The following is a 279,431-nucleotide window of genomic DNA, read 5'->3' as shown; positions in this document are numbered from 1 at the left end:
ATTAAAACGGGACAGAACCAAGAGAAAATAACCGGTAGGCTATTTATTTATCTATATATCTGTTTGAAATCTGTTTCTACCTACATCTATCTGCTAAAGAAGAAGTAGCGTATTCTTCTTTGCATTTATTTTGTCTTAGTTTTGATTCTAATTCCAGTTAGAGCGCCCCGAGCGGTGGAAGAAAAATCCACAGAATAGCCGCACCTTTGTATAAGCTGCATGGTTGAAAACCTATGAAAAAAGTAACGGCTTATAGTCCAGAAAATACGGTAATTAATAATAATAATCCTCCAGAGATTAGGATTTCCTGGCAACCCACCCAGCAGTTAAAAACATATTTCAGTGTGAGCCAGGCCACTAAATGACGTTCCTGTCCCTTGAATGTTTTTCGTTTTTCCCTTTTTGCACAGAAGAGCTGCTTTAATCCAAAACCAAATACGTATAGATTGATTTTTACAGGCTGAACTGTTTCGTTCAGTTCAGCTAAAGGCTCTGACGGGAAACACAGACTTATGTTGGACGCAGAAGCAGCAACGTAACGATCTGTTTCTCATCAAAACGGAGCGTCTGAATTTCCAGAACTCCCCTGCTGTAACTACTCTTTTCTTTAAAGGTCATGCTGGGCTCTTCTTCAGCTGGCCACGAAAGAACGTTGACTCTTGACTCTGATGGTGAAAGATATCAGTGAAAGTCACGTTGTCTCATATTACATTTTATGACCTTACAACTTTGTTCTATTGTGCAAAAACACTTAAAAAAAGATCTGATGACAGTGAGTCTTAGTACAAGGCAAATACCCCCTCAGACAAACAAAAGCACAACTTTTTCACTTTGCCATTATTTATTTAACAAAAATGAATTAAAAAAAAGAACAAAATGCTGTGGCCAATAAAATGCCCCCATGCATCACAAGCCTGTAGATCCACGTCTTACAGCAGTTCCTTGGAGTTGTAGTTTCCTGTTTGACTGGATTCCTCTCTCACATCATCGTGGAGGAATTTCTGTCCATTCTTCTTTTTTTCATTGCTGCAAATGATACTACTGCAAATGATACTACTGCCACCACCGTGCTTGACCTCAAGTACAAGCCGTCTGTGCTCAGATGCCCTAAACTCCATTTTGGTCTCATCTGTCCTTTTCAGACACTTTCCCAGAATTCTCGTATTTGTTCAGGTGCAGTTTTGCGAGCCTTTGGCATTCTTCTGTGCTTATTTCTCTCCCGCATCTGCTCCTTCTTCTAGTAAATGTGTTCTCATGGATATGATTTAACATGTTCAGTGAGGCCTGTAGCATTTGAGATTAGGTTTTCTTTTCTTTTTTGTTTTTGTTTTGGAGTGGGGGTGGAGTCATAGACATCTATTTTGAACAGATCCAGATTCATGTGCAACAACAAATGCCTCTTCCATACATATGTCTTATGTCTTTCCCTGTAGGCACTTACACAGCTGACTACTCCAGACTAGCAAACTTCACAGTTCACAGAGTCCAGTCCTCCAGAAACAGTAACGGGGTACTTTTTTTTTTCTCTTTGGCAAAATTTTAGTAAAATAAACACTGGGACACTTAAATAAGTCACACTGTTTGTCTGAGGTTGTATTCACTATTTTTATTTGTGTCAGTTTTAAAACTTCATTCCTAAGTCATTCTTTCTCATGTATTGTGCCTGCTGAAACACCACTGGGATGAAACTGATGTACAGGACTGTCTCAGAAAATTAGGATATTGTGATAAAGCTCTTTATTTTCTGTAATGCAATTAAAAAAACAAAAATGTCATACATTCTGGATTCATTACAAATCAACTAAAATATTGCAAGCCTCTAATTAATTTAATATTGCTGATTATGGCTTACATTTTAAGATTAAGATTCCCAGAATATTCAAATTTTTTTGAGATAGGATATTTGAGTTTTCTTAAGCTGTAAGCCATGATCAGCAATATTAAAATAATAAAAGGCTTGCAATATTTCAGTTGATTTGTAATGAATCCAGAATGTATGACATTTTTGTTTTTGTAATTGCATTACAGAAAATCACAATATTCTAATTTTCTGAGACAGTCCTGTACAACTTTTTGCATTGCAGTGATTTCACACCACAAGGTGTCAGGGTTTACTCACATTTGGCAAAGTCTTCAACTCTGGAGGTGATTGTTTTATACACAAGCGTCATGCTGCAGGTTTGATGCAGAAGAACTTTTAATTGCTTGAAGCAAACAGATGAATACCAAGAGATATAATCTTCAACTATTATACAACTTGATGGTTTAGAGGCGCTCACATTGGCTGGGATGTCAGGCTGCCCTCGCCTGTAAATTGGTCATCAGCCAGTTTGACCCAGACTAATAGTGATTCATTACTGCCCACACCCAGTTGGTTGGCTTCATTTGGGCCGAGAGGGGAGGAGAAGGGGCAGGGACGGGCGGGCGAGGGGGTGGCCGTGTCAATCTCTCAGCATCTAATGAGGATGGACAGACAAACAAACACACGAGACAGACAGCGTCAGCCTGGCTCTCCTCAGCGCCTGACAGAGAGCAGCAGCAACTAATTCCACTTTCCGAGGCCCAGAAAAGTATTGGCGACTCAAGAGGTTCATTAAAAACATCATCAGCCAGGCGGAGCAGTTTCGTATTTATTTATTTTTTCACCCATCATCAAGCTTATTTGCAAGTGCGGGACAAAAAAGTCAATAGTCTATTACACCGCTGTGCTATGCAGTTAAGTTTGACAGTAAAAAGTGAAGAGAAGTCAGTGAATTATGGCAGACCATAAGAGGAGAGGATGAAGGGAGGAAAGATGGAGGGGGAGCTGAGAAAGAGATGGGGGGGCGGGTTATTGTACAGGCCGACGGAGCTGGCAGGCAGTTCCTTCAACTTTGTTGTGTTGTATTTAAACTCTGCATTTGTTTGCTGTTTCTCAACTTTCTCAAACTACACGGACGCCTCAAAAATCTGAACCATGTCATTATTTTTCGCCCTCATGGGGGCAGCAGATTCACAATCATCTGTTAAACCATTGGAACAACTTAACCAAAGTTTAACCATCTATTAAAAAACATATTCACTCAAATCATTTCATCCAAATGTCTTTTTCTGCATCCGCAGCTTTATATGAGCTGACATCAGACCCGGATTAACTCAGTGCGGTGCCCCCTTCCTCCAACATTTTACGATTAAAAGTTGAAGTACATGCTCAACACTCATACTACAAATAAATGTAAGACAAGCAACCAACTAAGAGTAACACCACAGATAGACATGAGTCTAAAAACGCCATACTACACTGATGCTCCAATCAGAATGCAACTCACATGCCAATGTAACACCACATGTTAACTATCATCATTTTCATCATTTATGGCCTGTCTGAGGACTACATGCAAAACTATTACAGCATATGACTAAACAATCAAACAGGTCTACTGAATGAGGTGATGTGAAGCAATTCTTTTTTTTTTTATCATTATGGATAATCTGGCCTAGGCTCACATGATGAAGTTTAAATGTGTTGAAATGACTCAAATATGGGATTAATTCTACATTTGTTGTGTATGAACTTGTGGGGGAGCGGCTAAGTATTCCCCTCACTAGAGACCAAAAGGTCAGATCATCAATTGTTTTAAATGCACATTGTGAGGAAGAGAAATGGGTTCACCAGTCTTGGGCGAAGTTTGTGCACCCATTTAATTTTGTAGTTTTAAAATTAAATGGCTGATGAACAGCCTACCAAAGTGCTCGTTTTGTTTTTTTTCTTAATCCAAGTGCTTCTGAAAAACCTTTTCTTGAAGATTGTTGGATTTCATCTTCAAAGGTCACTGTCAAGTCACATGTGCGTTTTGTCGTTTGTTTTTCGACCATTATGAGGGAATTTGATTCATCTTAAAAATGCAGAATAAGCTGGATGTCTGAGCTTTATTTTTGTTGACCTGTTACACTTTCTATCAGGCATGCTGTTTTGTTTTGATACGAGGAAATCTGTTTTATTCTTTCAAAGTTGTTGACTAAAGTCGGATTACAGTGTTTTGTGGGAAAAGCTGTTTTATGCATGATTTCTAGGTACGTTAAAGTTTTAAAGAACTAAATAAATGTTAAAACACGTAAACAGAGTGTGAACAGGTTCATAATGTCACGTGTCCTGTTTTTCCGCTCACAAATAAGCTAATTCCACAAAAAAATAAAAAAAATAAAAATTAAATAAATAAATAAATAGATAGATAAATAAATAAATAAATAAATAAATGCACATTGTTTATTTTGTTTACGTGGGCATGATTTAACCCCTTTCTGTTTGAGATCTGCATCCCAGGGAGTGGCTCATGGGTGCACACGTGACTGCAGCCCAGCTGGGGGAGATTCCCTGATGACCATCAGCTGGACTGTACCAAGTGAACTCAAGGGGAGGGAAGGTAGGAGCTGTTTTGGTTTGTTTTCTGGAGTTTAGTTTTGATTTGCATGTTAATTTGAGATGTGTTATACTTTTGATGTGTAGATGGGTTTTTGACTTATTGTTCCTAGTTTGTAAATATTGATGCGTAAGCCCTTGTACGTGTGATTTGTGGGGTGGTTTGTCCTGCAGGTTTATAAAGGGAGTAATTGGGGTGGACAGGTGTGTGTTAGTGTGGGGTCAGGTTGGAGCTACCGCTAGGCCTGGGAACCTGCAGTTGGTGTTATGTTTTTTGATTAAAAACAATCAGATCTCTGGAAAATTCTTTGTCCATGTCTGGCTTGATTTGCTCTTCACCTTTGCTCATCCTGACCTCAGGGTTTATGTATTGCAACCCTACACAACTATTAATCAGTAACATGGGACCTAATCTGGGACATTGTTGTTGACTAAGCTTGACCCTCATTGGGAGTTTAGACTGCAGTCCTTTCCAAAAGGGGAAAAAAAAGATCTACATTTTAAAATTTGGCATCATTAACACGTTTCAGAACAGGTGGGAGAGAGAGAGCATTGTTTACTACCAGGCTGAATCAAAACGGCTTTTAACATGGTCGTCTTTGATTAGCGAGGAGACCAACTGCTCCGGTCCCGAGAGCAAAATGCTTTTCATGCTGGACCACCTTTTTTTTCTTCAATTCAACTCAATTTTATTTATGTAGCGTCTATTACAATACGAGCTGTCTCTAGAGCACAACCCCTGAGCAAATGTCCAAGAAAAAATTGCAAGTACAAAAAAAAAACTCCTAGAGGAAGAAAACCTTTAAGCTGAATGGCGGCAGCGAAAAACGCCGCACAAATGTATTGTCAATAGTACACAAGACAAAATCTATTCATAGTTACTGTATTATCTGATAACTGGAGAACTCTGAGTTTTATGTACCGGTACTTGACTGATACTTGGTCGGCTGGTGTACTACGGAGACGACTGTATGAACAGGTGTCGACGGCGGACTCTGACGGGGTCAGAGATGGGACTGCGGGTCAGCATGTCCGTTTTCAAGACACCTCTTTTGGGAAAAGATCAGAAGCATCAAATCTTGCAGTCATTTTCTTGTTTAATTCTATACATTTGTTTATTCTCTAGATTGCAGGTACTGTATGATGCTTTTTTCTGTTATTTAATGAAACAAAAGTGAAAAGGCAGCAACTTCTCTCCAAGTCACTGACAAGTCCTACGCCACGACTGTGCAGCGTTTATTGCCGTAATCGTAATATTAACATCGATACGTCCTCTCTTGTGTTTTATTAGACTTCTGAGTGGCTTTGCTTGGGCCGCTCACCATCATCTGCTTCTTTCAAACACTTGCGATCGGCCTGCGCTTTTCAGATATTGTCTGTGGAAAAAATAAATAAAGCAACAAAACGGACATATTTGCATTAATACAGTAGAAAGTGGTTGGACATTGTCTAGCTAAAAAGTCGCTTCCCGATAACGATGTCGTCTGGGTAACAGCACAACTTGCTCATGCCATTGATGGTCGCCATCGATGGCGCGGTTACAGGTGTATAAGTTACACATGCCAAGTGCAATAATGCAGCCTTTTACCATTTTAAATACTGTCACTGATGATCAGCAAGATCATCTCTTTCCGCTTTAGTCCGTAGCAAATAAATGAAAAAACCACAGGACCGTTTTCCCAACTCACCTCATTCCGTCTGCAGTGATCCTGTGTCCCAAGCATTGGTTTTGGTTCTCAAATTTCATTCATTATGACCTGAATTCATCACAAGACGCGTTTTCGGCCTTCTGCATCATTTTCCACAACACACTTGCCTCTACTTTAATCAGGAGTGAAAGGAGTTTTAATTCCTCGCTAGTACGAACACAACCGTCCAGAGTCTTTCCAAACGGTGCAAAACAAACGTCGATACTGACACGTGGCACTTGCAGCTTACTCAAGCATGTTTTATCAAACACAATGTCAGAAGATCATGAAACAAACAATGCAGATGTATCTGAGAAGCAAATAATGAAGAGATGAGATAAAGGAAGGGAAAGCACCGTGAAGTTGGTTTCACGTTGGGTATTTAACACTCATCTTTGGTGTATTTCTTTCTCTAAAATCTTCCAAACTACTCGCCCCAGTAACTCCAAACTTAACATGAATCATACGTAGAATAATAAAAATGTATCATGGACTCAAGTGCTGATAAAATAAATAAAACACAGCTGCCCTCAGAGACGATAAGAATATTTAAAATGAAATAAATAAAAAGTGACAACATCATAAAAGTTAACCATCAGGACATATTTCACTGCACAGCATCCATACTGCAGAAATCCAAATAAAGATAAGATGGGATGATATAAGCCTTTAATCATCCCAGCGTGAGGAAATTCACATCCCTATAGCAGCATGACAGAATAAGAATACGGCAAGCAAAACATATAAACAACTAGAATATCACCTCAATGGGCATTAAGGAGTTTTACTGAGTTAGGGAAAAAAATATTTTTTAAACTGTTAAGTTTGCAGTGTGAATCTCTGCATCTTCTGCCATCAGGTCAGAGGTCGTACTCAGAGTACAGGATGTGTGACGGGTTTGACAGAAGTCCAGTCCAGGAGAGCTTTTAGAGTTTGATAGTGCTGAACCGCGACAACATCCCTTACTTCGAAACAGAGCTGTCTGGGAGATTTGCGAGGCCCTGTGCGAAATGGCCGCACAGGGCCAAAATTTTGGGGTTTTTCGGGTCGGATCGGGTGTCTATATGCGCAATTTTAACTCTCCAATTAGCAAAATACTGGATACCTTCCCCTGCCTCATCATCATTTGGCTTTCCCCGACCCGGGACCCCGCGGCTGCTTGGGACCCGGTCGGATCTGTGATTTTTGTAACAAATTTATCAAACAAGCCTTTCAGAGAGGCATTAAACTCTTCCATTTTCTTTCGTTTTTTTCTTTTTTCATCCCCTGATGGAAATTTCCTGAATCTGTCTCGTTCTCTCGACATTGTGTGACATTTTGTTCCACACTCCACCCGTCTGGATCAGACTAGCTTGTGTCTGCGCTTGGTCTGATCAGTTGTATTGAACAACAGACACGCGCATCATTGCACATATATTTATTGATATGCACAGACTAGTACACATTTAGGTCTGTAATGGAACGTGACTGTTGATATTTACAAGGGGAAAAAACGGGCCATAGCGCGAGGCCCCGTGCGGTTGCACGGTTCGCACACCCCTTGCGGTGGCCCTGCTTTGATAACACCCTGCGACACCGCCTGATTAAATACAAAACACCATGTTTTGACTGACACCCAGCATCCTCAGTCTCCAGGCTGTAAACGTGGGCGCATAATCCACAGGACCGTTCCAGGTAAACAGGTTATCCAGGTGGCTCCCGAGACACGTGTTGGATGTTTTCACTAGCAGACAGGTGTCATCAGAAAATACTTGGGTGATGTGTGTAAAGGGTAAAAAAGGACTCAGTCCTTAGCTGCACCTCTGCTGATGGACTTGGATTCTAAGTGCCCTTTCTTCTATTTCATATTGTTATTTTTTTTTTTTTGTCACTTGGATCTTGAAGAAATTCATCAAATGTAATGTGACATCACCAGATGTGTTTTATGTTGTTTTCCTGAGCGACTTAGTACATATTTGCGCATATTTTCAGCTGCCGTGGTGAACGTCTTGCCACCCTTTGTCGTAGTGGAACTTTTCCAGACTTTTCTGAAACATTTCTGGCGCTCCAAATCAACACGTCCTCTACTTCTTTCCAAAAACCTATAACATTATCCGCTTTCAGCATTTGCTCATGCAGCCTTTCACCATTTTCAATCAAACGAGGCTTATTCGGTTTTAATTCTTTGCTAAATCTTTGCGTTCTGTTTCAATTTCATTTCATAGCATCCCAACTTATTCGAAGACTTGCGTAACCGCATCCAAATCAGCAATATTTTTGACAGATAAACATTTCACCGCATGCTGGAATATGCAGCTGCACAAAAGATTATAGCCGGTAGGCAGCAGCTGAGCCGGAGCAGAGTGTGGAGACGACGTTAAGAGATTAATCTCAGAGTTTAATCATAATTGTAATTGTCACCCGGGAGACAAGAAGGGGAGGGGGGTTAAAAAAAAGTGGGGCAAAAGAACCGGAACGGATTTATAGTTGCGTCTATATCCATTTTTGATCTTTTCAGATTAAAATGTGATGTATAGACGGATTATTTTCATGCTCCTCACACCGTGACTCACAAGCAGCGAGTTTCGGCGCCAAACAGATTCCACAGGATGCCTTCATTATCGAATGGCCCATGTATAGGGGATAAAATGCACTCTTTTTTTTTTTTTAAAGATTAGATTGATTTCGATTCAACTTTGAAAAGCAATAAATGCACAGTGGTGCAGAATGGGACACAGTATTTACAATACTGCAGTGGGGGATGACTTACTATACATACAAGATGTGTACGTTAGCGTAATGGAAACCCAGCTCTGATATTCACTACATGCAGTGCCGGTGGAATGTGATGAAAAGGACAGGTTTCCAGATCTCCTGAAGCCCTCCTGAAGAGCCGGCACCCTCTGCGTTTCTGGTCACATATTGATTTTTCCTCTCAGTCATGGCTGAAATATTAGCAGCCGTCTCACACGGACGCTGCCAGGCATGTGCGATGATAAAAGAAAAAAAAAGGAGAAGAGAGATGAGTAACAGAGTTTGGATCTCTTTCCTGCTAGCTGCGTTTGGAGGCATGTGGGAGGAGTTGTGCGAAGAGACACACTTGCATGTTGCTCACGCACGCCCACAAAGACCTGACATTTTAACAAACAGGTAGTGGGAATAAAAACGGATCTTCTTGGAGAGGTTTGCTGCAAAGCCGCGGGCAGAGAGGCCTCCTCTCGTCTCTGGGAGCCTGCCAGGCCTTCCCTCGATTATATCCCGTCCACACCTCTTCACTCCCAAACACACACACCTGCGCACGGCCCACTGAAATGTACACGAGTGATACAAATTCAATAAGCTCAACATGTCAGCGACTGAGAAATGCATCACAACACAGCTGCTCTCTTTGCGAACCCATTTCCCCTACCGACTTCCTCCCTTCTCTTTAAACTCAGTAAAGCAGAGTGATGACAATTTTGTTTTAGCCGGATGAATCTGCTGTCTGTGATGACCCAAATCTTTATTAGTTTTCCTTTTTTTGCAGCTCCGCTTTCAAGAAATGAGAGTCAGGAAATAGTATCCGTGTCAGGGAATGGCTCACAATCCTTTTCTGCTGGAATTGACTTATTTGTAACCTTGTTTTTTGGGGGGATTTTTTTTTTTTCTTCCCCCCAACGTTCTCTGCGCTTCATGTCATCCTGAGTCGGCGGAGCAGGGTGGTGGGACGGTAATGAAATTCCTCCGGCGTCTTCAATAATCATACAAATGAATCTCAATTAGAAGAACCGGATGAATTTGTACACTTGGATGGAGGCTGAATGTTTTGGATGGTTTGGCTCAGTTCAGGCCAGATTCAGCCGTGGCTCACCGTATCCCGGCATCCACAGATCACCTCTGAGGACTTGAGGTAAAACATGTGCTCTGTGTGGTTTTGTTCTCTGAACACTTCGATCCAGGCCGAGTCTCAGATGGATGTTTTTCATCCCCATGTATGATCAAGGCCCTCTGTCATGTGACGATGAGCTCATTTGTGGGATCGATGCCCACTTCCTCCTGATGATGCTCCACCGGGGAAAATATCAGATGTGCAGCACTTGCTGGAAGCCACACATTCCCCCTTTGGCCCGACAAGCCTTTTATATGTGCACACATGTGTGTTCACGTGTCAGTATATGCTCCTGCTGGGAGCGATAAAAACACCTAGAAACACTTCGAAGAGAGTGTGGTACACATAATCCATTTGATATATGACATGGTCATGAACTGGACTAAAAACAAATACCGGAGGACAGAGAGAGCCCTCTTTCAGGAAACATGCAAGAGGCTTGGGTTGTATTTTTATACATGTTTGTGAAGAGAAATAGACAAAAAAACACCTGTTCTGGGTCCAACATTGGATTTGTTTTGCCTTAAAAGGATGTTTTGAGAGTCAAGCATTACATCCCCAGGCACAATATTGAATCACCAGACTTGGAGGATGTGCCTTCGGCGGTTTTACTTTGCAGAACAAAAAGAAAATCCTAGAAATGGCACAAAACTATTTTATTGACTAGTTAATTATTTTTTCTGCATAAAATATACTTTAAATCATTACATTTTATGTAGAATAATATTAAGATCATGCAAGGCCATATTTGTTTTCTTTGAATTGATGTAAAAAAAAAAAAAAAAAAAAAGGATAAAGGGCAACTGCTTTTAGTTCCATCCATCCGTTCCTGTTTCGGGCCCCGGGGTCAGCAGCCTGAGGAAAGAGGCCCAGCTTCTCTGGGGGAATGCTGTGCTTTTCCCAGGCCATGCACAAGATATAATCTCCTCACTGAGTCCTGTTTCTGCCTCAGGGCCTCCTTCTGGTAAGACATGCCCACAACACCTCAGAAGGGAGGCATCTACAACACACCTCATCTGGCTCCTATGGATGTAGAGCAGCCATGACTCTCCTCCAAATCCAGCACAGATGACTGAGCCGCCCACCCTCCCTAAGTGAGTCTCCATCCGCCCTGCAGAGGAAACTCATTTCAGCTGTTTGTGCAATCTCATTCTTTCTTGGTCACTTCCCACAAATAGCTGCCGTAACAGGAGGCCTCAAAACATAGATTGACTGGAAAAAGAGAGAGTAGACTCCCCCTCTTCAACACAACGAGCTCTTAGAGTCTGCATTCATGCAGAAGTAGCTGTGATCCAGCCCAGTCTTCAATCACTTGAACACGACCCCGAGATACTTTATCTCCTACACTTAAGGAAACTTCACCCCAACCCGGAGAGGGCGTTCCGGCCTTTCCGGACTGAGAAGAATCATGGCTTCAGAGCTGCAGGTGCTGATTCTCATCGCTGCCGACAGGACCACACACATCAGTCACAAATAGCAGAGGCTGATGCCACCGAACTGGACCCCCTCGGCCCCTGAGTTGCATATGTTTTTTCTTCTTCATTGATATAAATCCCCATCACCAGAACTAGGCTTGGTGTTTTCGCCTGATTTATAGGTGGCAAACAGTCCATGACAGCACTAATCCGCTAATCTGGGCAGTCAGCATCACTGTAAAGAAGCTGCAGCACAAGCCAGGCTCTCAGCGTGACACAGACTCAGTGCCCTGCCATTAAAGCTGCAGCTGTCACCAGCTACATCACCACCCACACCTCATCACATCCCACCAACACACATTACTCAACTTCATCCCAGCAGACCTTTGTTTGCAGCAGAAATCATCAATTTGCTTTGAGAGATGAACAGCTAAATGTTTTGTTTTATTACTTGTATCATTTGCATCTCCATCCATTTTCTTTTTCCAGTTTCATGCCTTTGTATTGAAAGAAATGGACTTCATTTCACACTGCTTGCCTGGACTTGGGCTGTCCAGTTTCCTTAAAGTTCCCTTGTTTAAATCATGAGCTAAAACGCCCAGTTTTCTAGCTGAGACCATGTGATATGGCTGAAAGGTCCGGAATGGCTCATACTTATTTACACACAATGAAGGTCAATAGAAGTCCCAATTTATTTGAAATAAATCAGAATCCAACTCCAACGGACATTTATAAAGTTTGATTTGATCACCTTCCCCGTCTATCCATATGTACTTGACATGATCATTCAAATGCTGATTTGTTTCTTATTCACCAAATCGTGTAAAATAGTATAAAATGCTTAAATTATGCCAAAATCAGTGGTGCAATCCTTTTTTTTCGAGTGACAAGTGCATATGCCGGCTACTTAGTGGTTTATCTGAGTTGTTAAAGCTGAGCATAATCACTCTTATTTTAAAGATAAGAAGGATCCAGGGATGAAACTTGGCTAAGCAGCGGGCAGCAGCTAGCTTCCTCTGGAGGGCGGCCTCTACATCGCCCCCTGCCGGCTCCGCCTGTAGCCTTAACCGTCAGCTCCTCCAGTTTAGCAATCCTCCAGGTTTGCATGAATAGATGGACAGATAGCTCAAGGTCATCCAGCTACCTTTGCCTGAACTTGTGCCAGGAACAAAGTTTGCTGATGTTCCAGGGACTTCCATGCTGGACAGATTCTATCAGAATGAATGTAAAGCAATGCTAATTGCCATCATAGCTTCTGAGGTTTGGTTGACATGTTTCAACAAGTCACATGGCTTGATTGAGTGTTTGTCCAGTTCTTTTTTATGCCTTTTTACAAACAGTTTTCATGTTGAACTTCCCAGTTGCTTCGGTTGAGGAGAACAAGAGATTCATCAGGTTGACTACTCTGTTGCAGGTCTCCATGACTGTTGCAATGCCTAAAACCTACACGTCGGTGCCGGTTCAGTGTTAAATGGGCCCAATGCATACCTTGAAAGATACAGAGACATATTTTGTCATGGTGTTTAAACCAAACAAGACACCAGCAGCACAACGTAACAAAAATCGTACCCAGCAGACACCAAATCTCTTACTATCTCTAAGTTCGATCATTGAGGTTCCCTCTTTAGATTAGCATTAAGCTGCATCATCTGGTCATGCATGAACCACCTTACCTGCAACAAACCCATCCTGCTCCTTATAGTTTTTAGATAACTTTTGGAGACATTGGAAGAAAAAGCAAGATGTAAGCGGGTTGAATGCTGAACGCTGGTCTGGATTGCAGTGGCTGCTTGTGTCTCGTTAGCCTTGCATATCTTCACTGTCCTTGTCTGACTTGGAGAACTGCCTGTATTAAAAATGTCAGACTTCAGGGTTAATGATTTTCAGGTTTTGACTTAATATGCTTTAGAACAGAAAAAAAAGCTGGTTTGGTAAAACTATGTATTGTAAGACAGGTGAAGAAGCTGATAAGACTTTTTTTTTTTTTCTTAATCACTCTTGTTTCTTTCAAGAAGAGGAGACACAGCAAATTCTCCAAATGAAGCCCTGACTGAGAGCATTTGATGACAGAAATGTGAATACCCTGAAGTTCGGCTGAATTCTCGACTTGAAAAGTCAGAGGCTTACCAGACAGAAAGATGTCATGTTTGAAGTCTTTGCTGTGGTCTAAATGACCTAAATCTAATGAAAGGCTCATTTCGTTGAAGGAGGCTCCTCTATTCTGTGCTGATATTGCTCAAAAATATCAGCATTCACAGCAGAAAAATATGATTTTCTCTTTTTATAGGCTCATATGAAAGAGAGACAATAACTCAAACATAAACCTCTGCTGCATTATTGTTGTAATGTGGCAACAATCTATACAGGCTCATACAGCTCGGAGTTGACTTGAGAGGTGCTTAAACCACAGCAGGAGTCATCATAAACCATCGATCCATGGACGCAGGAGTTCTTTGTGGCTGCATTCAGTCAGACCGTTTTCAATTTCAATAAAATGATAACACACAATTTGTTAGTGAGATGAAAGATGTGTTGGTGCTCCATCCTCGTCCACCCCACACCTTAGGTCATGACTTATTGAGTGTTTGCTGGCACTTGTGACCACCACCAACAGTGTAATTGATCAAAGCTGTATGTAACTTTTCAACAGCATATAATAGCTTTAAAATTTACTGTGGACCATAAAAATAGACTGAAAAGACTCTTAAAATCTTAATGTAGCAAAGAAACCTATCTGCTGCGATAACTGAATTTTAGGTTTTATCCCAGGGAGGTTTGTGAGTGTGTTGTAAAAGTGAGTATATAAAAAGAACCATTTTATCTCTCATTAAATAAAAAATACACCTTTTCTTGAGATCTTAATGAAATATTTGTAACAAAAGTAAAAAATAATACAGCACAAAAACTCTGTTTTCAATCACGTATTCTGACCTCTGGTCTTCATCCTAGGGCTAAGTCAACCAAATGCCACCCTCAATATCTGCAGGATGCATCTTTTTTTTTTCAAATCAGTGCTAAAGCTTTGTGCACCCCACCGTAGGTACAGAGAATGCAACTTGATGTCACAAGGGAATCTGGATGAAATGACCCTGGTCCCGCTCCATGATGTCACAGTTCAGAGCGACTCGTTACGGAGTGCTGATGAGAAATTGTAGACACAATTCACAATTCAGTTAATATTTTTTAGTACTTTTGATAAATTTGCCGTTGAAAGTGTTTTGAATTTAAGACCCCGTCCACACGTAGCCGGATATCTGCGGGTATCTGCTAAACCGGAGATATTTTCCTCCGTTTTGACCTGTCATCCACACGAAAACGCAAATAAACGAAGCTTTAAAAAAACTCCGGGCAAAGTGAAGATTTTTGAAAACTCCGTTTATGTAGATGCGTGTAGACACACACAACCGGAGTTTTGCGTTTTCGAACGTCACATTATGCGCCAAAACAACAACAAATCTGCTCTGACGTGCGCCTTTTGTTTACTACAGATGATCCAGCATCTGTTCTCCAAGCTATTAAATAAATGGTCTCTGGTCTTGACCACCGCTTACTGCGTTACACCGACACAGAGCCTACAACCGTAGGGTACGCGGCGACGCGCACCCTACGGTGCCCGCGGAGCTGCGGAGCCGCCGCGGAGCCCGCGGAGGTGCAGCTTCCCGGGAGCCGCAGATGATCTACAGGTTATGATTGTGGTCGAAAACGCAGATCTTCGGTTATGTGTGGATGCAAATTTTTTTATAAACGGAGGGGGGAAATATTCGTTTTTAAAAATACCCGGCTACGTGTGGACGGGGTCTAAATATGAGCTAACTTTGTTGACTTTACATTAAGGCCAAGTCCAATAACCTGACATTTTGAGTGCTTTTTGATTAATTGTTCATCTTTTTCTTTAAGATTTCTGTTTATAATTAGTGAGATTCTGCGATAGATTGGCGACCTGTCCAGGGTGAACCCCTGCCTCTCACATTAAATGAGCTGGGATAGGCTCCAGCAGACCCCTGTGACCCTGTAAAGAATAAAGCAGGTATAGAAAATGGATGGATGGATCTTCTCAGTCTAAATTTTCTATACCTGTGTCTCATTAGCTTGCCCTGAGTGCACATTGGTATATCCGTGTTTTCCTCCTTACTTTTCTACTACTACTACTACTACTACTACTACTGCTGCTACTACTGACATATATCTGATCTAGCTGTAATTCTTGCATGACATTGGCCTGACATGTCAGCATCTGCATTAACATTTGCAGATAAGAGTGCAGACTTTTTTTCTTGTGTTAAAGGTAAAGGTTGTTTGTCAAATGGTGAAATCACATAGTTTGTCCAGCCAATGATTATATGTTAATTTAAAATTTCTGAAAATCACAAATGCTTATAATTATGATATCTGAGTTGAATGGGGGAAGACTGTTTGCCACCATGTGACACATTCAGATGGTATACTATACAGTAAACATTCAGGTTATTTAAATGTTGTATTTAATAGCAAATTGTCTTTGCTATATTACATTTTCCATTTGTTTGATGCCCCATTTAAGCATGCAAGTCCATCAGCAGGTACAATACATGTTATGCGTTAGGTGAAAGGATTGCTTTGGAGAGTGAAAATGCACCTGCGATTGTGCTTTATGAATATAGGTACAAAGGCAAAATAGTTTTTAGTTCATGAGATGATGACGACTCACAAAAAAGTATAAATAATCTACTTTTTTAAACATTAATTCCACTGCATCTGATGTCAGGAATTATTGCATCATATTGTGAAATGCGGGGCAGAATCGTGACAGAATTGTGTATTTCAAGAATAAAACATGAAGCACCCCTTTTTAAAAATGCTCCCCAGAGCATGCCCCTCTGCAGCTGAAGAAGACACATGCAACAGAAAAGCAGAAAATGAGACAACCTCTTCACTTTTGTGAACAGATGTTTAGCATTCGGGGGAAATGATTAAAACACAGCAAACAGAAACAATGTGATTGATTTCCACATTACTGCGAGACATTCATATCAGCATCAGAAACTGCATACCTTTTGCACACTATTTGCCCCCCAACTCCCCACCTTCTCCTGCCTTGCTATTCCCAACGTCTGCAAAGTGTTTCTGAATTTGGATGTAATGATCACTTTGGAGCACTTAGTTTAAGATGGTGAAGAATAATTAACTTGTCTCTTTGCCAATTTGAAGAGTATCAGACATGTCATGTTTAAAAAGGAATTGTGGTCCAGTGGTAGAATTGCCTCAGAGAGGCACCGCTTCATGAAAAGACACATCGCAGCCTGCTGAAAATTGTGAATATGCACTTGAATGACTCTCAAGCACCATCTTTCAACCTGATGGAACAGGCACTGCATGCAGAGGAAAACAAGCACCATTTATTGCGTTATATCAGTGCCATTTTCGCAACAAAATATGGTGATGGCAGGATCATTCTGATGGGGACCGGGACACCTGCTTAGATAAAAGTGATGGATGCCAAAAAATAATGAATACATTTCCCAGAGTGCTTAGGATCTCAAGAGAAGTTAGAGGTTTACATTTCCTTCAGGAAAGCTAAACGTTATGAAGTGGATGATGGAGACTCTAAAAAGTAAACCCAGCAATGTTCATCTCTGGAGAAAACAGAAAATAACTGCGCCCAAACAAATTGCAACTATGTCAGTAAAAATAGATGAAAACTGTAAAAAAAAAAAAGGCTTGGCAAGCTTGTAAGATCAGTCCCATTACTACAAGTCTTTTAAGTTCTTTACAAGTTAAAAGTATCAATAGGTTTGTGAATGGGACATTTCCATTCATGCCTTTTTAATTTAATGTTTTTAATACATTTAACAAAACATTATGGAATAGACACAGAAATGATTGCATATCTGACACAAACAACAGGGCAGCTGAGATCGAATACCAACATGACCAATCCATCTTCCCCTCCAGCACCATGGACAGCACAAAACACTCATCAATACTCAGTGATGTAATCTGATGTTTCCCCAACCTGGCCGGGTCGTAGTGTCTAACATGCACTGAAATCCCTCACAGAGTTATCTATGACTGAGGTAACACATCCAACTAAACAGCCCCTTGGCTTAAGTTGTGCTTTTGATTAGAAATGTATGAACATTTACAAATAAAAACAACATTTCAGTTAAAATCTAAGGAAGACATTTCCTCCTCAGGAGTTAAATCTAAATTGTTAGTACTGGGGGCTTGTAAGCATTTAATTCACAGCAAGATTTAGCATCATAATTGTATAAATTCATTCTCATTCTCATTCATTTTTTTTTTTAATAAAAAGAGAGAGACATGTCCAAAACCCAGTGTGTTAAAAATAAAACATGCTGAAAATCAATAAATATATTGAAAAAAAAAGAAGACAAAAAAAAATCCATTGTGAACCTGGCTTCATTAAACTTTTCAATTTATGTCCTGGAAATGTTGTAAATATTTCATGAGATAGAGTCCAAACTGCATATTTAAACAACTTCCACAGTAAAGTTAAATAGTTACAATTTTCCCACTTATCTGCACTGTTTGAGTACATTTTAAATCTTATATTGGTGTTCTGCATTGGACTTGTGTTTGTCTGAATAAAACAGTAAAACATGCTGAAGAAAAAACCTGATTGAATGTGTTTTTGAGTCACGGTTAAAGCTTTGAAAGAGATTCCCTTGTTTGTTTATTTTCCCTCCATGAAAGGGTAAGGGGAGCATTCCTTGGTGTAAGTTATTTGCTGTGCTGTGAGCTCTCAGAGTTGTCACATGGTGAGATCAGCTCCGTACGATGTTGTTCAATCATACTATCTCATCCATGAAGAGAAAAACAAGTCCCGCAATGACTGAGGTCTCATCATGAGCCTGAACTGGTGTCATTAACACTATTCTGGTCAACTTCTTCACAACCTCCATCTCATATTGATTGAAAACATCCTAAATTCATCCAATTCTAGTCTGAAACTACAGGACTGTCTCAGAAAATTAGAATACTGTGATAAAGTTCTTTATTTTCTGTAATGCAATTCAAAAAACAAAAATGTCATACATTCTGGATTCATTACAAATCAACTGAAATATTGCAAGCCTTTTATTATTTTAATATTGGTGATTGTAGTTTACAGTTTAAGATTAAGATTCCCAGACTATTCTAATTTTTTGAGATAGGATATTTTAGTTTTCTTAAGCTGTAAACCATGATCAGCAATATTAAAATAATAAAAGGCTTGCAATATGTCAGTTGATTTGTAATGAATCCAGAATGTATGACATTTTTGCATTACAGAAAATAAAAGACTTTATCACAATATTCTAATTTTCTGAGACAGTCCTGTATATAGCAGCAAGCAGCAAGCAAAAGGAAACCTGTCTCCACATAGGGAACTGACTGTACAGCTTAGTTTATGTTATTTCAAAGTGATGTAGACTGATGATTGCTGGATAGCTAAACATTAACCAGTCCACTCCTGACCAGCACATCCACTTCTCCTCAGTGAGTAGTAAGCATGAAAGGTTTGTGGTCTGCTTATTGCAGTCTGCCAGGCTCCTGTGACTGATACTTACGTGGTATTAAAGGTCAGCACAGTCCAGCCCGACCTGCTTGGGTTTCCGCTTTCCTCGACCTCATTAAGTGGAAATCTCAGAGCTCTTTCTCACACCAGACGCGTTCTCATCTGTATGCGTGGAGACGTCGACGTGGCCGGTGCACTGCTCCGTCTGCTTGGCAAAAACTGACCAAGTAAGACATGAATGAATCACAGATCACTGCAACAGCTTTACTTGTTTCATTTTTCACGAAGCGGCGATCGCAAAATGCGCATGCTAACGGGTCGAAATGGTTTATTTTTCATCTTGTGATCAATATTTATATACCTGATGCACTTCAGAGTCAGACCTTACCTTATCACAAACAAGAAAAGGAGACAATCTTACAGATTGGTTCTAGGGGAAACTGAAAATGTATGTTTCTTTTGTTATGAGATGTAAAAACCAGCTCAGTGAAACAGAATAATAGACGGCGCTGAGTAGGCTGCATTGTTAGGATGCATATGTAGTTGAATTGTACAGTAATGCCATCACTTACAACTTGGTCGGCAGATAGGGTTGCCACCCGTCCGGTAAAATACGGAATTTTCCTTTATTTGAGAAAAAAATGTTGCGTCCCGTGTTGAACTAATACGGGACGCGATTTGTCCTGTATTTTCATTAACGCCCCATACACACGTCTGTCACACACACACATCAACACTAAATTTAACAATACTGAACAAAATAAAACACAGGAAACATTAAGGCCAGCAAAATCTTTGTGGCAGGACAACAGGACCTGCTGCGCTCTGTATATTATAGTTGAATTATTGAAATAAATGAACTTTTACACAGTATTATAGTTGAATTATTGAAATAAATTAACTTTTACACCATATTCTTCACCTGTAGGCTATATTATACATCTTGGCTGATGTGGACGTACATAGAATAGGAGGATATTTCAGTTGCTAGTATGGTTGGCTGTCTTTACAGTCATGCAAGTTCAATGCTATTAAAGCACTTTAAACTTTAAATCAAAGCATTTTGTTTTTTCATATAAAATAAACACTTTTTTATGCAATTTAGAAGTTTTGGGGCTTTTTTTTGGCTCCTGCACTGCTGAAATCGGGTGCCCTTATTTCTATTTCTGAAAGGTGGCAACCCTATCGGCAGAATGAAGAAGATCTGTATGCAGTAGACACCATCAAAGGGTCGAGTTTAAGGCAGGCCATTTTTTTCACATTGTCCTGAAAAATATGACTTCATAAACTCGCAGGTTTGTAAAAAGATCTGAAAAATGGTCCTCAAGAAAGTGATGGCAGGAGTTGGAGACTAAACAAGAGACTAGTCTCCTAAAACCATGGTGACCTCCAGGCCTGTAGGGGGACATTCTGAGCTACGCGAGACAATGTGCTCCTTTAAACACCGTAACATTGAACAAAGCACGCATATGAGCCCTGACTTCTTGGGTTGCATGTTTGTATCAGTGCCAAAATCAAAATGCAGGGCCACTTACGTGACTCTTAAAACCTCAAGCTGATAACTGGCCCTGCGACTAATTCAAAAGTATGCCTTATCAACCTCATCAAATCTAAAATTTACACTCTATGAACTCTTTCTGATGTTATTAACTTACAAGTTTATGAGACAATACCAGAAGAATGGTGTGTTTTGTATTTTGATATAAAAGAGGTCAGTCTAATGACTTCTGCGACTGGTTAAGCGTCTGTAGCCGCCAAACTAAATATAAACAGTTTGAAACATGGCTGCATTGTTCTACAAGTTTTTCTTCAAAGTCTGGATAATGTGAATATTTAGTACCATACATGTAAAAATTCTGACTTATTAAAATTGGAATTTTGAACTTTTTTTTGTCTGAATTTTGTAGTTCTTATACAAATCAGAAGAAAGCGCTACGCTAATGTGCCTGGAATGATTGGGATTCACAGCAGTTGGCACCATGTAGCCTTTTTACGGCTTTTCTGTGCCTGGTGGGACTTCCCTCTTTAACCCGACACAGTTTTGGTGTGGTGTTCCAAGTACCGGTAAGTGGTCATGCTGCAAGTGTTTGTGCCTTGGGAAAACCGACCTGAGGAGGCTTTTGAAAAGTATAAAGAGAACTGTGGAGGTGTAGCCAGTGAGTATAGTAGAGAAGGTGGGAAGACTAAGTGCTTGCCTGCGGCGGTAGGGTCCCGAGGTCTCTGTGGGGTGTGAGCTTGGCATCACTTGGGAAATGATGTGGAAGGCCATGTACAACACCACAGCGGCAGCTGAGAAAGCCTCGCGGTGGTTCTAGATCAAGAGAGCAGATCCATGGAGAGTGCATCATCAGTCTCCTGAGTGGCTGATGTCCGAAAGAACCCAAACTCCCAATGACCTTGAACACATCAGTAGATGTGTCATTACATTACATCCGTCTGCAGCTCGAGTGGCATCGTGATTGAAACCGCGTGAGCTGATAAACACACCTCTTGTTAACAAAATTAGCAAAAAAAACATTCAATCAAGACTGATGAGATTTGGTTGTGTAAAAAGAAATAAACAGATTTTGTTGTTTTTTCTTCTTCCCCCAACCTCTGCAAATCAAACACCGCAGGTAGACATGAGGGACTTTTAATGAGAAAACTAATAGCTTGCGACAAATCCCCGCTGCTTTTGTTTTCTAATCATGTACTTCATTTGACGCTGGTGTTCTCTGCTGCGGGTACCTAAGGACAGATATTAAACCTCCGGTCTGCAGAGTTGCTGACTGCAGATGCTCCGAGCTGTGCCGTCATGTGGACTTTTATTTACTTTACCACCTCCTGGACTGACAGTGAGCACCTGCAAAAGGGCAGAACCCGCGCCTGCTAAGCTGATGTGTGTTTACACGCTTGGCTGATTCGGAGAGAAGCCTGCAACTGGAGAAATGAGGCAGAAGGGCCCCGTGCCAATCGAACACCTTAGCAGCCAGGCTAAATCCACCACATAAGAGACAGTCAAAGATTGAGTCGAATCTTTTCCTTTTGCATATGGTCCCTATCATCTAGATGCTGTCCTATTACTGAAAGTGTTTCCTCAACCTATTATTTAATTTTTTTTGAGGGGGAAGATAGTTACAGTTTAGTAAAACCGCAGCTGTGGCTCTACATCTCTCCTATCCCTCTGCCAAGGCTGCCAGTGGTAATTTATTTTCTCATCGATTAGGTTTGCAAGCCCTTCCAAACACCGACAACACTGGAGATCAACTGGAGTGAGACAGAGGTGTTTTATTATGAGGATATTGACTTCTAAATAAATTCACTTAAGTACCACAGGTATCTTCATAAAGCGATCGGAGGAACAGCAAAAAAAAAAAATTTGGGCGCTCTGTAAAATGTAAAGAAAAACAGGAACAATCTCATAAACCTATGTTTTGTTCCATATTCCATTTTACCATTTTATGACGCGTATTATATCATTTTGATTTGGATGAAAGCAACACATCTCAAAAAGGTTTAATCATAACCAGCAAAAGGCAGCAAAAGTACAGCTGAACATCTCAAAGCTAATAAGGCAACTGGTCCGTTACATAACTGGTTTAATATACAGCAATTTAGAGAGGTGGATTATCAGAAGTAAGGATGGGCAGATGTTCAAACTCGTCCTGGAGAACGTTCCTCAACCTAAAATAGGAGGACTTTGAAGAAATCATAATCTAAATTGTTCTGAGAATCTGGAGAAAATCTCTGTGCGCATGGGACAACTCCAAAAATCAATATTAGATTACCGCAGTGGTTCCCAAACTTTTTTTTGCCAGGCCCCCCTTTTGTACGTAACAGAATTTTCGAGCCCCCCCCGACCCCAACACAGACACACACATCTTTTGCATTCAAATGCGACTGCAATTTATTTCATATATTGAACATATGTGCGAAAAAACTGTCCATCTCTGTAAAAATAGATTTTCAACCTGACCAGCTCACAGAGATTGAAACAACAACAATACAAACAGGAGCCAAAATCTGAACATTTGCTCTACAAAAATTACACCTTTAATCCCCACATCTTTTCAGTAATGTGAGTGGGCTTGCTTCATGTGTGCAACACATGTCTTGTTTTTCCTTTTTACTGTACAATACAGTATGCATTACTTTCAACATATTTTTTTCCAAAAATAACCAGCTCCCTGAGGAAAAAAGACAGCAGCAACTGCTAAACAAATAACAAAATTTCAACAATTGCTCTGCAAAAATGTTTTTAAATGTGTGGGCTTTAATCCCCACACCTTTTCAGTGAGTGGGGTGAGCTTGCTTCATGTTACAGATTCTCTCAAACCGGGTTGCAGGTGAGAGATTGACACATGCATCCACCTTCCAGTAGCACCAGGTAGTTGTGGGGCCTGAAGCAGCAGGTCCCCGGTTAGATTCCCGCCGGCCAGACCATTACTTCATGTCATTCCCCTTTTCTCTTTCCCCTATTTCCTGTCTCTCTCTCACTGCACATATGTATTGAAGGCAAAATCTTAAAGAAATAAAAAATCTTTAAAAAAAAAAAATCTTTTTTTTTTTTAAATTAATCTACCTTCCAACCTCGCCCTGCAATGGCGCTGCGACCCCCCTAGGGGGCGCACCCCCCAGTTTGGGAACCAATGGATTACCGAGATCTTTAGGTTGTTAGGAAAATTTGGTAAAAAAACAGAAGGGATTTTGCAATGGGAGAATCACTGCATGGTCTTGGGAACACCTCTGGACATTAGAACCTTGGCCTCCTTGTCATTCAGAAATGGAAGTTAAATTCTGCAAAGAAAAAGATATATATGAACAAAGTTTATTCAAAATTAACTGTGTCACGGTTCGATCAGTTCCTGATTTATTTTGAAATGTGTGTCTGTGTTTCAGTTTTGTCTTGACTTCCTTGGTTCCCATCTGCCCTGATTGTCTGCACCTGTGTCTCGTTAACCCGTCTGTGTATATCTGGTCTTGTCTTTCCCCTGCTCCCTGCTGCTCTGTACTGTTTCATCCCTCCATGTTTCCTGTTAGGTTTTTCTCTCTGCTTTCATGTTTTTTGGTCAACCCTGCTCAGCAGCGCTTTTGTTCTTTTTTTTTTTTCTATATTAAATCACAGTTTTTTTCAAACCAACTCCTGACATGAAGCTTACTTCAGGCTGGACTATCCAACCTGTTAACAGTGCTCACTTCTGAAGTATTTGTCTTTTATGCTATGGTGGTGCATTATAAAATACGCAGCCTGTTCATCTGCAAAGGGAGAGGAAAAATAACTTCATTCTGAAATGTATTATAAAGTTTTTTTTAGAGACGTATTCCCCCATCCATTTTAAGGGAAGGCTTTGCATCTTTCAGCAATCTTTCCTATACATAAGAATGGTTTTGTAGCAGAAGAGTATGTCCTGAACTGGTTTTCCTGCGGTCCAGACCTTTCCCCCCCTGAAAACCTGTGGTGCATCATGAAACAAAAATACAACAAAGTACACACAGGATTCCTGAGCAGTTGAAACATCATATCAGACAAGAACTCCAGCAACCGGTTCTCTCAGGTCTCGGACATACTGTAGACTTGGACTGAAGGAAGAGAGTGCTCCACATTGGTAAACATCACCTTGCCCCAGGTGGTGTCTTTCCTATGATGTATTGTGATTAAAACGCCGGATTATGAAATTTTCTGCACAAAGCAAGGATTTCCCATCATTACACGGGGTTCGGAACATCAGGTCAGTGAGATGTAAGCCCTTTTGTGCTCAAACTAACGCCACTTTCCTTTTTCCCCCGCTCAGGAGATGGACGAGAACGCCTCCGTACTGTTATTCCCCCAAACTGTCTCTCTCTCTCTCTCTCAATCGGCAGATAAAAGAGCCATGCCAGTGCCAAGCAAACACACCACAGCCCGCTGGCTACAGACGAGATGACAGAAAAACAAATCAAACAGAAAGACAAGTGCTCCCTCAGGGTCTACATTAGTGATAGCAGTGATCCCAGACAGTTTTTATCCTCCCTTCCCCTGCCTTCTTGGCCACCGAGCTTGGCACTAATCTCATTGTTAAAGGTGACTGCAGGGAACACCAAGATGCTTTGAGGTCTGTGTCGTTTTTTTTTTTTTTTTGTTAAATGGTGCAAAGTTACTCTTAGAGAACCAGGAAAAATGACATATCACTTAGGTTTTTCTTTAACTCCATCTCAGCCTCACCTCTCATCATTGTGCCGATGTAGCTTTTTCGCAGCAATTATCCCACTAATTGGCCTCAAAGCTATCGCGCACCTGGCGTCAGAAATCCATTCAAGTGCAGACGCCGTTTCGATTTGAGGCTCTGGGTTGTTTTGACAACCGAAAGTTTGAAAGTGGAGGGAGCGAAATGAAATATGGAAGGGTGGTGTTTATTCCACCAGAGCAAATACCCGACAGGGAGAGTGAGAATCGATAGTCGCAACAACACTTGAGAGACTGCAGAACTGTGGTTTTTGCTTACAAACTTCTTCAGGCAGACCAGCTTCTGGACCATTGTTTTTGTAAGTCTGTCCTTCACTGTCTTTCACAAGTTTTTGATTCTTGTTTCATGAATTATTAAACCTTTTTTAAAGTTCTTATTTTCCATCTCCCCACCTCGCAGCATGTGTGGTTGATTATCTGCAGCACTCGGCATCAAATAGTTACTAGAAGGATCACGTACAGCACATTTTCTACTTGTAAGCCCTCTCTTTAAGAAAAATACGTTTTATCATCTTGCCTCTGCTCTATAGCATTAGATTGAAAAGTCATTAATGACAACATATGCAGGCCATAGTGGGAACACAGAGTTAAACCATTAGAGATTAATGAGTTTTTGGGGGGGAAGCGTCTGGAGACAGATAAATGCTGGGCAACGGGGCCAGACTGTTGGCTGGGAGACGAATCTGTTTTCACCAACGCTGTCACGCTCCACCGGCCATGCTGGAGAGTTTTTGCGCTTTTAGATTAATTGTCAGTCACAAATTAAATTCTACAGTGTTGTAACGCGGCTTGCAGGACAGGGGCTTTCACACGAGTACACGAGGATGTTTCATTTATCTGGATTGCGTTAAAATTCAACAGAGACAGATCTGAGGCAGAGAAATGATCTGATTCTGTCCTCTTTTTTCTCCCTCTCAACCAATTTCATCGAAACACAAAATGATCAGGTCAATAAATCAGTACTCAGTTGTTTTCAGTCTGATTTTCCAGCTTATAAATGAAGTCTTTCACCATTACATTTCGAGTGCCAGAAGTGTTTGATGACTGACTACCATAAAATGTTTATGAATGGAGGCTTAATACTGCCTTACACACAGCCCTGAAGAATAATCAGTGGTGGGTAGAGTAGCCAAAAATTGTACTCAAGTAAAAGTACTGTTACTTCAGAATAATAGGACTCAAGTAGAAGTAAAAAGTAGTCATCCAAATAATTACTTGAGTAAAAGTAAAAAAAGTACTTGGTGAAAAAACTACTCAAGTACTGAGTAACTGTTGAGTAACGTCTGATTTATTTTTTTAACACAACCATTCAAACAGACAAAAGTACAAAATAATCATCTTCAGGCAAATTAAATCAATAAAATAAATTAAAATTAATAAAAAAAATATAGCTTAAATTAAAATAATCTTAAAGTAAATTCAAGTACTTTAATAAATAATAAAATAAATAAAATAACAGAATAAAAAAAATAAATTATTAATAATAATAATAATAATAATAATAATAATAATAATAATAATAATAATACATTTTATTTATATAGCGCTTTTCTGGGCACTCAAAGACGCTTTAAATTAAGCACAAGTAGCACAAAATGTCAAGCCTTTGTACTTTTCTTTTTTTAACCAGGCAGAACTAGAACAAGCCCATGAACTCATAGAAACTCTGTTTGTTTGAGTCTGTGTAAATGTGACAAAACATGCAAAAACAAACATTTTTCCCAAAGAATCACTCAGTGATGTCATGAGATTGACGCATACGTGGATAAAAGGGATAAAAGAAAAGTAACAAGCTCAACGTAGCCTAATGTAGCGGAGTAAGAGTAACAGTTTCTTCTTCACAAATCTACTCAAGTAAAAGTAAAAAGTATAGTGATTCAAAACTACTCCTAAAAGTACAACATTTCCCAAAACTTACTCAAGTAAATGTAACAGAGTAAATGTAACTCGTTACTACCCACCTCTGAGAATAATGCACCTGCAGTCCTGTAATAAGAGTCCATCCATCCATCCATCCATCCATCCATCCATCCATCCATCCATCCATCCATCCATCCATCCATCCATCCATCCATCCATCCATCCATCCATCCATCCATCCAAGCCCGCTCATCCAAGTTGGCAGCAGCCAACGCAGGAAGGCCCCAGACTTCCCTCTCCCTGACCACCTGCTCCAGCTCTTCCAGAGGGATACCAAGGCATTCCCAAGGCTAGTTGAGAGATCCAATCCCCCCAGTGTGCCCTGTGTCTGCCAAACACCTCCTACCAGTTGCCCAAAACACCTCCCCAAGGAGGTGTTCAGAGGGCATCCTAGCTAGATGTCCAATTTGCTACTATTGAAGTGAAGGGGCACAAAACACAAAAAAACACAGCCAGCCACCCTGCGAAGGAAACTAATTTCAGAGCCTTGTATTAGCGATCACGCCGTTCAGGTCACTACCTCATGTTCATGAACACAGCGTTGGGGAACAAGGATCACCTGGTGAACGGAGAGCCTTGCTGTTTGCTAAGACCTTTCTCCACCACAGCATGGATTCACTGGTTCAATGGGTTTTCCTACAGTGAAAAATATGCAATGTTCTTATTTGAAGTTTCTCTGGCAACAAAGAAAGAAATATAGTAGATCATATTCCACAGAATGTGCTTAGGAGGGTTTTTGGAATTTAATCTCCTTACTTTTATTAGCTGAGTCAGAGGCATATATGTAGATATTAATATTCAACCAAGAGGGCATGTTTTATTAATGGAACTGAGCTTCTTGTGATATGAAATAGGGATAATGGAAAACTTTGTTGACAGCTGAATAACTGAGAGTCCTCAACTTTGTCAAGAGAGTTCAGTGTCATAGGAAAAAGTAAAATTGCCTTTGCTGAGGTGTTTGAGGTGTGTCGCTATATATCATTGGCAGTAATCAAGCTCAATTAAAAACCAGTGTTATGGATCGTTAGTTCTTTAAAGGCCATCATTTTATGTTAACGATGGGTTTCATGACCACAAGGGGAAAGGATTTGCAGTTGTAAAGGATTGGTGAGTTTTAATGTGTAATTCCACACTTCCTCTCGGCCCACATGGTGCCATTGGATCTTCTCTCAGCCGACAACTTTGCCGTTACTCCCCCTCGACCCCGTTTCTTTGTTGGCAGACAATGTTAGCAACGAGCCGGTTGGTCAACATGGCTAGTCATCAGACAAACGCCAAAGTATTTATCCTGAAGCTTGATGAAGACCAAGCAGAGCTCAAAAGGCAGTTAATTCAACTGTAATTAGCTGGACGGCAACTAATTTACATTGTATGAGCACTTTTTCAATGTCTTCTATCAAAGTTATGTCATGGCCACGACATTGTCACACCTTCACCCATCCTTGGAGAATCAGACTCTCTCTCCTTCTATATATTACATTTTACAGCAAAAATGATGATATACTTGTGAAAAGAGAAAAAACAAAAATTGGTGGATCCAATTCTAAACGAGCTTTTACAGATTACAGATTTACGATTTTGATGCATTATAATCACAACAAAACAAACAAAAAAACAACAATTTTTTTTTGGTTTATTAATTAGATCTTTCCATCCATACATAAATCCACTGTTACAGTATTCCTTCCCACACCTACATTACACCGCAACTTGAGATAAGCAGATAAATTGTGGTATCCTTTAAATATTAAATTGCGATGTGAGCATGTGTGTTTTGTCCCGTCTCTGACATTACTTTAATCTTAGGGAAAATTTGGCGTTATTCTTCTCCGCTCAAGCTGAACCTCCCCATGTTGAATGACATCTGACCCTGCAGAATATGCTGTTATGAGGGATTCCTACACGCCAGCTGTGATGTGTGTGTTTCTTACGAGCAAATATTTGAGATGAGCTGAACTACAGCTATTCCATCTCCTTCTCTTGCACTCATAAATTCATTCTCCATTTCCTTCAAGACTTGTTACACAAACTGAACACTTGCTTTCTATTTATTTATTTTTTCTGAAAGAGTGTAGAAAAATGACTTTTCTAGCCTTCCTTGGCACTCCTTGTCTCGATCCGCGTTTATGTCTGCGAGTGGTGGTGTAAAGAAGCGGAGCCCTTTCAGCTATGTCTAAAATGCCGTTGCTGAGTTCGACGGGCCGATTTCTCAGGGTTTCATCAGACTCTCAGCGCAGACGGGGGCCCAGTCTCACCCGTCATCTTCTTGAGCTGCCTGTGGACATCTGCTCAGCGAAAGAGGTTATTGGAGCTCAACAGTGGTTTTGTTCAGACTCAGCCGGTCAAGGATGAGTAAAAATGCTACAGAAAACTGTTGGATTTAATATAACCAACAACCATGTTTCACCGCATATCTCCACAAAATGACAGCATTGTTTGTCCTAATTCATTTGATCCAATACAATCATTGAAAAGCTCCATGTGGATGGCTCTAAAGTACAAGCGGAGGGCGGAATAGGGAGGAAATGGATGACATGCATTATGAATGAGAGGAATGTGAGATGGGAGAGGTGGAGAGGGATGTCTTTATCAGCAGGAGATGAGTCACACTAATTACTGACCATCACTGGAGCTGATGCTGGAACCCCCAGCAGAGCAACTCCACGCTCCACTTCCGAAGCTACGCGGTTTGCTCCGGCACAAAGGTGGCCGTAACGCAACGTTGTCAATTATGGCTGCGCGAATGTAAAAAGTGCAAAATGAGTCACATAAAAGCAGAAAAACACCTGAAAACATTTGGTTAGAAAAGTTAATACCGCCTCAACGTTCTGCTTTTTCATGTGTGCACGCAAGCGATCGTTGGTTTCTGGGCTCTGTTCAACTGCGTGTCCTCATCTGTAAAAATCAATACCTTTTCTCACCAATTCCTGCTTTCGTTTCAACTTTAGATGAGGGTACAAGCACCTTCTCGCCAGCTAATCCTTTACTTTATCATCTTTTTGTTCAGCTTAGCACCTCTTCATGCACTTTCAAAACAAACAAACTGTCAGCTTCACGGCAAAAAGAGGTGCTCTGAGATCAGGTCTTGTAGTATTCATTCTCATCCCATTTACGCTTTTCTTTTTTTTAAATAAATAGAAATGAATTTGCTCACATGGTTGACCAGCTTTCAAAATTAACCCCAGTAATCAGAGGCTCTGATTCGGAAGTGAAAATCTTAACCCAGAAACCGGTCTAATCGATCCGTGCATTGATTGAAGTGTCACTTAAAAAGTTCTTTCATCTTTGTGGGACAAATATTCACCTTGTGTAGCTCGTGTGATGTGATTTGAACCCCAGATTCTAAAGAAACATGGTTGGGACTTCCAGTAACATGCTCCAAAAAAGAAGTTGAACATGAATATAGCCTGACAAGCCATCTTAAACCGTTTCCTCTTAGATACAAGGACTCAGTCCAGTATGTACCACTACAGTACAAACAGTTCAGTACAGTAGATGAAGAAGAAATTGCGTCAGGATGGAAATGGACAGGCCCACAACCAATCAGAGAAACAAAAAATGTGATGTAGGCCAGGAAAAAAATACTGCTCCAAGGTGTTAAGGCTGAATTAAGGTTCTGCGTCACACCAACGCAGAGCACACGCCGCAGCCGTGACGCCGTCGTGAACCCTTCGGACTTCTCCGTCACTCCATTTCATCGCGGTGCAGTACCCCCCGCAGCCGCTAGTTAGCGATATTTTTCTGAATGGTTTATCCGACTTTTTCCGGTCACAGTAAATCAAAGAGATAAGGACAACTATTGTGCAAAAAACCAAAACAAAAAAAACAACAAATAAATGAAGAAAAGAGCGCTGAAAGTTCACTACTGCTTCAAACCGGAAACCGGAAATGCATTGCTCTGTTTTGATTGGTTTGGTACATTCTGTGCTGTTGGAGATGGCTTTGAATGGGAATGAAACAAAGTCCTCTAGGTTGGGAAGGGTCAGGCTAACTTGAACATCTAACATCACTTCACTTCACTTTTCCCTCAAGGACTCGAGATGAATTAAAAAGGAGCCATACTTTAGCTTTTTAAGATTTTGGCCCAATTTGAGAAATATCTGGTGTTCATGTGCTATCAGATTGTTGTCCAGTGTGCTCATGCATAGTATAAAATAAGTAATTCTAGCAGCCTCTGTCACAATGGGTCATGTGAAACCTGAAGAGGGTTTTTTTTTTCCTTCTTTCTTTGGAGCACTGGGAGACATTCTCATGGAGCGCAGAATGAACCCATCCCAGGCACTCAATCAATAAGACAGCGTTGTGATGTGATATACAAGGCCATTCCTCTTTCTGTGGGCTTCAGAGAGTTTATAGAGCCAGTCTGACATCAGTATACATGGATTTGTGGCCAGAACTAATGGCACACTTTATCGATTGCGTGCGCTGTAATCTGTCAATCACGGCTTTCACAGCTGTGGCAGAGTGTCGGTCTCATTGTATAGGGTCATCTCCAGCCATCTGCCATCCCAAACACGATGATAGTATTCTCTGCCTGCAACACTCCATCAAAAATGATCTACGGGCAAAACTATGGGATCGGGAGAGACGGACGAGAATAGAAAGTAGTGACTTCACATTCGCTGGCAGATAGTATGAGACTCTCTATTAGCTTTAAGTCAATAACACCAACACAAATCTTCTTTGAGGGTGAATTAACTCATCAACTGATTGATGTTGGTTTTCAGTAAAACTTCTCAGCTGCTGTACGTTGGATTGTTCTGCAACTCTGTATTCTGATAAATTTGTGAATCTCTGACTTCGTACATGAGCCACCATTAGGTTGACATTTTAATTTGTCACCTACTAAATCACATCTGCATATCACCACGATGGTGTTAGCATTTAGATCAAAGCCCCATTTCTCCTAAATGCAGCCTCCAAGAGATGCTACTGCCGCCAGATGTCTGAAGTTACAGCCCGAGGGCAGAGTTTCCAGAGCAGCAGATATCAGGATTAGGTGAACCCTTGACCCGAGTCAAATATATCAAGGGCAAGACTTCCTGCTCTTTGTATTTTATTCCAGAAAGGAAACAATACTAAACTGATGTCAGATATTTGTCCCAACTTGTCTGCTCTGAACAAAAGGTTGCATCCACATTGGTACATTTTTGTTTTAAAACAGTTTTGAATGAAACTGAAGCTGAAGGATGTCCTCATTAACATTTCCGGCCAGATTTGCACCACCATATAACGTCTGGCTGTCCATGCAAAGGTGACATCTGAACGTGACTGAAGTGTTATTGCAGATTACTCTTGTGTTAGGCCCCGTTTACACATAGCCGGGTATTTACAAAAACGGAGATTTCCCCCTCTACGTTTTGAAAAATTCCATCATCTACACGAGATCGTTTTCAAAATCTCTTCGTTTACACGGATCCGCATAAATACGCTATTAACGTCATGCCAGCCAATCAGAATCCAGGAAAAAACAACAAATGACACGTGTAACTTCCAGTTAAGGCTGATTTATGGTTCCGCGTTACACCAACGCAGAGCCTACGGCGTAGGGTACGCGGCGACGGCACCGTACGGCGCGCATCGCCGCGTACCCTACGCCGTAGGCTCTGCGTCGATTTAACGCGGGACCATAATTCAGGCTTTACTTCCAAGACGGAACGAGAGTCTTTCGTTTGGAGTGACAGAGAAGTGGAGTTACTTTTAAGTGTGACTTTAGAATATTAAACAGGTAAAATACAAGAAAATATTGACGGTGGCCAAACAAATTGTAAACACAGGTGGCACACATGACGCTGGTGACGCTTCTGTTGCATAATGTGACGTTCTGAAGCCTAAATCTCCGTTTTCCTGTGTTTAGACGCAAACGTGAAAACTGAGTTTTTGAAAATCTCCACTTGGGCCGGAGTTTTCAGAAATGATCGTTTTTGGTGACTTTGAGCTCCGTTTTCGTGTAAACGAACAGCCAAAACGCATGAAAACGCCTCCGTTTTTGCTCCGTGTAAACGGGGCCTTAGTTGCAGTGTTTTTAAATCAACTTTGGCTCTCTAACATCTGATACCAAATGCACCAATCTCAGCAGGGGTTACTCTACTTGAGTGGGGTCTTTTCCAGTAATACTTAAGCGGTGCTACAAATTCTTTGTAGGGATTGGAGTAATATGACACATCCAGATACAGCCATCCACCCATCCATCCATTTTCATTTGCTTGATCAGGGACCAGGTCGCGGGGGCAGCAGTCAGGGCATAGATGACCAGACTTCCCTTACCCCTGACACTTCCTCCAGCTACATGCACGTATAACAAACACAAATTCAATTCCAGCCCTACACTAAAAACTGCCCCCTAGCACAGCACTGATTAAAAATAACATAAGGCCGAGCATGGAGGGACCAGAGAGGAAACACTATCATGTGGAGCCCTCTGCATCAGGAGGGGGATGCCACCCACCACAAAGCAAGATTAAAAAGATGGGTCTGAAGCCTTTAAAAAAAAATCTCAACACCCTCTGCAGCCCACAGGTTCTCTGTCAGGGGCATAAAAATGAAGAGCTGCCGCACCGTGGGTTTTTGAATTAACTTTTTGAATAGCTAAAAGGCCAGTACCGGAGGAATTCAGGCGTCCTCGACGGTTGGTATGGTAAAAGTAACTCAGGAAGATAAGAGAGCCCCAGACCATTAAGAAACTTAAAAACAACCAAAAGGACCTTACATTCTATCCTGAAACACACGGGCAGCCAATGCAGCGATCTTAAAACTAATGTAACGTGGAGCTGTTTTACTTTGTCAGCGCACCAGCAGCTGCATTCTGAAGTAAATGAAGGTGGGTTATACTTTTTCTGGGAAGACCAGAAAGCAAGGTGTTATAATAGTCCATGCAACTAGAAATAAAAAGCATGCATTAGGATCTCCATGTTGGCCGGAGAGAGAAACAGGTGGACTCTGGCTATATTCTTAAGATGGTAAAATCCTGTTTTTGCAACCTGTTTAGTGTGAGGAATAAACCTCAGCTCAGATTAAAAAATGATACCCAGATTTTTTTACTTGGTTTGATAAATTTAAAGACAGTGGTTGTATTTTTGACAGATTTTTCTCTCTCTTAACCTCAGGACCAATAACTTTAGTTTGTTCCGATTGACTTGTAAGAGGTTCTCCACCATCAAGGATTTGATACCTTGGATACAATTAAAAAGGGCATCAATTGGCTTTGTGTCATCAGGAGACATGGCAATATACAGCTGCGTGTCGTCAGCATAGCTCTGGAAGTGGATGCCATGTTTCCTGATGACATCACTTAGTGGTAACAGGTTAAAAAGCATGGGGCCTAGAATTGAACCTTGGGGCACACCACCATTTATTTTATCGATCTTTGAGGAGCATGTATCCATACTTACCATACATCTTTGATCTGCAAAGTAGGATTCAAACCATTTGAGAACCGTGCCAGACACCGACCAGGTGTTTAAGTCTGTTTAAAAAAAATAGGGTGGTCTACTGAATCAAAGGCTGTACTTAGGCCAAATAGCACCAGGACTGAGATATATTGTTAATGATCTCAGGTGCAGTCCAAACTATTCCTGAGATCATTAACAATCTCTATTACAAGTGTTACCAGGCGTGGACCTGAATACAGGAGACGGTGAGGCAGAAGCAATCAATAAAGTACTTTTTCTTTTTCAATTGTCAAAAAACATTAAAAAAAACAAAACAGACACGCACACAAACTAAAGCAGGCTACAAAACAAAAGACAGGATTCATGCATGCACTCCTTCTCATACACACACATGGGAATAATGAGGACACAACAGGAAGTCATAGCTGATCACAAACAAGGGAAGAAAATTTCAAAATAAAAGCAGGAAATGGGTTAAAATAGAACTGAATGAAGGTTGGTTTCATTTGAAAAATCAAGGCTAAACCATGAAATACCCAGAAGATCAACAACTTAAACAATGACAGAAAAATAGCAAAAACACGAAAACAGAAGAAGTTACAAAGAGCAACAGAAGAACAGCAAAAACTAAAATCTAGCAGAAATCCAAGATCACAACAGTCTGTTTAATCAACTTAAACACTGGATCACTCTGTTAAGGCCTCCTTATTAATATTATATTATGTACTATAATACATTCATATCATATACTACAATATATTATATACCATATTAGCAATATTGAAGTGCAGAAGTGGTATGTCAGAATTTTCTACAATTTATTTAGCTAATTGATAAACACGTGTGCATTCAGTATCGGGATGTCATTTGCATCTATGTGGGACTCCTTCTCAAGATAGTCTGATAATGAATAAAATAGTCGGAAATTTCAATTTCAAAAGTTTTTCTCATGAAAAACACATCTCTGCGATGTCAAACACTGCAGCAAAATAAAAAGCTGAAAAACAAAACCGACCCTGGCTATTGTTTTTTTTGTGTGTTTGTCAATATTTTATTGATCGTCTTGCACTCACTTTTCCATGGATCAACGCTTTATCTTATATAACTACTTGGACTGCTGCTCGAAGCTTAGTTATGCTGTGGACTCGGGCAGATGCATCATGTTATTCTTGTTTTTGCTCGCTCCCCGTGAATACCTCGCTCTATTTCAGCATTTGGATTATTGTCGCTCATTGTCTCACTTCTCTCCCCGTTTATCCGTCTCTCTCTCTCTCTTTTCTGTGCCATCTCTTCCTCCAGCTTTTAAGTCCCCTTTCCCCCTCCGTGTCTCCCGCTCTCCATCTCGTGTCCTCCCTGCGGTGTCTCGGTGAGTGCCGGGCAGGGCGTCCCTGGAGTGACCTTGGGGGTAATGAGCTCCTGACCATGAGCCAGGAAACCCAGCATTCAACACCACACCTCATCTCCCTCCCCCCTTAACCCGAGCAACTCACAGAAAAAAAAAAAAAAAAAAAGGAAAAAGTCTACACAGCTATCCTATGCTCAGCCCACAAAGAGAAATAGTATTGGAGAGGCAGGGCAGAGGTGCAGATGAAAAGCGCCTAGAGAAACTCTTGCTTTTAGCCTTGACTTACAACTACCAGACCTCCTGAGTAAAGTAAGTAGATTCCTTTTTTTTATAGGGGCACATGAACTGTTACTGGAGATGGTTTTTTGTTGGGTAGGTGAGATGTGATAGTGACGGGTGGGGCGGGGGTACTTGAGCAAACTTAGGCAAGCCAAAAAAAAAAGAAGAGTTCTGACTACAACTTTGTATCTGCGAAAACGGCTTATGAAAATAATTTCAAGACTGTTTGCTGCGTGTATATATATATATGTATGCATGTTAGTTGCGCAGTTTGCTGGAGATTTGTATGCGTTGTGGGGATTTAGTTTACACTGCTCCTATAAATATATAAATAAAATAACTCACCAAAAAAAAAAAAAGTTTGGGGAAAAGTTGCAAAGTTTCTTTTCTGATAACAGTGTTTTGCATTTGTGCATCTTTTTCTGATATTTTTGCCCTTTGGTAAAATACAGTACTTTTGCAGGCATGGTCCTAATCGCTTCTTTGTTGTTCTTCCCATTTAAAACGCTTCCCCCCTAAAGGCTGTTGATAGAAGATAATAAACAGATGAAAATACAAGAAGATTATTCAGCTTAAATGCTAAGAATTATAACCGCAGAAGGAGAAGTGGCTTGTAGACATACGGGGTAAACAACTGGAAAGACCCAATAATCCAGCAGCCATGAGCTGTGGAGTGCAGTGTTAAAATCATTACCAGGGTTGTTTCCTCAGTGATTAGACTTCAAACATCCATATATTTTGTTTATTATTGCTATCAGCCAAAAAAAAAAAAAAAAAAATTCAAGCCCAATTAAATCAGTTTGTGTGTAAGCTGGTTGAAGTGGACCACTTTTTTTCTTCTCCCAGGATGTCGTAATTTAGGTCAGGCCTGACTGGAATGACAAACCCCGGACTGCTGTATTGTGATCGAGCAGACCTTCTGCTTGCGTTGCCATGGCTTTCTTCAACCCCAGCTCAGCGGCCCGAGTCAGACTAAACAGAGTTCCTCTATGTCCGATGAGCATTCCTCCTACAGACAAAAGCTTCCTCCGGCTCATTCTTGCTCGAAATGAGGTGTTCACTTCATTTCTTCCGAATCAACACATGGTGTGGTCCCTAATGAAAGGGCAGGGGGGAGATTAAACATGGAGTGGAGATGAGCTTGAGAAACCTGCTTTGATTCGGAGGAAGTCAGAGCACAATGTGGATTAAGCTGGGTGATAGCCAGCAGGGGGAAACTCATAAAAACGGCTTCATTTCTAAATAGGTCCTGACATTTTTCCTTCCAAGATGGCCTCTTGGAGGCCTTTAAAAGACATTTTACACATTCTGCCCTTTTCTCTTGTTAAACGCTTGCCTCACATACTTAACCACGTGATCTCGACCTATATGTCAGTGTGTTTAAGCACAAAGCCAGTTCATTTCCTTCTGTGTCCTCTCAAATGCTTTGTTGAGATTGCTCTCCATGGAGGAGCTGAAGCAATAAGAATGGTGCTGTTAGGGCCCTGAGAAGTCTGCTCCAGGGGGGAGGGAGGCGCTCTCAATGGAGCCGGTTCTCATCTATAGGGCACAAGTAAGTGAAAGTAAGAGACGATCGAGGGTAGGGGGGCTGCAGATGCACACAAACACACACACACAAAAGAAAGGTCCTCGCACTGAGAGGTTGGTTTATTTTTGTGGGTACATGCTGACCCCTCACATGTGGGACAAACAGAATGGGCCCCGATGGGGTCCAGAGGGCCTCCACAGAAAAGGAGAAAGTATAAAAAGAGACAAATAGAAGAAAAGAAGAGAGGAAGGAACTAAGAGAGAGGCATATATCAGTGAGAAACCCTCCAAGCATCCAGATCTAAAACACCACAGAGCAGAAGTGACAGTAAAGCAGAGCTGAGAGTTTATAATGGAAATATGTGAATGATGCTGACTGAGACAAGTCCAACAGAGCACACATGAAAAAGATTTGGGGTAGATATTTAAAATTTAAGTCTAAGAAAAATGTTGAGGTAGTTTCATATTCAACATTTTAAAAAGAAGAAAAGAAAGGGATCAACTCCATCCTATAATGCAACTCAGATGTCAGGTTTGGTAAGCCATTCCTCCCAAATCTGAGGTGTCAACACCATCCGGGATGCTTTTCTGTTTTACGTTTTTCTCTGCCTTTAAAGTCAAACCGACCATGTATGCGTGCCGCTGTGACCTCAGCTGCAGCTTGACATAAAACTCCCTTGAAATGCAACTACACATTGATTGGTCCACTTAGTAGCATTGTATTTCCTCCTACACATTTTCTACAACAATACCTTCTTTTTTTGCTGTTTTCAAGCCTGATAGAAAGATAGAATGCTGTAATGTCAGTAAAAGTTACTTTTGCTCAACATAGATCAGCGTCAACTCCAACTTCATTCTGCTGTGAATGACGTAAAAGTAGACAAAAAGGGAGCTCAGCACTTCCATCTAGTGTTTGGAGGTGTAATTACTGAGAGAGAGAGACACGCTACAACAAGTAGATGGTGACTACAAAAAAACTGCTTGACATAATCTACCACAAACACAACCATGAAGGTCTAATGTGAATGAACAAAACAAAAAGCATTGTCAAATGAAGACTGACACCACTTTAAAGATTCGGTCTTCAGGGTTGCCATATATTCCTCCCTGAATCACCAAGCCTATATCACATGAAAATCACTGGAAAATAAAGACTAAAATGTGCCTTAAAAACAATGCAAAGAGCGTTATCCTTGGGATTGTGCAGCCAAAGTCTGCATTCAATAATGTTGCAGCTGTTTACATGTGCCAAAGACAAAAAGGTTATTTCCGGTAGAAATGGGCCCCATGAGCATGGATGGCCACATGATATGCTTTTATCCTGGTTTTATGTTAATTGAGATCTTTTCCAACACAGCTGAAATGCTATAATGTAGATGTGGATTGGAAAAAAAACTAATTTGGAAAAATCAATAGGAAGTTTGGGCACTTCTTCAATTTCTAGTATGATCAATAGGCCATTATCACCAACAAATACCAAAAGAAAGTCCACATACACACTTATATTATATATATATAATATAATATATATAATTTTGGACTTCCGTGCAGGAAAATTTAGCCCCACAGCCACTATTTCTAATTGTCAGTCTATACTTCAGTGAGAAAGTCTACTTCATTTGGGATTAAAAGTGAAGCTTTTGACATGGAAGACCAGCAGAGAATGTACATGTACTGCAAGACTTGCTTGTATCATTTTGATTTGCCAATCTGACGCAAATTTCAAGGACGTTAGCGACTCATAATGGCCATTTAATAAGACTGTACACTTCAGAGGAGGTGGTTGTGCTTCCGTCAGAAAAGGTGTGCCTATTAAAAACACGGTGAAAAGTACAAAGGTAGTCAGAGCTGGATTTATCCTTTAACCGTAGCCGTTCGGAGCTTGGAAGTGCTCTCATTATCGCATTTCCTCAGCTTGTCATAACATCTTTACCTCGCTGCTTTATTGTGCAGTACCAATGATCTGTGACTGTAGGTGGGCCATCTCCAGAAGCTGTTAGCTTTATTTTAATGTGTAGAAAAACAGACATTCTCACAGATGTAAGAGAAGCAGCTATCTCATTACAGTCAAGGGCGAGGCATAGCCAACACCCCTGAAGTTGTCTCACCACTCTTTGAAGCTCATTGAACGGGCTACTTATGCCTTTCGTGGTGGTATATACAGTTGTACACAAGTGTCTGTGCTTGGTTTGAACCTCTCGATTATTTCTTCCTCAGGAGAGATTTGTTCTTGTCTTCTACTTTTCCTACCTTTCAACCTAGCTTCATCTGGTGTTCGATTCCTCGAGAGCTAGTGTCACCTTGAGGCTTCCGACCGTCTACTGGCTGTTGGGTGATTCAGAACAAATCTGATTTGTCCAACAGTCAGACAAATCCATGCGGTTTTTCCCTTGTCTCTGTCTGAGTCTTTACTAGTTCTACTCAGAATAAACACAAACTACTGTTCAGATGTAATCACCCTGCAGCAACCCGACCCAAACAACGTCCCCCCCCAACTCCAGAGTGGTCCCATTGGATAAGCTCACTTTCTTTCCCGGTACATGTCTTCTTTCCACTGTAATGAGTTGGCTCATTAGTGTCTCATTCAGCAGCCACATACACACAACCATACACACACACCCTCAAAAGCCGGCAAATTCCCTCCAGGCTTTCCAATATGTGACTGAATGAAGCCAGCAAGATCTCAGATCTCAGGGCTGGATGTGTGGTTCCTACTATGACGTTATCCCAAAGTGGACAGATTTAGTTGCATTTTGAAGAATAAGACCACACAGTGAAGTAAAGGATGTACTTGTAGTTTGATATTCAGGGATTTTCTTTGAGGATGTGCCATGTTCCAGTGATGCACCACACGAAATCGGGATATGCGTGACGGATGTATGTGTGTGCTGTAAAAGGCAAGACTATTGGAAGCCTTTTCTGCATGAATTTAAACCGTTGGCTGTATAAAAAGAACTTGGCAACCCCCCCGTGATATCCCCAACAGGTTTTTCTGAATACTGCTTTTGAAGCTTGTATTTTGTTTAACTCTGTGGCCTTATGTTGGTAGGAACTGAAGCCACTTAACCTGGATTAATCCAAAAATGTGCAAACATATCCTCATTTAAACTGAATAACTGACTAGCAGAGCTCTGGTGGGACTAATGTTTTCTCTGTTGACTGTAATGATGTCAGAGGGTCAACTCGGTGACTGAGCAACTGATAAGCATGATTAATTACCCGGTGGAAGCGTTCTGAAATGATCAAGGTGCTACGAGAGGTAGACTGATGAAGTAGCGATAGTCCAGCTAGCGTTCCCGGGTTAGCCCTGCCTAGGATAGCTGATTTACCAAGCTTAACTGCTAAGCTTCATCCCAGAACCCTTCCGGACCAACCCAAAGTTGGTTCTCGACGTCTCTTGGTACAGCATGATAAGCCATACTGTCTTTAAAATGAAAAAGACTATGCTCTATAAGGCCTTTTATTCACAGCTCAGATGCCAAGTTAAGACAGTGGTGAGCACTAAGTAGCTAAGGTAGTGGCATCGAATGTTGCTATGTATACATTTTACTTGATGGGGTACAAACTGTTTTCTTTTGAAACCAGGCTGCAATTTATGTTGCAAAGTTAAGACAGTTTAACCTCAGGGTGAGTGGGGCTCAACTTCGCCTTTGTCACCTCCTAGTGGTCAGTCGTTGAGCTGTCACCATTTTTTTTGTTTTAACATCCAGGTTTGATTCAGAGTAGCACCTCGAATTAAACCAATTTAAATCCAACAGTGGTTCAAATTTTTTATTCCCACTGTGTCAAATCCAATGTTTTTGTCAAAGTTGATGTTTTTCTTTCTTTTTTTCATTTTATTTTATAAAAAAAAAAAAAAAAAAGTTTTTCGTCTGGCTTCGGAGCTGCTATCCTGCTAATGTAGCAATATTAGGAGTCTGGAAGTACTGTAGGTGTTTCTGCACCAAAGCAAGATAACTTGTTTAAAAAAAGGAGTGAGGTTGTAGGCAGTTGTAGAATTGATCATATTTCAACTATAGAGGCTGCAGTTTTGCTCCCTTGGTATCTTAACTGAGAATTTATTTTGTTGCGGTAGAGAGATCTGACTCTCAGTTTCTTATTGAGTCTTGTATTGGTGTGAACATACACATCAACTAAACAGCAACAATTGTAATCCATTAAAGTAAGACAAAAAATTATGCAATAACTCCAGCAGGACATTATGGAATGAATGTGTACAAAACACAAATGAAAAAATATGGAGCCAAATCAGGGCCAAAAGTTTTGCTAATTTGAAAATAAAATTTGAACCTGAAATTTTTTTTTTACAGTTTCAGTTTTATTTTTTTCAGTATCAGATCTTTTTTTCAGTTTCAAATCTTTTTATTTCAGTTTCAAATCTTTTTTTCAGTTACAAATCTTTTTTTTTCAGTTTCACGTCTTTTTTTTTCAGTTTCACATCTTTTTTTTTCAGTTTCACTTCTTTTTTTTTCAGTTACAAATTTTTTTTTCAGGTTCAGACTTTTGGCCCGGATCTGGCGTGGGGGGCGTGGCATCAACTGAGAGGGGCGTGGCATCATGAGTGACAGCAGAACAGAGAAGGCGGGGGACGTTCTTCAGTCACGTTGCCTTCAGGAAACGTAGGTTGCAGAAGTTATCAGTAGAAGTATGATTCAACACTGTATATACACCATATTCACGTGATTGGCAGTGGAAAAAACTGATATTAGTGACACATTTCTGTTTGAAAGGCTGTTTTAGACCGTACTTGGCACCAATCGCAGTATAAAAGCAATAAACTATACAGGTGTACAGTTCAACAGCCACACTTTAAAGTTTGACATTTCCCACTTCCACATACTACCAAGTACGGTCTAAAACAGCTTTTTAAACAGAAATGTGTCACTAATATCAGTTTTTTCCACTGCCAATCACGTGAATATGGTGTATATACAGTGTTGAATCATACTTCTACTGATAACTTCTGCAACCTACGTTTCCTGAAGGCAACGTGACTGAAGAACGTCCCCCGCCTTCTCTGTTCTGCTGTCACTCATGATGCCACGCCCCTCTCAGTTGATGCCACGCCCCCCACGCCAGATCCGGGCCAAAAGTCTGAACCTGAAAAAAAAATTTGTAACTGAAAAAAAAGAAGTGAAACTGAAAAAAAAAGATGTGAAACTGAAAAAAAAAGACGTGAAACTGAAAAAAAAAGATTTGTAACTGAAAAAAAGATTTGAAACTGAAATAAAAAGATTTGAAACTGAAAAAAAGATCTGATACTGAAAAAAATAAAACTGAAACTGTAAAAAAAAAATTTCAGGTTCAAATTTTATTTTCAAATTAGCAAAACTTTTGGCCCTGATTTGGCTCCATAAAAAAACAGAAATCCTTTATTTTTTAGTTTTTTTAGTTTTTTTTTTTAATTTTTATCCCCGATTTTCTTCCCCATTTTTCATCACCCAGTGCTCCTACCTAAAAAACAGAAATAATAAAGAACATGGGTAAAGGACTAGATTAGCACACACGTGCAGCATAAAATGTATCACGATAACCTGAATTCTTTCTCGCTCACTGGCTGTCGCTCAAATTGGGAGTCATGTGACGGCTCCAGGTATTTAATATGCATGATCCATCAGCGGTAGGCCGTGGTTCTGTCATGATGTGTCGGCAAGAGTTTTTCACAGGTGACCATTTGCCTCTGACCCGATGGTGACCTTGGTTACCAGCATTTGAGCCAAAAGAAATGTGTGTTTAATTTCTGCAGTCAACTTTTTCCAACAAGTTAATGAGCTCATGAATTGGTTTCAAATGCTTTCTGCAGAATTTCATCCCTCTTTATTCATCATCTGTGCTGTGAGTCCTTTATTGGTGTTAAAAATGAAAAAGCTGAGGAGCTCTAGTTGTGAACTGCTCTTTCATGCTCTCCAGCTCAATTTTTCTCCCTGCTGTTCGGATCCAGCCAGAGAGAGTGCAGTTTTTATTTAAGGCTTTTTTTCTTGAAAACCATCTTGTGTTGTAGCTGAAAATGAAACCGGTGAGTCTGAGCGACGGGGCAGCAGAGTCGAAACACAGAACTTGCGGCGGGAAAGCTCTGGAGTTGTACTGAACTGCGAGGAGACAGTGACTACGTTGGTAAATCAAATTGTCAAACTGTCGACACGAGACTTATGACAAACTTTAACTTCACATAAAAATGTAGAGAAGAACCTAAAACTTTACGACATAGGCAGCAGGTTAATGCAGGGAAAAAATGAAGAAATCGGAGGAGACAGGTTAGTAGCATAAACCTTGATGCGAGGAGTGTTCGTACATCGCTGATGAACTGAGGGATCATCTCACCTCTCAAAGAAGCTTGAATCTCAGACACGCAAAGAAAACTGGATATGAACTTGTATTTACCACGAACCCAAATAGAATCAGAAAAGCTTTAATTGTCATTATACACAGTACAATGAAACATTGGGCGACCTCTCCCTTTTAAAGTGCAATAAAACAAAAAAAAGAATAAGTAAAATAGAATAAAAATAAAGGACTTCAAATGGAAATCTTTCAAAATCGATATATGTTGCTGTAGTGCAAATATCTGCTTGGACAGGATGAAATAGCTTAAAGTTTATAGTGTCTTGGGTGTGCCGGGACTGCTAAGGTCCTGTATTGTGATGGAGGCCACAGCTCCAGGGTAGACGCCGTTCCTCTGTCCGTTTGTTTTAGTCCTTATTGTCCCCATTGTCTCTTCCCAGATGGTACCGGTGCAAATACAGTGTTGCCCGGGTGCGTCGTGTCCAGTGTGATGGACCCGGCCTTTTTCTTCAGTGGGCTGGCACAGACTGTGACGAGGTGGGGGAGCTTCAGCCCAATGACGCGCTGAGCTGCCGTCACCACTCTATGCAGCTGTGCAGCTCGTGAACCACGCAGTCAGGGTTTTTTTGTTGCGCTACTTTGACTGGGCACGAAGTGTTGGCAGTAGACACCGGTCTTGAGACTCCGAGGAACCGGCGCCTCTCCACAGTTTCCACAGCTTCTCCATAGATGTGGGGAGAGATGGACCTTTACTTTTACATCCTTCTAAAGTCAGTCAGTGCGGTTACATGCACATGCACAGGGTAAATAAATCTATTGGCAACAATCTAGCAAAAACTCCAAATTTAACTGGAGTTTCAGAGAAATCTGAGTATACATACATGGGAAGGGGAGGTGCGTTCGATTCTGCAACGCTAGGTGGCGCTACACACCCTCTCGCGTTAGCATTCTTCCAGTTAGTTAGACCAATTAGTAAACAAACACGGTAGATTTAAATCAGACGTAGGAGGACAACAACACGTTAAGATGCAGCAACGATGCAGCAGCTCTGTACATTTCGTACATGCTAAGCCTGATCGTGTTGCTGTTCCTCTTTGTTTTTCCTCGTCATCTTCTTCTTCTGCTACTGTGTTGTTTTCATACTGTGACTGTTGTTATTCCGGCTTCTCAGTCTCATCACTTCCGGAAAGGGGAATCCCAGGGCAGCCAATAGCTCGACAAAGCGTGGTTTGCGTATGAATGCTGGAACAGCTTGAATTAGGACCGCCTTATCCGGCTCTAATAGCTCAATTTCAAGAACTCCAGTTCGGTTCGACTACAGCCCAACTAAGGTGTATACATGGCTTTAAAACTTCAATATCAGTTCACGGCAATAATGCGACTTCAATATTGGTCCGACCACGGCAATAATGCGACTTTCTATTGGCGCATGTTAACGTACTGAGGGCCTGATTTACTAAAGGTTTGCGTGTGTAAAAACGTGTGCAAACTTGACATCACTCGCAAACCAATGTGCCAGCTGATCTACTAACAGCGTGCAAAGACGACTGCGCCTCTCAAATGAGCAAAATAGCACACGCTGTTCATTTAGTACTTTTGCCCTGATGAATAATCAATATGGGGCGTACCCACCAGAAAGCGCTAAATACTGGGAGGGGAAGATGCAAATAGGTTCATTTACCACGTGCAATGAGATTTACCAAGCCTGAAAGTTATTGCGGGGATTGTGATTGCGTCTGTATTTAATACGTTCGAAAGGAAGGTGCTAATCTGCCCAGCATTACGCAGGATTGCTTGTTGGTGCCTGATTTGAGGACTGGGGTGGGGATGGCTCAACTTGTGGTGAGGATTCTCCACATGCAAAAGGAGAAATATTTTATTTGACTGTTAAATCGAGTATTATTCAGCAAAAGGTTGCCACAGGAGGCACATTCATTTTTTTATTTGTGATAATAAATAAATCACGTGTTTTCATGGAGAAAAAAGTGTTTCTTATTGTGCGCCTACCTTGTTCTCCAGTTGGCTCTAGCGTGTCATACCCCGGTATCCCAGTTATCTGCTCCTCGCAGAAGGTGAGCTGCACCTGCTGCTCAATGCTGGTTAGAGGCATCTCTTCCGCAGGCCCTCCACCTGTCTTGTTTGCCGAAGTTTTATTAAAGGCCACTTTTTCTTTAGTTCTTCGCCTTATATCTTGCCACCTTCTTTTAACCTCATCTGCCGTTCTTTTTGTCTTACCAACTGCATTTATTCTATCGCAGATTTTCTCCCATATTGCGTTTCTTTTGGTAATGTTTAAATTTCTTTGCTGTACTTCATGAATGTGTTTATTTGCCTCTTCCACTAATATCTCTAACTCCAACTCGTCAAATTTCATTTTGCGCTTGCGACTATCCTGCTTTCCATCCAGACTCTCCATGGCGCAAACCGTAAGACGCGCAACACCTCATTTAAATACTGCGGTTTGCGCCTGTTATCAATTGCCCAAGCATTCTTATTAGATCACCCGCAAAACACACAACAACAGCACGTGCAAACTTTTTCAGTGCACATGCAATTTAGTACTCTTTATTTAGGATCTTAGTAAATCGGGCCCTGAGTGTCTTGGTGGTGTTGGGTGCCAGGTTGTTGCCTTTACACCACTCAGCCAAGTGTTCCACCTCCTGTACTCTGACTCATTGTTGTCGATGCTGAGTCCCACCACTGTGGTGTCATCAGCAAATTTAATTATGGAGTTGGAGGTGCAGCGTGGGTTGACCGCTCTCAGGGCGGCTCTCACCTGGTGTTGCTGCAGCGCCAGCGGGGTTTCCTCAGCAGGCTGGTAGATGTGTGTCAAAGCGGGTAAAGAAGCAGTTGAGGACGTCAGGCAGCTCCTCATTGGGCTGCAGGCTGCTGGATTTATAATCAGCCAGTGCCTTAAGACGGTATTAAAGTCATTTTAACCATGAATACCTGACTTTTCCTTATTCTTTCATAGACGGTGCAGAAGAAATAAAAGTATGCCACAATAGTAACTTGGAAGGCAGAGTCTTGCTAGATGGCTCAGAATTAAAGGCTTAAGGGACTATTAAACAACATGCAGGCTATACGCAGGCAAGGCTGCATCGTAATGATGTAATCACATCAATCAATGCAATCTCATTTTATTTAGAGCCCCTCTTTGGCTGCTTCAGAGTGAATTCGATCTCACTGGCAGAGTTTTTAGTGATATCATCATTTCTACAGAGAGGATTTAATTCTCACCACGTGTAAATAATACGTGGGTTATAAAAAGGAAGAAAAATGCTTTCAGAGAAGCTGCAGGTCTCTCAATCTCATGGGGGTGTGTCGTGATGTGGCCACTGATGTTTAATGGAAAGTTAAATTGATTGTGAGCGTCACTGTGGAACGCTGTCTGCAATTTGGTCTCTCTGCGCCTCTCTCACTGCTAATACTGCAAGCGGGGTGAGAAACATGTCCAATTAGAAGGGTTTGCATTGTTTATTATAAAACCTAATCGTGTTTTAGGTGCGGCAAGCCCATAAAAGAGATCCAAACAATAATTCAATAAGAGAATATGAATAGAATTAATAACATTTCTGCCTTTTTTCTTATGCAGTTTTTGGAAAAATTAGTCAAGAGAACGGTTACGGCTTGCTTGCTTCAAGGGTCGAGTCTGCAATACTTAATAGCAAACTAATTTTCAGGAGTTTTTTTTACAGCCTCCTTGTGGCAATGGGGGTGTCTAATCCTTAGTTAAATCTCAGCAGGCTTTAATCAGAGCCATTGGAGGGTTTCTGCATCTCTGGGACGTCTTCCTACTACTGCGGGGCAGCACAATCTGGAAGAAATATGATTTGCAGAGTTAAATACCTTTTGATGGATGAAGAGAGGATTAAATAAGCCCACTGAATGGTTAGAAACGGCAAGGATGGCTTTCTGTCCACCCACCGGTGAGTGATTGAGTGATTAGAAACCAGGATCAGGAAGGGTGGGGGTGTTTTTGCCGGGGCTTACACGTGTGTTTGTGTGCGTGCGTGTCACAGCTGTCCCCATGAGTTGCAGCTGGATTATGAATTCTTGAATCCTTTGCTCGAGTGTGACGTTTCATCCTCACTGAGGCTAAAGGAGAAGAGAGGAAAGGTGAGTGGGAAGGAGCCAAGAGAGAATTATTAGTCATATCTATTAGTATTCTGTCCACAGCTAGTGCTGTGAGACAGCCGGTCTGTCCAAACAAACAACCGACGGCGGGGGGGGACGCCTCATTATAACATCGCCCCTTTTGTCTCACTCGGAGTTCACATTCCATCTGACCGTAAACACCAGGCCACGGCTGCAACCTTGCCCTCCGTCTATGCTGGAGTTCAGATACGTTAGTGCCCCATTTCACATGCTGGTCGGTACACGGCGTCAATGCGATAACGCATCCTGGAAGAGCAAAGCAGAGACACAATGTGAATATTTTAGAATTACAACAGAGCAGCAACCTGAAGGACTGAAAAACACGCTGCAGCTCCTTCAATGGCCACTCGAGTTTGGCACCAACAGAGTCTTTTACACAGAGACCGCCATATTCATGACAAACTCCCCACATGTTAGTTTCTGAAAGCAGTTTCTGAAAGCAGTTTCTTAATTTAACAACTTTGCTGAAGCTGTTTTTACATAGCACTCTTAAAAGAGCGTGAAGCAAAGCCTGTTATGATTATATCTGCCATAAAGTGCTCTTGGAGTTTTGCACTGGCTTCAAAAAAGGAAAACCAGAGAGTGTCCCTTGACTTATATGAATCAAAAGTTTTGTTGGGTTTTTCTTACCCAAAGGTTAACACAATTTTCTCACAGATTAACAATGTGTGACGCGCTTTGGTCACATTAGTCGTTTTTAGGATGTGGAATTAGCCTCTCCACCCTTTTAGTTGCATGTGAGTGCAAGTGAGGGCTGATTGATTGATCGTACCCACTTTTGGTTTACATTCTGAAATAATGTACACTTCGTTCGCAGAATTGCTACTTCTAATCTTTGATGGTATTCAAAATGTCTCTTCTTCAGTTATGGTTTCAAATAGGGCGACATACTGTACAACTAAGGTTCCCCTTAAGAGATCAGACTCCAGATTGTCACGATGCAGGGCTTCTGTTGGGGATTTAGGTTCAGTTCTTCTGGTTTTATGTTGAAAGTCTGTTACCTTGTGTGTTTGACGGCCCTTCCCCAATCTTCCCTGATGGATCACACCTGCGTCTCATCAGCTCAAGTGTATATATTGTCTTGTCTTAGCGTTGCCCCTTGCTGGTCCATATTGTGTCTTCCTTCTCCATGTGGGCCTGTTAGTCTTGTGGGTTTTGGCACTTGTTCTGAGGGTTTCATCACAGATGAGATGAAAACATTGAATGAAAACAACCTTCATCCCATGACAAAGCAGACTATAGATCACACATTATGCACCATTTTTATAACAAAGCTCCTTTGGGTTTTTTTTCCCCCTGACAAACTAAGTTACAATCTTTCTGCATTTTGGTCAATAAAAACCTGTCCCCATGGTTGTTTAAAGTGTTGAAGCTGTGCTCCAAATGGAGTATTTTTCATGCCTAGACACCACTGTGAGAAGTTCACTTATGTAATGAAATGACCTTATCAGGAAATGGAGGAAATTCAAGCTCAGTTCCCCCGAACGCCGCGGTCCTCCCGTCTTTCATGTTTGGCTTGGGGAAGTAACAAACCGGCCGACCCGGAGAACATGTCAGTGCTGTGACAAGGGCGTGCATGCTCACGTGCAAAATAACAGCGTCGCTGCAGACGACTGAGCCCAGCATGTTCACAGTCACTATATATTATCTTGCAAATGCATTAGATCTCTCTCTCTTCGTTTCTTCACCTGTTTACTGAGAGTCTAATATCAGCTTTCTATACCCAAGATTACAGTTACCAAATGATTGAACGTGTATTCCCTTTGCAGAAAGAGTGTCATCCAACATGACGGAGAGTTTTCTGCAAGTGGACACCCCTTTCTCACACTTTGACTGCACAAGCTTATCTGGCACACATTAAAAGTTAAAGAAGGTGTCGGCGAACGTGTATGAGAGCCTGGAGTCTCCTCTGACTCCTTTTAATTCCCAGTGGCAAGTTGAAAGGTTATGTTAAAAGCCCCAAGGGCCTCGACTGCTGGCCAGAGCCTCTCCTCCTCTCCTTCCGACCCCTTCACCCCACAGCTCTCAGAAGTCGCGTCTCAGAAGAGCTGCTGGTGTGTTTTTTTTGTCTTTCCTTCATTTTGAAAAGTAACGATTGGATTTCTCCATGCAGCAACATACGCGGCCGTTTTCATTTGTCCATTGTGTCACACGTAATAGTGCCACATTTTGTGGCTCGGTAAAAGGAAAAAAGCTGGAGCGAATAATGTTGCGCGCAGATGAATGTGTAGAATGACGGCTGTGGACACGCAGAGAGTCTGGCGGGTTGTTTTCCTGATGGATGGAAATGGTTTTCCTGCAGACATGTGGGCATGGTGTAAAGATGGATGCATGAGGGAAACTTTCACAATCACAGCATGATATTGCACAAGGAAAAAGTAATAAAAACAATAATAAAAATGCAGTTATAAAGAAAACAAAATAGATCTTCCTATCTCCTTATCCAACCCTAGTTTTAAGAGGCCTGTTCACTGGGATGTTGTAGGATGGCGCTGCTCTAGTGGCAACCTGCTGCAGTAACTCTGCTGATATTGTGCTTTTGTAACATGAGATGTTTTACTTTTCCTTTTTTTTTATTAAGAAATGTATCAACATTTTTTTCCCATTTTTATCACCCAGCGCTCCTACCTAAGTCAGTCCTGGGCATTGCCATCCTCTACCAACCCCGGGAGGCCTTACACTGAGCTCAGGTCTCCTCCTTAACCCGAGGAGTGAGCAGGCTGCTTCTCTTCACCAGAAAGGGTGGGGTTTCTCTGGCCGGACGTAGCGTGTGGAAGGATCACGTTATTCCGGCCAGATCCTCCCACCCCATCTGACGCCCCGGTTGGCCAGAGGGGGCAGTAGAGCCCAGGACTGCTGCATGTTTTTGTGAGGGTAGCTCATTTTGCTACCCAAGGGAACATGGGGAGAACATGCAAAATCCACACAGAAAGGCCCTTTTGCCAACCCCACCCAGGGTGTGGGCGGCGAAGTCATGGGGGAACTAACACGCACTTCAGCGCCCACAGCGTCCCCAGTGGGAATTGAACCCAGGACCTTCTTGCTGTGAGAGATGTTTTACTAAGTATGTTTCTATTTCAGCACCGACTTTTGAAACATTTTTCTACATTGGGTTATATCCTGCGCTGCTTAATTGTTTTTTCTGATTTATTATTTAACATCGTAACCATGACGATGGAAAAAATAAAAGTTGGTTATATGTGGCAGCAGCTAATTGAGCTCTGATGCCCAGACCGGTTAAAGAGATAGGCAGGCGGTTTCATTTATTCCTTCCCCTTGATTGTCATTTGGAATACGTGAAGACCGGCAAATTAAAGGGATGCGTTAAACCAGCGGTTCCCAACCTTTTTTCCATGGAGCCCCCCCTACTTGTGTCTAAGACCAGCTGGGCCCCCCGACCCGTACGTACTAGCACTAAAAGAGTAAAGTGATTTGTTACAAATCTTTAATTGAAAAAAATGAACATTAATTATGTTTTTTTTGATACATTTCTCTTTGGTTTACCCTGTACTTTGTTTTTTCACCTTCCTTTTGTGTCACCAATGTATAAAATACGCACAAAAAATAATTGCAAGGACATAAAAATATTTCTGAAAAGTGTCTCTTTTAATATGAGAGCAAATTTTTTTTAAACATTTTTCCTTTAACAACCTGTCGGAGTAATAGTCTTATTAAATGTTGAATAATGATATAATAATACGTTTTTAAGTTTCTATCCTGATAAATAAAATAAATAAAATGACCAAAATATATTTCTAAGTGAGTTTATACAGACTTGGATTACAGTATTCCATTAGGTGTGTTATTATGATTTTTTTAATTTATTGAACATGTGCAAATATAATTTTTACAACTGCATATCCTCAAAGCAGACAAAGTTTTGCGCCCCCCCAGAGATCTCTGGCGCCCCCCCAGGGGGGGCCCGGACCCCAGGTTAAACTATGAAGGTAGAAACAGACTGCAGGCAGAACGGTAAACATACAGGAGGAGGGACTGCAGTGCTTGATGGGAAAAAGAAGGTGTAATCCTGGACATGTTGCTGTGAATGATCCTGACATTGACTGGTTCACGTCTTCGAATGAGACGGTTCAATGCTACATGTGATGTCATCAGGTTTAAAGCATTCAGTTGGATTCGACATTAATTTTATTCATTAACTAATCTTTTCTTGATGCAAAAACGTCATTTCCCTTTAGACATGGACACATTATTATTGAAATTTCTACTTTCAGTCAGTGAACTGGTCTTTTTTTTTAAGGAGGATATTCTGTCGTGCAGCTGAGGGGCCGAAAGCTTTTTATCTTCAGGATTTGTGGTGACATTCATCAGCCCCAGAAATCAGAGTAAGGGCCGACAAACAAGCAACAGTCAATTTCATAGTAGAATAAATTAAGTGGTGTGGCTGCTGTGTATTGAATTCCCATCAGCCTCTCCTGCTGACATCAGAGGACCGCAGGCGCTGGATCTCTGTGGCGCTGCGCGTGGCCTTCTCAGTCACTGCCCTCCACTTAAAACTGCTCCACAAACGGCAACACAAAAGGCACTGCCTGCTTTTTAAAGCATGCTGTTCAAGTTATTGATGTGTCCCCCCCCCCCGTATTTTTGTGCGATTAAAAACCCACGCAGAGTACATAATCTGTTTGGTCGAGCTGATGCCCGTTACTTCCTATAAACTGTTCTTGCAGGTTTACAGGCCGCATTAGAAATTCAGGGATGACAAGAACCTGCAAATGATCCTCCTGATCAAATCACTTCGTTCCAAACGGACCCAAAGACAACGCAATATGAGTGAAGGATTCACTTCGGCCAAAAGTCAAGTTCTCGACAGATCGGAGTCCAATCTTCGTCTGTTCACCACCCTCAGCGAATGACATTCCTGCTTCTGCGATGGCTGGAAATAAGACTGTCACCGGCTCCTGACTATAATGTGTTGCTCGCCGAGCTCGAGTCACGGAGAAGCCCGGCAGAGTGGGAAGTGAGTGACGGTATCATTGCAAACTGGAGTAAACAAGTTAAAAATAGAAGTCTCTCTCTGTGTAGTTGAAGGTTTCTGTGAGACATCGCTGTTTCCCTTCACATTTTCTGTTGTGAAACTAATGGGACGGGTCACGGCGAGCACGCCACTGAAGATCTAGATCACTTGATCCACGGCTCAGAAGAACACCTTCTTCTATTTTGAGCCGCGGCCTTTTGCCGCTTCTGCCTCTCACTTTGTCTCGGTTATCGTGAAAGAAGCCAGAAGAGAACTCAGAAGCACTGGCGTCATTTGCCCAAGTCTATTTTTTACGCCTTTTTAAAAAAAAAAAAAAAAAAAAAAAAAAGGATGTCCAAGAAAATGTAATGATTTATGTTCCTCATCAAGTTTCATGTCTGGAAAAAAACGGAGGCAGGATGTCAAAGAGAGAGAGAGAAAGAGAGAGAGGTTTGTGACAGATTGAATGAAAGCAGTACATGTAAGATGAACAACGGTCTGGCACCCGGTCGAGACTGGAAACTCCTTCGGTCCGGCTTATGACGGATCATGGTTCTGGCGCAGGGCGGCTGGCCACCATGTGAAACGTGACCGAGGCAATATCTCCTAAAGTTCCTAAATGTTCAAGTGGACGTTCAAGCAAAGTTCTTTGGCAAGTTCCAGAGAAAAATGCTGTAAAAGTGGTTTTTATTGAGCTCGTTCTCGGTTACATGCCATTTTCCAGGACTGTGGCATCACAAATCAATGTCGCCGGTTGTTCTTCAGTTCATGACTCCAAAAATGACATCAGAGCAGCTTCGCCAGAGGATTACTTCTCTGAGAATGGTGGAGGGTTTGTGATGAACGGCGAGAGACGATCTGGGATGTAAGACCTTGGAGCGAGATGAGACTAGCAAGAGTGGTTCACTAAAGAAGACTTTTTATTGGAACCTCAGTTCAGCCACAGAGTCACATGATCATTATTGGTGCATTGATTTGTCACATACTCTTTACTTTTTAGTGTCTGGTCTCCGTAAAATAAAGAAAAGTAGACGTCTTTAACTAGTGGTAGACCCCCAAAAAAGAAGAAAAAAAAAAAAAATCACTGGGTTTGTATGTGTATATTTATGTATGTGTATGCATATGTATGCATATATATATATGTATTAAATATAGTAATAATGCACATATATATACCTTTGGTTTCTACCTTCATGGTATCAATCATTAATATGTGTGCAGACAAGGTAAAAAATAAATAAAAAAAAAATAAATAAATAAAAAACAGTGGTAGATTAATGCTGTGGAAGGATCAGTTTCAGCAGGAGCCGACATGTTTTCCTCATCCTAAACAAGTGGTGTGGCTGTCAGGAAGGCGTCCACTGGCTTTAGAGGCCAGTTATTCTTCACACCTGGATGTAAATGTGTTTTCTTTAAGATATTTGGATAGCTGGTTGTTGTAATGGGAAATTACCTGTTTTTCACTGTAGGGGACAGTTTGTTTGCTCCCTAAATTAAACTAAACAACGAGTGAAAATCAGTGTTAACAAAGACACTCTTAGATAAGGGTCTCAAATCAATAGGATTAGCTTATTATGAACGGTTTTATAAGAGAAAATATGATGATTGAAGACATTTTTGGGACTTTGCCAGGCTGTTCATGTCTGGAAATATTGATTTTTCACCTTGCTAGTCCCACTAGAGCTGAAAATGGGAACGTAAATAAGAATCCTACACTTGCTCAAGTTTGTTTTTGCCTTTTTACACACAAATAAGCAAACAGCAAAAGATGACTCGCAGCTGAATACTTGTGAGGAATTTGTTGGGAAAAAGAGACAGGACTGAGAGACAGTTTATATATATAGCACACACACACACACACACACACAAGTACACACAGTATATGATATAAAATGGTGTAAAAGTCTGATATATGAGAACCCCCCCCTGTTTTGAAACCATTTACCAGCAGACAGCGCTGGATTGTGACGTGTTCGGGGGGCTCTTGGCAGTCGGCGGGTATTTTCATGCCTGTTTCTCTGAATGAATTTTGATGGGCGGCTGTAGTCCAGGCATCTTTAACAGTCCCGACAGGCCTTTGTTCTTTCCCTGTTTTTATGTCTGATCCCCCCCAACAGCCCACAGGGGAAGCTCTGTCGGCCCTGCGCTCTGAAAAGCATTTCTGTTTGATCAACCTCTAACATACTTGAACCGTTTCGACAGGGATGAGTGCAGGTAATTCACCGCCTGAGTGTTTTTTTTTATTTGGGTGGAGGACGAGAAAGAGAAGAGTTCACAGGGAGTGGCAGACAAATACTTTTTGTTTTTTCTTTGCTTATTTTCATCACAACAAAAACTAATCTTTGTTGATTTCCTTTCTTAAATGACTGTATCCTACGACGGAGTATTAGGGCCAAACTAAGACAAAAAAATTTGGAAATTACGAGAATAAAGTCATAATATAATGAGAATAAAGTCGTAAAATTACGAGAATAAAGTCGTAATGTTGTGAGAATAAAGTCGTAATAGAATAAAGCCATAATATTATGAGAATAAAGTCGTAATATTACGAGAATAAAGTCGTAAAATTACGAGAATAAAGTCGTAACATTACGAGAATAAAGTCGTAATGTTGCGAGAATAAAGTCGTAATAGAATAAAGTCGTAAAATTCCGAGAATAAAGTCGTAAAATTCCGAGAATAAAGTTGTGACATTACGAGAATAAAGTCGTAATGAATAAAGTGTTAATTTATGAGAATAAAGTCATAATATTATGAAAATAAAGTGGTAATTTATGAGAACTCTAACAGGAAGAGCAGTCTTCTCCCTGTGTTAAAATGAAGAATATTGAGCATTTTGTGAAGTTATATTTATATATTAATTTATAATATATTACAACTTTATTCTCGTAATATTACGACTTTATTCTCGTAATATTATGACTTTATTCTCATAATTTTACGACTTTATTCTCATTACATTATGACTTTATTCTCGTAATTTCCTTTTTTTGTTTTTTTGTTTGGCCCTAATACTCCGTCGTAGTATCCGACACCTTTCATCCAAGAAAAACAAAAATCTGAGACGATGCCATCTCTGAAAAGCTTCTTTTTCCTCAAGCAGTAGCCGATATCGTCCAGTAGAGGGCAGTGTGTCGTTGACGAGGCTCACCTCTTAAATATGACAGTTATACAGCCAAAAACAGACTTTAAAGACATTCGCATGGAGGTCATCGTGAAGAGAGAGAAGAGCACGGATATAATGTAGCTCTGAATCACTGCGAGGAAAATCAATGGGGCATCGAGCAGCAGGAAACAAAGACACACATATCCAGCGTCTGACAGTGAGTAAAGGTAAATGATAGGGCCAGCTCCGCATTGTTAGAGGGAAAAACAACAAGTGAACAGGAGTGAAAAGATCTGTTCAATACTGCCATGAAAGGACACTGACGGTAGGTGTCATTAAACACCGTTACTGCAGCAGAGGTCAGGGCCATTACAGATGGATCATGAGAGCCCTCTGCTGACAGTTAAATCACAAGAACCCAATATCCTCCTCATCAAAACAAACCCCCCTGTTTGCCATTTTTGTAGCCCATTAAGAAGAAAAATAGACTCTTCTCAATATGTGTGTGATTATCTTCTGAGGCCGAGGCAGCGGAAATGACTTCCCTTTTCACCTTTTCTCTTTTTTATGTAAGAAAATTGGAGGTGGGACTGGGAAATTATAATCCTCATTCAGCCCGAAAAATCCTTTTCTTCAGACTCCCACCTAACGCTTTAAAAAGAAATGAAAGTCATAATTTAGTGATCGAAAGGGGAATTTGGGAGGCGATTAATATAAAAGTGAGAATGATAAAGTTTCCATAAAGCACGGGGGATTTTATTTATATATAAAAATAATGTCTAATATCTATATTTTACTTTATTAACTTGAAGTTGGAGCTGTGCAACTTTTTGAGCTTCCATTTAAGATTGAACGTGAGGAGAATAAATAACTATTTTTAAAATGAAGGAGATAAAGTGCAATGAAGGTTCTCTTTAAATGTGTTTAATACGTGACTTTTTTTTTGATAACCTTTTTAAAAAGTACACTTAGGGTTCATTTTAGAGTTTATTTTATGGAACTCTAGCGACCAAAGCTCCATCTCTGCATTTCAAGTCAGTGCGATGTTTGGACCTGATGCTGGATCTGGATCCAGGTTTACTTGATGTGCTGGTGTGATTGGGATCAAAGTTCTCGTCGTTTCATGACTCATGGCTGCACGTTTGACTCGAGAACACTTTGGCACGAAGCTCTTGTGGCTGCAAAAACGAGTCCAAATCACAACCCCTCCACCTAGGGTTGCCACCCGTCCCGTAAAATACGGAATTGTCCTTTATTTGAGAAAAAAATGTTGCGTCCTGTATTGAACTAATACGGGACGCGATTTGTCCCGTATTTTCATTAATTTTTACACCATATTCTAGTTGAATTATTGAAATAAATTAACTTTTACACCATATTCTAGTTGAATTATTGAAATAAATTAACTTTTACACCATATTCTAGTTGAATTATTGAAATAAATTAACTTTTACACCATATTCTAGTTGAATTATTGAAATAAATTAACTTTTACACCATATTCTTCACCTGTAGGTTATATTATACATCTGGGCTGATGTGGACATACGTAGCATAGGAGGCTATTTCAGTTGCTATATGGTTTTCTGTCTCTACAGTCATGAAAGTTCAATGCTATTAAAGCACTTTAAACTTTAAATCAAAGCATTTTGTTTTTCATATAAAATAAACACATTTTTATTCAGTTTAGAAGTTTTAGGGCTTTTTTTTTGGCTCCTGCGCTGCTGAAATCAGGACGTCCCTTATTTCTATTTCTGAAAGGTGGCAACCCTACCTCCACCACCATGCTCAACATCACACCTGGCAGTAGAGAAACCAGCTGTGCTCAGTCACCTCCAGCTTTTCAGCATCAGATGTTCCTTCAGAGATTCAGCTTCTTAACTAGCCGGGCGGTACTTCACCTCTTCGGCCCATGATTTTGAAACAGAATTTCAGATTCTCATTCATAGACACTGTGGCAATTTTCACTTCTCAGCGATTCGGGGCAGCAGACTGACACGAGTGTTTGAGCAGAAAACAGAAATAAAGCTTTATTAAAGAACAGATCCCTTCACCAAGGCAGCAGAGAGAGAAGCGCTGTTATTCAGTGCCGCACCTACAAACGCCCACCGCTCCTCGGGTCGTCCTCTTGTGAGCGACGTGTTGGAGAATATAAATCAAGTAAACATTGCAAACTGGAAAGGGAAATTGAGCAGAGAGTTTGGACACACGTGCACTAATTAATAGTGAATCCACACCTGCTTCCAGCCTGTTGGGCACATGTGGTGAAAATTGAAGGGTCACCGACAGGTGTGTTCAGGAGAGAAAGGGGAGAAAGAGGAAAAAAAAAAAGCAGCTGAAAATAACCACAGGTGATTTGTCTATTTTTTAAATCCCGCAGGTAATTAAAGGGCCTAAACCTGCTCGATTCCAGTCATCCCTGAAACCAGATAGATGAAGTAAATACTGCAAGTCGGATTGCTGTGCTGCTTTAAAAATCAATAGGGTTTTTTTCCTGGTATTACTCGTGGGGGCTCGACTGGTCGGAGGCGTGTAACGTGGGTCTCGCGGAGGCCGAACTGTGACTATTTTTCCGCACCGTTGCTGTGTGATCCGAGGTTTTCTGCCTGGAGGGAAATTTACTCCGGTTTACCTCCTGTGACGGTTTCGTAATGTGCAGTCAGGCTTTGTTCCTCGGGTGCCACCAGGGCTGCCGTGCATCAGAGGAAAATAGAACCGTACTATACTTTTGTTATTCACCACCAGAGACCGCGTAGATCTGCCTGCACCTTCTTTTGAAGGCATGAAAGAACACACATGAAGGCACCGCGGATCACTCGGCAAAAGCACGGATAGGTAAATATACACAAAGTACATATTCTTTAGAGCCTTTGACAGGAGTCTGACATTAATACTGCAAATATAACGTTCCATCTCTTCCGAGTGGCTGGAAGAGCTGTCAAAACTGTCCACGCCAATTTGTTTTGCTAAAGTGAACAGACATGAGCGCTTTGGCTGTCGTTCGACGTGGACCCCGAGACTCGGCCATCAATGCCCAGGTTGACAGAAATATCAAACGAGAATCACAAGGACATGACAAAAAGTTACAAAATCATTCTGGTGATTTCTCTTCCAGATTTGGAAAAAACAACAAATAAACTTGAGAATAAAAGAAATAAATATCTAAAACCAATTTTTTTTTTTTTACAAAATAATCTATAATTTTATTAAGTTGTTTTTGAGTTTAATTTTTAAGGTCTTTATACTTACGATAATTTCACGGTAATGAAGAAAAAAAAAAAAGAAAAAAAAAGTTGTACTTTATAAAAAATAAAGTACAACAGATGTGTTAGCATTTTTTGTCAGGGTTTGACACTTCCCCCCGAGTTTTTGAGTTTCAGTTCTGTCCCTCCTGTGTCCAATCTGCCCTGATTGTCTGCACCTGTGTCTCATTATCCCCTGTGTATATCTGCTCTTGTCATTCCCCTTCTCCCTGTCGGTCCGTACTGTTTCTACCTCCAAGTTTTCCTTGTCATGTTTTTGTAGCCACGTTCATGTTCGTTCTTGTTCTTGTTTTGTATCCTGCTCTGCAGCGCTTTTAGTTTGGTTTTTGCTAAATAAATCCTGCTTTTTTGCAACTCCTGCCTCCTGCTCTCCTGCGTTTGGGTCCTCATCTAACCAACCGTGACATTTTTAGCCGCTTGGGTCCCCTGATTGGTGTAGAGCAGGGGCCAATCCTGCTCCCCGAGAGCCCCCATCCAGCATGTTTTAGATGTTTCTCTGCTTCTAAGCAGTAATTCCGATTAACGGCCCTCATCAGCTTGTCACCAAGGTCTGGAGTACTCGACCCCAGTACTTGAGTAAGAGTACAAATACTACTGGTCAAAATTTACTCCGTTACAAGTAAAAGTAGCTCAGTCAAAATATTACTCGAGTAAGAGTAGAAAAGTACTTGCTTTTAAAGGTACTTAAGTATCCAAAAGTAAATGCTTTTAAATTTACTTTAAGTAAAAGTAAGAGTAAGAGTAAATTTCTTATTTTCCACATCAGTAAATTACTATATTTTTTATAAATTATTTAAGGATCTTTTAACTCTTGTTTCTTAGAATTCGATGTTGAGTTGTTGAAAGCAGAGAGGTAGTTCTGCTTCGGCAGACACAATAAACATTTGAAAATAAATGTCTGTGGTTTGTCTGTGCCCTCGTTTTTTACTCGGTCAAACTCAAACATTGAGTTAAGATACGGCCAAGGATTTTGTGAAAGTCCCTGCTCCGAGTCCGGCTCATTATCAGACTCAGACGACTCAGCGGATTGTCTTTCTTCTCCTGACGCAGGCGTAGCCATTGTTGCGGCTCTGTCTTGACTTGTTGCGGCTCTGTCTTGACAAACGCAGGCTACTTTGGCGGTATCGTTTTGAGGAGGCTTGACGTATTTCCGCTTTACGTACATCCCAGTGGAGAGCGTGCACTGTGATAGGTCTCCTCCTTTGACAAAAACAGCTTGTGTCCAATAGGATTTTAGGGAAGAAGAAAAAAGAGCAGACCTGAAAGTAACGAGTACTTTTCAGCCTTCCTAGAAATTTACTCGAGTAAAAGTAAAAATATTTGTCTTGGAAATGTATTCAAGTAAGAGTAATAAGTACCAAAGAAATCTAATACTCAAGTAAAGTACAAATCCTCTGGATATGTACTTAAGTACAGTACTCAAGTAAGTTTACTCCGTTACTGTCCACTGGTGACAACTATTTGTATCACTGTGTTTCTGAAGCAGAAAAACTTCTGAAACCTGCCTGATGGGGGCTCTCGAGGACCAGGATTGGCCACCTCTGGTTAAGAGGTTAAGGTCCTTTTATGACGATGTCCAGGATTTACTTTAGCTTGGGCTCTACTTTCATGTCTCCGCCATGATGTCCACTGTACTGTACCTCCTCTGAGATAGTTTAATCATTAATGTGCGACATAGTGCCACAAAGCGATACACGATTGTTGCAAGAGATGACTGGGATGGGAATCCAAATACTTTGGCGGGATTTTGCAGATGGCAGGGATGGGAGGAGATGTCAAGAACTAGACTGTGTGAAATTGAAACGAATATTTTAAAATGAAGGAAAGTCTTTTGTGCTGTTTTAAGGGGTAGGCATCCATTAGTTGGGTTTGGGGAAGTTTTATTGGACGTTTTGACGGTTGGTACATATAACTCTTATCAAGAAGATTGGACAAGTTCGGCCCTCTCAATGTCACCTTCAATTTCAAGTCGGCTCTTATTCATCACAACCATCACTGTGTTTAGTCTTCTGCTTCATCTATTTATTGGTGGTTGGTAAACATTTACGGTAACAGTACCGACTGGTTGTTTGATGAGTAAATGGATCCTACCAGGTCCATCACTCATTCAGATACCCTGTTCAACTGGATGGTTTAAATTAGTTTTATATTTCTTTTTTATACCTGCATGTGAATAGAACTAATTTAGCAAAGTACACAACTTTCAGCTTATTAAGATAAATCTTTGATTAAGCTGGGGGCAGCAAATTAGGAGATATATATTGCTTTGTGTTATGACTCATCTATAATTGCTATAATTTTATTCTCATAAATGTGACTGTTCTCATCACCAAATTTGCCTGTAAAGTTATGCTTTCTTGAACTCTTATCCTTTTTTAGAATATTAAAAACTATAACTCAATTATGATCATAATGATTTCATTTTACGTGCCATCTCCCTGTGCTTGCGGGGTCGAGTCAGGAAGGGCATCCGGGGTAAATTCGGGCCGAATCGATGTGCGGACTGTGATCTGCCGTGGCGACCCCTCTGCTCAGAGGGATTAAGCCCAAATGCTTCATTAATTTAACTTCCCATCTCGTAAAATGACCTCATTCTCAAATTAAAAGACAAACTCTAAACATGTGAAGAAAAATGCATTAATTTACTAAACGTTACCCACACGGATTGTGCTTTTTCTTTGCTGTGCATATTCATGCCTGTCCCCATTTAGAGCAGCCCTTCTAAACCAAAGAGACACTCTCATATGGACTTAGAGCTCATACAGACATGGCTGTCATTTGTTATAGTACTCAAACATGTTTTATACAACTCTGCCTCACTCTTGAGTTATGCAAATGTGTACTAATGTGTTCCGAACCCACTGGGTGAAATAAACAGAACTCCTCGCCGTGTGCCTATCTAGTGTGTAGAAAGTAACAATCTGTGACATTTTCATGCAAATAAATTGGATTTTGCTCCTCAACCAGTATTCAGCCCAAAGAAGATATGATGCTTTTAACGGCAGATTCTTGTTGCAGGAGACGTGAATGACATGCATCCAACAAGACAAACGCTAGTAGGAAAAAAAAAAAGACTGTCCGATTTACTCTAAAAGTTGCAAAATAAAATTTTCTACAGACATTTGGCAGGAATCCCACACAGACAGACAGACATACAGACACTGGCGAGGATAATCTGACAGGTGCACAGCTGAACACAAACAGAAAAAAGACAAGAATGTTAAATAATTCAGGTATTTTCTAAGTATCAGTGTTTCTCAGTCGCCACGTCTTGTTGAAACACTGAAATAACACCAGAACAGACTTTGAGTGTGTGTGTTTGTGTGTAAGCAGACACTGCAACAGAAAAAGGGTTTTATGTGCAGCTTCTTTTAAAAGAAAAGTATTGATTTAGTTCAGTTTCTTACAATCTGACATGACCTGAGCTCAATATGAGCTCCTTGCTGAAAAATTACAAAAATCAGCCTTTGAAGATTTTCTCTCTTTTTTCATTTTTTTAAAACTTTAATATATCTTGAGAAGATTTGAGTAGAGGTCTCACATCTCGGCGTTCATCCTGATGCGAAGACACGGACTGACTTATGAGTTATAATTCAAGTCAATGGAAATTTTGTTCTGAAAAATCAAGTACAAATCTTTCCTCCTGGAAAAGGACAGCAGATAGTGAGTGACAAACTTGTTACCTTAAAAAAAACATCTAAAAGGAAAAAAATGCATACTAGTCAAATAGGAATAAAGTAACATACATCAAATCCCTTTAGATCTGAGATGATAGCAGAGTAGAGCTTTGAGTCGCTCTTTGAGACAACTTGAAACACAGCTTATATTTGCTATGACGTGCTCCTCCTTCTTGAATGAATTAAATGTTGAATAAATTTGTAGTTTGAGGACCTGCATGGTTTATACTGTATTATAAAAAGGGAAAAAAAAGTTTTCTTAAGAAATGTGAAGAAAAGTCCCCCCTTTTCCAGTTTTATGGTCTTATGCATCATCAGATACTGAAAATTAGGCCAGCACAGCGTTAGATAAACAGCAAATGACATCAAAAGCTGAGCCAAACGCAGCAGCGGCATCTGAGGAACTTGACACACGCCCTGTTAAACTGATGCACTGATGCCCTTCGGACAGGTTTGCATCGCTCTGTTGTAGATTTTTTTTGTTGTTGGTGTGTGTTACGCATCATTTTTCCTTTTAGTTGTCAGACAGATCTCACATGTGACTCAAGACTGATCAGAGGAAGTTTGGCAGACTTCACATGTTGCTTCTGTGACATTGTTGGGGTCAAAAGGCCGTCTTGGCAACTTCTAATTGTGCCATCATAGAACTTAAAGTTTAACGAGTTCAGTGAGGCCTGTCGAGGTCTGGGACGTGGCTGTTAGGGATGGTTTTTATCTTGATGTAAATGTTGCTGGGAGATGCACTCTGGGGGAGTTTGGCAGCTGTCATGAATGCTTCCCATTTTTTTGAATAATCTCACTAGTTGGCTGGGCACCAAAAATTGTTTTATAACCGCTTTTCAGACTGAAGTTTTCATAAAGGCTCAGAAATCAGGAGACTCAAAAGCACGATGGGTTTGAGACGGGGCTCCGAGGCCCGATTCCCCAGAAAAAAGTAGCAAAGCAAAACCATAACTTGCTTTCTCCAAAAACTTTATTAAAAATGCCAGTGAGTCTCCCAATGAAGAAGGTGCACGGCAGCCGCTGGCGGAGCAGCAGCTGGAAAAACAAACAAACAAATAGAGCCAGTTTTAGAAAAGTTCAAGGCAAAATAAAACTTTTCCAGAAGGCCTGAGTTGATTCCTCTGAGCCAACAGCTTCACCCAAAGCCCCACCTACCCACAGAAAAAGAAATGAAATGGAATATTTGCTTCTCCAAGACCATGGCTGATGTCTTTCCCTGTTTGCATTATGTTAAAAGGAACCCTGGTTATTAAGACTTGTAGTCCCTAATTAGCCACAATTGTTCTCTTATACTAAAATATGTTGTTAGAAACACATAAAATAATCTAATTGCTTTAAAAATCTACAATGTTTATCACATATATTGACCTGCGGGAGGCGCCATGTTCTACCTGCGCAATGCATTCTGGGGGCGATGACGTAGAGCGGTGGCTCTGGGAAGATAAGCCGCGTTAGTTTAACTGCGACAGGTATCTAAAACATAGATGAGCAGCATCTCCCGGCCGTGGAGGCTGACGAGGGAGCCCATAAGACGTCTCGGTTCAGGCAAACTGGATCAAAGTTCTGTGATGCACGGGAGATCTGCAAAAATGATCAATGTGCGCATCTTACCAGTGCATTAGGCTACGCCGTAGACGTGGCTCTAGAGCCTGCAGCCCACCGCCATCCGCTCTCCACTCTCGCCGGGCATAGCCCACCCCTGCCGCCCACCTAGAACCGGCCTCGGTGCTGGGTCCACCGTTTGATGACAGACCAGAGGCTGAGGGGACTGGCCCGGGACTTTGACGAAACGGGAGGCGCAGACTTCGCGTCAAATAGGCAAGAACGTCTTTATTTAATTTAATGACGCCAGATCTGGCTGGGGTTTTTATTGTAGCATCGGCTATCTGCTAGTTGAAACTAGTGGTCGGTTAGTCTATCTGAGTTTTATGGTGTTTTTATAGTTAATGCTTTATGGTGCTGTACTTGTACGGCTGTAGGTGCGCCGTCACCGTAATGTTTTTAGCTGCATTTTCATCTGTGTTTCTGGTGCGCCGTCACCTGTTTAGCTGTGTTTTCATCTGTTTCTGGTTGTCAAAACAGTGGACGGGGGCTAGCAGGTGCCACCGTCTGACGTCACTACCCAGAATGCATTGCGGTGTAAACAACAATGGCGACCTACGAGTTAAATTATATTTTCGAAATTTTATAAAAACGAAGACATCAAAAAGGTTGTTAAAAGGGTTCCTTTTAACAGACACGCGAATGCTCCAGACTGGCAATCTATCAACATATTTTATAGGAGGTGTGTTTACCTGCTTAAGATGAGTTCATCAAGTCCTGACTGGCATCGCCAGGCTGCTGGTTCCCCTCCTAAATCCCAGTACAGCACGATGCAGCATCACCTGTGTTTGTCTTCTTTATGGTACATGTCCCCTAAATATTGGGATGGTGGGAAAAAAATAGTCGTTCATCTGAGGTTTAATGTGCACGACAAGCACTATGAACAGATTATTTTTTTTATTTATGTTTTTAAACATGAAAAATATGATTTTTTTAAAAAAAATTTTAAAGGGAGGAGGTCTAAATTTTGTAAAACTCACCGTATACTTGTTGGGGTGTGCAGATGTCATGCAGATGTGGTGCTTTTTGTGCCCCTGCTGAACCGCTTGACCCAGCTGAAACACAAACGTGCAGATTTTGGTTAATTTTATTTTTTTGTGCAAACACTTTTCAGATCTCATTTGACAACTTTGAGAGAGTCATGACTGACAGTCATATCTGCTGCAGAGTGATGTACCTTTAATCCAAAACAGATTAAGTACATTCTCACAAAGACCGTGATTTCAGGGATTTTTGAGGGTTTGCCTTTCTACTCAAAGTATGAGTAGTAAAGTAAAGTATGATGTCTGTTTATGAGCAAAAAAAAAAAAAAAGTGCTGTGCTGCTCAAGTGGACATAAACAGATTCTCTGTAATAAGTCTCAGCTAGGATCTGAGGAAGGTGAGCGATAGAAGTAGGAGAGGGGGAGGAAGACATGAAAAAAGGAAAGGAGAATGACTTAATCAAAAGGCGGACAAAAACAGCCCACGCTTTGTGCAAACACTTTCTCATCCAGCATTTTTTAATGAACAAGCGACTCAAGGTGCTTCCAGTCAGTTTCTGAGGGGAACACACTCTCTCACACTCACACACAAAGATAAATGTAGCCCACTCAATTAAACAGACACCTCTAAATTGGCGCCTTTGGAGAATAGGCAGCGGAAAGCGCCTGGGAGAGAAGAGATGGGGGTTGGTGACTGTTGATGCTAACAGCGTTGGGCTTGAGGGATAGAGCAGGATGGAGTTCTGTTTCTCGGCTGTCAGCAGCTGCCAGGGGGATCACGTCCACCAAGCAGACAGCCAGCATCTGAAGGGAACAAGCCCGGTTATTTCCAGCAATCAAAAAGCACCCAAATGGAGAGAAAAAAAGGGAAAAGAAGGACATGGTGGGGGTCCCCTGAAGCCTGGGCAGTACGCATGTGTCTCTGCTGCAGCTGTGTTCACTGAGAGGAACGAGGAATAATGGTTGAGAGAGGCAGGGAGATGGGTGGCTGACTACTGCACATCCATATGAGATAAAAATCTGATGACAAAAAATCTATTAAAAAATCTCCTCCTCGGTCCTTTTGACTGCTGCGTCATTGTAGTGACGGCTACGGCAGGTTCCACTGACTCACCCAACATGCAGAACAGATAACTACTTTCGCTGTTTGTCTACAGCTGATGGAGGAGAAGGTGAAAGGAGGGAGAGAAAAAAAGGCTCAACAGTGAACGAGCTGAGATGCTTGCTGTACTTCTGTTTTGCGTGCACGGTGACGGTGGAGGTAAATGAGGAGAGACGACTCGCATTCGAGAGGAACATCGAAAGAGCTGACTGTCATTTCCTGCACGCCGCAGTCCAATCAGCTCCCTCCTCTCAGAAAAGCTTTGGAGCAGAACTGAAGTCTGTGAAGCAGAGGCTTGTTTCCAGCCCTGTAGAAGTTCCCAGAAGTCCCTGTGTAGCCGTTCCTGCTAGTAGAGACATGCATTGATGGCTTACGCCCCATAAAACTACCTCACACCACCACTAGTAAAATTTGACTTTTGTCTCAGATCTTAATATCATTTATGGATGATGTAGTGAGGGAAATTAAGTCAGGTTTTTAGGAGAATCGTTCACTTTGTGAGACAAGCACCAAATTTTGCATGAACATTGTCGAGTACCTACTTATGCAGAAAAGCCCGTTAGCCACCTGAAAATCCAAGATGGCGGCCGTTTTTCAAGATGGCTGTCTTATGAAAGCTAAAACCTGCAATTGTGATGATTAGAAAAAATGTGATACAGAAATGGGAGGAGGGAGGGACCATAATTTGATGCCAAAACAATCAAAATCTAATTATATAATCACAATCCAGGTCAAAAACCATAGGCTATAAACTGTCTTTTGCCTGCAGCGATTTTGGAAAATGGCAGCCATATTGTTGTTTTATTTGCATGGCTAATAGGGCAGGGGGTGGGGGGTCCCAAGATTATAGTCTGATGTCAGAATAATCAAAATTGGATTTTCCAATCACATTACAGGTCAAAAAACATATAAAAACGGCTTTTGTGGCAGCCATTTTGGAAAACGGCAGCCATATTGGTTTTTTTTGCATGGCTAACAGGCTTTTTTGAAAAAGTAGACCTAGAACATACTTTGTGCAAAATTTGGCGCTTGTCTCACAAAGTGAACGATCGTTTCGCTAATGTGCCTGGCTAATGGATTTATGTTCATCTTCAACTGATGTGCTCATGATATTGTACAGATCATTATTGCTGAAACTGTAAACCTGCAGACCAAGTCAAAGATGGCTGCTTTCCGCTCTTGTTATGATTTCCTGACAGTTTTAAGTGCTTGGTAAGTATTAATGAAAGGTATATTACCTCCAAGACAGATGTAAAAAGCTGCAAGTGAAGTGTTCCGTCTATCTTGTCATTTTAGAGTGGACATGCACTTAACGCTGCTGTAAACTGGCAAAGGGGGGAAAAAAAGGGTTTGTGCCTGAAGCAATATTTGATGAAATGCTTTGCTGACTTTTCCAAGATAGCCAAGGCCGCATGTGTCAAACGAACGCTTTCCAGGCCAAAAAGACTGCAGGGGGGACCTCAGCATTGAATTTTGATGCAAACCTGCTCTTGACCAAGCATCACTGTATGAGTGAGGAGTTTTATTGCATTCACAATGATGCTGTAGCCATAGGATGGATGGAAACCTGTGCACCCCTCTTCTCGCTTGATAGCAGCTGGTTCAGGCCCCAGAAGAGGTACAGAATATCAATTTGATCAACTCTCGTGACATCCTGTTTAAAGTGTGAGTTTCGAAGTCCTTCTCGGTTAAAAGTCAAAACTTTTGGCAGGCTCTAGATGACCCTGGTCTTGCTTCAGCGAGAGGAAACAGGATTCAGTGATGCCAAAACATAGAAAAACCCAAACTTGCTTGCCATTGGCTAACTCGAGCAGGGTGGTCAACAATCTGGCTGCACTGGGAGACGGATCCAGGTATTTATGGAGGTGGATAATGAGCTGCAGCTGCCACCAGATGTACACACACCGGAGACCAATGAAAGCAAGAGACAGGGAGAAGAATGTTTTACACTTTACTGGGAATGTCGGTGACTGTTAAGGCATAAAAACACACGTATGAGATTGTGTTATTAATATTATTAATAATTTGCTGGAGAAAGATTTGTGATATTAATCAGCCTTATTTGAATTCATTGTCACCTGCACTTGATATGTGATTAGCTGGTTCCTGGGTACACTGCTTCACATGAATGAGCTGCTGCGTCTGATAATTATGCGTAAAAAAATAGCTTCACTTTACTGAGAATTGTTGCTAAAGGCCTGTTAGGCTGTTGAAGCCGATCCTGATGACAATGCTATAATGTCGACCTTTTATATAATGATAGTCTGAGTAAGAAATGAGAGAAAGAAGTTAGAACAATCTCATGCCTGTTCTGTTTTTATAGTCTCCAGAGGTACTGATCCATTAAGGAGAACTGGATGGGCAATAGGATGTCGGTATGGGCCCTAATTCATTTGAACGCACGCAAGCATTTATACTGCTATTTTTTTGTACATTCTGTGAATATGCATTTTGAAAGGAAATAGGAGCTCTGTGAACTGTGAAATATGCAAGATACTAGACATCAAGTATGGACACAATGTCACTTTTTTTTCCCTTGTCTGCATATATATTAATGGTTTATACCAAGTTTGGTAAAACTTAAAGCATACAGTATATATGCATTCTAATCTTTTCTTTTGTGTTTTTTTTTAATAAAATAAATGTAAAGGGGCTGGGGGGGTGTTGAGGGGTGGCATCCACTACAAGTCTGAACTGAGAGAAACACAGGAAAACACACAACAGGCACACAGGCCTTTGGAATCTGCACAATGTCACTTTTAACTAAAGCTATGTTCACAATGCCAGCCCAAATCTGATTTCTAGAACAAAAGTACCACACGGGCCTATGAAGAACGCAGTTTTTCTAGATTCGATTCAAACAGGTGGTCTCAAACATGATCCAAATCAGAGACGCACTGACCTGTCTTAATCTGTCTCTAACAGAACCGCTCACCAATGATATCTGTACAATGCATGTAGGTTACCGTGGCAACCACGAAGATTAGAGAAAGTCAGCAAGGCCCAACAGGTCAGATGTGATGTAAAGGGTTCTTTATTGATACAGATCAAGCTCTGGTTGGATGGACTTGGGCTGGCGGTGTGAACATGGCGTAACATACAACAGTGACGTCCTGAAAAGAGTCAAGTTGCTCACAAGAGTGATCGTTACTTATGCTCATGCTACCGTTCACCGCATCTTAAATATTACCTTACCTTAATATTATAAAAAATATCTATTTCTTTTCATTTTGACCCTCTAACTCAGTATTAATAGGGTGTTTTGTTAGCTTACTAACGCCCAGTGAGGAGAGACTTTAGTTTACTTCTGCCTCATGGCTCCCTTTGTGCATTCTCTAAAAATATTACATTGTTGCAATATTAGTTAAAGCTAAAATTACAAAGAAAATTGGATGCACTCATCCGTTATGTACTAGAATCATTCTTCCTAATACCAGTTATATTATCAGGCTTGTGATGTTCTCATTGTGCTAATGATATTAGAAAAAAAAGCAAAGAGATCAGTGGGAGGATAAGCAAATGAGAGTGTTTGTTTGGAGCCGTTTTATAATGTTAGTGAAATGGAGGTGTCCAAGCATGAAGTCAAGTCTTCAATTTCAGCGGTTTCAGCTCCAATGCTCTCACAGACCGTGTTTCATTCTTATTATTATGTTTGTAGCATTAAAAAAGCCTGTCGTCCTCCCCCAATTTGTAACCTTAGCTGTTTTCCCAACATTTCTCTCTCTGTCTGTCTCTCTCTCTCTCACAAACATATGTGTACAGTATACTCAAAAAGGTCTGCACAAATATCCTTATTTGGAAACAAGGACAATTAAAGCTTGTGACCGACTTCCTGTTCGGTTTCGGCCGTGGCGCCAAGAGACTTTTCTTTAAGTTGCGACATGATACAGGTGTGTACTGATTTTCGTGCATGTACGTCAAACCGTATTGTGGGGCTTGAGGCAAAGTTTTCTAGGGGGCGCTGTTGAGCCATTAGGCCATGCCCATTGTTGCAAACCATGAAATATCAAATTTATCGCCAGGCCTGGCTTGCGTGAAAAATTTGGTGACTTTTGGGGAACTAGCAAATATGGACCAATCAGATGAAGGGTCGGCGCGCTTTTTGGCCTCTATCGTCGCAAGGTAACGCTTTTGAAAGAGAAAAGTAATGCGCGTCGTTGCAGGATGGAGACGCACATTTTGATGTATAACACATCTGGGTGCACGTTGCGGCTCTGGCCGCATTAACTGCAGAATGAATGGTATAAATTGCGCCAAAGTTACACGATTAAGTCAAAATGGCTTTTCTTTAAGTTGCGACATGATACAGGTGTGTACCGATTTTCGTGCATGTACGTCAAATCGTATTGTGGGGCTTGAGGCACAAAGTATTGTAGGGGGCGCTGTTGAGCCATTTTGCCACACCCATTAATGTAAACCATTAAATATAAAATTTTTCACCAAGCCTGGCTTACGTGCAAAATTTGGTGACATTTGGGGCACATTTAGGGGGGCAAAAAGGCCCTCCTTTCGTCGGAAAATAAAAAAGAAAGAAGAAAGAAAGAAAAAAATCCTACATATACAATAGGGCCTTCGCACTGTAAGTGCTCGAGCCCTAATAAATATATCCTGAAGATCGACCAAACACATGTATACACTCACTTTTGTCCAATATTGCATTGACTTCCATTTATTAACGGCTACTTAACCAAAACGCTAGTGAAAAACCTTAGCCATTCCCTCTTTATTCTTAGCCCTAACTGTCATTAAATCTCAGTTCACATCTTATCTTGAATCCTTAAGCAGGACTCATGAAAAGAGACTTTTTCATGGTTCCCACGGATGCAAACTGTCTCAATAAGGTTAACGAATATATAAAATGAGGTCAGAATAAACGTGTAAAAACGAGAACACGCACACACAGAGTTGCACGTGTGTTTCCAGTCCAGAGCCGGTGCTCCCAAGGGTGCTCCTTGAGGGCTGTACTGAGAGATAGCAGGGCACCTCTCCACACACTCGCTCCCCTACTGTCTGACCTTTACAAAACACAAGTCAGAAATGTGTGGCATTTCCCTCTAATCATCTGCACCTAAACACATGAGAAATGGGGTTGTGCATCAATAGAGAAGAACCGCAAACCCCATGAGAAAAAGATTTTTTCCAGTGCTGGCCATTATGAAAAGTGGAGGTGTTGCAGCACATTATTCTTAGCTTTCACCCATCTGATTATCCATAATCGTGTCCATATCCTGCCAGCAGCACCGTGCATCATTGTGCTTTTTTATTTATTTTTTAAGGTATGTCCCTGACTTCACATGCTTCCCTGTTTTGTTTGTCAAAAGCCTTCCTTTCTCCTCCTGTCAACACACTTCTCATTTCATCTGAGCTAGCATATCTCACAGACCCAGCTCAGAGAACACACAAGCAGAGAAACTCCTGAATAAATCCTTTCAGTATGCCCCGTGTCTCTGTGAGGCATTCGCTTCCTTCCCTCTGAATCACGACTGCTGAGATGGGAAAGCCAGTCAGAAGGGGATTTTTCTCTCTGACTTTTCTCAAGGACTTAGCGTTGTCTGCACTGTGACTGGAGATAAACAAAGAATGAACCGCACAAAGACGTCAGCCAGTATTGTGGCCTTTTCGGTTATTTGTTTTTCAGTGCATCAGAAGTGACTTAGCAGGAATGCTAATCGTTATTCCAGGAAAGACATCTTTATTCAAAATGATGAACGCTACAGCTAATGAAATTTCTTGGTATTAACTCTACAACTTGCAACACTATGGACGACTGTTATGTAACAGCTTTTTTACTTCATTATCTGAAATCAACTCATTCTCACTTTAAGCTTTTTTTCTCACAGACAGGCGCTCTTTGCAACAGTTTTCAAGTAGGGCTCTATCACCTTAATTCTTTACTGAAGTATGACTGAGGACCTGACTCTCATAAGATATCACCATGGCAACAACACATTAAAAATGCTAGACAAGCTTTCTACCTGTACTTTCAATGGCTATGAGTGCAAATTAATGAAAAGAAGTGAAAAACAGTTGTTCCAAGGTTGGTCTTGAACACATCTCTAATGTCTCTGGGGTCTACATCTATCCCCCATCTCACCTCTGACACACTTAACAGGACCTGCAGTCATTAGTTAAGGATCCCTCTGAAATTACATTTGGACCATTGGCAATGCAACTCAAAATGTTGCAGAGTAATACCTGAATTTTTTAAGGCAGTTCTTAAAGGAAAAACAATATTTCAAAAGAAGCATGTGAACACTTGGAAATTGAAAACATGCATTAATGAAACTAGCCAACGTCTTTCTGAGGGGGTTGAACCAGCTGGGATACTGTTTCCCTGGCCAACCATCCCAAGTCTTCTCCTCTTCAATACAAAGAAAGAATCTGGTTGGATTCAACATTGATTCCTATGGGACAGTCGACTGTTGTTGGCTTAGCAGTAAGAACGCGTTGATCCGAGGTGTTTACATTTTGATTGTTTTGAAAAGTACCTTTTGCGTGAGTCATTCGTAGGCTCGTCCCAACCTGGAAATGGCTGTGAGCAGGATGGGAATCCGACCCAATTTATCTGAGAATATTTTTGCAGAGTGAATGGATATGGGCAGCCAAGTTGAGATACTGCAAAGTTAAATCATAACATGTGGAGAGATTATCTATTTTTCATTAAAAAAATGTGCTGGAAATGTTATAAGGATGAAAAAAAAGGCTTTTGAGTGAGATGGATGTAGTTCAAGAACTTATGCTCCAAGAGGTGTCTCTTGAAGATGCTCCCCTCACTTCTTTCAGACAATCTCTTCTTTCCATCAGCCTAACCCTAACCCTAACATCAACAACATCAACAACAACGTCTCATGTCTGAATGACCCTTCACTGTTTTAATGCTACACTGCACAAGTCTGAACTGTTGCAGTCATGTTAAGACATTCCTGATATACATACATTAATAAAAAACACTATCCAACCCCCCCCCCCCAATGTCTTACAAAAATGAAAATGGGAAAAACAGTTTTAAAGCATTTGATCTGCACCTACAGCCCCTGCTATCGGTTTGATTATTAGTTGACAGTCTCAGCTTCTCACATCTACTGTGCATACTGTACCAACTTGATATGAAATCTTATGGAAAAATATTGTGCTCTAAGACAAAACTGAAACTCCACAAGGAGTTTTGTGTGCCGGTAAAGCCTGTCGTACAGGGATGGTGGTGGGGGAAAAAGGCATCTAAAGGAGAAGTAAAAATCCCTTTTTCTTCAGCTGATATTTATTCTGTATCTGTTTTGTATTTAAAGATTTACCAAAAAGACAAAAATCTGTATTTTGAACATGTAGAAATGCCACAAATTCAGCTGCTTCTACCCACCGCCTGCCTGCTATGTTAACATGAAAAGTCAGAATTATTGGATATGCTGAGAGAAAATTGGGATTTATGAGCTCTTTGTTTATATGAGCTCTTCATTTTTGTTGATTTACTATCTAATCTCATATGATATTCCTCCCATTTCAAAGGTACATATGAGAACATTGATATGAAGGTGAAGGACTCCCCTCACTTGAACAGCTTGATGAAACCATTACTGCTATGCATCTCATGTCTAAAAACCGCTCTTGACCTTTGAAATCTTTGAAATAAACCTTTTGAAATATAAAGTTTTGCCTCACAGCCCTTCAACCAGTGGCTATGGCCAGCTGAATGTGATCTTGCATCATAAAGCAGTCAAGTCAGTGTACCACAGTTCAATTACCTGTCAAAGTGCAGCCTTGTTGCGGTTACAGATTATTCTTTTGATTAGCAAATGGAGTCATCTTTTAGTTGTATGCAAGGCTTGTTCGAAGCTGTCTGGAAGAACATGTCATTCTTGGGGTCTAGACACTGTAAGTGGTTATTTGGATTTCAATATGGGAGGAAACAACCCTTATTTGAGGGCCATAGAGCAGCTTGCCAGCAGCACTGTTCTTCACTATACACTATACATAACAAGGCTGAACTATGCACACCACAGGTTCCATTTAACAAGTTTATTTCAACATTCATGCCAAAATGCTAATGCATAACCTTTTATCTAGAAAAAAGAAAATAGATCAGGGAATAGTCATCTTTATGCTCTGCGTACCAACATTTACCCAAGCTGCCTACTGATAAGCCGGCAATCTCAATGGGCACCTTGCTCCAGATTTCTCCAAATCCCACAGCTCTGCGAGACAAATGAATAGTTGGCTCCCTACGGCCAATGTGCAACAACATTAATCAGGTCCTATTTACAACCTGAGTTTATTTGGACATTGACAGAGTGATTCTGCTTGCAAACAAAGAAGTGAAATTGGCTCACTGAAGGCATTTTAATGCATACATATGTATGGCGTATCACTGCTACTATGTCAGCCGGTCTTTCCTCATTTGGAGAAATTTGTCTACGGAGTTGAAGCTTTAACAGGTTGCAGATATCCATAAACCATGATCCGATCACTCAATGGAATTAGGGAAGCCTTGAAGCTGACCATAATTCTGCCCATTGTAACATTTTTGTTAATCAATTTTCACTTTGTTCTGAAAGAGCTGTGACATCACAGACCCAGATCACAGGTGAATTATGCAGCAACCTCATCATCTCCACCGAGGGTCACAATTTGCTGAATTTTCTTTCCTCAGAAGTGGAAAGTGCCAAACTTTTACACCACGAGGTGAGAACAACACATTATGGTACTTTTGCCTTCGTATAATGCCCCCGTTTTTGGGTGAAAATAAACCATCGAATTTGTTCAATGCAACTTTGAGGTTTTAGCTAATGTAATGTTGCTGAACCACAATCACCAGGATTATATAGAGAAATGTTCATTTATTGGGAAAGAGGGATGTCGGGATGTGGTTAAATGTGTCATATCCTGACATCCATTATCACTCTATGGAATGTCTGAGTGATGTATTTCACACGCTCGCCTTTTAAAGAAAGCACTTTCCTGTTTACGTCCTCCCTGTGGGCGTCCTGAAGCCACAGATCTCATATTTAACTGTCCAAGGAAGTCGACAAAGGCACAAAGAAGGATTTAATTTTCTCTCATTTTGATGAGCCAACTATGATGCGACAGCTTCTAAGGAAAGAAATCTGCTAGTGTTTGCAGTGGTTTTACAGTATTTGTTTTCACGCAAAAAGGAGAGGTGGGCAGTTAAAAAAGAGGCTTGTGACGTAAAACTGTTAAAGGAGCCGTCTGTAAGAAATGGCCAAAACTGGTACTGCAGTCACTTTCCAAATATTGTTGAGCGGCGTGTACCCTCCCCCTCCTCCCCCCGACCAGAGGTTGCCAGGTAGGCTGCAGAATGCAGCAGGAACGTAGGCTGCCATGGCTGCAATAATTAGAGCTGAGCTGGCAACCCGGATGCCGAAACAATACTGACTTGGTGATTGGGAGATAGGTGGAGGGTGGAGCTTCAGAAACAATACTGACTTGGTGATTGGGAGATAGGTGGAGGGTGGAGCTTCAGAAACAATACTGACTTGGTGATTGGGAGATAGGTGGAGGGTGGAGCTTCAGAAACAATACTGACTTGGTGATTGGGAGATAGGTGGAGGGTGGAGCTTCAGAAACAATACTGACTTGGTTATTGGGAGATAGGTGGAGGGTGGAGCTTCAGAAACAATACTGACTTGGTGATTGGGAGATAGGTGGAGGGTGGAGCTTCAGAAACAATACTGACTTGGTGATTGGGAGATAGGTGGAGGGTGGAGCTTCAGGCCAAAACAAAAAATGACAACATAAACATCAGTTGAGGGCTGCAACTCCTCTTTTTAAACTGGAATATCCTGGCTTGAGTGCTGTTGTCAGTGACATAAGTATTTGAAATGAACATGATTTTTAAATGTCTGTTGACATATCGGGGTCATTTTATGATTCGTTTTATTATTGCTCTTACATACAGCTCCTTTAATAATCACCTTTGAAAGTGGATGAAGGTGGAGTTGAGAGACTGACTCCACCCACTAAAAACTAACTTCTAAGACCATAGTTGCAAAGAGATAGGAAGGACACGGCATGTCTCCTATAACTCCTACTTAATTCCTAGGCCATGCAGCACTAAGACAGGTGAAAGATATGACACGAGAGGGTGTTCAGGGCCAGAACATTAACTGTGAACAAGATTAGGTCCAATTCTGGTTCATTTAGTCAATTCGTATTTGACATTGAACGTTGCTTTTGCGATCTTGTGACCCCAATCTTTGAAATGGAGCCAGAGGACTATCATTTGATGTACAAGGCAGGCTTGCAGTTTTATCCTCTTCAAAGAATCTGTCGATTAACTACAGAAAAGAGCAGAAGTTGCATTTGTGCTCCTGGTCTATCGGATTGGACTAAACAAGTGAATAATTTAAGCTTTAAAAACTGTACATTTCGCAAGGACTGGTTGCAGACTTTGTACATTTGTTTCCCTTCAGATATGTGATAAATATGGGTTAAGAAGAAGTTAGTTTCTTATTTAAAATCTTTGATTTACTCGATTTTACCTTTGTGACATGAAACTATTATTCCTCACTTTGAAGTGGAATGTGTCTCTAAAAGTCGATTGTGTGGATTTACAAAGATTAGACGGTGGAAGGAGTGGAGAAAAGCTCAGAGTGCAATAAAAGATTTATTGGAAAATGCCATCCGTAACCTTCCGCAGCCCAGGACTGTTGTTTTTTTGTTTTTGTGCCAATATCTCTTGGACAGAGACTTTGATTACGAGAGGATCACTGGGTGTTTTCATGTGTTGTACGTGCAGATTTAGCCGAAGATCAGTGATTCTGGACGAGCAGCTGAAGCACAGCTGGTGATAACGTGTTCAACCTGCTGGAAAACCAGTGATTTGACCAACATGTTCTCCTGTGTTTACACTAAAAACCAGTGTCTCAAAATGGGTCGAAGAGAGATTTATTTAAATCAAAGTGTGGATGTTCGATGCGGCGGCGCAGTGGAGAAGGGGGCCAAAGTTTCAGGGAACAGTGCCAGGTGGGTGTGATTGATGCAGCTGTGGGGACTCATTAATCAGTCTCACTCTTTTTTTTTCATTTTTTCTTGCGCTAATGTTCTGACATCCTGACAGCCATTCTGCAGAAAGTCACAAGCAGCCAGATGCCAGGCGACAGCCGGCTCGTCTTTCTTCTTTTGGGAGTATTAGGGACTGTTAGTGCATGTGTGGTTTACTGACTGACCGTAAATGGACCACATGGAGAGAGTGTGTTTACTTGTGGAGTGGAATTTGACTGCAAGATGAGCAGGCCTGAGTGGCTCAGCCGGTAGAGCGTTGGGCTTTCGCTTCGAGGGTCCGGGTTACGAGTCACCTCTCTCCATGCTTGTGAGGATGCATCAGGAAATAATATAATAAACTTTCTTTACATAGCACCTTTCCTAACAAAGTTACAGGTGCTTCCCAAGAACAATAAAATACATCAAGATACAAATACAGTGCATAGTGGATAAGAACACAAGACGGCAATAACAAAGTCTAAAATTAATAGCAATAGTCGCACCACAATAAAATCTTTTCTAAAAAGGAATTTTTTTAGTAAAGATTTAAAGGAGCTTGAGGCTCCTTTTAAGAAATGAGACTCTCTAGCGCCACCCTTCACCACGACGGCCATTGGGGGTACTGCAGCCAACAGTGAAGCCGGCACGGGAGAACGGGGAGAACGCACATGCAGCGTCATGTGACGTCACATCCACAGCCCAGCGCGGGAAATTCGGGACCGAATTGCAGCACATTTTGCAGCACACAGCCTGTTCAAGGCAAAGGAGAGATACACTAGAGGGCTCATTCTTTTGGGTTTGGAACGCTTCATCTGACATTATTACTAGAAAACTTAAAATGTATACGGATTTTTTTCATAAATCCTGCCACAATCCGGCCTCAAGCTCCTTTAACCTGACTGATCTAAGCAGGTAAATAGTTCCAAAGTTTGGGGGCTTTTGGTCACAAGCCGGGCCATGGGAATGATCAGAAGGCCACTACTTGCTGATCTGAGGGAGGCCCTGGTAGGTAGGGGGTTAAAAGTTCTTTAAAATAACTAGGGGCTTGGTTATTTAGGGCCTTAAAAGTCAGCAATATCATTTTAAAATCAATACGATATTGAACAGGAAGCCAGTGAAGGGATGACAGGATTGGAGTGATATGTTCAAATTTTCTTGAGGCAGTGATCAGACGAGCAGCAGCGTTTTGTACCAGGAAAGGCATCCGGAGTCCAACCTGTGCCAGATCTTTGTGCAGACCGTCCTGATCTGCTGTGGCAACCCCTCGGCTTTGAGGGACTAAGCCGTCGACTGATTTCACTGTAAGATGAATGTCAAGAAGATTGAAAGATGCTGATGCATCTAGGTTGCATGTGTGTGTTCACCCCAGAAATTATCTTGCACCACTGCTGTCCTTAAGCTCCTTCCTGATTTTCGCTCATAAATCCTCCTCAAGAGAGGAAAAAAAAATGCAACATGGCTTGTTCATAAGCATCTCAGAGATTTTAAATGGATACATGAATCTTATGAAAATATTAGTGTTCATCGTTAACACGTTACAAGTAGTTCATTCTTAATTGTTTCCCCACATGTAGATTTATTGAAGGTTCTCCTGTTAAGGGGGACTCATGTGAGGTTGGTGGATTGGATTAAATAACCCCACATCCATCCCTCTCAGCGGGATGTCACCTGGTATCTTTACCGCTCAGTCCATTCAGTCAACAGCCCAAGCAGTTCTCCCTGCTTGCGGCCATATAATTGATTCATCAAAAGGGACATTATTTCCCATTTCTAGAGCTATATTTTTACCCTGAGACTCCTTAGAGTAGCTTCACATTATTCACACTACAATAAACTCCCAGTTAAGTGGCCCTTTTTATGCAGTCCCTTTTTAGTGAGCTGTTTTTTTAAGCTCATCCTCCCTGACAGGTCACTTTCCTCTGAGTGGTCAACGTCTCATGTTCTATGAATTTTGAAGCTGTGGCCTTTTCTAATACTCAACCGTTTTATATGACAGGAAATGAAGAAAAGCATAATGTACTCTGTTCGAAATGTTCACTTTGTTTGCTGTTGCAAAGCAAAACATCTGATTACATGCTACATTAGCGTGCTCGTCAGGGCTCCCCAGGCTGGGGCGATTGGTTTTATCATGCAGTTTCGCTTGAACCCACAAAGTCAGTGCAGATCTATTGATTGATCAGAACCGGCTCTCGTCCCTTCACTCCCCACGACCGCAGGAACCCACAGCCGTGTTTGAATCAATTGGGAAAACGGGTAGGCTTGATGGGGATAAATCCCCCACACAGACCAGTAAATGCTTACTGCTTTAACCCTTTTTCCCTGTGAGCTTTGCTTCTTATGGTGTTGAGATTAGCTGTAGGGTTGAGATGGGACACCTGCAAGCAGAAACGCACATTCTGAGAGAGAGACCCACTGCTACTTTGGTTTTGTTACTTCTAAAATCTCACTCATCATTTCCAATCACAACCTCTTTAGACTTCTTATTCGAATGTGTGCAGATGTTCGTGTCATGGCGGGTTTTTGGATTTGCTGATCAGAAAGATGCATACCTGTTTATTTTGGTCAACTGAAAATATAATCTGTAAAATAATCATGTAATAAATGGCCAAGATGCCCAAAAAAGGAAGGAAAGCTGAAACAAATGCTTATTTTTGTGTACTCACACAAATGCACAAATACACAAATAAATGCACTTCTCTACATATTTACATACAATTTACACGATAGTCATTTATAATTTTACACTTTTATTCTTATTCAAACCAAAAAAGCGTGTACTTCTTTAAGAGGTAAAGCGATCATATACAGTACAGGACTGTCTCAGAAAATTAGAATATTGTGATAAAGTTATTTATTTTCTGTAATGCAATTTAAAAAAAAAAAAAAAAATGTCATACATTCTGGATTCATTACAAATCAACTGAAATATTGCAAGCCTTTTATTATTTTAATATTGCTGATTATGGCTTACATTTTAAGATTAAGATTCCCAGAATATTCTATTTTTTTTAGATAGGATATTTGAATTTTCTTAAGATGGAAGCCATGATCCGCAATATTAAAATAATAAAAGGCTTGCAATTTTTCAGTTGATTTGTAATAAATCCAGAATGTATGACATTTTTGCATTACAGAAAATAAAGGACTTTATCACAATATTCTAATTTTCTGAGACAGTCCTTTAGATCAGTCCGTAATTTAACACTCAGATCTGAAATAAACCTTGCTTTCACTTCAGTTCTTGTTTTAATATTCATTCACAAATAAATTAACCTCTCAAATTAGAAATGGCTGGACTTAGTTCACAGAAATCCTGGTTACAAACTGGAAGGCTCTTATTCATTTACCCTGAACATCATCAACATCCCATCCATCCATTTTCCATTCTCTCCAGGCCCACGAGGCTCTGCTGGAGCCTATCCCGGCCCGCTACAGGCGACAGGCAGGCGTACACCCTGGACGGGCCCCCAGTCCATCGCAGGGCCATATTTAGATTAACAACGACACACACGCTCACTCCTGCGGGCGATTCAGAATCACCACTCAACCGAACATGCATGTTTCTGGAGTGCGGGAGGAGCCTGGAGTCGATTCACCATATCAGACCTTATTATTTATTCTACTGGGTCTTTTTAGTAATTCAATGAACACCTTATGTTTAATACAGTCACAATCTGATTTCCAACTCAGTTTATTATCTATAAACACACCAAAAAGTTTGTGCTTGATACTCTTTCAGTTCCTTTCCCATAAAAATGTAATTTTTGTATTCGTTGTACGCAGAAAACATTATATATTTAGTTTATTTCTTATCTTCTTGTGTCATTAGAATTGTGTTTGTTTTTCTTAAAAAAGGTTTTTTGTTTTTAAACTTATCTACCTGTCCTCCGTCTTTTGTGCCCGTGTCCTCCAACAGCTTCACCGTAACCATGTTTACGTATTTAAGGTGCAGAATAACTCCACTTTGGATGTCAGAGCATCGATTGCCGGCCGAAGCGGCTCCAGGTAATTTCACTTAACCACAGTAAATGGAGAGTTAACAAAAACGGTGAGGGTCAGCGCATCCAATGACACGAACTCTCTGCCATTCAGCCGTCTCCTAAAAGTTACTTTACTCAAAGTTTTAAAAAGTCAGAACCCAAGTTAAAAGCAGGACTCTAAAAGGACGTGCACATAACCTCAATGTGCTAGTCTACTTTATCTTTCCCCCAAGCTCTATTTTCTTGTCTTACACATTAACAGCAGAAATTCTCTATATATTTTCTTTTCTGACTCTTTGGTTGAAATAACGTGCCCTGCAGTCGATTGATCGGTCCGCAACGATAAAGGGAGCTCTGTTATCTGTGTTCTGAGCTTTGTTTTCTAATAAACCAGACACACCTTCTTATCTCTGACCACGACGAGCGCCTCTCTCAAACTGTTAGAAAAGCTCTGCAGGATTTTTTTTAGCTTTCAGTTTTACAACAACCTTCAGGCTGAAGGACTTTACTTCAATAAACTTTGAGGTGCAGCATTTTTCTCGGTTGCTTAGAGTCCGAGGGCAAGATGAATAATGATTATCGGCTCTGGTTTTGTTACTTTTCGGCCCATGCAGATCAATAAAACATACATGCGTTACTTGATTATGCATCAGTATCCCGCTAACGTGTTTCGTTGGCTACGGAACGAAATTGTCTTCCTATGCAGAGCTCGAGATGTTTCTGAGTGCGACGAAGTTTATGGAAAGTCACGTGGCTGCCCTTTAGGTTGGCACTCGTCAGCACTCCTAATCCAAGTGTTACACAAGCTGCACACATGCCTGCTGAACGGGTGTCAAGTGCTCATCCAGTCATCCTTTAAAGGTGATGTCAAGCTCCAAAAATGGAGAGCGACGTGCCGACTTTCACTTAATTTATTGACCTCAAGGGGTGCAGAAACACGTCGTCTCACAGGATTTTCCATCTACAGAGGAAATAGTTAAAGCAACTTAATTCCAAGACTTATTTTTTTTTAATCTACTGTGAAAAGTACTTATTCAAAGTCAAAGTCATCACTCTTTTACCCTGTTTTGCATGCATAGCAGCAAGAGCCCATCATTATTCACGTGACGAACTGAGGGAAAGACTTTATCTTTTTGAAAGAAAAAAATGTATTTTTTCGTGGAAAATTATCCTTATCAAGATATTTTTATGCCGTTTTCTCGATAGAAATTGCTGAACTCATTGTATACGCTTCTCACAGTTGCAATCCAATGATTTCTGTCACAAAGGGTTTGTTTTTTCTTTTTTTTGTGGTATGAATATGAACAAGGTGGAGTCCCTGAGAGTCGGCGCTCAAATGAAATTGGGAGATGAAGTCAAGTATTTAATCAAAAGTGGATTTGACTGTGAGCTGCCACATATAGAAAAATAGAAAATCAATCATGTAAAGGATTCAAATGACTTCTCCTGGCAGGCAGCAAAAAGGAGCACTGATGGGCTCATTATGAGTCTTTAATGAGTCCTGGAAGACATTAACGATTAACAATCTAATATAAGGTTTGAATATATGTTTGAGGCTTTCAGAACTGACTCGCAATTTTAGGTAACATTAGAGACTGAATGCTGGTTGATGGCACAAAACACGATCTAATCGAGACGGACTTCTGTATTGATGAAGAAAAGAGTGAGTCTGTTGGAGGGTCAAGTGCAGCTCTGCCAAAGTCAGCAATAATTTCAGTGGCCGTTTCAGCTTTCTGCAGGGGATTTGATGCATGACATCTTAGTTCTTTTTCTTAAACTGTAAATCGCGTGCCGTAAATGTGGGGTGCCAGCTGTGCTGGGAAGGCCATTGGCAACAAAGAGACCCGAATGTATCCTGCATTTTCCGTGACAGCTCCGGTCCTTGTGCAGTGGCAATAAAGCAGAGGTTGTGCAGCTGCTTCTTTTCACACTATAGGTATAGTCTCTCCTCTGGCTAATATGGGGCAGGTCGGAGAGCCTGTTTGGACTCTGGAGCATCCGAAACCTCCCAAAACATTAGCCTCTGGGGCATTTTCCTGTGCATGACTGCTCACAGCAAGAAGAAATGGTCATCAAGTGTCACGTGAATCACGGCTGTACATTCTGTACTCTCACTAAACAGGAACATGTGGGGTTTCATTTTTTTCACAGATTCGTCTTTTGGATGAATAATTGGCAGCGTTTGTTTTGTCTGACGTAGTCCTAAAATATCTGACATGTTTTTCGTAGAATACCAATGACATGTTGTGTAAAAGCACACTTTTCAAGCAAGTCTTTACAGCTCTGTTCATAGCACCAAGTTGTCAAGGGGTTGAGTCTGGAACTCTGCTCCACCCATCTCTTCTTTCTGACTTTGTAGTAAGACACTGAAACTAATCTTCGCACAAACATGTCCCCTCGTTTAAAGGAGCATGAGGCTCCTTTTAAGAAATGAGACTCTCTAGCGCCACCCTTCGCCACGACGGCCGTTGGGGGTACTGCAGCCAACAGCGAAGATGTGTTAATGTTAAAGCAGCACAACGTAACTTTCAGCTTTTGTTGAGTTTGGTGGCATCTTTTGGACAAAAGCGGTAGTGCTTTACCAGAAAGAACACTACATTTCCCATGAGCACCAGCGCGTACTGCCGGAAAACTCCTGTCCCGTCGCGTGCATTTGTTTTGATAGCGAATGAAGACGGGACGGACTTTTCTGTTTCACCAAGTTAACAGACGGTACGCAAAAAAAAGATGTTAAACTGCTGGAAAGGAACTGGAATACCTTGAACAAGGAAGCCAGGGAGCAGTATATGGAGAAAATAATGATTATTAACGGTTTGGATCCATATGAAATCCCTACTAAAGAATGGAGCTCCTCATCGGAGCTCCATTCTTTATAAGAGATTTACTGCCGCAGTTCTGCAGAACCCACATCTTACTACCTTGTTTAGGAGTGTTTGGCAGCTGCTTTGGTAAATGTTTGACTCGCCATGTGTTTCAATAAATTAGTATAATAGTACAGCATACAGTACATGTTTTGTATTACTCACTTCTCTTTTCTTTTTTTGACTGCTATATTATGCTGAAGAGACTCTGAGGCGTGAGCAATATTTTTGTTTTCCTCGTGAGATTATTTTTTTCCTCTGCAGCTACAAATAAGAGTTAATATTTTTTCCTCAACAAACTAGTTTTATCTGAAGATTGGGGTTAATCGCAGCGCAGAGAGCTGGCCAGCAACTGCGTTTAGCTGGAGAAGTGGGGAATAAAACCCGTGTTTTGATCCGACCCGGTCTGCGTGAGTGTTTGTTTGTGGTTTAATAAACACATGTTTTGATCCGACCCCCGTCTGTGTGCGCGTTAGTTTGTTTACTGAGGAACGTTATGTTTGGTCGTTACAGCCGCGATCCAACTGAGCCGACAACTCTTTCACTCTTTTACTTTGTTATATCAGATACTTGGCCTCCGTGGTTCTGCCTCCGAGCAGGAAAGCGGTGAAAAGTTAAACCATTAATGATCTTTTCCCCACGTCTGTTATGTGGAGCTGCTGCAGCCACAACACAGCAACAGGTTACCAGCTTCTCCTGAGCTCTGCGTTCCACACCCCGCCCATTTTCGTCTCGACTGCGAATCGGGAAGGAGGGGGAAGTGACGTATGCCGTAAAGCAGTCAAAGCTGTAAAAATGTGTAGTTTTTTAGTGTGGCAGGGTTCCTACCATGCTCCTCAAAGTTACATAGTGCCAGTGAAGGTGATACAGACCCCTCAGATCATGACAGAGGTTCATTAAACCTGTTGGAAGTTGATGTACCATCACAATGACTCTGGAAATAAGATATTAAGGTGGAAAAGTTACATAGTGCTGCTTTAAAATGTGCAAATATTGTATTCTGCCTAAAAATGCACAAATACATTTGAGTTCATAATTAATTCATAAAACAGCTGAATTTCCACAGGAGTGAAGTAACTTCATTAAAAACATTTTATACTGTTTAATCTTTTAAAAATTCATGAATGTAAAGGTTTAAAAGTGCATTATTTTCCTTTGAACAGGACGAGGGGCAAAACCGCAACGTCTTCATGTAACTGTGTCAGTCTACAAAAGACTCTGACAGCAAATACATATTTTTGTTGATATTGTGATGCAGCAGTGGGAAACAGACCAGAAAAAGATGGGAATTCCCCAAGCTGTTCACTGGCCTCAAGAGGCTTTGGATAACTGTTGCTTTTCTGTCATCCCTGTTCTGCCAGACTGGTGTGTGTGTGTGTTTTACATTGAAAATAAAAGTGAGATAACACCTGCTATGTTTTTGGTTTTAGAATGAACGGACAGAAGCTGTGGGCGCGGGCGGCTGTCATGGTGCTCCTGATGCTAACGGTGATGGCAGCTGAAGGTGGGAAAGCAGAGAAACAAGGTACATTCTTGTAACTTTGAGTTTACTTCCTATACCCTGTATACGCTGAAGCTGCAGTTTGTGCCGCACCTCCTCATATCAACTCAATTACATACAGTTAAACAAAGCCTTTGAGGCTGAAAGTAATTGGTCTCTGGTGAGAGTTTACTGAAAACAAAAGGCAATGTTTGGCACAAAGGGGAAATAAGATTAATCCTGGGGAAAGTAAACATTTAACTTAGTTTAAATTGAAGGAAAAAGGTCTATTTGCATTTGATATTAATGCAACCTCTAAATTCATTATAAAAGTCCACCAGGGGGTAAATGAAGTCACACACTCAGCAAACTGCAGTTTTTCTTGTTTTAATAAGGGTACACATGTTCAAACCTAATCTTGACTGCATTTAGGTTTGGAGACTTGATATGAACCACACATTTAAAGCCACTATATGTAAAAAAAAACAAAACAACCTATTTTAAACAACATGGGAGCATATAGATATGACGTGTTGAGAAAACTGACAATAATGTGCTTGCAATACTACTTTCTCTCACTAAAGGAGCTCTTATCCTGGGAGAACTTTGTGGTCAAAAGTAGTCCAGCTACAAAAATGGATTTAAAGTCAGAACAATTTTATTTTAGTAGTTAATATTCATGACAAACAGGAAAGCATCAGAGTTCATATTTCTCCCCGTATTTAGTGGTTGCGGTGTAGGAATAAAAGATACTGCATTATCATGATGGACAATATTTTTGATGTTTGTTTAATCTAAATTGAAGCTCAGTGGCACTCAGAGTAACAATGACGTGAATGGATGTCATTAATAAGTTATAATCCAGCTATTTATATACTGTAAATGTGATTAGCAAAAGTTTTTAACAAATCTCAAAATGACTAAAATCATCTTGCCTTGTTCTGCATCTCGGGCACATCATAATACAGATGTGACATGAATTCAAAGAGGTGCCGTCACATGAACATACAACTTGTTGACGGACCTTTGGTGAAACGGGTCACCGTCTCGTAACTGTTGATCTCACAGGAAAGAAGGAGCGCAAATCAGACTGTGGGGAGTGGCAGTGGAGCGTGTGCGTAGCCAACGAGGGCGACTGTGGACTCGGCACCAGAGAGGGAACGCGCTCCGGCATAGACTGCAAGCAGACCATCAAGACCCAGCGCTGCAAGATCCCCTGCAACTGGAAGAAAAAGTTTGGAGGTGAGACAGCTTGTCCAAAGTCAGACTCTGTTTATGACGAAAGAAATCCCAACTGTGCTAAAATATAACAAACTTCTGAGTACAAAATGTTATTACACCCCGATGATTCAGCTATGTCTGAGGATGCATATCACTGGATTTGACCTGTTGAAGCGTGTCATACACAAACAACAGCATCATTTTTAGATTAGGAATCCATAAAACTGTCCAATGAGTGGTACAAGAGAAACGTCTGCTGAGAATGATATATTGTCATGGAAAACACAGAAATTATCCAGCGTTACCATTGTAACCTGCAACAATGTGGCAGGGATTGTTTCCACATAGTCTATGTGTATGTGTGTGTGTATGTGTATGTGTATGTGTATGTGTATGTGTATGTGTGTGTGTGTGTGTGTGTGTATGTGTATGTGTATGTGTATGTGTATGTGTATGTGTATGTGTATGTGTGTGTGTGTGTGTGTGTGTGTGTGTGTGTGTGTGTGTGTGTGTGTGTGTGTGTGTGTGTGTGTGTGTCTGTCATGTAAAACATTGCATATATTTTTTTTGTCTCAATGCAATAGCATCACACTGTCCAAAGTCGCACAGTTGAATTCATAACGGCAGTAAAGCTGATGTGAAGGTCAGCTCAAAAATAGATTTGCTCCAAGAATTCAATGGATTTTCAGCAGCTGTGAACTAATTGTAAGCCGGTCTCTTGTTTGCTTTCTGGCTTGAGTTTCTGCTGGAAGGTCTTGCTGTGACACGCCGGAGGGCTTTTGTTCCCACAGTAAGGCCTGTCAGGCAGGAACCTGGTGTTCTGCAATGAGCTCGTCAGGAATGATGAACACACATCAGGAAGTAATGGTCCCGATAGCTGGCTATATAGATCGGTGCTGTTACCTGCTTCTGGATTTGAAATCATGGAGTGCTACTCTAGAAAAGAAAAAGCATGACAAGCAGGTCTTTATCTTTAATGGATGGATATCTTTTTAATTATGTGGGGTTTTTTGCAGGTAAAACAATCTTGAGATCAAAGCGGCTGCAGTGCCCTTTGACATATTATCAATACGATCAATCAGCGATCTCTGCTACACAGAGGCAAAGTTAAAGCCACTCTATGTAGTGAAACCACTTCTGACCACAAGGGGCATATAGATCTGCTGTGTTAACAAAGACCCACTGAAAATACATTGCTAAAGAGTGGAGATGGTGCAGCGGGTCTTGCAGTACTACTTTTCAGTTCAGTTCATCTTAATTTCTATAGTATCAAACCATGGCAAATGTCATCTCAAGTCAATTTAACAATTATAATTCAACTCGTTCCAAATTATTAATACAAAACCAATAAAATAACAATAGTGATGGTATGAAAACCAACAGATTGTATCAAAACAAACCTCCCCTTCAACAGGAAGAAACCTCTGGCAGAACCAGATTCAGGAAGGCCGGCCATTGGCCTCAACTGGTTGGGGGTTGAGAGAACATTTAAAGAAGACAGAACAGCAACAACAACAGATCTTGTCCTTTTATGCACAAAACAATTCTCCAAATTCCTTGAAACATTTCTTGGTGATATACATTGTCAAAGATAAATATGCAAATCGTTTCCTATCTTTCATTTTCATTTGGTTTGAAACATTTCTATGATTTTCTGACACAAACAATTAAGCGTGATTATATGACATGATAACTCCTGCTAACACCTGTCAAAGTGCCCTAAACAATCTTTGTGTACACCTTCAGACGTCATCTAGGGGGCCGTTTACCATCACCAACACACAAACACACGTGCATGGTTTAAATCTGTATCAGTTATGCTGCTGTTGCCAGCAATGAAAATGCTGCAACATTTGATGTCGGCACACAGAGCACACGTGAAAAAAAAAATCAACGTTGAACACTGCATTCAGATGTGGTGTTGCAGAATTGAAGTTGATGCTGTTGTTTCCTCCGTGTTTGCCACTGAGAGATCCCGAGCACATAAGGTTTGGCACAGAACTCTATCTGATTAAACCACTAAGCTTTAAAAGGTCCTTTGAATAAACCAGTGAGAACTATATTACTACTAGTTTTATGTTTCCAGCACGAAACCCTCTGAGTGCTGAAGCACAATGCAACAGAGCATGGAGTGTAAAGGCAGGATCAGATGAGTGCAGGGCTGCAGAGTCATTGTTGCCAAGAGCAGAACCAAAGAGAGAAGAGGGCCTTTGGGGCTGGTGATGTAGTCTACGCAAATATTGCCTCTGATAATACAAAAATAATCATAATCCTCACAGATACTCCAACACTTATGTGCATATCAAATGCAGATTTTGTAGCCAACAACCTGATTTTGGTATCAGAAGATTTCTGTTTGGTGTTTGTAGTTTGTCAGCTGCCTTCAGAGTACTGAAGTCAAATAGCACTACACTGTTTTAGTTGACAAAAAAAAGAACAAGGGGAGTGCTGGAATAATTTAAGCTTAAAAAGATATTAATGCGCAGTAATAGAAGAGTGTGTAACTTCCCTCCCGTAACATGCATCACAGTCGGTTTCCAATTTCTGCGCCTCAGATTCCTCTTTTCTTGGAGTCTTGGTCCGTCACGCCAGGGATGAAAATTTTAAGGCATTTAACAAACTTAATCATCTTTTTTTTTTAAGACGACTGCATCATCCAACTCGTGTGTCCCTTCTTGAAGGTTTTCTGGCTGGACTCCTTTCTCCTCTGAGCGCACTTAAGGATTTGAAAACATCCTAAAAATGATGTCTGAGATCAGTTTACAGGTCGTAGACAGGACGGTGGAGATGAGAAGGGACGAGGAGGCACAAATGCATGATGCATGAAACACCTCTTGACCACAACAAATCTCAGATTAGCCGTTACTCTTACTGTATTATTATTATGATGACAGCACTTGTACAGGGAATACTTGTCCTTAACAAGCACACCGTTTTACCCTAGAGGCATGAACCTGCAGAAATATATTTTTGGTAGAATGCATAGCAAATCTTTTGTCAAGGTGGGGAGAAAAGTGGTCTTAATTGAGACGGCGGCTGTAATGTTTATATGTTACCTTTTCATTCTTATCTTGAGTGTGTTTCTACACTGCAGCAGATTTGTTGCACCGCAAACCTTTTTAATCATACTGAGAAAACTCTCATGGTTAGGTCCAGATATTAGCAGGCTGTGTTCCACATGGCGCACCTGCGCATTCAAATATGCACGTGTGTTTGCATGAAGTACAGTGCAAGTACCTGCACAGTGGACTCTAAACAGTCAGAAAAAAGTGTAAAATGATGAACATTCTGTGCACTCAGTGGTACCGGAAGCAGTTGGGCACCGGTTTGCACGTTTTCATTTCAAAAGTTTCAAATTTCATTTCATGGCAGCTTTAAACTCACAAAAGTGGGGAGAAAGCTGACACGTAGCGAGGAAAATTGGGTTCATTTTGTTTGGAACACGAGCAATGAGCACGACACACAAGGCAAGTCCACTTTCAATACGTAAATCAATAAAAATGCCAAAGTTAGGTCAAACATTGAACTCCACACTGTAGTTGCTTAGATTTCTCAGCATGTTGACTTGCAGTCTTAAATTAAGCTTTGGTTGCAGCTCGACTGGACTCCTTTCTTCATCCCAGCATGCGTGCAGGGGAGGGAATCTGATTTAGCGGCCAAAGTAAGTCAGATAGTTGGCGATGGAGCCCACTGTCCGTGGTGAATTGGCGGTGAATTGAACAGACATCAGCTCTGTGCAGTTTGTATGTCCCGAATTCTCTAGTTTTTATTTTCCTGTTTGTGTTTCTCTTCATCAGCTTCTGCAAGTCCTTCCAGGTTAAAGCTGGGGCAGGAACGGAGGAGCATGAGCCTGTTTAGGTCCAGCTGAACATTTACATGCAGTGATTAGCTCGACTTCAGCTGCGTCCCCGGAGCGTGTTAGCCCAGCTACGACTTCAGTTTCAGTCAGACTGAGTCGCTTTCATGCATTCTGATTCAACTTTGATTTCCAGAGGACAGCACCAACAAATGCAGAAGGAACTTCCTCTGGACCCCACCGGATAGGCGTCCGACCAATCAGACAATAGAAGCATGTGACATCGGCAGTGCGACAACCAAGCCAGTATAATCAGGCCGCTGGCTGCGACTCCCAAACCCCCTAATCAGGGTCTTGCATACATACTTTAACCCTCACAGGAACACTGGATCAACCAATAACCCGCGTAAAATGCAAAATGTTTTAACTAAAATGTGTCATTTTAGATCTGTCTCTTTTTTGTATGGTTCTCTTTTTTTCTTCCATCCTGAGGAAGAGAAACACTGGGATGGATTTTGCACTTCCACGAAAAACAGAAACACTAACACTAATTTTATGATTTTTTTTTGTATAAATGTAAATAAACGTAAAACATATACTATGACAGGACGTAAAAGTACACTCATTCTTCCATTATATTCAGTAATACTTACTCATTTTTCTCCTACGTGTATTGAATTTGACACATCAGTGAGGACATAGACTTCCTAACAAATTCCCAGGAGCCAGCACGGGAGCGCTGTCTTTCAGGTACAAATTATGGGGATGAAAGCACAGCGTAATATTTATAGTTTGAATTTTTAGTTGCTCAGAAAGTCCCTGCTGGATTCCCCAAACAATGGGCCCGTCTCCCCTCCTCTCCACTCTCCTCCCCACCTCCTCTGATGAGCATCCCGGGATCTGAAATACAGTCGCAGAGGCTCTCGTGTGGGAGGAAGCGAGCGTATGAGTGCCGCAGCCTCGAGGGAGCTCATTCGGACTGGCAAGAAAAATAACGCAGGGAGACACGGGAGACGCGTGCAAACAGAAGAGAGACGAAAACTGGTACGGACAGAAAAACCCGCATCTAAAACATAGACCAGCAACTGCTGACATTTTTCTTCAGAGTCTCCACCTTCCTTTGAGTTTCCGACGGTTTTACATGTGCTTTCATCAGGACCGTGTCATTCGTACTCCCCCTGCCCAGCTAATATTGATCACATTAGTTTGGCTGAAGAGCAGCCAGCTTGTTTTTGATAGCATTCATCTGTTGCTGCCTTTGATCATATGGGAGGTTTAAGATGAAAACTATAAAGCACCATCTGTTCCTGACGAGAGAGAGCATAAAGCATCCTTTGTTGAAAAACGCTCCCCAGTGAAGTCACTCAGGATACTGAACAGGAGAACACAGCAACCAAAAGCTTTTCACGGAGAACGCACTGAGCCGGTTCACCCTCTTTATCTCCCCCCCAACTTCACATCTTGTTGCATCTGCTGTACCTCACAGGGGAATCCTGTAAAGCTTTACGGCGGATTTTAAACACGGCGAACTTCACAGAAGAAGGAAGGGGGCGGGGTGGAAATACTGACTCCACCCCTTTAAACCAGCTGCTATGAACACCAAGTGTAACACCCTGGCTGTAAAGGGAGCTTTTGTACTGTATTCCTGTGTTTTTTTTACCAAAGCATGTCAGGAAATTGTTTAAAGTTTTGGTAACACTTAATAAAAACTATCCATTATAACTAGTTAATAGATCATTAGTAAACAGTTAATTAATAAGCAGGGCTGCACATAAGTGGGCCGCCAGAGCGCATGCGCCGTCAAAATCCACAGTGCGCTGTCAATCTTGTGCTGCAAAGCGCTTTTGCGTACCAACAGCTGGGGCTCATTTTATTGGTTGTGGCCAGACCAGAATACTAATATTAAAAAATCTATTGGGAGAGCTTTTCCCCAGAACTGCCACTCAAAGTTGGTACTGGCCAATCACAGCGCTCGTTACTCCCCCTCCATGCTCGTTGGGCAGGAAGAGAGGTAAGAATCAGCTTTATTGAACAAACCCTGACACGTCTCGTCAAAATGTCCAAGAAGCAAGCGCCATTAAGTAATTATTTTGGCGTTCCACCACCACCAACTACAAAGAGACGCCAAACTGAACCACTACCCGAATCGAACAGAAAACGTGTGTTCGCCGAGAAGTGGCTGCATGATGTTATGCGGCGACGCGCACCATGCGTTCGCGCTCCCGCGTATCCTACCCCGTAAGCTCTGCGTTGGTGCAACGCGGAACCATAAATCAGCCAGTGTCCGTCACTGCGTGCAGCAGTTTCCTGCACCAGCAAGACGCTGCTCTCTAATGGCTCAAAGTTTATGAAAACCCCAAATAAAAAATAAATTAGAGAATATTTTATGAAATCAATAAACAATTCCATCATCCAAATTATAACAAATAAAGGTTCAACATATCTATTGAAATAGATTAACTTTTACACCATATTCTAGTTGAATTATTGAAATAAATTAACTTTTACACCATATTCTAGTTGAATTATTGAAATAAATTAACTTTTACACCATATTCTAGTTGAATTATTGAAATAAATTAACTTTTACACCATATTCTAGTTGAATTATTGAAATAAATTAACTTTTACACCATATTCTAGTTGAATTATTGAAATAAATTAACTTTTACACCATATTCTAGTTGAATTATTGAAATAAATTAACTTTGTAAAGGACCATATTGAGCCATTTATCTTTATAAGTGAATAAATATCGTTTTCCTGCATCCCTCTTTTATCGGTCCGGCGAGACGGGTCACCGTGTTTTTGGAGGCCCAAGTCACATATCCAGGGGCTCCTCTGAGCACCAGACCAAAATAATTATGTGCAGCCCTGTTAATAAGCTATTAATGACTTGCTAAATAACAGTTACGTTTGTTAAGGATTTATAACTGTGCCTTTTAGATAGCCAATAGATAACTTACAAGCTGTTAGTTAACGAGTTTTATACCACGGTCTGTGTGAATACTTGATTCTGATTGGCTGGCAGGTGGAGGTTATCACTTATAACCAACACCTAGAAAACAAGTTCGGTCAAATTGCCTGATAACTTTAATATCATTGCGCTGGATCAACTGCCAGATGGTAACCACGGCAACGGAGATTCAGAGAAGAAGAGCTGGTGTTCTGCCGATTTGTGCTGCTTTGCCGAAAAATGATACCTAATGGTTTTCTTCCTTTATAGAGCTACAATTTTACTGTTTTACCACCTAGCCCACTTCCTTTTCCCACAAGTGGTTCTTGTCTCTTGCCAGGCCGTCATTGTAAATAAGAATGTTCTTAATGACCTGCCTGGTTAAATAAAGGCGATTGACTGAATGAATATCAAATAAAACGATAGAATTGGGTTTTTTTTTATCTTTATCGTATAATGTTCACAAAGTGTAATGCAATTCATGTCATGGGTAGTGTATTTTGAAGGATCAAATACTCAACATCCCATATTATCAATTTTACATTGTGCAAGAAATGATGGCTTAATAATTAACTGTCTACTAATGATCTATTAACTAGTTATAACGGATAGTTATTATAAAGTTCTACCAAAGTTTTTAACCTTGCTAAGTCTGAATCAATAATCCAGAGGCTTCTTCCACTCAGACACCGTGAATAAAGCACATAAAGATTGTGCGATGTGCCATTTTGCTTCCATGTTATTTCCTCCTAAGTACCTTTTTTATTCAACTAAATCATCTAATCAAGTATCTGGTTTGTGTTTTTGTGCACTGTAGGGGAGTGCAAGTATGAGTTCCAGGCCTGGGGTGAATGCGATCTGGCAACAGGCATGAAAAACAGAACAGGAGTTCTGAAGCGAGCACTCATGGATGCGACCTGCGCCGCCACTGTCACAGCCACTAAGCCTTGTGGGAAAATCCCCAAGACCAAGCTGCAAGGTAAGCTGAGAGGAGTTAATCATTGCTAGATAGAGAATAGATGGACGCCAACCCTGGCAGGACATGCCGACCCTGCTGGCAGCGGCAGGATGCGGCGCAGTCCTGCAGATGAATCTCCGAGGTGACGAAACAGTGGAATGTGGGTGTCTGCCAGCAGAGGGGTGTTTTACTGCTGAGCTTCACAGGCAAAAAGTTCAGTCATTGGCATTATTTTACTCGCGGAGATAAATCAACCACTTGGAGAATGCTCCAACCTGCCCTCAGATCCTCCCGGTTTGACTTCCCAGTTTGCTTTTATTCTTCATCCATCCGCTCTACGAAGCAGTGTTCACTTTGGCTGAATCTGAGCAGAAAGTGATGGATGCAAAAACAGCATAGGCGAAAAATAAAATGATCTCACACACTGACTCTCTTCTGCTTCAAGGTTAGGAATAGATGGAATTCAGTTACAGGGACGTCTGCTTGTGAAACCTGGCACAAAAAGTCAGTTTTGAACAAGGTATGCTCACCCATAGTGTGTTCATGTAATGCTGCCTGATGTTTCTCGTGCATTTAGATCCAACGAATATTGGCAGATACTGGTCAGATATCAATCAGGGCCTATCCATTGATGCATCTCTAGAATAAAAAGATGGACATGGTCACCATGAAGCTATCCATCGGCTTGTGGAGACCTAAACTAGCGAGTTTTGCCTTTTGACAAAACGTAAAACTCTGAGCTGCAGAAATGTTACCAACGCTAGCTGGTTTGTGATTTGTCAGCTTTTTTGTCCATATGTCTCAAAAGTGGTTAAAAGAAATGTGAATATGCAGTGGTATTCATGCACGAATCCCAACATACAGCAGTGTCCATATTTCTAGGATGGCACCCTTATTCTTTCTAGGAATGGAACGTTACAAAGGTTTTTCTGTTGTTTTTTTTTCTCTTGGCCACCAATTTATTTAAGATAAAAGTAAAGCATGAAAGGGACCAGACTGAAATAAACATTGCTTTTAAGTGCCCGTAAGGAAGCAAACAGGTAGACTGCAAATTCGTTGGAGTAATGATGCATTACCGGAGTCGATAATCACTTCATAAACTTTTAATTGAACTCTTTTATATGCAAGTGTGCTAATGTGACTGTCGGACCGCCAACCACTGGTTAACTCCATCACTGCATCTTTATTGCCAAACACAGTTTTAAGAGCATTTTGACTTTGCTCTGCACCTTGCAGGAAAAGAGGGATTGAATACGCTCTCATGGAATATCTGTTCATTCTAGAAGACTTTCGCAGACTTTTGAAGTGTTTCTCATTTTAGTATTTAGTATTTCTGAAGAGGAAAAAATAAAAATTCTTTCTGTTGTTTGGATCAAAAGTCCAACCTGTGCAAGAATAAACTCACAATCTATAAGGTGCTCCACGGTCGGGTTATTGTAAACACTCACAGGGAAGGGCAGCTAATTTGATTTGCTTAATTAATTATAGCTGACGCAGTGTTTACCCCTCAGATGCCTCTTTGCCTTCTGCCAAAATGCTGAGCTTTGTTGGATTTTCTTCTTTTTTTGTCCCCTAATATGGAGGTAAAAAAAAGGGAACCTAAATTTCATTTTAAGTCAGAAGATAGTTCAATAGCTGCTCACCTTGTCACCGTGGACATGTTGTAGTGAGTGCATCTCTTCTTAATCCAACAAACCCTTGCAGATGATTTAATCACAGGAGATGTCATCTGTGATTCACGTTCGAGCTCAGTTCCTTGGCAGCCTGAAGGAAATCCTCCTACTCAAGTGTGAGGTTGAGTGACAGCAGCACTGAGCTGGTTAACTCACTATTCAGATATAATTACAGGCTTTTAGCTTTTAGCTTTTGTCAGTCATGTCAAAGTCACTGAACTCTGAAAGGCTGCTTGCTCATAGGCTACTTCACACACTCTTTGGGAAATGCATTGAGCAGAAAACTTAAGCAGTGCAGAACATGCGTGGACCTAATGGGAGCAACTTAACTATGAGGATGGATGGGAAATATTAGTCTCTGCTGTAGGTGATATAAAACTGGAAAGCACTTGATTCCCTGCAAGTGAGTCATTGTCTCTTGTTAATTTTGCAAACAAGGATGTAATTGACCCACTGTGGATGTCCTATTGTCCAAACAGGATTAATATAAGTGCTGAACTGTTTCCAGTGCACATAAACTGCAGCATTATCAAGCCCAGCAGATAATGTGTGCACACATGGTTTGCACATGGAGTTTGCCGAACCTGTTGCTTCGTCAAACAACTGCAATCAGCCAAGCCCAGCCGTCTGCAGCTCTGTGAACTGTTGCACTTCTGTCTGCTCTGCTGTTTGTCTTCAGATTTATGTCAGACTCCATTTGACACTGTTTGGATAAGTTGAACTTTTCACTCGCACGCACATCATTAAAGCACTGTGGCAGGAAGTTTCTTGAGGAACTGTACTGTACCTGCCATCTGTGATGCTCCACCTTTTTTAAAAGATATACAAAATGTGGTACAGGATGTTCAAATATGTGAAACTGTAAACTAATTTTATAGTTTTAAGATTGTACTCATGTCAGAGTATATTTACAGGACAAACCTTCTGTGACCTCACCCAAAGTTTTTTCTGAAGATGGTTTTGAAGTCTCTTTCTCCTTATTCTGCACAGCAGTATCTTGAAAGTGGATGAAATGAATGGGCCTGTGAAGCCAGCGGGATCCTGCCCACCTTATGTCAATTATTTAGCTATTTTTAGCTTGGCTGACTTAGCTCATGCTAACCTATGATGCTACATAACGGATTATAATCACTCTTTTCATTTTGAGGGGTCCCTACTACAACGTCATCAGAACGGGTCCTTCCAGAGCTAAATTGATGACTAGCAGGGCTGCGCTGGGATCTCCTAGCATTTAACCTACAGCTCATGGTAGTTATATCAGGCTGCTGCTACCAGCTTAACGGCCCATAATGCCGGTCCTGCAGACTTCCGTTTGGAAGCATCCTGAAAAAATGCTGTACGTCAGCTCAATCAGCCGATCTATGCCGGAGGAGCTGCCAGAGAATATTTTCCAACTTATTATATGCAGCAGGAGCTGTTGTTTCAAATGTTGAGTCGGTGGTCAAATCTGAAATTGCCACTGGGTTTAGCCAACAGTCCAAGCTGCTGGTTCTCAAAGTAAAGTTAGCAGCACAACCAAACATTTTTTTCTCTCAAATATGAATGACTGTCGTCTGTTAATTATTTTTTATTCCCAACTCAAAAGCTATGCTAAGTAGCAAATGTGCCAGATGCGATGGCTGCACTGGCCCCCAATCAAATGACCACTCCATGAATTATATACGTTGCTCCATATAATATGCTGCAAAGGTTAAACACGGCAGGGCTCAATGGAGATTGACTCACTTTTGGAGCCAGCCCCCAGTGGTCAATAAAGGAACTGCAGCTGTTGGTGCTATCGCGTGGCCTTCAGCCCACACATTAAAACGTTAGCACAAGAAATTTAGAAATCCTGGGCATCATACAGTAAATGTTTTATTCTGTTTGTCGGGGAATCTCATGCTGTTATTTATTTGCACTTTTTTTGTCACTCACGCTCAAGAAAATAATTGCTAATGGGTATTTAAATGTGTATGGAAAGATGCAGGTGGGAATCTAAAAAATCTGAGCTTTGAGAAGACTTCAAAATGCATCACAAACACTTTCAAAAAATCCTGTTCCTACTGCCACTGCTTTTAATATGAATATTAAGTTGTTTATTATTGCCTTTATCTGGTTTTATCCTGCTGGCTGTTCAGCAAATTGCTGCTCTGGTATGATAACGATACCCACAACCAAGGTAGAAATGCTGTCTGAGGAAAATCAGATATGAATAAAGGTTCTTTAGAAGGCTCTCAAGACCTGAGACAGCAGGTGTCCCACCAGACAGATTCTAATAGCAAATGTGCCATTGGGCCAACTTTCAATCAGGATACTTTACACATTGATTTAACTATATTTAAGTCTTTTCTTCTCTGTGTCCTTTGACTCTTTTATTTCCACTTAGTCCCAATTATTGATTACCTTACAGCTGGATATATCCTTGTTTGTTTGTTTGTTTTTTAACCCTTGCACCCATGTACACAAACAACTCCAATGTTGGGGTCATTGCTACTTCTTCTATTCCTCTCGGCTCTTCCTTTAAGGGGGGGTCTTCACAGCAAATCATCTGCCTCAATCTTATCCTATATTCTGTATACTCTTTTGTCCCACCAATTAACATGTTGTCTTTCACTACATCCATATGAATCATTGAATCTGAAAATTAATCTGTAACTAACAAATCCAAAGTTCTGAGTGATGGGTTTTGTGGGGTTATGAGTTATGAGTGGTTATAACACTCTATTGGCACTGGTTTTACTCATTTCAGAACTGCAACCACAAAAAGAAAAAGACAGTTCAAAAACAGATATTGGTTTTAGAACTGATGGCGAAAAAAGGAAAGGTTTACCCAGAAAGACGATTGGATTCTCAGTTAGACATGTTTTATTTTTTTTCGTTACAGAAATTGGGTTTTGATTTGCAGTACATTTGGATTTGGATTTACACCATAATCATCCTTCTACCAATACATTCATTATCCCTCGTTTGTACACATCCAAACTACCTTATGTGACCTTCCCACATGGCGATGAAACCTTGAAGGACCCATGCCCTTTGCTCATTCCAGTCCCAAGACCACTCTGCATCCAAGTAACAATTTTAATCCAGATGAGAGTGACATGGGCATGCCACTCTAATCTGAAAGATTTTTCCCCAATCAAAATATAAATGTTTATACTGTAAAGTTGAGCATTCTGGCATGGACATCAGTGGAGACAGACTCACTACCAAACAGGCATTGAAGAAAAGACTTAATCTCAAGGGCTTCATTTTCCAGCCCCTGAAGTTTCCATCTACTGTATCCATCCTTCCATCCATGGCTTTTGTGGACAGTTCTCCTGTCATGCCCACACTACTACGGTCAGCGTTGCCAGCCTTCTGAACGCTACAACTCCCAACATTTTTCGGTTTTCTTCATCATGGACTGCACCGGTGGCCTCATCACCTTCGTCCCGTTCACCAGGTCTCATGCCTACTAATACCCCCCACAAACCCAGCTCATTGTGTAGTATTGTTTGGTCCAAATTTCTTGTGAGTTTCAGTCTACACCTGTGTCTCTGCATGCATCTTACCTACTTTTTTTTTAAACATATACATGAGGGGGATCGGGGGGTGGTGAAGGAGCGAGGGATTGCATCCGCTGCAAGTCTGAAATGAGAGAAACACAGGAAAACACACAATGAGCACACAAGCTTTTGGAATCTGAAAACAAGCCTTTGAAAACAAACAAACAGAAACAGGAACAGGCAGAGACAGAGACAGGAACCATTTCAGGTCTCTAAAATTAAGTCAAGACTAGGCTACTGCAATTATTTGTCCCCCAAAACTGTGGAGTGAGTATGTAGGTGATTGAGCAGGTGTATATGTCTGTGTAACTGTGTATGTGCAAAGTGAAAACAAGGCTGTACCTAAACTGCAACTACAGTGGAGAAGGGAGGGCACAACCACGCCACCCGAGAGACCAGAAGCCGACAAGGAAGAAACCCGAACCCAGGCCACCAGCAAGCCCCGCCCCATCCCAGCAGGCGACAGAGGGAAGCCACGCGAAGCCCCCATGACCAAGGAAGCAGCCAGGAAACCTACAGTGATAGACCAGGACACAGCCGAGCAGTCACCCAGCATAGGTCGATCACAGAGGTCCACACCTTCCAGGCCCACAACTCCCACCCAGCGAGAGGCCAGCCAACCCGGGGGGAGACGGGGGCACCCCCGTCAATAATCGACGCCGGCGGGCTAGCACCTGCCCCAATGAAAGTGGGAACCCCACAGCCAAAGGCGCGCCCAGCTGCAAGGGCAGTGGGGGGAAGCGGAGACGGACACGGAGCGTGAGAACCCCCGCAATATGGAGCCACCCAGACAAGCCCAACAGCAAAGAGCCCCAAACCCAGGTTAGACAACGGACACCCATTCATCCATTTTCTATACCCGCCTTATCCTTTGCAGGGTCACGGGGGTCTGCTGGAGCCTATCCCAGCTAATTACAGGCGACAGGCAGAGGTCCACCCTGGACAGGTCGCCAGTCCATTGCAGGACACCCATTCACATAGACACTAACATACACTCATTGACAAAGACATGGAGAATCATTCTCTCCCCACTCTGACCGCCCCCGCGAAGGCCCGGCACAGCTCAGCAGCCCCACCCCGACAGGCAACACAGCCAGCCCATGTCCGGGTCCGACTATCAGTCCCTCCCAATGGTTCCCCTGCCTGTGGGTGTGACTAATAAATCTTACCGCACTGTTATTGTTATTAAACCTTACTTTAGTCAGATCTGCGCTTCTGTCCGCCTGCTGCTTGAAAACCTGATATCTCCAGTCTCTTTGCTATAGTACTTGTATTAAACCTGTACATCTTCGTACTGTACAACATTGGACATATAAGCTCCATAAGTAAACATCACTGACCGTTTAAATAGGTTTTACTGCAAAGAGGAACCATTTGCTAGACTGATGAATTATTGATGTATGGTCATTCCATTACGGTCCACATTCCCCTTTTAGAGGATGCATGAATGCGCCCAAATTACATTTTGATTTGTCTGCTTTCCTTACTTCATTATAGCAGTAGAAGTGCAGAATATTGTGGAACAACATACCATTATCAAGTGAAAAATTGTCAGCATTGTTGGTCTCTGTACGTCAAATGGAATTTATCTTGGAAGCGTGTGCATTGTGTTGCATACCTGTTTATGTCAATTCTAATGAAGGCCTGCTGTCGATGCTGAGTTACAATCTCAGAGGTGCCTGAGCAGAGGGCGAAAGAGAGGGAAAAAAGGTGGTGACAGCGGTCCAGATGAAGGGATGCAGCAGGCTGTATGAGTAAAGTGGGACTTCCTATGTCTGCCAGTTGGAAGATAAGCTCTGGGAAGCAAAGGGGTTACCAGGAAACAGAAAAAGGGAGTGCAAAAGCCCACAATGAGGTGTGTATGGGAAAGAGCATTGTGTGCTTTTCCTCGAATGTCTAGGATAGCAGAGATACAGTCCACAGTATTGGGATGAGAGGGCTTATGGGGGAAAAAATGTTTGGCATTTGTGTAGCTGGCCATCTAACGCCCCAGCTGGGTGCAGAGATCTGCCAAATCTGCAATTCTGAACAGCAACCTTGGGTTTGGGAGAAAGGTGTCCTCCGACTGCATCTGGTCGCTGTGATGGGGAGCAGCATATGCCATTTGCAGATTCTGGAGGAGACAATGCTTAGAGCCCTCAAGGGAGTGATTTGAGCTCCAGAGATGCGTGTCTGTGCTGTCTAGTCCAGGTGAAGCACAGACCCCGCGGAGGGAAAGACAGAACAAAGAGTGACAGAATGAAACATTATGAATGCCTGTAGAAATCTCAAGGTCCCCCACCTTTTCTGTCACCACCAAAGGAGGGAGAGTTGATTTTGGGGATAAAAAGAAGGCTGTGTTGAATTCTGGCATCTTTTGTATTTATTTAGAGTGTTGCAGAGAGGTTGTGTCCTGATTCTTAAATTAAAGGCTTGTATTCTTTCTAAGAAAAAAAAAAAAAAAAAAAGAAGCAGTGAGCCTTAGCTGTAGAAAGTGTCAAGTAAGAAAAAGAAGGTTTAAAGTTTCCGGCTGGCCAAACTGTGAGAAAGATAATATTCTAATAGCTAAATAATATGCCTTTGTAGGCATTTTTCCTTCTGAAAGTAAAACTGACAGACCAGCCGCAGTGTGACGGGAACTTTTTTGAAAGTACTGACACTCATTTGAGTCTAACGGCAAAGTTCAGACACAAATATACTCTCCAATCCATTTGAACTTAAAAATTAGTGCAAATTAGCCAATAATTACATTTGACAAGTCTCTTGCTTTAGCGGTCGGAGTGCCTGTCTGGCTCTGACAGCCCAGACATGATCAACACAGAGTGCCGGCAACGTTGCCACGAACTGTATTAAATGTCTAAGAACAGACAGCGATGTATTTTAAAACCTATTACACAAGGCTTGTAATTTAGGCTTCATCGAAAAAATGACTTGAAATGTCAAACTCAGAAATTCACTTATGCCAAAAACTGCATTAGAGAGCTGTTTCCTTAAAAGGACATATTTTTTAGGCAGCGAACAACAGAAAATGAGAGGAGTGACAGTGATGTCCCTTGGCTAGAGTGTTGCAATATTTTGTTACGGTTTCAACTTCACTCATTCCCTCTAATGCTGTCCCTCCACAACAACCGGTCTGTCCCACGCCCACAGCTCATGCACGGTCTGCTCTTTGCTGCAGGTGTGTGAGAAAGTGAGCAACCCCTCCCCTTCTCACCTGACTCTTTTTTTTTTAATGTGTGTGGCAGAGTGGAGGATTGGGCGTGGTCTGCGGGGGAGCAGCACACAGGTGTACCTGGTTCTGCTAATTGCAGCCCACCTGTGTCCAATCAACCTCTCCACCCTGCCTGGGTTTAAAAACAGCAGCCGTATACCAGAGAGAGGCTGCTGAATGGAGGAAGCTTGCAGAGAGGCTATGCCCCATTGTGCCATTTTTTTAAGACTACTGTTTTACCTTCACCTGTATGTCTTTGTGCTTTTTTACAATAAAAAGCCTTATTTTTTGGCATTCTATGCTCTGCAAGGTTTTTTTTTTACACCTCATCACCCAGCTCCAGTTTTGCCTTGTCCCCTTGTACGTGGGGAGGCCGCTCTGGTTCCTCACATTTGGTGTCAGGAGTGGGATCTTTGGCGCCACCTGAAAACTGGAGAGAAGAGGTGGGAAGCGACGCCGTGGGTTTGGCGGAGTCTGGGAGACCCGGTGACCAGCAGGAGTCTGGGAGACCCGGTGACCAGCAGGAGTCTGGGAGACCCGGTGACCAGGAGGAGGTCTGTAACCGGCAGGATGCGTCCTCGGATACCGGGAGGAAGCGTCCTCGGATACCGGGAGGAAGCGTCCTCGGATACCGGGAGGAAGCGTCCTCGGATACCGGGAGGAAGCGTCCTCGGATACCGGGAGGAAGCGTCTTCGGATACCGGGAGGAAGCGGCCGGCAACCGGAGGAAATGGCCGTTTTCCTGTCTCGCAACGGGGTTGGCGAGACTCCAGAGGGGGAGGGAAGTGTGAGAAAGTGAGCAACCCCTCCCCTTCTCACCTGACTCTTTTTTTTAATGTTTCTGGCAGAGTGGAGGATTGGGCGTGGTCTGCGGGGGAGCAGCACACAGGTGTACCTGGTTCTGCTAATTGCAGCCCACCTGTGTCCAATCAACCTCTCCACCCTGCCTGGGTTTAAAAACAGCAGCCGTATACCAGAGAGAGGCTGCTGAATGGAGGAAGCTTGCAGAGAGGCTATGCCCCATTGTGCCATTTTTTTAAGACTACTGTTTTACCTTCACCTGTATGTCTTTGTGCTTTTTTACAATAAAAAGCCTTATTTTTTGGCATTCTATGCTCTGCAAGGTTTTTTTTTTTACACCTCATCACCCAGCTCCAGTTTTGCCTTGTCCCCTTGTACGTGGGGAGGCCGCTCTGGTTCCTCACAAGGTGACATGAGTTGTTGGTGATTAGGGAAGGAGTTTCCAGCCAGGTCCAGCACAGATGCAACCACTCTCCTCATCAAATGCTTCTGCCTATTTAAAGCCTGGTTCTTCAGTCATTCATTGCCAGATCTTCCCTAGGCATTGCCTGTTTTTCTCCTACCTGTTGCGCTGCGATCTGGTTGGCCTGCCAGCCAACCTACTCCACTTCTTCACTCTTCGGTCACCCCAGCCCGCCTTAGATCCAGCCCACCAGGCTTCAACTGTTTCCCCCCCCAAACTGCAATAAAGGCCTTCTGAGCATTGAACTCCCCTTCTGCCTTCCTGTTCCTACTGAGACCTAACATATTTGGTCTAAATCTTATAAGAGTTACTTTTGCATTTGTGAATAATTTGACTTTGCAGAAAAACCATCTGATGGTCTTCACATTTTCCTCAATACGCCCAAAACAATTAGGGGCCAATCCCAATTCTCCTTCACTCGCCCTTCTTTTCTCCACTCGCACTTCTTTTCTTCCCTAAGCCCTAAAAAAGAAGGGGGAGATTTTAGGGCACTTGAAATCTAGGGCACTTGGCCCAGGTGCCTGTCCCAATTCTCCCCCTACCCCTCGTTTCCATCCCTACCCTGATCAGGAAGCTGAGAGCCAAAAGCTGTTTTAATTTCAGCTGTAGCGCTGTTAATATGGCACTTTTATTCCATATAAAAAAATGTGCACAGAAATATTTACAAAAAAAAAAGTTTGCAGTGTATGTGCTGCTACTGCTGATGAGGTGTCCTGTCCACCATTTTCTCTAAAAGGTTCAGGAACCTGTCCATGTGTTCTTCATATAGTTTTGTACTTGTGTGGTTTTACTCACTTGGAAATACTTTTAAATTGTCTAATAAAACTTGTTACACAACAGTTTTCTCTTCTGGGGTTTCTCAAAGTAAGGTAATGTCTCAAATTATAAACTGTACAACGAGATCAATAGTAAAATAAGGATAGTGAGAGAATCTGCAGTAAAAAAGGCTTTATTTGCTATATTCAAATACAATTTTTAAAAAGAAAAAAGTAAACATTGCACGCAGAACAAAGAAAGGTGCTGTTCCATATAAAAAAATTTGCACAGAAATATGTACAAAAAAAAAAATTTGCAGTGTATGTGCTGCTACTGCTGATGAGGTGTCTGGTCCACCATTTTCTCTAAAAGGTTCAGGAACCTGTCCATGTGTTCTTCATTTTTTTGACATCTTCTGTCTTCTTTGGCGGCCTCAGCTTGAAGGAAGTCCTGCATAGAGAGTTTCTTTTTTTTGGTGGGATCGGGGGGAAAGAGGACCTGATGCCTGAAGCTTCCAGCTTCCTCTTCCAGCTGGTGAGGCAGAGCTTGAGGCCGATGTGCTGGCGTCTTCCAAAGTGTTCTGAGATAAAAAAGATGGATACACATGTTGATTACACACATGACTGGACTATCATACACACCCACAACATCATACCAGGTTCATTATCAATGTATAAATAAAAATTACCTCTGTGCTATTAATAAATACTTTACATGGATTTTTTTTTGTTAAGCATCATCTCTTCAGCAGATAATATAACTTACCATAACCATAACCATTGCTTACCTTATATTTTTTTTTAAGATTTTCCAATTTTTTGCCAATTTGTGCTGTGGTCACCTTTCCCTACAGTTCCAGCTCTTTGATGAGTTTCCTGTAACAGAAAACAGTGATGAATAGTAGTTATACCATGGTTAAGGACCCCATCACAGATATTCTGCAAGCAGATAGCTAGATCACTCACTCCCACAGTGGTTTAGCAGCATATTTCTTCTTTGTAAAATTCTCCTCGTTGGTAGTCCTAAAGCTTATAAGGTGTCGGACCTGATCCGGAGTCCCTGGAATGAAATGTGATTACTGCAATGCACAAACGTCCTCGTAAAAAAAAACAAACAACAAAAAAAAAACGTTTGAACTATGATAACAGGCAGCAAGCAACGTTATTATTACTTCGTAACCCCCCCCCCCCCCCCCCAAATAACGTTGCTGCCTTATAGTAATGTGAAATATACAACAAACTTGTAGAAAATATGAGAGTTAACGAGTAGTTAACAGGACACGGCAATGTTATCTACCCGACTCATCATGCAGCCACATATGCATTATCTTACGTTAACTCAGAATCAGAATCAGCTTTATTGGCCAGGTTCTAACATTGTCCAACAAGTAATTTGACTCCGGTAATTTCACTCTTTGGTATTAAAAATAAACAATAAACAATGTGGTATTTCTATGTACTGTTCAAACTGTTAAAACATACAAAAGCACTGTGATTTTTTTAATTCCATGGGACATTATACTTACATTTGTGGGTTCAATATCCTCCTGCTCTTTGCGGTTCGCCATTTGACTAAAAAAAAATGAAAAAATGCTTGCTTGCTCAAAATCGAGACGAGTCTGCAAAGCATGTTTTCCTCGGTCGGCGAGCTTTAAATAGACGCAGCCTACGGCGTAGCTTACGTAACCTACGGCGTCGCTTACGGAGGTTACGTAACCATATTCCGGCGCGATCTTAGCGAACAACGGACAAAAAAGGGATGATGTACATTCACTGAGTGAATATTATGAAAGTAAAATATCGGTTTGCGCCGAGAAATGTAATCAAAATGCATTTTTATGCAGAAACTAACTCAAAATATTGATTTTATTCCCTAAAAAACAAGAAATGTCCTCCATGTTTTTTTTTTTGATTCAGTCCGCAAATGACGACGAAAAGCATTCTGGGAAATCTTCATACCCCCTCGCTCGCCAAGTCAGCATCTGAAATCCCTCGATTTGAAGGGGCTATTCTCAGCCCCTAGCCCTCGTTATGCCCCCTCCCCCTAGGTGAAAAGAGGAATTGGGACACCACTACCTTCACGGGAACGCGCAAAATTTAGGGTTAGGGAAGAAAAGGAGGGCGAGGGGGAGTATCGGGACGCAGCCTAGGTTTTACAGCTAATTATTCTAATGAAAACATCACACGTTGCTTAACAACTGTTTCCACTATGTCAATTTAACTCATAAAGAGGATAATAGCTCTCTCTCTACAAACGTGTGTGCTGTGGGACTATGTACTGGTCCTGATCTTGTTCAGTTTGTTCATCCATGAATTTTAGCTTATCCAATTTCAGGTCACAGGGAGGCAAAACAAAGAGGCCCGGAGCTCCCTCTCCCTGGCCACTTCCTCCAGCTCTTCTGGGGTGGTACCACAGTGTTTGGATCAGCTGAGTGGTATAATCCCTCTCTAGCATGTCCTGGGTCTGGCCAGGGACCTAAGCGGCTCAGTTTGTCATCCAATGATTTGCTTTGCTAATGTGAATAATGTATTTTTTTCATTTATGTAGACAAATCGCTTATGGACGCAAAATGATTAAATCTCATCCCCATTTGAAGGTAGGGAGTAAACATAATTCTCAGCTGAGCTTTTTACGAAGCAACAGTTTGGAATAACTTATCTTTACAAATAAGCACAACTCTGAAATTGGAGCCAACCCTCGAAAAAAGCCAAGTCACCCCTGTTCCTGAGTTTGGACCTGAGATCTGATTTGTCGTGCTCCAATCAGAAATTTAAAACCTTAAAAAAGAACAATACAAATTTATTCTGAATTGGACAGGAAGCTAGTGGAGTGATGACAAAACTAGGGTAATATGCTCAAGTTTTCTTGTCCCAGTTAAGAGATAAGTGGCAGTGTTTTGCATCAACTAAAGTCAAGGAATACATGACTGATCGCAAACAACAATACTATGCAACGTACTACTATAATCCAGCCTTTTTTTTAAATATATAAATTAATTTTGGTCAACAGTCTTAATTGGAAGAGGCTTGATAGGGTTTAGTAAAAAGGCCAAGAGTGGAAGCAGTCTCACACCTAATCTGAACACACTTGGAGAACCCAACGAGACAGGGGCATCAGAAGAAAAGCATTCACTGGGCTGTACAGAAACTTAAGCAATTGAAAGAAGATTATTTAAACCTCTTAAAAGGGCACTTTCAGTTCTGCAAGGCCTAAAACCAGACTGAAATGTTTCATAAAGACTCAAGTCATCGAGACAAAATTGGAGCAAAGTGATGGGTCCAAATTCTTCCTTTTTAAACGAGGTCGCACAGCAGCATATTCAAAAGCAGCTGAACTCAGAGATGTATTAACCAAAGTTAATGTACTAGACCAACTAGTCAAACTACTTGAAATCAAAGAGCAAGGATAAGGGCCGCTGGGCAATTTGCAGGATGTTGTTTGACTGGCTGATAGATGGCATAATTAACATGCTCAAACTCCGATACCAGAAGAAGGAGACATTCGGAGGCCACAAAATGTACAATATTAATGAGGAATGCCACACGATCTGAGTCACGAAGACTGAGAGTAAAAAAAGTTCGAAAGAACCAAATGCCTACGGCTATTATTAGCGATAAGGTTGGATAAAACCTCAGTTTTTGCCTTCTTTACAGCTCTCTGGTAATTAAACAAGTGTGTCCTGCAGAATTTCAAAGGAGATTTGGAGTTTGTCCTTTTTCCATTTTCTCTCCGCTTGTCTGCAGGCACATCTGAGAGTGCGAGTGCTGTCACTGAGCCAGGGTTCATAGAGTGCTTTTAGTGCTGAAGAGGAGCATCAGAATCCAATATTTCTCCACAGGTACTGTCAAAAATAGTGGTGAGCTCCTCAACATTGTCATCACGTCATTCTCGATATACAGAGTAGTGTATTTAGGCTGACGGCAAGCAAGAGGAGAAACCTCTGAGCAGGGAACAGGCACAGTAAATAAAACATGAAAATAATCTGACATACATGAGCTTCAGATTTCACTGATGTCTATGCAGAAAACAGGAGACAACACAAGTTCCAGTGAATGGCCTTTTTCATGTGTTGGCCCAGTGATGGATTGTGTATGTTAAGAATTAACATGTTAAGAAACTGAAAACACGCATGTAAATGAAAATCCCCAACAATTAGTAGTATATATATATATATATATATATATATATATATATATATATATATATATATATATATATATATATATATATGAAAATAGCTCACCGTTGGCCCTCTGCTTGGAAGACCCCTCCCTCTACCCACTGATCCAGGCTGTTCAATTCCTCAGTGGTTGGAGGCAGAACAAGACTGGACAACAATGATATGTCAGAAAGGTTTGCCAAAAGAAAGCGTCCTCTGTTCAAAAACAACATGTATCTGAGTATACCACAAGATCTCTGGAAAATGGACAAATTAGAAGAGAGTTTGCTCAATGCCATGTTTGGTGAAACCATTCACCAGAAACATCTTAAACCTAATGTCAACCATGGTGGTGGAGTGATGATGGCTTGTGGTTGTTTTGAAGGAACAGGGCCTGGCTACCTTGCAGTCACTGAGTCGGGTCTGAACTTATCTGTAAAAGCATTCAAAGGTCAAATCTGAGGCCATCTGTCAGACAACTTAAACTTGGTCAGAATTGGCTTGTGCAACAGGAAAATGACTCGTGGCAAATATACATCTGAGTTTTTGAAAAATAAGACAATCGAGGTTCAAACAAATTTAAATTGAGCTGAATAGAATACTGACTAATAAATGGTATGACTTTACTTAAATAAATGACCATCTAAATGAAAAAGTCAGACTCAAGTTAATGCAAATTCAAATTTGCACATATAAGTCACATTCAAGGCTTTTTTTCTTCTTTTTTTGAATTTCATAAACTGCGTGCATTTGCTGCGTTTGGCTCAGGGCAGACTGTGACAGACTGAGTTGTGGAAAGCAGGAGCAGCTTGATTACCACACTTTGTCGGAGGCACGAGTAGTAGTGTCATGCAACATGCAAATGCAGCAGAAAGTACACTCCAGCCTGCTACGAGGGTCCATATCTCATATAGTTGGGAGAGAAAACAGCGTGAGACTGAATCCTTTTCCTCAGAGTCACTCTCCAGGGAGCAGAAAATGCTGACACAAAACAACAGGGGGGAGACAGGGAAAAAAAACAACATTTAAGCAAATGAAAACAAGCAATCAAATGGGATGGAGGGGCAATTTCCGTATTTGCATGGGTGAGAGCTCTTTGCTCATCAAAATGTTGCTCCCTACGGAAAGCTGGCAATTGAGTACAGATTACCATGAAGATTCCTCTGAGAATGTTTAAAGGTGGAAGCTCCAGTCAAATCTCATCGTCGAAGCATAAACTGTCTGAGTTCAGAACTGCTTGCCAGCAAGTCATGAGGAGATTTAAGCATCGTGGAGGTGTTTTTTGAATAAAATCCCATCTATCGGACAATAAATTAAAGACTTAAGTGGTTAGATATGAACACCATGTGTCCAAGTGTCTTTATTTTTCCATATATGACTCTGTTTTATTGAATTTTTAAACTTGTTACCAGAGTTTGCCCATTTTATTTGACCACCACTGTGTGGAGGTCTGAAGGGCTTTCATAAATATCTGGTCCTCTTTTTGGTCGGATTCCCATCAAGGACAAATGTCCTCTAAAATCCGTCTCAATCCCCTTTTTATAACTAAGAATTCATTTTCAGTCATTCCGTTCATAACAATCTTTTTTGAAATCCGCTTTGTTCATGCCACAAAAGAATATTTTTCTTACGTGAAAGAAGGTGCCCATTGACTCATGATTGTCATTGGAAACCCGATTGGATTTCTCCCTCAAATTAACCGTTAATCATCGCTCCAAACGCTTGAAAATGGGCAGATATGGATCATTTTCAGCTCTTTGAATGTGGTGAGGTATAATATAATTATCTTAACTTCTTTCAAGACATGTTGAAATTTGATCATATTTGTCCAACTTTTTTGTATTCACCAAGAAATATTCATGTTCCAGCTATGAAAGCTTGTAAACCTATATGGTACGTGATAAAACTATTGCGATAATCGGGAATCCGTGGGAGCAACTATTTTCTAGCCAACGAGAGCAAACGGAGTCAGAAGTGTTCTTGATGAGATGTTAAAGGTCGGTAACCTGAAATGAATTACTGGTTAACTTTTATTTTCAAACCTTTTTCCCTACTATGACTCAGCAAAATGTCTTATGCCTGAATGTCTGTTTGGCAGGAAATCATTTCCTTTAGTCACAGTTTAATCTTGTACATGTGTATTATTTTTCGCCCTGAAATATCGTCCCACACATAGACGTCACCCGCGACATTTACATGCAGTCAAGCAGATATAGTAAACACAGGGACAGCTCAGCGGACTGACGGGCCAACAAACAGAAGCTCGCCGGCCAAACCGCTGCAGGTGTCCTCTGTTTCTGTTTACCAGAGCGGAGAGGTCATGGAGCAGAGAGCAAAGCCGTGCACCGTGGCTTCTGTCATGGCTGCCAGGTGCCAGTCCACTCTTGCTGGAAGCTGATAAAGTGCTTTTTCATGGGATGTACACCAGGCCACCGGAACAATTGTAAAAGAAAAAAAAGAAAAAGCTGGAAATGCAGACGTGTGTGTGTGTGTGTTACGCGACCGGACGCACACACTCCGGAAAAACCAGCTGATCAAAGCTCATTGCTTATTGCATTCTGAAATGGAGCACTGGTTCTCTTCCTGGCTATTTTTTTATTGCTCATTTCAAAAGACACCGCTTCTGACAGTGTTTTGCTAAGGACTGTGGGTTGTCTCTTTCTTGCAGAAGCAAAGAAGCAAAAGAAGGACGGCAAGAAGCGAGAGCGCGCCCAGATGGACTGACGAGGTTGCTTGAGCCGGCGAGATAAGAAGACGACTGTGGAAAGATGTACACAGCCCCGTTTCAACATGGCTCCTCTTTAAATGTCCTGTAGCTTCACTATATGAGCCTCTATACCTTTTGATAAAACCAGTGGAAACATGACTTCTAGTGAAAATGTTATATTCTTCTCCTTCTTTCTGGCGCCTGAGGAGGAAAAAAAACTTGCCTTGTTACTGTAGAGGATAATACGCAGCGGTAGTGACGGCTAGTGAGAAGATTTGTTTGTTCTCAATTAATTATGCTATTTCTAGGATTATTTTCTCATGAACAAATTGCCCAGGATTTGTTTTACAGTTGCAAACCCAAACTCTAATTTGGAAAACTCTTTGGTCCGTGGTCAGACTTAATGAAGCAGTTTGTTGGAAGTGAATCTTTAAGCATCTTCAATTAATTTATCTGAGCCGGGAAATAAAAAACAACAGAAAAAAAGAAATACATTTGCATTTTTTGTTACTGAAGTTAACTGTTAGTCCTTCCTCCCAATCAAACTGTGGTAAATTTTCACCAAGCATCATCATAAGCCAACTTTGTTTGACGTTTACATGAAACGACAGCTGTACAACTGTGCTAAAAGTCATTTACCTTTATCCTCTCGCTGCTCTGGTCTTTCTATGTTCATACCGACATAAGGCTACTCTCTGTTTCTCCTGAATGTATATTCATTGTAGTAACTATTTTGAGTTAACTTTTCTCTCCACGTATGTTTGCAAAAATAAAAAAAAAAATAATAAAAAAAAAGTCGTAAAAGATGCTAGAAGCATTTATTCTTCACCTTGTGTCTCCTATCAATCAATTAAAAAGTAATAAAAAACAATTTTCAAACACATTTCATATATATTTTATTTGAATTTCATTCGGAGAGATTATGGTACAATTTTAACCACTTTTAATGCAGTTCATCTTACAGCGTCATGAGGGGGGACCGGTGAGAACAGGTGATCAAGTATGCATCAAAAACGGAAATCCATAGCATTGTGACTGTACAGGAAGTGTGGAGGGGAGAATAAACGTGGGGTTTTCGGGGGGAGGAGGGACATTCAGATAGTTGCCATTAAACATGTGCATGTACATCTTAAAAGGAGCACATCTGAGTCACATATAGTGTCATATAAATATGTACAATGCAAACAATATACTGTGGAGTTTATTTTTCCTATTGCAAGAGAAGCCACAAGCCACAGTGGGTGAAAGCACAATAAACACCTACATACAAAAGCAAATGAAATATATATATATATATATATATATATATATATATATATATATATATATATATATATATATATATATATATTCCTTTGCTGATATTAATTTATTTTGAAAGCAAACGTCTGGGACCCTTGAAGTTCACGTTGGGTCTCACACCTCAGACTCTCAACATAACTCCCCTCCGCAGGATTGGTAAACTGCAAAAAAGTTATATATGGAGTCCAGTGAGCGAAGCAGCCTGTTCCCAGAGAGAGCGTGACGCCTCATGAATTTACAGGTGAAAATCAAAATGAAAGCGCTCGCGCCTCTGGGATTTTGGGACCACACTGAAACTAGTTTTAGCGTACGTCCTCCTCCTGGGGTCTCTTTCTTCCCTCTCTCCGGCTGCAGAAGCCATTCTTGCAACTCCCCAGAAACTCGGCTTCAAAGTGGAAAAGTGAGAATCCACTCTCTCATTTTCCAAGCAAGGAATCCATTTCTAGGCAACTCATGTGCGCCACAAATTCAACATATACACTTTCACCTTCTACTTTTTGTATTAACATCCTGTTTGAAAACTCTCTTAATCCGTAATATCCTCAAAGAATTCCAGGAACATTTTTAAAAGAGAGGCAAGAAACTCTGGCTGTACACTGGTCATATTCTGATTTAAAATACTACATCTGTACATTGATAAAAGACGCAGATTTACAAAATATGATAGAAAATGTACAATATCATATACATCTGCATGTAAATGCACAGACAGCTGTGTTTACATGAGTCTTTGGAAGCTTTTTACTACTAAAACAGGCAAAAAGTGATGACAGAGAAACAGACACATATTCCACGATCCATGCCAACATATTTGACCTAATTTGATGTTTTCATACCAAGGATGGCTTTAAATAAATAGAGGGAAGAAAAAGAATCTGCATGCACACATCACTGACACATACACTTTCTGTGGGTTGCTCTGAAGGGCAATTTTTGGGGTTCTGGATGACTCCACCAGTTATTCCAATCTGGAAGCTGGTTGTAAACACGCCCACCTTACTTAATTTACCACAAATCAGCTATTTTAGCTTGGCTAACTCTACCTAACATCCAGTGTGATAAAAATCTGTCAATCTATCCTGAAATGAGTACTGCCAAAGGTGAACTGAGGATTACTGGAGCTCCGACCGAGCTCCGCCAGGACATGTGATCGCTCCGACACTCAGCCATCCCAGCAGACCTCACTCCTGGCTCGGTGTCCCAGCGGAGCAACCTGGAAGTCGACCTGGAAGGGTGTGTGGGAGCGGTGGTGGCTCGAGCAGAGGACTTGGCTGCCCCAGTTTCTGCACGAGGTAGCATCTGTTGATCTAGAGTCTGTCCTCAGGTTACCCCTGACCAACTGGACCTTCCACTGGATGCTACTTAGCTAAGCTCCGCCCCTCAACCAACCAAAAAATAAGACCTTAATAATGCTTAACTTGGAAAATGTTTGGCTTTAAATCATTTTACCTGATATAGTAAGGTAAAAAAAAGCACCTCTGTACTGTTGTCATGGATATCAAATCCAAACTTTGGAGATCAAAACCACTTCTTGTAGCAGGCTATAAATATGTTTAATTCTGCTGTAAAACTTCACATTTGACATAAGGGGGTCAGTGGAGACTGAATTACAGCCCCCAGTGGTCAGTCGATGAAGTGCAGTTCAGTTCTTCAACTTCTGTGTTGATTAACATTAACTCACTATCAATCTTCAAATCGCATCTAAAAACCCACCAGTTCAAACTGCCTACTCACTTTAACCCCCCCCCAGGCTACTACTGATTACTGATTTTATTGCATTCATATTGTAGTCCTTTTTTTGCTCTTTTAATCAATGTTGTGAAGGTAACCTTGAGTGCCCTGAAAGGCGCCTTAAATAAATCTAATGTAGTATTATTATTATTATTATGACAGATTCAACAGCCTTTACTGATTGCAAAATGTGGACGTAAAAACAGAAACTCAGGCTTCCCATTTGTACACACTTTGTATGGGAATTATACCAAAACAGCCTTTTGTGTCATCATGATTTTATTTTGTTATTATGTCCTGTTTTTATTGATTATTTAAAAGCAAAATGAGATGATCCTTTTTCAGATTGTTCAGTCTAAACTTTTCATTCGCATGCCAACGAGCAGTTGAGATGGAAATTATGTGATGGGAGCTCAGAGCTGAGAAAAGACAGAGAATTATTTAGGAAGACTGAATTACTCGCGCCACACTGCAGCTCCATCTACACCTCCCAGGACACACACTCGTAAAGATACAGGAGGGATTTAAGGATAAAAGAGCAATTTGTGAACGTCACTCTGGATAAGGCACTTGAAATTGCTCCGTACAATCCAACGATATTTGCTTCCAGTTCTTCTCCCACGTGGAGAAGCCGCCGCATTTTTTTCTCCTTTGTGTTGCTGCACAAAGTTGTAGAAACATTGAACCTGAAGTGGTCTCAGTTCATGTCGCATGTACTCCGTAAAAGGAGTGTAGCCCTTTGACATAAGCCGTGTGAACAGGAGCCCAGCTAGCTCTGACGGCACATTATGATCTGGTGAATATTAATGTTTGTTTTAAGTGCTTTGAGACGGATGAACGCCAGAATACGTAGGCGAGACATGTGAATGGACTCATAAAACGTTAAGCTTCAGGACCACAAACGGAGAAAGGAGGGATTCTGTTTGCACAACACAAGAATGACGCACAATAAAAGGAGCAGGAGGGACGGTAAACGGTGAAGTATCAAACTGTGTTTACATCAGGTAGCAGGTTTTGTCTGGGACACTAAAACCCTTGGCTGACCTGCCCACAGTGGCTGCAACTTCTCCAAACATGGTCCACTTTGCTGTGGGATCCTAAAGCTTTGGATCTCGTCTGCAGCAGACGCCATTTCACCCCCACCCCTCTCCCAGAGTAAGCGCGCTTACAAAGGCGTGCTCATCTGTTTCATATGCACAACTCACACCTTGGGGCCATCAGATGGCTCTCTCTCGCTTTCATGCATGACAGCTGCATTCTTTCACTGTCACGAAACAACACTTTGTCATCCTGTCATAAAGCCCTCCCGAGTCACTTCCAGGCAAGACCTCATACAAAAAACGACTCCTGTTCCCAACATTTCTGTATAGGGGGTGAGATGCTATGCAAGAACTTCGGTCCTGCACAGAGCTCTTCTTTTTTTGTTTTCGTCTCAACCTTTTCCTCGCCCCCTGATGCTATAAACAGCCATCACCTTCAACTAAACACCTAAGCATGTCCTCAGATGGAGATGGACACTACCCGAGCTGAGAGCCGCTAACTCTCCCGCTGTTATCACTCAGAAAGCTTAGCGGAGATTAATCATATGCCATGGAAAGCTGTTTTAGTCGCCAAAAGAGATGTGTGATGGATGTCAGACAAACATGGCTCCACTCGCCAACGTGACAAACACTTGGGTGGCTCTCTTGGACCATGCATGATGTACAGAAGGACAACAAATTACAAATGTACCCATGTGAAAAATGTGAGATACTTGGGTATTAGTTCTCCTTAATTTGTTTTTAAACTACTTCATAATTTGAATTCTTTTGAAGAGAATGCCCATAAACGCTGTACTGAACGTCTGAAATACAGTTCAAACAAACTTTTCATTTTGTGCTCCATTACTTATAGACGAAAATAACAATCTGCAGGATGGATTAATTAAAGTATTATAAAGTCTTTTGATTCCACTTAATTCTATATCAGTCTATTAACTAAATACTTAACTAATTATTTTACGTCTCCACTTTCATTTTAATTACTGGAGTAGAATGTCAAACACTGATGAAGCCGGGTTTTACAGTCCAATAAATAAGGATGGGACATAAATAAAACCTTTTATAATAGTTTGAAACTCCTCATGACTGTTTTTTGTTTACAGCCAGAAAAATTCAAATAACGTCCACTAAGAGTTGCAACATCTTCTTTGGGGAATAATATGTTGTGAAACTGGGTTGTTGGAACATTGAGTTAAACCTGTGGGCATCATGTCTGATGAGAAACGATCAGAGACGCTCTGGTTCGTACAAAGAAACTCTATTTAGCGTTCAAAAATCACAGAAATTTTAGTTGTCGATTGTCGAGCGTATGGATGGATTATCCTACTGACTAGGCTGCTGCCTCTCTTAAGAACTTGCACATTAATTTTTTTTAAATCTAAGTAAACCCAATTATTTATCAAAAGGTCCCATATTAGGCATCTTTGGTCACCGGGTCCCCACAATTATTTTACTTTGATTATGATGTAAAAAATCGTGCTTTGCCTAAATCTTGTTTTCTGTGTGCCCCTGTGAGCACCTTGTTTTCCAAAACCAGTCAAAGACGGTACTGCTTGTCATGTACCATGGCAACAGAGACAACTGAGATATGTTTTAATATCTAAAGGAGGCAATACCCGCATGGATGACTTCAAAATGACTCCCCTCCCTTGAAGTTTGCTATCAATATCATCACTCGTTCTAAGCAAACTGGTCCTCTAGGTCTGCGCTTAATCATCTGGGGGACTTAATTTGAATAATTTAATCAGATTTTATTCAATTATTCTTCTCCAAAGAGTGATTCCATATGCAGTGGGTCACTAAGTGTGACAAGTGAACTGACCCGGGTACTTCTTTGACCAAAGATGCGACGGGAAGGAGACAAAGGTATATGCATGCAATGCCATTGTCTTCACTGTAATTTAGCAGCAAATAAGGGATGTTCTGGAGCCAGAGATGCAGAAGAAGCTCATGAAAAACAGAGCAAGCTAAATGATATGCATGTACATTTTTGTAGCGGTTATGACTTTAGAAGGAATATAGACTAAACAAGGATGAGGATTGAGTGGAGCAATAATTGGGATATGGGCGTGTCGCATGAAAGCACAAGCTGAGCATGTAATGGACAGTCTTTAATCTGAAATGTAGGTGTTCCACATCAACCCGTAATCTGATCTGCCTCATGGTGAGTTTTCATTATGGGATCTGTCCCAGATCTCTCTTTAAAGCCGACAGCCTTGAGGAGCTATTTGGTGCAAGGCGTAAATCTTTGCAAAGCCCCCCTACCAGCCACTGTGGCAACCTCCTGATGGTGAATCCTCCTGCATATTCATCACTTCAACAAGCGTGCATACATTACCAGAGCTGAGGACGGTCTAATAGGCTGAAATAATGGATGATACGCATGAATGCGCGGAACATGCCTCTCATTAAACTGATATTTTCTCATTTTTTCTGCTGTTAAAATAAACACAACGACTTATCACTTTTAATCTAATGCTGATGATTGAGATTTAATTAACTCGAATGAATCGTAACATCAAAAGGAGATGCGTCATGACAACCATGGAACGACATAGAAATAGCCCTTTTTTTAAAAATAATCACGAGGCCGCAACCTGTGATCAGGAGTAAACTCCAGCACTCGAGCACACAATCATGCCAGCATGTACACCCAAGCAAGTTATCCAAACACACACATACACATCTAGATCTTCACGTTTACAGTACAGCACTTGTTCTCCACCCGATAATCAGTGTGATCGAATGGCGTTTCCCATCCACACGCGGGAGCAACCCGCACATACAGTAACGCCAGACAGCTCTGAACTCCCACCACCTGCTTCAGTTCTTCAGTACCGAAAGACGTGACAGCCAAAATACCTCAAGGCTTCGTGCATGGCTTCTGCGTCCACATGCTAGAACTGATTAGAGCTCTGAAGACAGGTGTTTTCAGAGTATATTTTGGGTCGGCTGCACCGACGCTTTGGACGTATGCATGTGCAATATTTCTGAGGAATAGAGTAAAAATCAAATTGATCTTTATTGTCGTTGTAAAGTACAACAAAGTAGGTCCTTTTCTGATTACCATATGTTAGTAGCTACGGACAGATCTGCTAAGAACAAATGCTAAAGATACAATACAGAGGTTTTAACAAGTCTCTGGCCTGGCCAGCCACCCCTCTTCACTTTGCAAAAATCATTTTGTGAAATGGTTCTGGTTCTCCTCCCATTCAAGTTATTTTGTACAAAGCTGACAACAGTCATTCCCCCATGCTCCCTCCTCACTGAATTTTGTTGATTGATTTGTTGATCTGGTTGCCTCTCTCTGCCTATATTGGATGCGTCGTTATTCTGAACGGTTGTATGCATGTCCAATGGCGTCCAGAGGCAGTTTCTTCTGCATCACCCAGTAATACCCCTGGATATAAAAGTTGAATACGCAGGAACCAGGCAAATCTTTGCATCAAAAGGGAAAAGAAGAAGATGGCTGACCAGGATAACAATGTTTCCACCTAAAACTAGACTTCAAATTGTTCTTTTTTTAATTTTTTCTAAATGTTAGATGAATCAGTTCATCTGCAAATTTGTTTGAAAGGAACTCTTGTGGACTGGTGCAGATGCAAACTTACATCACACAGGTCTTGTGCACAAGTGAGCGTGGAAGCCATGAATTGCCCTTAAAGGCTGCCTTGAAATTAACCCTCCACATCCTTTCAGCAGTAAAAGCCGAAGTGAAGGATATAGGAGGAAGGATGACGGAATGAAAGAGTGAGTCTGAACAATCTCATGAGATTTTGTCTTGTTTTGTTTCATTGAACTTGTTGGTCTATTAATGAGGTCTGTTTAGGTATTACCTATAATGGTTATTGGGGTCCATGCATCTTCTCAAATGGGTTTTCTGGGGACATTTATGTGGGAATAAGTCCTTACCCTGGTAAGAAACAAGAGGTCCATGACCCAAAACCTTTGGATAACAGGAATGCTTTTTGTACAGAGTAAACACATTAATACAGTGTGTTAACGTGTTAATCAGATGTGGTGCTGGTAGATGAAGTTTTTTTTTTTTTTAAACAAACATGTTTATGACTTCCGACCTGTCCATGGTGTACCGCTGTCTTTCGCCTAAGGAAACCTGGGATACGTTCCTGCAGACCCCCCTGACCCTGACTAAATATAAGCAGGTATAGATAATGATCAGATGGATGGGTGGGACTGAACTACCTGTACTTGTACATGTGAGTGGTATTTTCTTATCTTTATCAGATGTTAATGCTCGTAGTAAGAGTTGCATTTTGGTTACTGCAGAAAAATGTGCTCTTTTACATGTTTGTTACTTATAATGTGAGTGAGCAGACTCCATGCAGGAGAGGATGTTACAAGATGATATTGTACCATCAAGGATGTACTCAGAAGGGTCAAGACCAGCAGTGCGGCTAATGCAAGTACCAGCGCAGCATTAGGTGGCTTTTCATTAGGTGGCTTTTCATTAACGGCAGTTTGAAGCAAAACATAGGATGCTGGACGGGTAAAACCTCTCTCCTTGGTCCTTTCAGTCATTGTGTCTCTAACGATGTTGACCCTTGAAGAATCCACTGGTTTTGCAAACTAACACTCTTTACCACCTATTGGTAGTGGTGCGCCAATTTTGCTGTTTGTCAACTGCCGATAGAATTTGATAAAAAAGAAGACAACTATGACTGACACTCCGGATGCATCTGTGCTGCGTTTGCACACACAAAACTTGGCAATGAAGGAGAAGAATGGACTTGAGAGTTGTCATGGATGTGAAATCAAATGATTGAGCCCAAAATGTTTTTTGAATCAGGCTAGAAATGTGCCTGCTTTGCTGTTAAGTTTGGTATTTTAACATCTTTTGCAGCCAGCCTCCAGCGGCCAATTGGAACGGCAACACATCTTACTTAGGTGGTTGCCGTTGGATTGACGTGGACCACAAGAAAAATGATTGGTAGATTTGTTCTACGTCAAATTTCCCGCTGCTATTTATTTTTCATCATTTTTCAAATCAGTTCGTATAATAGTTTGCTGCAGTTTCTGTAAAAAGTATTGATGATTAACATTTATCAGCTTTAACTTGCGTAAAATATACTTAATTTGCTCCATTGCTATGTCTTAGCTAAATACAGGATGTAAACAAAAGGGAACTTGGCACTTGCTAGCTGTGGTGTTGTAGTAAAATAAACTAGGGTTTCATTTTGCCTTAACTTAGACAGTTAATTTTTGAAGTGTTTACTGTGAATTCAATAAAACTTCTGCAAAGATTATTGTGTATAAACTTAGGGAGAATGTTCAACAGTAACAGCTCCCATGAGGTTCTTAAGCCACTGTCAAAAGGGCCAAAATACCACAAAATGACAAAGTACTTCCTTAATACCACCAGCAACAGACATTTCAATTTGATGTGTTTTTGAATTAGTAAAAACAGACCCTTTGAAGCCAAAATTATAATTAGCTGTTTACTGATTGTTGTTGTTGGTTATATGGTACAACCACCAGTCCTGATGTGACTGTGCCAGAGGTTAAACAACACCATATTCTAAGTATTGCTGGTTGGAAGTACCATGAAGTTGATCACACTCTGGAATAAAGCAAGCAGAGGGGCACAAGTGGGTGTGAACACATATGCAGTGTCATCACACACCCATGTGTGCGCACATAAATAGAATATACACTGATATGTACAGTTATCTACAAGTGTCTTCACTGAACTTTAAACCTAAAAGGTTTGTAAATTCAGTCAGCCCTATTTTCCCATTTTGAAGTTTTCTTGTGTTTTCCGTACAGCACAGATCTCTCTCTGTTTGTCTTTCTTAATATTTAATCAGTCCAATGTCACTCCCTGTTTCCTGCTTATACAACCTCTCTTTTCTGAGCTCTGTCTCCATAATTCAGATTTTTTTCACAAGCTTCCTCATCCATGATTTTCCAACACAACACATCTCAATGCAACTGGCTTCAGTTGAATTAGTGTAAAGTGCTACAACCGGTTATTGAGAGAATTTGGAAAACTAATGATAAAAAATATGGAAAGTGATTTCAAAATGTACTCTTGTTATTCTTCAAACCTCTTTCACAGACAAAAATGACTAAACACAATCACACAAATGTACACACAGACATACAGACAGCTCATCCTTTTTCGGCCTGTAGTTTTATCTGGCCGATCTACTACTTTTATATTGGCAGAGTAGAAGATGTTTGAATGTCTTCTTAAATGTGACATTGCACAGGGCGTAGCAGGCTGGATTGATGGTGCTGTTGATGTAGCACAGCCAGTAACCAATAGTCCACACTGTGTTGGGGATGCAGCTGGAGCAAAAGGTGTTGATAAGCACCATCACGTTATAAGGGGTCCAGGTGGCCACAAAAGCTACCAGGATGGCCATGATGGTACGGGTGACTTTTTTCTCCCGTGACGGTGCCCCTTTCTTCTTCTTATTTGGAGGTTGTTTAGTCATCTTCACGATCTTCCGGGCCACGTGATTCTGCCGCTCTGTGGTTGGGACAATCTCAACGGTGGCATTTGATGGTGTGTAGTAGTCACCCTTTGGTGACTTTGTCTTGATCTTGATGCAGGTTAGTTTGGAGCCCCCTGCTTTGGCTCGCTGACGTGGGGGTGGCTGGCTTGTTTCTGCGCTGGAGTTGGCTGCAGACGCCGCCGGTTCCTCATCCTTCGGATTGGAAGCAGCCACACTACAAGATGTTGAGTCATTGGAACTCTCCTTCTCATCTCCAGGAGCGCAGTTCTCTCTTGCCACATCGTCAGCTTCAGTTTCTCCATCAGCAGTGGCGGAGGACGGTCCTTTCCCATTCTGCAGTCTCTCATCGTGCTGGTTGGCCCCATCGTGAGCACTCTGGTTCTGGGAATTCCCCGGTTCTTCCCCTGGAACATTGTTGTTATTGGGCTTTGTTGTGCTGTTTCTCCTTTGGCCCGGTGACTGAGGCTCTGGGTTTGCTCCCGATGGCTTGCGGTTGTCCTTCTTCACACGGCTCTTGCTCGCTCTGGAGATCTGCCAGTAAAGCACAATCATGATGATGACAGGCAGGTAAAAGGCAGCGATGGCTGTGCCAAAAGTGACGGCAGCATTGGAAAAGAACTGGATGTAGCACTCCCTCTCAGGCACTGTCCGCCCGCCCACAATGAACTGCCAGAAGAGAATAGCAGGCGCCCACAGGATGAAGGAAAGGACCCAGGCAGCAGCAATCATCATTCCTGCCATTTTGGTGGTCCTTTTTACAGGGTAGCTGAGGGGCTTGGTGACACAGAAATATCTGTCAAAACTAATGATGAGAAGATTCATGACAGATGCATTGCTGACAACATAGTCCAAAGCTAACCACAAGTCACACACCACGGGCCCCAAGGGCCAGTAGCCTATTACTATGTAAACTGTGTACAAGTTCATAGAGCACAGTCCAATAATTAGGTCTGCACATGCAAGGCTGAATAAAAAATAGTTGTTGACAGTCTGTAGGTTCCTGTTAACTTTGATGGAAAGCATGACCAGGATATTGCCAATAACTGTGACCAAACTGAGGGAACCAGCCACCAGCACGATGAACACCACCTCCACCGTCTTATAGGCACTTTCACTATCTTCCACCACTTCCGTCTCATTGCCTTCAGAGGCATTCCAGTAGGTGAAATTAAATGCATCCATGGCATTGGGTCTTTCGTTGCCACCTCGTACTCAGATGGGACCTGTAAGAGATAAAAAGACAAAAAGTTTTTGTCATTAACAGTAAAACAGAGTAAAGCATCAATATTCTATCAACTTTTCTTTTACAGGAATACTGCATCAGTTTCAGCTACCCCCATGCTATCATTTAACAAATAAATGGTTTAAGTGTTCTGCGGAATGAGGCTCCAGATAACAAAATAAATAGGTTTCATCAAACAAACAGTATTATCAGTGTGCCCTTTTCTGTTTCGATCCAGCTTTTATCACATCTAATTTGTAAAATAGCAGTGATAATTCTGGTCTGCACACCAATTAGTTTGGCAATTAGAGGCACAGATTTCCGGCACACATATTTTTCATAATTAGTGCATAAATAGGATCTCACCATTAGACACCTGTCATATTACATGGAGAGGGGAAGAAAATAACACAAAAGGGGAAGTAAACAGGCTGAATATAATTATACCTGAATGCCGAATGGGGGTAAATAGGCCATGTGAAAGGCAGCAGAGCAAATGTGGACATTACAATGACCACTTTTAAACATACACCCAGATAGCAGGTGCATTTAGGCCTTTATCTGGGCTCTTTAGTGAACAGGACTTGAGCAATCATGTACCCTGGTGGTTTTGGTGGCTGGTTTAAAGAAGGAGGGTTATGCTTTTTAATTGTCTATTCAAAATCTTGCTGACTCCCCTAACCCTAACCCTAACCCTGGCTTTTCTAACATCTCCTACTTAATCTTCCAACTTTTAATGGCCGGGATTCCCAGATCCAACCTCTCTTAAGGATTTAAGAGAGGTTCAAAGAAGGTTTCAACTAAGAGAGAACCCTAAGATACGGGTGTTTCCCAGATGACTTCTTAACACCGTCCTTTAGTTTCGCTCTTTCAGAAGCTCTTTGGAGGAGCTGTCCGGTTCTGAAACCAAATCAATCGATGCCAGGCAAATCGATCACCGATCACTATCAGCGCATTTTCACACGCAGCACTGCTACCTAACACACTAATTCCCTGCTGCCTGTGCGTTATGTGTGTTATAATGAAAAATTAAGATGATAAATATAATTCAATGACCCTTTTTCATGATGAAAACAAGACTGCAACTAAATAGTCTTGATAAGAGAATAATGAGGGAATGTATTGTTTGTATTAAATGTGAAAGATGGGCGAAAGGAGAAATTAACTTAACGATCATTCAGCATATAGGACCACATTGTATCCTCCTGACTAGTAAAACAGAATCCTTCACCTCAAAAAAATATTCTGAAGTGTATTTAGCTGCTTGAGCGTTTTCACTATTGCATTCATCAACGTTGTATTTGCGGATGTTTGGAGACCAGTGTTGGGACTAACGTTATTTAGTAACGGGTTACACTAGTAACGCCGTTAGTATTGCGGTAACCAATACTCTAATGCATTACTTTTTAAATTCAGTCACGCAATTACCGCTACCAAACGGTGCGTTACTCCTTTATTTCTGGCTACAGTGAAGCTTTTTTTCCCCACACGCGGAGTCCAGAGGAAACGTAGTGGGCGTGTGCGTTCAAAAACATGAGCGGTCATGGCGAGCCATGGCGACTTTTGCAACGTGGAATTACAGCAATCCCTGGTTTTTCGCAGGGTTCCAAAAAGAACCCGTGATAAGTGAAATTCTTTTTACAATTATAGAGGGCTTCAAATTGCAGAGATCAGCCCCGCCTCGCACGTATTCCACTGCTCTTCTGATGCTGCTGCATCCCGACTCGCGCTGTAGCGTCTCTTTATCCTAAACCCTGCGGTGTAGCTGTGTTTTTTCAAGAGAAGAAAATAGTTATGGGTTGTTGTCTTCGCTCTTTTTTCTTCTGGGCAAAAAGATTCTTATAAACCGACCCCATTGGTTATATTTGAGACTGTGATGAACGATTCATCAAAGGCTCCTGTTCTTCAGCTGCTGCTGAAGCTCATTGGCCGTTCTCAGCTTGTTGCTAAGCAACCAACGTTATTGATACAGGAACTGATGAAGCGGGGAGACTGTTTAGCCAATCAGAATGCAGAACAGGATGCACAATGTAAATCCATACAGCACCTGCTGAAATGAAGGCTAGAGGGGCATGAAATGGGAGCATTTAAAATAATGTTTTTATTTAAAGTAACTAAAAAGTAACTTTTCATAGTAACACATTACTTTTTGGTCTAAGTAGCTGAGTTACTGAGTTACTTTTTAATGGAGTAACTAGTAACGGTAACTAGTTACTATTTTTCAGTAACTAGCACAACACTGGTGGAGACACGCAGGGCTGCTCCTCAATGCACTAATTCCCTGTCATCACACATATAGGTGCTCGGGCTCAGGCACGGCGCAGGAGGATCGGTGTCATGGCTGCCTGGACAGCCCGGTCCGACAGCACGTCCATGGAACTGAAGTGCTGACGCACGAATGCGTTCATATAAACAGTTCTGCTTCGCGCACGGTGACGCGGTTGATTTGCAGTGAGAACATGCTGTATAGCAGCCAAATTATCAAATAAATGATATTCATGATGATCGTTTTATTTGTGCGTAATGCATAAAGCATATACAGGAACACAATTGTTATTCCTTATTTTTCTTTTTTTTCCCCTTTGCTGTCACCAATGAATGCTAAACAATATAAATCTAAAGTATAGAAATCAAAATTTGTGCGGGGTGCATTGTTTTAATATCTCATTGCTTGGTGTGATATTGATTTGCCTGACGCGCCTGGATCTGTGAGTCTTTGTTCACTAAGACTCACAAAGATGCTGCTGACTGGGTCAGCAGCATCTTTCATTTCCTTCTTAATGAAAGAGATTCTTAAGCTAAGAGCAACTCTGGGAAACGCGATTTTCTTTCACAGGCTCCTTAAAAAGGTTTGAAAGAAGTCTTTCGCTGTTAAGAACTACTTAACTGATCTGGGAAACCGGGCCAATGTTTTCCAGAGATAGCAGACGCTTTTAGCCTTAACATGGGCCAACTGTGGAACTGACTGCTTAGTTACAGTGAAGGAAAGTGTTTAAAATGTGGCCCAACAGTCATAACAGGGTCTAATTTGAATAACATCATACATTGCAAAGGCCAGAAAGACACGAAGTAAAGAGCAACAGGGATTCGCACATGCGCCAACTGCACGAGGGCGATAGCTTCAGCACATAGTGCTCCTGCTCAATGCACTTAGCGATCCTGGGCCCCACAAGCTGGTTTTGACGTAGGTTATGGCAAGGGTTGTGAAAGGTAAGCATGTCGCAAAGGTGAAAATAAGTGCAATGTCTGATTTATGAGACTGACTTTAAAAGAAATTTAAATTCGGGTCATGCTTAGGAAAAATATTATTTTCTTTGCTGTCTGGGTCCTTGTTGCCACTCTATTTACTTGATTGATATTAACGCTTTATAAATGTTTTATTCGTCTTATTTTATTATTTCACTCCCTTAATATTGTATGTATTGTTTACACATATTGATTTAATGCATTTCATTTTTTATGTAATTAGTTTAAATAACCTTGAATTGCAACATATAAATAGAATTACCTGGTTGTGCCTAATTTAGTGATTACAAATACTGAATTTGTCAGACCTAGAAAGACAAAGAAAAAAAAAAAACTCCAGCATCCAATTTCTCAAGGTAGAAATCCATATAACTTATAAAAAAAGAAAGAAGAAAAATATTACTGCCATTTGAAAGCACGTGTATTGCTACAGTTATCACCTTAGCATGTATAAGTTATGCAGAGTGCTCAAAGCAGAACCACTTTCCACGCTTTTGTCTGGCCATCCACTTTGATTGATTTATTTTTAACCACATTATGTCTAATAACTAGCTTGTGGCTTAAATCGCTTGCTCAATTCACTCTCTTCATTTCTTCTGTGCTTCTAGACTTTTGTATTTGCACTTATTGGTGTTTTTTATGATCAATGGTCCTTATAAAGTATACTGTACATGCATTCTTTAAAGGAGTGTAATTACACACCACACACAGTCCATTCCACCAAGAGCTCAATAACAACCTTAAAAGGAATTACTGACAAAACTATGGCAGACATTTTATCTTCAAAGCTTTCCAACTTACACTTTAATTCACCTCACACAGTGCTATCAAATTCTTTTGATCCCTAGGCAACCCAAGATTTCACTTTCACTTAACCTTAAACATTCACCCGTGTTGCAGGGTGTTTGCTTTGATTACTGTTTAGTTGTTGGGGTCAAACAATCTCTTTCACCAAGTAAGGATTCTGCGATAATCCACCAAAGCTATAAAAAACTGTTGATTTGGCAACACCAAATTGATATATTCTACAAATCATTGAAATACATAAGTTAAGTATTATTAAACCTTGCCAAGCAATTTTGGTGCCTAAACCTAACCAGGTTGCTTTTTTAGGGCAAGATGCAATCAAAGTCTAGATTCTCAGCGTTTATTTAAGAGAATTCACAAAAATGTAGCATTAAGCAGGTAAAAAGTTTGGAGCTTATATCCGATATTGACGTGACATTTGGCAGCTGTTTGGAGCTACAACTAAAAAGTCTCAGTTGGAGTGAAGGAGGGCAGCATTGGGTTAAAACAACAACATAAATCTATAAGAAAGATAGCAAAAACCTCAGGTGTTGCCAAATCAACAGTTTTTTACAGCTTTGGTGGATTATCGCAGAAACCTTACTTGGTGAAAACAACCCTCTTAAAAACATAAACAGAAGTCAATTATGGCCCTTATCGACTAGTACCTAATCTGCGGCCTTCTACTCGCCACGCCCCCGTCTTGCGCTTTTCCACTACGGGCCGAGACGGGTAAAGGCTGGCCAAGTAGATGCTTTCTGTACCTATTCTGCCGAGGTTCTGAGTGTGCTGAATCGGCCCTGTATCTGACGTCATCACCCTCCACGCCACTGACTGGTCGGGGGGCGGGGCCGTCACACGTTTGAATCAGGAAGCGGAGAGTCAGCGCGAGAACGACTCGCGGCGATTTTATTATACAGCGCAAACGTCTGTTTGGTGATCCAACTCTGAAGTGCAGATGTTCATAAACCTGGTGGCTGAGGAGAGAATTAAAAAGGGATGTAGACAGGTGATAAGGAACGACCAGATCCGCCAGGAGCTCTGTTTTTTTCTCAGCCGCTCGCGGCTCTCAGCTGATTTCTCATCAGCGCTGATACAAACAAAGGGGTTGCGCAATCGAGTACGTCACAGCAGCTTCACCCCAACCCGCCCACTTCTCACCTGGCTGTCGAAAAACAAACGAGGACAAAGCGGGTGGAGGCGGTACGAGGCGTGACGAGCCATCCCGAGCGGGGGCGCGGAGTAGGTACTAGTGGAAAAGGGCCATTATACTCTGAAGAAGGTAGGTATATTATGTCAAATCTACAATTAAAGATACACTTTCATGAATGTAAATGCAGAGAGCTTACAACAAGTTGGAAACTACTGTTAACGACAGACGCAGCCAAAATAAAGTTGTATCGGAATGACAGGAAGAGAAACGTGTGAAGAAGGAAAACTCATGATCCACAGCATGTGTCAAACATGGTGGAGGCGGTGTTATGGTATGGGCATGGATGGCTGCAAAGAGAACAGGTTCACTGGTGTTAATTGCTGATGTAAAATACATTTTAGGTTTATAGGTCCATATACTCTCTGGTCACATTGAGCTAAACGATATAGAACTGGTAAAGCTGAATGTGAAAAGAAATAACGACTCTAACCATGAATATAAAACATCTCAAGACTTTTTGAGGTCCAAGACATGGACTATTCTTCAATGGTCAAGTCAGTCTCAACCCAACAGAACATCTTTTTCAGTGACAGAAGACAAAACTGACAGCAGAACAGCCCACAAACAAGAAGAAACTGGATGTGCTTGCAGTGGAGGTCTGGAAAAGTATCTCCAGGGAGAAAACTCAGAATGTGGTGATGCCCTTAAGTTCCAGAGCCATGGTAATATATGCAAACTCATTCTGTCAGTCAGTACCGACAGCTCATGAACATAGCTGAGGGTAGGAATATAGACCGACTGGTAAATCGGGAGGTTCGACTTCAGTTCAGCTCCTTCTTCACCATAACAGATTATTGCAGAGTCCAGATAAGTGCGAATGCAGACTCTTTGGTCAAATTCTTCACTGTGGTGGTGTATAAAGTCAAAAAGACAACAAAAACTCTGTCTCCAACTGTACATTGAGAGAAAGGGAGGGTGTAAAGAAAACAGGACTCTAGGGGGTAGAAGGAGAAACTCAGGAGCCAAAGTCAGCCTCCATGTGGTGATTCATTTGTTGCTGTGCTGGAGTGCTCACTGGCAAAAAAAACAAAAACAAGCAAAGACTGAAGATTTCCTGCAGTTGTTTGACCTTTTATTTAGTAATCTCTTCAAAAGTTTCATTACTTTTTTAACATTAGAGCTTTGCAAAGTCAAAGTGGCCGTGTCCAAGAAACTTAGTCGAATGTCAAGCTCCAGCACGCCAGCAGATAATACTCCAACATAAATGCCTAAACTATGTTTCACATATTTCTGTATGATCGTGTTTATTTAGTTAAATCCTCTTAAATAAATGTACCAAAGTTATTAATTTGCTTTGTGCTTGATGGTGACAATAGATAACTTGGATGGTGATACATCAAGTTGGTCAATGATCGTTTACTGAAGTGAAAGTTAATGATGTGTTATGGGAAAGCCCTCTGTAGCTGGAAATGTGCCTTGTTCATGACCGTTGGTTTGATACAAGTCTCAATTGTCTTTAACCATTGAGCCCAGTTGCTGAGTAGCTACTGAACATTCACTTATCTGCTGTGCCAGAAATCCCTAATCATAGCATTAGCCATGGAGCTAAGCTCGCCTAATCCCCGTAAAATGTTTAAGTCTAGTGATTTACATTCAAAAACACTAACAGTTCCAAAGGGACACACTTGTGGCTCAGTTGAGCCAAGTGGATTGGAGAAGTAAAGTCGATGGTCGTAGCACAGTGGAACCAGTCCACTCCCATGCTGCCCTCTGTCCAACTCCAGCTGCCATAAGCCTCGTCCCACACCTGAAATCTCTGCCACCACTCGCAAAAGCTGAATCCGTCTAGTGTCAGCTAAAAATGCACAAATCCTTTCTAAGCTCAATGTGGATAGCCATTGATTTCCAAAAAGGTCACTGGGAAACTCAGACCCAGTTTTAAAGCCTCCATTCTCGTACTTAGACATGTTAACATGAATATTCGGCTTCCATGGAAAGTCAAAGACGTGCTTTAATTCAGGCACCAGTCTGCACTTTTTACATTTTGCTCAATCGCATCTCCATAACAGCCAGTGATAAATGGTAGTAAAATTGTACTGCTGAGCAGAAGAAAAGCATCTTTGCTGTAGCTCTGACTGGTAAAAACACTGGCGCTCACACTTGCTGAACCTAGTCACCTGGGGAGAGCAGCAGTGGCCCTCTTACAGCTATCAATCATGGAGCTTACCTGCAACTCTCAGCAGTCAGCGTCTTCGCCCCTGACAGAGCACATCAGAACATAATTGGCACCTCTTTCAATGAATGTTCAAGTTTTCCTCATTTCTCGTATATTTCAGAACGGATTAAGAGACATACTACACTTAAGTTATGCACACAGTAAATGTGTCTCTTTGTCCTAACTACCATTCAAAACAAATACAAAACATTTCACTGAATTCAGTTTGAGTCGTTGGAGTCAGTGGTCCTATATTTGCCCTTTTGGTTTGGTGTGGGGGGTGAGAAATAAAAATCATGACAAGCCAGTTGCTGCCATGGGAGGATGTGAATAAATGAGCTTGAGCATTGTTCTGTGTTCAGTGTTAGGTATTCCTGGAGCAGGCTCACTAGAGCTGAAAATTGCTTATGCCCTCTGGGATACAGAAAAGGGACAACCTCCCATTTTTTTGCTCTTTATTCCCCCACAACTTCTGTCCTCTGTGTATTGTAGTGGACCGCAGGCTGGTCAGATGACCATACATTAGGAACAACAGAGGGCAAAACTAAGAAGCAGTAATTTGCACATTTGGTTGCATTCAAATATCTGCTTCCTGCTTTATCTGAAGCTAAATATTCACTTACATGGGTCACTGATTTTGCCAGACAACCTGTTGGACGAATGTTCAAGCACAGATATAAGAAATATTGTTTCCAAAAGTGGCAGCTGTGGAGTTTCACATAAATCGATGCACTTGACTGACTCCCAGTGTCCAGATTCCAAGTCTCCATCTCCGAGCACTGATTCCAGGTAAAGCCCAGAGAACCTGCCCCCCCTGCTCTGGCTGATTACATGCATTTTCACTGCTGGCCCTCTCTGTGGGAGTGTGCAGGGTTAGGCTTTCGTTTACTTGCTGTTTGAACACGTACATGACCAGAATGCAAAAGCTGTCTTTGCTGCAGTACAGCGGGTCCACAGGGGGTGAGCAGTGGCATGCCTCTCAATGGTGTTACTGTGTTCCAGTGATTAGAGTTTAATAGGAAAATCTAATCACTTGCTCAGCCTAGGTCAATCTGTTGTACTGTATATTAAAAAGAAAAAAGATAGCTCTTAGTCTTCTGACAAATGAAGTACAGCATTTTTAGTATTATAGGATACTGACTTGCAGGTCAAAACTCCTTTGGAGGGAATTACTTTTTGTCACTTTGACTTTTTGGACCCGACAATGAGGTTAAGTTCCTTATTTGGGCAATATTAACTCATTCATCCTCAGTGTGTGGAAACCATTTCAGCAGAGCTGTCATTCAGACAAGGATACCAACAAAGACTAGAGATAAGAAGAGACACTAAAGATGCATGCAAGTATTTGAACATTTGTGGAAAAAACTGCATAGCAGGATATGAAAGCTGTTCCGATAACCTTCAAAGTTCAGGCTGTCTATGCATTAACCAGCTCGCCAACGCGTTGATGAAAACAAGGCTGGAACATCTGAATACTGGGCTGCATAATTGCAAATTTGCATTCTTCTCTTCAAGCTCTTCCCTTTTCCCTTTGTCCCCTTTGTAGAGATTCTGTGTGAATATGTGTACTGTGAACGATCAAAGTAATGTATCATTTTTCATACACAGGTTGGTGTCGACAGTGGGCTGAAGCAGATGCTCTTATTCCCCAGTCACAAATCTGAGCTCTGTGTGGCATCTTGGGTGGTTTCCTGTCCAGAAATGAGGTGTAATGCCTCCAGCAAGCACAATAAAATATCCTTCAGTATGTCAGCATAGCAGGAGATTCAGGCAGATACCTCCACGGGGAGGACCTTACCAGGTCAGGTCAACTGGTGCCTTCAACATAAAAGAGCGTTGCTTCTACTTAAAAGGTTAGCCTAGTTTCCCTCAGGAGGAACCCATTGTTGTCTGCCTCCTTTCAGTTTTGTCTCTCTTTGTCTCTACTACAACCACCCAAAAAGAGACGGAACACACGTTGCCATTTATCAATTAAAAATTTCTCCGTCACTCAACTATTAGACAGACCATATCACCAGAAGCCATTTCCAGCTTATTTATAGTTAGATGTAGGGGTACGTTAATTGCTTAATATGTGTTATTAATCGCAACCAGTTTGTGGGAATGGTCCCCAAATTACAGAACTTTAATGACAAATAGGCTTCATCTAAATGTAAAGCTCGGAGGGTGAAGGAGGCAACATGAAGGAAAGATTTAGAAGTTAAATACATGAGACATAGTAAGTCCCACTTGAAGGAAACATTGAGACAGCTGAACAATGTCATCTACTTCCTCGGGCGTCCCTCTTCCTCAGTGCTGACTCCTCGGGAGTCAGCACTGAGCCAGCAACCCCCCCAACGCAGTAGTGTCTTGAGGCTCCTCTGAAGTCCCAAACCCGAGGCAGGGACTTGTTTTTTGATGTGGAGACACGTGCCACATTAGAGACCCTACAGAACCACCCAAAAATGCTGCTAATGGGTCAGGACACATCAAAGTGGGGGATATGGCTCAAATTAGAATAGTGACTTTTGATTTTGACTGGATTGGGATGCAAATCTGGACATTTGAATGGTGTCTTCAACTGCTTTGGTTTGTTTTGATACATAGTCTTTGTCTTTTTTTCTTCTGGTATGCTTTCTTTGACTACATTCAATACAAATCCTTTTTGGTGAAGCTCTGATTTGACAGTTCAGACTCATAGTTGTGAATGTCTTGCATGACTGCCACAGATACTTCTCTGCAAGTGTCATGAATATCCACAACAACAGGAATTGTCACATTTGCAAGACAAGCGGGATACACACAGTTCATAATGAATCAATCAATGCTTTGTAAGTGACAATACTCTAGCTCTGGATGATCCCAAAGACTTGCTCAGCTATAAGGGAAAAGATTGAGAATTACCAACGCTTTCCTCCACCGTTACTGATTTATTTCTGCTGTGCCGTAAGTGCAGGATGATGGTGGCAATGTTCAGCACGTGTGTAGGTAAGCAGACACGTGAGGTTTGGTATGTCTTCTCTCACTCATATTGCATGGCCATGTACCAGATATACATATATATCTCTAATTCAGGACCACATACTAAAGTGACACCATTCTGATCTGAAAATTGGAATTTACTATTGCGATTCTGTGACCGCGTAGCTCTGAAAAAAGGAATCAGATATGTGGCACATCAGTGAAAAAAAACAAACTCTGAGGGCATATGTCATTTCAGCTGGGTAGTGAGAATGTGGTCCATATTTTCTGGTGTTTAAATATCTCACCCTTTGTTGGAACAAATACGGCAACCTCATATTGTACATTTCTGTTTATTTCTGTTTATACATTTTATTTTATCCTATCTCTTATTTTATCTCTATATATTTGTTTGTTTTTATATTTTTATTTTTATTGTATTGCACCAATCACCACAACAAATTCCTTGTGTGTGTTAACAAACTTGGCAATAAACCCCTTTCTGATTCTGATTCTGATTCTGAAAACCACAAAACATCCCGTCAGGGGGCGGTTCAGGTTTTTTATTTTTCAGAACTGGGTATGCACTGACTCAGCTCCAAAATGGAAGAAGATAAAGAGAGTTTACTAATTGACATGGCTTTCAGGAACCAAGGGGGGTTTAGAGCACATTTAGAGAACAAAGATCGAACATAGAGAACCAAAAAAAAACAACAAATCTGACCAGGAGCAGCACAGCATCATGGGAAAAGTCAGCAAGAAAAATAAAACCCTCAGTCAAATGCCACACACTGACATTCCCATTTATTAATGGTCAGTTGACAAAACGTTTAGGGACCAAGATGGTTACCGTATGGCTGCGGTCAACGCAGTCTTCATGGTCTTCATTTCTCCATTCTAGCCACAACAGAATCCACCAACTTGTTTTTTTCTTCCCATGAGTATATCATCCTATTCACCGTAAAATGTCCTTTAAATCTCTCCTTGACTTTCTGAAAGCCTTGTTGATTGGTAAACTCTCCCAACTCTTCAATTTTCTGAGGTGAGACCGGGAGGGCCCAGGTTGACAAAACCCCTCTCATGATGTCTTACCCTTCGCGGGCTGCCTGGATCGGTCTTGGGAGATCCAAGCACAGTTCTTTGCTCAACGTAACTCCCAAATACAAATTGTTACACAACGGTTGTGATTCACTGATGGACTGTTAAATTCTTTTATAATAACACCTTTCCAGTTTCCTTTACTTAGAAGTCAGACAACAGTATAGGCCTTTGGGGATGTAATTAGAGATAAAGTAGACCTGTGTAAGTGCAACAAAGCCTCTAAAAGCCAGAGCGCTCTGATAATACTTGTGTCAAGTGGGCATGAACCAAGAGGCGTTAATGGATAGTTGACAAGGGGGAAATGTCATTTAAGCAGATGGAATAAACAAGCTTCACTCTGCAAAGAGTCAACAACTCAGATCCCCCGGAGAGTCTGCAGGCGGCCGCGTGTTGCTGTCTTCCAAGTGCAGGCAATGATATCAAAATACTGCACAGGAGAATCCACGTTTTCGCGTGCATGTCTCGATGAAGGATATGACAATCGTTCACCTTCTTCTTTGCATTGTGCTCCAGTCTGTCTTGTGGTCACCAAAAAGTAAAAGAAGGAAAAGTAAAAAAAGAAATCAAGTGACTGCTACACTCTCTTTTTTATTCTTTTGATGATCCGTCTTGTATCTTGACAGCAGAAGCTTCACAATTCCTTCTGACCTTTAGATGCCACTTCACAGAGGCTGTATTCATACCGTTTTACAGCAAATTATCTTCACCATTTCAGGAATGTCATTTTAAGGTGCCCTCTCCCTAGACCCCCCGCCCCACCCCCGCCTCCAAACTTCTTCACAAAATGCTGAGATGTGTCCGTTGATATTCCAGCCATTTTTTTCTACGGCAGCCTCTACACCAGCTGTGAAAAATGACACTGTCACATTCGCCCTCTGTCGTTGTGTTGGGCAGCCTGGCCGGGCGCTTCACTGCAGTCCCCCCCCCCCCCCCTTTTAGCTGTCTGTCCTCCCTCCCATGAAAAAAAAAAAAAAAAATCTGTGAAATAAACATGTCTTGAAGCATGTTTCATCTCTCTCTGCGGAGTACAGATTAGACATTGAGAGCCAACTTGTTTTTGAACAGATACGGGTCAATGGAAAGATCATATACAGTTCTCACTGCAGCTGACGGCTCAGAGGCGACCGTCTGGAAAATATCACAAGCGTTCTGGGATGCAAAGAAGGAAAAAGAAACTGGAGCTGGGCCAGTAATGAATGAACAATGTCCTGGAGCTAGCAGGGAAGGTAAGCAGGACGAGTCAATTTTCTGCTGTCATACGGAGAGACCCTGCAGCTGCTTCACAAACACTGTCATGCTATCTACTCAAACGGCGCTATCTCGCCTCCCACTTCATGGCTAACATTTTATTCCACTCACATACTTTACTCACAACCCAGCACTGTGTATCCTCTGTTTTGGGGCTTTAATTAGCAGATTTCCATATTTCAATCAGATTTGGTTGTTTTTTTTTTCTTCAAGCAGAGCTGAGAGCTGTCGGACAATGTCATTGGTGTGCCACTAAATGCAGATATTCAGGGGATCTATTGTTAATGTTTATACATATATTTGCACTTATAAACAGTCTTGGTCTGAAAAATGCCACAAACCTCCATAAAAACACTACAGTCATCGTTTTTCTCTCATGGAAACCGTCCCAGGTGCTTGTCAGCACCAAGGACGTTTGCAGCATCCCTCAAGGCACGTCTCATTCAACAGCCAGACGTATGTACCAACATCCAGCAGACGAGTCATTTCTTTGGCAAGATGCTTCAGCTCACCACTGTCTTGATACTTGTGTGAGCCTAAAGCCGTAGTAATAATGTAAGAACTGTGCATGCCCAAATCCTTTCGGCTTAGATGCGTGTATCAACATTTCCATTTCTCCCCTCTTAAAATGTGCCCACTTTCGATTATCTCATCTGTGTCTCATGTGGGCAAAAATAGAATATCAGTGATTTTTCTTTAGCAGAGAGGTGCAAGTCTTCCTTCGAGGATAATCTTCAGCCGTTGAGGATCTGACTAATCCAAGAAAACGGAGGTGCTGCTAAGTTCTGCCTCACTTTCCTGTTTTCCGTTAGCCAGGATTTCCTTCCAAGTTGTGCACACCCCCTGAGAACGACGAGGTAGCGTACGTTGCCCCTCCCCAGGACCTCCACCCTCTGTTCCTGCTTCTTCATGCGATGCTCGACAAAGAGCCGGCCTGCCCGTCTCTGCTGGCAGTTTCTGGCTCATTACGGATTTCACCGCGAGCGCAGACATGGATGTGCTCTTCAGAGTCTCTCCATTCATGTAGCAGCTCAGTAATAATCCCACGCAGGTCAAGCAGAGCCCTGCTCGTGCCACGCTGGAGGTTGTTTTCTCACATTTTGTTCAATTAAACTTTGCTCTCCAGTGGCGCCACTAAACAAGTAGAATATCATAGGATACTTGTATTTTATTTCTATTTCCCTTCTGTGCCCCTTTATTCTTCCTCTCAGCTATGTTACAGATGGGATTAAATCTGAATTCCTCACTAAATGTAAGAAATAAAACTAGCTCCACCTTTAGCTACGTGCTGGTTATACACTGACGTCTCAATAATAATAAACCAGGGGTGTCAGACTTGATAATATAAAAGGAAAAGCGACTAAACTTTAATACTTGATGATGTTCTCCTTGTAAATATTTTTATTTCCCACATTCCAAAAAATGGGGCCTCAGATAAGATGGTCCATGAGTTCCACATTGGCCTTGTGTGACGTGGCTGTGCTCAGGTACATTGGTAACGTACGAGCCACAAATAAGTGTCTTATTTGGGTTCCACTTGGTTCAGTCACATGAGCAAACCCAATCAGCAAATTCCAAGTCTTCATGGCATGAAGGGGAATGTTGGACAGCCCATACAATCCAGTTCTTTATGTTAGCCTTTGAAAATGTGAACTTTAAAACTGGTTATGTTACTTTTAACAGAACTTTTATGTGACAGAAGAATAATTGTGTATTACCCACCAAATGGCTGCTGCATTGCTTCAGCATTCCCTCTGTGTCTGCAGTGTTTTCAGAACCTGTTTGCAGTTAAATGCATTCCAATGTTAAAACCGTACTAGCAGTAGCAGTTGTCCGTGGTTGAACTGCAGATGAGGGAAACTTCATTATACGAAAATGGATTTTCTCAAGTATCTTCATATATTTACTTATCTTGTAAGTTTTGAGTGTAGGCTTGTGCATGCACTCAGTCTGGGTGCTGTATACACACTCACACATTTAGAAAGTGCTCCAGGGGTTATTACAGGGGGTATTATCTGTCCAGAGTTACATGTACCTGGGAGCTTAAAGTTGTTGGACAGATCTCAAACAGGACACACTTTTCCTTTTAACTCGTAAAATGAGCTGTGATGAAAAAATTATGTTTTTTTTTAGTATGCTTATTATACCTCTGCGGTTCTTGTAATCAAAGCATCTGGCAAACAATTCAACCTCCTGAAACCGAACTTGAGAGAAAACAGCAGCTAATTTAAAGGAAACAATTGGATTCAACAGACTTCACTTTCGATCTCTAAAAAGTTGAAATGGCATCAATGGATTTAAAATGAGTTATAGTGAGCAGAGCAAACAAATGAAAAAGGTCACCTCATAGTAATGCGGTTTAATGTCTGACTAATGATATTGCATTATGCAAGGGAAACCCTGAGACATTGTAAAATGAAGTAGTTCTGATCGTGCTACTGGCTCTCATTGTGCACTGACTTTATGACCGGACACTTTAAATCTGGACAAAGAGCAATTATAACCAACCCTGCCACTAAAGTGGGCATCGCTAGATGACCATGATGTCATTAATGTCACTCTGAGAGTCCAACTGCTACTCGAAAGGGTAAAGTATTTTTGAATTGAAGTGATTGAATTCAGCAATTGCATGACTCTGTAATATATTGGTTCTTTGGTGAAAGAATTCAAAAGTTTTGGTAAAATTCTCCTAACAAGTACTTTTGAACAATGAACTAATAAAAAAGTATACCTTTTTATAATCCCCTCAAAATACATTCAATATCAACATACGTGTGTGTGTGTGTATATATATATATATATATATATATATATATATATATATATATATATATATATAAATATATAAAAGGTAGTTAAATATGAAGCAGTGCAAGTCTAAATTAGGCTATTCACTGGTATTGCAGTCTGCTGCTTTCAGGTCACTAATCTATCTGCATGAATCAAACCTTGATTGACATGAAGAAAGAAACATTAACATGCTCTGTCCCGTGTTTTGAAACTGTCACTGGATAACACATGCCATTTAAAGCCAGTATTCCGGTCTCATCGTGGTGTGATACTCGTCTTAGTTGGACTCATCTGCCCTTTCACCTTCAATCAACTGGAATGAGTCCTGGAATTAACTCTTCTGCTGCGACTGGATCTCCAAATGCACAAACATACCCCCAGCGGTTCACACTTTAGAGCTCTGGTGACATTTTCCTCTCAAGGAGAGGTATCAAGTCCACCTCTGCCATTTCCCTGAGCGTGAGGGTGCTCTTTTGCCCACACTGTGACTCAACGTGCCTGTCTAAGCGGTCTTAATCGCTCTGCCGGAATCACTGTCGCCCTGCTGCTGTCCTGTCCTCGCTCGGCTGGATGTGTCCTGCCTGTGATGTATCACGCCGGCACCATCCCTAGATAGAAAGCTGCGGTGCTCATTAAGATAGGAAAAGATAGCAGAAATGGAAAAAAAGGAGGGGAAGGAGAAGGGAGCGCGATAAAGCTTGAGACCGTTGGATTTGTTCCATATCATTGTTTCTGTATTTTGCTGCCCACCCCCACCCCACCTCGTCTTCACCGTGTGATTCAGTGTAAAACAATAAAAAAGCGGAGCTGGGTTGCCCTTGGACGGCTTATTCTATTTACAGTCAATGCTCTTGCCCGCCGTATTACAGTCACCCACTTACACGCTTGTGCAAAACTTGAAATTACTCCTCAAATAATTTCCTGTCGCTTTTGTATAAAAATACAACAGGATGCTTTCTGCATGGATGGCGAAACGCCTCCAAGAGGCGAGGGAAATAAGTCCTATTGAATATAACTGAAGCCTTTTCTGCAAGTTCTGTTAATCATTGTTGCTAATCATTGAATTTGCACTTTGCTTCTTTGGACCATTCAGGTGTGTGAGAACACAACGCCAACACGGGAACGACTTAAGCATGGGTCTCAGAAAAACATTTGTTGCCGCACATCCAGTACTGGAGTTAAGGGGGGATGAGGGGGGATGGCATCCCCCTGAAATAAAAACGGTCCAAATCATCCCCCCAGTAAAACTGCCATCCCCCCTTTCCATCCCTTATGTCATTTCATCAATGAATGTGGTTTTACTGCTATTTCAACATTTAGAGTCATCACCAGAAAAATAACTTATTTGACAATTTTCACCTGTTTCAATTAAATTTTCACTTGAAATAAATAGAAAAATCTGCAAGTGGGACAACATTTATCTTCTCATTACAAGCAATAAAATCTTGTTCCACATGCAGATTTTTCTGCTTATTTTAAGTGAAAATCTACTTGAAACAGGAGAAAATTGTTGTTTTTTCCAGTGATGAGTCTTGTTTTAAGTGTAATGAGATTTTTTTTAAATTAGAAAATTAAAAAATTCTCTAAATATCTAAAATTAGACATTTTAACTAGAAATAAGACAAATATTCTTGTTAAGATTTTGAGTTTTTGCATTGATCCATTTTACTTATCCTGTGAAGGACAGAGTCATATTGATAAGTTCAGAAAACTGTTTTTATTGTTGTGTTTTGATGTATTTGATGTAAGCCCAGTGGATATTTAAAGCTTACAGAAGGCTGCATTTAACTGCTGCTATGTCATTCCTGAAGTATTTCTGAAAGGTGTTTTGGTCAGTGCTATTATTTGTAATATATTATATTATTTGTAATCAGCACAAATTATCTGTCCCCATATGATAAAATCCACCATCCCCCCTGATTTTTTTTTACAACTCGAGTACTGCGCACATCAGTCAGTTCAACAGGAAGGAAAATTGTTCACAAGTATTCAAGATAACTGCCAACGTTCCCAGGAGTTGATGATTCCTGGTTGTTTTGCAGACATAAGATCAAAGCATCTTGCAGTTATTAATGTGATCACGTGAGGCCACGTGTCTGAAGGTAATAAATATATGGCTGATATGTTCTTCTGAGGTCGGGTTTGCTTATCACATAGAGCCTCTTTGTTCAGATTATTTCTTGAACTTGAAGTTATGTTTTCTCCAAAAACCCAAAATAATATCAGAGAGAATACTAACTTTAGCATGACTGTGCACAGAAATATACATCAATCTGAGAGGTTTGTATGATGGTGAAGCTATGTATTACTCCAGTTTCTTGTGTTTCTTGTGTTTATTAGATCCAAACCGAAAGCCATGACACACTAAATAAACTGTCGGCTTCAGTGGAGAGTTATGGGACTCGCGGTTCAAGAACTACTGATGTATGAAGGCTCTCTGTAGTCATGCCCTTGCGGGGGGGATCTGTCTCACACTGCTAAAAGAAGCAACTTCAGCTATGTCTGATAAGATGGGGATGAATCATGCCAGAACTGGTCACAAGTGGCCACCAGCAATGTAACAGTAGCAGTAATCTGTGTTCAGGAGCCTCGGCGTTGCTGAGAGAAAAAAAAAAAAAGATCTGAGAGAAGTCAACTTTGATCTGAGTCGCAGAAATGCTGTGACCAAAAATCACAGCGCTCAAACCGGACAGCCTGTCGATCTGTGTTGTTGCAGAAGGGGGCAATTTCAACAGCATCCATTTATTTAACCCACGCCGTCATGTGCTCAGCTTCTCTAAAAGGAGTCCACACCGTTTCAGATGAACTGTTTAGTTCATCTGTTTCTGTTTATTGCAAACCCTAAATTGGAGCCAGACATGCACCTTCTCCCAATAATACAATTATGCTAAGCTCCCATCTTTCCCATCTTCGCCACTTTTGCAGTCACAGTCATCAGTTATACAGGACACGCTGTAATAGTACTGCTTCGCTCCTCTCATCTGCATTGCCTCGAGAGAAAGTCACACCTGAAATAACTGGAATTGTGGTTGCTTGGTTAAATAATGTCTGTGAGGTTTAAAAAGATAATTAATGATCAGAAAGTCCCTTTTTTCTCTTTTTTTTTCAGTGTATGGCGCCACGTTGGCGGGAAGTAGGTCTCCATTTGGATCAGTCACAGTCCGGTGTGGAGAACGAAAAACAAAAACTTCAAACAATTTAGTCAAATCATATAAATAAAGAGGTAAAAACAGACTTTTCGTGACATCCATGCCATTCTAAACAAAAAAGACTTGTGAAATGAGAGAGATTGGGGGGGAAAGCTTGTATTGACTGTTGGAAAGCATGAGGTGTCAGCTATGTAATTAGCCTTTCTAGGTCTGTCTTTCCTTTTACCTTCAGTATTTCACTCCCTTGGGCCCTGACTGACAGCTTTCTCTCTCTTTTTTTTTTCTTAAATTGGAAAGCAGTCCACAGGACTTTTGTTCCCAGAAACCATTCTCTCCGCCATGAAAATGTGGCTAATTGGTGTTCCTCATTTGCCGGAGCAGCGACGGGGCACCTTACCCAACATCTCATCAAAACATTGTGCCTCGAGCCAATAAAATCCCCTCAGCTAAACATTCATTAGCAGACCTGACACAGATGATGGGTATTTTGTTGACATTATCGTATGAAATGGGAAGCAGCCCAAGGAAACTTGCTGTCATGTCTGATTGTGTTTATTAGTAAATTGATGTTGTTTCGCCCGTAGCAAGGAACTATTGAAAAGGCCAATCTTTCGACCCATTCCCCACCACCCAAATACGTGCAGACTTCATTGACCGTAGTGTTTCCCTTATATAAGAAGGATCTTAAACTCTTAAAAATGTCATGGAGTGATGCATCGTCCTGTCAAGCTACCGCTAAAACAGCTGCCTTTGCATGGAGCCTTTTGTGTGCAAATGGATCTTGCAAATTGCATTTGGCCTTTCGGCATCTTCTCAGTAAATAATTATCCATATCAGTGTGATGAAAAGCGGTACAATCCTAATGTGGATGTCTGGCAGCTGGCTTAGTGAAGCTGACAGCTAGATGACAGAGGGAAATTATTTTAACAAGGTCTTCCACTGAGCAGATGAGACTTGACGAACAGAAACTACCCCTGGACCATATGTTGTTTTCGTTGTCGAAGACCATAAACAACAGAAACAGAAAGGCCTATAGTTCAACAAGGACAGATTCTGCTTTTATAATCTTGAATTAATATAAGAAGAAGGGATGAAAACAAGGATGCGTTTGGGCAGTGTTTAAAAATTCAATTTTAGTACTTTTTAGCAATTAAAATTGTTCAGCTGTCTGCACCATCTTTACTTGCTCGGAGTCAATGTTGATACAGTCGAAGAATCAAGTTTGCCCAACCTTTTCAGTCATTTTCTGTCTCTCAACCCAGCATCTGCTTGGGAAAAGAGAAATCTAATTAAGTATGATGGTTTTATTTTTTCTTTCAGAGTTCATATGGGGCCAGTCACCAGTTCAGCAACCTGCTGGACCCAAAGGTGGAAATCAGATTTCAATATTGGCTGGAGCAAAACAAACAAACATTTCTCAAGAGCTAAAGCCGAGGGGCTTACCGTCACCTCACTGAATATCATCTTCTAGGAGCCAAAGAGATGTGTAAACATCCATTATGGTACCAAACCAAGCCAAAATTTACTCCATTGTTTTACTTACATTGTGATGATTAAATACGGAGAAAAGGTTCGCTCCTCATTTCTGGCGGTAGGTTGGATTTGTTCTGGTGGGAGTTGGACTCCATCATGTTGATAGACATCCCTTTTATCCATCGCATGTACCCACTTACTCCATTTCAGGGTCACAGGGAGAGCTGGAGCCGATTTCAGCTCTCTCTGGGCGCAATCTTATGGAGTAAGTTTTAGATTAGGAATGTCTGTCTCGAAATACAATTTATCCGTCCCCAGGGGACAATTTAAAGGTATGTTGCAGCGTGTGACATGGATCACAGGATGGTGTCGTTAGACATTAAATACAAAATAAACTATATAATAAAAGCCAACAATTAATCCTATGTTTTCGTGTAAAAGGATGGTACGAATAATCTGATCATAGTGCGTCTGTTTTAGGTAAATACAACCTCAAATGAACAACACGTTTTTTTCGCCAAGCATTTAATTATCAACATCAATGAAGCCAAAATCACATGGGTAATACTCAACACTCCCATTAATATGCAGCTTGTGGATCCGAATTCAGCATAATTAACCTGGAGTAACTGTTTCCCGTCGTACAAGGACTGACCTTAAGTATACTGTATACTGTATCTGTGAGTGGTGTCTATCAGAGGACTTGCAACTGTCTTGAAGGGTTTCCATTTGTGAATACGTCAAGTTGTCAGGAAATTATTATAACCCTTTCTAAACCCTTTCTAGACTGAGCAATTACTTATCTAAGAACGTTGCTTATGTCTTTCCCTCTTGGCTTGCAGCTTACCCTCGTAAATCCTGTTGAAACCGTAAGGACGTACTTAGTATTACCACATCGGATGATTGTTTTTCCTTTTGCACAGCTGTGCAACAGTTTCCTGACTGGATATACAAGTTTACAGTGTTTGCAGAGTAAGAGAGGTCTTTTTGTGCTTATGTTCCTTCGTTATGCAGAAAAAAGTATGCAGTGAAAGTTGATAAAACAATATGATGGGTCCTCATAATATGTATTTCATAGCAGGAAGCTTCTACATTTTTCACCTGGCCTCATTGAACGTATCACTCATGGACAGATTCAGTCATTAACAGCTGCATTAATAGTAACTACTACAAGAACCCAAATTCTAGTGGATTAATTGACACACAAACCATGTGCCAAATTGATCAGTCCATATTCACTCAAATGATGTTACTAGAAAACATGTCAGTCCATGAGTATCTCCCCCTAAATCAATGCTTTTGCTGATTTTGACTCCAATGTAAACTGTTGCACATCACAAGACATCACGTTGAGTTAATGTCAACACAACTCGGAGCGTCAGAGAGACACATTTCACAAGTTGAACTTGAACGGAGCGTTACTCAGACTGTATCTGAGGTGACATCATCTACACCCCGAGCACTGATGAAACTCACTCAAGATTCAGCCAATCTGGCAACATCCAGGCAACATCCAGTCTCTGCCAAATTTAACCGCACTTCATTTATTTTTTTTTGTAAATTCTGACTTCAACAATTGCCTTTTTGCTGCAACACTTCCTCAGGATCTGACACAACTCCGTCCATTTCCTTTCACTCAGGCAGCCACAGACAGACTGATGAAAATGATTCTGCTTTATCATTAGTTTTAGTAGTATATTTGATACATCCCTGCTTTAAATTCAAGCCAAGAGTGTTCGTTGATGTATTCACGGCCCTCGAACCATAATTGGAACATTTTAAATTTACATAGTGATAACTACATTTCTTGAGTGCTGATGTTGTTTGTGCTGCTCCTGTGTTTGTGACGTTTTGTTGCCTCTGCGTAATTCTCCTTATCTTGATTGAAAATGTCCAACTTAATGACGCTTGTGAGGATATATTACAGGGATTATTTGCCAACAAGCTGGGGAAACAAACGACACCGTAATAAGCCAGCACGGCACAATCGGCTCGCTCAAGAGGAGCCGGGCCTCTACAACATCTATCAGTGCAATCGCCACACGTCACTTTCTGGATAGAATTCCACCCAGAAACGACACGATTTGATGTCATCCGAATGCAGTCAGGCAATGTGGGTAAACTGCAGGGAAAATCCCCATCAGCTACACATTTTAGCTGAAAAAATCTGTGTTTTCATGAGCATCGTCACTCTTTTCTTTTCCTTTTGTTTTTTTTGCTGCCAGGGCAGAGGTTCGAGCTCCTGTTGCCATGAAGCTTCCCCTGCTCATGTGCAGACTGATCTGTACTTTTCCTTGCATACAAAATAAAACCCATCCATTCATCTATCCATCTTCTTCCGCTTATCCGTTCCCGGGCCCTGCCACTGAGGAGCTTACGAACCACCTCAGTGACCTCGGCTTGGATGGATGAGCACGTCCCCGAGTCCACACTCTCTGCTTCCTCAGTGGAAGGCATGTCAGTCGAGTTGAGGAGATCCTCAAAGTATTCCTTCCACCGTCCGACGATGTCCCCAGTCGAGGTCAACAGCTCCCCACCCGCACCGTAAATGGTGCCGGCAGAGTACTGCTTCCCCCTTCTGAGGCCCCGAACGGTCCGCCAGAATTTCCTCAAGGCCGACCAAAAGTCTTCCTCCATGGCCTCACCGAACTCCTCTCAAACCCGAGTTTTTGCCTCCAGGACTGCCCGAGCTGCGGCTTGCTTGGCCCGCCGGTACCTACCTATCTACTGCGTCAGGAGTCCCACAGGCTAACATAGCCCGGTAGGACTCCTTCTTCAGTCTGACGGCATCCTTTACTTCCGGTGTCCACCACCGGGTTCTAGGATTGCCGCCACGACAGGCACAGGAGACATTGCGTCCACAACTCCGAGCCCCCGCGTCGACAATGGAGGCAGAGAACATGGTCCACTCGGACTCAATGTCCCCCGCCTCCCCTGGGATCTGAGAGAAGCTCTCTCGGAGGTGGGAGTTGAAGATGTCCCTGACAGAGGGCTCAGCCAGACTTTTCCAACAGACCCTCACAATCCGTTTGGGTCTGCCCGGTTTGTCCAGCCTCCTCCTCCGCCAGCGCATCCAACTCACCACCAGGTGGTGATCAGTTGACAGCTCAGCCCCTCTCTTCACCCGAGTGTCCAAGACATGCGGCCGAAGGTCAGATGAGACGAAAACAAAGTTGATCATTGACCTCCGGCCTAGGGTGTCCTGGTGCCACGTGCACTGATAGACACCCTTATGCTTGAACATGGTGTTCTTTATGGACAAACTGTGACTAGCACAGAAGTCCAACAACAAAGCACCGTTCGGGTTCAGATCGGGGAGGCCGTTCCTCCCAATCATGCCTCTCCAGGTATCATTGTCATTGCCCACGTGAGCGTTGAAGTCCCCCAGTAGAATCCAGTACTCCTCCCAGGGACCCCAAGAAGGCCGGGTACTCCGCACTGCTGTTTGGCCCGTAGGCACAAACAGCAGTGAGAGACCGTTTCCCGAGCTGAAGGTGCAGGGAAGCGACCCTCTCGTTCACCGGGGTGAACTCCAACACATGGCGACAGAGCTGAGGGGCTATAAAAAAGCCCACACCAGCCCGCCGCCTCTCACCCTGAGCAACTCCAGAGTAGTGGAGGGTCTAGCCCCTTTCAAGGAGCTGGGTTCCAGAGCCCAAGCTATGTGTGGAGGTGAGCCCAACTATCTCTAGCCGGTATCTCTCAACCTCACGCACAAGCTCCGGCTCCTTCACCCCCAGCGAGGTGACATTCCATGTCCCCACTGTGAGGGTTTTGGTCCAGGGATTGGGTTGTCGAGGCACCCCGCCACGACTGCTACCCAGCCCACATGGCACCAGCTCATCACGGTCCTTCCTGCGTGTGGTGGGCCTACGGGAAGGCAGGCCCACGTCGCCATTTCGGGCTGAGCCCGGCCGGATCCCACGGGCAAAGACCCGACCACCAGGCGCTCGCCTTCGAGCCCCAACCCCAGGCCTGGCTCCAGGGAGGGGTGACGCAAAACCGGGCGACGTAACGGTCCTTGGTGTTTTCTTAACCATAATAAGCTTGTCAACCGCTCTTAGTCTGGCCCGTCACCTAGGACCTGTTTGCCATGGGAGACCCTACCAGGGGCGTAATGCCCCCGACAACATAGCTCCTAGGATCACTCGGGCAACACAAACCCCTCCACCACAGTAAGGTGGCAGTTCAAGGAGGGGCAAAAATATAACCATTACTTATTTTTTTGCAATAATTACATTTTAATTGGCAAAAGTGCATCCATTTTTGCATTTCAGGCCTGCAAACATGGCATTTTACCACTTTGCATCATAAAGCATTCTAGTATCAAGGAATGAAGAGTTTCAGTTATTTGTAGCTTCATTTCAAAATTCTCCACACGTTCTTCGGTCTTGACGAGTCCCCATATCCTCTTTTTCTCTTTTTTTGAGAAAGCCGTGGGTATTGCAGGTCAAGATGAAATCTCGGAGGAAGCATATGTTGCTCTGATATGTCAGTGTTTTGACAGACCTTTTTTGCCTGGGCCTTTTTGGCCCATGCAGCAAATATTTCTACCAAAAAAGATCTAGAATATCAGTTTGTTTCCCTTCGGGGGTTAATAAAGCATTTTGAACTGAACTGAATTGAATTTGTGTTGACTGCATTACACATTTCCAGCTGGTGATGCCCCACAGTCCAGAGGCGATGTCATCGTCTTTGGACGGGGGAAAGTTTTAAGTACTATTTACGACTGTATTTTAGTGCTTTGCAATGGCAACCCATTTTTCATGTGGGTATCAGTTGATGAACAAAAGGTCTTAATCCAGTAACATCTGAGAAATCAGACATTAAGAAAGTCCAGCTCAGGCCTGTGACCTGACATTGCTCCACACCCACTGATTGTAGAAGGAGAAATGCCCATTCCGAGCTCTTCATAACTTATTCACACACTTGTTGACAAAGTAGAGGTCCTCTGTCCATCTTTTCTTCTCAGTCAGTTTCATTGATACTACTTTTGTACCAAACCAGTTGACATCGCCTGCTTGAAATAACTTAACTTAGGTACTTAACCTCCCCTTCACCACCTCGTCAAGTAATATTAGGGTTGAAAAAGAAAAAAAAGAAAATAAATCTCAGTTTCATAGCATCCACAGGGAAATAAAACTAACTATTTTCATTCCATCCTTCTTTCTTTTGTACGTTAGAAACAGTTAATCTTGAACAAGTAGCAGGGACATATTAGGTTAGTAAGCAAAGCACAGAATGGGCCGACGATCACAAAGCTCGAGACACGCAGCAATCCACAATCACTGGAAGCACAGAAGCTTTAACTTAATTTCAGTGCATCTGCATGCTTTCACTTTTGATTGTATTGGTTAGTCTAGCTTTAATGGCAGGTTAATGACATTACCGCCATAAGAAAATCTACTTGGGATATTAATGTGGATCAGTGTTGCATTGGAAATGAAAACCAGAACCCTCCTGCATTAATATGAAATACATTTTTCGTTCCAACGCATCATTTCCACTTGCATCTGTGCAGTTATGTGATACTTCCAGTGATAAGTCCATTCATTTATACAGGGACCTCTATCTTCTCTATTTTATGCAGTGTTTTTTGCCTCAGATGCATTGAAAAATCTCAACTTGTGCACTCATTTCAAGGGCAGTAACCACACTGTCTGAAAACACAGAACCAGGGGGTGAAGAGGGAATGAGCGGCAGGTTTTTGAAAAACAAATTTCTCTCACTTGTTTAACTATGTTGTGACAGTATTTGGGCTACAAGTGTCGGCTGTTAGAAACTACACAATAAATGTCCCTGCTGTGGCAACAATGAGTCAGCTTTAGCAATGTTAGCAACGAGCCAAGTCATATCGATGCACTGAACACCAGGGGGTTTGCTCCGTATTTCATACGAATTGAGTAGTAAACACAGGCGAGGCATAAGACTTTTTCTGCTACCAGTCTCAGGGGAAGAAAAAGTTGAGCCCAAAATCAGCCAGCAGCAGAGGGAACTGAGATTTTTAGGCTACGTAAACATTGGCAGCCCATTTCTGATGTTTAGCACATCCAGATAAGAGTCTCAAGAGCAAAAAACCACAGGAAATGTCTGTTTCCTTCATCAAATCTCATTCCCACATATGAGGATGTTTCAGATGTGATTCCAGTGTTTTTGCATGTCGGCTACCATAAGAACCATGGGGGTTGTGGAACGTCATCAAGCACACATAGATCTCAGATCACAGATCATTTCTCACTTATAAACTGTATAATGTAACCGGTCTGCGATAAAAATGAAATTCTGATCATGTGCTAAAAATGCTGCATCTCTTCAGAGACTAAACCATACTCACACCCACTCCTATACGGCCAGTTTGGGCTTGCAGGTCAACCTATTGGCCAACTTTATTCTGAGAAGAGGCTGGACAAACCAAGACAAACCCTGGCACTCTGGAAGTGGCGGAAATTCTGATGAATTTCCACTGAGTTCATTTCTCATTTCTTCGCTGTGACCTGTAATCTAATGAAAAGAGGTCAATTTTGATCCCCTTTGTTGCCATTTGATTTAGATGACTGCCGTTCCCGGGCAGCAAAAAAAAAAGATAATTGACCAAAGTTAAAGGACAACAATGCCCGTGTCTGTGAAGAACAGATTCAGATCTGTCTCAGCTCATCACTGTGCTGCAATCATGATGTCAGTCACACTGAAAAGGTGAGAGCGGAGAAGCAGCAGAGAAGCAGCAGAGAAGCAGCAGAGCAGCGAAAGGAAACAGTCCCCTTTGGATGGGAACAAATCCTGCCTCCTGCATGCAAATGAAAATGAAAAATATTAAATTTTAGAGCAACTCAGTCCTTTAATCTGGTTTCATTTTCATTTTCTAAGCATGCCCACGTGTTGTTGTATCTATTAACTGCAATATTTCCCACCAGTAACCAATCAGAGCAGGGAGGGTCGATGCGTCACACTGCAGTCGAAGTGGGTCACTGTTGCAGGCTGTTTCATTCAAAGAGTATTAGCAATTATTTCTTTGTTTGCTTTAAAAATGAATTTTTAAAAAATGCTTGTTTGCAGAGAAATGAGTGATGAAACTGAGGGAAAGTGAGGATTGCCCTGATTTGCAGTTCGGTAAAAATATTTTGACCCGAATCAGTTTCTGCAGGAATTGAATTTATTTTCCTTAAGCCTCGTTTCAACATGAAATCTCTATTTATTTATTTTTACTTTACTCTGGACGTTTTATGTGATCCGAATTAAAGTGAGATATATTCATTCCAGAACGGTCTGTCAGGACTCTTATTTAGTGGGCTTTTAGGAAAATAGAATGTATTGATTTTCATTTTCTGTCCAAGATCCAAGAAGAATTGAGGGCTTTTCTTGTTTATTTTTAGCCTAACCTTCACCAATTCTATAGCTATTTTCTATCCTTTCAATTGAAATGTCATCCAAGAATATTGCACTTGCTCTCACTCGGATTTCTGACTGAGACTCCGACCCACAACCCACGTTTCAGAAGGGCATGTGATTGGAATGTACGGCTCGAAACATAAAACAGATGAGTTGCGGTGTTTAACATGACTGCGCAGCATGGACACCTGCAGAAGGCAAATGATGGAAAAATAAAATCCGTGTCACAGGTAGTTTTAGCTCATTAGTGTCTGAGGTCCTCCTCAAAGCCGGGTGCAAAATCTGCTCTGAATCCATCCACAGCCATTAGATGAACTATGTGGAGGTAAAAGCAAGAGCCATCTAAGCTAGGCGTGATCTTTGCAATCACAGGCTTATTTGAACAAAGTCAAACTTTTGACGCTGAGTTGAGTATACAGAAGGGAAATGTTGAAGAAAAGCACGTTGTAAATACCTAGTTTGACAATCTGTTGCTTTTTCTAAACGTCGCTGCTATTCCTATCACAGGACAGACTATTATTTGATTGTTTTTTAGCTCGTGGGGTCCCCCTGCAGGCGTGGAGGTTAAGTTGCTTTTATGACTCTGTCCACCATTTACTCCTGTTCAGTTTCTTGTTCAGTCCCTCTCGTTTCCTCTCTTGTCACTATTTTCTGGAGAATAAAGTTACATGAGAATATTTTGATATCGATCACTATTTGTCACAACTATTGACTCAACTTCAGCCTGCGTAAGTAGTACAAAGCTGCTATTGATGTGAGAGGAAGAAAAAGTCCCATGAGATTCCTTAAGCGTAATACATGTCCCCTATATTCTTACAAAACACTCAGGCATCCACAAATTAGCAATACTAATCAACTAAAAGCTGTTGAAAAAGCTTAAAAAAAAACATGGTAGGCTATTCATAATTAAAGAAGGGAAACATTTCTGTAAAAAAGAGTCCATGGCTTGTAAGTTGAAGCACAACCCATTTCACGTACAAATGACCACAAACTGGTTTAAAGCTTCATGATTTGCTGTCAGATTGGATATTTCTCTTGCTGATTTTCCAAGATTTCTCGTTTATTAACGAAACACAGACTTGGGTTCAAATGCCACACCACAGATTTTACAACAAATTGTTTAAATGCGTGCTTTTGGTGGAGGTTGCGGGTGAAAGTCACTATCAGACCAATCCAAAAAGACAAAAAAGGAGTTTTCCAAAGACAAAAAAAAGTATAAAAAGTAAACTTGGCTCTTAAAACAACATAAATAAGGTAGTTATAACGTTCTCAACTAAACTTCACTCAAGTTTTCTTTTTTCCAAGTGATGAGCTATTTAATCTCTCTTGAAGGTAAACTTTCTGAATTTTTCCTGTGGACCAAACGTGATGAATTTCCTGCTCTCTGCTATAAAAAGTCTGCATTTAGAGGGAAAACATTTTCTCCCAGCAATGCATCAACATCTAACCTGCTGACACGAGCTTAATATGAATACTATTTCACCCGTTAATGCCATACATTGAGCCTTATTTAGCTCCTATTTTCCGTTTGGTCTCTGTTTGACGGCAGCGATGTGTTTTAAGGTTTTTCCTGCTCTGTGGTTTCATTGCTTCTTTTCCAAAATGCGTCCATATTTATATATTGTCACACTCATTGTGCTGTAATTCAGTTCAGTTTAATAAGGCTGCACCAGTTCACAGCAATTACAAACAGACCACCTTCAATCTGTTTTATTGCCAATTTTATTTAATCCTAATTCACAAAAAGTGGGAAGATTCCAGTTATAGACTTCAGATTTATTTTAATCTGTGGATTCATATCCTTGTTTCTGTCACAGTTTTTAGAATTTGTGGGGTTTTTTGGTTGCTTTTCCCCCCAGATAGTCCTGGCTTTAGTCGACACCTGTGTTTAATCTTGCTGAATTGCCCTGCACCTGTGTTTCATCAGGTTTGTTTGCTTTCATAGTTCGGCTTTATTAATAGTGGGTTGGTTTGTTTGCACTTCGAGCTCTGAGACGTTTGTTTTTATCAGGTGTGCTGAAACAAAGAAACATCTGAAATATGTAGGGCAGGTTGAGAAATGCTGCTTTAAACATCACTGGAGGCAAAAAAAGACACCTGAGTGGTACTGGAGAGGCCTGAGAGCCGTGTCTGCTGGGTGAGCGCTCCTTGTTTGAGTAGCACACCGTCCCTGCTCTAAATGTGGATTTCTGTGACAAAAATAAAATATCTTGACAGTTTCATGTGGCCGAATCATGCAAATACAGTAGAAAACATGGGTATCCTTTTTTTTATGCTAGAAGGACCTCAGAACTGGAGTGATCCACTTTCATCGTTCTAAGGAGAACCCAGGCATTCTGGATCAGCTGTAGCCGTCTGATGTTTCAGGCTGACCTGTGAAGACACTGTTGCAGTAATCGTTTTCGACTGACGATAAACGCATGGAGAATGAGGTATAAGGTGCAGCCAGACTACAGCCCTTCCAAACCTGGCGGTACCAGACATTACAAGAGGACTTCTTGTACGGGACGACTTCAGCTTACGATACTTTTATTTGCTGCAAAGCTTCCTTAATAAAACTTAATAAAGCTTCATTAATGAAAATAAATCTGTTTATGTTAGCCTTTTGAAAGGACCATAACAATTGTTATGGTCCCACCGAGACCCAAATGACCTCAATGACGCTGTAACCTGTACAGAAATGAGAGGATCAACTCTCTTATCGCTCTCTGGAAGGAAATGAAACATTTTTTATCCTCTAAAACACTGTTGTAACTGTAGAATCTGGTGTGTTACTTTAAAAACTAATGTCAAACTGATATTAAAGGTGCAATAAGGACGTTTCCGTTCTGATATAAATTCATGAAGTTGTGTCTGATTTAAGCAGCAACATATGAATATGTTGATTTATCATTTGCATAGTTGTATACATTTAGGGGCGTGCAATATTGCCTGTGTTTGCTGCTAGCAAATGGAATTTAAAGTGTTAGCTTAATATAAGAGATTTACTACAAATAGCTCAATTGGTTCTAGCAGAGTTCTTGAGTTCAAGCTCGTGTGCTCTAATTAGATCATCTAACAACTCCAGCTGCACGTTTCCAATGCGTGCTCATGTAAATATAGTCTGCACACACCCCGTATGATGTATTTGCACACTGAAGAAGACTTAATTTATTTTTTGATTAGGAGAAAAATGTCAACAGCTTTTGGAAAGTTTACAGAGAGGACAATCTATATGGGGGAAATTACATGATTTTTCTTGTTTTTTTTTTCCCCTCCACTTACAACAAAATGAGACAAGGTCCCAATAAGATAAAATCAAATCATCTCCAACCAGACACCTGTGCTTAGCATATACCTCCCCAAAGACTGAGAGGAGTCTACCAAAAAGAACATTTAATTTGAGGTGGATAATGGAGGTTTAACGGCCCCTACAAAAAGCCTCCTATGTTGTGTATGTGTGCGTTCTCGGTTTAATGCTTTTGATTTGTTTGTTTATTCTCTCTCTGTGTGATTTCCCATGGCTCCCCTGTGGTGCGGTGCTAAATGAAGTGAAGTCTGCACACATACACATCCAAAGTGGCACTGTTGTGTTTGCAGCAAGGCGGGAGCTCGGGGTGGCATCCATCATTCCAGCTTCCATCTCTGGGGAGATGATTGATTTTTGGGCTGGCCTGGATCACACGATAAATGTCACAGCTGAGGCTTATTATTTTGTCTTTTTTTGGGGGGGGGGGGCGGATTAAAAGAAACTTGGACATGACATCCTTTTTTTCAAAAAGTGGAACAAACGATCAATGTAGCAGAAAACAACTTACAAGCACTTCATTGTGGCCAAACCAGGCTTGAAATATGTCTGTCTGACCCGATCTGAACTAAATCCGACGATCAGACCCTGCACACGCTGTTTGTTTGAGTTCTGCATGGAACTGCTTAGTTCAATCAACAGATGTATTTGGATTTTAAATATTTACTTTTCCCCCTCAGGCTTGCGCCTGTAGTTAGTTATAAGTAGAACATTTAAGTGGGCGTTGTCTAAAGTATATTATGGCATCCCCCTTTGTCGGACCTGGAGGGGAACGTTGTTATTCAGCGACGTAGATTTTAGTTTTTGAGACACTTTTGTGGAATTACATGTCTTCACATACAAACAAATCCACTTTGTTTCCAATTTCAAAGGAAATTTTACACTCAGAAAAATATTTGATCTTTTAATTATGTATTTGATAGGATGTCAGTTAAAAAAACAAATCAGGATGTAACACTCTATATTGCACAATATACGTTTAAACATAATAAAAGAGAAAAGCAGCTTAAATGCTCTGAGTTCTGAGGGTTCTGTCGGATTTTTCTTTTACACCTAATGTGTTTTCTTCAATTGATGTTTCTGAGGTCTGATAGCAAGCATGGCTGCTAGCTTTCACTCTTTGTCTTGTGCTCACATGGTCAGTGTGTCAAACATTTAGTTATTCTTACCATTTAAAAACTACGTCCTAACTGCAGTTTTTAAGGTTCAGCACCTGAGGATACGTTTACACATAGCCGGGTATTTACAAAAACGGATATTTGCCCCTCTACGCTTTGAAAAATACCATCATTTACACAAACCCGCATAAATAAGCTGTTAAGGGGTACTATGAGCCAAACCTACATGCGGCAGTGTAAGTAGAAGCATAAAGTCATGCTAGCCAATCAGAATCCTGGAAAAAACATCAACAAATGACACAAGTAACTACAGTGGCCAAACAAATTGTAAACAGGTCTTACACATGACGCTGGTGATGTTTCTGTCGCATAATGTGACGAGTTTTTGCAAATCTCCACTTTGGTCGGAGTTTTCAGAAATGATCATTTTTGGTAACTTTGAGCTTTATTTTAGTGTAAACCAACGGCCAAAACGCATGAAAACACCACCGTTTTTGCTATGTGTAAACGGGGCCTGAGGCGCACTAACTCCATGCTATTGGAAACAAGCAAGGTGTGGTTCGGCGAGCTCGTCCAGACCAACTTAGCATATCTACTCCCATTAGCGGTCCCTTGACTGAGCCAACCATCCAACAGTTTCTCATCTCATGTTTATTAGGGCCCGAGCACTGACAGTGCGAAGGCCCTATTGTATCTGTAGGAATTTTTCTCGTTTTTCTCATTTTCCTTCTTCCGACGAAATGAGGACCTTTTTGCCACGCTAAAAGTGTCCCAAAAGTCACCAAATTTTGCACGCAAGCCAGGCCTGGCAAAAAATTTGATTTGGTTTTCATTAATAGGCGTGGCCTAATGGCTCAACAGCGCCCCCTAGAAAACTTCGTGCCTCAAGCCCCACAGTACGGTTTGATGTATATGCACGAAAATCGGTACACACCTGTAGCATGTCACAACTTAAAGAAAAGTCTCTTGGCGCCATAGCCGAAACCGAACAGGAAGTCGTCCATTTTGAATCAATCGTGTAATTTTGGCGCAATTTATGCCATTTCTTCGGCCGTTCCTTCGCCCGAACCGTAACGTGCACCCAGGTGTGTTATACATCAAAATGTGCGTCTCGATCCTGCAACGATGCGACTTATTTTTCTCAGTCAAAAGCGTTACCGTGGCGACGATAGACACCAAAAAGCGTGCCCCCCCTTCATCTGATTGGTCCATATGTGATAGTTCCTATTTTCTGATCTAACTTTTGAATGGTTTGATATAGAGAGTCGTGGGTGGTGTCATCTGACTCAGTTTTGAGTCCTTGAACATAATTGGTGCAAATTAGCCCCGCTCCTTCTTCTGATTGTTTGATATTTGATAGTCCCTACTTTCTACCATAACTTTTGAATGGTTTGACATAGAGAGTTGTGGGTGGTGTCATCTGACTCAGTTTTGAGTATTTGACCTTCATTGGCCTGAATTATCCCCGCCCCCTCTTCTGATTGTTTGATATTTGATAGTCCCTACTTTCTACCATAACTTTTGAATGGTTTGACATAGAGAGTTGTGGGTGGTGTCATCTGACTCGGTTTTGAGTATTTGACCTTCATTGGCCTGAATTATCCCCGCCCCCTCTTCTGATTGGTCGATAATCTGATAGTTCCTACTTTCTGCCATAACTTTTGAATGGTTTGATATAGAGAGTCGTGGGTGGTGTCATCTGCTAAATGTCCAGGCCTGAAGACATCTACATGCAAGTCATACAAGCGCTTCCACTGCAGCACGCCTGAACGTGCACAAGGGTGCGAGGGCACGTTCATCGCTGCTTGCAGCTTTAATTTTAATTGGACTTTTCATCATTTGCATGATAACATGACTTCCCTATGAGGCTCAATCAAGTAATCATTTCTGGTTAGTTGAGGTTGCGAAAATTAGTGTTGCTTCAGTGTGTAACTTTGCCAAAACATCATCAGATTAGATATCGTTATTTTATCTGGACCCCTTTCAAATCCAACCAGTGATTACATGTTTGCCTAAATGTTATCTTTCAACTGCTGCTTTTTTTTAAACTGGTGTTTTACAGTTTACAGTTACAGCTTCAGATGTACAGAAACTCCAGCAACTAAGTGTTTGAGTTGGTAGTTACCTACAGTAACATGCCCAACAATACTTCCAATGGTTAAAAATATTTTTGTTTTTTTAATATGACAAATCCAAATTAGCAGACATCCAGCTCGATCTAATTTGGCCTTTTTAGAATCATAACCAACAAAAACCCATCTAATTTAGCTGGCTCCTTCGCTGTCCCTCTCCTGCTCAGCTGTGTCCATCTCCTAATCAGATTATATTGGAGGTTGTTGGCTTAACCAGCCTAATAAAGGGCCACTGAGAGCATTGCTGCCCATTAGTGTCATTAAGGCTGCAGCTGAAAGGAGGGATTTGCAGAATCTGCTTGATCACCGCTGCTCGGAGGAGGTGGGCATCCATCTCTCAGGTGAGATTATTGATCTGTTTACTCCCTCATGAGCCAGGAGGACTCGAAGGAGTTTGCCACCACACAGGATTGTAAATATTTAAAAAAAAAGAAGAAATTAAAGCTGCAAGCAGCGATGAACGGGCCCTCGCACTCATGGCCACCGCCCCCCATAAGCATATCAGAAATGACATTTCTGACTTCCATTCAAAAGTTATGGCAGAAAATAGGAACTATGAAATATCGACCAATCCAAAGAAGGGGCGGAGCCAATTTACACCAATTATGGTTAAGGACTCAAAACTATGTCCGATCACACCACCCACGAGTCTTTATGTCAAACCATTCAAAGGTTATTGTAGAAAATAGGAACTATCACGTATCCACCAATCAGAAGAAGGGGCGGGGTAATTCATGCCAATGAAGGTCAAGTACTCAATACCGAGTCAGATGACACCACCCACGACTCTCTATGTCAAACTATTCAAAAGTTATGGCAGAAAATAGGGACTATCAAATATGGACCAACCAGATGAAGGGGGGGCGCGCTTTTTGGTGTCTATCGTCGCCACAGTAATGCTTTTGACTGAGAAAAGTAATGTGCATCGTCGCAGGATCGAGACGCACATTTTGATGTATAACACACTTGGGTACACGTTACGGTTGGGGCCGCAGTAACGGCCGAAGAAATGGCATAAATTGCGCCAAAATACACGATTAATTGAAAATGGCTGACTTCCTGTTCGGTTTCGGCCATGGCGCCAAGAGACTTTTCTTTAAGGTGCGACATGATACAGGTGTGTACCGATTTTCGTGCATGTATGTCAAACCGTATTGTGGGGCTTGAGGCACGAAGTTTTCTAGGGGGCGCTGTTGAGCCATTTTGCCACGCCCATTAATGCAAACCATTAATTATCAAATTTTGTGACTTTTGGGGCACGTTTAGGGGGGCAAAAAGGCCCTCCTTTCGTCGGGGGGAAGGAAAATTCCTACAGATACAATAGGGCCATCACACTGTAAGTGCTCGGGCCCTAATTACTTCATCTCAAATGCTTTTTTCATGCTCAACCCACTATTAGGACCGTTAGTGTGGTAATTGTTAAGGACATGGCTTTGTTTAGGTTCCACCTAAAGTGCATGTAGAATGCTTCATGGGTGTCTTCTACTTTCAAGCAATTTTGTATGAATTCGAATGGTTCTTGGTAAAATTCCTCTTATTTTACCCAAAAAGGCCAATTGAATAGAAATGCAAATTCTGACATTTTTTTTTTCTGTTGTTAAGGGGTGTTGTTCCTCTTTCAGTTACAGCTGAGCAGTTTTAATCCACAGGATGAATGCTGTCATGCCTCTATGGCAAAGTGGGCTTGACAAACCACTACTCAGCTCCGTAAATCTCCAATAGCAGGAAGCAACCAGAAGCGCAGCCAGGCGTCTGTCCAGTTGGACGACTGCGAGTACACTTCAGGGGCTGGCATCACTATGATTCACCCGCTCTGATGTAGCTGACGCTGAAGGGGAGTAGCACTGCCACTTTTTTGATTTATAGCCCCAGATTAGCAGCTGCATCAAACGCTGGTATCGTCTCTTGGTATCTGAAGAGACGTTCTTAAGGATGAGCAAACTTGAGTGTTAAATTGTAATGAGATGATGTGTCGAAGCTCCATTACACACATCAATTCCTTCCTCTGTGTGTCAGTGTTGAGATGAACGGCCGCATGGTCCATCAGCACTGGGCAGCTCTCAGAAACAGCCATGAAAAGGCTGTTATCAATGACCCCTTCTGTAATAGAAGCAGCAGCATTGTGCTTTAAAGACTGTGGAGGCTGTATTGAGCAGCCAGAGAGGCCAGACTTTAGTAATGGGTCATTGCGCACTCTTTGCAGAGCGCTCCTCAAGGCATTTTCCTTTGCCAGCTTCCGTCATCCAAGGGTGGGTTTTCTCGCTACAGATTCCACTGATGCATTTGCCAAAAGTTCATAAGTGCATATTTTGTTAGAAGCAGAGAACTGAAGCAGATTAGGAAAGCAGAATAGCATTTTAAAATTAAATTCATACATGATTACTAAAACAAAAGATTCCATTATGAAATTAGACAGCTACTCCCTCGAGTCATTAAGACGAAAACCATTTAAACAAAAACATGATCTTTATCAGCTGACGGTATATTGGCAGAGGCATCCACGGAGTTGTGCATGAAGAGCCAACTGTCATCTTAAACGCTCCATTCACCTCCAACCGAACAGTGAATAACCACTGGTGCGAGCTGAGCAAGCGTCATTATGCTGGCTTTCTTCCCACTCTGAGTAGTTTTGACCATATTTGGTTTGGTTGCTGATCTCAGGTCAAAGAGGAAACAAGAGGTTTCTTAGACTTATTGATTTTTACAACCAAGTTTGTTTCAGTAGAGCCCCAAATCAGAAAATGGCAAACTCGAGATATTCTATTTTATTGAAAGGGGAAAAACAATACTGTGTGTCATTATTCCAAAAGTTGACGTCAACGGATGATTTTGTAATGATGATTTGATTACTATGAGAGGTCTTATATCACTGTATCAAGAAATATCTTCTAAATGAATTTAAATGTTCCTTAAAAGAAAAGCTGGCCAGTATTAGCATAGTTCTCCTTTTTACAGTGGAATGTGGAGGAATTTCAGTGCACGATAGGCAATGGTCCATCCTAAGATGGCCAATGGTCCATCAAGGATCGCCGATCCCCAGATCTCCCATCTTCAAAAGCAGTCATTTATCATAGCCGATACAAACACATGGGCAAACTATTACAATAAGAGACCTTTGTCAATCACTCTAAAGAGTAGAGTGGAAAAGGAAACCTATTTTGCTTGTCCAGAGGTGGTATTGTCATCCCTGGGCTCAGAGGTATCTGGAATGGACCAGCGCACAGTGGAATAGTATATTGCGGCCAGAAAATCGGCATTATGTGCTCTGGACCAAAGATGAGACGGACAATCCAGCAAGAAGTGTGAAGCCCACAGTGTGGTGATGGGATTGTATCAGTGCCTTTTTAAGAAAAAGGTAATCTATGACACTTTAGTTAAACAAAAAAAAATACACTGAGATTTGAGCAAAGAATGCAAAGAATCGAGACATCTTGTCTGGGATGAGAATGCCTTTTCAATAAACCAATGCTTAATTATGAAATATCTTGAGTTCATAACGTTTGCAGTAAAGTAAAAGTGAAATTAAATGTAAAATAATAATATTTTCAAAGCTGTCCTAACTTTTTCTGATTATTGTGGTTCTTTTGACATCAGCAAGGTCTCACTGGAACAGCTCACAACCAAGCGTGAACCATGGGGATAGTCAGAATCAGCACCTTCAAATCAGAGACGATGGTTCTCAGTCAAATAGTGGAATATCTTCTTTGGTCTTTTGAATGAGGTAGTGCATCAAGTGGAGGAGATTAAGTTTCTGGAGGTCTTCTTCATGAGTGACTGAAGAATGGAACAGGACTGAGGTATTCAGTGCAGCATCTGTGGTGGTGTATATATAGACCCATCATGCAACCAAAGTTAGTTGAGCCAAAAGGCAAGACTCGCTGTTTACCAGTCGATCTTTGTTCCTACCCTCACCACCGGTCAGGATTTATGAGTAGTAACCAAAAGAATAAGATCGGATATACATGCAGCTGAAATTCCCTCTGTAGAGCTGCTGGATTCTCCCTTGGACACGGGGTGAGAAGTTCAGTCATGAAAGGGATTTGGACTTGGGTGCTGCTCCTCCACATTAAAAGGATCTAACTGAAGTGGTTCAGGCATCTGGTTTAGATGCCTCTGGGGAAGTGCTTTGGGCATGTCCTCCTGGAAGGGCTGGAGGAGGTGGCTTTGGGGAGGAAGCCTATCTGCTTAGACTGCTGCACCCATAAACCAAACTCAGAAAAGAGGAAGTGAATGAGTGGATGGGGTTCCATTAACGTAAAAGATTCATAAAAAAAAGTCTAGCTCCCAAATCAGATTTTGGTTGTTGAAATTAAAGTTTTATTACACATATTGAGGAAATACCTCCACACTTTTTATACTCAGTCATCTCAACATACTTGCCCAGGTTTGTTTAACCCATCCCAGCTCCCAAACCTTCATTTTCCGTTTCCTTTTCTTCTTTCATTACAGAAACTGGGGGTTCAGGGAATCAAACTCTCCCAACACCCCGCCCCACTCTCCGACTTTTACCCATGAGTCTCTAGACTACAGAGCGGCTTCATACATAAATGAATGTTAGATCTCTGACTTTTAAAGGAAAATCCAAAGAGGGATAATAAGTTTAAGAATTCCTACCATAGACACGAATGATTAATACATATTTTAACAAAACTGCATTCGATCTAATGTCAAAGGTTGTATCATGTTATATGAGAGGTTTCAGCATCACTTTAGAGTTACATAATCTGACAAGTTTTACTTGGCCTAGAGGGTTTGAGGTTAGACCCCAACCGTTTGGTCCCTCACAGAAATAGTCAATGTCAACGTCTCAGTCAAAAGGCAAAGACAAAAAAAGTACACTTAAATGATGCATTACTGCTAATATTATTTCACTCCCTTTGGCACCATCTTTTCACAGACAGACGGCAATTTTACCGATTCATTCAGGACTATAATTTGCAATTATACAGTGGTTATGGTGTTATGATTCTGTATGTGGCCTCTGATACTCATTTCACAGCAATAGAATGATTAAAGTCACCAATCAGCTTGTCACCGGAATTATTCAACACAGACATTTTAAGTATCCAAAAAAGAGAGGAGAAAAGAAAAAAAAAAGAATGTAGGATCTCAAGTTCTACCTTGCAGCTGGTGGAAAGTGAAATGTTCATTTTCAGAACTGTTGGTGAGACAAACAAAGATAAATAATAAGCTGTAGTCTTGCCCCGCTGACAGGATTGGAATCAGTGTTTGTAATGGGAGTTGTAATTTTAGTCGACGTGTGAGCTGCGGTGGTAATGACAGCAAGCCATGCGCCATTTGAAAACCAACAATCACTTTGTCAAACAAATGTTGGAGCATCCACTTATTAAACGTCCCAAGAATTCAATTCTGTGACAAATAATAATTAAAGGTGATGCACTGACCACGGTCTGCAGTTCCCCTGAAGCAAATGACAGCAAGTAAAGCAAGGCAATATTGATGCATGTATATTTGACCTCTCTGGCTTAGAATATTGATCACATAAATAATTGTCCCCTTTACTGGCCCACAAATTGGCCTAGATGAATGGCGCTGTGGGTTAATGGCTGTGGCAACTTTTCCATTAAGCCAGAGAGAAGAGATCTGGAGAGGGCATGTGAGAAATCACCAAACCGGGCAATGTTGATCGCATCCAATTAATACAGAATACTGCCGGGACTGAGAGAGAAACCCATATGATCTTCCTCTGTGACAAAATCATAACCCCCCCAAAAAAGAGAGGCCCTAACATAAGAACGCAGCGGGATATTTTCTCCCTAATCATCCTTCCTATTTTCAAACAAAGATCATGAGCCGGTGCGTAACAAAACAAATGTGAATTACAAATAATTGTGCAACTCAACATACAGGTGTAGATAATTTAACGTTCCCATTAGTCTCGACTGAGCTCTGACATCATTAAAATAGTTGGAGCCTGAGTGGCTGAGTTTCACTGACAAATAGAAAAACAATACTTCAAATATAGTGTCTTTTTTTTTTTTTGCTCATCCATGGATAAACTTTTTGTTTAATATCTCACAGTTGGTTTGAACTCTTGAGAATTTGTGCAAACATCTTAATTCTCTTTAAGCAGTATGCATCAATATGGAGGTCTGGTGCCTTGGTTATATGTTGGTTATTGCATAATTATCTATGCTGTATGCAGATTTATGTGCCCTCTGGGTATGTTTTGGAATAAATACATGTACGTCAAGAAGAAGGTGGCACCAGGGTGACCTCTTCTACAACATAACTGCACTTAAAACCTGAAGACTAAAGTCATATGCTTTTGAGGGTGATGCATGATATTGCATTAGCAATAATGAAGGATTTTCTAAAAGTAAAGAAATACCAACATGAATTTTTCTTTTTAGTTACCACTAAAAGCAGGTCTGACGAAATGGCTGCAAACTGTAACTCAAAGTGACAACTCTCTCAGACCAGATCAAGGTGAACTGGCATTCAGAAGCAGAAAAGAGGACATTAAAGCGCTTGACTGCAATCATGTCTGGCACGTCGCCAGTCTAAGCGTCTTTGAAAAAGTTTCTTAACAATGTCCCGTCGCAGTTGTGGGATTACTTAATACGATTAGCATGGCCTTCAAATCAACCGCAGACAGCATAGCTCATAACTTGTAATGAGGAGATTAAAAAGGTGTATGACAGAGATTATGGAAGGTGAGCTGTACACAGGATGCACCAGCATCCCCAGCTTAAAAAACATACAATGTGGGTGTACAACACAAGCTTCTGTTCATAATGATTCTTCACTGTGGACTGCATTCTTTAAATTGGTTGTAGTTTATCCTTCGTGGATTATTTTGCCTTAAAACTGCAAAATAAAAAAAACAGACTTATTTTTTTGGAAAAGCTATTTCTGAGGATCCACGTGTTAAATGTCCTTAATTCTGTTATTTAGAGAGAACTCTCGTCTCCATATCTGCTACTTACTTATTTTTCCATGAGCCATCAGCAAACCTGGACATTTGGCCCTCAGGATTGATTTATTTATTTTTTACCTCTCTAAAGGGCTGCTTGCAGCACCTGAAAATTACAGAGTGGTGGGTTCAACCAATAGGGTTGGGGGCCATAATTCAATAATCAATATAAAAAATACACACAGCCAAATGAATCACCCTTGGTTGCTCTGTTACTTTGAGAAACACATTTTATATGACAGCTAGTCATTTCTTTTGTTAATACTACACAGTCACTGGCAAGTTTGACACTATAAAATGTAAATGAAAACAGTATACAAGGATTTAAAGATGTTATAAACTCTACTTGACTGAAAATCTCACAAAGGTGCTGAAGTTGCTTTCAGAAACCATTCGATGTACAAGACTCGTGAGGTTAAACGGCAACCAGTCCGCAGAGACGAAAAGTCTTTCAGGAGTATTTTCACTAGTAAATAGTTATGTTTCAGAGAAACCTGTCTTTGGGATTTTCTCATCTGCGGGTTAGACCTCTATATATAAAAGTAAAGCCCAGAAACTGCAGGCGAATAGCTGCGGCGACTGACTGAATGCATGAAAAAGATTTCTGTTTTTCAAATTTCTGAGTTTCTCATATTTCTGAGTTTCGCATATTTCTGAGTTTCTCAAGTGAAAACCAAAGCCGAGGCTCTGAAAAGACCTGGCCCTGTCATTTTCTTTTCCCCAGGCTTGAAAATATGTAATTTGGTGAGTCGTGAACTCCAAAGGCACCGTGACATCACATAACAGTATTATCCAGCTTCCCTGTATCACCAAAGCGTTTGGCACAAAGCTGTAGGGCAGATCCCAAAAGATACACCTTTCACAGAAAGTGGAGGCGGAGTCAAGTGGTGACTCCATCCCTAAAACTGGCTGCTATGAACAAAGCTGCAAACATCTGGTTGAATGAAGAACTCTACATTTACATTTGTATCATAACAATTCTGTCTCTTGTTTTATCACCATAAATCCCCATCAGTCGGACATCCCTCCTCGTCTTTCGGGTCACGCCAACGAGTGAACGCCGGGCCCATGTTTATTCTTGTCCGGGCATTTAGCTTGTTACTCTCCCGCTTTTTTTTTAGCCTCCTCTGATAAAACTTTTATTTTCTTCGTTTTTTTCGCTGCTTTGGCCATGATACCAGCTTCTGCTGAGCTCTGAGCTCCACGCCCCGCCCAGCTTTCGTCTCGACTACGAATCAGGAAGGAGGGGGAAGTGACGTATGCCGTAAAGCAGTCAAAGCTTTAAAAATTAGTAGTTTTTTAGTGTGGCAGGGTTCCTACCATGCTCCTCAAAGTTACATAGTGCCAGTGAAGGTGATACAGACCCCTCAGATCATGACAGAGGAGTCATTAAACCTGTTGGAAGTTGATGTACCATCACAATGAATATTATATTAAGGGGGAGTGGTGGCCTAGTGGTTACAGAGGAGGGTTGGAGTCTGGTCCCAGGTTCAAGGATTGCAACCGAGGTTAACCACTTTAGCAACCCCCTTAGCAACCCCAGCCGTTCATATGGCAGCCCACTGCTCTCTAGTCTAATTAGAGATGGGTTAAATGCAGAGCAAGAATTTCCCCGTTGTGGGACTAATAAAGTCAAATCAAAAGTTACATAGTGCTGCTTTAAACTATACTGCATAGAGCAAGAATTTCCTATCAAATATAACTTTATCCATCTGCATTACTCAAATAATGTAATTGTGCATTGTAATGAACTAAAGCTTATATTCACAGCCACTGACATGAATGAACTGTTGTGGAAAACGACTCTTTGGCCCCATTGGATGGTAATGGAGTTACACAAACAAACTGATTAAGATAAAAGTAGTTGCCATGATTAATTGAAACAATTGGTTAATTGTAATGTAATTGGATTAACTAGTTATCATTTATCTATTAATCTTTGACCACCGGGCGGCCAATACTGAGAGTGTCAGGACATATGACAAATGTGATATCTCACCAAACATGACAGCAGACACAACGTTATTCCCCTCCCTTTCTCTCTCTGCTTGTGGGATGGCATTAATTTTCATAACATGTTACATCGATGTTGACATTTCATTCACTCTGCCTCAGTGGAAATCACCTTAAATCAATTGCAAGTCCCTGGAAGACATGCTAACAGGGATTCCCCTGGGTTAGATGAAAGGGGCATTATATCCCCTTGAGGAAGCTATTTCTAGCAGTAATGATGACCGACTGGAAGTTGCATCCAAACATGTTTATTGTTCAGCATTATTGCTGAAAATGAGAAAAAGAGGGAATTTCCTCCCATGTGCCAGTGTGATTTATAAAGTCTATGATTGAGAACAGTTTATGGATCAGGATTTTGCATGCTCAACTATTTGAACCAGGTGTAATTAATCAGCAGTCCAGCTGTTCAAACTCTCCAGGTCACACTTTAATGGTTGATTGTTTTCATGTGATTATAGTTGACCAACAACTTGGATCTTGGGGATGTTTCTAAGCTTCCAGTATTGGACAAAGAGTTTCTTAAGGCATTTACACTGTACCTGCTTTTTCATACCCTAACTACGCACCGTAATGAGATCTTATGCCATCTTGTGAGGTTTTATTGAAATTTCCATTACCCTGCAAATGATCTTGTGCCTTTCAATATTAGCCATTTGGCTCATTAGCGAGGAATGCTTTCCTTATTTCAAAAGCTGCATTTGCCTGGTTATGACCTCCAACCAGACTTCCGAACATTTCGGGTAGGAAGTCAAAGGCATTGTGTTGCAGTGTACCATCAACTAATACGATGGTGAATTTGAAACAGAACGCTATTTAAAGTCAAAATAGAAAATCTGTAGTTTCTATTCTACCAACATGTCAAGAAGAGGAATAGGTTTTACTATCTTGGACAAACGTGGCCATCCTTCAGCAAGTTCCCTCAGCTTATCGAGCTGCCAAAGTTGAAATATGCTATGATGTCCATTATTAATCAAATGCTGACACCTCACATTCCAGATTGGGAAATTTATCCTTTTGTTTTCCTAATCCAAATTTGGTTATAGTCCCGGTTAGGGCTGTTCGATTAATCGATTTTAAATCGTAATCGCGATTATGTAATTAGAACGATGTTAAAATGTGAAAATCGTAAAATCGATTTTTTTAATTTTTTTTTTTTTTTTTTAACCTTGTCTGCACACATATTAATGATTGATACCATATTAATGATTGATGGAAATACCTCTCAATACCTGCGACAAGTGCCCCATTGGAGAGGCCCTTTAGTGTAGGAGGGGGCGTAAGCCAGATGCGGTAGACCGGCTCGTGTTCCTTGCAAAAAACTTGCAAATGTGAATAGCAAATGTAATGACTGACATTACAACCTCCTTCATGGGTTGCATTATTATTTAGCATGCAAAGACCCAGTTTAGTTTAATTAGAAAATATCTTGTTTTATTTAATTGGAAATATAACTTACTGTATGTTTGCAAGTGCTGATTTGCTGATTTTTTTTCAGAGATAAAACTTTATTTTTTATTATATTTTTTAAAACTTTTTTTCAACTTATTTTACAGAGTTTTGCACTTTATTCATTCATTTTTGGTTTAATAAGAGCAAAGTTTGCACTTAAAGCCCATTGGGGCAAATGTTCAATAAAAAAACAGCATATTTGAAATCATTTCTTTGCCTTTTGTCAATTCACAAAATAATCGTAATCGTAATCGAAAATCGGATTTTGAGAGAAAAAAATCGAGATTTTATTTTTGGGCAAAATCGAACAGCCCTAGTCCCGGTGAAGCTAATGGACAGGAGACCGAAGCCCTTTCAGAGTGTTTTTTTTTTTTTTTTTTTTTTACCTTGTCTGCACACATATTATTGATTGATACCATGACGGTAGAAACCAAAAGTGTATATATGTGCATTATTACTATATGTAATATATACATATATATACGCACACATATGCGTACACATACATAAATATACACATACAAACCCAGTGTTTTTTTTTTTTTTTTTTTTTTTTGTTTTTTGGGGGGGGGAGGGGGTGGGGGGGGGGGGGGGGGGGGGGGTGACGACATCCACTGCCAATCCAGGAAGCAGGAACACACGGAGGCACACGTCAAGCACTGGAAATCTGCAACAAAAAACCACAAACAAAGCACGAAACCGGCACGGAGCCAACCAAAACACGAACAGCAATCGACCTAAATCTTGAGATTTGATCGCAGTCTGAGCTAAGCTATCGCTACCGCTACCTAAACCCAAAAACTAGAGAGCCAGCATGCAGGTGAACAAGCCAGTGTGTATGTCTATGTGTGTGTGTGTGTATGTATATGATCATGCGTGTGTGTGTGTGTGTGTGTGTGTGTGTGTGTGTGTGTGTGTGTGTGTGTGTGTGTGTGTGTGTGTGTGTGTGCGTGCATGTGACTAAATGACTATATGTGTGTATGTGTGTGTGTGTGTGTGTGTGTGTGTGTGTGTGTGTGTGTGTGTGTGTGTGTGTAATAAACCAAACAAAGCTCCACCTGAAGTGTATCTATAGTGGGGGAGGGGGGGGAGCGACCCCGCCACCCGCGAGACCAGAGGCCGACAAGGAAGAGCCCGGAACCCAGGCCACCGGCAAACCCCACAGAGGGGAGAAGTAGGAGGGAGGCAACCCACCGCCCGCGAGGCCCCCCCCCCGCCCGGCGGCGGCCGAGGGGGCCCGCGGGCGGGGCCCCCACGGCGCGGAAAGAAGCAGCCAGGGATCCCGCGGCGGCGGACCGCTCAGAGTGTTTAACATAGCAGCAAACTCAAAAAATGGAAACTATGAAAAGCAGTCTTGTAACAACCACTTCATCATAATTTCATCTTCACCAATGTGTTTTGTGATGTGCTCTCAGTGAGCTCCGTCTCCAGGGAGCTGAGAAGAAAATGGGACGTTACATTTCCCTGTGTCACCGTGCCTGGGATGATCACGTCACAGAAAATGCAGCAACATAAGCAGAGAAAACTTCTGGTGACCAACTTTATCTTGTTCTCGACTCCCCACTGGCCACTCATTCATTTTGTTTAGAAAAGTCTGAGTGTTATCGATGTGTTGAATCGAAACCTCACTGGAGTGAGAGCTGTCATAAACATCATTAACAGCATGGACCCCATGCAGCTGGCTGAAACTCCCCACGGGTCTGTATCGGTGCCAAAACATTGATCTGATGCCAGTGGCCATCGGTTTATCATAAACACAAGAAACAACTGTCACTGATGTAAAGGCCCGAGAGTGCTTTCAGTCATGTGGTTTATGATGACCTCTTTTGAGGTCTTGAATTTTTCAGAGTGATGCATATCTGGGTACAAAAGGACAGGGAGCCAGATGTGACCCTGGAACAATTCCCTTCGTTTATTATAAGGGTTCATTCTCTCCTCTGTTATATTGTATACACTGCAGGAGTTTTTCATTTAATTCCCTTGTTGGATTAACAAGGGAAGAGGGCATTATACTCAGTGAATTGCAAACAAAATATGGGTTGTTACAGTATATCTTGTCCCACAATTAACATTTTTACCTTTTTATTCAAAAATTATATATCTATAATGTTACCTTTTCATGTACTCATCGGGTAAAATTATATGAAGTAAATAATGTAGGCATAATTAGGGGTTTGGTTTTTGATTGACAGTTTAAGTCCACAGTGCTACTACAACTACTTAGCACTTTAACTACAACTACTTAGCACTTTAAGTATGGTTGACTTCTGAGCTGCTTAAAATGAAGTGGCTTGTTGCGCTGTTAACTGTTGGCGACCACTGGGACCAGATCTGGATTCTGGGGCAAAGCTTAGCAAAGTGCTGAGGACTGCCCATGTACTTAGAGCTGTTCTGGGTCAGCAGCAATATATGAATGAGGAATGTATAAACATATTTGATCAGAGAAAATGAAAGCCACTTCAACCTAGCTAAAATAGCTGACATGTGGTAACTAAGCGAGGGTCAGCGAGTTCCATCAATTAACTCCAAAAAGCTGACTGTCACGGTTTGGTTTCAGTTCCTGTTTTATTTTGAAACCTGTGTCTTTGTGTTTCAGTTCCGTCTTGACTTCCCTTGTTCCCATCTGCCCTGATTGTCTGCACCTGTGTCTCGCCAACCCTTCTGTGTATATCTGGTCTTGTCTTTCCTTTGCTCCCTGCTGGTCCGTACTGTTTCCACCCAACTTGTGTCCTGTCAGGTTTTTGTCTGCTCTTGTTATTAGGTCTTTTGGTAGACCCTGCTCAGCAACACTTTTGGTTTATTTTTGTCAATAAATCACATTTTTTGGAACTCCTGCCTCCTTCTCTCCTGCATCTGGGTCCTATCAACCAATTTGTGACACTGCCATACAAAAAATGCTTCAACAGCACACTTTTTAGAAAACGTCACATTGGTTTTGTCCAGTTGTCTTACAGTCTGTGAGCCAAACCTACCCCAACTCTGCGATAAACAACCAACAGTCGCTTCATTGTTGCTGTGATGAGACTTAATTTTGGGACCAATAACATCTGATAATAATCACTAAATTGGCAGATAGCATTTTTAAGTGGGTGACTAAATCAAGATTATGAATTAAGGTATGCAGCAATCTTGTTGATTGACCTTAGTCTTTAATAACAGTCTGGTTGATCTGATGGTACATGTTGGAGTTTTACTTTAAATGTTGTTGAGGTTGCTGTCAGGTTACCACGGGATTAAAGTAGATGTCATTTCTTTACAGAACTACCATAAGCATTTGTCTCAGCTTCTGATGCTTTCCAAATTGGTTATTGGCTATATTTGTGTCTCAATGTATTGATTCATTTGACACTGTCCAATCTAACCTAACCTGCGGCCCTTGTGCCAACCACTGGCGTCTTACTGTGGAGCCTTGCCAATATCAATCAGAGTGAAGAGTTGTCAGCAGTCCCGCCTTCGTACACTCCTATCGGTAGCAAGAATAAACTGAGTAATTTGTCATAGAAACCTACTGTAAGACTATAGTAGTCCAGTGGATTTTTGCACCTGAATAGCCTATTGAGATATTTGTCGAAGAGCATTAATTTGTACCCCTATGCAATCTGTGACGTCTTAGCTATCATGTCATAGCATGCTTTTGTTTGTAGCATGTAGTAGCTGCCTGCTAGTGCTAGTTTTGTATGGAACATGGATATGTGTTCTGTTTAGATGTAAATGGTCTTCATTGGAATAAGGCTGAGCTTTTTTTCCTATTAACTTTGGTTGTTGTATGTGAAAATTGCAAAATGCCTTGTGTGATTTCAAATGGCTTGAATTATCTGTGTCATCTGCTCCACTACCGGGGGCGTTCATTAGGAAGAGGTTTTAACTAGCTGTAATGGAATGGAAAAATCACGACATCAACAATTCAGAGGTTATCCATTTACTACTGTCATTTTTTTAATCCAGACTGTTGACTGTTGATAATTCAAGGAAATTGGTTTTAATCTGGTATATTTTTACATCCAGGTTGCTACTGATGAGTTTGCTAACAAATACGGTAGCCTATATAGAAAAAAAAACATTCAATATCTCCTAAATAACAGAAGTTATGGTTGCTGTTTTTGCACATTATATTGCTGCTTCCTGCTATTTTTTTTTATGAATATTTCTTTGTTATTTCACAGTTACAAAAACCGTGCTCTGTGTATCCTGGCAACTGCCAATGTTGGAGGCCAGATAATTACTTATAACTGACGCAGTGATTCTATAATTCAGCACAAGCTGTGAAGGAAGACTGAGAGTTACGGGTAGTTTCTCTCTTTACTGAAGTTGACCCTTTTAGTCCCAGCAGTTAAAATCATGAGATTTGTCTACAGTAATGCAATTTCTGATAGCATGCAACCTCTCTTCCACAGTCGTTGAAGAGCAGGAATTCAGACAGATGATTGTGTTTTTTCATGCGATCCACATAGAGCCCATCTGTAACATCTATGCAAATTCTGATGACTGAGAATCAATTGATTTCTTAATTGGATGGAAATGCCAAATGGTTCACAACAAGACTGATTGTTTAATATCTATAGTGTGTACAATGTGTGTGCACTGAGAAGCAATGTGTATCTATTTGAATAGTAATGATCTCAGACAGCAACATTATTGCGCTCCTATTGTGAATGTTCAGTTGACCAGGAGAACATTATGATGGCTGGCTGCTGAGGCCCCGGTAGGCAAATGAGGTGCAAGCATGATACCTTTTTCTTATTGCTATAGAACCAGAATGCAGTATAATATTCTTCCCTGGCTGCATTTGGCAACGCCCTTTATGAGAAGGCAAGGAAATGCACAGTGCTTTGTATCACACAAGCCTTAGAACTTATATGTGAATTATAATAAGCTTGGGAAAAAAAAAACACTTTCTGAAAGATGAAGCCGAATGAAAAGATTTGAATATGGGGATTCAAATGTTATGATTTGAACAAAAAAAAAAGGCTTTTATTCAGAGGCTGTATGACTGAATGCCCTGAAGTTACTCAGGAAACACAAAAGGAAACCCCCCCCCCAAATAGCCTACTGTATAGCCTACGATAACTAACTTTAAGATCACGTGCAACAAGCATGCCTGTTGATTTTGAATGGGGTCATATCAAGCATTACTCAACTGGTGTCACGGGCGGATTTTAAAGGATTCAAGTGCAAGACAACGATAGGTATAGAGTATAGAAGTCTTTCACTGAAATATCTAAGGGTTTTCAGCAGGAATCGTGATTGAGGCAGTATCAGCACCAGCGGGGGCAAACAAAGTCCAGAGTGAGCAGGCAGAAGGATTGTCGTGGACAGGCAGAAGGTCGGGGGAAGAGACAAGAAGACGTGATCGGGGCAATCCGGAGTTGAAACCAAGACGTCAATCGGATGATGAGGAAGTAGAGCATGCTGCGGAGACAATCTGGCCCTGACTGAGGCTTCAGTGCAGCGTCAATGCTGGCTGGCTGATGAGCGGTGAGGAGCTGCAGCTGGGACCAAACAGGTGGGGTGCATGAAGCAGATGAGGAGGTGTGGCAGGGAGGTGAGTGAACTCACCCACCACAGCATGAACCAACAGGGCAGAGTGTGACAACTGGATTCAGAGTAAGCTGTGTGGCTTTGGTTGCATTCTTGTGTCGGCAGCTGAGCAAAGTTGAATTATTCAACACAAGAATCAGCCGATGAAATTTAAGCTATACAGCCTTGGTGCTGGACAATCAAAATGTATATTAGAGGCAATGCATTAAATAATAAAAAAAAAGTGAGGAAAAAGCGTTTGTGGGGAATCTGCCAAACTCCTTTGACCAGACTTTAAAGTCATTTTATGAAAAATGATTTACCTGTGTATCCTAATCATAATTTTTGACCACAGCTTTTAGTTTTTTGTTTTTCTTTGTCTATAAGAAATTATTAGCTCGCACTGGGAGAACCCATTGTTTACCCATAATTAGAGAAAGGGAATGGCCCAAAGCTGGTGCCAAGAATAACTACCTGAGGCAGTTCTCACTTGCTGACCTCCATTGTAAAATTGGTGGAGTATGAACACATCCAGAGATTCCAGCCATACTTGAACCGAACTTTAAATTGGTACTTCAACTGCGACTGACATTTCCCAAGTTCACAAGCATACGGGTATTGTCAAGAACATGTAATCAAAAAAGCGATAATAAGCTACAAATTGCATCCAATACTGCGATGGGCCACACGGCGGTCACGTAACTGGCTTTAAATTATGCTGAAATAAAATAACCTTTTAAATGGCCTGCCATATACCAATGATAACGGCCATTCCAGAGTGCTGTATATATTCTATACTGTGCAATATATACACAAACTGCTGCATATAATTGGTTTTTAATGACAGACAATTTCTTTCCTCTTTCTTATTTATGGGGCAAGTACCACGAACAACCAATATGAGCCCCATGAATAGATTTATCACCACACAGTCATGATTGTGTTTGAATATGCTATACTTAGTACAGGGTAAAGACACCATCAATCACCATGGCTCGATACGGAAGGATGAGTAAACATGCGTCCAACTGAAAGCCTGACGAAAATTTTAATTGGACGGATACCATTGCGAGGCAGTTGCATGCCACTGCTGCATCAAGTTGTGGTTAGGAGATGTTACCTCATAGAGAAATTCCCAGGCACGAGGGCAGTAATCAACAGTAATTACTGTTTCTGACAGCTAATTATTTTCAGAGCCTTAATTAAGCAATAGCCCTTATGTTCAGGATATGGGACATTAATTGGTGGTTGCCAGGACCTGCGTCTGCCCCGTCTGCTGTGATACATATATGAAGGAATGGAGGTCAGCAAGTGAGAAACGCCTCGGATAGCTATTCTTGGCACTGGCTTCGGGCCATTCACTTTCTCTAATTGTCCGAGTCAACATGTGACAAAAGATGAAGAGCAGTCGTCCGCCGGGCGAGGCAAACAGCCAACAATGCTTGCATGTTTTACACGGGGGAGGGTGGTTCATATGTTGACATTTACAGCCTTATTAACGGCAAGAAAGGGATAATAAAATAATATCTGCCTGTTCCTTACCAGGTCTAACAATTAAGTTGGTTAGATCTCAGATGAATACAAACAAGATATAAGGCACAACGAATTTAAAAACAAAATTAAAGTACATCCCATCTTGAGGAAATCCCTTTCAGTCTCCCATGCTTTGGAGGAATTTTTGTCCACCTTTTTACAAAATTGCTCAAGTTGTTGTTGCTGACACGTTGTGTAAATCGACTTGAAGTCCAGACTTAAACTGGTTCAGTGTAACACCGACATTTTCGATCCCCCAGCCATTCTGTTGTACATTTACTGGTGTTCTTGGAACCATTGTCCAGTTGCATGAGACACTTCCAGCCATGCTTTAAGCATTGGACCAAGTGAAATCAAGAATAATCTGATATTTGTATAGCTTCGTCATCAACTGCAAGGTGCCCAGAGTCTGTGGCTGCAAGACAAACCCACATGATTTCCCTTCCACTACGCCAAACATCTCCCACCTCTGCTTGGTCGAAGCTGTTTGAACTGATCTACTTTATTTGGTATTTGTCAAACACGATGCTGTGAATTATATGCAAACATCTCCAGTTTGGTTTTGATTTGTCCAAAGCAAATTGTACCAGCACCTATAACCTTTTGTTATAGTTTGCAACTTTGCGAACCCAAGCTATGCTGTATTTGCCATTGTCATAAGTTTTGACATTTCCAACACTAACAGAGGCCTATAGAGTATATAGTTCTCTTGTTCTTCACTATTTTCCTTGCTTACTTTGGTAGAAGTTGCTGATGATCAATTAATCAAGTGCACTTAAGTAGCAACACCTGTCTGCCGCTTAATTTCACACATTGCTTATGCATTTTGCGTTCATTTTTTGTGGACCAAAAGAAATGTAACATGTCAAATGTTCTTCTTCTTAGGTTCCATGTAACAAAAAGACAAAGGATATGTTTTTCCTGATGATAAAACCTTTGACTTGAATACTTTTACATGATTGTAAATTGTCCCAGTCCTTCCTATATTTTAGTTAGAAGCTGAAAAGAGAGAAACATAGATGCATTTTTTTAAGCTGTGTTTGCATCAGTGCTAGAGGTCTAACCTGAACAGAGATGTTATATGAATATATTTGCACTTTATTGCATTGTTTCCTTGCTTGCACACACTAAACCACCCAAGGCTGAGCAGGCTGCTGTCACATCTAACTTATCAAGTAAGGGCGTGCCTCGCAGCAACCCATTCAGTTTTCCTAGCAAAGCTGGACAGGAGCTGAGCTCTTTAGTGTGAAGGACATGTATGTGCAGAGAGAAAGAACTGCCCTGTGCTGCTCGATAACTAACACATTTTTTTTAATAAAATTTTTCATCCAATCTGGTAAAACACTGGCAAGTTTCACAATATTTAGAAAAAAGTCAATGTTGATGAATGCATAATTTTGAAGTCATCAGAAAGGAGCTATTCTCCCCAGCAGAAACACGTTTTTTTTTTTTTTTTTTTGCGTCATTGGAGGCAGCGTGTTCTCTTACTTTTGGTCAAAAAAACGTTATGTCCACGTGGTATTTTATAAGAATTTCAGAATTTCAATTCGTGACTGCTGATTAAAATTCAAATTGCTATCTAAATTTGTTAAATGTTCTTGTTTTCATTTGTACTTTCACAACGGTGGAGCAGGTTTCCAAATGGTTTCAGAGCCTCTCTACATTCAAGAATTCCCTCTCATCCAACAACCCAACATGCCTAACTGTCACTTAATTGTAATTTCTACTTTTCCTCCATTTATAAAGTACTCCACTATTCAGTAGCATTGCTTATATCAAGGATTCTTACTATACTGACGCTTTGTTGAACATCACATTGGAACAAGTTACCTTGGATGAATCACTGAATCTTTGTGAAAATGTAATCAAAGTTATATCCCCTAAAACCTAATGACAATATCTGTTATTCTATTCCAGGAAGGACAAATCAAACCCCTTTTTTTTGCCACTCGATGTCCCAGCTTCCTACACTGGACCTTGACCATCATGAACTGTTTGACTCAACTCAAAGCTCAAATATGGAGCAGGTGCACGTGCTCCATTAATTGTACCATATTGGATCAATCAACTGGAGTACTCAAGTTTAAGAGAACTTAAAGGAGCATGAGGCAGGATTTATGAAAAAAATTCGTATACGTTTTAAGTTTTCTAGTAATAATGTCAGATGAAGCGTTCCAAACCAAAAAGAATGTTTCCTCTAGTGTATCTCTCCGTTGCCTTGAACAGGCTGTGTGCTGCAAAATGTGCTGCAATTCGGGCCCAAATTTCCCGCGCTGGGCTGCGGATGTGACGTCACATGACGCTGCATGCACGTTCTCCCCGTTCTCCCGTGCCGGCTTCGCTGTTGGCTGCAGTACCCCCGACGGCCGTCGTGGGGAAGGGTGGCGCTAGAGAGTCTCATTTCTTAAAAGGAGCCTCATGCTCCTTTAAGATAAGACAAGTAATACACCTTAAAATAACTAAAAATAAACATAATAGTGTTTAACCCCCTAGATGTGTGCAGCGGTGTGATGATTTGTTTCTTCTCTTATTTAGGTTTTCTTAAGTAAATTTTTGGGCTTTGGTCTGTGAACAGGGCGAGTTTAGAAACTAACCTATTACAGCGCACATTTAATGAACAATTTAAATTGCTGTCCCTCCCTCTGCTGAGCTCTCTGGCTTCAGACGCTTGCATTAAAAACCGACGATGCAGCAACTTCCCAGAGGGATGAGTTTAGGTTTCCAGCGGTTCCAACGTGTTTATTTGTGTTATATAAACTTAACTGCTGTGAAACAAATTGTAAATTAGATTTTAGTGCTGATTACTACTTTGTTCAGCACCTCTCAGTAGCGCGTCAGAACTGCTAAACTCTGGCTCATCAAGACGGGGGAGGATTGAACAAATCTGAATGCTGTGGACTTGCTTAGCTAATGCGTTCCATGTACTTGTTATGTTAAGTCATGCTGTGTTTTCATGCGAAGCCTCCAGTTAAGGCAATCTAAATACTGAGTAAAGGAAATGAATGATTTGATAAAGCAGTTCTTGCTTTTATTGTTTGTGTGTTCTTTCCTCCACTGTTATGAAAATCCATTTGCCACCAAGTGGTCAACAACATTTGTCTATTCATGTGCCACCACATTTCTGCGACAGAGGTACTTGTTTTGTGTGTTAATCATTTGCGACCGGTTTTCCCTATCTTATTTTCATGGGTAATTGGTTATGCAGTACATGGAATCTGAGACCTGCAGGCAACACAAAGGAAGGGCGGCGTGAGCATGGAAGAAACTGCAATCGCTGAGGCATGTCAGACATTATTTTTCCCCCTGTCTCCTCCATTCACTTATTGTATCTTGTTTACTTATTAATTTTGTTGTTTCCTTCCCCTCAAATGCACTGTAATCTGCCCAACCATCTCCTCGCCTTTTCCTTTCTTAAATATTTGTCTGTGTCTTGGCCTGTGCAGGTCTGTCCTCCATCAGTCTCACTGCTTTTTTAATTTCCCTCCTCATTCTGACTCCCACTCAGCCCGAGAGTGCACCCCTGTCTCGATTACACCTCTGGAAATGCCCGTGCAATTTCCTGGAATATTAAAGTGATGGATTTACACAATATCAATCAGAGCAAATGGTGGGTCTCGAAATAGCCGTCCGCTACTGGGAAGACATGTTTTTGAGGGTCAGCTGAAGAGCCCAGCAGAAATAAAATAAGACAGTTTCCGCCCAGTGTCATAAATGTGTTTGAACTTTTACTACCCTATCCCATGCTTATTTTACCTTCTTTTTATCCTGGTTTTCCTTGAAAAAGTTGTGGCCATCATTTTTTGTTTTCATATTACAGGAACACAAAGTCCTCTAATCAAGGTGGATTTTAATATTGGGCAAATTCAATGTCTGAAACATGGCACCACACTTAAAGCGAACACTAAGCACATATACTGTATAATATATGTACAGTATATAGTACTACCACCCCCTCCGCCCTTGTAGATCTACATTAACCAGTGGTTTTGGTCAGTCTCCTAAAGCACTCCTCATGGCCTTCCAATTGATCTTGGATTTGAGTGGATCAGGCCAAAACCCTGATTCTTCTACATCCCAGCCATGAAATCTGATGCAGGTTTTCTGATCTGCTTGGGATCATCGTCACATTGCAGGGTTCCTCTTCCAGGACTCCTTTTCCAAGTCCCGTAGCTGCGAAACTAAACCCAAATGACACCTCCAACACAACCCTTGGCAGTTGGAATGAGGCGTTTCTGCTGAAATATTGTGTTTGGTCGAACATCTGGTCATAGGATACTGCTCCAGAAGTCTGGTGGTTTGTTCAGATGTAGTTGTGCAAACCTTATTTATGCCTGCATAGTCTTTTTTTTTTTGTTTTCTTTCCTCTGGCAAACTTTCCAAACACACCGTACATGTTCAGTTTTCTTCTGTCTAATCTGCATTTATAGAGGTCTGCACACCTGCTGGGGATCAGTTCAAGGACTGCAGCAACTGGCTACAACGTGCACTCTTAAATACTCCGGTAGCAGTTAAGGGATACTTAGTCTTTGATTTTATTTGTATAAATATATATTTTGAATACATGGGCCATTTTGACTAGTATTTTACCTTGCTACCTTAAACAAGCTGCTTTGGGAGTGGTCATATCCCTTTGCCGTGAGGGCATTATTACCCTGTAATCATGTGTTTCTCTGCATGGCTACATTTGTTATTTTTGACAGCCTAATGTTGGAACAAAGCAATTTCACTTGATGAATGATCATAAGACTGGCAGAGGCTATGTCAGCGTCAGGCTTCACCGGTGACTTATGCACACGAAACCCTCCGAGACGGCTGAACCGGCTCTCTTCTCAAATGTACCACCACTATGTGTGCTGGGTGTAATTGCCAGAGCTGCAAGGACCCCTCAGCTCGTCACGACGTCCATGACGCCTATTCATTACGGTAGTATTTACTTGTCCTCCTAAATCAAATAGGCTGTCAGTCTTTACGACGGCTTTGTAAAAAAAAAAAAAAATCGTTGACTTATTTTCAAGCAGCGTAGCCTGGACGACTCATTCGTGGGTCTTGGGCCATTCGTGATCACAGAAATCAATTGGCGACACGCCTCCGACCCACACTTTTGGACGTTGGCGGCAATGGGGATAACGGCAGCGATGGGGATAACGTGTCAAAGTGGGCCTCCTCATTCTTGTCACTTTAAGTGCATTCAATACTGCTTCCACAGAAAGCGAACGCCTCTGCATATCAGAGTCTCCCCCGCCACCTTCACGCTGGGGCTGAACATTTTGATCAATATATGACTGTAGGATGACAAGTGCCTGGAGAGCCAACAGCAAAAAAAGCAAGGGAGACTTAAATGATTTTCCTTGTGGTGAAGACAATGCTCTGCAGAAATGGTGAGGAGATCCGAAGTGAATTGTGTCTCAGAAGAGTCGTTTCACTGACTATCTTTAAAAAAAGCTGCGAATCAAAAATCAGATTACAACTCAATGAATGCTAAGTAGAGATGTAAGTAAATGTGTGTGTCTATTAGGGGTGGGCAAAAATATCGATATGGCAATATATCGCGATACTTTTCCAGCCGATTCAATATCGATATTCAAAATTTGAATATCGATTTTCTTTTTTTTTTTTTTATCCCCGATCTTTTTCCCATTATATCACCCAGTGCTCCTACCTAAGTGACAGTCCTGGGCATTGCCACTCTCTACCAACCCTGGGAGGGCCCTGCACTAAGCTCACGTTTTATTTCATTTTATAATTTATTTTTTATATAACACAATTGCCTGTCCTTAAAAAATGAAAAAATAATGGACAGAGGTTTATTTATTTATGGATTTATATCTATACTGATTGATCACTGTCCTTGGTTTTAGTACCCATCTTTCTTGTGTTTATTATCATTTGCCACATAATTAAAGCAACCTCATACTAAATTTAATGTTAATTTCATATGATGTAAATAATATGAAAAACATTGTTTTGACTCAGTTTGTCCCATGAATTGTCACTATAATTTGATGAACGTGCAACTCGGATTTTAAGATCCATCACTACCATCTGATGTACATATATACAACTTGGATTATAAGATGTGTAATGCATTTTTAAATTTTTCGGTGAACTATGTAGAATATAATAATCGGGATATCGCATAATCGGGATATCGCAATGTGTATCGTATCGTGGCTCAAGTATCGTGATGCGTATCGTATCGTGAGGTCCTTCCCAATACCCACCCCTAGTGTCTATGTAGATGTGTGTAAATGTATCTTTTAAACACAATTTTCCAGTATGAATATGTTGTCCCAGAGGCCCATAAATCACTTTGGAGAATTCTCAATGCATGGCCTGCTCTCAGCTCCCAGACAGCTTCAATCCATAAAAGCAAGCCCCCGGCCAACGTATCTGTAAATTAGTCCAGCTAAAAAATTCAAGAAGCCCAGAAAGAGGCTCAGCGTGTGGATGTAAGTGCTCGGCCTGGGAAACGATAGTATTAATTGCCTGGGGGATTAAAGACACAGACCTCCAGTCCCTTATGCATATTTGATACTTCTGGCAGCGCGCGTACGCTTCCGTCAGCTACAGAAGGTTGATGTTTGGCCCGGACCCTCTCGTCAGTTGAGGTCTGCTGTGAGAACACCCCTGCGTGCACCCGTATCGTCTTAACCCAGCTGGTGTCAGCGTGGCACTGACCCCGTCCCGCCGCCCTCAAAGGCCGGCGCTGCCCCCTTGTGTCGGTGTGGTCGGGACATTTTGGCTCGTTTGACACAGAACCGGCCCGTCAGAGCTTTAGCTGGTTGCTGCGAGTAAAGACAGCAACTAACATTAACTCTAATGCAAATGAGACACAGGTATGGAGTTGGAAAATGCACAAACACACACACAAACACACATCTGCACAAAGCATCAGTTCAAAGAGCAGCGACTCCATTTGAGATATGATTCTGGACAGCATCAGTATGATGAAGAGGAAGAGCTCTTGACAGTGTTGTTGGTGGAGCGGCATCAAACAGCAGCGTGAGCATGTGTGTGTGTGTGTGCGTGTGTGTGCGTGTGTGCGTGTGTGCGTGTGTGTGCGTGCGTGTGCGTGCGTGTGTGTGTGTGTGTGTGTGTGTGTTGCCACATCTGCTGATAATGTCCACTCAGTCCTCGAGTGAGAAGTGAGGCTGTTGATATAAAGTGCTTGTACATAGCTATACATGGTGTTCTTTTAGTCTGCAGAGACGAGTTGTCTGGCTTTACAGAGTGACATCTGATCCGATGGCTTTTGAAACATGAGGCTCAGTCAGGAACACATTCCCGACTTATCAAATATGCAAAAATCTGCTAAACAAATTCTCAAACACAGAGACACAGAGAGAAAAATACATCTTTGCATTCTATATACTCTTTTTCATTCATAAAACGCAGGACCCCCGATGCAAACACCAAAATGTATTTGAGGTAATGTTGCTGCTTGCTGGGCGTGACGGGTCTGGACAGCCATCGTAGCTCTTTTCTTCTTTAATCCAATGAGTGTCTGGTTCTTTTGCATGTGGTTGCACTCTGGTTCCCAGGGGGCAGATGCAACAGATGCAGAAGAACCTGCCTCGGGATGCTGTTTGAGATGCGACAACCAGACTATAATCAAAAGACGCATAGAAGTACTTGTGTTGGCACATAACACATGTCCACACCCTGTTGCGACTAGCTCGGTACATTATGTACCGGTGGAAATGGCTCCTGAGATTTTTTTCCCAAGGGGAAAGATTAAGGCTGACCAGGTCATAACTGAACAAAACCAGAACAAAAACCTGACCTCATTCAAACTAAAGTCCACATTTACAACTGCTTTACAATTTTGCAAGCCCTGTTTTAGGATCAGTATAAAATCGTCAGTATTAACAAGGGAAAAGGGTAGGTTTGTGCCTTGAATATAAGGCCTTACAGGTATTTATGGGAGTTTCCACTCCAGAAAGCACAATTGGAGTGAAGAGTCATTTGAATTCATTTTAATTTCCTAAGATGTGCACCACATAATGAAGTGCTTACAAACAGCATTTAACTTAGTTAATATGAAGTTTCTAACAGAAAGAGAGGAAGGTTTCTGCAACCATGTCCAGAGCGAGATACAGATTTTGCTTTTGGGAACATTAAAGACGTAAACTGTTGCAGTTGAACCCAAAATACTTGTCAAAGCTCTGTAAATAACATTTATCTTAGAAGGTATTATTTCTTTACATATGAATTTCTAAGAATGGACACACAGAGTGAACGGGTTAACACCTCCAGCAAACTCATGCTCGTGTTTAGGTTTGGTTATTTTTCCACAACTGCTTTGACTCCTTAGTCTAGAACTTGTGCCGTTGCTAACTGTGTCAAACGTTAGTGTTAATCTTCTGGGTTTCCTGTAAATACTGAATGTTCAATGCTCAGTAGTTAAGAGTGTTTTACGATGAATTACTACTTACCTGAGATTATCTGATTTTTCTGAATGCACTAAGCCCCCCCGCCGTGCACGGTGCCCCCTGACGGCAAATAAGTCTGCAGCGGCGTACGTGAAATTACCTCTGAGCCCTCCTTCTCACCAAACGCTGAAGAGCTCGTTTGTATCTATTGGCGCACGGACGAGCTCTCGCATCCCCTTTGAAGTGTCGGAAAAACGTCACACGCGCGTGGTTTAATGCCGACTCAAGGATGCCATTAGCATTAAACCACCGGAGAGCTTTGGCGCACAAAATCGCAGGTCACAAAAAGATTCTGAACTGCATGTGACAGTTTTAGAAAACGTGTAAATGCACCATGAAACATGCATGATGAATAAAGAATGAGCCGTTTGTAAATCAAAGGTGAGGAGGACTTGTTCTTTCCTGGGATTTGACTTGGTTTGAGCATCATGAGTAAAAGAGGAAAGGAAAAAAAAAAAGAACAGCAAAGCGTCCGTACTTACAGAGTGTTAAGCGGTCCGTGGGGCTTTCCCGTGCTCAGTTGGCATACTCGGCGAGTCTGCACTCAGTGTTCAACCAGAGACTTGTCTTTGACAGGAGGAAGCGGGGGGCAGATCTGGCTCCAGCTTCATGGTCAGCAGCCATCGCCACTGTGCAAAAAAGAAGAGCAGATAAAACAGAATGAGCAATGGACACGAGTCCAGGAGCGCTACCTTACTATGACTTCTTGCTTAGATTTAGATGAGATGGTTGACATCGCCCTTTTCATCTGACTCTTGAATATTAAACAGGCAGGAGATGGCTCCCTCAGCTCACCAGCAACAGAGAAAAGTGGGGAAACGGCAGGAATACTTTGTCTAAAGTTCCCTATATTCAAAACAAGTAACTGTATGTCTGTAATCTGCAACCATTTGTGAAATTACTGATCCTTGATGTTCGGCTCCAACTGGTGTGATTCACCGCTGAGTGTGAAGCTGAATCTGGCACAAAAAAGGGTGTTCTGGGTAGGGATGGGTGATATTTTACCGTTCACGATAAACCGTCAATAAAATTCCCCACGGTAAGAATTTGCCATCTCACGGTAAAAACGATAAATTGAGGAAATGAGAAAGAAAGAAAGAAAGAAAGAAAGAAAGAAAGAAAGAAAGAAAGAAAGAAAGAAAGAAAGAAAGAAACGACTATCGTTATTTGGATGAAAGAAAGAAAGAAAGAAAGAAAGAAAGAAAGAAAGAAAGAAAGAAAGAAAGAAAGAAAGAAAGAAAGAAAGAAAGAAAGAAAGAAAGAAAGAAAGAAAGAAACGACTATCGTTATTTGGATGAAAGAAAGAAAGAAAGAAAGAAAGAAAGAAAGAAAGAAAGAAAGAAAGAAAGAAAGAAAGAAAGAAACGACTATCGTTATTGGGATAAATGCCAGAAAGAAGGAAAGAAAGAAAGAAAGATTCCCGTTGATGACACTTTTTGTATTGGTATTTTTTTTTATCGTTATCGGGATAAATGCCAGAAATTATCGTGATAATTTTTTTTGTATTATCCCTAGTTCTGGGTAATAATAGTGTAGAATCACTTACCCTACCTTTTTTAAATATTTTATCTAATCAAGTAGTTCTGTAACCAAGGTCTAAGCAAGCAACTGTTTCAAACAGGAAGTGGTTAAAGTGAAGGGACAGTTTAACAAATGTTACAAAGCAAAAATCCTAAACTGATGGGAAAACATACATAAGTGCAAACATTTTACACTTTAAGACAGGCAAAGCTTCCTTGCAGTTGTCTTAGTTGTGTAGTTTTCACATTTGAAATCAGAGGAATTACAAGGCAAAATCTTCCATTTCCATTTACGGCTCTGGTCATGGAGGATCCCCGGCCAGTGATGCGGTTTCAGGGGCGGAAAAAGTGCTTCTGATAATCTTCTGATATTCACAATGAACGTTTTTTACACATAATCCAAAGGAAGTGATGATGGCTCTGCTGTTAATGAGTGTGAGCCTTCGCTTCACTGTACGTTTACGCCCAGTATGGGGGCCATCTGAGTCCATTAGCGCGGCGCGCTACGCTGCTCTCAGCCATGTTGCCAGATGTTGCCACTAACATGCAGACCTCATGCTTAAATGCAAATTTTAGTCAGATGTGCCTTGCAGAAACCAACGCTATCTCCACATGCAACCATCTCTCACTAATTAAAAACAACTCTTCAAAGGTTACTGCTTATGTCTATAGCGTATAAGGCAACAAGAAAAGCGTGTTAGGCCTGCTTTTGGGAGAAAAAAAAAGAAAACTGGAACTAAGGCAGCTGAGGGGAACGCAGGAGCAGGTGATAATGGGATAAATCCTGAGCCCTCAGGCTACAGTGTTTGCTCCACTAAGCCACTCTTCGCCAACGAAGAGATGTGGTGTCGTGATAACACTTTGTGTTCATGGCAACGCTGCTGCACGGACGCATTAGCGACTCCTGTCAGCAGCATGTCATTCACTGTCTCCACGAATCACAGAGCAGCTCCGCTGTGAGACAAAACAGTTGCCTTCAAGGAACGAAGATTGTTGCAGCAGAAAGCGATCACCGGCAGGGCTCCGGCGGGCGGAAGATCCAGGGAGAGGCAGAGGCTGAAACGTAGCCAGGCTTTGACATATGCCGCTTCAGTCTCGTAGTTAGATGATTAATTGTCCAAATGATTTCCCCACAGAGAAAATCTGCCTAATGATCTTTGTTTCTGGTGCCCTAATTCATTTCTTATGCCAGTGGGGGAAGCCGCTAGCCAGATCAGACGATGCATAAACTTAAGTGTACTTCTAATCATGTAGAACGATGAGTTGAAAGCTTCTAGCAATCCTGCTGCAAGATGATGAAAATTATTCATAAAATTGTCTGATGATGATAAGGGCTTAAAATATCTAAATGGCAGCTTTGGATTGAAATCTCCCTCGGCAACAGACGCATAATTCCCCTCCTGCAACTCTGTGAATTCAGAATAAAAGTTTTGCAGGTCTTGTGTACAAAGCAGAGATACGCCTCAGACCGATTGGCTGCAGGGTCAAATGACCTGAGATGAGTTTCTTCTCTGCTGTAGGGAGGAAATTCACTTTGTCTGCAGTCATGGAGGGGTAAAATATCTTTCATAGTTGAAAAAAACACTCCGGGGAGGGGCATGTCTTATTTAATAAAGGGGCTAATCTTCACAGCAGACTGAACACCAATAAGCACCAAGAGTTAGGTAAAGGACACACTTGCAAACTCACTCAGACGCTCGGTCCCCCAAATCTCTCAGAGGGGCCACAAAAAAGACGGAATGCCACCGAGCCCAGCCCATACTTGACTGGCTCCGTGTCGCTTGAAGGTGCCGCCTAGTCTGCTTTAAATGTCAGCAAAACATAAATGGAAAATGACTAAGAGCTGCGGGGTGGGCGGATGCAACAGGATAAAGTTTGCTGGAGAGAGAGTTCGGACACTGAGCAAATATCCAAACGCTGGAGAAAAAATGCTGATTTTCATCTTTGCAGTTTCGCCTGCAAACGGTTCCATTTGTGGTAAACATGTTGTGCTAAAATGTATTTTTATTACTGTCAGTTATAGTTAAAGTTTTATGTTTCAAAGATATGTATTTTTCCTTTTTCCATGCTACACAGGACACCCCCGCTACCTATTAGATTAGGTTTCAAACTTAGCTTTTAGATAGTAATATGATATTTAGTCATATGAGTATTTAGTAATATTTAGAGCTTGAAGTCTAGACTCTCGGGGGTCTTTCCACTCTGTTTTCTTGCTCTTTTTGTCTACAAATGTAATTCGTTGACGTAATTCTCTTTAGTGTCTCATAGGCTGATATCCCCGGACTAATCTCTCGCTGTTTGGTGGTTCCTCTCCTGTCGTTTCAGACCCCCTAACCAGGCGAGCCAGATGGTTGCTACTGAGTCTGGTTCTGCTGGAGGTGTTTTAGCTCTGTTTAACCAGGTTTAACCAGGATTCCATGCAGTCTGTTGGGTTTCTTAGCTATAAACTTTGATTCTGAACCATTCAGGGATGAACTGGATTACACAACAGCTGGTCTGTAATGTGACATGTCTAAATGAAATTGTTCTTGATTTGACTGTGTATGAGATTGCATTTTGTTCTGAAGTGGTGCTCTACGAGGACGTGTTACAGTGATTAACACCAAATGGTGTATTTTAGGGCATTACCGTGAAAGACAAGACTTTCTGTCCACGTTGTCTTCTCACAGGCCTGCTCAGGTCTCGAATTAAAATGCATCCTGGGAAAAACGACCACAACTGGTCAGCGTATGTGTTCACGCCTGGGAAAAGTGTTCCATCTTGAAATAATTATGTAAAAATTGCAGGGACCAAATGTCTGCTACAAACATGAACAAATCAAATAATGAGAACTTTACTCGGGTCATTTTCCAGTAATCACCTAATTTGATGATGTTAGTTTATTAGCCAGTCCCTGAATTCATCACAGAATGCTTTGTGTTGAGAATACGTACGAAAAGAGTGTACATTCAAAGATCACAGAACACCAGCATCCTAAAAGATGGGATTTCAGACCATCTCAGAAGGTGTTCAGATTTCCTAGGATGCATTTTAATGCCAGGTCCAAATAAAGTCAGAGGCTTCATGAGTGTTCCCTGCCAGCGCTCATGTGAAGTCATCACCTCAGGTGGTACCAGGTGACAAACATCCAGATGCCTTCATGGTGATATCTAGAGACGTCAACCACGCCTCCCTCTGCTAAACTCCAGACTTTCCAACAGGTTATCATCTGGTTTTATCTGTTTGCTTTAATTTATGAAGAGTATATTCAAAGATTCAAGGATACTCTGAAACGTAATAACATGAAGATTCAACAACATATGTACTAAACCTAACACATTGAATTACTATACAATAAAATAAACCAGCATGTGGGAGGTCGTAGCAGCATTAGATGTGTTTAAGGCCAAGTTTACACATAGCCGGTAAAACAAAAATGGATATTTCCCCCTCTACGTTTTGAAAAATACCCTCTTTTACGCGAACCCGCATAAATACGCTGTTAAAGATGCTATGAACAGCCAAACCTGCAGGGGGCAGTGTTTACAAGCAAACGTGAAAACTGAGTTTTTGAAAATCTCCACTTTGGCCGGAGTTTTCAGAAATGATCGTTTTTGGGGACTTTGAGCTTCGTTTTCGTGTAAACAAACGGCCAAAACGCATGAAAACACCACCGTTTTTGCTACGTGGAAACGGGGCCTAAGTGCATCAGCTTTAAGAAACTGCAGTTGTAATGTGACAGACAGGAGCTAATAAAAAATAAACCATCCAGAGTCAACAAAAGGACTCATAAATTATTCAATCCGGTACATCAGTACTTAATGAATGAAAATAAGTGGGTTCTTGGAACAGTCTTAAAATAAAATCTGAGTTCAACAGCAACACGACATATTAAATTGTTCCATATTATTCAACAAAAAACAAAACTGCACCCTCATGAGCAGCCAGGTGCTGCTGATCAGATATATCTGCTTTTATTGATCACAAGTGTCATTGATCACCTCTGCCAAAGCAGAGGGTTTTGATTAGTTTGCTGGTCTGAAACTTGAACCAAATCAAATACAATTCATGTATTAATCATGTTTGCTTTTGACTGATGTTAGTGAACAGACTCTTTGGATTCAGGATTTTGTTGCTTTTTTTAGTTTCTTCTACCTCGGCCCTGTTTTTCAGGTCCTGCCAAATCATCTGAATTACGCTTTAAAGAGATCAGTCTCCTGCTCTTGTTGTCCTCTTCTTTGCAGCTCTCTTGCAAACAACGTTTTTCCACGTCAAAAGAAGAGCATCTCCTTTAAGACAAAACGAACGGATGATTCCACCGTTTCAAGGTTGTTTGTGGTTGTGGTTCTGCTTTAACCGTATGAACTCGGCTCAGCGTGTATCACCCACGCATAAAACTGCAATGAAATCCCATTAAGCACAGAACCGAGCACACAGGAGGGTTGTGACATCCAGGTAATGAACCCAAGAAAGGCTTCTTGTCAGTTGGATTTGATTTTCACAAAGATGAAACCAGACGTATCATATTTTCAGCTATCCCAACTTCGGCTCTGGATGCCCCTCTGCGAAATTGTGGTTTTATGTCTGATGACTTCTGCTTCTCAGAAAGATCCACTACAGAGTGCGGTTTCAACCATCTCCTAACAAAAACATGCTCACGCTGCTATGAACTGTCGGAAGCACTTTGGAAGGGACCTCATCGAAAGCACGGGCAATAAAATGAGCCTTCCGGTGTTTCCATTTTTAAAACCTCTGAGGGGATCGTCTGTAATGCAGTTTTCTAGTACTTGGCATCTCCCGCCTGCGAGCACCCGGGTCTCCTCCTCGAGTGTGGGCTGCTGCTTTATTGCAACATCAGCGTTGTGATGGCAGGAAGGAATTGTTGCTTGTTCAAGTTTTAACCTGGTCATAAATCTCAGCGGGGCATCTCCGCCGGCTCTTCATTATCTGCTTGCAGCCAGCAGCTCAGCAGGGGGCCGTGTGTCTGGATGAAAAAGTCTTGATTATGTAAGTGTCTGAAAGGCTGGTCGTCGACCTATATTTACAAGTCAACGCATCGGTGCTCCGGCGCCTCTGCATCTCTTTACAACATCTGAGACTTATGCTTCCAGGACACATGATGGATCCAAGCACACACTAACAAGAAATCCCAAAAAGCCACAGAAACACACACCAACAATTTACTAAATCTGCATCCTGACGAATGTGGCCATCAGTCTTCTTTTCTCCGGGTGGATGTCTTTGCACTCGCGCATTGAGCCGAATGTTTGCGTTTGGGAGACTGCAGAGCAGAGACGGCACATGGGTCCGCTTGCTACCCAGACGGATGCGAAACCCAAAGCAAACAAAGACAGAGATTAGCGGATCATTTTAACCTCAGGGCAGAAAGCTGCGGTATTAAACCAGAGTTTGTTTAGCTACACACACAGTCTGGCTGTCTTCCTATTGTCCTTTCGCTCTGCAGTGAAGTAGGTCCTGAAATAGTACCACTCAGAGCTTACTACCCTAATTAGCAGTGAATAAACACGGTAATTTGATTAATTGTACAATGGGTTTTGCTCTCACTGATGTCTGATTTGATTCAGTGATGTGTCATTTGTGCCAGTCAAGCTTTTAAATCTGTTTTAGTGGTGCTCTTACTCAACATTAAGGCACTTAATGTTTGAATATTACAGCCTGATGAGGTGGAGATAAAAACTGTCCTGCTCACTACTGCCCTCCTTTTGTTTCTTGATAAATACAAATATTCTTATATCTTGAAAAAATTATGAAGTGTCAGTTTTATTCAATATTCATGCAAAACAAGATCAATTCATGTTGAATTGCATATCGAGGGCCGAAGAACATAACCTCCTATCTGCAAAATTGTCTGACTGGTGTTTTTCACTTTAGATGACATCACAAGGTGGGCTGCAACTAATCAGCCAGTCTGTACGTTATTTCCACCCATATGTATAGAGGTATCCTTAAAAAAAATAGCATTCTACAACAAAACAACACAGTTTTTTGTGTTTTCCCAAAAAAGTGAAATTTTCAGATAGGAGGTTATGTTCTTCGGCCCTTGATATAAACCTGTGTTGATGACCTCAAACCATACATAAGGCTGATCAATGGAACCTTGATGCGGTGTGCACAAATCAACTGAACGTAATATTTATACTTTTATTGTAATCTATATTTTTAAAGTCTGTTTATTCTATTTTTAATGAAAAATCTTGCAATCTAATGCTTGTTAAAGAAAAAAAGACCCATGAACGTGCAGAATAGCTAATAACAGCTTGGATCAACGTACTCTTACTGCAAAACCAACAAAAGTCATTCAGCAGTGTTACGTCTCTACATCACGTCATTGTAGATAACTTATTGATGCTGGTTTGATTGTCGCTCTGGCTACGTTACATGCTTTGTTTCTCAGGTTGGTTGTACCCCATAATGATGCCCAGAGGAAGTTTCTTTTGTGTCTTTTGGTAGTTTTGGCCCCCCTGAAATCAAGTCGCATCCACAGTAACCAGACAAACTCTTTGTTTTAACAGAACAACAGGGTTAAGATGCTTGACCAGTCTAGTTTTGGTAAATTAGTTGAATATAATTTACTTTTTGGCAATATTCTGAATCAAATAATATCATGTTAAGGATGGCTTTATCAAAAATAAGAATGGTATAAACACTTTAATCACATTGTAATGTCTCTGAGATTCTGCGGCCCAGAGCAGGTCCAAATGGGCTACATGTCTGATGAAAACAACCGAAAAAAATAAAAATAAAGAGCACAAAAAACACAAGTTTGTACTTTCTGTAATTCAATACTGTATAAATGATTATCTAAACTCATTCATTAAAATATAGACTTATTAAGAAGAAAATTAGTTTTATTCCTGTCCATGTAAACATAATCCCTAATTTCAGGAGAAAACACGAAACAGCAAGAGATTAGTCCGGGGATATCAGCCTATGAGACACTAAAGAGAATTACGTCAACTGGAATAATAATTACATTTGTAGACAAAAAGAGCAATAACACAGAGTGGAAAGAGCCCAGTGTATCAAGGAAAGACCCTGAGAGTTTAGACTTCAAACTCTAAATATTAATAATTTCTCATTTATTAGTTGTTTTTAGTCACTTACTAGGTTTAGGCATAAAAAACAAATTGGTTTGGTCCAATAAAACATTTTAAGTAAACAATTGAACTTAGATGAGGGCATTTCAAACGATTTCTTAAGTTAAGTAAAACATTTCTCTGGGTTAAATAAAACATGATGGTTTTGGTTCAGGCAACGAAGGAGACTTTATTAGGTTTAGTAAAACATGTTTAGATTGCGGGATTGGACACAAATTGGTCCCGTTTTGTAAAACACGAGTTGCATTAAAAAGGATCCTCTCCGGATTTCTGCCTCATGCTAAACAAACATGGTGCATTACATTCAAAAAGAAGCTGTTTGTCACGTAAAAATACACAGTTGATCTCATTTAGCGTTTCATGCTTTAGTACAATCAGTGTCGGCGTATGTTCTCGACACCAATCATTATAGAAATAATCCTCTATGTGTTTCATGAATTATATCAAGTACTTCCTTTTGCTTACTGAGTATTTATGCGTTCATTTTTGCTTCTCCAGTTTTCCTGTTTTTTCTTTCAGTGGAGAAATCTGTGTCCTCCGTTTTCTCTCTGTGCATTAACACTGGTAGGTTTTTTGTTTTAACCTCCGGGGAATCCAGATCTGCTGCTTCCACTGTTGTTTTTGTGTCACCTCCATCACGTTGCCGTTTGCCCTGCTCTTCACCGATATCTGAACTGAGGTTTGTGTTCTGAGGCTAAACCAGCACCATCACATTCGGAGGCAACACAACAGTGAACGGGACTTCACCGGACAATCCTGTCACGTTGGCTCAGCTCACGAGCTGCGTCTGAGAGTCGCAGTGGCTCAAAGTCAAGGCCAACTTTCCCTACACACTTTACTAATGGTGTCTTTCCACTGCGTCCTCTTTTAGAACATGTAATGACTTATTTTGTAATAAAATTACATTGTTTATGATTGCACTTCTTATTAATTCCTCTAAATGGCCCTGCATTCTTGCAGATAATATCAGGTATAATGACACTGTGTTAATGGGTTTGGGGCTTCAGCTACCGACGCTTTACACATTTACCCCAACAACGGCATCACTTTGATGTTGGCGCCAACAACATCACAATACGGAGCTGGATTTTCATCTCCCCCTCGGGTTGTTCTTCCTCCTTTTTATAGATGAACAAATACGTCCTCACTGTGTTTGGGCTGTCACTGAATGAAGATGAAGAACAAATATAGAACCTTTCTTTTTCTCTTATAGACCTCTTGGGATGTGAGGAAAATGATGAGATAAGATCAAAAACCTGAGCATGAAGAGTCTGCTTGAGATTGTTTCGTGCTCACGGCCCCTCATGAGTTGGGTTTAAAACACATTATTATACACAGAGACTTAAAATGATCAACAAATGGGAAAAATAAATGATAAAGCTACCCAATTTAGTCTTTGATGAAACCACCTGTATTTTCAAAGGACTCCATTCCTCAGATTTTTTTTGGTTAATCCTTGCTTTGAGAATAGTGCCTCGACATCGCTCATCCCGCTTTTCAGAGGAAATAACCTTCTTGTCTCGAGATCTTCACAAAAGAATGAGAAGCATTTTGGCTAAAAGTGCAGCGCTGGTTTTAGAGGAAAAAGGGGGGCGAGCGTTTTCCCAGGAAGGATCACAGGGACGTTTGCTGTGCACGTAGTTGCCACGACGGGAGGATTAGATGGAATTCCACGGTGCTTTGATTAAAGAATCATCTTAAACAGACTGGACCTTTTTTATATAGTACCGCTGAGGGTTTTAATCATGCGTGTCTGGGAAACATGACAGCCTCGCGGCTGACGACTCTTTGCTGTCTGAAAAAAAGGGGAAATAGCAGAGTAAAAAGGCTGTAATTAAGTTCAAATGATTGAAACAAAATGGAGACGAGAAAAGGGGAAAGAACATGCCGATCAAGCAGATATTGAAGTCATTTATCAGTTTTTTTTTGTTTTTTTTGCCATGCTTCTTTCCATTTCTTTATTTTCTTTGCCTGATATTCTGTCTGGTTGAAGAACAGCTGAAAGATATTAGAACATCCTAATCCCATTTATGGATTATGAGTAACTTCTTAAGAAGTATTAACTTCAAACTCCTCAAATCAAACCTTTTAAATCCCTTATCAGATGTTTATTACTGAGGGAAGCGCAGATGGTTTTTTTTGTTCATGTTTGCATGTAATGACCGCTAATAGAAATGATTAAAGATAAAGGCAGAAAGCACAAAGGGTGCCAGCAGTCTAGAACTTTCTGCTGCGTCTTCTGCATACAAACTAAGGCTGCTCTGAAGGCTAAATGATTGATATTTATATGATAAATTAAATTAGCCTTACTCACATGCTGAGGATTGAAGATCTGCATCCTTAGCATTTATAAAATGGTGCCACATTTACAACTTGTTCCAGTGTAAAAAGCATTTGGCATTAAAATAAGGGGAAAAATACAGAAAGGAAATAGCAATTACTGATAAGAAGTAAAACCCTTATTGCTTATGGTTTTATTAGCGTCCAGAGCCACATCAGCGACTCGGAAAAGTCAAATAAAGATGCACAAATGCCTCTGGGTGAAGCATCGGGCGCACCAGGGAGTCCCAGTATTGCTAGGTAGGAAATGTAGGATTATCGTACCAGAGACACAAAGCAATCATATTTTAATGGAAATGATCGTACACCCATCATAACCAAAATAACAAGTCTATTGATGCACTATAGGCACTCTAGTGTTTATTAGCATCTAACAAGCACACCTGACTTGGTGGCGTTTTTTTTTTCCTCACTCAACTTTGGGGCACAACTGGAGCATCTATAGCAGTATAGCTAACATGCAACCAGCAAAAGGAACAAACCAGAGAAAAAGAAGAGGAATGTGCTTTCTACATGGCGCAGTGTATTGGTTGAACAGACCACCATCGTCTACTGCGCTGCCTCTGTTTATGTCCCTTTCTTAGAACGTGGTTCAACATGATCTCCTCCACCGCCATGTTCGCTGAAACTGCTTCTTCTTTGTGTTTTTCTGGTGACTTTGAGCGGTTGACAACAACTTTGTAGTGATGCATTTCCGCCACCGACTGGTGTCTGAAGCTGAGGTCAAAACCCAGACGTGAACTCTGAACTCAGCACTGCCCACTAGTGGATGAATTCACTTAAAACCCAAGACAATGTAAAAGACGCAGGGAAGTTTGAGGGCGGTGATGTATGACAACATTTGAAATGGACATGCCTACTTACTGTATGTACATAAGGGAGCATAAATGGGGTTTGAGGGTGCTTTTATAACCTCCATGTGTTGTTATATACTTAGACTAACAGAAAAAGAAAACGTTTTATTCATATACTGTAATTACATCTCATCTGTTCAATATATATGTTATCATTCATTCATATCTGACCTGCACTTTATAACAATAGTTATTTATTAATCTGCATTATGTACATACATATATATGTACATATATATGTGTGTGTATATACTGTACATTGTATTTATTTCACTGCATAAGCACTTCTGGTTAGATGCTAATTGCATTCCGTTGCCCTGTACTTTTGACATGTGCAATGACAATAAAGTTGAATCTCAATCTAAATCTTTTAAAAGGGCTAAAAGGTATTCGGAAAATTGACCGGTCCAGGGAGGTATCAGTGCAAGTGAAGGAGGTCATCATAAAGCTGAGAAAAAGGTAACAACATAATAAATCTGTAAGACAGAGTAAAAATCTCAGGAGTGGCCAAAATCAACAACATCCTTTTAAAAAATGAAAAGCTTCAAATCCTTTCCTTGCAGAAGAAAACCCACTCACAACATCACATGAGGCCAAAAAACACTTGAAGGTATATTCTACAAATATCCACGATTAAGAGATTTTGAATGGATGTTCATGGAGAGGGCTAACAATGACATACAATCTCAGCTGACACGTGATGCCAGCTGATGTGTGAAGCATGGAGACAGTAGCTGCGTCCGGAATTCCATACTTACACCCTAATGAGTAGCAAAAACAGTATGTGAGATTTTTTAGTGCGTCCGAAACATTAGTACATACTCAATAGTATGCGCTATCCATACTCATTCCGGAGAAATGTATTAGTGTGGATTGATGGACACTAGCTAAGCAGAAACTTCCCACAATGCAATGCAGCGGTGTTTGGTGCTAAGTGCTGCGCAGATACGTATATGTCATAAGTATAATATTAAGTATTAATTAAAGCTGCAAGCAGCAATGAACGGGCCCTCGCACTCACGGCCACCGCCCCCCATAAGCATATCAGAAATGACACCACCCACAACTTCCTATGTCAAACCATTCAAAAGTTATAGCAGACAAAAGGGACAACCAATCAGAAGAAGGGACGGGGCTAATTCAGGCAAATGAAGGTAAAGGACTCCATACAGAATCTGATGACACCACCCACGACTCTCTATGTCAAACCATTCAAAAGTTATAGCAGAAAATCGGGACAACCAATCAGAGGAAGGGGCGGGGCTAATTAAGGCCAAAGAAGCTCAAGGATTCCATACAGATCTGATTACACCACCCATGACTCTCTATGTCAAACCATTCAAAAGTTATAGCAAAAAATCGGGACAACCAATCAGAAGAAGGGGAGGGGCTAATTTTCACCAATTATGGTCAAGGACTCAATACCGAGTCCCATGACGCCACCCACGACTCTTTATGTCAAACCTTTCCAAAGTTATGGCAGAGAAAAGTATTCTAGGGGGCGCTGTTGAGCCGTTAGGCCACGCCCATTAATGCAAACCATGAAATATCAAATTTATCGCCAGGCCTGGCTTGCATGCAAAATTTGGTGACTTTTGGAGAACTATCAAATATGGACCAATCAGATGAAGGGGAGGCGCGCTTTTTGGCATCTAGCGTCGTCACGGTACCACTTTTGAAAGAGAAAAGTAATGCGCATAGTCGCAAGATGGAGACGCACATTTTGATGTATAACACACCTGGGTGCACGTTACGGTTCGGGCCGTATTAATTGCCGAAGGAATGGCATAAATTGCGCCAAATTTACACAATTATTTCAAAATGGCTGACTTTCTGTTCGGTTTCGGCCATGGCGCCAAGAGACTTTTCTTTAAGTTGCGACATGATACAGGTGTGTACCGATTTTTGTGCATGTACGTCAAACCGTATTATGGGGCTTGAGGCACAAAGTTTTCCGGGGGGCGCTGTTGAGCCATTTTGCCACGGCCATTAATACAAACCATGAAATATCAAATGTATCGCCAGGCCTGCCTTGCATGCAAAATTTGGTGACTTTTGGGGAACTATCAAATATGGACCAATCAGATGAAGGGTGGCGCGCTTTTTGGCATCTAGCGTCGCCACGGTAACACTTTTGAAAGAGAAAAGTAATGCGCGTAGTCGCAGGATGGAGACGCACATTTTGATGTATAACACATCTGGGTTCACGATACGGTTCGGGCCGTATTAATTCTCGAAGGAATGGCATATATTGCTCCAAAATTACGCGATTAATTAAGAATGTTCAAAATGGCCGACTTCCTGTTCGGTTTCGGCCATGGCGCCAAGAGACTTTTCTTTAAGTAAAGACATGATAAAGAAGTGTACCGATTTTTGTTCATGTACGTCAAACCGTATTATGGGGCTTGAGGCGCAAAGTTTTTTCTGTCGGAACCAATCAGATGAAGGGTGGGCGGGCTTTTTGGCGTCTAGCGTCGCCACGGTAACACTTTTGAAAGAGAAAAGTAATGCGTGGTGTCGGAGGATGGAGACGCACATTTTGATGTATAACACACTTGGGGGCACATTACGGTTCGGGCCGTATTAACTGCCGAAGGAATGGCATAAATTTCGCCAAAATGACACGACTAATTCAAAATGGCCGACATCCTGTTCGGTTTCGGGCATAACGCCAAGAGACTTTTCTTTAAGTTGTGCCATGATACAGGTGTGTACCGATTTTCGTACATGTACGTCAAATCGTATCGTGGGGCTTGAGGCACAAAGTTTTCAAGGGGGCGCTGTTGAGCCACTTTGCCAGGCCCATTAATGCAAACCATAAAATATCAAATTTTTCGCCAGACCTGACTTGCATGCAAAATTTGGTGACTTTTTGGGCACGTTTAGGGGGGCAAAAAGGCCTTCCTTTTGTCAGAAAAATAATACGAAGAATTCCTGCAAATACAATAGGGCCTTCGCACTGAAGGTGCTCGGGCCCTAATAATAAAAAATTATTAATAATAATATTATTATATAATATGAATATTATAATATTCGGATATAATAATATTATATAATGTCATCAGGATAAATGGGAAAGAGCGGAGCGGTGCGCTGCTACTGATGCTGTGACAGGAGTTGTTACCATGGTAACAACTCCCTCTCCCAACGGCCGGAAGTGCCGTGTGCGCTAAAGGTGGCTGCAGTGGCAAAACATCACCAGGGAGAAAAAAAACTTAATTCGGTGATGTCCATGGGCTCCAGGTTGTCAGGCAGTCGATGACTCATGAGAATTTTCATCCAAGTACCAGAAGTTATAGATGCAATTATGTCACTCTATAATAACGATGAATTAAAATAACAAAGGAAATTTCCAAATCGTTTGTGTATAACATTAAAAGGCTGTGAATCATCTCATAAATTCCTCTGAAAATCATCTTGCAGTCTCCTTGGAGGTACTGTCCTGCAATCTGCTGTGGATTAATACCCAGGCGTCGCTTTGGAATTGATTATTTAACTTCTTCTGCGTTACATTTTATCTCGGCCCAGCAGAACGACTCTGCCCTGTCATAGGAGGCATCGCCAGTGAACTGAAATCCTTCAATGCAGGTATAAAAAGCCGAGTGGTGAGGGGGCTCCTTCACTCCTGCACTCCACTGATAACTTTAACACTTGACCACGTATTTTTTTCTGGCAGTTGGTTTAATGAAAGCGTGCAGCAATGCTTCCCTCCAAACAGATTTACATATTTGTTTTTGCACAACTTTGCGTTTCTGAAAGAAAGAGCCAGACCCGTGAAAGGAAAGTGGACAGCATGCAGATTTCCAGCGCAGAACTGACCTGATTAATGAGTATTTCTTATCTGCAATCTGCTTGCTTTGTTGTTAACTTCAGACACGTTGAAGCATGCATGCTAAACAGAGAGTGAAGTGAATTTCTAAGGCGAGACAATTCCCATCTACCTGCACTGTGCATAAGTTTGAAAATGATGTTTCTAGACGGTCAGCAGTTTCATTTTCATACATTCAGGTGAGAACAACAGAGTGTTTTGGCACCCAAATGGTTTTATAATGAATTAATCATGCTTGGAAATGGAAACGTCCGCTGTCAGCTGGATGGCACTCAGACCCGTTTGGACGGCTGCGACGAGAAGGAAAGAGATGAAATGCTTGCATGCTGATTTGGTAACTAGGTCATTGGTCACCCTTCCACTCGTCTTGCTCTCTTTTCTATTTCCTCTTCCACCTCTACGCCATAAGTCTGTTAGCGTTCGACGGATCTCATGTTTATCAAGCCCTTTCCCCTTTGAAAACGGAATAATAACCACATTTTCTTGAAGGAAATGTGATGTTTTGTCTCCCAAGTCCAACCTTGTTTCTCCTATTGCAGGTCATAACCAATGAATCATTTCCACACAGACGCCGGTTCCTGTCCTCGCACTGCAGTCACTTTCCAGAGCGATTTTCAGAGAATAATGGGACAAACAAATCGTCCGCTGGGCCCTGAAGCCAACAAAATTAATGTGCCTTCATTTTAAAACAATAGAGGTTGCTTATGAGTGAGCCTCATGATGCTTTACCTTTACTAGTTGACAGGCTGGGAAGGTGTACTTTGGCCACTGAGCAGGCACGGTGCCGATGAAAACTCAGTCGTGACAGCTTAATCAATCCCCCAAATAAAGAAAGACTCCCTTATGAGCAGCCACGAGGAATCATAATGAGCAAACTGACAACTTTCACTCCGAAAAACCAGAGTCAGATGAGTAATGCTTCACCGCTATCGTAGCTCTATCCAGTCATATACCGCTATTCCAAGTTAAAATGCTGTGCAAAACATGAATAAAAACCATCTCATTATTCCACATGCTATTCCCAATATAACGTAGAAATACAGCAATATATTGAAATTGATATGATGATGGTATATAATTTTATGAAAATATGAGGTCATTCAGGATTTCACGGCAGCACCATGACTAAAAAAAAAGTAGAGAAATGCGCAACAAAAGGCTGAAAAAGTAAGTGGTATTAGCAAGAAAGTACTGGAAGACCATCTAGCAGCAGGTCACTGATATGATTGGGTACGTATACGATCATAGCGAAGCAGAGTCTCTCTGAAGCGCCAACAACTTGTGAAAGACCTTGGCAGCACACAAATGTAAGAACTTTGAATATCAACACGAACAATCATTAAAGGAGCATGAGGCTCCTTTTAAAAAATGAGACTCTCTAGCGCCACCCTTCACCACGACGGCCGTTGGGGGTACTGCAGCCAACAGCGAAGCCGGCACGGGAGAACGGGGAGAACGTGCATGCAGCGTCATGTGACGTCACATCCGCAGGACAGCGCGGGAAATCTGGGCCCGAATTGCAGCACATTTTGCAGCACACAGCCTGTTCAAGGCAAAGGAGAGATACACTAGAGGACTCATTCTTTTGGGTTTGGAACGCTTCATCTGACATTATTACTAGAAAACTTAAAACGTATACGGATTTTTTTCATAAATCCTGCCTCAATCAATCCTGCCTCAAGCTCCTTTAAAGCACATTAAACAACAGACTTAATTCTAGACCAAAGTTCATTGAAAACGAACCGAAGCAAGCAACTGTCCTGGGGTCAGATGAATTAAAGTTTGAACTGTTTTCGGACACCGTGGACGCCATGACCCCCAAACTAAAGAGGGGAGGGACCACCCACCTTGTTATCAGTGCTCAGTTCAAAAACCTGCCTCTCTGGTGGAATACGGTGCATTAGTCCATGTAGCAAGGAAACATCAATGCGGAAAGGTATAAACAGATGCTCCCAACCAGAAATGTCTTTTTCAGGGAAAGCCTTGGATCTTTCAGCAAGACAAAGTGGAAAAATGCAAAGATGATTGGAGAGGCTTGACTGGTAACGTTTTGAAAACGTCTGGATCATAAAGCGTAAAAGAAAACACAGAAGACCAAGGACTCAACAATAGGAGTCAAGATTTGTACATTTCTCCCATAAACCCCCGAGTAGTCTCCTCAGCTCCCATATATTTAAGCAACGTTGTCAAAAGAAGAGAGATGCACTCTTTTGGAATCGCAGTTGTAACAAGAGAACAAACTCTGAAACAAAAGACTACAATTTGGTGGAAAGAGTTTTACACCAGTGAGAGATGGTTGCGTTTGGTGTGAAAGATTGAGCAATAAATGATTAACACTGGCAAGTGAAATGGTCTATAACCCCCAGGAGCTTTTTAAACTGTAAATGAGTAGGTTCGACATCAGTGGAACTACCAGTTAGATTTAAACAAAAAGATTATATCAGAATAAATTAAACATATTTTTCACTGAGAAAATTATCATTATCCATATGACACATTGCCTCTTTTATTAATTCTTCCTGTGGATGATGACATTCTGCATTGGTAAGGGTTAATATCCCTCCTGTAAGAAAAGATTGAAAAGCTAGTCGCTATAAAGAATTGTGAATGACGGAGGAGTATGATTTAATTGGAATTTGATTGACTTGGCCATGTTACACCTGGTCTCATAACATTTTACATCCCTCATGCATAGGGAGGTTGATGCATTTTTCAATAAGGAGCTCCATGGGAGCAGAACCTTTTTTTTCACACTCACATCTTTTTGTGGAGAAAATTGTGTGGATGAGACCGTGTTGCCGCAGCAGATCCAAGTTATTACTTCAAAGAGACGGGGTGGGGATGATCTTTGCATGACGGATGCGGCTTCCTTGACTCTGGATGCCAAGGAGCCAGCAACACCTCATATCTAGGTTTCATGCTTCATTGCTCAGCAGCTGCTATAAACAAAGACCACACTGGTTCCAAGAAGAAAAGGCTAAAGCGGCTGATCCATGGTGTCATTTCTGTAGTGACTCAGATTACATCTGTTTCCAAACTCCGACTTTTCACAAGTAGTGCAGAAAATAAATTATTAATGATTCTGGGAATTTCAGATGTCGATTCCAGTGTGCTTGTTGCTTGTAGAATATGCAAGTTACAATTAACACATTTTCTGCCTTGGTAACTCAAACAAATGCTCACAAAGTATGTACATCTTCTAAATAGGTGCAGGGAACATTTTATTGATAAATGCATTTGGACAAACATTTGCAATTAGGGTTTTACCAGTGTAAGTGTGCCAAAGACTGAATGTTCAAATATATATGTATCAAGGTCATATTTGCATCATATGTTTCTATATTTTAATAACTTGGCTGTGTTGACTCTTCTCTCTCTCTCGAGTCAGTTGCTAAAACAGAATAATTTATTTATATCACTAGAAACTGTCCTTTAAGAACAGTCACCTATTTCCTCTGGCTTTTTTAGGGCCCTGATTAGACCTGGTATTAACAACCATCCTGAGGGATCTGGTTAGAAGTCAGGCGCTAAAAGCATGTCAGTTCACACCAGGCCACCTGCATCACAGAGCACGTTTAAAAATGACTAGATTGGTCGCATCTACACCTGTATGTTGTCCCGTTGTTATCAGAACACTTTTATCACTTATTTGGCTAAATAAACTCAAAGTAATCATTAAATCCTAGATTTTTGTATTGTTAAAAGTTCTGTCCATGTTCATAAGCACGGAGACGTACCCTTCCACTATCACCTGGGTTTGTTCAGGTTATTTTAAACTTTACCTTAATGGTAACTATTCATTATTGGTTCCAAAAAGCACTGAATACATTGATCACTATAGAAACGTAACCTAGAAGAAGAAAGGTCTATCAAGGGTTAGGCTAGGTCACTCATAAGATTGATATCTAACATATTTAATAAACACTGGGCAGCCTGCAGCCTCAAATATTTCCCCCCACAGAGCTGCCTTAATATCTGGACCTATGCAGTCGTTGTCCTTTGCTTTCCATTGTTTTTTTTTTCTTGCACACATTTTTACAATTCTTTGCAAAGTTCCGAACAGATATTTTCTTCTTTTCTTTTCTTTTCTTTTTATAGTTTTCCTGTCTTCATAAGTCTCTAGGGGGAGGTGTGTTGTCCAATTGTTTGCCGCTAGTATCATAGTTTCGGTGCTCCAACGATGATATCTATGCATAACCCTGAGTTTGCTATCATGGAGTTGATTTAACTAATTTATAACTGGTGTTATGGAACCGACATCTCAGGTTTAGCTGATGCAGGTTCAGAAAGACCTTTAGTTTAGTCTCTAATTTTGGTTCCACTTCTAAAGTTACATTTACGTCGTTTTTTTTTTCATGCATTTGCCTCACATGGATCTGGACATACAGATGCATCCGGCTGTGGAGCCAATCTTGAAGCGACATGTTTTGTACCAGACCATAATGACAGCCCTTCACTAGATGGCTCGGGGTATTTTTGAGAACATGGATGGCCTACAGCTCATTACTGTGCTTGAACGCCTCCTGTGTTGACACAAGCAGACCGACAGAGCTGCCGGTGTCTACAATGATGTGAACCTGGGTTATGTAGTTTCCCAGCTCCTGTGCTGCACACTGATATCAGGGCCTGGAATATTTGGCACTGCACTGAAAGGAAACCAGGAATTATCTTTTAGAGAATGAGAAAATTAATTAGGAGAATTGTCTTTTCTTCCTCGACCTTCCAGCCTGCTGTCCTGACTTGCAACTTTCATCAAATCCCGTTTTCAAGGATGTTTGGGAAACACTAGTTTAATGGTTATACTTTAGACAAAGTTGTATCCATCCCCCAAAATACAACATTTATTAAGCTTGTCCAAAGTGGATCCATTACTCAGTCCATTTAGGCAACCAGGCACGGGTCTAATTTTGCATGCAAATATAATTTTGGATCTCTACATTAGGGTTTGCCTTAGGAGCAATTCAAACAGACCTAATTTAGTTTGAAGGCACTGAAATTGATTAGACATTCAGCTCCAGGAACATGAGTGGGCACAGCAGACAGAGACTGCCGCCATGATGAAGGGAAGGCATGCACGGCTGCTCTGCAGACGGAGACTGACAGGAGAAGCATGGGAACAGCAGGCCTCGGAAACTCCTTTCTCTTGGAGTTTTCTCCTAAATACGTCAGCCTGGGTCACAGGCACAGCAATACTCGCACGTGAATTCATCGGAGCTCAATGCCAGATGGACAGATCCACACACCTCTTGGAACAGAACGCGTTTCTGCCTGTCAAATTGGACCGAGGAGGTCGAGGGAGGTCAGGGTGGCAGAGCAGGAGCAGGCAGACAGCTTGTCAATGCTACTGACAAGCAGATGGACGGGCCAATACTTCCGAGAGCCTCAGATCTACTTTCCTGATTATCAACACATTGTACAACTGCAATTGGACATGCTCCCAAAATGTTCACGCTGGTTAGATGTTTAATACAAGCACATGTTAACAGCTCAGTTAGAAACTCCCTGGTGAGTACATTTACATTTTAGATTTTTGTGATCCTGTCTATTTGCAAAACATTAAAGGTCCCAGTTCTCAAACATTGCAAAGACTATGAACCTCAAATATTTTATACTTTTCTTGTCTACTTTATTTCACTTGAACATATATGTCAATTTTTGCATTTCAATCCTGTATAGCAAAAGGATTAGAAAAGCAAAGCTTTGACCATTTCCCTTTCCTTCTAGCAACTTTTAATAGAACATGCTGGCACTTAGGATACCAAGCAATCCTCTGTTGTTCAGTCCCCGACTTGTCTTAAGATTTCCAACGGTACCATGTCACTATTGTTTTCTTTCTCAAACTTCTCCACACACTAGGCTATTTTTCCATTACTGCAGACCAGGGTAAAACCTAAGAGGCTGGAACTATAAAGGTGCCAATCTCCTCGTCCGTTTGTTTAATTGCTACATGAACATCACAGTATTGGACTCGGCATTAAAGGCATTAAAGCTCCTAGCAAACTAGCACTCCACTTTAAAGCAGAATTGCACAACCTTCACGGTTGTCCAACTGCCAGTAAATACAATATGATCACAACAAAAAAGAACACAAAGAAGAACAGCAAACTCGATAGATGTGGAAGACACTGGGAATGTTGTTGCTTTTGCTTTACCAGGTTTGAATAAATAATTATGGTTGATGTGAATGAGAAGGAAAGACCTAAAGTCCAGTGTGACCTTGAGAGGGCAGTATTGCATCTCTTGATTTATATTGTTTGTAATGGAGCTGCGCCACCAACTGAGGCCCCATAAAACTACCCCGGATGCTAGTAATAGTCTTCACAGGTCAGTCAGGTGCCTATAACATCCAACATAAATTTACTTTGTAAACAGTGTTGTTATAACCCCTATAACATCATAAAACCTGGCTTTTGTCCTTTTTAGTCATTGGTCTGAGCTCCCATTTCTCCCCCCAAAATATATGAAATTGATTCATCTGACCACACTAGTTATTATAACTGTGTAATGTGTCACCCTGTGGCCCATCCTTGATGCCTCCAAGCCCCGAGATGTCAATGCTGCATCTAGTCACAAATAACATAAGGCTCCTTTTTTTCATAATAAAGTTTTAAGTGCAAGCATATCAGCTATTGATGAATTATGGTTCTTGGTGTAACATGAAAATTCTTCCAGATTATTTACAAAGAGATGCATACAATTCTCTTGTTTTTAAACATTTCATTGATTTCTGCACTCATTTTTAGAAAAAGTGGCGATCCGGTGCCCATCTTTTCTAATCAAAGACTTAATCATGGATATTACTTTTGTAGCAAATTATAATTATAAACACCAGCTGTCATCACCTGTTTGAAATACAAAATATTTTTTTCTTGTTTCCTCTTAACTAGCAATAATTTGCCCACAAACCAAATGACCAAAAGTCATAGAAAATGTTAAAATCACTGCATTGTTTTATTTTCCATATTATGTCAACTTTCTGTGCTTTGGCATTGCATATGTGTCATTTTCTGGGAACATTTTCATTTGCCACTGTGTGTCATCGATCAGAATCAGATCTCAAAGTCAACATGAACCTGGCTTGTATGAAGAAACGGCTTCATTACTGAGGCTGGGAATGAAGATCCAGACCATTACTGCTCTGGAGATAGAGACCAAACACGGGGAGCGGCAGGGAGATGTAAAGATGCGAGGAGCGAAGGTATAGGGCGAGAGGAATGATAAAGTGGGGAGGGTGAATGAAGTATGTTGGGGGACTACGGGAGAAACGAGGGGACCAAATAAATCAGTGGCCAACAGATAATTGGACGAGCTACACTCAAGGGACTATTGCAGCACCATGAAGTGACACTATGATTTGCAATTAACTGCAGGAGAAGGAGTGGGGATTTAGCTCCCTTTGGATTAATTCCAGGAACTTGATATTTCACAAGATGGTTGTTGCAGTGAGTCTGCAGGGCTATGGGAAGAATTATCCTCATTTAACTATGTGGTAGTGCCCCCCCCCCCCTCCCTCTAAGGAATGAATTCCCACATCTAAGTGGCAGAAAATTACTAAGAGAGCACGGAGAGTGCAGCCCTCCACCAACACCAATGCTTTATCTGGCCATTGCATAATTTACATTGCATAACAGACAAATACCACTGAAAATGTGGCCTCGCCCTGCCTTGTGTCTTTGCAGAGTAACGAGACCTGTAGGTAGACCTGAAGAAATAATGGTACGGACCAATTAACATTTAAGACCACAACAGGACTACCCTCACAAGTTTTAACGGTTGTCTAAGTAAGTAGTTTTCATGACGTGCAGCATTTCAAGTGAGTTTGTGGACCCATATCTGTTCTATTCAAAATGATATAATTTGCTTGTTCTGTAGGGAAATATTATATACCGTACTTTAACGACAATTCATTTGGTTTCTGGTTTCTTTTGCATCCAACCATTTCTTCACAGAGGTAGACTCAATTTTGCAAGACGAATGATATTAAGGGAGAAGGGAGTAGGCTATCATTTATCACCTAAACTGTTTTTCCTATGCAACCATCCATTTTCTGCAGCTTATCTGGGACAAAAACATGAGAATGAGCCCCCCTCTTTAGCTCTACCAGCGAAACACCAGGGGTTCCCAAACCAAGCAACAGGTGGAAGAGAGAGAATCAGCCAGGACATTTTTCCAGAGATTATTGGCTTTGTTCAGAGGCCTCTTTCTGATGGAAGACAGACACCAATCAACCTCTCCTGAAGACATCTGGAAAGGCATCCTCAAGATGCCCAAACCACCTCAACTGGCTCCATTTTCATGTGGACAGGTAGCACCTCAAGAAGACCATACCGTAGAATTGCTTTACAATTAACCTAGTTTTAAATCGTTGACTGTGAAAATCAGCCGTGGGGTCTTTACAACTAGAACCTCAATGATAAAGATTGGCAACACTGATTTCAAAAATTGGTGATGTAAAAATACGATATTCCAATATATTGGAAATACTGTTTTTCTTCCAGAAACACAAAACGCAATTAAGTTAATGTGTACTATTTAACAGCAGTTTAAAAGTATTTCATATTATATGAATGAATGAATGAATGAATGCATGAATGAATGAATGAATGAATGAATGAATGAATGAATGAATGAATGAATGAATGAATGAATGAATGAATGAGTTTTATTTTTGTGTCATGTCCAAAGACCCATCCCTTACAGGATTATAAGACACCAGAAACAGAAAATCCTCAATATACACTATCACACTCACTAAATTGGGAGCTGCACAATGTACACCGGAAAAACAAAATAAATAAATCAAAATTAACTAAAAAATAAATAAATAAATAAAATACTTAATATTTCTTTCTCCCCAACAAAAAGCAGAATGGATATTTTAACATATATGTTACTTTCCTTCATTTATCCCATGCTTTCTCTAAATAATCAGCAAGCGCAAATACATTATAATCAAACATCCATTTGAGCCTTTCAGCATCACTTACCCACATCAAATCCAAGTTCTTACACCTATCAAATAATTTCTGACGCAACTCATGATACAGAGGACAATTAAATACAAAATGGAACTCATTTTCAATATCATTAATATCACAGTAATATATTATATTATTATATATTATATTACTTTTTATACAAATAAAATGTATGTTTTATTTGTATAAATTCCAAGGTTTTGCCAATGGGTAGTCAATATTGGCCAATAATATTGGCGAGCTGATAATTCAGTCGGGTCCTACCTACAGGTTAAATTGCAAACAACCCGTTGGTTTAGAATAAACTAAAACATTGGAATGACAGATCTCAACAAACTGGCACACACATAGCAGATTAAATCTTTTTTGTTAGTGCAGTCTTATGTATCTGTACAGAATATAACAAGACATTTCTTCAACACTGAAGACAATAATATTGGGAAGACTGGAAGTATTTTGTATTCAAATGTCACACAATAAAACAAAACTCTTTATGAAGGTTTGAATAAAATTTTAATTTTTTAAAGGTGACTTTATATAACTATAGTTCCTAATTTTAAATCTAATTATGTACCCATTTAAAACTGATAACACCAATAATGATTCTGACTAGGTGCCTTCAGAAGCGTACTGTCCTAAAGTGAATATTATGACAGTCTCTGCTTTCCCTAAACTGGTTGACCTTTCCAGTGCACCTGCATCTAATAAAGACCTAATTACAGCGTGACTCCCATTAGGATCTGAGTAAACAAACAGACAGGCCTCTCTGTAGAGAATCACCTCAATGAACAAAATCAGGCATTCAGCTCCTCAGACCGTGAGGAGCTGAAGGACATCTCAAACTTCTTCACAGCATAAGACTTCTGAAACATTTTGAAGTCTCCTCATACGTTTCTTGAATAATTCTGATTTTCATTTTTTTTCATGTTTTTTGTATGTCATGCCTTGTCATGTTTTTTTTTTTCAGATTTGCTTTCATGCTTTGGTGCTGATGATTAATGCACAGTGACTTGTTTTTGTAATGGTTTTCTTACTAATGTAAAGAAACCGTAGCGACGTGCTGAATATGAACAAAGTTTTCATGGGAATTGACAGAATTTAAATTAGGTCTGTCAAATATCCCAAATGAAAGAGGTAAAGGTGCCTTACTGATATAGTTGCCCGTGTGAAGTCACCTTTTTATTGTTCAACTGGAATTAAGTACCACTTTCCCTTGAAATGACATCTCTGTTCCTGCCATGTTAAGCACTATTGATCGGACCAAAGAACGGTGTAAAACTGGAAACAGGAGGGATAACCTTGTGTGTTGTACTCCTGTCCTGATCGCAAAGGTAGATACGGCATTGCAGTCTAGTTATCAGAAGGGAAACACGCAGTAAACAAACGGTCACTCGGAGCATCTTTATTTGATTACTAAAGGAAAGACATGTCAAGCATAAACTCTAGCGATCTAATATAATCCGACCCCCATGTTCTTCACTGATATTCACCTACAAACCACTCTGTCAAGGATATTTCACATCTAACCATTATGACCTACAAGATAACAAGGTCAGCACACACTATATACGACTTTCCTGACTTTCAATCAGTGCGCTTACATGCACATCTAAATCAAGCTAATGGCAACAATCTAGCTAAGGATTAGACTGGAGGTTCAGAGAAATCCAAGTATACATGCGCAAGAAGACATTGATTATTAAGTGAGGTGCATTCCATTCCGCCACACTAGGTGGCGCCACACGCACTTCCGCGTAGGGTTGCCACCTTTCAGAAATAGAAATAAGGGACGCCCTGATTTCAGCAGCGCAGGAGCCAAGAAAAAAGCCCTAAAACTTCTAAACTGCATAAAAATGTGTTTATTTTATATGAAAAACATATTTTTTTCAGATTGATTTAAAGTTTAAAGTGCTTTAATAGCATTGAACTTGCATGACTGTACAAAGAGACAACCATACTAGCAACTGAAATAGCTTCCTATGCTACGTATGTCCACATCAGCCCAGGTGTATAATATAGCTACAGGTGAAGAATATGGTGTAAAAGTTAATTTATTTCAATAATTCAACTAGAATATGGTGTAAAAGTTAATTTATTTCAATAATTCAACTAGAATATGGTGTAAAAGTTAATTTATTTCAATAATTCAACTAGAATATGGTGTAAAAGTTAACTTATTTCAATAATTCAACTAGAATATGGTGTAAAAGTTAATTTATTTCAATAATTCAACTAGAATATGGTGTAAAAGTTAATTTATTTCAATAATTCAACTAGAATATGGTGTAAAAGTTAATTTATTTCAATAATTCAACTAGAATATGGTGTAAAAATTAAGGAAAATACGGGACAAATCGCGTCCCGTATTAGTTCAATACGGGACGCAACATTTTTTTCTCAAATAAAAGGACAATTCCGTATTTTACGGGACGGGTGGCAACCCTACTTCCGCGTTTGGCATTCTTCTGGTACAATTAGTAAACAAGCGTGAAGGACAACAACATGCAAACAAATGAAGTATGTTTGTTTTTTCTCTTGCAGATTTCCAGTGCTCTTTGTGCACTTCCATGTGTTTTTCGCGTGTTGGACTAGCAGCGGATGTCAACCCTGTATATATATATATTAATAAAATAAATATATGTGACATATTTAAAAATCTATCATATATATTTTATATCAAAATTGCACATATATATGCTTTAGGTTCTTACCAGTGTGATATTAACCATTAATATATATGCAGACAAAGTAAAAAAAAAAAAAAAATGAAGGCTAATGATGCAGCAGCTCTGTGAATCTGATCATGTTGCAGGTAAGATGCACGCAAAGTCTCCCTCTTTTTCGTCTGTTACCATGTTGTTGTGATGCGTGACTGTTATTATTCCCGCTTCTGCGCTTCCCCCCGCTTCCTCCATAAGGGGGAGTCCCAGGGTAGTCAGTAGCTCGGCTAAGTGTGGGTTGCGTATACATGCCAAAACAATAAAAAGGTCTTAAACTGTCATATATCCATTTTTCAGGCTTTTAAAGGTGCATGATTGATTAAGCACAAAATAGAATAGAAAGAGCACACATAGCAGGCTTTCTGGGGCGAAGCATTGGTCATCTAAACTCCAAGCACAGATTAATCCAACCCATGCGTCTATCTCCATGGGGGTCAGCCCTTCCCTCCGCAGATGTGATTGAGTTCAAAAAGCCAAATTCTTCAGTTGTCTCTGTGCCATGTGAGATGGGATGCTAACTAAATGCCAACAATTAAACTTCCTGTTTGAATGACATGTGGAAGTAGGATTTGTTGCAGTTCCCCGACTGGCCGCTCGATCTTGACTCCAAAATTGAGTCAATCTCCATTGACTCACTCCTCCATCCAACTTTAGAGCAAAAATAAACATATTTACAGGCTGGTTCACAAAGCTACTTTGGTCTCAATCATTTGATTTCACAACCATGATAACTCTGAAGGGGAGGGGGGATTTTTTGTACCATGTCAAGAGAATTTATATAAAGCAATACGTTTATTCAAATCAAGATGTGAAACAGGATGTTCTGAAAATGTCTGCCAGCAGCTATTTTAGCTGGGATTGGCTGACGAAGCTGGAAGCCACAGCTCATTTGATTGATATGGTTATTTGCCCTGGAACAGTACGAAGAAAAGGAGGCTTTTTTGAAATCCTAAAATGTTTTAAAGTTTGGTGTAAAAACTTTACTCAAAGTAAAATGACTAATTTGTGTTATTGTATAATCAAAATGCATAATATGTGACCTTTTTAAACTCTATATTACAGGTGACTTTATAAATTAAAGAATAAGGTCCAAAAAGCAAGCATTTGAGAAGCTCCAAAGAGAGTTCCTGCATGGCTAAAAATCCCAACCGCATGGCTTTCAGGCAAAAAAACTCAGAAGTGACTCAGAATCCCAGCAGGCTTTGCAAGTCAGCCTTGAGTGTGAAATGCTAATAGCAGTCCTCAGTGGTTGTGGAGTGCAAAACAGCAGGGGTCACTGCTGACACGCAGTGTTGGAGGGCAGGTATCAAATCTATCTAATTCCTTCTGATGTGTCATCAAAACACAGCTCACACAGCTGAGAAACATGCTTTAGTTGAGGTCCAGGGGTTTGGCTTTACTGGTGACTGCAGTGATGTAACAATTTGTTCAGTTTTGAGTGTTTTGGTCAAATTTAACCAGAAATGTTGGAGCATGTACAAAGCCTGAAACATTACTAAGCTTTGACGCAACACAATGTTGAACTGGACTGAGTCACTCAAAATCCTAAACTAAGAGAGAGGAAAACCCCCCCTGAGGTCAATAAAATCATGGTTTTAAAGTGCTGCAAGTAAGGAGAGCAAAGGATGCATACCATTTAGTGTTACAAAAGCTACTCTTTTCACATGTTTGTGAAAGCAGAGCAGCAAGCGTGTTTCTTATTTCACTGCCCTTTGACTTGTTTCGTATCATGGGGCTTGCTTGCGCTTTGCTCTCCTTTGTTTGTGAGAGGGCTGTCAAAGAGTGCCATCAGGGAGTGTGAACACAGGGGTGTTAGGTGCCTCACACAGTGAATCTATCCCACAGTCTGTTTGTGTTGCACTGACACGCCGTAGTCTCTGGACTCTGTCAGCAGCCCTGTTCCTGTCAAGTCAAATAACGGCTTTTCAGAAGGGCTTGTCGCTGTGAAACGGTGAGCCAGCTCCACAGGAAGCCAGGAAGGCCAAAAAAGAACAGAAAAAAAAAACGAAAAAAGAGGTGGTTGGAAAAATGTACCAAACTTGAACACATGTCCGCAGCAGAATGCAAACAAGAAAGCCCTACAAGTTCCACAACGCACAGACAAACACAAGCTCAGACAACCTGAAAAGTGCCCACTTTCCTTCTCGCTGGCATTTCAGCCAAATGTCAAATCATTCACCTGGAAAGAGTTACACAGACCTTCAGGGATCGTCTTTGAGAATGTCAAGCCAAACCATTTCTATGTGCAAAGCTGTGGACGGAGTACAATGTCCTCGGACTTCTTATAGTGAAGCCTGAAGGGAAGTGAGACATCCAGGTCTCAGATGATTTGGTTGCGCTGCACTCGGCGAGGATGTGTGCAGTCTCCGGCTATGTTTCGTCTCTCAAACAACCAAATCCTGTTACTCCCATGGGAGCTGAATACAGTATGTCTCCATACTCTGGTAAAGTCTGCTGAAATTGTCCGAGGTGCCTCTAAAATCCGACTGTTGTCTTTTTTACAAAGGAAAAAATGCAGACAGCCACCGAATGCTACAAAACAAGACGGCGGTATTTACTGCCAATATCTGGGCTTCATCTAAAGTTTACTTTTGAAAATACAGTGTTGACAAGGTCAATGAATCAAACAGGCTGACCACATAAAAGGATAATACGGTTAAGAAAATACCTTAAAATAAACACCAGACAAATTAGATTGTAACCAAGAATATAGACTGCTCTCGCTTGCAAATGCAAAGAAATAAAACAAGACGTGACAGAATGTAATAAGTGAGAGATAATGATTGTTGCTGGACTTCATAACGCCGATCTGAGACGGCACCCATGCTGTAGCCACCACTCTTTCATTTGCTGTCCTAAGATTGTCCTTCGGTGTCTCGCAGAAAGAATGTTTACCTTTTGATGTTATCCACAGCATCCAGGGTTAGGGCTGTGTTAATCTGTCGAGTGTGTACACAGCCCTGCGTTTTATGTCAAGTCATCTGTGTCAGACGCAGCTCGCGCTCAGCTTTGACTTTACACATCGGGTTTTTGTCGCACTGGGAATATGGAGATCAGAACTGTTTTGAACTATTTTGGACACATTTCTTTTTTTCCCTTCTCTTTTTTAGGCCTTAAAATCTTAAACTATTTCTGATAATGTTTTACTTAAATTAATGAGGAAAAAAGTTCATTCAAAACCATTTCCTTTTATTATATTTTGGAGGAAATTAACAATCTGTTGATCCTCCCACTGGGAGATACTTTATATTTGTGACGAAGAAATCTGTCTTTCTGTTTTCACTATCAATCTCAGATTAATGGATCAAATTGATGGATGCTTTATCAAGCAGGTTAACTGCTTGATAAAGAAACACAGTACTGATTAATGTTGCAGGCTTAAAATGCAGGAGTCACACCTTTAATATACTTATTTATACTTATACATTCTGCAGAAGACATGATTATTGTGATTCAAAATACAAAATATGAACATTTCAAGTTTGCAAAGTGTGAGTTGATAGTTGAGTACAGCCCTTAGGCTCCTGAACTTTAGAAAACCTTTCACTGGTCTCTATAAAGGACATTGCAAACCATATTTTATTTGCTAAAATGTAATATCTTATTTTTTTTAAGCAGGGCAAACGCTGAACAATGTGATAGGCATAGTAATAATGTGATTTATATACAAATGTAGCCATAAGATCAAATAATAGTGGTTTCGTTGTTATTGTGTCACAGTCGATGGGGATTTTTATTAGTTTATGTCCGACTGAAATATTTTAACAGTGTTGACATTTATTAAAATGTAATTGGAATTTTTAAAGTTCAGTCACTCCTAACCAGCTAGTTGTCCCTTATTTCATCTTTGACGATCTGTGGCAAACTTTAATAATTTAATGATAGTCCAATCAATAAACACTGGTGGCAGTAGCCCTTCCACTGCTCATCAGGAGGTCTTGGAGGGTTTGATGGAGGGCTACAGTAGGTGTATAGGACTACATCAGCGAAGCTAACGCAGGTGCTCAAGTTGTCTACGGCAGTCTAAAGTGATTGAGTTGAGATTTATTCACAAGTTGAGGGAGCCATTGGACAGGAAGCTGAGTAACAGTCAAGGCCACTGCGACTGCAAAACAGCCAGCCAGCAGGAAGCGAAACAGGAGATGGGATGTCATTTTTTGTGACATCTGAAATTTTTAAAGATATTTTGATAATAAGGCCACAGCTGCAGCTCTTCAACTGAGTATTTAGGATGTACTGCCTAATTGTGGGTTGTATTTTACCCACTTTAAACAATGCTAATTTTACATCAAACGACAAAGCCAGGTTACCATAGCCACCATGTGGTTGTGCAGATTTGACACTGCTAGCCACCTTGCACTAAATTTAAAGTTCTAACTTGGATCTGGTGCTCAGAATAGGGCTGGGCGATAAGACCTCAAATCTATATCACGATAAATTGGGCAGTTTAACTCCGATAAATGTACAAAGGACTTTTTGACGTTGGTCATCGCAGTGAATGTCAGTAACAGTCTGTTATTAGAGGTAAACTCACAACGCCAGTGATAATATTAGCTATTCGTACTGCAAGCAAGCTAACTTATTCTAAAGCAAACGCAAAGTTGCTACACAGGAGTTACAGTTAAATACTGTTCGCAGAGTTAAAAGCCTTGTTGCTTTGATTTATCTTAGAAGAAATTATCTTCTGGATGTGAAGTTAGCGGTTTGATCCAGAGTTGCCATTTAGATCTGTTTTGTTCAGATTTAGGAAATTGAATAAAACAAACTCGATTGCCCATCCTCTCTGGATAGGCTACCTGGAATTAGTATTTCAGGTATCCTAGAAATGTCCCTTTTTTATCTTTTTTTTTTAGGAATACAGATAAGGATTCAAGATTTCCAGTGTGTATTTACGGATGTGAAAGCTACAGATGTCCGAGCTCTGGTCCCTGTGGAATCGACACTCAACCGCCATTGGCTCATCTGCATTAATGGGGCAAGTCTAATGAGATCTGAAAGATGCATCGTTCATCCAAAGGTCATGTAATCTAGGCAACTACAGACTACAAAGCAATGCTCAAGTCTTACGGCGCAAGTTGTGGCATGCCATGCCCAGGCACCATTGGCCCCTTTTAAATAGATGGTGCAAAGTAGATGGATTTGTTGCTCTCATCTATCAGAGGAAAATGTATGACCACCCTCTGGGGAACAAGATTGCACTCACAGGTTCATAGTAGTCTACCCAATATCATCTGAGGTTTCTCACTGACTTAATAAACGGTATCCAGGCAGAACGAGAGAAGACTAGCGAAAGGAAATCTGATTCATTATTGACATCAAGTGCTTGGTGCTTTCATTTGGCCATCATTCCTGTTTATCAGCTTCTGGCAGGCCAGTAATTAGGACAGCAATACCTCCAGGAAGACAGTTTGACTGTTATTGCCTATTCAAAAGAAATCAACTTGGCAGTTCATTGATTTCCACTTGAAAGTGAATTGATTAATGCCTAGCTACTTGTGATGCGTCACATATACTGTAGTGTAAATTGTGCTATATCAACAAAATGCTCTTTGGGAAATAGAAAGGTTATATGCAACTATCTCTCATTTTTGGTCAGTTTTTGGTTTTGTGCCTCATCTGTTGGTCCCAATTACTTCTGAATCACTTCATGTTTCTACAGTAACTTTTGCTTCCCAGAACAACCAAAAACAACCTTCTCTCAAAACAATACTAAGAATAGTCAAAGACTTTTTTTGCTTTGCTTTCGTCCCATGAAATACCAAGCATTCTTCCTGTTGGCTAATTGCTTGTTAGTGGTCCTGCCCAACAAGAAGGAAAAAGTCACACAGGACCACTTCAAATACACCCACACAAGCAACATCTGCAGTGAGATATTAAGGCACCCTGTCAGGTTGGTGCCATTTACAAGAACTTGTGGCACCAGTCAAAGCTGTTCCCCCTTGCTGTGAAACTTTCAGCCCTAAATTGGAAAAGGAAATGTAATTTCCATCTTGACTTGTTCCTTCTCTCAAAGTTTCTTACTGTATCCTCAAATTCCCTTTGAAATATTTTAAGTGAAGCTCGGTTGAGTCCAAATGTCTATGCTGATGTTCAGAGAGATCTTTTTGGTCTCATATGTCTTACAATGTTGCACCATTGAGGAATTTGGACCTCTGGCTACAATAACATTTCTCTTTGTCAAGGTCAGCTGAAAGCAGATGGGCCCGTTTGATCTGAATGTTTCATGGGAAAAAAATCATAATTGCCAGGCTGAAGACCAAATTGACCATACAGAATTATCTAGTACAGAGGCTTGGAGTAATTAAGAGCAGGGAACGACAGCCCGACATTATTGCTGGATGAGCGGCAAGTCTGAGGAACACCTGAGGCTTTGGGAGTGTGCAGCGAATTCAGACAAATCTCCACAGATCTTTAGGACAATACCACAAATACTGCTGTTTTAATACATTACAAATAAGTTTCACCAGATACTTTTTTTTTAATAAAAGTAGGTGTTTGATTTCACTCTGAAGATCCCAAAGATTCCCAGGATTTGTAGCATGAATTATATTGTAAAACGCCGGATTCTCTCTTTTTTTTATCTAATCTTTTACGTTTCATCATAAAGGTCATTTGTAAATTATGCTCTGCATATACTTAAACAGTAAAGTATATCCCAGTAATTAAATTCACCCCTTTTATCACTGAGGTCTGATAGTTACAAATTGTTTGCATATTGTTTAGTTTTAGCTATCAAAAATCGAATCCCTGTGTGAAGATGTTTAAAATGGAGATTTAAATCATAAATCTTGACATCATTTGGCTGTTCATATTACGTGATTGATCGCTGACTCAGAGCCACGCGTACACTGCACTCAATGACTCGGTCACCCTGTTCATCGCTAAAAAAACACCTTTTGTTAACAAAACACACAGAAAATGAGACCTAACCACTTGAAATGTTCAGAGTTGATTATTTGAAATTGGTCAGAGGGAGGAAACCAACAGTATAAGATGTGTGTACTATGTCTCGTTCATACCACAAGAAAATGACCTTTAACAGAACATGGGTAAAGGATTGGATAGAGATGCGTGGTGACAGAGATTATCAGTGAACTGAAGATGAAGAGTAAGAAATGTGTTGTAACTAATTAAGTAATGATAAAGTGCACGTTTGCTATGTTGTGGTATGTTCATATACTGTATAATAACAGGACACCCCCCCCCCTGTGACATCACCCACAGATTTTGTCAGCAATGCTTTGTTGTAAATGATCGGGCCTGGAAGGCAGCTGGTTACCAAGTTAGTCTGAATCCTTAAACCTAAATGTGGGTTCTGGGTGTTGAGGAGAAAGCGTGGCCACACTCCGCCGCAGGTCTCAGCAGATCAAACTACGACTACAGAACTAATACTAGCCAATGAAAACGTACATGTGGATGATAGAGTTGTCAAATAACACGGCTTAACACTGAGAGCAAGCAGGATGAAATGTGATTGACTGTTGATGGTATGATGAAAGCATGCCAGAAGTACCATCCATCGAGCGTTAACGCTTCTGAGTAAGTCCATGGTTCGCTATTTTAGTTTTTTTGACTAAGCCTATGCTAACCTATGATGCTGATTGTATTATTTTATATTATTACAGATCAAATGTGTACAATAATTATTAGTCCAAGAGTCAGTAACATTAAAAATCTCTTAAACGAGTGTCACCAGAGTGAAACGAGGACTGGCAGAGTTTATCTGGGACCCCTCGTAACTTAGCATGCTATTTACGGCCTTAGACACATAGCACTCGTCTGTGGGACTAACAAAATTTGCTAACCAAATCAGAACAATTACAAAAAGGCAACTACTACTGTATGTGGGTGGGCAAAGATACAGATTGTGCCCCTCTGCTTCCACCAGTTCAAAATAGAATATGGGCTGCTGGTTGAATAATTAGAGCCAATTAAGTGTAAAAAAAAAAAAAAAAAAAGGAATTGTTGCAGCATTCAGTAGATAAGATATAAAAAGGAGATCCTTTTGCTCGAGTAACAACATGAAAAGTTAAAATAAGTAATTAAATTTGCAACTTCTCTCTGTTGCTCACAAGGGGAGGAAAGATCTGTTAATCCAGGTTTGAAATAATGTTAAAGTAATGATTCATGAGCCCTGACTTGTTTAAGTTACTCAACCATCAGTGCAAGTGCCATCACACACCTGCTACTGCCTTTGCCAAAGAAGCGACTACGTCGCATCCTCTCCACTGTGCTTCAACTGTCGTCTGATTCACAGGCTGGCGGTAAATCGTATCTCAACCTTTCTCTAGTAGCAGCAAACAAATGGACTCGCTTTCATGTCTCATGCATGTCAAATTCTTTAAGTGTGAGCTGGTTTGTCAGACATATTCACATTTAAATTAAATGTGAGTCCGCTCAGACTACAGGCTTCGGGGAGCTGCTGAACTAGTTTCATAGAATATATTTAATGAGCAATTACAGTGTCACAGTAACCATTTCGGTGTGGATGAAATATGCTGACCCAATGTACTTCTGACTCCGCGGATTCCCAGTCTTTTGTTATAAATGCAATTACTGTGGTTTGTTTCATCTAACTCGCTCTGTCTGCTAGATAATGACCTTAAGAAGGAATCACCCTCCTCCCATCCTTCCCAATCAATGCCACTCCGTGCGGCGGTTTAGTGGCACTTCATATTGCAAAGCTCCGCAATCACTCAGCATCTGATAAGGAGTGCGGCGAAAGGGTGTACTGTCCGTTTGTCCTTCTAGCCGAGGATACAGAATCAGCACACCAAATCTGCATGCTTTGAATGTGGATAGATTACAGCACATGCACATTTAGACATCAATGTAAGTCAAAGTCATCCGTTTCTGTCTGCACAGGCAGCCGTATCCACTATTATGCAAAATCCCTTCAGAGTCGCTTTTCATCTCTCCCACAAAATTTCCAAACATTAGTCGAGCCATTGTTTACTTCTGCTCAATGAAAACCCTTCTTTAACATCAAGCCCATGCAAAAATAGCACTTAATGAAATTAAATCTTGTAAAAAATGATATAAATAAGGGTGCAATGATAAGAATGAAAGGAGGTGATTGGACCAGGAGTCTACTGATGTTGAAAGCGTTGTAATTAGACATTCCTTTCTGCGTGCGCCAGATACACAGATTTACTGCTGTGAACTGTACAGCCTTTCTGCAAAACGAGACGCTTGTGTCCATGGAATGATGCACCCTAGTGTCTAAATTTAACTTTAACAAAAGCAGCCTTTTCTCCAACGCAGCATGTGTTCATGGTAGGCAGCAGTTTTGGCACGAGCCTCCTCCGCCAATTTCCCCTCCATTTCCATGTAGTGTCACAGAGGAATCGGCAGCACAATGATGTTTCCATCTTCTCACTGTTTCAACATTTATCAAGGCAGCAAGCGAGAATGGCACCTGCCAATTACCTGTTCTGTCTATAGGGGGCAATATACATCACAAAGGCAAATGTGCTCCCTCTTTTTGTCACTTTTACTTTCATCTGCATTAACCAACAAACCAATGAACAGTATGCCTGCATCATTGCCAGCCAGGCACAATAATACGTGCTATAATTTGCTGCTAGGGACAGTCACTACTATTACAATTCTAATGTAATATATCATTAGAGCTGGGAAAGGAGACATGGAGAGGGAAAAGGGGCAAACCATACTGCTGTCCTCAGAAAACCTGAGTGGGTTAATAGAACTTTGTGGAGGAAAAAAAATCTCTCACAACTCTACAGTCACGAAGCATGAAAGCCTCATCCATCAACATCAGGATGTCAGTCGGGGTGATAAGTGGAAATGGACGACAACAAGTCGGAGACCCCGCGTCTTCAAACACACCGGTGAGATAATGAGGTGTGGGATCACGAGATACAAATACCTATGTTTTCATAAATATATCAACTGTAAACTGTTTTCAATCCATATAAAGTATTATTAGGCTGTCAAAAAACCTGTATTTTGGTGTTACAGATGGTACTTACTGTGTGCGTATTTTCAGGAAGAAAAAAAGGACACTAAATTGCAGCAGCCTCGTTTTCCAACCGATTCCAAAAAAAAACTATTTCAAAAGACTTTTAATCGAGAAATAAAAGCGCAAAACTGAAGAGAGGAAACTTTCCAACAAGCTCCCAAGCAGTTCGATGGCAAATCTACTGTGCATCTTGGCGATAAAACCGTGAACAAATGAGCCGTGGACTTGCACACATGGGGGCACTGACTCCGCGCCAATCCAGGCAGGATCGCTCTCTGTTCATCTGCATCTCTCTAAACTAAAGTATTCACCCCTGATCGCTTATTCAAGGTCATCCACACGCAGAATTCACTTGGAAAAAAGAAAAAAGTGAGATTTGAACTATGGGTTTAAATATAAGGATTTAATTGCTCCAACATAACCTCGTTTTCATCTCAAAGTCTCCCAAGTCAAGCTGAGCCGTTTCTTGTCCGGAGCTGAAATAACTCGCTTCGGAGTAAATGATTTCCTCTCCGATTACAGCTACATACTAGAACACACATTCATTCAGAGACCAGCGCACTGAGTGGAAATCTTTTAATCAATATCAGACGGAAATTAAATGCTCGGAAAAACGGAATGACCAGGTCCAGGTTCCAGCGCTGCTTCATGATGGAAGGCGCACAGACCTGCGCTTTTTGGCTCCCCGTCACTTACATAGACACCAGTAAACTGATGCAAGTGAAATTACCGTCCTGATTGTAAAAAAAATAAAAAGACCTATGAAACCCAAAATGTTGAGATTTATAATGATAAAATGAAACTTTAGCTCTGAACATCGGTCACCGAGTCCTCAATTTTATTAATTGGGGACATGGTCGCTGCACATCATTCAGAGCATGATTTGGGAGATTCACGTTAAGAATAAATAAATATATGGGGAGGCACAGCGAGAGACTCCGGCACTGTCTCAAGTCTCGTCTGTTGCGCTTTTACGCACGGCTGGTGTGGCTGCAACGCACAATCATCAGCTCATGCCATCCTTAAGAAGGACTGTAGCACTCACAGGGAGCAGATAAACGTGTGTCGACTGTATTGATGGCTTAGGCGACTGAAAACAGAAATGCAACCATTTTTGGGTGTGTGTTCCTGATCAGGAGTGGTCAGGCTAATCGAATTGAAAGAGAGGAAACTAAATCAGCAAAACATACAATATGTGCCCCCGATTTATAAGTAATACCAAAGAAGACAACTCATTCTGCATTAATTCTTCTGATTTTAAGTTAGAACTGTACACATTAAATATTAATTTACCAGGGAACGACGAGGACACATCCAATTTTGGGGCATTTTATTCGAAACATAAACAAAAAGCGTGTGGTGAAAGTAACTTAAAGAGAAAAAACAGCTTCTGGTTGTTAGGCTTATTCGGACATTTGATAAGAAGGCAACAATAATATTTTTTTTAATGGCCGGTACTGAGACCAATTGTAGCCGTAAAGGTTCTCAAAAATATATGAGAACCACAAATTAACTCCTGCCGCATTTTCTTCCACTAAGCAATGAGGGACGGGCAGCTGAGGATCAGGTATGAAATATTTCATGTCTTTTCGGTTTTCATGCGAGCACTCTCACTAGACATCATGCAAGCGAGTCTGATTTAGTTTGATTCCCGTGAAAACAAAGTTGTTGACAGAAACAACTTTCGAAACACCTCAGAATAAGCACAATAATAATGTGTTTTTTTTTTCTTTTTGCGTGTTGCAGGACCATGATTAGAAGTGTCTTTGCAGTGGTTATAGAGAGACAATCCAGCAATTGGGAAAAAGCCAGAGGTTAAATTTCTGGCCACAACTGTCAGGAAACCTTTGAGCAAGACAGATTAAGAAACCAATCTCCTCGAGAGAACATGCGCTCACTCTTCTGGTATGAAAGCTTCCCATAAAACCTGCTCCACTTCCATCATCCACTATCGGAATACACTGTTATTGTCCATGGGTCGGGGCTGGAATATTCAGGGACGGGCTTACCTGCACTCTCGCCGCGGCGGCGTCTCCTGCTCCGCTTCATCGCAGCGCGGCTGCATGTCTGAGGACGCGCTCCTGGAGCCGCTGTGGAGACGAGGAGAGAGGGAGAGGGGGAGGAAGAGGAGGAGGAGGGGGGAGGAAGGGGGCGAGGTGGGGACGGAGAGCGAGAGAAAGGAAGCGAGGGCTACAAGAAGTGAGCTGGGGTTTCTTTGACTATGATGACTCGTTATTTGCCTTTCAGATTCGTCCACAGCAAGACCGACTTGAACGCGAGTGAGGCAACATTTAGAGAAAACAAGGCAGAGGCAAATTTATTTATAAAGCACATTTCACATGACGAGCATGGAGTCAATGTGCTCAAATACATAAACAAACAAAACAAAATTACAGGTTTACAATAACAGAAACAGACAAAAGTATGTCTAATGATTATGCTGCTATATGTGTAGAGGGAAGTGCAATAATGTTGCTGTAGCAAGGTATTTTTTTGTGTAGAGGTGTTTTTTTCAGGACATTGCGAGGGGGCATGCAAAGAGCGGGGGGATATGACGATGTGTTTTTGTTTATTGTGATTTTATATGTTTTGTTATATATGTGGTGCCTGGAGTCTCTAGTTTTTGTCCAAGACAAATTTCTTTCAAGAGAGACAATAAAGATTATCCTTATCCTTAAGAGAAAAATAACAATAACCACAATCATTCCATTATAACAAAAGTGCTATCACTCAGCCAACCATGTAGAGTTTACTCAAACGCCTGTGCAAAAAGGTATGTTTTTAGTCTGCTTTTGAAAGAGGGCTGTTGGAGCAGACCTTAGTTCCTGCGGCATTAATTCCAGAGAGTGGGACCGTAGTGACTGAAGTACCATGAGCAGATCTAGTGTGAATTCTATGTATGATGAGAAGACTCTTATTTGATGATCTAAGGGATCTGTCCGGTATGTATTCAGTCAGCATGTCAGCCATGTAGGAGGGAGCTAAACCATTCATAGATTTAAAGACTATAAGAAGTACTTTAAAATCTACTCTTTGTTTAACAGGGAGCCAGTGAAGAGAGGATAAAACAGGAGTGATGTGTTCATACCTCTTGGTTTTTGTTAGAATTCTGGCTGCAGCATTTTGAATAAGCTGGAGTTTATGTAACACTTGCTTTGTTAGTCCTGCAAAAAGTGCATTGCAATAAAAGTGAAAGTGTATGTTACTCCTCAATGCTCCAATTAAAGCTCGGAATCAGACAAATAGTCTTTCACCACAGATTTTCATGGAAAAATCAACTCTTGTAGCTTATTAGAGCTTTGTGTTTCCGGGCTTTTGGAAACATTTATGATATGGCGTCAAATTCATTTCTCTGCAACAAGTAAATAATGAAATAAAATAAAATTATTTTCTTTTTTTTGCCATAACTGCAACTTTCCAGACGTCTTTCAGCACCAAGGAGAGCGCATGAAAACGGGCTGTTCTCACTGTTTGATGAATTTCCTCTCCAAATTAAAACAAGTTTTCACTCATCATCATCAACTTTATTTGTGTAGACTTCAAGGTTCATTAAAAAATGTACAGAGACAAAAACACTAAGAGAACATAAATACATAAAAAACAACAGCTACAACAAGAGACACTCATACCAGTGTCTACACAAAAATCATCACAAAAGACAACGTTTGCAATTATATTTTGTGTACAAGAAACAAATAATAGTTAAAACAGGTGATAGCAGACAAAAAGTAGGAAGAGTACAAGACTTGTATCATCTGAACTGACTGGTATTTGTCGAAATGTATCCGTGTAACACCTGTTTGACAGCTTTATTCTGGACTGACTCATCAAAACATCGCATTTGGAAATAAGGCTGCTGGTATTAAAAGCTTAGTGTGATCAGACATTATTAGGTATTTTTTGAAACCTCCCACACATCCAAGATAAGTTGGAAAAAAAATAAACAGAGGATGTTTTACTGACATCTACTGGGGGGAAAGTCTCTAAAAGCAAATCTTATTCTTTTTGAGTGTATTTGAGTGTGCAGCCTTGTAAGAGGCCATTTTCCTCCAGGAGGAGTCACTTTAATGACACCCAACATTCCTCACACACAGGCAACACCATCTTCAATTGAAAACATGCAAAAGAAATAAGATGAAAAGTGTCTACGAAATTATTGAAATAAATGATCTTCTCATATTTCTCAATATCTCTTAGTGTCAGGTAAATATACCCTTAAGTAATATCATACAGCTTTTGTAAAGGCTGCCATTACTGACAAAACAGTTTAAAAAAAAGAAAGAAAAAGAACATTTACATGGATAATACCAAGTACCCCTTTGCATATTTCATAGGATTTAAGAGGGTACGGTGCAGCCAGGTGCTGCTAATTATCAGCCTTTGATAAGCAGATTATCAGCAGGTGTTCAGACCTCTATAAAAGCTAACGTTTTGGCAGGTGACTGGAAAGTTCAATCTAGAAAGGGTCAAAATCTTCACTTGATTTGCATTCAAAACAGTTGCAAAATCTTCACAGAAGCGGATGTCCCAGGAAATGTACCTGAAGGTGAGACCATGTGATGCTCTAAGAAGCTTAGAAAAACCTAAAAAAAAAAAAAGAGCACTACTTCTCAGACCATATAGGCCTCCATGGATATTTCAATTGTTAAAGCCCAAGACAGCACAATTAGAAGAAAACTGAACATGTATGTGTTGTTTGAAAGGGTTTGGCTGGAAAAAGCCGCTTCCGTTCATAAAGATGATGGAAACGTGACTGAATCCACAAGACTTAATCTGAAAACAGCACAAGACTTCAGGAACAATAAGAGATGAGACCAAATCAAGTAATTTTTTTATTAATGGATGTTTGGTGGAAAACCCAGCATTTGAGCATAATACACCTTACACCCGTCAAGCGAGGCAGTGGAGGGGTGATGATTCGGGGTCACCCACAGGACCCGGTACCTTGTAGTCACTGAATCAGCCATGAATTCCTCTGTCTGAGTATCCTAGAGGTGAAAGTCAGACCATCTGTCTGTCAGATAAAGCTGCTGCAACTGGACAATGACCTGAAACACACACCAGAGAATTACACCAGAATGGCTGATGAAAATGATAAATAAATTGAACGGGACAATAAGAGCAACTGATTAAGTTTCACAACAAATTCCTACTTCAAGCCATTGTTTCTAAAGTTGTCTATAAATGATTCAATCTCAGTATTGCCCACAGGATCTTTATTTTTGGTAATTAAATAACAGAATTGTGAAAAAAGTTGTGTTGTTGTTCATTTAGGGTTGTATGTACATAACCCCGAGACCAATTACAATCAGATTATTTTTTGCACATTAATACACATAATGAAAATCCATTGTATTAAAAGAGGGAGTGCCAGCTTTTCCACAACTGTATGAGACTGTCTGTTCTCTTTGTTCAGTCTGAAGCCAAAAACAGGCTGGGTGATGGTCAAAACACCCACCACATGCTATAGTTGTACACAACTCATCTGCAACGCATGACTCACAGTGCGTGCACACATGCTGTTCATTACTCATATAAGTGTGTGTTAGAGCTGCAAACATTCACAGAAATGGCCATGGATGGATCATTGGTGGCACACACACCTGTGTTATGCTGATGAACAGGAGAGCCTCAAAGGCCGGCTTGAGTGCACTGCAATTAGTTACGGAAAAATCACAGCTATAATAGACTCGCTTTCGCCAAATTAAGGGAGACATGGCGAACAAAGAGTCATCTAGTGTACTATCATGTAAATTGAAATGCATCAGATATGTGCATATATAAAGTTTGGTGCTAATATACTTTTTTTTCTTTTCTTTTAATAGCAGCAAGGAGTTGCACAGGTTGTGTTGGCTAATTGCTTCACCGTATCGTACATGTGGTTCCCATGGTATTTGCTGATTCACTAAAGTTAACTCTAGAACTTCTGGTAGTGTTAAGCTTATATTTTTATATAAGCTTAACACTTTATATGACTGACTTTGTAAACACTGCACTGACCTGATGGTCCTTAAATTACACTTGAATTCCAGCAGTATGATATTGAAAAACAACATCTATTTGATCTTTTTTCATAGATCCAGAAATAATGATATGAACAATGTTTTTCTTCTGATTTTGCCTGTTTACACCACCTAATCAATAAGAAACAAAATAATCAAGATGTGGTTAAAGTGTGGACTTTCAGCTTTAATTTAAGATGTTTCACGAAAATATAAGATTTAGCATTTAGGCACTGATGCCATTAAAAAGTACATTTAGTTTTAGAGACTCCAAAAGAGATAGTGAAATTATTGATATAAACATAATTTCTCATCGTTTGCCGTCATAAGCTTCCTGAAGTCGGAGGTTTTCTGGCTGGAGATGCTTTTTGACTTTTTTTTCTTTTTTTTTAAGTTTACAATGATGCTTAAGGTAAGAACGCATTATTGCAGCAATTAAAATAAGTTTAAAAACACAGAAAAGCATGCTATGTCCACTATAATATACAGTAGATGATTAAAATAACCTTTCTAAATAAGTATTCTCACTGTTTACTTAGCTGACGGTGCAGGAAGTTTCTCCTTGGGCTCATTCATGGGGACTATTGACTTGTTGGCTACCTCCCCAACTTTGGACATTCACTTATTTGAGTTGGGCAGCATAATCACATATTTTTTTTAAATTGTTGGTTTTTCCAATCTTTCTCATGCTTATGACCATGTGGGATTTATTTACTGTGTAATTGCGCTGTAAATCATTAATGGAAATCGATTCAGATACGATCCGTCACTATCCAAGAAAGCCCGGCCAGTTGAGTGTGTTTGCTCCCAGCTAAGCTTTAACAGATAAAAACTGCATTAACATTCTCATGGTCTGTGTTCAAGACTTAAAGTGTTCAACATCGTTGACAGTCAGTAGGAACCCTTCAGACTGCTTATTGATCACTGGCTCTTCCATCAATGTAAACAAGTGTCAAAAGTATTTAACTCACTGTCAAAAACCCTTAATTGGATCTTTATAAAATGATGCTTGGATATTACATTTGGATTTTGAATATAATTTTATATTAAAGGAACTACCCTCTAAACTATTTTGAAGCATGTTGTGGTAAAAATTTCCATCTCCATTTGAAATGTAAAATTCTTCAGAAGGAATTAAATGTTTCCTTAATTGTTTTATATCAAAATACCAACTTTAAATGCAAAATCATGTAAAAACAAAGATGTTCAAACAGAAAAAAGCACCTCTGTTATATGATGGGGTGAATCTGTGACTCTAAACTGGGATGTGTTATTGGGTAAATTTGCCAGGGCAGGGCCAGTTTGTCTTAATCAACTTTGGCAAGTCGCTGACATGCTACTCCCACAATCCTCTCAGGAGGAGTAGAACAAAAGACAGAAGCAGGAGTGAAAGGACGCTGCAGAAGAAATACAATACACACAAATCAATAGAGAGGACGAGGGATCCAAACAACTGTCACAACAATTTGATGTGCAGGATAATTAATTGTTCTCATGAATCAGCAAGCAATAGACAATGTCTTCATTGTTATTGTCATCACCGTTTGAAATATTTTTTTTCTTTTTCATCCTGTATTATTTGCTTCGCACTTCTATTAAGGTTTTACAAGAAGTTTAAGTTGGGGATTGTTCTGTAAGCATCAGCCTTTTCCAAACATGTTTCACAAGAGGCTGGTGACCTGTCTGCATGCTCTCCAAGTTCTGCTGAGCTTTTAATCTTTTTATTTGACAGTACCATTAGCATGGCAGATGTACCAGTTCAGCAATGTGCAACATCCCAGATACACGCTGAAATCCCCAACACATTTGTGTTTGCATTCAGGTTTGTTTTTTCACTCCTCACTACTCATTTTTATTTCTTTATTTATTTACTCATATATTTCTCATACATGTTTAAGAGGACACACACACACACACACACACACACACACACACACACACACACACACACACACACACACACACACACACACACACACAGATATATACACTGTATATATACAGTGGGGAGAACAAGTATTTGATACACTGCCGATTTTGCAGGTTTTCCCACTTGAAAAGCATGTAGAAGTCTGTAATTTTTATCATAGGTACTCTTCAACTGTGAGTGATGGAATCTAAAAAAGAAATCCAGAAAATCACATTGTATGATTTTTAAGTAATTCATTTTCATTTTATTGCATGACATAAGTATTTGATACATCAGAAAAACAGAACTTAATATTTGGTACAGAAACCTTTGTTTGCAATTACAGAGATCAGACGTTTCCTGTAGTTCTTGACCAGGTTTGCACACACTGCAGCAGGGATTTTGGCCCACTCCTCCATACAGATCTTCTCCAGATCCTTCAGGTTTCGGGGCTGTCGCTGGGCAATACGGACTTTCAGCTCCCTCCAAAGATTTTCTATTGGGTTCAGGTCTGGAGACTGGCTAGGCCACTCCAGGACCTTGAAATGAGTGATGGAATCAAAAAATAAATCCAGAAAATCACATTGTATGATTTTTAAGTAATTAATTTGCATTTTATTGCATGACATAAGTATTTGATCACCTGTCAACCAGTAAGACTTCCGGCTCTCACAGACCTTTTAGTTCTTCTTTAAGAAGCCCTCCTGTTCTCCACTCATTACCTGTATTAACTGCACCTGTTTGAACTCGTTACCTGTATAAAAGACACCTGTCCACACACTCAATCAAACAAACTCCAACCTCTCCACAATGGCCAAGACCAGAGAGCTGTGTAAGGACATCAGGGATAAAATTGTAGACCTGCACAAGGCTGGGATGGGCTACAGGACAATAGTCAAGCAGCTTGGTGAGAAGGCAACAACTGTTGGCACAATTATTAGAAAATGGAAGAAGTTCAAGATGACGGTCAATCTCCCTCGGTCTGGGGCTCCATGCAAAATCTCACCTCGTGGGGCATCAATGATCATGAGGAAGGTGAGGGATCAGCCCAGAACTACACGGCAGGACCTGGTCAATGACCTGAAGAGAGCTGGGACCACAGTCTCAAAGAAAACCATTTGTAACACACTACGCCGTCATGGATTAAAATCCTGCAGCGCACGCAAGGTCCTCCTGCTCAAGCCAGTGCATGTCAAGGCCCGTCTGAAGTTTGCAAATGACCATCTGGATGATCCAGAGGAGGAATGGGAGAAGGTCATGTGGTCTGATGAGACTAAAATAGAGCTTTTTGGTCTAAACTCCATTCGCCGTGTTTGGAGGAAGAAGAAGGATGAGTACAACCCCAAGAACACCATCCCAACCGTGACGCATGGAGGTGGAAACATCATTCTTTGGGGATGCTTTTCTGCAAAGGGGACAGGACGACTGCACCGTATTGAGGGGAGGATGGATGGGGCCATGTATCGCGAGATCTTGGCCAACAACCTCCTTCCCTCAGTAAGAGCATTGAAGATGGGTCGTGGCTGGGTCTTCCAGCATGACAACGACCCGAAACACACAGCCAGGGCAACTAAGGAGTGGCTCCGTAAGAAGCATTTCAAGGCCCTGGAGTGGCCTAGCCAGTGTCCAGACCTGAACCCAATAGAAAATCTTTGGAGGGAGCTGAAAGTCCGTATTGCCCAGCGACAGCCCCGAAACCCGAAGGATCTGGAGAAGATCTGTATGGAGAAGTGGGCCAAAATCCCTGCTGCAGTGTGTGCAAACCTGGTCAAGAACTACAGGAAACGTCTGATCTCTGTAATTGCAAACAAAGGTTTCTGTACCAAATATTAAGTTCTGTTTTTCTGATGTATCAAATACTTATGTCATGCAATAAAATGCAAATTAATTACTTAAAAATCATACAATGTGATTTTCTGGATTTCTTTTTTTAGATTCCATCACTCACAGTTGAAGAGTACCTATGATAAAAATTACAGACTTCTACATGCTTTTCAAGTGGGAAAACCTGCAAAATCGGCAGTGTATCAAATACCGTATTTTCGCGACCATAAGGCGCACATTTTTTTTTTTTTTTATGTGCCGGGCGCCTTATGAAATGGTGCGCCGTGTCTATTACCTGAATTACGGTAATGTAAGGCCGGCCACCATGAGAACTGTAAAAAGAGAAAGGGGCGGGTGAAGCCTTGAGTTGCGACGTGAATGAGACCATCCACTGACCTGTTTAATGCGAAACTGATGATGAAGACTTTTAAGGATTTGCTTGATCTGTAAAGTGAAATAAAATACAATCAAACTAAGTTTTGCTCCTGCTATATTTTTAAACAAGCACACTTGTTCTGCAGCGCGTGTGTGTTTTGCATGTCGGGAACCGAAGATGCACCTGCCGTGGGTTTGCGGGGTCCGATCGCCGCATCCCCGGGGCAGATCCGGCTGAAATGCCGGTGGTCTTTCCCCGGGAGCCCCTGCTACCAGTGCATGTGGGCTCCTCCGGTCCTGGCCGGTCGGAACCGGTCACGTTCCCCGGTTAAAGCCGCGGTGATGCACGCTGCTCCTCCCGACTTCCTGGTTCCCCAAGCGGGGTCCGATCGACCTGGTTCCCGCCCGCTTTGGGAGCAGGGATTTCTGGGGTACGTCTCAGGTCAGATCAGCTTCCCCCTCCGAGATTTCCAGCCAAATCTGTCGGTGACAAACCCGGTACCGGAGCCCGACATGCGTGTGTGTGTTTTTCGCGGCGCGAAACACACATTCTCATTTATGTGGTGCTTGCCTGCCGCGCTGATGGACAGAAACTGTGTGGTGATTTTTAAAAGAAAAACTTTGCATAAGACGTTTCCAGCCGGAGTCATAAGGACGAATGAAAAGAGGTGGCTGGATGAAGGGATGATGATAGAGTGGCTGAGACAGGTCTGGAAATTCGGACTGGCGCAGCTGAATTAGCGGAGCGGAGCTCCTGTCGGATACAACCCCGGTCCCGACATGCGTGTGTGTGTGAGCGGGACCAGCGCGGGGGACCGGGACCCGGGACCACCGCGGTCTGGATCCGCAGCACAACGGGGTATGAAAAGTTTATTTACTCTTGTGCTTGCCTGCCACGCTGATGGACAGAAACTGCCGCCGATGGTGATTTTTAAAAGAAAAGCGTTGCCGAGACTTTTCCAGACAGAGTGAAATGAAAAAAAAAAAGGGCTGGTAGCTGAGACAGGTTTATGTGCGGCGACCCGGTGGTTTTTTTTAATACTTTAATGCAGAAACAGAAGATGAACCTTTGAAGGGTCTGATTGATTTGAAAAGTGAAATAAAATATCAAACTAAGTTTTGCTTCCGCTCTATTTTTAGAGCGTGTGTGTTTTGCGGCACGCGTGTGTGTGCAGCTCCGTCTCTGTAGACGGCGCCTTTTGGGTCGGTGCGCCGTATGTGTGTTTTAAAACCAAAAATGACACACAAAACTGAGGGTGCGCCTTTCCACACGGTGCGCCATATGGTCGTGAAAATACGGTACTTGTTCTCCCCACTGTGTATATATATATATATATATATATATATATATATATATATATATATATATACATATATATATATATATATATATATATATATATTGTGAGAGTGGCGTGTGTGTATGTGTAGGCTATGTAAGTGTTTTCAGTCATGCCTAATCATAGGAAGTGAAACTAATCTGCTGCATGACTCAGCTACCAGGGGAATTTTAGCCTCCTTTAAGCTTTTCCTTTTTTATTTTAGCACACAATAGATTAATACATGAAAAAAATGAATTAATTAAATTTTAGCACCAAATGAGAAGACTCGTGAGGAAAGTCATGTAGTCCTGTAAAGCCGCTTAGCCACTTAAACATTTTCAGATAGAATTAAGAGAAAAGTAAGAAGTAAAGCAGTATTTTTCTAAGCTTTTATCCAGTGGGGAAAAGGCAGAAGCTCTAAATTACTGGTAATGTTGCTGTGTGTGAAGCACAGCTGGTGGTGTGAAATTACTGTTGTCTGCTAGCTACAAGCTACCTAGCTATTGTTAGAGAGCGGTCCGCTGTTAGTGCAGTATGCTGCATCACCACCTTCCATCAGAAAACAAAATTCCTGTTCAGAAGTATTGCAAAACTTCATTTTACTTTCAGAATTTAAAAAAAATCTTTTTGCATTCACATAGATTGATTGTTGTATTTGGTGCACGTCTGTGTCGGTTCTTATGCGCTAACTATCTATCTAAAATTCCTGCAACAAGAGTTTGGAAAAGATGTGCAGGGTATGAAAATATGAAACCCCTGTTTAACAACATAATGCAATTATTTTAGCACAAAAAAGATAAATGAAATAATACCAAATTAACATTATGCAAGCAGCAAATGAAAAGGCTAGCAACTAGCTTGTGAAGAAAGTCATGCAGGTTTCAATGCAGTGCTTTGAAAATGCATTTGCACCTTTAAAGATTTCTACTGGATTGGCTTTTGTTTTATTTATTTATTTATTTATTTATTTGTGTTTTTGTTACATTACATGTTAACTTGAATAAATACCAAATGTAGATTTTAAATGATGTCCTTTTAACAAGGGAAAACAATCATGCAAACTAACCTGGCCCCATGTGAAAAGGTAATTACTCCCTAAACCTAATAAATAACCCCCTACCCTCCTTTGTTACATTTCTTCACAAGAAGATTTTAATTTCAGTCGTGACACCTGGGCAGGATTACTCAGACCTGTAGAATCAAGGGAAGACTTACATTTAAATTGCCTGGCAACACATCAATTGAGTGGGAATGGCCCATTGGAATTTCCTTGTCTGGAATCATGAGGTAAGTCTGCTAGTGTAGGTACAGTAGTATCTGCATCATTTCTACCAGGAGGTCGCATGAACAGAACCTGGGTCTTTTGAAAGTGACACTGTTTAGGTCAGTTGGTTGGTGAAGTAATGCAGGTTGTTGTGTTGGTGAGGAGCAGTCTGGCATTAGGGGAGTCAATCATGGATACCAGAGATCTCTGTTTACCTTCTGTACTGTAGATGTTGTGGGACGAACTACACAAAACACTAGAGAAAGGAGGTCCCTACCCGAAGACCCTAAAGAAAATGACAGTTATTTTAAAGTGAAGTTTTGCTGAGGTCTTTTACTGAGGACAAATTGGAGAAATTGCATCCTTTTAAAATGCTGCAAGGTTGGTATATTATATGGCAAACATGTTTTCTATAGAGCATTCACAGAAGGACCTTCGTGGGGTTAAGTAGTAACATACATTGTCCACAGATGAGTCACTAAAAGAGGAAAGCAAGTATTACTGTCATATTCATTCATAAAGCAAAGTGAATTAAAAGTGCTGCAAAATATAAACTGGAAAAATTGTGAATAATACTCCATACAAATCCATACAACAGGTATGGGAGTTTAATGATGGCCTGAAAGTAAAAGTTCAGGCAGAATTATGGAATAACCACTGCATGAAGGCATAATCACATTTTTTTTTTAATGTCTGGGTCTTGCAGCATCTAAAAACATCTGATTGGCTGACCCCTCCATTCTAGTTGGAGTATAGTGATGAGGCAGTTGCTGTACATAATCTGGGGTCTGACCATTTAGAGCCTGAAAATGGTCAACAGGGCAGATCAGATCTCATTTTTTCGGTTGCATTTTCACTCTAAACCTGCATTTTTCTCTGTACAAAGGGCTGGGTTTGGGGAGTGAAGTGGCTTATCTAAAATGCCTGGGGTTAATTACCCTCAGTCTAGGATCTGCCTTTGAATGTTTCCACGTCTCCAAATTAGTTCATTAGCAATTCTTTGCAATTCTTTTATAGTACCTTAATTGAGGGTAATTAAGTGAAGTGATGGCATTAGTGGCTTGGTGGACAAAGCATCAAAACCTCCGCTAGGGGTGTAGCATACATTAATATGTCATTAATGGTGACACTCAAGAAGAAAAACCCCACTACCTCCTTTTTGTGCTAAAGCTTTAGATGGGCAATGTGCATTTGCCTGAAAACCTTTTTGTTATTTAGATAAGTGGGATAATTGCGACGAGGATGAATGCTGTACCAGAGTGCAGATGTGCAATAAAGATGTGTTGAAATTGTGCAGACCAGCAGGATTTGGCTCTTTGCCTCACACCTCAGAGACCCAAATCCTTCCCTAGTGAACTAATCACAGGAGAGTCTGTGGAAACATATGCAGTGAAACATGGCACGGAAAAACAAAAATGAAAGGATCAATTAACACTAAAGTAGCTTTGTTTGGGTTATGAATATTGACCGGTCAGTGTCGACAACTTTTTCAAAACTCTTTTTTTTAATGTTGTCAAGCATTTAAACTGGTTTTGGTTTTACTCTTGAAACAAAGAATAAGAAAGAAATGTAGCTACATTAATCAACAGCATTTTCATCACTGACATTGAAAACAATACAGTATCATTAATCACCAACATTAGTGACCACCTCCCAGGTTTTACAGTCTAGCACAGCAACAATAACAAAACAAAAAAGACACTCAGATGAAAGAAGTAATTACAGACGAAGTAGGACAGAGTAAACCATGAATGCATTAAAAATATAAATCAAAATTGGAAAATGGTATATAAAGAAAATGACAGATAATCAAGGTACTTTTTTCAGTTTTACAAATATTCACATCGCTGTGTGACAAAAATTGCATTGCAGTACAATGGGTGAAAAGTTATTTAATTGAGGGGAACAATTTGTGAAGCTGGGACCGTATTCATTGTTGTGCTTGAACTTTACTTTTGGCGTCTCCCAGGGGTCAGTATTGGGTCCAAAACTATTTTTAATATACAAATGTGCAAACTGAAAAAGGGATCCATCTAAAAGATACAGGTATAAGGTGTGGACATTGTGTATTAGAGTAAGTTCCTTGGTGTGATAATTGATGACAAAATAAACTGGAAATCTCACATAAAACATGTACAAAACAAAATATCAAGAAGCCTTTCAAGACTGAGCAAATTAAAATACATTCTGGACCACAAATCCCTCCACGTTCCCTGATTTTATCATTTCTAAATTACTGTGCAGAGCTTTGGGGCAAATATATATATAATATATATAATCTATACTGCAAAAGAGAGACATAAGGATAATTCATAAACCTAGTAACAGAGATCACACTCTTCCTTATATCAAAATTATTGAAATTAACTGATCTGGTTCCTTTTCAAATGGCACATGTAACATATAGGGCATGAAACAAGAAGGGGATTTTACTTTGAGGGAGGGATTCCATTTAAATATGGCGGATGTTGAACGACAAAAAAATCCCAAAATGTTTCTGTCTTTCAATATGTGGTGTGATAGTATGGAACAGGTTATGTGTGGAGCTCCAGCGATATCCAAGCATGACCAAGCTCAGAGTCGTACAAAAACATCGTTTTCACGAGGATCGGGGAGGAAGAAGGACTTTGACATGGTGCTTTCACAGTTTATTATTCATTTATTTATTAATATTATTAACTTATGTTTACATTTGTGTATTTATTTTCAAATATTTAAACAATTATGGGAAGGGATGTATTACTGTATTACGGGCTATAAATAAGGGCTGAGGCTGAGTAATGGAGAATGAGTAGGAATTCAAAAAGCGTATGCTTCTTCCCACTCCTTTTTGGATATTGTGGACTTCACTTACTGTAGACTCTTTTCTTCAAAGCAACATATCACTGAGTTCATTGTCGCGAGATGTTACCTTTAGGTAAAGAGTGAGAATGCTATGGTGACAGTAAAATGAGCAGCAATCAATACTCAAAGTGTATCCCTCTTCAGTTTCTAAACCTGGAGCCCAACATAACGGCATCATGTGACTGGATGCGGTCAGTCATCCTTCACTTGGAGCTTATCCTACCATTAGCTTGCCATTACCACGAAGGGAAGAAAAGAAACCACTCTCGTCTTGGCTGCACCGGCTGTTTTCTTCCTCGATTCCAGGTCTGTTCTGTTTAAGATACTCGCGTCCTTTTTAATGGCGTTTCCATCTGTGACCGGGATGAAGGGAATATGAGAGGACACTTCTTTTTGTTCACACTCAGGTAATTGTAGCCTCCAAATACCTCCAAGAAAAGCAATGACTCATCCAGACAGTTGCTTTGAGAGGGGGTGTGGGGGTGTGGGGGGTAATGCACTGTAAGAGGCAATTTGGCCTTTTGCTCCTCAGGACTGAGAAGCAAGAGCTCAGATTACACATTTAACATATTTTGGATATTGCCTGTTGCTGTACCAGTAATAGAAACGCTGCTCCTGTGAGGAGGCGGACGATATTTAGAGGTTAAACCTGCGTACTTCCTCTCTGAGCATTAGTCTTCCCTAATCCCCATCTCTCTTTAACTTTTTAAATGGTCTCCTGCTTAAATTAATTTATGCTATCTCACAGGGAGACTGAGACTGAAAATTAAAATGACGACCCCTGATGAAGTGTAATTTGTTGAAAAATCATGGCCCTCTAGGAGTTGCATATATGATTGTGACAAAACATGTGACTAATTGTCATTTAGAGAATGATTACAGAAAGACCGCTTTGGGATAGTGCTGAAAAGCCCTCAAAATGAAAAATAGCTCTAAAACCTAACCGTATATGTGCATGTAGCAGCTAGTGTATTAAATAAACTGTATTTCTATCTCAGCACTTGTTCATACATATTTGTATTAAACCCTGGTGTGTCATCAAGTTACTTGATCATTTCAGAGAAGTTTCATTGCAAATAGGAGACGGAGAGCATGAGTCACAAAAGTGCTAATGTTTCTTTAATCTGTGTTCTTTTTCTTTACTTTTATTTTGTGTTGACAACAACAGCCCTGAAATTGGACATGTACAGCGTATCGTCAAGTACCCAGCTTGCAAATGTCTGTGTTCACAAAAAGAGGTCTTACTTAGCAGTTCCTCTCGTTCTTGTAATCAAATCTGACATGCAAGGAGCTTCATCAGCGGAGGTAACAAAATTAAGTGGAAAGTGAGGAAGGTTTGAGAAGGATGAGAAGGTGGTCCATTTAATTGTGCAAAACACAAAGGACTGTGCAATAACTTGTTCTAGATAAAAGATTCTCAGCAGAGTGTGGATTCTTTTGTCTCTAAGTAATGAGAAATGAAAATTGATTAAGCCAACGCAAGCAACTCAAGCAGTTGAGAGAAAATTGGAAATTATTACAGGTGAATAAAAGACAAACTTGTGGGTGTGGGAAAAGGAGGTATGGACTACCGACTTCAGGGGTAATGGTACATCCATGTGAGATCTTTAAAGAATGATCTGGCAAAGGATGAACTGATCCAAATCATGTACAGTCAAACCCAGAGGCATGTTCACAGTCAATTCATTTCAAGGCACTTGACAAAGAAAGCTTTCAAAGTTTACAAGGTTAATGTCATGGTTTATGGTTTTTGTGTTAGGGTTTTGATTTCTGCTTCTATTTTTCTTGGATGTCCTCATTTTGTATTATAGTTTGTATTATAGTATTATAGTTGCTGTTTTTTTTTTTTGTCTTGGTTTCCTAATTTCCCATTTGACTTCACCTTTTCCCATCTGTTCTGATTGTTTGCACCTGTGTCTCATCAGGCTTGTCTATATATTGTCTTGGCGTCCCTTCCTCTCCGCTTGTCCATCTGTTTGCATAGTCATGGGTTGTTGGTGTTTTTAATGACTGCCTTGCAGCTCTTTGTTAAATAAAGGGCTTTTCTGTTTGCAATTTCTCCCTCTTGGAGATCTCCTGTGATTGGGTCCTCACCACAATCTCAAGCTGTGACAGTTAAATATAATCCTATTATGTTGTCAATCAATCAATCAATCTTTATTATTATTATTTCTAAAGCCCTTTACAACACACAGGGTGACCAAAGTGCTTTCCATTAAAATCCACATTAAAACAAAACAATTTAAAAACAACATAATAAAACCATTACAATTAAATTAAGAATAAATCACATCAATACTATGTATTAAAAGCCAGTCTAAATAACCAGGTTTTCAGTCTGGATTTAAAAACCCCAAAGTCAGTGATGGTGCGCATTTCTGGGGGCAGCTTATTCCAGAGCCTGGGTCCAGCAACGGAGAAGGCCCGATCACCCCAGAGTTTAGTCCTGGTCCTAGGGACTTCCAGTAGGAGCTGAGTTGAGGACCGTAGGCCCCTAGTGGAGTTCTGAACTCGCACTTGTTCACAGAAATAAACAGGGGCAAGCCCATTGAGGGCTTTAAAAACAAAGATTAAAATTTTAAAATCAATTCTAAAAGAAACAGGAAGCCAGTGAAGAGCAAATAAAACCGGAGTGATGCGTTCGCGACGTCGAGTACTAGTTAAAAAGCGTGCAGCGGCATTCTGAACAAGCTGAAGACGGCTAAGAGAAGACTTGGAGACACCAACATACAAAGCATTGCAGTAGTCAATTCTCGAGCTTATAAAAGCATGAATGGTTTTTTCCAAGTCTGCACGATTTAAGAATGGCTTTACTTTTGTTAAAACCGGTAACTGATAAAAACTGGTCCTGACCACGCTGTCAATTTGCTTGTCAAATTTTAAGCTGCTATCGAAAATAACTCCAAGATTCCTCACAGAAGTTTTTACTTTAAAAGATAGATCACCAGAGTGTAGTGAATCACCAAAGAAAATACATTCTGTCTTACCTTCATTTAAGTGCAGAAAATTTCGCCCCAACCACATTTTAATTTCTGCAATGCAGTCATAAAGGGTTTGAAGAGCACCACTTTTGTTTGGGAGCACAGGAAGATACATTTGCAGGTCATTTGCATAGCAGTGAAAAGATATGTTATGGTCTATTATGTTATGGTCTAATTCATACATAATCCATTTAATTCTGATTTATAATCCAGCCTTTAATACAATTCATTCCAATCGAGACTGAACTTCTCAGCCTCTCTCTAAGGAAGTGTCCAGTCACCTGACAGAAGGATCATATTCCATCCACCTGTATCTTCAATGTTTAGTCTGTTGGTCACTCTCTCCTCCCCGCAACAGACTGATAAAGAGTCTGCATTACTGTAGACGTCACCCCAATCCACCTGCCAATCTCTTCTCCACTCCCTTCTCCCCTCACTCTTGATGTTTAAACTCCTCCACCTGAGGTAGAACCTTGTCCCGGCCTCAGAAAGGGCCTTCTACCCTCTTCCAACAGAGAACTTTCATGTAGGGCTCTCTTATGGCTACTTATGTCATTTAAGTCACAGTTGTTTCAGGGGTGTCCAGGAAGTAGCGGGTCAACTCGGTTGGCCTCTAGTCAGAAGGTCATGCATCGATCGCCAACCCTGTTATGTGCCGAAGTGTTCCTGGGCAGGAACCTGACCCCAGATTGCCCCAATGCTCCATCTATTCAGTCATCCATTCTAAGTGCCATTCAAGAGCCTGGATAAATGGGCTGTGTCATGTCGGGCATCCAGGGCGACCAGCGTAAAATCTATGCCAAATCAATTTGAAGAACACAGTGATCTACTGTGCTGAAGCCTGCAAAGGGAAAAGATGAAAGAAGTTTTCTTTCTTTTTGCCTTGTTATCGAAGGCAGTGTTAAAGGACCCAGCCTCCTTCAAATTAGAATAACAATGTACAACAATTTCATTTCAAATTTCTAAATTCTGGTTTAGGTTTAGATGATTAAAACCAAACTACTATTCCTCCCTAACTCTTAAGAGTGCTTTGAATGCCTAGGTATGACTGCAAAGACCTATGAGGTGAAAAATAATGCTGTGTTGGTGCTTTGGGTGATTTTTTAAAATTTTATTTATTTACTTAGTATCCACAATATATAAAGATAATCCAAATGCAGAGGTGGAAAAAGTACAAAAATATTGTACTTAAGTAAAAGTACAAATTTTCTGCTTGAAAATTACTTAAGTAAAAGTAAAAAGTACCCATTAAATAAATTACTTAAGTAAAAGTATAAAAGTACCTCAAATTAAATATAATAAAGTACCAAAAGTACATGGTGTAAAATGTACTTAAGTACAAAAGTAAAAAGTACAAAGTACAAAATTCAAAGTACAAAATTATTTTCAAAAGGATTGCAAAGAAATAAAGAATCCAAGAATTTGCTTACAACTCTAAATAATGGTGATATTATTCTGACCCCTTTAGCGTTTGTCTCCATTACCCCATTTTAATTTCTCCCTTTGCTCATCACTGCTGCTGTACCCCATTGGCCCTGCTGACAGGTCCACCCCCAGCCTGTAGTATGCAGTGACAACATTAAGCAACCCCAGCTGATAAAGGATGAGACTTTTGAACTTTTAAATGCCAAAACCACCTTAGAAGGGGTGGAATCAAAGAATGGTGCGCATGGACACGCGTCGGCTGCCGCTCAAGGCTGATTTATGGTTCCGCGTTACACCAACGCAGGGCCCGTACCGTACGGTGAGCTTCGCCGTGTACCTCACGCCGTACCCTACGGCGAGGCTCTGCGTCGATTTAACGCAGAACCATAATTCAGGCTTCAGTCCTCATCGGTCCTCGACGCGACGGCGGTTCCTCCGGCCTTCCGGCCCGCCTCTGCGGCGCAACTCTCCGCAGCTGCGGCTCCTTCTCAGTATATTCACGCGCTCCCCTTCCTTCCCGTCCGCCTTATGGTTCCACGTTAAATCGACGCACACCTTACGCCGTAGGCTACGGCGTAGGGTGCGCGTCGCCGCGTACCCTACGCTGTAGCTCTGCGCCGGTGTAACGCGGAACTAGAAATCAGCCCCCGCTGTGCTGTTCTTTAATTTGTAGCGAGTAACGACGTGTCCAATTTTAAATATAGCGGATTAAAAGTACGATTTTTTCCTTGAAAATGTAACGAAGTAAAAGTAAAAGTACAGAAAAATTAAAGTATCAATAAAAGTACACATTTTAAAAAATCTTACTTAAGTACAATAACGAAGTACTTGTACTTCGTTACTTTACACCACTGTCCAAATGAAGTATTTTTATTCAACCATAAATTCTACATCTTTCATGTAAAAATGGGGGCCAAAGGCCACTCCGCCTCCCCTATTTTTCACCCATGTACCATACTCTTTTTAGTGAAAGAAAGGGATTAGAAACTCTCATTTAAGTTGTAAATTATTATACTTAGAAATTATGGACAAAATCATTTTGAAAATTACATAGAAGTGCCTTTTTAAAACAAAATACCATTAGCTGCTAGTCTTGCTAAAATATAAATGTGTTTATTTCTTGTTTTCAAGGTAAAGGATCTCAGATATATTGTTCAATTAGATTTTGAAGAATACTTCTCATGCTGCTCCTTCTCTTCTAGTTACCCTGAAAATTCCTACCTTGAGGATTCAAAACAGCGGCTTAGTGATGTTGGTGTTTTAGAGGTTTAGCCATTCCATTAATCACAGAAATACAATGTGCTTCAACTGATAACACAACTAAATTCAGTTTCTCTTTTTTATTGAACAAATCCATTAAATATTAACCTAGCTGGAAGAAAAGGAAGTTAACCTACAGTTATTATTTCAACAAAGGCTAATTGGAATCATTTTCCACTCCAGGAATCCAGTAAATTATATTATTTGGAGGTGTGGTTTTGAAGTAGTTTGGTTGATTTAATGGACAACCACTTATCCTTTAAGTTTTCTGTTGATAAGAAACGTCTGCTGATGAGAATCGTGCCTTGCAAAACAGGAGATCTGAAGACGTACAGCCGAGAGTTATTAATCTGCATAATACTGGAAGTGTTTAGACATCCTACAATCCACAGTAAGGCAAACCATCCATAAACACCCATAAGTAGTTTGGAGACAGCTAAGTGCCTTGCTTATTCTTCCCAGAGGTGGACGCCAGCGAAGATGAGGTGAAGATGAACGTATGAGTAACCATTAAAGGCTTGAAGACGTCACTGGAACTGTTAAACATTTCCGTTCATGAGTCTACATTACCAGCAAGCAGGTAGGAGGTACATTGCAGAACACCACAGAGGAGCTATCAAGAAACTAACAACAACGCAATTTTCCTGAAGTTTCTGAAGAGCGGCACTCCGTTTTATTTTCTGTTTAATTTATTTGTTTTTTAAATGTGGACCAAAGAAAAACATGTCAGTGGCTTGGTGATATATGTGGATGACTTAATATCCTTAACATCATCTAAGCCTAGGGTGGGCATTCCTGGTCATCGGGGGCCGCAGTCCTGCATGTTTTAGATGTTTCCCTGCTTTAACACACCTGATTCTAATTAATCATTATCACCACCTTGTCATCAAGGTCTGCACAATTCTGTTAACGACACAGTCACTTGTATCATGGTGCAATGAAGCAGGGAAACCTCTAAAACCTGTAGGATACCGGCCCTTGAGGACCAGGATTGTCCACCCCTGATCTAAGCAGTAAATTGTGGTGGAGGGAGCATCATGATTTGGTGTTGAATTTACTGACGTTTAACAAGCCGTTATCTCCAAGGGGTTCACCTACTTTTTCGCCAGATTCGTTAATGTTTGTTTGTCTAATTGTGTTTCAATAAAAAATACAACATTTTATTATGTGTTTTAGTATTGATTCTATGTGAGGACGAGATCACATTTCTATCACAAATTAATGCAGAAAACCTGTTACATCCAAGGGGTACATTCTCTTGTCACTGTGATGTATGGATGGATAAATAGAAATTTTCTAAATATTCTTTGTCTTGTCATACCTGGTATTTGATTTACCTTTTTTCTACAATGTAACATTTATTTACATTGATACAATGTCACAAAAACACTAAACTAACACCATACAGAGCTTTTCTCCCCTCATTTATTTTTAAGTGAGGTAACCAAAGACATTTTAAATGAACCCTGCTGAGAGTTTCATTCATGGCTGATTCCTGAGTTCTCATTAGGCCGTATAAGGTGAATCGTGTTTTGTTGTACCAATGAATTAGCCAAGTCATGTGAAAATAAAATGTTGAGAGTCTCTCTGAGAATGTGGAAGGTGCACCGTCAGAGTCCATCGAAGCTTTTTCACAGTTTTGAAGGAGCTTTCGAGAGGAGGAGGGGCAGCGGTGTGTAGCGTTGACTGGCAAACAGCCAAGACTCTGATTGTGCTTCAGAGAAAAAAAAAAGAGCGGGAGAGAGAAAATCAGCTTTCATATTTGGCACGCAGGATGGATGCAGCAGTTGGATGGCTCTGTTACTGACAGGAAGCAGCTAAATGATGTAAATGTTTTAATTCACATGTAAATTTTTAGTATACAAAATATCAAAAATGCCTGCTCCATTTTAAACTAGAAGAGAATTTGAGGTACATTCACTACATGTGTAGGTGGAAGACTTCACACAAGCCTATGCTCATTTAAAAAAACGGTTAACTCCTCTGGATAAATCAGCAGGACTAAACCTCATTTTAAAATGTAATTTATGTATTTATTTACTGTTACTTTTGTTCTTGGAACTGAATAGAAGAGTGCTGAGAAGCAACGGTCCTGAGGAGCTCTCTGGGTAAAGAGAACAAGTTCTATCCTCAGGCATTTATCATCTCAAAAACTTTGACAATTGCTGCCATCTATCCTTATACTTTGAAGGAATAATACCAAGACATAACAATGAGTGTAGGAGATTGTGTGGTTGTGCAGCCTGATGCTGCTGCATGAGAACAAATCTGGCATCCGTAGTGTATCTAGTGTGAGTAATCACACTTTTAAAGTGCATATCAATAAATTAGATGCTACAGATGGAACACATACCTGCTGCTGCTTTTGCAAAGCACTAAAGGGAGTTAATAAACTTAAAAAAAATTGGACCTAACAGACTCAAGCTGCCATGCATAAAATACGAGAGGAAAAGGTAATTAATTTTTACTGTTCCTTGTGGGCATTGTTGCCATTGTTATACTAAAGCTTTTGTCTGTAAGGAGGTTGTTGTACACAAAGTCATTGTAAAGTCAATCACATTGCTTTATACACTGCAGATTTCACCAAGATGAAGAAGTAAGAATCATCAAAGACAGAGATTTGACTGCAAAAATGTAGGTTTAGCAGGATTGGTTGGTTCCAGACCATCCCATCCCCTCTAAATGTATTTGGAAAGAGCTTAAGACAAGGACGGCATACTCACCCATCTTTCCACATGCATGGATGAGAAGTGTTAGGCAGCAAGAGAAGCAGCGAAAATCCTCTTGAGAATAAATGAGATCCAAACCATAAATTGAAACCGATATGATGTCAATTAGCCAAATGCAGCATGAAGAGGTGGAGTTGGGTTGCACAGAGGAGGCAGCAGGGGTGGGCAGGTTAAAGCAGCTTAAATAGCAAAGCCTGTTGGAGTTTTCTGTGCTCTGAGGTAGAATCATCTGAAGTGTCAATTGGAATGCTTGAAGAAAAATATGCACAATCCAGGTTAATTGGGGTCTCAAGTATTTGTATAGCTGTCAAATGTTAATACTAATATTAACTTGAAATCCACGAATGTCATTGTTGAGATGGCGTAGAAGGAAATCACAAAAATGAAAGCTGCAAGCAGCGATGAACGGGCCCTCGCACCCTTCTGCACATTCAGGCATGCTGCAGTGGAAGCGCTTGTATGACTTGCATGTAGATTCTTCAGGCCTGGACATTTAGCGGCTGACACCACCCACGACTCTCTATATCAAACCATTCAAAAGTTATGGCAAAAAGTAGGAACTATCACATATCGACCAATCAGATGAAGGGGCGGGGCTAATTTGCAGCAATTATGTTCAAGGACTCAAAACCGAGTCCGATGACACCACCCACGACTCTGTATGTCATACCTCAAAAGTTATGGCAGAAAATAGGATATATCGACAAATCAGAAAAAGGAGTGGGGCTAATTCATGCCAATGAAGGTCAAGTACTCAAAACCGAGTCACATGACACCACCCACAACTCTCTAAGTCAAACCATTCAAAAGTTATAGCAGAAAAAAGGGACTATCAAATATTGACCAATCAGAAGAAGGGGTGGGGCTAATTCATGCCAATTAAGGTCAAGGACTCAAAACCGAGTCCGATGACACCGCCCACGACTCTTTATATCAAACCATTGAAAAGTTATGGCAGAAAGTAGGAACTATCAAATATGGACCAATCAGAAAATCAGATGAAAGCGGGGTGCTCTTTTTGGCGTCTATCGTTGCCACTGTAACGGTTTTGACTGAGAAAAATAATGCGGGTCGTCGCAGGATGGAGACGCACATTTTGATGTATAACACACCTGAGTGCACGTTGCGGTTCGGGCCAAGCGGCCCGAAGAAATGGCATAAATTGCGGCAAAATGACATGATTGATTCAAAATGGCCGACTTTCTGTTCGGTTTCACCAAGAGACTTTTCTTTAAGTTGCGACATGATACAAGTGTGTACCGATTTTCGTGCAGGTACGTCAAACCGTATTGTGGGGCTTGAGGCACAAAGTTTTCTAGACCTGTTGAGCCATAGGCCACGCTTATTAATGCAAACCATTAAATATCAAATTTTTCGCCAGGCCTGGCTTGCGTGGAACATTTGGTGACTTTTAGGGCACCTTTAGGGGGGCAAAAAGGCCCTAATTTCATCGGAAGAACGAGGAAAACAAAAACACTTCCTACAGATACAATAGGGCCTTCGCACTGTAAGTGCTCGGGCCCTAATTAGCAACTAAGTCAATAGGATTAATTTCCTCTGGAGCATGACTACCTGAAGACAATGCTGTGGACCAACCACCTGACAGAATAAAATAAAAAGCTTTTTGTTACGCCCCTCTGCTGGCTTTGCAGCACCAGTATAGGAGTCAATGCATGGGGAGTTATTGCTTCATTGGCTGCACCTGTGTGGTTCTGGAAATAACGTCCCTGGCATGGGTCACACCAGGCTCACCAATCTGGGTGCTGTTTACCATGTTTTTTCTTCACATTTCTTTTAATATGTTTTATTAAAAATCTTGACTTTATTGATATGTCTGTTCAGACATCAGACAAGAAATGAAAAAACACTCCATCAGGTCTGTGGTTTCATTTCAATGTCAAATGTACTGCAAATCAAAACCCAAAAGATTTTGCTCGCTACCGCTGTACATGGCCCGAACTGACAAAGCTACTTCCTTTAGCATACTAATCCAGGCAATATCTCAGCAGCCAAATACATAGTTATCAATTTTGTGACACGGCTGCAGTTATTTTCTTTCCACTCTTTTGCTGTTTCAACTTACTTTGGGATACTTTAAGCTACAATGTTTCAAACTGCTTATTTTTTAACCCTGTCTTAACGATTCCTACTTTATAAGAAACATACCTTTTTATTAAATCTCAGCAAATAGGCTTATTCAAATACATCCATCCTTTGCAGGGTCACAGGGATCTGCTGGAGCCTATCCCAGCTAATCACAGGCGAGAGGCAGGGGTACGCAGGGCTATTCAAATACATTTATTATAAAAAAAAGGGACTATACTGTATATAAGGTGACAGTAGTAAGTGTATGTAACACTGCGTGTGCTACGGGGGTCACAGAGACAGCAGACACCGGGATCTGTTCAGGACTTTTATTTAAGCTTCCGTCCACAAACACCACGGTTCCTCCAGAGGTTCCTTGGCAGCCGAGCTGCTCTCTCCTCTGCTCTGCTTCTGTCCTTCCCCCGTCTCCAGAGCCCACACCCTACTGAAATACACAGAGAATGATTAGATTCACCTGTGTACCGTCAGCTGTTCCAGCCGCGTCACCTGTGCGCCACTCCCCCGCACTCCCTCTCTCCCCTGCAGACCACGCCCCAATCCTGCACCCTGCCACAGTGTAAAATGAAGTAAAATATATTACCCGGCAATAAAGTAAAATGGAACCAAAAAAATGGAAAAAGGTAATATCTCTTTTGCTTTCTTTCAACTATTGGCAAAGTGAGTTTTTATCACCAAGTTGTGATCTTTACACCATCATAATCCTTCCAGTTTGACTTTTTATGTGACATCAGGCCTTTGGTTTGTAGTATTTAGCAGATGGTTACTAGTTACCATGGCAGTCCCATCACCATTTTACAGTCTCATCTGCTTTTACATATATTTTTTTTTAATTGGTAACACAGAAGTTTTCTCTTGTCACTGTAGGAAATAAAAAAAGAACGATTTATGTTGACTGTCTGTGTTTGGTTCTCAGCAAGCGCTCGGAGGCAATGAACAAACAAAATAGAACCAGCTAACCAAATGTATCCTATCTCAAATGTTTGTTTTTTTTCCTGCTGTGTCAAAATGTCAGCATGGAAAAATTTAATTTGAAGTGTATTACAAATGACAAGAATTGGACATGACCACAACTGCTGTTTTGTTAAGAGCTTCTTTTCAAGCATTCAGTCACCCCTGGTTTTAAGATTACCCACTCACACTGGGGGTTCAGAGGGTTGTTGAATACACCAGCAGTTTTCAGAGTTTCTGCCAAAGAAGCATAAAATAATCACCAAAACCTCAAAATATCTCATGCTCAACAATATAGGTGACGGAAGGATGGGGCGCTGACATCATGTAACTACATTTTGACACAGTTCAACAAACTTTCAAAGTTTCGTCCACACATCTGCAAGGTTGCAATCATGTGAGTTTTGGCAGTGTTCTCTTGCTGCTTTTTGATTTGAAACTCTGAATCTCACACTCTGAATTAAAAAAACAACCCGCACAGCTCTGGCAGCAACCTCGCAAGTATGTGGACAAAACTCCCACGGGGGAATGTTGCAGAGTTGCAAAGTTTTCAGATCTCATATTACGAGGTTTCATTTTTTGCAAACATACTGTGGTGGGAGAACAGTGCCATATTTGAAACTCTGAAAATGTAAGCTGGAAAGACAACAAGGATGCAACAAAAGGTTTGAATCTCTGAACAGTGAGGCTGAAACTCTGTAATATGCAGGTTGCACTTGCAAAAAATCAAAATGCAAGTACAAAATTAAAGCTGTAAGCAGCGATGAACGGGCCCTCGCACCCTTGTGCACGTTCAGGCGTGCTGCAGTGGAAGCGCTTGTATGACTTGCACATAGATGTATTCAGGCCTGGGCATTTAGCGGATGACACCAGCCACGACTCTCTATATCAAACCATTCAAAAGTTATGGCAGAAAGTAGGAACTATCAGATATCGACCAATCAGATGAAGGGGGGGTAATTTGCAGCAATTATGTTCAAGGACTCAAAACTGAGCCCGATGACACCACCCACGACTCTCTATGTCAAACCATTCAAAAGTTATAGCAGAAAATAGGAACTATCAAATATTGACCAGTCAGAAAAAGGGGCAGGGCTAATTCAGGCCAATGTAGGTCAAGTACTCAATACTGAGTCCGATGACACCACCGCCAAAATTACACGATTAATTCAAAATGGCCGAATTCCTGTTCGGTTTCGGCCATGGCGCCAAGAGACTTTTCCTCTTTTTTTTTTTTTTTTAATATTTTTATCCCCGATTTTTTCCCATTTTCATCACCTAGTGCTCCTACCTACAGTAAGTGCCAGTCCTGGGCATTGCCATCCTCTACCAACCCCGGGAGGGCCCTGCACTGAGCTCAGGTCTCCTCCTTAACCTGAGGAGTGAGCAGGCCGCTTCTTTTCACCAGACAAGGTGCGGCTTCTCTGGCCGGACGTAGCGCGTGGAAGGATCACGTTATTCCGGCCAGATCCTCCCCACCCCATCTGGTGCCCCGGTTGGCCAGAGGGGGCATGAATAGCCGAGGACTGTGTGCATGTTTTTGTGAGGGTAGCTCACATTGCTACCCAAGGGAACACGGGGAGAACATCCAAACTCCACACAGAAAGACCCTTTCGCCAACCCCACCCAGGGTGTGGACCCCGAAGTCATGGGGGAACTAACACGCACTTCAGCGCCCACAGCGTCCTCAGCGGGAATTGGACCCAGGATCTTCTTGCTGTGAGACGGCTGCCCTACCAGCTGCGCGACCGTGTCCCCAACTTAAAGACTTTTCTTTAAGTTGCGACATGATACAGGTGTGTACCGATTTTCGTGCATATACATCAAACCGTATTGTGGGGCTTGAGGCACGAAATTTTCTAGGGGGCACTGTTCAGCCATTAGGCCACGCCTATTAATGCAAACCATTAAATATAAAAAAAAAATCACCAGGCCTGGCTTGCGTGCAAAATTTGGTGACTTTTGGGGCACGTTTAGGGGAGCAAAAAGTCCCTCATTTCGTCGGAAGAAGGAAAAAAATAAAAAAATAAATAAAAAAACAAGGAACATTCCTACAGATACAATAGGGCCTTCGTACTGTCAGTGCTCGGGCCCTAATTATGCTTTCAGACTTTCAAAACTTTTTCTTTCAGTTTCAGATTGTGGCAGTAATCTCACCTCCATATAGAAGCTTCATGTTATTGCATGACAGTTTATCTAATCTCGACTCTTGTGGGTCATGTGAACTGGTGGTTAGTTCCAAGCCAGCATTTATATGTAAGACCCAAAACTGGCCTGTAAATATGGGTCACGTGACGGTTTGTCTGCAATGATCCTTTGTTTACTCATTTGGGCTCTGAGTTGGATTTAACTGGTTTTTAGGTGGAGTCCAGATGGGAAACTAGATTGGCTGGGACCCATGTTACTGAAACTCTAATGGGAGCCATTAGAGCTGGGTATCATCACTGACCTCCGGATATGATACGATTCCGATACACTAGGTCCCAAGTCGATACGATTTCCAATACGATTCGGTACGATTTGATATTCTAGTTACAATACCAATTTTGCTTTGGCAATGGAAGGGATTCTCAGAAAAAAAAAAAAAAAAAAAACCAAGGGTACGGTGGCACAGCTGGTAGTGCAGCCGTCTCACAGGAAGAAGGTCCTGGGTTCAATTCCTGCCAGGGACGCTGTGGGCGCTGAGTGCGTGTTAAGTTGATGTTAATGACTTCAGCGCCCACAGCCTGGGTGGGGTTGGTGAAAGGGCCTTTCTGTGTGGAGTTTGCATGTTCTCACCGTGTTCCCTTGGGTAGCTAATGTGAGCTACCCCCACAAAAACATGCAACAGTCCTGGGCTATACATGCCCCCTCTGGCCAACTGGGGGGAGCAGTGATCCATTTCACATTGCAAACATAAAAATGTATTCAATGTAATATACTATGGTTTTAATATAGGTCTAATTTGCAATATTGTATGGTTCTTAATGTCGTGACACACCTGGACTTAGCTATTATGCCATTTTGCAACCACTGCTCCAGTCAAGTGATGCTGAAAGACTAAAAAGTAGCTGCATCACCATTTTACTGTTTTCAGAAAGTTCATGTTATAAATATTTTATACAGTGGGAATTATATAATGGGTGGGCTGTATTTTAGCGAGCACTAAATGGTTTTGAAGTTATACTGTAGATGAGCGGTCAAAAGGTTGAATCTGATGTGAAAACTCAAGAGAAAGTCATTACTCTTGTTGCAAGTTAATTGCTACTGTCTGTTGTCTCGTGGCAAATTTTCAACACTTGTGGTTCCACGCATAATTCCTCCTTTCCATCATCCCTGTCTTCATTCTGCCTGCTACTGTTTCATTTTTATCTTGCTTACTTTCTCCTTCTTCATGCTAACCCATAATCAAATTGGTTTACACTGACCGGCACAAAGCAGTAAAACACAGGAAACGGGAACAAAGCTTCTCCGTCATAAAAATGGGAACATTGGCTCTTAATGAGCATGTGTAGTGACGCTTAAAGTGATAGTACATACCTGCCATATATCAGTGTTTAAAAGGTTATAAACTTATACAAGACTTGTGTTTGCCCAGAGACAAGAGAGGGGGATAACGAGACAATGACTTTGTCTGCTCCTAAGTCTGCTCACAAAGAAGAAACAAGCTAGCCGACAGTAAATATGGATATAAAACAGACTGTTCTGTTTTACTACCCTAACATGCAAAACCTAAAACCTTATCTGAAAACATAACCTGCTTGAGAGCATCTTAGCTTTGGAGATTAGAGATCAACATACTGTATGTAAAAGCAACACCCAGTGACCATTGTGTTCTCACAACCACCAACTGGCATCAAATTATGTCTATTTTTTTATTGTGTTTATTATGTTCATTTTATCCACATTTATTTCAAGTAGTTTAAGATTTTTTTTTTTTGTAATTTTCTTAATGTCGGCGGTTCCATGTTTATAGAAGATGACTGAAACTTACTTTAATTCCAATTATCATCAGTTAGCCTAACATGCATGTTCTTTGGTCGTGGTACGAGAAAACCCATGCAAACCCAAAAAGAACATGTAAACGCCACACGGGGAACCTCTGAGGAACCTTTTTAGCTGTATAGCAAAACTAACTGCCACATCATTGCAAAATAACCTGACCCAACTCTTCAACTTAGCTTTAAAGCAGCACAACGGAACTTTCAGCTTTTCTGAGTTTGGCGGCATCTTTTGGACAAAAGCGGTAGTGTTTTACCAGAAAAAACACTACGTTTCCCATGAGCACCAGCGCGTACTGCAGGAAAACTCCTGTCCCGTCGCTGCATTTGTTTTGATAGAAGACGGGACGCTTTTCTGTTTCACCAAGTGAACAGAAAAAAAGATGTTAAACTGCTGGAAAGGAACTGGAATTTACCGGGATACCTTAAACAAGGAAGCCAGGGAGCAGTATATGGAGAAAATAATGATTATCAACGGTCTGGATCCATATGAAATCATTACTGAAGACCCATGTGTTTCAATAAATTTGTATAATAGTACAACATACAGTACATGTTTTGTATCCCTCTTACTTCTGTTTTCTTTTTTTTGACTGCTATATTATGGTGAAGGCGTGATTATTTTTGTTTTCCTCGTGAGATTATTTTTTTCCTCTGCAGCTACAAATAAGAGTTAATATTTTTTCCTCAACAAACTAGTTTTATCTGAAGATTGGGGTTAATTGCACCGCAGAGAGCTGGCCAGCAACTGCGTTTAGCTGGAGAAGTGGGGAATAATACCCGTGTTTTGATCCAACCCGGTCTGTGTCAGTGTTTGTGGTTTAAGGCTGATTTATGGTTCTGCGTTAAATCGACGCAGAACCTACGGCGTAGGGTACGCGGCGACACGCACCCTACGCCGTAGGTGTGCGTCGATTTAACGCAGAACCATAATTCAGGCTTTACTGTGTGGAAGCCGGTGTTTGGTCGTTACAGCCGCGATCCAAAGCGAGCCGACGACTCTTTCACTCTTTTACTTTGTTATGTCAGATACTTGGCCTCCGTGGTTCTGCCTCCGAGCAGGAAACCGTTGAAAAGTTAAACCATTAGGATCTTTTCCCCACGTCTGTTGTGTGGAGCTGCTGCAGCCACAACGCAGCAACAGCTTCTGCGGAGCTCTGAGCTCCACGCCCCGCCCATTTTCGTCTCGACTGCGAATCGGGAAGGAGGGGGAAGTGACGTATGCCGTAAAGCAGTCAAAGTCGTAACGATTTGTAGTTTTTTAGTGTGGCAGGGTTCCTACCATGCTCCTCAAAGTTACATAGTGCCAGTGAATGTGAAACAGACCCCCCCAGACCATGACAGAGGTGTCATTAAACCTGTTGGAAGTTGATGTACCATCACAATGACTCTGGAAATATGATATTAAGGTGGAAAAGTTACGTAGTGTCGCTTTAAATGATACAAGCTTACAGATCTTTTTTCATCACAGGCAGGAATAACAGCCAAGTCCCTTTACTTCTTGCCTAGCCTAGCCTAGCCATACTCAGGCATACGCAGGCATACGCAGTAAAAGCAATAAGTGATTGAGTAGGTAACTACCCTTGATACACGAGTTACAACCCAGGTTGACTGAGTTGTCATTTACCACAGCTGACTACGCAGTAACCAGAATTGGCCTATTATTGACAAAGATCAGTAGCTGGTGGGGATATGAGACCCAGTGATACATGTTGCTACCTACCCATCACTGACCTCGAAGTATCAGGATATATCTGCTGTTTTCTATTTTATTTTATTCAATATCACAGCTGGAATCAAATACTATCCTGTAGCACGTCTCGCTGCTACGGGGTCACCAGATAGGACAGCGGACACCGGGTTTCGGGGAAAATTCGTATTTATTTATAGTGAGACGTCTCAGCCAGACACAGATCTCCCACAGCACTTTCAGCTCTGTTCCTGCAGCAGAGCTCCGCTCTGCCTCCTTCCTCTGCCGTCTCCAGGGCCCGCACATTTAATGAAATACACGGAGAGTGATTAGACACACCTGTGCATCATCAGCTGTTCCAGCCGCGTCACCTGTGCGCCACTCCCCCGCACTCCCTCTCTCCCCTGCAGACCCTGCCCCAATCCTGCACCCTGCCACATATCCATTTCTAGCTAATTGTGGGAATGCCAATATAAAGCCTGCTGAATGGCTTTACTGATACAATGACATGGTATTCTGGTTTTGAGCTTGAGTCATACTAATTTATCTGCTTTTGTTAGATATGAGTCTGTTGGGGTCTAGTTGTTGAGGTTTACTGGTTCTGTTACTTAGGACCTCTGGTTTGTGCTTTGCCTGCCTTCCTGTTATTTGATTTTTCCTTAACTCCTCCACCCCGACTGTCTCCTCTGTGTCGCTTCAGCCCCCCAAGTCTATATATTGTTGTTTTTCCTTCCTTCCCTGGTCCTTCGTCATTGATATAATTTTTGCTCCATGTGTTGCCTCTTGTTGGTCTTTCTGGTTACTCTGCTAAGGCAGTACTTGTGTTAGAATAAATGACTTCATTATTTCTGCCACAAAGTTTCCTTTAATTGTGGGCTTCTTCTGAAAAGTTGTTTTTAAAGTAAGTGACTTTTCAGGAATCCATGTTTTGAAAATGTTGCCTAGAATGAACCTTTTTGTTGAATTGTATAAGCTGGACCGGATAATGCCATTTTCTCTGAAGCTAATTATATGAAAGTACATTTGGGAGATTGTTCTGACATTTAGAAAGTCCAAGTTAGTTACATATTTGAAGACTTGCAGTGAAAGTAGCACACAACATTTGAGCTCTTAGAGCAACATATCTGATACCAGAATGTTAAAAAAATTCCCACATAAAAACAGTGCCAGCATTTTATGTATTCATACTTGATAAAATGTCAGATTTAATTGCAATTGGCTGATAATGTCAAACCTCTGTGAGAGGAATTCTGAGATGTAAATGAAATACATTCCTCGTAACTCTCACTTTGTAGGTATTCTAAAACGGTCAATCACAATTTATTTAATTTGTGATTCTATAAAGCGTTATCTATAAAGCATTTTTGCGAGCCAAAGTGAGGTGATTGTGCCTTTTTGAGTTAATCTCAGAGATCCTGTTTTTAAATTTCTTTTCTTTTTTATAAGCTTTCATATTGACTTCATCAGTATGCACTTTAGCTGCTGCCCTGGATCAGTTACTTTAAAAAACTGTAATCGTCCCGTTATTCCATAACCAGCAAGCCTCATTGAACACCACAAAGAAATCCCAGGTATTTTTTACCCACCATTAAAAAGATGTATTGCCATACAAACCAAAGATGCAACAAGACTTGTTTGAATAAGTTAACATTATTCAACACATTTTGTCTCCGATCCGTGGGCCTGAGAACGTGGTGAGGTGTGAAAGCTCATTCTTTTATTTCTCTTCAGCACAGATTCCAGGGAACAAGCATCCAAATAGCAGCCCTATACGGTTTTTGCACCTTCTTTCTTGAGTGCTTTTATTTACTTTTTCTTCCAAGCTGTAACATTCAAACAGAAGGGGTCCCTTTTTCTTTTTTTTTGTAGAGTTTTTTTCTTTCATCCAACCATTTCAATCTGTGGAACTTTTGCTTTTGTCTGCACACCCACTCATCGTACCTTTCAGGTCTCATTTAACAAGTTAAAATGGAAAGATTTTGTGATGAGTCGAGGCTATTAGTTGCTCAGCAGTTGCTGGCAGCGTTTTGGTCCCATCTGCAATCACACGCATCTATATTTGGATCCGCTGTGCCATTCGGAGCAAAATCCTCCATGGCAATTAAAATTTGCTGTTGTCTTATTTTAAACATACATACTGCAATTAGACCCGCTTCAAGAGCTGCTGCCTATTCTCCTCGCAGGGTTGATACTTCTGACATTTTTGTTACGTCTGATATGATATGTGAGCACAATGTTATTTTTTCATGTTACAATATCAATTTAATTTGAATCAATATTTATTTACTTTTACAAAGTTCCATCCAGCCCTCGCAGTCTCCCATCCCCATCTGTAAAGACTAAGGCTGTCAATTACATTTTTTAATAGTAATTATAGTTAACTTGTGATTGATCCCACAAATTTATGTTAAATTTACCTTCTTTTAAAGGATATTTTTCAAATTGTAATGACACAGGAACAGAGGATTATCCTTGCCTTCAAACAAATGGTGGTGGTGGTTGTTGTTGATCAAAAGACATGTCCTGAAAGTCTAGAGGGCAAACTTTGGTCCAACAAGCAACAACTGATGTTGATCTAAGTAATTCTGACACAGAATAATGTCCAGTTAAGCATCCCTTTTTTGAGCAGTTTTTAATAAACATATTTACAGCCTCGTTAAAAAAAACTTTTTTTAGTTTGTAGTTCACATCTTTTGAACCACATCAGTTTAATTTGTATAAAGAAATTAATGTTATTTTAAAAAGTGGCCTATCCTTTTGTTTGACAGTTGGCTCACCTAATCATTACTTCGTAACCAGCAGTTCTGACTAACACAGCGGTAATTTCTGATTTTGCCACAGACAAACGAGCAGACAGATAATCTTCGGTAGACGTCCACCGGTAGTTCTGCAATTCATCAAATGTGGGTCAGTTGTGTTAGCTCTTGGGTTTGTTATATGCCACACCACTAGGGGTCACAGCTGCTCTTTTGAACTTGGGAATGGGACGGTTGGCTGAGCGGTTGACGGGGTGTGTTCTGGAATATGGCGTTGGTGAAATAAAGATACCAAAAACTAAACGTGGAAGTAGTTATTTGGAGTAACAAGTTGAAAGAGCTGGTAACCAGAGCAAAATTTGATTGATACGGTGGGCATGTTCCCATCAAGTATGACTGGAAAAAAATAAAAATAAATAAATTAAGAACTATCCATCACTTGAGCCATTACGCAGGTGAAAGGACTGTCTTGCAATGCAAAAAGTCTATTTTGCCACAGCATTTGTCTGCACCAGCTGAAACTGGCTTTAAGCTCAGTCGTTAGTCCAAAGGATTGCCCACTGACTTTTCATTATTATGTGATTTAACTGATGCTAAAAAGTACTCATAGTTGATTCATGTATTTAAAAAAAGGATGTGTCTTGGCAGAGAAAAAAAGGAGGGCTGTCCCATTAGTAGGGTCAATTTATTGGATGTATTGGATGAGGAATTATGATTATTGTTTGATATTGACCAGATGACATAATTGATGGGCCAACCTTGCTAACAAAAACCTTTTTACTTTCATCACTTTGACTCTGAGGTAACAGCATTGTACTTCTCGGCCTCAGATGCTGGCAATGAACATCCACATATACTTATCCAGACAGAATCTGCCTTCTGTATGTGGTTCTAATTGTTAGACTTCAGACGCTTTTATTTTAAGAGGTTCAAATAAGTGTCTAAATGACTGCAAGATTGAAAATCAATGTCCTCTAGATTGTATTGCAAAAAATCTGTTCCGCGTCTTCTGCTCTTCGTGTCTGTGTGTGCATGCAACCGTGGCCTGCTTAATTAAACTGAATGATATTTTATGAACCCTAAATGGAAATTAGAATGTTTCAGCATGCATAACTGAGAAAAACAAAGAAATGAAATGAATTTTTAAAATAAGAACTGTAGACGTAGATGTCAATGTTGCATGTGAAGTCTATTCTTTTTGTCCAAGTGAAGACCCAGATATCTGTAGTCCTCTTCTCCCAGGATGAAAACAGTGTTCCACTTAGTCCTTGTCTCCCCCAAACTTAAAACCATCTCCTTTTGTCTTGTTCACATTGAAGCCGAGATGATTGTTCACACACCAATAATGTACTGTACATAGAAAGCTGTCAACCCGTTCTGTCCCCTGTTTCCTGTCCACCACTGACACATCCAGCAACACTGGCGTCATCTGAGTATTCCTGGAGTTGACAGGACTCCTAATTGTACAAGAATGCTGAAGAGAAGAAAAGCTGAGAGTCAAGTCCCCTGAGCTGCACCTGTACTGATGAGCATCTGTTCAGACGCGCATCCCTTCCATCGTACAGCTCTGGTCTATTTGTTGGGTTGTCAATCCAGGTGATGTGCGGAGACATCTACCTGGTGTTTGCCTGAATCATGTTACATGAGCCAAAGGGGTCAAATGATATTGCCCTTGCAGTGGTGCCTACTTTGGTTAGATGATATTAGCCCCACGAAAGCATGCAGAAGATGTAATAAATTGGTAAAACTGGAATGAACCCTAAGGAGTGCTCACTAATAGTCTCTATTTTATGGTGGCAGATTATAGGCAGAGTCAACGGAACTGGTCAGTTGTATTCAGACTACCAGGACCCAAAAAAACGTTCTTTACCCAAAAATATTGTTTGAAAGCACAGTCTACAAAATTTTGTGCACACAGACATTTATAGAGAGACATTTCTACACGCAGATATATCATCTCCTGTGGGAACGTCTCCCTGTAAAAGTTCATGACTATTATACACACATGCAACACAAAAGGGGAAGACGAAGATGGGGACTGATATGCACCAAGGACAGAAGTCAGAAGAACTTCAGCTCCTCTACCAGTGCATGCTCTGCCAGCTGAGATATAGTTACCCTATTTGGATGTACAAGAATCTCGATATATAATCTTACACCCTCTGGGACTATGCCACGGGATCCAATTATTTAAAACATTTACTCATTTTGCCAAGTAAAGTTCGCAAATACAACATTCCATATAAAGTACGTCTCATCGCATATTTTTTCTGTCCCTATTATTGACAAATATAGAACTCAAATGTGTTTGAATTTTCAATATTTTTTTAAGCTATACAGCAATCCGCATTCTTTTAAATCACATGACTCATGATACATAAGCTTATTTCCATGAAGAGGGTTTTTTTTTTTTTCTAAATAAAATGAACGTTTGATCATATTATTACAATAAAAAGTATTTATGACACCATGAAAAAGGATTTTACCTGATCTGTGTACCATAAATTCTCATGACATGCTTAGTTAAAAAAAAAAACACAAAAAAACAACAAACAAATCAAGTTAGTTAAGAGCTTAACGTGCCCAGAATATGATTTTACAGTTATAGATGTTAGTCTTTTTTAGAAAAATGCATTTTGGTCCAATAAGCTTTTAGGAGGCACTCTTTAACACCACCAATCATGAAAAAAAACACTGCAATTACTTTTTAGGGCCCGAGCACTGACAATGCGAAGGCCCTATTGTATCTGTAGGAAATGTTTTTGTTTTTCTCGTTCTTCCGATGAAATTAGGGCCTTTTTGCCCCCCTAAACGTGCCCCAAAAGTCACCAAATTTTCCATGCAAGCCAGGCCTGGCAAAAAATTTGATATTTAATGGTTTGCATTAATGGGCGTGGCCTAATGGCTCAATAGCATCCTCTAGAAAACTTTGTGCCTCAAGCCCCACAATACGGTTTGACGTAAATGCACGAAAATCGGTACACACCTGTATCATGTCGCAACTTCTCACGCAAAGTCTGTTGGCGCCATGGCCGAAACCAAAAAGGAAGTCGGCCATTTTTAATTTATCGTGTAATTTGTCGCAATTTATGCCATTTATTCGGCAGTTTCTTCACCCGAACCGTAACGTGTGTTATACATGAAAATGTGCGTCTCGATTCTGCGACGATGCGCATTACTTTTCTCAATCAAAAGCGTTACCGTGGCGACGATAGACACCAAAAAGCGCGCCCCCCCTTCATCTGATTGGTCGATATTTGATAGTCCCTTTTTTCTGCCATAACTTTTGAATGGTTAGACATAGAGAATCGTGGGTAGTGTCATGGGACTCGGTTTTGAGTACTTGACCTTCATTGGCATGAATTAGCCAATTCCTAGCCTTCTTCTGATTGGTCGATATGTAATAGTCCCTATTCTCTGCCATAACTTTTGAACAGGTTGTGATAAAGACATGTGGGTGGTGTCATCAGACTCTGTATTGAGTACTTGACCTTTATTGGCCTGAATTAGCCCCGCCCCTTTTTCTGAATGGTCGATATTTGATAGATCCTATTTTCTGCCATAACCTTAGAGAGTCGTGGGTGGTGTCATCTGACTCGGTTTTGTGTACTTGACCTTCATTGGCATGAATGAGCTCCGCCCCTTCTTCTGATTGGTCGATATGTGATAGTTCCTATTTTCTGGAATAACTTTTGAATGGTTTGACATTAAGACTCGTGGATGGTGTCATCGGACATGGTTTTGAGTCCTTGACCATAATTGGTGCAAATTAGCCCCACCCTTTCATCTGATTGGTCAATATCTGATAGTTCCTACTCTCTGCACTAACCTTTCAATGGTTTGACATAAAGAGTCGTGGGTCGTGTCATCGGACTCGGTTTTGAGTCCCGACTTTTGTTGGTGAAAATTGCACGTGTGAGGGCCCGTTCATCGCTGCTTGCAGCTTTAATTTTGCTTTGCAATTATGTAGTTAATTTCCCTTCAGGGAATAATAATGTATTTTGAATTAAACTGATTTATTGATTATTAATTGTGAACACCCAAATATGTATGCTCTCAAGAAAGAAAAAGTTATCATGTCGTCTTTTAAGCTGTGTAACAGTAGTATGTTGTTGAATAATGCAGTGTGCAGAATCAGTTTTTTTTTTGTTTGTTCATTTGTTGTCTAGTATTGATGACTGCTTGCAAAAGATGTCCTATTCTTGTTTGATCTGGAATGTGCAGCATCAATTTCTTCATCAAGAAGACGCTCACCACAGATGTGTCTGACCACAATACACATATCCACAGTTTCCATCTCAGATTCCTCTGAGCCCAGAGATGACAATTGGCAGAGGTTTTTGAAAGTAATGCCTTCTACATGGGGTCAGCTGGAAGAGGCAACATTTGTGCTATGTGTTAACCTGAGTGTGTTTGTAAGGTCTTCCTGTACTTCACTTATGTGTAAATTGGCTTTGTTGGACTTTTTACTTACTTTTTCTAAAACATAAAGACAAATTAAGATTTAATTGCAGAAATGTGTCTGCTGCCCCAAGACTACCTTGTCCGGTACTGTAGCCAAGCACCTTCATGTTCCTGATCATACAGTAGCTGTAGTGAAGGAGATTTCTGCAGCCAACGCAAACGTTTGTCTTTATCAACTTCACTCTCGTTTGATGTTCAAATAGTGCCAGCAGCAAATGTTAAAATACAGAGTTCAGTAAGCTGCGGCTGTTTGCTGTGCTCTTTTGTCAGTACATCAGAGAAAAGGCCTGATGTTAAATTTACAGCGAGCAACAAGCCTGCTTGTTGCATTAACTTTAATAGCACATAATGCTGTTTTACATAACTCAAACTTACTCATCTCCCTGCTTTCTGTAAAGCAAATCTAAAATTGTCATGTAAGCTGACATGGAAATATCCATGCATTTTCCACTGCTTATCCATTGCCGGGTCGCGGGGGGAAGCAGTCTTAACAGAGATGCCCAGACTTCCCTCACTCCAGACACTTCCTCCAGCTCTTCTGAGGGGAGTCCGGGACGTTCCCAGGCCAGCAGAGAGACATAGTCTCTCCAGCGTGTCCTGGGTTTCCCCCGGGGTCTCCTCCCAGTGGGACATGCCTGGAACACCTCCCTAGGGAGGAATCCAGGAGGCATCTGATACAGATGCCCTAGCCACCTCAGCTGACTCCTCTCAATGTGAAGGAGTAGCGGCTTGGCTCCGAGCTCCTCCCGAGTGACTGAGCTTCTCACCCTATCTCTAAGGGAGCCTCCAGCCACCCTGCGGAGGAAACTCATCTCGGCTGCTTGTATCCGCGATCTTGTCCTTTCGGTCATTACCCATTACCCATTATCCATGACATGGAAATAGTACAGTATATAATTCCATCACTGTGAGAAGGGGATGGTTCAACATGCAATTCAGTTTCCATTAAACATCATGTTAAAGTGACATTACAATGGAAGCAAACACATTTAGACTGGTACAAAAACAATTTCAGACTTCTTTGCGAAAGTTACCATAACTGACAGCTGTACTGGTAGCAAATTTTTATGGAGGCATCTAATATTAAACCGCAATTTGTACACAATTGTATAATTAGCGTCCCCACTCCCCCCACCCCCACTTTTGGTTTCATGCAACAAGTTGTCACCATTTACTGATTTTTGGTTTTGGTGAAATTCTTTTCGGGGGCGTTGAGTGTTTTATAGTTTTGTGTATGTAGTAAGTCTGTGAACCATGCCCCAGATTAATTTCCTCAGCCACAGTCCTTGATAGCGATTGAATGTTATCAGCCAGCCTCGGTACAGTTCTGATTCAGTTCCATGGGTGCCATGGTGAAAAGGGATGGGGTAGTAGGGGAAGAGCACCTTATCAGCATAACATCCAGGAGAGATTTGAGCTAGCCTGTCTTCAGGGTCGGCAGCGGGGGGAGCCAATTCAGATAGTAACAACTGTGTTGGGTCAGGCCTACTGCAGCAATTTTCCATCTGTGGTACATCAATGGTGATTCCAAACAACCGAATTTGTGGTTAATTTCAGCCAAGCCAAGCTTACAACTTCTCCAAGTTCAAAAAATGTAGCTAGCCTGCGATTCTGTTCGAAAATAACATCCAGTTTGAGTGTTGATAGCATAACATATTCCATCACACAGGTCAGGCAGCCTAGAAATGGCCACAGTAGTTGCTGATATTTTCCAAATTTGTTGATTTAAACCAGGTAACCTGCTAACAGAAATCTAATTTATATAGGCATCCTCAACATCCTCGACCGACAGTATGGGCAGACACACGATCCTACACTTCTGCTAGGAGTGTATGTATCCAGCCACAGATGTCCCGTCGGGGCAAGAGGGCCCCCCTCTGCCCTGTCTTCTTCTCGAGAAAATTTTGTCAATAGTGTGAGACAGTGAACCAGATCCATGTTTTGAAAAAAATCTGAGGATATGCAAAGGGAGGCTCCAAAATAGATTGACAAGACAGAGTGCAGCAGCAGGGCAGATAGAGAGGGAGCAGGAGAAAAAAAGTGTCCGTCTTCACAGAGAGCAAGAAGAGAGAACATGTATATCCACTTTATATTCATGAATGAATTTAAAGCAATGTCAGTTGGTATCATGGGTTAGAATGAGCTAGGATAAACTAAAATAGTTATCATATGGTAAGTGAAGTAAGTTGGTGTGGTTTCAGAAAAAGTGTGGCTGCAAAAGCTGGGGTATGACAATATTTTCTTAGCATTTCTATTTTTCAGTTACTCATACAGTACCTCCTATAGTGTAGGGCAACATTTGTTATGAGAAGAACATGGCCTTGAGAATTTTCCTGGATTACCACGTTATTTGTTCACCTCCTTTGCATCTCCATCATTACAGTCAGTGGAACTGTGAAAAATGCAGTGTGTGTGGGTGTGTATATTTTTATTTATATATAATATACTGGCAACATTCCTGATTATATCTGGGTTGTCCAAGCCACAGTTAATTGTTGTACTGCAGTAAAGGACTACTCCTGACTTACGGGGGTGAGAAGTGAGCCAACCTCATCTGTGCGTCTCTCTACCTTGTTCTTTCCCCTCGTAATCTCATGTAGTTTGGGGCAATAAGAATGCAAGGGAGTAATTATGAGCAAGATTTAGAGTTTTAACTTCAATAGCTCTGGTGGGTTGCATAAAAGCTGAACAGCAGAATGTTTTCAGCCTGATTAGAATTCCTTTGGTCCTCTCTTCCCGTATTACTAATGCATCAATTCAGAGAACTGGGATACCATCCCAGAACGTGTTATTATAATATGTCATTCTTGTAGCAAATGCCATGTAGACTGGCAAGGAAATGAGAAATACCTTTTCACAATTTGAAGAACAGTATTAAAGTGTTTCCAAAAGCTAAACTGTAAAAGTTTGTAATTCATTTTTTACATTACAAAGTATTAGCAGCTGCAGTTGCACTTCATTCATTTAAACACATCTCCTCATTGCTAGATAAAAAATGAAAACAGCAAAGCAGAACAAGTTTTAGAAATCAAACCTCATCAATTTGCATAGTTCAGAAGAGAGTTGGTGTAATAATCTAAGCTTTCAACTTCTTCCCTTTTTTGATACAATACTTAAAATTACAAAATCTTGTATTGGATGATGCAGTTGTATTCAGGTGTATTTCTGTTTCCTCAGAAGCACACCTGTGCTTCTTAGTCTGCAGTTACTGTATTTCTCACTATTGATTGAAAACCACATCTATGTGTGTACAGTGAAGCAAATGGGTTGATTTAAGTCCGACATTGATCTTAGAAACATTATATAGGCGGGTTTAGGTGTTTATCTGTGTCAAGGATTGCTGCTGTTGAAGAATATTACAAAGTCCAGTTCAGGAGTCCGCTGTGGGATGAGAGATTTTATTCTAGCCGGCGTTCAGCAGACCGATACAGACAGTGTCTCGTTCAGTGGGCTGACATCGAATGGTTTGTAACAAGCTTTTTTATACAAGAACAAACAACAGAATTAAACAAGTCAGTGAGACAGTCAGAGGCGTGGCCTTGCGGGGGGCTGGAAGTCCGATACTCCCCTGGTGCCTGTCCCAGCAGGGAAACAAGACGCAGGGACTGGAATGACAATGCCTAGGGACATTGAATGAGACAATGCGTTGCCGGCAAGGCGTCGCACTGGTAGGGGTCCTCAGCAGTGCCTGTCCCAGTAGGGATGCGAGACGCAGGGACTGGAATGACAATGTCCAGGGACATTGAATGAGACAATGCGTTGCCGGCAAGGTGTCGTACCGGCAGGGGTCCTTAGCAACTGGAATTGCATGTCAATGTGCTGAGGGGGATATGAGTTCAGGAGCCGTCCGCAGGGCGGCGTCGTGTCCCCGCAGGGGGTCTGCAGGGGGCCTCATCAATTCACAATTTTTTTTTTTTTTTTTTTTTTTTTTTTAAGTACAGTCAATCTCAATTTTGAACAGAAAGTCTGAATTTTCCTCCTCCACTGACGGTAGAGGTGGAATTACAGTGGAGTACATGATTTTAGTAGTAGTTTGAGCCATACATATTTTGCAAGTGAACCTTAGACATGTAATCAGAAGCCAAATAACAATTAGGAGTACAAGCCCCAATAAAGCAAATTCAAATATCAAGTAACCAACGTGTCCTAACTGTTCTCTAAACCAACCAAACAAACTAGTCTTGACAGGTGTATGTAATGTGTTAGCAATGTTTTTCAAGTGATCTGTTATTTCTTGGATGGTGGCATTGTGGTTAGGTATAAAGGTACAGCATTCAGTTTTAATCACAGCACAAGTTCCCCCTTGAGAAGCTAATAAGTAGTCCAATGCAGCACGATTTTGCAAGGCCATCATCCTTACAGCAGTCATCTCTTGTGAAAGCATAGACATGCCCTTTGCTGTGGTATTTGCTAAGTCTTCAACTGCATGAGATAGGTCCCTTATCTGATCCAAAGCTGCCATGACTCCGTAATTTGGAACGAGGGCACCAAAAAATCTTGTCCATGGTGTTTGGGTGTGTGTGTACAATTCTCTTTTAACAATGCGAACTTTCGGTGGTACAGCGACGATTCCCATGGCTGGTACCACATGGCCCAGACCACATATACCAGACCAATCGTTTGGAAGATATTCGTAAGCCTTCATGCCACAAATCCAGTAAACACCTTTTGGTAGAGGTATGGAACAGCGATTAACCATTGTAGCAAGGTAGTTATAATACTTAATGGAATCGGGCAGTGGATTTCGGCTTGTTTTAGGTTTAACAAGCGGTTCTTCAGAAGGAGAGTATGTGGAGTCACAGTTTGATGTTCCTAGGTGGATAGTTCCTTTGCCTTCAACACACCACTTTAATGTCTTTGGGATCATGGTGAGGGTGAGAGGAATCGGTGTGCTGCAGGAATAACAGCTAGTGTGAATTTTATCACAATACATTTGTCTCATTTGGGGGGGTTTGTGACATTTGCAATGCCCATAAGAGGAATTGAGGTTCAAAATGTAACAGGTGTCACATGAAGTAATGGGCAGAGTCATTAATGGGAGTCCTTCTTTTGTGCTGTGTGGAATAAACCCACACACATAACAGTTATCAGGGTGTGGGCTATTTTCAGCAACCATTTTTGCCAGTTGGAGGTATGTGTTTGTTGAGGGTTGTGTTTCATATATTTTAGGAGTTATTTTCTCCTGGTAAACGGTTAGGTCTCGTTTGTGGTGTTTGCAAGGGTGTCTGTTTTGTTCCTGCGACAGATGTGAGTGTTTTGGCGTGTACAATGCATCTGCTTCTGGGCCTCTGTGGCCTGCGCTGCTCCCCTGCTCCTCTGCCAGTCGTCGAAGTCTGGGGTGTTGAAGTTCATCTGCTTCTGGGCCTCTGTGGCCTGCGCTGCTTCTTTCACTGGCTCCGACGGTGGTGAGGACGAAGACTCCCAGGAAGAAGATGGTACCAGCTGGTTTCCGGTGCATGGCGGAGGAGTTGTTTTCTTGCAGTGGGATGCGTGGATCCAGATTAGACGCCCCTCACACTTGACGGCGGTGTTGGTGGTGAGCAGGACGTGTTGAGGTTTAGACCAGCGAGGTTTCAGGGCGTTTTTCCGTCGGAACTCCCTGACACAGACCCAGTCGCCGGGTTGGAGGTTATGGCACGGTTTGTCACTAGGAGGAGACTGGACAGCTTTTACTTGTCTGTGGATTGACTGGACAGCAAAAGTTAGAGCAGAACAGAATGATATCATGGATTCATCCATGGCATGGAGGTCCATCTTTTTCATACGTAGAACTGAATTACTTGGTATAGTCATAGGTCTACCCATAATCCTTTCATGAGGCGTGAGTTTTGTGCTTCCTAATGGGTGTTAACAGGTGTCAACATTGTCCATTTAAGTCCAGTTTAAAATTCTCTGCACATACAAAAACATTTTCATACAAGGACATTTTCATACAAGAACAATTTCATATCCCTCACATAATGTCTATTTGCAGAGCTTCAAAAAGTCACGGTGGGAGGAAGTGTTGATAATGTTTGCAATATTTTTATAGGATGCAAATCTTGGAGCTTATCAGTCTTTCAACACTATCTGACACATTCCCCCTTTTGCTCATCTGTTATTGCTAACTGTGATCAGCTATTCACGGGTACACGGATGTGGGTGCAACAACGCGGCCGTCGTTGCTGACCCACAAATTATTTACATTTTTACAACCATGGGAATGCTACGATCCGTTTTTTTCTTCACCTCAGTAGTCTTCTTGTAGGAGGGCTACATCATTAGGAGAAACCAGGTCGTTAGCGGGTATAGAAGGGCAAAGTTTTACATAGACAGGTAAGCCAAATTTGGCAGTTTCTTTTGCTGCATGGTCAGCTGAAGCATTGCCTAGTGAAAACAGGGTTGGACTGGGTGTGGGCTTCACATTTAACAAAGCAATAGATGAAGGTAGTTGACAGGCTTGCAACAGTTCACCAATCAATTAACCACATTTATCTCCGAGGATGAGATAAATGCTCGGTTCGCCCACAATATATAAAATCTATAAAATACAATATACACAACCAAAAGCATCTCTGGAATCTGTATAGATTGTAACAGTTTTACCTTTTGATCAGTATATAGTTTCATCTACTTGGGTGGAGCTGGAGGAGGAGGGCGCTTTCAACAATTAAGAATTATCACAAATTGTATAACCTGCGTATGGTATTCCATTTTTATAAGCAGAGCCGTCAGTGAGGAAAACAGGAAAGGTCAGGACGAGTGTTAAAGACAGAGGGGTCAAAAGTATTCACATTCATTACTCAGGTAGAAGTATAGATATTAGAGTTCAAAAATACTCCTGTAGAAGTTGAAGTATCAACTCAAAATGTATTTATTTATTTATTTTTTTTTTTTTTCTCAAGTAAAAGTATAAAGTACTGGTTTCAAAAGTACTTAAAGTATAAAAGTAATAGTAATATAAGCGGGGAAAAACCATTAAGGCTAAAAGCCATTGAAAATGAATGCATCTTAGTATAATGCAAATATATTAAAGAACCATATATGTGCATTATTGAGCATTAACATGTGTTTCAGAGACCAGACACGTACAAACCAAATATGTTTATACTTCTCATCCAACCACAACCAAATTCACTCTATCCGGATGGCACAATTTAACTGGATAGTTTTTTAAAGGCCGAAATGAAATAGAGTAAGGCTGTTTTTAAAACGTAAGGAGTAAAAAGTAAAGATAATTGCGTGAAAATGTAAGGAGTAAAAGTAAAAACCGTCTGAAAAATAATTACTCCAGTGAAGCATACACAACCAAAAGTTCTACTTAAGTAAGGTAATGAGGTATTTGTACTTCGTTACTTGACACCTCTAGTTAGAGATTAGTTATACATGCATTCAGAGACGTTATAGTAGGCCACAGCCAGATTTCCATGCACTTACATGATGAAGTTACCATAGGCAGGATAAGATTATGTAAATTGGGATGCTCTCATTTGGCTCTCCTCTCAGCGCTCAACCTGTGTAGGAAACACTTTTGAAAAAGACATTAGTATTTTCATACATTTCAGATTCTTTTTTTTGGGTTATCCAGGCCTACCCTTTGTGGAGGGCAATTAGCAAATATATATTTTGCATGTACCCTGGAGGGAATCCATCAATCTGATCTCGTGACAGACCACAATTCTCTTTTGCTGTCAAAATTGTTTTAGCATAAAGTTCCCTGGGATTGTGATCTACTTCCCTTTGAACTGTCAAGGCAATCTCACTCACTCACTCATCTTCTCCCGCTTCATCCGTTGCCGGGTCGCGGGGGCAGCAGCCTCAGCAGGGATGCCCAGACTTCCCTCACCCCAGACACCTCCTCCAGCTCTTCCGGGGGGAGTCCGAGGCATTCCCAGGCCAGCCGAGAGACATAGTCTCTCCAGCGTGTCCTGGGTCTTCCCCGGGGTCTCCTCCCGGTGGGACATGCCTGGAACACCTCCCTAGGGAGGCGTCTAGGAGGCATCCGGTACAGATGCCCAAGCCACCTCAGCTGACTCCTCTCAATGTGGAGGAGTAGCGGCTCGACTCCGAGCTCCTCCCGGGTGACCGAACTCCTCACCCTATCTCTAAGGGAGCGTCCAGCCACCCTGCGGAGGAAACTCATCTCGGCCGCTTGTATCCGCGATCTTGTCCTTTCGGTCACTACCCAAAGTTCATGACCATAGGTGAGGGTAGGGGCGTAGATTGACCGGTAAATCGAGAGCTTCGCCTTTCGACTCAGCTCCCTCTTTACCACGACGGTCCAGTACATCGACCGCATTACTGCGGACGCTGCACCGATCCGCCTGTCAATCTCCCGCTCCATTGTTCCCTCACTCGTGAACAAGATCCCGAGATACTTGAACTCCTCCACCTGAGGCAGGACTTCTCCACCCACCCGGAGAAGGCATGCCACCCTTTTCCGGTCGAGAACCATGGCCTCGGTCTTGGAGGTGCTGATTCTCATCCCTGCCGCGTCGCACTCGGCCGCAAACCGCCCCAGCACATGCTGGAGGTCCCGGTCTGATGAAGCCAACAGGACAACATCATCTGCAAAAAGCAGAGATGAAATCCTGAGGTTCCCAAACCGGATCCCCTCCGGCCCCTGGCTGCGCCTAGAAATCCTGTCCATAAAAATTATGAACAGGACCGGTGACAAAGGGCAGCCCTGCCGGAGTCCAACATGCACCGGGAACAAGTCTGACTTACTGCCGGCAATGCGAACCAGACTCCTGCTTCGATCATACAGAGACCGGACAGCCCTTAGTAGAGGGCCCCGGACTCCATACTCACTCAGCACCCCCCACAGAATGGCACGAGGGACACGGTCAAATGCCTTCTCCAGATCCACAAAACACATGTAGACTGGTTGGGCAAATTCCCATGAACCCTCGAGCACCCTGCGGAGGGTATAGAGCTGGTCCAGTGTTCCACGACCGGGACGAAAACCGCATTGTTCCTCCTGAATCCGAGGTTCGACTATCGGCCGTAATCTCCTCTCCAGTACCCTGGCGTAGACTTTCCCCGGGAGGCTGAGAAGTGTGATCCCCCTGTAGTTGGAACACACTCTCCGGTCCCCCTTTTTAAACAGAGGGACCACCACCCCGGTTTGCCACCCCAGCGGTACTGTCCCCTTCCTCCATGCAATGTCGCAGAGGCGTGTCAGCCACGACAGCCCTACGACATCCAGAGACTTGAGGTACTCAGGGCGAATCTCATCCACCCCCGGTGCCCGGCCACTGAGGAGCTTACGAACCACCTCGGTGACCTCGGCTTGGGTGATGGATGAGCACGCCTCCGAGCCCCAACCCTCTGCTTCCTCAGTGGAAGGCATGTCAGTCGGGTTAAGGAGATCCTCAAAGTATTCCTTCCACCGTCCGACAATGTCCCCAGTCGAGGTCAACAGCTCCCCACCAGCACCATAAATGGTGCCGGCAGAGTACTGCTTCCCCCTTCTGAGGCGCCGAACGGTCCTCCAGAATTTCCTCGAGGCCGACCGAAAGTCCTCCTCCATGGCCTCCCCGAACTCCTCCCAGACCCGAGTTTTTGCCTCCAAGACTGCCCGAGCCGCGGCCCGCTTGGCCTGCCGGTACCTATCTACTGCGTCAGGAGTCCCACCGGCCAACATAGCCCGGTAGGACTCCTTCTTCAGTCTGACGGCATCCTGTACTTCCGGTGTCCACCACCGGGTTCTAGGATTGCCGCCACGACAGGCACCGGAGACCTTGCGTCCACAGCTTCGAGCCGCCGCGTTGACAATGGAGGCGGAGAACATGGTCCACTCGGACTCGATGTCCCCCGCCCCCCCCGGGATCCGAGAGAAGCTCTCCCGGAGGTGGGACTGTCAAGGCAATGAATATTATAAAAGGTCTGAGCTTGCTCGGTGTGATTTTGGCAACAGCTGTGGGATTAAAGGGAATTCTACAAGCATCAAGTACTTTGCGCATCAAGTACTTTACTTTTCAAATCATGTGGCAAAGTTAGTTTAACAGCTGTTTCCTCTAGCCATTTTTGTTTATTCATTTAAAATCTCTTACTATTATTTGGCTCCAAATTTTGTAGGCAACAGATCTTGGATTTTTGTAAAATCCAGTCGTCATCAGAAGTGTCATCGTCATTTGATTCTTTAATCAGTTTCACCGGATAAAGGTTTTGATTTTATCATTTAACTGGTTCTCTAATTTCATTTTTGTCTGCGTTGTGTTTTTAAATCCTTCTAGCCATCAGCTTTTTATTTTGATCAGTAAGCGAAGCTATTTGAGATTCTGCATTACGGCGTCTACCTTTATCCCTCCAAAAATCTGAGGGAGTTTGAAGTGCTTTTTAGTTATTTTAACAATATTTAATACTAACTAAGTAACAAACAAAACTAACAAATAAAACTATCGGTACCGTGATTACCATACATGTATTTAAAGAACTGAAAAACTTCCCAAAAACTTTCCAACTATCAGTCTACCTGAGCATATAAATCATTCCTGTTGATGCAAAGAAGAGCGAGTCGATTCTTGCAGAAATGAAATATATCCCATTTGGGAGAGCGTGTCATCCCCACTTATAAAATAAAGAACAGTTCCTCTACATACAGTATGTCTATTTCTCACAAATATATCAGTGTTCCAACACTTACGGACCCCACGTCCTGCATATGCATAAGAATAGTCCCCCTGGACTATCTTTTTATTGGTACCAGACCAACCATGGCGCTCTTGGCCATTTCTCTCTTTAATGTTACCCGAGATATTAAACCTTTTTTTTAGAAGAGCGAGTCAGATTCTTAAGGCAGGAGAAGCAGAACATTCTCACAACACAATCAAATTCAAGTGTTATGAAATTGCCAGCGTTCCTAAAAACATCTCTACAATAACGTTCCCAATAACACAAAATAATAAAAATAACCCTCACAACCACACAGCGGACTTACCTAAATTTCAGGATAACGTCAACTTTCTCTGGCACTCCAGTTCACAGACTTTCGACAACAGCCCAGAAACAATAATTTGGGATTTTGAAAAAATGGACCCCTTACCTCTGATTTAATTTAGATAGAAGTCGCTGGTTGTGTCGTTGGTCTGGAAAAAGGAGTTCCCATCGAAAGTCTATTGTTATCCGGGTCACAGCACCAAATTGTTGAAGAATATTACAAAGTCCAGTTCAGGAGTCCGCTGTGGGATGAGAGATTTTATTCTAGCCGGCGTTCAGCAGACCGATACAGACAGTGTCTCGTTCGGTGGGCTGACATCGAATGGTTTGTAACAAGCTTTTTTATACAAGAACAAACAACAGAATTAAACAAGTCAGTGAGACAGTCAGAGGCGTGGCCTTGCGGGGGGCTGGAAGTCCGATACTCCCCTGGTGCCTGTCCCAGCAGGGAAACAAGACGCAGGGACTGGAATGACAATGCCTAGGGACATTGAATGAGACAATGCGTTGCCGGCAAGGTGTCGCACCGGTAGGGGTCCTCAGCGGTGCCTGTCCCAGTAGGGATGCGAGACGCAGGGACTGGAATGACAATGTCCAGGGACATTGAATGAGACAATGCGTTGCCGGCAAGGTGTCGTACCGGCAGGGGTCCTTAGCAACTGGAATTGCATGTCAATGTGCTGAGGGGGATATGAGCTCAGGAGCCGTCCGCAGGGCGGCGTCGTGTCCCCGCAGGGGGTCTGCAGGGGGCCTCATCACTGCTAATAATTCTGGAACTTTTTAGCATCTATTGTGAGTAACCATGACAACAGAAACTGGCCATGGTTACTCAGAAACTGAGAAGAGAGATGCTGACTGAGGGTTCCAAAGCCTGACTAACACCTGGATTAAGACCGCAGACCAAGGCTGGTTGAAGAGGTACCACAAGAGTAAAAGGGAGAGAGAAGAGGAAAAAGTTAAAATCATTACTTCCTCTGATCATTGTGGACAAGAATGAAGCTCTGATGAGCAGGAATATGCCTCCAATACCTTTCTATCTGGCTTTTAGATTATACAGGTACAAAGAGACTGCAGGCAAAGTGGTAAGAGTAATGGAGTAGGGACCGCAATGGTGGTTAACAGGTGATTTAATCTGGACTAGACGGTGTGAAGGAACATATCTGCAGCATAGATCCTGAATTATCAGCTGTGACATAGTAACAAAAGGACAGGAGGCAGATCTGGAGGTAGTAGAGCTGAAGATATTGAGTTTTTTCTGTCAGAGTGACTTGATTGGACGGAATGAGAAGATCAGACAAACAGCCCAGGTTGGCTGTTTTGGAGATAAAGTTAGACAGGCCAGATTAATATGGTTTGGACATGTGCAGAAGACGGATGTAAGGGTAGAAAGATGTTGACAATGGTGCTACGAGGCCGATGAAAGAGGAGATTTATGAATGTGGTAAAAGAGATGCTGTTAGTCTGGAGTGGTTAGCTGTGGTAATACCGAAAGTGGAAAGCCGAAAGCAGAAGAAGTTGTGTGGCTAACTGCAGAAGTGCCTAACATAAATGTAATTTTCCTGTCTCTAAAGCTCTACAGAACTTTGCAAAGAGATGCTAAATACATACACAAATTAGTATGACACTACATACCTTTTTGTTTGACTGAACGTTGAAAAGGCTTGTCGGCTTTAAGGTTTCTTCTTTCTCTTGTTCTGCTGCTGCTACTTCTTCATTACTACCTTTGAATCTGCTTCTTTTCCTTCTCTTCCACTACATTTTATTCTCTCAAGGACTTAAAGGCATTGAAGTGGATACAGCATATTCACCAGCTTATTAATTACATTTTTTGAACCACTAAATTGACTATATGATCGACACGATAAAAATCCATTGACTGTGTGGATGTGATGTTTCATGGCTTTTTTGAAAACATGGCTAAATCTTTAATAAACTTAAAGGTGGTAGAGAGTTTGCAGAGACAGCTGATTGTCACGTGAGCGGAGCGGAGCGGAGCCGTGAGGAGCCGCTCCCCAAACAAATGAAGTAACAAACTTATTCAACGAAATACAGAAGAGAACAAAAAGGAAAAGAACTTCAAAATGACAACAAGAAAGCAGGCGAGCAAGCTGGATGAGGATATTGAGGACATCAGAAAGTCCTTAAATTTCATGAGTGGTGAGATAAGCCAGCTTGTCAAGCAACAAAGTGAGCTGGCTGCACTCATGAATGAGGTTAAAACCCTCAAACTCCAGGTGAAAGAAAGAGATACAAAAATAAATTACCTGGAACAGAGACTGGATGAACTCGAGCAATACTCGAGAAGAGATGATGTGATCCTGTCGGGGATTAAAATCAGACCGAGAACCTATGCGAGAGCGGCCGCGCCCAGGTCAAGCAATGGAGAAGACGCTCCAGTCGAGGAGCTGGAGACTGTGGAGATGCAGGTCACCAACTATTTGGAGAGCCTGAACATACACCTGGACCCAAAAAACATCTCGGCATGCCACACTCTCCCCAGCAAGGACCGGAAAACCCCCCCAGCAATCATCATGCGTTTCGCAAATCGTAAAGAAAAAACAGCCCTAATGAGGCAAAGAAAGAAGCTTGCGAATACTGACATATACATGAATGAACACCTCACAAAAAAGAATGGCACCATAGCAAAAGAGGCTCGCTTCCTGAAGAAGCAAAAGAAAATACAATCAACCTGGACATGGAATTGTGCTGTATTCATAAAACTGAACGGATCTACACCAGAGGAAGGAAAGACAATAAAGGTAAAAGAACTCAGCGACTTAGACAAGTACAAATAAGGAAACACTGATGACTTTATTAAAAAAAAAAAAAAAAAAAAAACCTCCAAAACCACATGATGGATATACTATTTTTCTTTTTCTTTCTCTATGAAATACCTGAACTGAGCTTTTTATTTTTTTGCATGGACTCTTTGCATGGTTTCTGCACGCATGTTTTTTATTCTTTAAGATGCGAATATACTATTTTTCCCTCCTGCATGAGACAATTATCTGCCTTCCGATGGACTGTCTTTGTGTTGTGGACTAAATGTGCTGTATGGAAGCATAACCCCACTGCGTGGACTGCACTGACTTTCTGTTTAGTTTTTTTTCTTCTACTCATCCTCTGGATGCCCTGAGGGATAACGGCGCTGCGTTTAGTTTTCTTTGTTACTTTTCCCCTGTAGGCTACCCTGTGTTAATTTATTTTTTCCTTCGCTGGACTTTGTTTGACTTGTTTTTCTGTTTTTCAGCTTTTGTTTTTGATGATGCGGTTAACTTGTGTGCATGTGGCTGTGTGCGCGCACCCGCGTGTGTAAGGGTGCCTGTGTGTGCCAGTCTGTGTGTATGTGGGTGTGTGTGTGCGTGCGACGGCCTGTATGTTAGTGGTGTGTGTGTGTGTGGATGTGGCTGTGTGTACTTGTGTGCTCAGCTGTGCACGTTGGCGTGAACAGTACGCCCGCACCTATATGTGATATGTGTCCCCCTGTCCGCACACTGCGCGACACTACTGCTCGGGAATGAATATTGTTTATATAGTACAAAAGCATGTTTTGATTGTTAAACAGAATGACTGAGATGCCAGAAATCATGTTCTCACACGGGGAAGTTGAGGAGGGAAATATGGAGGAAATAATGAACCAAAATGGTAGGGGTGAACATTTAGAAAATTTATACACCAAGTATGAAAACCTAAATTTCAAATGCTTTGACCCACATGAACACAAAACATATGAAATTGATAATGATTTAAATCCTGAAAATAATTTTTATAATAACTTAATTAATAACTGCCAGTACTACACTGATGAACAGTTCAAAGGATTACATACAGATGATAGTTTCACAGTAATACATTTCAATAGCAGAAGTCTCTACAAAAATTTCCAAAAAATAAGCGATTGTCTCAAAAGCTTCAAAAAAAAAATCAGTGTGGTTACCGTGTCTGAAACGTGGCTTGATGATGAAAAGAGCAGTGCTGTAGAACTGGAAGGATATGAACTATATACATCACACAGGACAAATAAAATAGGGGGGGGAGTTGCCATATATGCTGATAAAGCACTCAAATCAAATCTAGTAATAAAAACAAATATTGAAAATATCCTTGAGTCCATTACAATAGAAATACATGTTGAAAATGCAAAAAACATAATCATCACCTGTTTATACAGAACGCCTGGAACATGTCTCGACACCTTTAACTCCAACATGGAGAACATGTTTGGCAACACAAAAAACAATAAAACCTACCTAATCAATGGTGATTTTAACATTGACATCCTTAACCCACATGGGAATAATAAAACCAACCACTTTATCGACACCATGTTTACTAATAATCTATTCCCTGTCATTACAAAACCCAGCAGAATAACCATAGACACAGCAACACTCATTGATAACATATATACAAATGCTATAGAGAAACAAATAACATCTGGATTACTCATTAATGACATAACTGATCATCTCCCTGTCTTTGCTATATTGCCATATTACCTCAAAAATAAAAGTAAACAAACAAATCACTACTATGAAATAACACGACAAAAAACACCTGAGGCCATAAATGCTCTTAAAGCTGAGCTGCAGACACAGACTTGGAGTGAAGTCTACAACGCATCTGACCCAAATGAAGCCTATAATGCCTTCTTGGCTGTAGTAATTAATTCATATAATAAGCACTGCCCATTAAAAAAGACACTACATACAAACAAACAAAAACAGGAAAAGCCATGGATAACTCAAGGTTTAAATAATGCATGCAAAAAGAAGAATCTACTATACAAAAACTTCTTAAAGCAAAGAACCAATGAAACAGAAACACGATATAAAAAATATAAGAACAAACTAACCAATATATTAAGAATAAGTAAGAAGGATTATTATCATAAACTATTGGAACAACAGAAAAACAACATTCAAGGTACCTGGAAATTACTGAACAGTCTAATCAAGAAAGGCACAGGAAAACCACAATACCCAACGTTTTTTAAAAAGGATAATACAATAAAGGAAAACACAAAAGAAATCGCAAATGAATTTAATAAATTCTTTGTGAATGTAGGACCAAATTTAGCAAAGGAGATTGAGGACCTGAGAGAAAATGACGGCCTAGATGAAGGTCTCATTGATCAGAATCCACACTCCATCTTCATTGCTAGTGTAAATGAACAAGAAATATCGAAAATTGTTAACAATCTGAAAAATAAAAAATCAACTGACAATACAAATATAGACATGACTTTAGTCAAAAATATAATTGATACTATTGTAAAACCTTTTACCCATATTTGCAACCAATCACTCTTAACAGGTATCTTTCCAAATAAAATGAAAATAGCTAAAATAGTACCAATATACAAAAGTGGAGACAAACAACTATACACAAACTATAGACCGATATCACTCTTATCACAATTCTCTAAAATTCTAGAAAAACTTTTTGTAGCAAGACTTGATAGCTTTATTGAAAAACACCAATTACTAAGTAATAACCAATATGGATTCAGAACCAACAGATCAACCTCAATGGCAGTTATAGAACTGGTAGAAAACATCTCTAAAGCAATAGACAATAAACAATACACTGTGGGGGTCTTCATTGACCTAAAAAAAGCATTTGACACAATAGATCATAAAATACTATTAAAAAAATTATATCGATATGGAATCAGGGGTATTGCCCTCTCTTGGCTGGAAAGCTATTTAGATAAAAGAATGCAATTTGTTAGCCTAAACGGAGTCGAGTCGGAACCCTTACAAATAACTTTTGGAGTTCCTCAAGGCTCTGTACTAGGGCCAAAATTATTTATCCTATATATAAACGATATATGTAAAGCCCTACAAAAAATGCAGTGTGTCTTATTTGCAGACGACACAAGCCTGTACTTGTCTGGTACAGATCTGGAGCAGCTCCTGCATGCAGTACAGAAGGACCTCAACATAGTGAATAAATGGTTTAAAATAAATAAGCTATCATTAAATATCAGTAAAACCAAATTCATTGTTTTTGGCAACAAAATGATAAATGCTCCAATAAACCTAATTATTAATAACATAAAACTAGAACAAACAAACACTACTACATTTTTAGGAATAACTATTGATGAAAAACTCATATGGAAGCCATATATTAATACCTTAAAAAGAAAATTATCTAAAACAATAGCTATATTATATAAAATGAAAGGTATTGTAAATAAAAGATCATTACAAGTACTATACAGATCCCTACTACTCCCATACCTGACTTATTGTGTGGAAGTGTGGGGGAATACGTACAAATCAATAACTCAACCCATTTATATTTTACAAAAAAAAGCAATTAGAATTGTAAACTTGGCTGAGTATCTTGCACCAACAAACCCGCTTTTCATTCATAACAATACACTTAAATTCCAAGACATAGTCAATCTGAACACCACTGTTATAATATACAAGGCTTATAACAATTTACTTCCGGGCTGCATGCAGGAACTGTTCAAGCCAAGAGCGGGCAAACACGACCTCAGGGGAACTGCAATGTTTGACACAACAACAGTTAGAACAAACGCAAAGGGAAGATGTATTTCTGTTTTAGGAGTAAAACTGTGGAACTCATTACAAAATGACCTTAAACTAGCAAATTCAATAAAAGCATACAAAATATTATTCAAAGCAAAGGTAATGGACACATATATAGAAACACAATAAACAAACAATGAAGAATGCACACATGCACGAGATAAAATGACAACTTACATCGGTTTTGCCGGTTTCCTTAGCATCTTTTCACTTTCTGTTTTCAGAGCTATCATTATTATTATTATCATATTATTGCTATTATTATTATCATTATTACTATTACTATTATCATCACCATCATTATTATTGTTATTATTATTATTATTACTATTATTATAACTATTATTATTATTATTATTATTATTATTATTATTATTACTATTATTATTATTCTGTGTAGACTTATGATACTTCATTTGTTTTTTTGTATATTTTATTCTGTTAAAAGGTGGGCAAGATAAGCTTTATGCTTCAAGCCCAGACCTTTTCGGTCAAATCACAATGTTGACCAGGGAAAAACCTGTGTTATCTTGTTTGTTGTTTTTTCATTTTTGTTTGTGATTGACCGAAATAAATATTTACTACTACAGAGTTTAAAATGTATACATCTATGGAGGGCATTTTATTTACATACGGGGAAAATGGGAAAATATATCTGTCAATTATATTGCAGAATTGGATGGTTGTTGGGGAAAAAGATCAATAATGGACATTATAAAATCCAAAATCTTTTTTTTACTGTTCTTCAAAATTGAAGATGGGATGCCAAGAGTGGGTGTTAGCACACTGGAAAATCTATGGAACCTCAGACTGCTGTGCCAGCTACACCTACAGAGCAGTGTAGCCCCCAATCACAACAACCCACCAGTGGAGAAGGAAGCAGTGCA

General features: G+C 41.1%; 2 protein-coding genes across 3 annotated transcripts; one reads left to right on the top strand and one right to left on the bottom strand.

Moving 5' to 3' along the window:
- The first annotated feature begins 35,866 nt into the window (after positions 1-35,866).
- ptn (pleiotrophin) lies at positions 35,867-112,987 on the top strand. 2 transcript variants are annotated; one of them, XM_061715155.1, is made up of 5 exons: positions 35,867-36,014; positions 85,925-85,998; positions 87,043-87,216; positions 94,765-94,926; positions 112,143-112,987. In XM_061715155.1, exons 2-5 carry the CDS (start codon positions 85,926-85,928, stop codon positions 112,196-112,198), a joined length of 465 nt encoding a protein of 154 aa, XP_061571139.1. In that variant the 5' UTR covers positions 35,867-36,014; position 85,925; the 3' UTR covers positions 112,199-112,987. The 2 variants fall into 2 exon arrangements, with proteins under 2 accessions (XP_061571139.1, XP_061571138.1); XM_061715154.1 differs by having other exon boundaries at positions 35,868-36,014; positions 85,925-86,019.
- Positions 112,988-113,020: 33 nt separating this feature from the next.
- Positions 113,021-223,257, bottom strand: chrm2a (cholinergic receptor, muscarinic 2a). The gene is made up of 3 exons (XM_061715153.1): positions 223,189-223,257; positions 184,342-184,488; positions 113,021-123,956 (listed from the first exon to the last, which is right to left on the bottom strand). The coding sequence occupies exon 3, from the start codon at positions 123,913-123,915 to the stop codon at positions 122,407-122,409; it is 1,509 nt and encodes a 502-aa protein (XP_061571137.1). The 5' UTR covers positions 123,916-123,956; positions 184,342-184,488; positions 223,189-223,257; the 3' UTR covers positions 113,021-122,406.
- Between the last annotated feature and the right edge of the window lie 56,174 nt (positions 223,258-279,431).

Source organism: Cololabis saira, chromosome 23 (assembly GCF_033807715.1).
Source record: "Cololabis saira isolate AMF1-May2022 chromosome 23, fColSai1.1, whole genome shotgun sequence".
NCBI lineage: Eukaryota > Metazoa > Chordata > Actinopteri > Beloniformes > Belonidae > Cololabis > Cololabis saira.
The sequence above is the reverse complement of the archived record's forward strand: the minus strand, read 5'-3'. Positions and strand labels throughout refer to the sequence as shown.

Coding starts and splice junctions, on each gene's coding strand:
- ptn (XM_061715154.1), top strand. CDS start 85,926: ATGAACGGACAGAAGCTGTGGGCGCGGGCGGCTGTCATGGTGCTCCTG. Junction 86,020..87,042: donor TGGGAAAGCAGAGAAACAAG/GTACATTCTTGT, acceptor TTGATCTCACAG/GAAAGAAGGAGCGCAAATCA. Junction 87,217..94,764: donor CTGGAAGAAAAAGTTTGGAG/GTGAGACAGCTT, acceptor TGTGCACTGTAG/GGGAGTGCAAGTATGAGTTC.
- chrm2a (XM_061715153.1), bottom strand. CDS start 123,915: ATGGATGCATTTAATTTCACCTACTGGAATGCCTCTGAAGGCAATGAG.